This window comes from Halichoeres trimaculatus, unplaced genomic scaffold (genome assembly GCF_033239565.1).
Source record: "Halichoeres trimaculatus isolate MK-OKI-2021-1 unplaced genomic scaffold, fHalTri1.1 fHalTri1_scaffold_2, whole genome shotgun sequence".
NCBI classification, from domain to species: domain Eukaryota; kingdom Metazoa; phylum Chordata; class Actinopteri; order Labriformes; family Labridae; genus Halichoeres; species Halichoeres trimaculatus.
The window spans coordinates 29823670-30112027 of NW_027437180.1; the positions used below are offsets into that span (position 1 = coordinate 29823670).

A 288358-nucleotide genomic window follows, 5' to 3' on the forward strand; every position below is an offset into this window, starting at 1 on the left:
CCCCCCTGGTTTTACTCACCTCCATCAACCCCGGCTGTCAGGTCGGGGAGGGGGGGTGGCTGTCATATACAAGAAGGATTTTAAATGCACCCCCATCACCCTCAGTACCTTCAGTTCGTTTGAGCACCTTGCTGTTATTGTTCAATTGAAAGACCCTGTCCTGATTTTAGTCATCTATAGACCTCCAAAACCGAACACTGTTTTTATTCAAGAGTTTTCAGAGTTTTTATCCCTTTTTATGTGTAAATTTGATAAAATTCTTATTGTAGGGGATTTTAATGTACACGTTTGTTGTCCCTCTCATCCAATGACCGCTGATTTTATTGAAACTCTGGACTCTTTTAATCTAACCCAGGCAATACAGGAACCAACCCATGTAAAGGGACATTGCCTAGATTTGGTTTTATCTTCTGGACTTAGTCCTGTTGGGTTTTTAACTAAGGATATCTGTGTGTCAGACCACAAACTGGTTTTATTCTCTGTGGTTTTATCCCAGCCTTCTTTCACCGATCATACTCCAGTTTTTCGAAGGGTTTTCAATTCAATGTCTGCTAGCAAGTTTTCGGAGCTTTTTATTTCTGCATCTTTAACAGCCTTCAACCCAGATCTCAATCCTGTTTTTAACACAGAAGAGCTTGTCTCTCTTTTTAACAGCACTTGTGGAACCATCCTGGACTCTGTAGCTCCTCTAAAGGCAAAAAGCTCTAATAAAGAGCCCCAGCCTTGGCTTACAGAGTCCACACATTTTTTAAAGAGATTATGTAGAAAAAACGAACGAAAATGGAAAAAGACTGGGCTGGTGGTTTTTCACAACATTTGGAAAGAATCCATGAAAAACTACCAGAGGGCTGTTAAAGATGCAAGGGCAGCATTTTATTCTAATTTGATTTTAGTCAATCATTCTAACCCCAGAGTTTTATTTAAGGTTTTAGATTCCCTCACTAACCCCTCCCCCTCTTATTTTACTGACGCTTCTCAGGACATGTGTGAGAAGTTTTTAACTCATTTTACGAACAGGGTAATGGACATTCGGCAACAGATCTCTCCTCCTGATCTCCCGTTAGCCATAAGCAGGATAGTTCTTCAGTATTTTAGCAGTTTTGAGCCGGTGTCCTTACCCTTTTTATCAGATATTTTAGCCCATATGAAACCAGCTACGTGCAGTCTTGATTTTATCCCCACCAGATTTCTCAAAGAGGTTTTTAAAACGGTTGGACCCAGCATTTTATCTATCATTAATAGTTCTTTGTCAGAGGGAGTATTTCCCTCTGCTTTCAAACACGCTGTCGTCCAACCCCTTTTAAAGAAACCAAACCTTGATCCCACTGATTTTAACAATTTTAGACCGATTTCAAAACTTCCATTTTTATCCAAACTTTTAGAGAAGGTGGTTTCTTCACAGCTTTTAAGTTTTTTGTCTGATAATAACCTCTTTGAGAAATTCCAGTCTGGTTTTAGAACAGGTCACAGCACTGAGACAGCCCTCCTCAGAGTGACCAATGATCTTCTTTTAGCAGCAGACAGAGGGGAGGGCTCAATTTTAATCCTTTTAGATCTCAGTGCAGCTTTTGACACAGTTGACCACGCTATTTTAATTAAACGACTCAAAAACTGGGTGGGTATCAAGGACACTGCACTTAGCTGGTTTCAGTCTTATCTTTTAGAGCGAACCTTTGCGGTCACCATAGGCAATCACAGCTCCTCTACTTCCACCATTGCCTGTGGTGTACCACAAGGTTCAGTTTTAGGTCCAATTTTATTTTCTATTTATATGCTGCCCCTTGGCCATCTAATTCAGCGCCACCAGGTCTCCTTTCACTGCTATGCGGACGACACACAGATATACCTTCCCCTGAGACCTGAGGACACACAGGGCCTAGCTGCTGTCATGAACTGTCTCAATGATATCAATTGTTGGATGGCAGAAAATTTTCTTCAACTAAACAACTCAAAATCCGAAATAATTCTCTGTAACATACCAAATTCCCCCCTGATACAGTCCTCTCTCGGTCCACTCTCATTAAACATTAAACCTTCAGCCAGAAATCTAGGAGTCATCTTTGACTCCGAACTCACCTTCTCCACCCACATCAATAAAATCACCCAGTCTTGTTTCTTCCATCTGCGCTCCATTTCAAAAATCAAACAAATACTCACCCCTCCAGATCTTGAGAAAGTAATTCATGCCTTCATTTTTTCCAGACTGGACTACTGTAACTCCCTCCTACCTGGCTTAAACAAAAAATCTCTCTCTCGCCTCCAACTAGTACAGAATGCAGCAGCTAGGCTTTTAACTGGTTTTAATAGACGGCATCACATCACACCAGTTTTAGCCTCCCTCCACTGGCTTCCTGTCAGTTTTAGAATTGATTTTAAGATTTTATTGATCACTTTTAAAGCTCTCACAGGACGTGCTCCTACTTACATTTCTGAGCTTTTAATTAAATATGAGCCAGCTCGCAGCCTCAGATCCTCTGGCGAAGGTCTCCTGGTCGTTCCAAAGTCAAGGCTCAAAACGAAAGGTGACAGAGCTTTCTCTGTCAGAGCTCCTCGACTTTGGAACGACCTGCCAGAGGAGATAAGGCATGCAGAGTCTGTTGGTTCTTTTAAATCACTTTTAAAAACCCACTTTTATAGGCTGGCTTTTATGTGATGCCGTCTTTCGTCTTTCATTCTTTCATTCTTTCATTTTTTGCTCTCTTACTTATTTATTTATTTATTTATTTATTCTTATTTTTCGTTTATCTAACATCATTATTCTGTTTATATTTATCTTTCGTTTTTTTTTATATTTATATTTGATGTTTGTAACTGTCTTTTATTGCACTTTCCATTGCCTTTTCCTCCTTTATCTCACTGAGTTTATGTTTAGCTTTTATCCCAGTCCTCATGGTCTCATTTTACGTTGTATGGTTCCTGTATAGTCTGGGTCCCTGACTATGCTTCCTGTTGCCCTCATACATGATGTCTTTCTCCACAAGTGCGTCTTGAACTGTGTGTTTTGTTTTTGTGCTTGGTTTTATTTATTTATTTTTATTTTATTTTATTTATTTATTTTTTTGTGTGTGTGCTTACGTTTATGTTTATGTTAAAGCACTTTGTAAACTTGTGTTTTTAAAAGGTGCTATATAAATAAAGTTATTATTATTATTATTATTATTATATTAAGGAATTTGAACTAAGTTAGCATAGTTGGAAGATGCGGAACATTAAAACTGAACAGCGTCTGTGAACCCAAACATTTGTTAAGATGGACACTATATTCATTTTGTTCTTTTTTCATTTGTCTAGGTAGGCTTTTTCATTTTTATCAAAACGTGGTCTGCCGTGCTGTTTGTCATGTTGTTGTTTGACGCTCTGATGAATAACATATTGAATCTTCTGTTTGTTTTAAAGGTGAATTAGAATTTTTTCTTAAAACTGATGCTGTCATCTGTTTTCAAGCATTTCATCACTGTAGTGCAGTTTTATCTTATGCTTTCTCTTTTTTTTATTACATTTAAAGCCTTAAACTTTTATCCTATTCTACATACCTCCCAAATTTTTATGCCCACTCCACTTGATATATCAGAACCATAAACTCCATCATTGCATTTGTACAAAGTCCCTACCTCCATCAAAGTAGTCAAACAGCTTTTAATTGTTTCTTGCAAAATGATAAATATATATTTACCCACCATCTAATCTGCTTAGCTCTTTATATTTTAAAGCCTGGAAAGTGGATAGAAAAGAGAGAGTGAGGCTAGACCTGTACGTAGAGCCCAGAATCAAACCATTGAGTTTAATTTATACCTCAAGTCCTCGGACAACTAAAAAGGGATGTTATATTTTGTAAAGGTCAGGATCTACGTCATGCGCACGAGCAACTATGCTTTCATTGTGGATGATGAAAGAAACAACAAATAAGACACTTTTTATGTTTTTAGTATAAAATTTTGAGAAATGGTAAAACAACATAAACAGCCTTTTACAAAACACAGTTAGCTTTCATGTATAAAATGTACACCAAGCTAAAGCTAACCAGATGTGGTCGACAAAAACAACACAACATGTTGAACTGTTCACATCATTTAAAACCTATTATAAGAAAACAACTAAAGTTATGTTGAAAAAAAATAAGCAACTACATTTTATCAAACAAAAAACAAAACTTAGTATTTGTCAGTTTAAAGCTAGTGGCACTGAACTTTCCAAATGCAGTCTCTTAAAATATAAAAATCCAATTCAGTGCTTTTTTGTCCTGAAGTTTTTACAACATCACTTTAATCTCTGCTGATTTGGTGAGCTTTGGAGTGTTTTGGTGGTTTTTGTCATCTTTGTGAAGCTTGGTTAAGCTAAAGTTCCTCGTGCCTGCAAGGAATAAAGAAAAACAAACTTACTTTTACAGCACAACACATAAAAACAAACAAATAACTGGGATCACACTGAAGCAAGGGTTAGCTTTTCACTAGCCTTGAAAAGATTGACAAGGGAACCTTGCATACAGTTTTATTCCCATTCAACAAAATGTTTTTTTTGTTTATACCGTATAACATACTGGTCAGATAAACTAAAAAGACTTAAAAACTCACCATAGGCTTCATCTCTCGTTTATCTCCATCATCAGGTTTGTATTGACCCAATTTCTTACTGTTTTCAACATATTCCTGGAAAAAAAATTAAGAATTAAAGATTAAGGTTTTTTATTTTGAGTTCTTGGGGAAAAAAAGTTTCAAAAGATTTTGATATGGTATGAGAAAGCACTTGGGCCTATGTCAAAAACAGATCATTTGATTAAATGTCTTTTTTGTCTTTTCCTTTTCCATCATTGTTAAAAAAATTACTTTCCTCCTCATGATGTCGCTTTGTGCTTTAATGAATGGTGGTTGTGCAGGAGAAGCTGTGTGCTGGTCACATTTTGTGTTGTACTTAACTACTAAAAATTAGTATGGGTCCATCGGTCTTAAAAGAGAGTAATTACTACCAATAAAGAATATTATAGTTGTAAAATTTATATTGGACAAACAATTTGGGTGAATGCCAAAAGTTCTCCAGAATTTCACACAATGCTAGGAAATCAATCTGTCCATGCAGTGTTTACATGAAGTTCAACGAGCTCCTATGAGAAAAAAATATCTCAACAGTGTCATCACTCTTTTCTCTCACCATTAAAGCCTTGTCCATGAAGTACTCGCGCCCTGGACTCCCGTCGTTATACTTTGTGTCCACAGCAAAGCAGAGGAAGAGTACATCAACCACATTCTCAAAGACGGAGAGGAAGCAGTGAGCCACCAAGTAGGCAAATAGACAGACGATGAGGAGAGGAAGGACCCACACTGTGTAGTCTCTTTGGTAGTTCAAAGCCAGGACACCGGCAAATGCTGTGCAAGAAACTATAAGCACCTAAGTGGAGATAAGACACTAGTTAAGTCTTTGAGCAGAGTTTGGTTTTGGGTAATATCTCACTCAGAAAAGTGGCTTATAAAGCAGAATTTATATATAAGAGGTACCTTCCCCAAGAAGAGGACAAAGTCGCCCACAGTATTAATGGCGGCTACCCGAAGAGCGTTCTCTACCAGGATGAGGAAAGCCTCACGGGCTGAGGTGCAGAAACTGGTGCTGTTGATGGCTGTAGCTGTGTATGCATTCTGAAAATACAAGAAGTAGGAAACAGTGTAAATAGACATGAACTTGTCCTTATCCTTTGTGCAACATTTTTTTCACCAACCTGAAATGACTTACTTGATTTAGGTATGCAAGACATTTCTCCAGACACCACAAACAGCAGACACAGGCTTTTAGCATGCAGCGGGCGCAGGCATTCTCCTACAAGAAAAATCACAGGTCAAAAAATTATTTTAATTTATGTATTAAAAGTACAGAAAATTGCCTTTTGGCTGGGTCAGCATCAGGTCAGTACGTTAAGGCTGAACTCTGAATAACTTGACAGCTCACCTTTCCTTTGAGCTGGCTGTGGATGTATGTCAGGATGAGGCGAGGGATCTTAACAAGCGTGATGATGAAGGAGCCTTTGGCCACAGTTCCCAGATGGTAGCGAATACAGCGTCCCATGGAGGACAGGATAGGAGTCGCAGGAATCTGGGACTTATTTCTGAAGTTAGTCAGGTACAGGAAGGAGAAATGATTAAAGAACCAGGACAACAAAGATGGAAAAAAGATGATAACTTCAAAAATTTTCCTTTGGTAAGAATCAAATGCTTCCTGTTAATTTTTTTTTATACCTTGTGAAGTAGTAGGTAACCACAGCCCCACTAATCGTCATCTGCTGGAAGGCAAGAATGAACTCACTGATCCAGATGAGACCCACGGCATGATACCACACCAAGTATTGAAAAGGCCCTTGCATGTGGTATTCAACCACACCTGTAGAGTTGCTCTTTATCGGTGTGCCTGATGGAAAAGATGAGGAGTCATTAGTGGATGGTATATGGACTCTGACTTACACTTTCTCTTGTCTCTGAGTACTGCAAGTGCTTTTACAGAAGATGTCACTTTCACACATTTACACCGCAGTCATATACTCGTGACAGAGACTGCTATGTATGGCGCCACACCTAACTCGCTCTGCAGACACAGCCACTGTAACAGCTGTGGGTTTAGTGTTTTACTGAAGGAAACTTCGCACCTGGACGGTGGGACCTAGGATCAAAACCCCAACCTTCTGACTGAAAGACGACCAACTCTACCGCTGAGAGTCACACATCTTGTGGTTCAGTCAGTGTAAAACTCCATACAGACAAATAGGGGTGGGAGAAAAAAAATGAATTATCAGAATTTTTTGTATGACAATATCAAAAATAGGATTCTTTGTCAAAAAAAACATTTTTTTCAGTCTTTGTTTATAAACTGGATTTGAAAAAAGTTACCATTTTTCTCCAGCAGATGGTGAAATGTTTCTCTCTGACTCATGGGACATGCATTTTATGTGAAAATATGGCCCCTCATTATCATATAACTTTTCCACATGGTCTGGTGTTAAAAAAGCAAACGAAAAGTCGTAAATATAGAAGAATCACAATTTAAATTAAATCAGCACTCCAAAAATTGTAATAGAATCGAATCACGAGAACAGCGTCCCAGCCCTGACAAACAAGTCACACACAAAGCCATTCCAATATACAGAGTACGCAGAGTGCACAGTACACAACTGAAATTAAATATTACTAAAACAGCAATGTTTTTTAAATTTCTGTTTATTTACTATTTATAAATCAGAGAAGCAACCAGGAAGAGGAGATTTGGAGAAGTAAAATAGGATGTTGTGGCTTTATTTTTGTCAGCCTTTTGCTTTAAATTTAACTTAGCTCTGCTGCATAAATGGGAAGTGGGAGGTGAAGAGAGAAGCTGTTCTTTGACCTCCCACATCACGAGACTGCACCAGATTCCAAATGTGGGAGTAAAGTCATGCCATGAAATCAAGCCAAAATGTCACAAACTTAATATTCTACTTGTTTGGGCAAAGTACTGGGATGTATATGGTAATGGAAATAGAAGTTTGTGAGCTGAACAAACTATATTCAAATATCATGAAACATGTGCAAATTGTAACTTGTCCCAACAAGCTCTTGTCCTCACCTGATGTCCCGAGGAAGAGCAGCACAGCGATCCAGTAGACCCAGAAAAGCATGAGGCAGATGAACGTCCAAAATGGTTGCAGAGCCAACAAGGGAAGATGGATAAACACTTTACCGGCGACATGGAACAGGGAGATGGTGAGAGCCACACGTTTCCTCATTATGAACATCACTATTAAGAGGACCACCTGGTGGGGTGCACAAAAATGAGTCATGAGATGCCACAATCAGTTATCAGTACAGTTATCAGTTAGTTTATGTGGTTTGTGAAACTATGTTATGAAAGCATTTCAAGATAAATACTCAAACATACTGTGAAGATTGTAGCACCAATTGAATACACGAGCAGAGCCTTAACATTGTCTGAGGCTACTTCTTTCCCAAATACTGATAATGTGTTATTATTAGCAGCATTCCTGTGGTCCACATAAAGCCACCAGAGGATCCCAGTCCCACCTGCAAAATCAAAGCCGAGAAAACGTAAACATAACCCAAACACAAAATCAGTATCTACTGTTTTCTTGCATTGGCAAAATGGAATTTAAAAAAAACAGCATAAGCATGCGTTAAAATATCATTTTTACGGAACTGTTTGAACACATACCAATGGATCCAATGATTACCAGAATCGTGAGGATCCACACCAGAACTTTGGAGATGTAACGGATGACGACCATCATGATCAGGGACAGAGCTGAGATACATGAGCACATTTGAGATGATCACATACTGCAAACGTGGGAAAAGCAGCAAAAAAAAGTGATAACTTAACTGTACAAGTAAATATACACACAAGCCACATGTTTTAGTACTGTGTTTGTGTGCAAAATCACATCATGGAGCAAACTGAATCTCAAACTGTGAAACTTTGTAGTGGTAAATAAAAAGAAAAGGCTGTTTTCGACCACACACAGTTAATCACTTTTCTGAAACCTACCGCCCCGCAGCAGTTTTAAACAAATGACAAAATATGAACAATCAACCCTATCAAGGTCTCTTATTAGACCATAAGGAGACATACAAATTACTTTCAGGCCAATTCATATTCTAACAAAAACTTACCACTGAAGCCCTTGTGAGAAAATCCCAGAAGTTGCATTTAGGGGAACTCCATGGTGCCATGAATCATGATGGCCTTACAAACAATTTATGAAAGCTAGACCAACAAATTGTTGAAATAAATAAAAGATGACTAAAACTGACCAGGGATTAGTTCTGTTTTTTTCTCCAGTGGACTAAACTTTAGTAGATCCCATACCGGAAACCACACAGACATTTCCTGTTCTCTTAATGATAAAAATAGCTTCTGAATGCATACCAAATATTCACAAGCACCAACCGCTGTGGAGCAGGGGCAGCAGTAAATAGATCAAAGAACACACCAGCAGTTTCACGGATGATTAAAGAAATGGGTTAGCCACCTCACATACAGTATTGTAATGCTTTCTGAAAATCCATTTGTTGTAATGCATTATACCTAAAGCCAGCACACAAAGCCCCATGATGATCTCCTTGCTGGCCATCACTCCTGCAATGACTCGTCGCATCACGCTGTTGTCCCCAACGAATGTGATGAAGGCCTGGGCAAATTCAGCATAACAGCCAACATCCACGGGGATACAGCGGTGGAACACAGGGACTGCTTTACTGCAAACAGAAAATTTGGGATTAGCTTGAGATAACTGATCTTTAAACTGACAGGGCTTCAAGAAATGGAGATAACAAAAGCATTGAACTATGTAAAATTTCCTGTCACTCAAATTATGTTTGAATACCTTGGTAGGACTGGTAGTTTGGGGCATTTAGTGAATCTCTCAGAATGGCTGGGGTATCTTGTGGGAGAAATATCGTAGGTGCAAAGCTCAGATCCTTCAGGAGAAGAAACAGGTTATGTGGCAAATCAATGCTGATATTAAAACCTAATTAAAAAAGGTATTTTTACACCAGACAGAAAAATATGCAATGCTAAGGGCCTTTTTTCTTTAAAATAGCATCAGTAGTGCTGTTTTCTCACCATTAGTCAGGGCAAACTGCTTCAACTCGCTATGGGTCTTCATTTCTGAATTTGGACATTTCGAGACACACAGAGCAATGGACTTGACCTTCCTGTTAATAAGGTCAACATTGCAAGGATCTAAAAAGAAAACATACCTGAAAAAAATAAAAAATGAAATCAACAGTTAAATATAAAGTACCATCAATTCTTTTCCTAAAAAAAGTCAGAGAGATACAATTTCAGACTGTTTAGGCTGGGCAGAAAATGAAAGATGTTGACATTTGCCTCTCTGCAGCACAGATCCTTCTTTGTAGCCAAACGCCTTTTATTCAGAGCTTCCCTGGGCAATCAGCCCATCAATGAAGCATGACCCATTGTTTCAGTAAAACTGGGCTGCCAGCTGATGGAAAGATGCAAACCCAAAAAAAGACAAACATAATGAAAGACTTTTTAAAGAAATCAGTCCAGAAGATTAAACTGTCTTTGTGATAAAAATTTAAAAATTGAGATGTCATCTTCAAAAGCTGTGCCTTTCTGTCAAACACATGAAAAGCAGCTGAACAGTGTAAATATGTAAGTGTCGCTCTGTTTTGGTAATACTAAAATCTGTTTCTCTCTTAACCGATAATATCACAGACAGCTGTGCACTATGTTTTTAACATGTTACAACTTTTAAACTTTATGTTGTCTAACAAATTTCTGTGAAATAGGTTTCACTGTCATTTGGCAAAACATATTCTTTAGGTTAATTTATGTCTGTCATAGACGTAACAGCTAAACTGTATAATCCACAACAGTAGGCAAACTGAGGTGTTTACTAAGGCAGCAACTAGTTGTTTGTAGAAAAGTGGATTAGGGTTACGTGATGCAATCCTTTCATGTTTATATGTGATGCTCAATGACACCAACACACCCTATATTAGGCATACAGAGTCTCAACACTGTTGAGATAAGATGCCACATCTGTCCCCAAATAGAAAATATCTATAACAAACTCATGTCACAAGTTAAGTGGTATCAAACAAGACTAACTTTTTGTCTGTCATGTCACGGCCACTAAGAGCGACTCCGTCAATCGGGTCATTCTTTCGTCCGCAGGTGTTGCCATAACTGTCATATCCTGAAACCAGCCTGGAAGCAGCTCCTGTGACGATGGGGTAGCCACAAATACAGGCCTGAGAATGATATTGATGAAAGCAGAGAGCATTGACAATGAGTAGGATTACATGAGATATAATTCTTGTGTAAAATGAAACTATTATTTACTCTCACTACAATCAAAAATAAGGGGTATAGAGTTACAACACTGATTTTACATAATCTGTAAACTTACAGTAAAAGGACATAATTCATTCCAGCAAAAATTCAGGTTGTACTTTTTGGCACGGCTGAATAACAGTTTTAAGAGAAGTCAGTGGGGTCCTTCAGCAGTTTTGGAGAATGTACTTTGTTCAACTTTTGTTGGACTAAGTTGTGCTACATCATTAGATACCAATAATATTTTGCAAACCAGTAATAGTGCTGGTGTTGTAACAATAAACACCATTAAGTGCCTTATTGCTCTACATCGCCATAAATGCAGTCCCAAAAGGAGCCATAATGTAAAACAATACATCTTTAAATTAATACCCCACAATTTAATGTTCGGCAACATGATTGAGAAAGAATCACTTTACCTTCCATATGAAGCTTTTTCTCAACTGAAAAGTTATCAAAATATGTAAGAATTTCGCACGAACATGCAAAAATGTTTCACAAAGTAACTTTATAAGGACAACTGGCTTACACTACCGATGCCAATGTCATGCTTTATCAATACACGTTCAAACGCCTATGCAATATCTCGATATTCTCACTGTCAACTTGCGAAAATCATAGCTTTATTTTGGGAACTATACAACTTCAGCTCGTTGCATTAAAGCCACACCATCCAGTTATAAACTTACCATCCCAATGCAAAACAATATGTATATGATGAGCCATGGGATGTCCGTACAGCTGCGCTCCTCCAGTGGTTTCCAGTCACGCTTGCCCTGCCGAGGCATAAATAATAGATTGTGAAAAGATGTCACAGGTCTCCTTAATTCCTCTTTGTTTGGGCTGCTGCTGCGGAACAGTAACTACCCCGCTGCAGACGAGCCACTGTGTTGCTGCTGGAAAACAAGCAGCTGTTACTGCTGAAGAAGTGACGTTGTCGTTGCACTCAAACTCCTCTGTGAATAAGCGTTGTAAGTCTTTGAGTAGACACAACTTCCACCATTTTTGAGTGAACTTACCTCCGTGCTGCTACAACAGCCCATTGCAAACGACCGCGCGGTAACTTGAGCTAACTTTAAGGAAATTAAAAGTCGACGTGACTTTTCTACACTCCGTTGAACTTGTATCCGCCTTTAAAGCTTATTCCCCTTTCATTTTATGTTCCTTTCTCGACATATACCCAATGAAAGGACGCAATGTTTTGATTAAACCCTGTTTCACCCGCAGCAAACACACCCAAATGTAAATTTCCCTCTAGTGTTTGGGGCGTCAGGTAAACGCGGAAGAAGTTGAGTTTCAAATGCTGCTTTCGTGAGCTATCGGAAATATTAGTACCCACACTGAAATGCAACTGATTAACCATACAAAAGTTAGTCCGAAACGTAGATACGTATGAACAGATGTATACTTGAACGAATATTCAGGACTAGATGTAGAAGCAGGCAATATACAATAATACGAATGTAATACCATACCATACCATACCATACCATACCATACCATACCATACCATACCATACCATACCATACCATACCATACCATACCAGCTTTATTTACAGAGCACTTTTAAAAACAACCACAGCTTTAGACAAATTGCTGTACAGTTAGATCAAAATGAAATGATAAAAACAGATAAGTAAAAACATACAAATAAAAGAAAAACATTGTAAAAACAATAAAAGCAATTTTTTTTAAAAAAAGTGAGTTAATTGGGATTAAAAGAAAATAAAAGAGAATAAGACCAGGCAAAGAAACTAAGTCTCGCTGGAGTTAAAAAACAAAGAATAAAGATGGGTTTTAAGACGTGGACAGTGAAGGGGCCTCTCTAATGTGCAATGTAATGTTTAATTGAAATTTTCATGTTATCATAGCAAGTAAGTTAGAAACGTTTTTTTCTTTTCCAAATTTTCTCCCTTACCCCAACCCTAACTCCAAAGATTTACATTAGGCACGTTTCCCAAAAAACTGACATAATATACCTATGGAGAACAGTAAAGGTACGTGTCAAAATATTTCTCATGTGTTTCAGGATATTAGGGGTATTTCCTCTTAAAGTACGATAATTTAGGAATATGAAAATTATTTCCACATTAAAAATGTGAGAAGCTTTAGAAAATTTCTGTAGAATTGGAGAAAAAAAAAGATTTTTATGTTATTTTTTTTTCACTGAAACTTAAGAAATTAAGTAACGAATGGTGAAGAAAATTACAAGATGCCTTGAATGCACCATTTAAGAAACTAGTTGACAGGCACGTGCGTCGGTTTTAGCGCCGTTCACTGGAGTAAAGAAGTAATGAACAAGCTAGAGACCATGAATTAATTTGAATTAACATCACTGTTATCGTGGCATGGCTAATTTCGCGGTATGACAGAAATATGTTACAAAACAGCCGGACTGACTCAAATGAACCTTAAACATGGGACCTGACCAGCGCGTGCCACCTCCTGGTTACCATTTAACCCATAGAGGTGAGTAATGACAGGCTTTCGCTCTTCTTAGTCGTGTATGTCCACGGTTTTGGTTATTTCTACTTGGACAAACGATGTTTAAGCCTTTTCATTCTTTCTGCCTTGTGCTATTCTTGGTCATTTTTGTTAGTATTAAATAATAGGGGTAGAGGAGAGGACAGGCTGAAGAATTAGCTTGAATAACCCAAAAGGGGGAACAGTATTACGCTAAAAATGTTGCCTGCAAGTATTTTATGTCACTGTGTTAAGTGAGGGTCAGATACCTTAATGCTATTCTTGAGCCTTTGTTCATGCATTGGGATTTGTCTCCCTCACGTGTCTGTGTTATATTACTACAACCATTTTGCATGCAAGTATTGGGTACAAGACCTCATCCCACTCAGACACACTAATGTGTTGATTTCTGCTGAAATAGGGATCTGCTGTGGACCCCCCTAAATACTTATTGAAGCTTCCAGAGGCCCAACTGAGTTCTGGTGGAAAGCAAAGGTACATGATGTAGAATCAAAGCTGAATCTTGTTTCTGTGCTGGATCTTTAAGTTTTATGCCAAGTCAATACACCTCTTTGATCACGTGTATTTTGTCTCAGGAACAACGATTTCTGTTTCTCTCATTATCAAACTTCTTGCGACTGATCTGACATGCACTTAGATTAGCCAGATTAAAGGTAGCATCTTTTTTGAGGTGATATCCTCTCCCGCCTGCTTCTTTTTTCTGGGATTTTCTTTTATTCCTTGTTCATGTCTTCCAGAAGCATAGCTCCCGTAAGTTTTATTTTCGTTTTGCTCTCACTGCACTATAAATGTTTATGCTCCTGGATTGCGTGGGAGACAGGAAGAAAATGTAAATATTTAACTGTGGCAATCTTATTAGTTCTGTCCCTGACTAATCCAGGATTCCTGCCGTTTTAGACTTCATAGTCTTTCATTCCTGACTCAACTTTGACAGGGTGGATTAAAAGTGAAATGGAGATATTGCCCATGTGGATGTCATTTGAACAAATGTAAGAGAATAACAGCAGATGTTACACTTGGAACCAGCTTGAACTTCCATGTAACTGGAACTGTCCAAAGGTCTCTGTGTCTCTCATTATTTAATGAAACAGCTTCTTGCCCCTTACTTTGCTGCTGACTCTCGGTCTCAAGTATTTCCTGCTGATGCTGCTGTGGCAACTGTGTCCAAGGACAACACGTTTTCGTGGATCTCCAGTGGAAGAGACAATTCCAGCACAGCATATGTTCAGCAGAGTGAACATGTTCAGGGTGGGGTGGGAGATGTAGTACGTCACTGTGCTGGCCCTCAAAGGGTCTGGTCTGAGATCAGGAATTGTTCCTCATAAACAACAAGATGAGGGGATAAATATTATGAGTCTCTGCCTTCAGAGTCTTTCAAGATTTAGGCTGTTTCAATATCAAGCTTGGAAGCTTATTATGAATTCCATGCAGAGCTCCTGGATTGAACCAACCTCTTTATTTTGCAATGAATGGTAGGTGTGATGAGTTTGAAAATAGATGCTTTGTGAATCACTGATCCTGGGGCCTGTACTACGAAGCTGGATTAAGTCATCCAGGATAATGCTGCGACAACTCGCTGAACTTCACCGGATCTCCGTCATCCAGATCTGCTGTACTACGAAGCTCGTTATCAACTCGAATAGTGTGAATCCGGCTGGGATCTGTGCATGTACACATAAAATGGGCGTGGTTAGCGGCCCCGGAGCATTGTCCACAGCGGAGAAGAGAGCAGCCTATTTTACAGCGGGAGCAGCAAATAATACTGCAAAAGTACGAGGAGTACCACAATATAATCCAGGCCAGGAGCAACACGACTGCGGCCGCAATAAGCCGGAGGGATTGCTGGCAAAAAAATCGCCGACTCTGTGAATGCGTAAATTTCCAAAATGCTGATATTAACTGACCTATCTCATCATGTGACGACACGGGCAGACAGGTCCTTATTCATTCATGTTGTCAGTCAGTGTGCGTTTGTGATCAGCATCATATCCAACCTCATAATTAGAAAGAGTCCACTTTCCTACAAATCCCAAGGAAAATGCTCATTATGGGCAATTTGTACTGCAGATGCAATATCAGTGGGGAAAAAAGGACGTTGGAGCAAATAAAAAATAAATATAAAAACATCCTGCAAAGTGGTCAGTATGAAAGATTCCATTTGCACACATTTCAACTTTTTCCTGACAATGTCTCAGTTATGATGATCAGTAAGATATTGTTTGTTCACAGCCCATAAGAAAAAATGTTGGGCCAAAAAGACAGGGGGTGGTCCCGCGCCGGGGGACTTCACTCCAGCTGAGCAAATTGGTGACTGAGCAGTCTTTTATGCCCGCCCAAGAGAACTGATTGGTCAGCAGGCGGTCTGTCACACCCAGTGAGCTCTTATCCTGGAACTTTACCTGCTCCGGACCAGGTTTGGCGTTCAGCATCAGTTACCGGGGCAACGTGTCTGGATAAAAAGAGATCCACATTCATAGTACGGAAAACCCGAAACTTATCCGGGGAAGTTATCTCTCTAAGAGCTAATCCAGCTTCGTAGTACAGGCCCCTGGGGTCAAACAAACAGTCACTGAATCCTGACAGCTGCTTTGACGCATGTGGGTCATCTGAAGAAAGGTGTGTCTAGGTTCATTTTGGCAGAACAGGCACAAATCCTAGTTTCAGTAGAATAAGAAGACAAAAAAATGTGTCCACCAAAAAAATCACGAATGAAATAGCGTTTGGAAACATTGTGTTTTCTGTCCATGTAGACCACCAACTAAGGATAGGCGAGTATCAGTATTGGGTATTGGGCCGATACCAGCCTTTAGCCCGAGCCAAAGGCTGATTAGGTTGGGCTGTGTCACTCTCCCATTTAGCTTTCTTCTGCTCCTCTGTCCTTTTTCTGTCTGAAAGTTAGGCTCCTGTGTCCACCATCACTACAAAATTAGTCACAGAAATCGTTAAAAGCTCTCTTCTCATAACTAAATTTTGTCAGCCAGCGTGGTGTTTTCATAGAGACCTAGACATACCTAAATCATTTTTGTCCTGTTCGGCCCCACCTGAAAGCTAAGAAGTAGTAATTTAAAATAACCCGTAACCAGCCAAATTGCTGTTGATAATTTTATTTTAAAGTTTGGATTATGGTCAGGCATTTATCTGGTTAGTAGCCTTTTTCAAGATCACTTTCAAACTCCTCACAGCCGCTTTAAACTCTGACAATTGTTTTTTTTTATTTTGCACTTTTGTTATTTATTTATTTTTTTAATGTACAGTCAGAGAGAGTTGTTGTGTGAGAGTTGTGTTGTGCTTCAATTTTGACTTAATGTCAGAGTGTCTGTGCTGTCTTTGTTTAAAATGATTCTTTACTGTGGATTGAAATTCAGTGTATCAAAAGTACTAGTAGTATCGGTTCTCTGTAACGGTGAGTACTCAAGTGAAAGTATTTGTACTGGTATTGGTCTGAAAAAAAGTAGTATCGAACATCCCTAGTTCAACACTTACAGAGTTCCTCTTGCTGAACAGGATAGTGTAGTTTCATTGTCCCTTTATTCTGACATAGTTCTCACTGAAACAGGATGACAAGATGTTTTATGGTAAACTGCAAATCAGTGGGATATGTTTTGAGGAGACAAACGTGGTTTAAGGCTTGGGGTCAACTTTATTACTTCCTGTCATTTCAAGCCCTTAGTGAGAGTGAAGAAAAACTCCCATGATAAAAATGGATTTGGGTAAAAGCAAACAGAGATTTCAGGATGAGCAAAACAGATGGGTTCCCTTAAAGTTTCATGTGCAGAGACATTTAGTAGAGCTGTGGTATTTTGACTTTTTTTATTTTTTACAGTAAAGACTTGAGAAGTAAACAAACTGCACATGTGTAAGAGTGTTTTCCAAACAGCTTACTACCCACTTCATATGAATGTAGTATGAAGGTTTTCCTGGGTCTGTTTTAGGGATGTCCCGATCATTTTTTGACCCCAATACCAATCCATTATTTTGATAACTAATATCTGCCAATACTGAGTCCCGATACAATACTCAGTAAAGAGATAAAGAGGAAGCTGCACCGTTTTTTGTGTTTTTACAAAAATGAATGGTAAAAAAATTGCTAAACTACATTTTGAACTTATTAATTCAATTGAACTTAGTACACAGGAAGAATTTAGTGTAGTATCTTAACCAGCTTCCACTGAGACCAAAATCTTTAACACTTGATTTGACAACCACGGCACATGTATAAGCATTTTCAAAAAGTTGTACTAAGAAATATTTGGATAATTTAGTTCATGTAGTATATATATGATCCTCCTCATGTCTAAGGCACACCATCTAATACACACCCACATGTACACAAATACCCGCACACACCGATCCTCTCACAAGAAGATTAGATAGATTATTTTAGCCTGGAGATTGTTATGGTCTGTATCCTCAATAACTTGTACTTCCTGTTCCCACGGTCACAGTCACACTATAACCCATGATCAGTGGCCAAGCCCCCCTTGGATTCTCCCACGACGGCTTCTTGCTTGTAGCCCCACAGGAGTAAGAGGAATCAAAATCCAGGGTTAATGAAATACTGCTTTTTTAATCAAGACAGCAAAGCAGCCTGTAACTGGCTTTGAAGGTTGCATCATCTACTTTGTTTTATTGAAGAATATTGTGATTGCTTAAGTTCCCACCCAAGCCCCAAACGCTGTTATTTAAACTGACATGACTGAGCTTTTCAAAAGCAGTCAACAACCACAAAGCAAGTCAAGTGACAGGAAAGGATTGCAAAGATCTTGGTGTGGTTTGTTGATATTATTTTTAGATTTCCAGATGAGATTCTGGCATTTTGTTTACGTTTCTTCTAAGTGTAAATGGGCCCAAGATCCTTTTTTACAACTTCTTGCAACTACCGGACATGTACAGTAGAAAGTGGTTATTTAAGGAAGCTTTAAAAAAGGGTGCAAGTAAATCTGCTCAAAGCAGTCTTTGTATATATAAGAACCCAGAGTGACTCAGTTAGGAGGGACACGTTTTTACTCTGTGAGCGTCACCTCGATCCTCTGACATGGGCAAACACTCTGTGTTCTTCAATGCCCATGATTTAGACTGGCTTATTTTTCCAATAATAAACTATATCAGGGAGGAATGTGAGGCTGTTTCCTTTGGGCCCTCATGGCTCCACTTAAAAAGGCAAAGGGTTGAACAGTGGGGGATTATAGGGTGAATCATGAATGGGTCTTTCTTAGCCATGTATGTAACGGCTGGAGACATTTGACCAATGATGCTGCATGCCTGCAAGAACATTCACACACGTCCTCTGCGTGGTTGGAGTGATAAGACACTGTCTGGCCCACAATGATGGCTCTTAAAGAGCAAACACAAAAACTTTGAATTCTGAAATAGACTGAACAAATATCACTCAAACTCAAACTGCCAAAACTCAAACTCAAACTGCCTCAAACACTGAGAATATTTCTGCTCATATTTTCTATTGAGGTCAAAAGATTTTTTCACACTTGTGGAAAGTCCTGATAGTGAGTCATCTCTAACTGTGTTACTGGTATGAGTCCAGGGCTGACAGTGTGGTTTTGTAGGTCTTTTTGTCTAGACCTCTAGTCAACCCTAAAGTGTCTCAAAATTAAAATTAAAATAATAATTAAAGAAAACTATTGAATAACTGCTATTAAATTCCACAACATAATGAAAGAGTTTTCACACTAACTGACAACACACTGAAGAAAACACTTTGAAAACTCTTTAAGCTGAGCTTTTTTTTAAAATCAGGCTCGACTTAGTATATGCCCAAAATATGCCAGACTTGTTGGCCCATGTGGCTAAAGTTGGCAGAGCTAGCACCAGCTATGCTGGCACCACCACCATGCTAACGTCAGCTGATCCTTCTTCCTTGTTAACATCCACATGCCTGTGCTGATTTACAATTAAGTCTCTTCCATTTCCAGTTTAAAATCCTGCTAGTTTGCGCTACAGGTTGTCATCTGTCATTTTTGCTGAGTTATGCCTGTGTAGTGAACCTTGGTGTCAACTAGCAAAGATCATCTTTAATTGTGTCGTTAACTAATGCTCATATTCTGCATCAACCCAAATCTTAAAGTATTTCAAAGCCTGCAATTTGTGTCAGTTTTGCAAATCCACAAGATAATGCTCTCAGAAGTTGAGACTGGATTTGCTGTTTTAAGACTTGGTGAACATGTTTAACTGCATTCATTAGGTGCCTAACCTGATGATGTTAGAAATACAATGCTGAGCCAACTTGGCTATTTGTGTTTATTTCCTGGGCTGGGCTTGTAAGCAAGGATGCACGATATTATCGGCACAATATCGTTATCGGCTGATAAAAGCTTAAAAACACGTTTATCGGTGTCGGCAGATGTGAAAATTTCTGCCGATAGGCACAACCGATAAGGTGCTATTCAGTTAGGTTTATTATTACTTTCCAGCTGAAAAATAAGCTCCTTAAATAAAATGTAGCACTTCATTTATTTGCACTGCAGAGCTCTGTGTCTGTCACCAGGTTGTTACAGTAGCTCTAAATTAATCAAATGCAAATTAGTTTTGTTTAAAAATTCATTATACATTTAAAGTTCATGTGATCTAAAGAAATTATTTTTCTGTATTTTAATACTGAATGTCTTGAATTTGAAAAAATAATACATTTCTTATTTATGGTAATATCAAATGTTTTTTGTCTTGTTTTATGTGTGTTTCTCAAACAAATAAGACCGTCACAATTAGAATAACATATAAATGCCAGTACAGGATAAACTTAGCTTTCTTTACAGTGAAAAAACAAACATACTTGTGATTATAGGTATCAGTATGGGCCAAAAGGGGTTTCGATATATCGGCATATCGAATATCTGCAAAAATCCAATATCGTGCATCCCTACTTGTAAGTGATCTTATAAACTGCTGTTGGCCACTAGATAGTGACAAAGTTCTGCAGCTGTGATTTTGAAAATATCCAGTCCATAATAACTTGATTTATTTCTTTCTCACTAACACATCACACAATTCCCAGCTTTTGCAACTGATACATAATAAAAGATGATTCTTTTGTAGTTTGGTTTAGTATTTCATGTATACACACCTACCTTGTATAAGGCACAAATTTGCATGATAAACATCACAAAGCATTAGGACTGATTCTCTGTGAGAGCTGCTGACATGACCTACACCATCAGACTCCTTTGTTCCCAGCTAATTTTCCCCTAACAGTCTTTCTTAACACTCATACTCTTAAGGCTAGTCAGACACACTGACACTTATGATAGGCATCTAGCCTCACACATGTTGTTGATTGAACATGTGTTTGCACAGTGTCACTGGAGGATCAGTTGTGACGTATACCAGTTGCCCTGTGGTCGTGCAGGATGCTGGAATTGGCAGGGGGGGAAGGTTAAGTTTTTTAAATTAAAGGCTCTTGTTGGACATCCTCGTATAAACGAGCAGATTGCTCGAGTCATGCTCTGTGTCGGCTTCTCGACTTCAATCACAAGCTGTATTCACATGGAGGCTACTGTGACCGAAAAGATCTGCCTTTCGTTACACTGCACTCTGCATAACCACAGAGAGCATCATGTGACGCACTACAGAGGAGTCTTGCTGAACTTGGATCCTTCCCCCTGAGTACGACCATCTGCGTCCCTGGAGAGCCAACATTGATGGCAGTGTACAGTTTCCCAGCGTGGCCCCTAAGAAAAGACTCATCCAGGGACTCGCTTCACATCTGGAAGACCCAGAGGTCAGAGGCGAGGGTAACAGGGATCATTGGAGGGGCTTTATTCCACTTTGTTCCTGTTGCTTTGACACACTACTCCTTTGAAAACTAGTATGGTCACAGTTGTAGGTGACATAACTGTCTGGAGCACTTGGTTATGAATTTATAAAGGTCTTTTTTTCTGTAAATCTAAATCAGAAATGTTTGGCTTTTTTGTATTCGTTGCAAAGCTTCAGTGACATTTGTTTACTAACATTTGTCTGAAAATGTTTTAATTCCAACAAATGTAAATACCTCCTGCTGCCTTCTTCTGCCCACAGGGGCCTTTGATAAATGACTATATTAGGAAATAGACTGCTGGCAGTTTTGTTCCTTTAAAAGTTTCTTCTTCTTTTTAGTCTAACATAAAAATACAAAAACACAAAGTCACAAGCACTAATAACATGTGTCTGTCTTTGTATCAACATTTAAAAGTGGTTTATGTTTTACATACTGGTGAATATTTTGAAAAGATGCATTCTTCAAACGTATCTGTAAAGATATCTAGCCCTGCTGTTTTCGTCAGTGCCAGTGTGTTTGGATAAGAATACTTGTGCAGTTACAAGATGACAAATTTTTAGAAAAAGCATGCCTCAGAAATAACTGCCAAAACATTAGAGCAATCTCTTTGGGTCCACAGCCAGGAAGTCTTGCGAGGCAGCTTGCCTGTTACTAATCAAAACCAACTGGAGGAAAGCCTGCCCACACTAGCGAATACAGCAAACCAAAGCAGCACAGAGGAAAAGTCTGTGGAGAAGAGGAAGAGAGAAGATTTAAGCAAAGAAGCATGGAAGAAGTTTCAGAAACAGCAAGGAGAGAAAGTACATTAGAGGAGGGAGGAGGGAATAACAGTGTATAGTGTGCTTGGCGAGTTGTGAGACGGGGGATGGGGCTCCTAGGATGTGACTCAGACTCCCTGTCAAACCATTGGGGAGGGGACCTGATGAGAAAAAGGGGATAGAACGGAGGAGAGCAGGGGTGGAGTGGGGGAAAGAAAACCCGGCCCCTCTTACACCACTCCGACCCTTCGGCATTCAGCGTCAGCAAAAACCCTAATGTGATCAAGATGGAAGTTGTCTTTGGACAACTCACTGCTCCCCGGCTTTCTGCCTGCCTTTGGAGGCTTCACTGCCTTTCTGACAGCTTTACAGCAAAGATACTGACCGGAGCCCAGGAAATGGCTTAAAGAAACCAAGACCGAGGACTGCTTACAAAATACAACGTATGTTAAGTCACATGGAAAAAGATGGATTCATATTTCATGGACGCGTTGCTTTCAACGGATGAATGAAAGGGCAACTAATGACGTATCTCTGGATAACTGTTTCCTGACAAACACTGGACCCATAACTTTATTTTTTTTATTCTTCACTGCTTTTTCTCTAAATATACATCTGCGGGATTACATCTGAACTCAGAGGATAACTCGCATTGAGTAAATTATATCAGAAATGGATTGAGGTGACAGCTTTGCTTTTGGACAAGAAGAAGGAGCAACCTCTCTGGACCTTATTTGTGACCTCCTGTGAGTTGCTAAAAGCCAGATGCAGGTTCATGCCAAGAACTGCTGATGACTTTTGGTCTTGTTTGGGCTTTATTTCTGGACTTAAGGTGAAAACCAATGCACCGATCTCAAAGTTTAAATACGCTGCGAAGAGAGAGGGTTAGTTTGATGAATCTTATTTACGTGAACTTTAACAGACAAGTTGTTTTTGTTGTTTTTTAATATACTGAAGTCTTATCTTTATCAGTTTTCTTAACAATACAGGAGGTATATCTGAGGTGTCTTTACAGCCCCTTTATTCTTCTTTTAACATTAAGTTCTGTGTAATATTATGGCAGCTGTGCACAGAGAATTAATTTATGTCCTGCAGTATAAATTCAAGTGTTCTTTTGCTGCCGTACATTCTGACCTAGAACATCAGAAAAAAACAGAGTACAGTATAGAGCTTAGTTTTGATTCATGGGATGATGTTGGCTTATCCAAGGTACAGCTGTTCAAGAAACACTTGCTGTCATAGAAAGTTAAAGTTCCCACAAGTTATGTCTAAGTTTTCAGTTTTTTGTGGGTACAAAAAGTTAGTGTGTTGTTCAGGTTTGCAGTGTAAATGTGACGGACTGGTTTAGTTACAGTGTACAGAGTAAACAGGTTCAGTTGCAAACAAATGACGCCTTAATTTATCTTGATCGTTATCAAGGTGTTTAAGAAGCTCTGTTGGCTCTGCTCCTGGAAATACACCTTAGGCAAAAAATGACAGTTACAAATTGCAAACATTAAATGAAGTTGTCAAGCTGCAATATTAAATCTGGCTCTGTTTTTGTAAGTTATCATCCCACTATGTTGGATTATCTCAGTTTAGGATTTCATCATTTTATGAAGTCCTGCAGAGTTTATACTTTCAGGAAATCTGGATGCAACATAAGTACGCACCCCCTTGAAATATTTACTTTGAACATTAAACACTTGTATCTTCCCGTCATCTATGCACTTATTGCTAACTCATAATTTGGAAAACAGGCCGTTTCTTATCCCCATTCTTTCCTCTTGATTACAGCAGATCTGCTTCTCCATTTTTCCCCTGGCATCACAAACAACTCTATGGCATAACACTGGCTCTCCAACATGCCAGTAGCCATTCGGAAAAGAAGCTGGGAGGAGCATGTGACTCATCCCTCTGGACTACAGTACAGTTATGATGATTTGGATCTAGTGTGCTGTCATGGGGTGAACAGTGAGGGGCCATGGATGGAATCGGGAGCTTCCAAACAAAGTCGACGGACGAGGTGTGCCTCCATGCCCGAGGGCTGCCACCAGCTGCCCGCAAAGGAGGAGGGTCAGACTCATGAGCTGGCATCTTGTGTCATAAATGATAGAATGGACCAACAAATGGAAAACAACATTAAAGTTGTGGACTTGCAGGAGTCGGTTCATAGCTCTCGTGAGTTTGTGGATGTTGACACTTCCAAAGGGGTCTCTGAAACAGAGCATCTCCAAACCGTAATCATGAGGAATTCAGGGGAGTTTCATTGCGACTCAGACAGCAGGATGTCAAGAGAAAACATTTCTTTAGCAACTGATAGCAGCAGTCACAGTGAGAAATCCGACCACGCTGAAGGTGAAGTTACAGCAGGTAGCCTGAGCCCTGACATCGGCACTGACGATTGTGTCTTTAAAAGTCCACATATCTCTTGTGAAGAACAACAATACATCTCTATCTCCTCTAACAATGGGCCTCCACTGTCTGAATCTGCTGGTGAGCAATCTGGCAAACGTCCAAATCATCAGGAAACAAAGGAGAGCCATGCAGAGGGTGACTGCAGACCTCCTGAGATCTCTGAGACTGCTCTGAACCAGTTGTCTGCTGCTGAACTGGAACCTCAAACTGACCTTCCAGATGTCAAGGAAGAAACGATTTCCATCTCTGGCCTTGTGGATACAAGTATCACCTTACCTGTTGATCTGCTGGACAGCTCGATTACTATGATGGAGGGTGGTGGAGTGATGTCACTGGCTAACACAGCCATGCAACCAGTTGAGGCTTCAGTGCAAGAGGAAGTGCCTGATATCGCTAATGACTGCCAGAGTGCAGATTCTGCTGAAAAACTGGATTCTGTGAATAACCCAGAAACTCTAAATGAAAACACAGGACTTGAGCGTGTCTCAGGAGACATTCAGGAAAGAGACATGGATCATCAGGGCTCCACTGAGGTACTGGATACAGCGAAAGTTTTTGAGATACCCTGCCAGACATCCATGAGACAACATAATGTTGAAACAACAGAAACAGATAGGCACCAGGGAGGTGAACGTGTACAAGCAAAGAGCAGTGAGGAAGCAGCTGAAGTCAGGAATGGGCCAACAACACCACCTGATGTTTTTGTTAAAGGTCAGTGTTGCTCTTTGACAGCTGAGAATAATTTCTCTTCTTCAAAACCAGACAACAGATATTTAGAAGGGAAGCCAGAACAGGCTGAGAGTTACTGTCCTGAAAAATATGAACAAACGACAGCTTCCTTAAGTGAATCAACAGCGAGCGCTGATGACATATCAGTGTCCAAAGAGTTGGCTTGTTATGAAGATCAAGTTGTGGCTCAGCAGCTGGAAAATAGCATCTCAAAGCTGGACACCATCCTAGAAGTAAGCCACATTGAGCCAGATGACACCCCTGCATTTGGTCCTCCAAAGAACTCAGATTTCACCCAAAGTCCAGATGCTGAAAATCTCCAGATGAGGGATAAACCTGCACCAGAAAACGTGTTTCTGTACTCTACAGAGGTCAAAGATGTGTTCTCATCAGAGGGATTCCATGGCAACCAAAAGGCTTCTGGGTGTTGCTTTGGTGAGTCACCTGCCTCTGAGGTGGCAGATGGTCAGAGGGAACACCGGCACAGGCCAGGACCTGTGGAGTCTCGAATGGAGGAGACAAATGTGGAGGCACAAGCTATTATTTTTAGTGACACAAAACTTTCCAGTCCAGTTTTAAATGGAACAAATGAACCAGCAGAGCAGAGAGAGGACAACGCTGTCAAAGTGCGCATGAGAAAGGTAAGGATGCTTTCAAATATACAATGTTATACAAAATGTAATTAACTGTTTTGTGATGCTTGGTTTTATTGGTGAAAATTATGATGAAGTTATTTTCTGTACCAAACAGACAGGACATATCAGGCCCACAAATAATTTCTGTCCCACTCTCTTGGTAGCGCCTTGGAAAACAATGACTTCACTCTCACATGCTTTCAGATCTGTGAGTGGGGGGATCTGTGAAATGTTTTACTCTTTCTCAACTGCTCATTGCAAAACAAGGTCCTATAAGGGCATGGAGACTGTGAACACAGAGGGGGCTCAGAGGCTCAAGTAATCTCTGGGGTGAAAGACTTTACTTGCTCTCCAGCAAATACTGTAACAGGAGCCCTTCAAGCCCATTTGGATACAGAAAACTGGACACGGTGCTTTTTTTCAGTGGACCCTAAAAATCAGAGCTGACAAACAGATGTATCAAAAAGGCATGTTGTTCAGACAAATGAAATGTGGAAGGATGCTTCTTGAAAAAGATTGTTTGCTCCTTCAGAGCAAATCTCGGCAAAGAACTGTAGATTTACATACATTTGTATGAGTTTGAGGGATTTCTATTCATGCTTACTTGCACACTATGTTTGTTTTAAATATAGCTCTGAATACATCCAGTCACATCAATTCTCTGTCAAATGGGCATATGGCTTCTAAACCATAAACTTTTCTTGTTATAGTAGACAAGTTAGTGGATTTTTTTGACTTACATTCATAAAAACACATTGATTCAAGCTAACATTTCAGTAATAAAACCTGCATTGACTTAACATTTATTCTGTGTTTGCATAGAAACCTTTAAAAGCCCTTTTTGGCCAAAGTTGACATCACTTCTTCTGCTGCCAAAGTGACACATCATACTCCAGAGCAGGGACACAGCAAATGAGTGCCACATTTATTATTACCAGCTCTGGTTTCAGTATGAGGATGACTTTAAACCTTTGGATTGATTGTCCAAAACGCCGGCCACTGGAACTGGAAAAAAAAAGAGCTTAGGGAGAAAAGCAGAGAGGCCTGAAGGCGCTCTATCCACCATATGGTGATGACTCGCCTTCATTCGACTGCACCATGTGGTTTTCACCATGTGGTGTATTCATCTCCTCTGAAGCCAGTTTACGAAGAAAGTGTGCTTTACTTAGAGGTCAGGCTGCTCAGATCAACAATATCAGCTTCAACAGAAGAAACATCCTGCAGTTAGCATTAAGGAGAAACCTGTGATTATCACAAAGCAAATCAAAACCAGTGTCTTACTTTTGGTGGTCAAAGTGATTTCAGAAAATAGACACTAACACTCAGATCCCCTGTGTGGTGAAGCTGCTGGAGGATGAGTCTGTAAAATGAAACCATCTGGTTTGCATAATGGCCTTAGATTAGCCTGATATTGGGCTTTGTTACCATGTTTATTTGTTTTAAAAACAAGGCCTTATCCTGACCTGAGGGCCAAACTGGCTCAACTGTTCTTTATCTGTCGGTAGACAACCTGGCTTCACCGTCTCAGTTTCAGCCCTCAATTGATTCGTTGCTCGCCTTCTTTGTCCTTTTTTATGAAATATTTTCATAGTTTTTTTTGTTTGTTTTTTTAACTATGTAAGTATTATAGTTGCATTTATCCAATTTGGGGAGGAACAATTTTGATTCATAAAATTCTGCTCACTGTGTTTGGGTCAGAGGAAAAGTCAGTCTGACAGGCCTGAGAAATGGGATACAGGGCACAGGGTGTAAGAGGGGCCTTTTAAAGAGACAGCTCGAGATGAGAAGGAGGGATCTCAAAGTTCAAACAGTGTGGGAACTGTCTCCTATCCTAAAAACAGGAAGTGAAGAGGAATGTAACAGAAACCTCAAAAGATGGGAAAGAGAGAAAAGAAACCTAAACCACCAGAATGCCCCTTTTAAAAACCAGAACCCTCTCTGAGGCGCCTGACATCTTGTGCACTTGTTTTTTGACTCTGCTGTTTTGTGGTTGTTGTTGCCATCCTGAGCCAGATGCTTTTGTTCATTCAGAGAGGCATCGTAAAGATGTCATTGTTTTACCACCGTACAATGTTTCATTGTGATTCTTTGCCAAGCAGACAGAACATGGCGATGTGCGCTTCCACCAGCGAGGAATGCCAATGAATGCATCAATGTGAGGCACATTTCCATGACACACGTGGCCCTCCATGCCTATGTGCGCTCTCAGCAAACCCAATAGGAACTGCTTCGGACAGGCTAATTGGGCACTAACTGGAAAATAAATGTAAGCTCCAGTCATAAGATGTTATTAGGGGATGGAGCTGGGAGCCAGTCACAGGGCTAGAGCTGTAGCTTGTTTATAGAGATGTAGATCCTATCTGGGATCTGTAAACCTGTCAAACTCCAGTGTATCAGCATCCGTCAGCTAATATAAATGTGGTTAATGCAACGCACCCGCTGTAAATTTCACTTAAGCAGGGTGGGGCCACTTTAACCAACGTGTTTATTATTTATATAGAGCGTAAACTTCTTCCTATTTCACCCAGTAAAGATTCTCTCTGATGTATCACACATACGAACAGAAAAACAAGTTAACATGCCAGCGCAGCCTTTGCATAAACACACACTCACAGTGTCTGTTTGTCCCATGATATCACCCTCATAAAGTCTTTAAAAGCCAGTTAGGGAGATTGTTTCAAGGTTTGTTTGGGGCTAATGACTGAGCCGTGTGATGAAATTTCTCAGGGTTCGTCTCAGGAGACCAAGAGACAGAAAGCCACACCCGAGGCCGGGATAAGACGAAAGGAGGAAATGAAAACATGCCTTGTGTGAAGAACACTAAAAAGAGATTTTTACAAGATTTTAACTCGAGACATAGGCTCATATTGTATTACACAAAAGGACTGAGGGACAGCAAAGGGACAGAGTGGTAGGTGGAGTGATGTGTGTCCTGGATTGTAGTCATTAGGCTTGTCTTACTGGAGACACACCACCTGAGGTCAGTGTGCGACTTGTTATCACAGCCTCAGACTGGATATTTGTGCACCACAGATTACAGGATTGTAGCGATGATATGTTGGTTGAGTTTGTGATTTCAAAAGTAGCAGTGATCATGAAAAAGATAAACATTAAACACACAGAGAGGGTGAAGAACAAAAAAAAACAAGAAAGAACAAAAAGGAAAAAGCCATTACTACTTTGACTGTCCAAGGGAGACACCTTTCATACATACGAGCATGTTGCTCAGAGTGCTTCACAGAAGAACAGAGAGACAACAACTAGAAGAATACTAATGGAGACTAAAACAACAAATAAGATGGTGATGAGCAGAGAGCCTTAGTGTCAGGAGAAGAGTTAAAGGAAGTAAGGAGCAGAATTTACCAAAGAGAAACGTTGGAATGGGAAAGGAACAATGATCATCCCCCTCCAGACAAAGTGTTGAAAACAACAAAAGCACTTCTTGTTTACGCATCAACAGATACTCCTGAAGCGATTTTCATTGAGTCCCTCTCTGGAAGACACTGGAAATGAAATATAAGGGGAAGGTGGTCACCCTCCTGCATCCTAAAGAGAGAAAAAGTCTTCCATGATCAGGCACAAATAACACGCCATGATCAGGCACTGATTAATTCACAGGCTCACCTATGCTGGAGCCTAGAGACCCCTTGTGCTTAGGGGCCCTCTGATTGGTCAGACTAATTTTGGAAATTGAATTATGCTACCTATCCAATCAACAGGTGCCCACATGGCCATGCTGAACAAATTGTTTACTTGCATGCTGTCACCATAGTTGCCAAGTCTGCTTATTTTAAGTGACTTTGAGTTTGTTATTCTGTAAAGTCGCTTGCAAATCATGTCAGCCATGGGCTATTGGTTTTTAGGCTTGATTCCTAAAGTGTGGTTGCTCATTGGGGCTTAATTTGTTGGCTGTATGATCCCTGCCTGATTCTCTCTCAGCTCAAAAACAAAAAAACATTTATCATTATTTACTTGATTGAATTATTTAATTTATCTCTATTTTATAAATTATTTTTTAAACCAAGAAAAATATTATCATTTTTTTATGCCAGCTGTTTGTCAGTTTGCTGTTATTTTTGCATAATGCAAAAAGTATTTATCTTATCTTTTCATTATATCTATTTTGACTGCATTTTCTGCCAATTTACTCCGAACAAAAATAAATATTTATACTGTTATCAAAAGGTCTGTTGTTTACACAGCAAGGTAAGTCACCTGTTAGGCTTGTTTTGGGTTTGATTCATCAGAGCTGGTCACTTGTTTCTATCCCAAGATCTGGCAGCGCTGCTTGGAGTGGGACAACCTCTGGGACAGCATGATCCCACAGAGGGGGCCCACAGAAAGAATAGCCTAGGGACGCATGACTACCTAAATCCTCCTCTGGCTATGATAGCATGTCCGAAACCAGTGCAGCACTAATATATTTTAAATTATTTGTTACTTTTATCAGCGTGAGCATGCTCGTCTGGACTCGATGGTGTTGCTGCTGATGAAGCTGGACCAACTGGATCAAGAAATTGAGAATGCCCTTAGTGCCACCTCCTCTATGGACAGTACCCCAACCCTTCATCGTCGACAACTCCAGGTACACAACCGCATTTTAGCATTTTGGTGCAGCCGTTCGAAAAACTGAGAGGACATTCGCTTCTCTTTTTTCTTACTATTCATTCAACGAAAGTTTTATCATCGGTCCCCCAGTGGCCATCTGGGGCATAACAATCCCAAAAGACACAATTTGTTATCTTCTTTATATGCATAAAACAATGCTATTAATCACCCTTCAAGAAGTAATTGTTTTGCATCTTGGTGACTTTTTGTTCAACAGGAGTCAGATGAAGGCTCTGTGCCGGCTGCATCAGAAAACACTCAACAGCCACACTCTCCTGCTGCGTCCACCTCAGGACCTACACCAGCACTTGGAGCAAAACCTAAGAGTGGAGTAAGTCGAAACCTTTAGACCAAAATTTTGATTCAGACGTCTTTATTTGTCCCTTAAAAGCACACCCAGAATCATACGCACAGAAATAGTGACTACTTTCAACGTTCAACAGCCTGATGGCAGAGGGAATGATAGCTTTAGAGAAGTTGCATGTTTTTCCTGAGGGTCACTTTGGAGTGGCAGCCTGAAGGCATTAACATGGATGTGGTCATGTTGAAATGTTATCACTTGCCCTTTTTTTTGGAGCACCTGCCACTACCAAAAAGAACACAACCACCCAAACCATAAAATTAAGAGGTTAAAATACTTTTAATGAAGATGAAAACATCCCACTTTTTGTTTTTCCATTGATTTGACTGTTACTTTTATGGTACTTAAAGACTTTTAAAAACACAGACCTCAAGGTAGTTTAGGAAGGATACACTTGAATAACTTTTAATGAACCCAAATTATTGAAAGATCTGAAAAATGAAGTAGTTACAGATGTGACAAGGTATAATTTTTTTGGTTATTTATGAGACATTTTTGCTTTTGCCTTGCCTTTAGACAAGAATTGTCTTGAGAGTTTGGGAAGACATGAGTTGAAGAGCCATATCTGTAACAACTACAATGGCTGCTGTTGATACCAGTGCCATTATCAGTTCAGCTTATTGATCCAATTGTAATTAATTCCCTTATCAGTTTTTCCTGTGAATTTTCTGTGAACAGAAAGAAAGCTTTACAGGTTTTCTATGTCAACAACATTTTAGTTTATAAGTAAATAAATATGAAATTAGTCACCGGATCTAGATATATCTGGATGTAAATGAATACAAATAAGCAAAAATCTTTGCACATGATGTAATAAAAAGATTCAACATAAGCATAAAGGTAATGATGTCAACACACTGATACCGGTTATTGATACCCATCCCAAGTTTTGTTTTAAATTGTTTGACTTATTTTTTATTAATATAGAGGCACATTGATGCAAGACATTTTAACACAAAGGGTGAACACACACACACCCACACCCAACACTGGTGGTGAATTTCCCCAATTGTTGGAATGTCTTCCAGCACTTAGGGCTTAGTCAAGCAGACGTTAAAACTCTATAATTAGCTGGTTCCAAAGATCTAGTCCCCTTTTCCTCAACAAAGGGGTCAGAAGGGGGGTCTGAGGGTGAAAAGCCAGGGCAGGGGCGAGCAGGGGGGGTTGAAACGCTTCAAGTGAGACGCGCGTCTTCATACCCCCTTGCTTGCTCATTTAATGACTTTGTCAGCTTTGCCTTGCTGTGGCCCTCAGAAAGAGGTCAAAGTGAACAAGGCTAGTGGTCAACAGTGTGCAGTTTTTAATGTCGGTGTTTGAGTATTTTAGCTGACTCATAGAATTTTTTTTTTTAAAAAGGCAAACAACAAAAAAATAAAAGGTTATGATCTAAAGAAATGACATTGAACCAGTTTTTTTTTTAACCAAAATACTTCTTTCACTAATCAAAATAAAATTCATCCTCTCTTTGTTATATTCCATACTCATATTAAAACCTGGTTTCTTTTTCAAAAAACGTAGCAAGGCATTGTGTTTAAGTTATGAAACATTCATATTAAATGGCACGTTGTGCATTCCTGAGTTATCTCTCACAACTTTTTTTAGATATCTCTTTGTCTTGCTGCACATCACAACCCTTTGACATCTCAAATGTTGTCAGTTTGTCACTCAGTGTGGTGATGAATTTAGTGTGTCACAGAGCAACACTCTGTGACGTGTGGTGTATTATGTCTGTGACCAACTGTTTCCACAACCTCCATTCTTGCAGTAACCCAAGGTAACTCACTAAGCTTGGGTAAACAGAGCTTTCACTGCCACTAATAGGAGGCCTTTTACAGTGGAGGCCCTGCCGAGTGATTGATTGAAGCCAAAGAGATGATGACTTCATGAAGGGGATCCTCGCTGCTTAATAGTAGTCGGGGACTGCTGGGACCTTTCAGACACAGAGAGCTGTGACGCCCACTTAATCTTTTTAGAGAGACAATACAAATCCTTTAAATGATGTAAACACAGAGCAGATGTGAGGAAGAGCAGCGCCGAGGCTAAAGCTTTCGTTCAAACCAACAACACAGCTTTGTTTACATGACGACGTGTTAAAAAGAATGGATTGTGCAAGCGTAAAAACAAAAAATATTGCTAAAACTTGGGAAAATGCTGAAAAATTATTTGAAAGCAAATTTCACTCAAGACTGTAAGCAAAAGCTCTGCTTCCCTTTCAATCAAAACATTGTTATGATAGGAAATAATCACATCCTCAGTCTGAGAAATAACCATTATGCCGGTTGTACCTTGCTGAGCAAGTCCTCATTGTAGAGACTTTTCTAACATCAAATTATAAACTGAACAAACACTTAAAGGGTGTAAAGTATGTTTAAAGAAGCTTAACTGTCTGCTGATTTACAGTATGAAGAAAAGCAGGACACATTGTTGAATCTGTGCTACATTTCTTTTTTTAAAACCCCCTCATGTGTTACCTTGAGCAAGTCTTGACATCAGTCTAATTAAGAAGGTATTTGCGAGTTTACACTAGAGAGCAAACAGCATAGATGTTTTTAACAAGTGAGTGGTGGGTGCTGCCTGCACTAAAGGAGAAGTCAACATTGAAATTGCTACTGTACACACTTCTATGAGTTAAGCAAAGAGGTTGTAAGCGGTCAAAAAAAAAGGGGGAGCCCTAAGAATATGCCCATATTTTCAACACAAGCTTTGAATTTGATGTAAAGTGTAGAGCGATTTCAAGAAGTTGCTCAGGAGGGGATTAACAGTGGAGGACCCTAAAGGAGGCTGCTGTGGACGTTTTATTGGAGATCTGTTACTTTCCTCATATTCTCATCCAACAGCTTTAGGGTCTGTCAGTTACACAAGTCACTCCTCTGATTGAGGATACTTGCGATCTAAATATCTTCTAAACTGCTGAGTTGGAAAAAAGATCCCACCTCATATGTAGAAGTCAGCTATTCAGATCCACGATGTTTTGAACCAGGATGCACCGATCAAAATTTTCTGGCCGAGCACTGGTCATCGATCTTTGAATAGCCTGACTTGCTGATTGGACAGTTACTGATATTTATTTATTTTTTATAACTGACAGCATATACCTTCAATGTTTCAATCTTATTTTATTGATAATCATTGAACAGTACCTGTGAAACAACAAAATCTTTATGCTTTAACTTAGACAATCAATAAAGTGTCCTTATTTTTGGGTCTCTGACCAAAAAGCAACAATGGTTGGCTGTCAGACACTCCCAGAGGTATATAAGATCAGTTGTTTAAGATGGACCAATCACTCATAGGCTGGCCAATCGTTTGGTGCATGTCTCCTGAAAATGTGTTTTTTGATGCCATAAAAGTCTGATGTTTTTGCCTTGGTGTGTCATTTCCAGTCTATCTTCAGCCTGCCTCAAGCAGAAACTTGATGAACTGCAGATTTTAGAACTTCCAGCTTCATTTTTCTAAAGTGGGTGTCGCCACTTCAGGCCCCAAGTGGCAACATTCACAAAAAGAAAAAGAAAAAGTTCACTGTTCAAGCAACTGTACCTCTAAACATAAATTATTTTACCATTTTATTTTTTTCTGTCATGGAAATACTTGCTGCCAGTCACCAGAGAGCGCTACGTCTCAGACAGCTGGGCCACATTTGCTCTGAGGGACAGCGCAGTTGGAACCCTCAGTGTGGCTTGAAGATGGACATCACCAAGTCTTGACCTTTTCTTTGATTTACCACCTTTCTTGCTCTTTGGAATACATTTTCTTGTGCTGACAGCTCTGTCTTTCAGCCGTGCAGAGAATGATCATTCCCCCACTTCCCCTGAAACACTCTGTTCCTGACATCAGCCTTTCTTTTGGCCTTTGGAAGAGACATCTTGATTAAACAACTTTTTGAGGGCAATGGCAATGTCGTCAACGGAGACCAAACAGTCTCATTTCAGTTTGTCCTTTGCCGTTTTCATAAGCTATGAAGGCTGCAGCCCATGGATTGGGACACAACTAGAGTCTTCTTGTAAACATGAACAGAACCAGGTGGCTGATAAAGATTTTAAAACACACATGAATAAATGTGATGGTAAGATTTGTGTGTGTGGACAGGCAGGGGAAAGACACGTGCCTGTCTAATCCCTGTCTCATCTGGTCAGTGCAGTGTTGAGTGTTAGTGTGTGCCTGTGGATGTGTCCATGTTTTTGATACGCTTGTAAAGCTGAGTGGGTTATAAAGTGTTTACCATCATACACTCACATTCCTTCCATCTTCTGCTGGATTATGCAAGAGGTACCTGGTGTTTGTGTTATTACTGTCCCCCTGACACCTCCTGGCACTCTGTGGAACACTTTGGTGTGATTTTACCTCACAAGTACTCGTACTGTCCTGTCCTTTATGTAACAGCGATAAATGTGAAGTGCTGGAATGTGTCTGTGTATGTTGGTGATGAGCTGACATTCACTCAGCATGTACAGTATCTCTCAGTCATGGTTGTGTATGAGGCAGCTGGTTGAAGTGAATGGCTTAGCTGCTGGCTATTGTTAGCCTTCAGCAGGTGGCTGTTATTCTTGCATCGAATGTGGGGCTTAAATGTTGCGGATATTGTGCCACAGCAGGTGTTTTTTTCTCGTGGTGGAGCAGCTATTCTTTGCCTCTGAGTGTTTTTGTTGGCAGGTTTCTATTCCTTGCTTAGTGGAGCAGGTGTCTTGTAATGTTATTTGTTTGCATTGTTGTGTTGAACAGGTGGCTTTTATTTGGCTTACAGACAGATGTGCATCAATTTATTTGGCTGTTTTTCATTTTTGTAGCTGCATCTAGTGGTCATTCTCCTGTGTGATCTTCTTCTAGTCAATCCTTGGGTCTGTTAAAGCTCTGAATTTGCAATGGAAGATATTTACACCACAAAATGTCTTGTGCATCAAACTTTCAAAAGACATCCCAACCTCCTGTATAGGATCAGATTAGATAAACAAAGAAAGAAAGAAAAGAAATTTCAAAAAAATTATTAGCTATTTTATTGTTTGATTTGTTTTTAACCCTGGTTCTCCCAATGCAATCCACAAACTTTGGTGATTTTGCCAATAACAGTGCACAGTGCAGTCATAAAAAGCCAGTACAAATATATGGACAATCTTAAGTTGAGTACGGCACAAGAACCATTTGTTATGCAGCTCTATTTTTAGAGTCTCTGCGTTTGCAGAGGATGTGCCAAGCAGCAGAGGTGGGCGGAGGCTGCTGACCCCTGACCACCTTCCTCTCAATGTTACAGTCGGAAACAACATATCAGTCACCCTCAGTGTAGAGCATTCCCACAGGCAAAACATACTCCAGCCCCCAAAGACTGAGCAAGGCACAAAGCAAAGCGGTCTGTTAAATATAGCACCTGAGTGTTCGACATGTCATACATACAGTGACAGGTAAGACGCTGCTCCATGCAGGCGCTCTTCCTCTCCGTCTTTGGTATACATTCCATAAGAGGGCAACCTTTGACCCTTTGTGTTTGGATCTGTATTTTGTCTCCACAGCAACAGCACTCCAAGCTAAGCTTTGGTTGTATCCGTTTTAGTGTGACCCTTTTTTTGTGGAATCTGGAAGAACTATATTCCTCCTCTCTGGATGTTTAACCACCAAATTAATGAGTTTTTTTTTTAGAGGCTGATGATGGATTCAGAGATATCCCTGTTCTTTTAAATAACGGAAAAATCTCACCCTCTGTCAGTGGGTTATATATGTGCATGTGTCTTTATCTGTATGTAATGTGGTGGACAATAGAAGTGCAGTGGTTTGCGTGCTAAGGTCACTTGCAGATCTGTGCTCTGTCCTTCCTCTGTGTTCTGCTTTGGCAGCCTCACAGTCCCCAAACATCCTCTATACAAACCACACCTATGAATATTTCCCTCAAACCAGTTTTTCTCCAATTTCTATCCAATACTCTTCCATTCCCATCAATTTTCTGTACTCAGCACTAATTTCAGCAGCTGTAATTTTGTTTATAACTCCTTTCCAGAATCTTATTTGTGTCAAAAGCTGTAGTGACCAATTATGAGTCAGCGAGCTATGAAACTAACCTCCATTCAGACTGACAAGAGGCCGCAAACAGCAGTTCTGGTCATGGCCTCGCGAGCAGCTTTGTGTGGTGTCATTGTCCTCAAATCAGTGCTCTCTCCTGAGCACAGCTGTAACAAGGAGACAAACATGGACCTGCTGTGGTTTAAAGAAAAGGAAGAGGCTTGTGTTTGACGCAGGATGTGGAAAATGAACTTCTCCTCAACCCCACAAGGAAATCTTGTTTTTCCTGTCAATTCAAGGCTAGAGCTGTTGCATAAAACACTCTAAGAACAGAAGCAGAACACATTTACAGTTACTTTTCTTTTTTTTTTTGTTGTTGGCAGAGTATTGACAGAAACAAAGAACTTCAATAATCCAAAGCATGCCATCATTGGGAAGTTGTCGGCATGTTTCAGCTTATCACTGTTTGCGCACAGTATGGATTCATTTTTAGAAAAATAGATCTCCACTGTGATTTATTTTGTTGTTTCGCAGATCTCTGTTGTATCTTCTTCCTGGAACTAGAACCCCACATAAAACAACATGTTTTCAGCAGCATGCTAAATTGCAGCTCTGTCTGTGTTTGTTTTTATGACAGCATACTGTGGCACAATGCCTAAATCGCATCAACTTAATCACTAGTGTCATTCGCTGGCTCCAATGGTGCTTCAGCACTTTTTGAGAAAGCTTAAATGAATTAAAATTCCCACTCCAGCATGGAGTCAAAGATCCTATGTGATTGTGTGTTGCTAACAAGTCATAGTTATTGGTGTTTGAAGCACGCACTGAGTCAGTGAAGCGGAGCGAACACCAATTACGTAGAGCATTGGTAAAAAAGCACCGGAGAATAGTTTCAGGATGATGGTACATGATGACAGTAAATCCTGAGGATGACTGGGAAATGCAAGCATCTGGAAACACCCCTGCAGCCCGCTGATAATGAAGCACTATAAATCACTGAACGAACAAACAAACTGGATGCACTCTTGGAAAGGCACACACAACACACACTGATAAATGCTGAAACATGCACACAGGAATTCACTGGATAACCAAGTTTAATTTAGGACAGTGTTATTCAAGGTTGACAAAAGTTACCTCAACAAATACAATTCAGTGTGTCATGCGCAAGATTCTCCTCTTTTACAGTCAATTTTTTCGCTGGCGAGTCTTTTTGCGAATCTGCTCTCCAGCTGGATGTAAAACCCTCCAGGTCAGACTGTGCATTCTTTGGTCAGTGTTACAAAACTATGACCAAGCAAAGATCTCACCCACGTCTTTCTTGTAAGTCAATAAGCCATGTGTCTGCCACAGGACTTCACTGAGGCCACCACGATCCTCCACAGAGGACGGTCTAATCCCTCTGTGTTGTTAACCCACTCTCCCAAAAATGGCAGCAGCTAATCCACAGGCTAGCATTGTTAGTGCAGTCAGGATTGCACAGCTTAACCACATTAACTCTGGGCTATAACCCACAAAGTCAACCTGGTGGTGAGTGGTAACAGGTGACACATTTTGTCTCTTAATCATATGAACAAGACGGGGCTGGAATCAAGTGAGTTTCAGTTGTTTCACAGAACTTAACCCTAAACCTAACCCTAACCCTAACCCTTTTTTTATTATTCCACGTTTTGAAAAATCAAAACTCTGTCCATCTCCTCTGTTACCTGCAACCAAGGGGTAGCCTTCAGTTTTGAAAAGTCACGCTGGTACAAAAGTGTGAAAGATTGTCCCTGGATTGTCCATATTGGCCTTTCTGCATTAGAAAAGGAAATTCCCATTAAGTCCCAAGAGAAAAATGCCAGTTTACAGAATAATTAAGCATGGCTGCTGCCTGGTTTGTGAGTGGTTTTAGGGATGAAGCTCATGTGTTTTATCATACACTACATGGGGGGTTAATTCAAAATTACATGTCCATTACATCATGTTAATATTTATTTTAGTTTTTGGGTTTTAGGTTAATGGGAAGTTAGGTTTTCAGAATTCCCATTATGGTGACTGCCATTGTCAGGGTGTAAAACTTCTTTTAAGGGGTCTTTTACAAGACAACGATTTTAGGGTGAAATACCAAAGTTTTGTTGCATTTATACGGAAAAAAGTGTTTTAGCCGACCTAATACGCAAACTTTTGAAAATAGCCTTGTATGGAATTTTTCTGAAACGCTGCCAACACCGTTGCCGTGTGAGCAGTAAGCCGACGTTTTCAGTGGAATCGGCTCAACTCTTCTTTGTTGGAGATCTCCCAAAAGTGGCCTCCGACAAGAGAGTTATAGTGCCAACTACAGGCCTGGCATTCGTACTAAAGCGTTTTTAGTCTCTTGGCGTTTCCGTGTGGACACAGATTTTTTTCAATGCGTTTTGGCATTTTTGGATGAAACGTTGTGTAAATGGGGCCTAAGAAACAAATAGACTGGCTCCTTGGGTTATTAAAAGCTCAAAGTTTGAGTCAGTAGCAAAAGCAAAATGAGCCGTTTGGCATTGGCAGTGACGATTTGGCAAAATTTTCATGGGCTGTATTCAGCTTCAAGAAATGTGATGAAAAACAGTTGTAACTTTTCATAAAGAAGCAGGGTGGTAGAAAAGCTGGAGAACTCAACTTCTAAAACTAATGTTTTGATGAAGCTTCTGTGATGAGAAGTGAGACGTCTTCCCAAACTCTACACAGTCCAGTCGCCTTGTCTTTAGAGTCTCTGAACTAAAGTTTTGAAGTGAAGCAGTGTCCATGTCTGTGTCTTTTTAGGGGGAGAGTCTTTCAGTCAGACAGGTCAAGAGTTACAGTCCTGTCCAGTGATGGATTCCCAGAGCAAGTCAATAGTTCACAGTTTATGCTCCAGGGGCCCAGCACTAAATCCCAGCAGACACTGCCTGAAACAAGAAGCCTGTTGCTTTGGCTTACTTTTGTAAACAACGGTAAATGTTAGAATGTCTGTCTGTGTCTGTCAACATCAGACCGCACACAACATATCTCATGATTCAAGGTCAAGCAAAAACGGGCCTCAGCTGGCAGTCTTTGTGTGTGTAGGTGTGTGTAAGAGAGCACAGTGGGTATGGTAAAATCATTAACCTCCTCCCACAACTAAAGACTGAAAGTGAACCCATTCATGCGATAGTTTTCAGCTGGGCTTTTAGTGTCATTCGAAATGTCAATACGTGTTACTGAGACGTTTCCAAGGCCACAAAATCTCCCGAAGAGTTGTTTTCTTTTCAGAATGGCTGCTAAATTCAACATCTGGCCCCTAATATACATCTTCTACATGGAAATGTTCCAATGCATCATTACACTAAGTCATCGCATCACTTCCTGTTGACACACTTCAAGTGTGACATATGGAAACTGTTAAAATGTGGAAAAGGGATGTAGTGGGTTTGAGGGTTAGGGTCTAGGGATGGGGGAGAAGGGGGTTGTATATTTCCTTCAGGAAAAGGCGAGAATGAAAATTTTTCCCACGTTACCCCGCACACGTGCGCTCAGGGGTCGACAGAGCACGGAGAATAAATTCTTGTATAAGTGCGGGGCAGAAAGAGCACGTTCATGCCAGTCACAAACCAGAAATGAGATCCAGATAACATCTCCAAAGGATCTGGAAATGTGTGCGTCTGTGCACTCTTTAAACACTCTCTCTCTCTGACATGCAAACACACACACACACACACACACACACACACACACACCCACGCACACACACACACACATAATCTCTCCTTCCCCTTTCAATCAGTTACCTAGTACGTCTGGTGCTGGAGCCGCCAGCTTACCTGACCATAAGCCATCTGCACCAATTTAGCTATTTGCGCTAAGTGGTGGAGAAAAAGGTTTGGGTTAGCCTGAGCCCCCTAATCCTTGGCCAGCACAGACCATGGGTGGTCACACATACACACACACACACATACACCCATGTACACACACACTTTGCAGCTGCAGTGCAGGAGGGGGGCAGTGGTGGTGGGGGAACCATGCTGGACTGCTTGGATTTGTTGTGCAAGAGCTGCTTGCTAAACAATTGCTCCATATCTCTAACGCAGTGGTGTACAGCTGTACAAAACTGGGCCAATTAATGAAAAACACAAAACGTTTTTTTCTGAGGCCTCGATGTCCTTTGATAACAAACAAACTGTCGCAGCAGCATTTTGTATGAAAATCTGTTGAGTGCCAAGAGCTGACACCAATTAATTGTAAGCGTTTTCTTCTCCAGCTTATTGTTTGATGAGATAAAAACTGCTTCGCTGGTGAATGAGTCACAACCAGCTCATGATGTGCTACACAGATTTCAATGGATATGAATGAAAATGTGATGCTGAAGGACTACAGTGAGTCAAGCACAACTTAGTTTAGGCATTTTTGGCTTCAATAAAGTGCATGGTAACAACATAAATTACATTTCAGAGTGTCACGGGGTCCTTAATTTACGATGCCTGGATTTTAGAGTGACTGTATGCCTTGGTAACATGTTTTTATCTAAGTAAGTAAAAAATGAGCAGGTCTTAGTAGCTCAAATAGGTTAACTATAACAGGATGCCAAAAGTAGCCTTACCCCATGGCCACAGGTTTCTATCAGGTTTTCTTTCTTTATGAATAAATGCACTTCTTTGTATCCTCACGCTAGAGACGTTATCTAAATATTTGCAGATTTATTGACATGTTACACAGCAATACATGAAATAAACATGCAACAAGTTTGGAGGTGTTGTTTTTACACAATAGGGGGTTTTGTCAGAAAGGGATTCTTATCTGCAAAACTTAGAAAAAATTAAAACTATTTAGCTACCTGTTTTGTAACAGTTAACATATTTTACACAGAAAAAAAATCCACTTCTCCTTCCAAGATCTGTGAATTAAGTTAAACTTCTCTGTTGGCAATTGTTGAATCATTTTAGGGTGTAATTATTTGTTTTAAGACCCACTTTACTTGGCTTCCTGCTACAGTAATGAGAATAACGACCCTCCAGTGGTTAATTATGCAGGCACACATGCTTGGCAGGCTACTACACACACATATATGTGTAAAGCAAACACATACCTTACCCCCCTGTGCCCCCCACACAAGCCTCCTCCAGTAAATTAGCGGCAGTAAATGAGGCAGCTGACGCTTGTGTGCTGTTCAGCCTACAGCTCCCAGTGGACACCTGACACGGCCCGCACAACCCCACACTGAGACAACCTGCACTGTGGCATGCCACGGGGAACGCAGGAAAACACGGGGAAATATGTGAGTGTGGTGCTGTGAAAACACTGGTACTCACTGGTACCCATTCATTCACATTCCTGTTCCAATCTGGACTCACATTTATTCCTCTGTAATTGCTATTATGAGGGAAAACAGAGCATTGTGGAAAGGTGAGATTTACACTGTGAGTAAGTGACTTCATGGGTCATTGACAGGAACCCGTGGTGTGCTGTTTACACAACAGAGAGGGTGCACACTGGTCAACTAAAATGACTTGTTAGTGTTAAGCAGAGAAGTTACACAGACCTCCCATACTTTTTCCATTAGCCATGGCTGCACTTTGTATGGGAAATGGAATGCTTGCTTTTTTAAAAATATGTCAAGATATTGTTTTTACCTAAACTTTACTGTGACACATATTATCCTGAGAATTCAATGACACAGATCACAATTTATAAAGACTTGTTACAGTGGAAATGAAGGCCAGAAATATGGAACTTTTTGACTTATTAAAATTTGCTGTAGAGTTAAAAAATATATATATACAGTTGATGAGAAGACTGAAGAAACTGTTTCCTTTCTAGATTAGCTGATCAAAAGTTAATGATCATACCCCCAAAATTAAAAATTTAAAAAAATAAAAAATATATTAAAAGATAGAGCTAAAAGTTATAAAAAGGGGCTCAGTTTTGTTTGATATTTCATATTGATTACTTAGGAAAGTTCATCTTGATGTGAGTGTTTCTTGGAGGCTGGCGAGAACATTGCTCTGAGTGCTGAAGATGGTTTCATGGAGGGCAATTACAGTCTGGAACTGGGATCCTTTTTTTGCTAGGTTTAGATAAGGGGAACTCACAGGATGGTCCAAAAAAGTGACAAAATTTTTGTCATGTGGACATTGTGAACTGCCGCATTGTCCTGTAAAAAAACCCAGACATTGTTGAACCCAAGCCCGCATTCATGAGGGATTCCCACTGCAACATCTCCACGTAGCCAGTCGCCCTTTTCCTCCAGTCTTAAGAAGATGTTCAGGAGTTGTTTTCAGCTGCAGTTTTTTTACACATAAAAATCAATGGGGGTTTTTCTTAAAAGGATTGATTTCTTGTTGGTTTTGGCCTTTGGCGATTTGAAAATACAGAACAGGGCCACAGCTTACGTCATCAAGGGCCCCATTTGCACCAAGCGGTTCAGTTTGGTTCGTCTCAGCACGGCACGCATTTTACGGCATTTCCACTGACTAATCCTGGGACTGATCCCCAAATAACCGAGACAAGCCGCCCCACTTTTTGGCACCCTTCTGTAGGGGTGCCAGACTAAACAGATCCAATCTCAGACCGTTGATTGGTTGAAAGAATCGTCACTTACCAGCGGTATTTCTCCTGGTGGCACCCAGCCTTCTCACAAAGCTCGGTCACTCTTTGTAACAAAGAGCCACATGCCAATCACAAAGAGGATAAAATACTGGATGTCTTCCATCGTTGTTTTTGTTTACTGTGTCGCGTTTTTCTTCTTTGGATTTATTGGCTGGGTACTGTGTCCCATTGCTATGGCGTCACGCTATTATTTAACAGATGCGGCTTTCGGCATCCGCCTACCACAGGGGGGCACGGTTTGCTGTGGAAACGCAAACGGGATCGTGCTTAACCGTACCAAACCTTGCCAAACCGTAATGAAGCAAAACGGACTGCTTGGTGGAAACCCAGCTTAAGTCTAATTTATGAAAAGAAATTATAGATCTGAGAATTTAAATTTACCCTGCTTTTATAGGTGAGTGACTAAATAAAAAAATATATATAAATCTATGACTTCTGACCTGTTAGCTAGCAAAAACAACCTGTATCACACTACAAAAGTTTATTATGTCTCCTTCTTTTACGGTCTCCCATGCACACATGGGAATGTACTGTTTGCTCTTTGGTGGCAGAAAAATCTGAGCTAATATTTCTGGGGTCCAACAGCTGAAACAGCATGGATCATAAATCCATCTCTGATTTCACCTCTCTGTTGTTGTTCTGTTTGTGCCGATGATTCAGTGACAGAGGGGCGAGTGGGAGTCTCTGGCTGTGCCTTCTCCCTCGTGTATTTTTAAGGTCATTAATCAGCAGTAAGCTGTGAAGCTATTCGTCTTTAGGGGGAATTTCATCCACTTAGTGTCTGAAATGTGACCAGTCAAGTGATTTAATGTTGTTTTTGCCCACACATTATGCACAAGTACAAGTTCACAGATTCAAGCCCATGCTCATACTATGCTTTTACTAAGAGTGATGGACTGTTGTGGGTTTCAGATAAAGTTTGGATGCACAGACGGCTCACCAGCAGGCTTCTAAACAATCTGAGTGAGACAGATTGGGACCAAGACAACACTTTATCCCATGTTATTCAGCCAACATGTTCGAAAAACAAACTCATGTTTGAGAGCAGCCATTGTTTTCACTCTGAGCAGTCATGCTCGAGCTGCTCCTTCATAAAAAGCTCCTGTGATATTTGAGAGGCAAGGAAAAAGTCTCTTCTTTTATTGAGTATGTTTTCCTCTAGGATTGTGCCCAACAGTGTGAGTGATTATTAGTTGAATACATTTTCTTGAAACTAATATTGTCTTTACTTCGGATATGTTTATCACCACAGAGTTCATTAAAAGAGATGTCGAAGAAAATCTGGACATGCAATGACAAATTATTTGCAGGATCCTTCAATAATAGAAATATTTGGCAAAGGAAAGAATAAATGTTAAGATGATAAAGGTATCAGCACTGTCTCAACGCACTAAAGATCCAACTAGTGTAGTTCAGCACATCCTTGTGTGTATAATAATTCATTTTCCAAATGGTGAACTATCCCTTTAAGATGATAACTGTAGATGTTTTTGCTGTGCTGACTCGTCTGTGTAAGAAGGTGCCAAACGGTAAACAGGCTTTGAAGTAGTCACAGCAGGACACAACTACAGCTCTTTAATTAGGTTTGACCTGAGAAAAATACACAGACGAGTCATTTGAATTCAATAAAGCTCATGAGGGAGATTAGATATTTACAAGCTTTGCAAAGCAAATTTAATGTGGAATAAACTGTTCTGGGAATGTACCTGGTCCAGCTTGTGCTGTCTGATCTGTTCCAGGAGAGTGTGGATTAAAATGGGTCAGGGCGTGGGAGGTCAGCCAAGGAACCTGAGGTCAAAAGTCAGTTGCAAAAGAGACCTCTGCATTCCAGCTTACTGCTGCCCACCTCCAACACACAAAGACTTAACAGACACACATTTGAGCAGTGAAATGAAACAGTAGTATTTCTTTTATGGTCATATTACTTTTTTTAAAATGTCAACAAAGCCAAAGAAGGAAATATTAAGCTTCTTGAATGGTGAGAATCTGCTATGGCAACAAAGTGTGATGTTATCAGTGAAGTCTACGTAAGGGTTGGATCAACACCAAATCAGAGGGGAATGTGCTGCGTGCTCAGACTTTTAATTCATGTGATATGAGATCTGAAGCTTCTGGTGAGCTGTTTTAATCTGTTTTGACTGTCAATCAGGACGTTCGCACATCTGCAAACTATGCTCTTAATATAGAACCTGAGTCCTCTGTGAGTCTGTGTTGTATTTAATTTGTGTATCTACTTCAAGATTTTCTCTTTGGTGTGTGTGGCAGAGCATTACCTTGGCTTTCTTTCAGACAATTTCCTTCGATTGTTAACAGGTTTCTTTGAAGGACTGTTTGTGATGTTGATCATTGTGCACATCTTTGTTCACAGATTTGTTGCAGTCACACTCATGGGCCAGCTCAGTTTTTTGCCCTGTTCTTTGGTCTTATCTGGGTGAAATATTGGATGTTCAAAGACCCCCAAAAGTCCACTTTATATAGGAGTAAGATAAATATGCAATAGTGTTAACCACTTGGGAATATTTTTTTGCTAATCTCCTTGTATTGTAGGGCAAGCAGCAGTTTGCTAAATCTTCTCTGCTGATGCCTAACAGCTTATTCTGAAATTGACTTTTGTTTGGTTGGCTGGATAAGTTTATAACATCTTTCTCCTGTTTTTCCACAGAGCACCTCTACCATTCCTGACAACTCAAAAGCAGGTGAGTCTCCATTGATTTTTACACCCATATGTTAAGTTTATGTGTGATGAACACTGAAATTCAAAGACATCATGTTGAGTTTGTTCGGGGGGAAAAGGATGTTGTCTGCAGTTGATCTGGTGTGTGTATCTGCTTTGGTGTGATGTGAAGACACTTTGTGGTCCAGTTTCTGATGGATGGCCTCGTCTGTTGTCAACATGTGGTGAGGGAGGAGGGAGGGTTGGAGTGAAGGAGGACAGACTCTGGTGCTATGAAACACTGGATGAGAGTGGAGATAAGACTGTAGATTTATCTACTTTACCATCAAACTCTGTCGCCTTCCCAAATCACAGCCAGACTGGGTGTCATGTGATGATGCCGTAATGTTTAAGTTACCTTCTCTGTTTTATTTTTCTTTTATAATTAAGTATTTGATTTAGAAAAATGAGCCTGAAATATGTTTAAGTATCCCAGAATGGCTTTTTGTCACATGCATTCTTAGGACCTTCATTCATCACTCCTTGTGACTTCCTCCAAACGAAGGGCTGTCACAGTATTGAGTCATTCAGTGATTCCAGTGCGATGCTTGCTGTCATCCACTTTATTAAGAATCGATCTCCAGAAGAAACTGAACCTCTGGTGACTGCCCCCTCCACCCTGGCTCCGACCTCTCCATCAGCAGTCTGCTGCTAATGCATAGGGGTCATCAGGAAACCACAGACTGTCAGACCCACTTTCAGACAGCCAGCAGGGGAGCAGTGTTCATTAAACACCCCCCTGTGTCGTCAGCGCTCCGGTAAACAATACCAGAGAGATGGTTGGACGTAGGGATGAGGCTTTCATATTGCCCCCTGCTGTCCCCAAACCCACTGGGAGTCCTCGCTCACTCTCGCTTCGTCTCTCCCTCTAATTACTGCCACTTGCTGAAAACCTTTCATGGGAAAAGTTCAAGAAGCTGTCACTATGTTTGTCCCTGTAAGTATGAGTATTTTCAAGTGCTACCTTTTGGTCCACTACAAACATTTTTACAAGGAGGCTAAAGCTTCCAAAAAGAGCTCACCATCAACTTCAAAGGGTTCAAACAATCTGGGTCGTTTTTCTTCATTTAAATCACCGTAACTTCCTGTGGGTGAGTTATGTAACCTCCATATCTGGGTCCGTGTGATGGAACCCAGGACTCTGAATTAGGGGGGTTGGAGGCATGATGGGAATTGGCAGAGTTTTTTGGGAGGACTTGATGAAGAACAAAGCCCAGTGTTCATTGTGACACTTCAAAGCCTCCTCTTTATCTGCACCATTGAAGCCCCATGGGATTGACACATTTGTGACAGTGTTACATCACATGCTCTGCCCTAAAGGCTCCTGCTGGACGGCTACGAGCGACAGCTCATTCATGGTTAATTTTACTATCCCAGTGACAACAGAAGCACACAAGAGGCTTCCACAGCTCAAGCTCTGTGATGGCACGATCACTGAGCCCCCTGCTGTGCTGGGTGTACCTTACAAAGAGGACATGTCCAAATTCAGCCATTATGACCAACTACCAGTTGTACAGAGAATTTCTGTTGGAGGTTCATTCTTGGGTTTATGTTGGTTTACAAAGGGTTAGATCATTGGAATGGCTCATTTGGTACTGCACGCAATCACCCAAGCCTCAAACCAACAATTCCATGCTAATCTTTTGTTGGACATGCTGTAGAGATACAATACCATACCATACCAGCTTTATTTATAGAGCACTTTTAAAAACAACCACAGCTGTAGACAAAGTGCTGTACAGGTAGATCAAATGAAATGATAAAAACAGATAAGTAAAAACAGACAAATAAAAGAAAAACATTGTAAAAACAATAAAAAGCAAATAAAAGGAAATAAAAGAAAATAAAAGAGAATAAGACCAGGCAAAGAAACTAGATGATGCTTAGATAGTAAGATCTTTCTGATATGTGGGCAATGATCTTAAAATCAAATTCAAGAGGCGCCAGTAGGAAGCCCAAAGCGTCCATATTATGCCTGGAGTCAGCTGATCTCCACCATTTGGAGCACGAAGCTCCAAAGTTCAGGGGAAATTCTCAACCCCACCAACTTTTATGTATAACTGTGACAAAAACACAATATATAATTTTCTTTTGTAAGACGCTATGCATCCTTGAGATTAAGGTTAAATTCCACAGTATATATTTGAGACAAGGTTTAGGATGGACATTCTTTGTTAGGCTGTTCTGGGATAGAAACTCAGGATGGGGGTTCCACATCAGGGGATATTCTGCTGATGCTGTCAGCACAGACTGTACCTAGAACTTGACAAATACATGGAAGGAGCAAACACAGAGAGTTGTCCAGGAAGGAGGGCAAATGAAGGAGAGGAAGGAAAAATAGGGTGGGTTGAAGAATCGCAAACAAGCAGAATGAAGCGGGATGTCCTTGTAAAAGGAAGATTGTCAGGTGATTGAGGGTGTGATTTTTTTTTTTTTGGTGGGTCTTGCTCCCAAACCTAAGTTAGTATATTAATGTCTTCACAAGCTTTATTGTTTCTATGTAATTGTAATTTTTGTGGTATACCTCAGGACAACTATCTAATCAGATGAGTCCTTATCTTCAGATGCAGTTGTTTGGCTCTGTGACCTCGTTTCCTGGAAGTAAGGAAAGTGACAGATTAAGTCTGAGTGAAAGAAAGAAGCAAAGAACAAAGTAAAAGAGGAAAAGGATTTGGTCCCAGAATATAGAAATGGTCTTAACTGTCTTAAGTTAAACTCAGTCTTCTCCCATGGAATGGCAGCTCAGTCATGAACGATTTCTGACAATAGTTGACACCATCATCATTTTGGTTATGGCTGCCAAGAGCAGTTTTTAATAAATTAAAGAAAACTGAACAGATAAGATGGAAGCAAGGAACTTTAATCATCTTTTCCAATGACCTAACATACTACATGACTTAGCATTTAGTTTTCTTTTTGTCCAATTTCCTGACTGTCATTGTTTGACTTGTTGATTAGAATTCGTAAATCTTATCTTGACAGCACCCAGCCCTGCGTTTGCCCAAGTGATTGACAACAACATGTCAACCTTTCTAATTGTGAATGCTGACATGTTCACTTCCTCGTTCTTTTGCCCATCAGTGTTAAAGCTTGTCAACACTGCACAACACACCACCACAACACCTCAGAGGTTCCTGCTCCTAAGAATGGTCTCGTCTTTCCTCGATTGTTGCTGAAGATAGAGGCATCACACTGTACCTTCCTGATCTAAATATAAACCAGTGGGAATTTATAAACAGAACACAATGATGGACATGCAACCAACAGCAGGGTTAGAGCCTGACCTTTTACCTGGACTCACAGCCTCACAGCCTCACAGCCTACACCCAGGGCTGTAGGTGGAGGAAGGGAGAACCGAGGAAAGAGGAAGTGTTTTAGCACCCTCAGTGGAGCCCTTTACAGGAGTGGCACTTGGACTTCAGGGACGGAGGTGTTCCTGTGAATAACTTGCCTCATCATTTCTGTCTGTCTGACTCTCCTGGTGGTTTCCTTTCTTGCTCTTATCTCTTGTTTCCTTTGCACTTACCATTCTTCCCTTCTTGGAACTGTAGTGACAAATCCACGTTACTGGTATTCAGAGCTAATTTTAAACAAGGTGTTACATAATGTTACACCTGGGTTGAGTATTGCCCTGTGGGGGATCCCAGTATTTGTCATCATCTCATCATCCAATGTCCCTCTTTATCTGCACCATAAGCAACACATTTTTTTTTCCTATCAAGTTGTTTATAGGTTTTAGCTCAATCAAATACTATACAACACTTAAACCATGACTTTTCAAAAAAAAAATCTTAGCCTGTTATTTATTTTGGAAATAAATGTTCTTCCCTTATACCAATCTTTTTTTCCTCAAAGCTAAAAACAAGGGTATCACATGACTTAATTCATAATTAGCAAAATATGCTGCTGTAACTTGGTTGCCTGAGCCACAGGAAAAGGGAAATAGGATGACTAAATGGATTATTATAAACCAAAGTGTTTGTTCACTTCAAACCAGATGATTCCTGATCTCGCAAACTTGAATAATGTCATAAAACCTAGTTTTCCTGTTAAAGATTAATTTCCAAATTAATTTTGGGAAAAATTGTTTTGATTCAGATTTAAGGAACGGCTTGTTTGTGTTTGTTATATAAAAATACGAGCCTGATGTGTATTACACTAAAACAGAAACTGCGATGTGCAAGGTAGCTAAGAAGTAAACACTATCTATTTTGACACATATCTGGTCACATATTGCCATGGGACCTCTCACATGACAAACAGTTGTTGAGTTTATAAATCTAAATCTTAAATGTTTTGGTAAAGGCCAAGCCACAGTTGCGCTTAGCTCTTCTAATTAACTCAAAACAGAAGCCCTCTGTTATGGTGTTGATCAGGAAAATGTGCCCGCAGCATGTTTCTGACTCTTGTATCAGTATACTAATCAAACTTTTTCACTGAGTACAAATGAAAGAAAATCCCCAAAGGTCAAAATTTTCCTCTAATAAACCCTGAGATTGAGATCAGGCTGTGTCACTCTGCTGTATCCAACTCAATTACTCGGATAAACAAGTAAACGTGTCCTTTCTGCACAGTTGGTGCCTGAGAAGCCACTTACACGACAGCAGTTTTAGGATGAAATGCAAAAGAGTTTTTGTGTTTCGGCCACTCGTTCACACATAAACAGCTTTAGCCGAGTTATAACGCAAACTTCTGAAAATGGCCTCCAGAGTGGATAACGCTGCAACCTTGAGATGTCCCGCTATTCCATTTTCACTTCTGATACAATACCGATACTGCAGCATTGAGTATTGGCAGATACCGATATTAATCCGATACGATATCAGCATTAAACATGCATACTTTTATTAGTTATTTTGTAGTATGTCTGTCATGTTAGAAAAGGCTTGATTAAGTGATATTCAAACAAAGAACAGTAGTCAGCAACAGTAGGTATGAGGAAAAACTGACCCATTTATTATCAACCAATAGGTAACAGAAACTGCTCATATTGGAGTACTTATATCGGAGATCTTAGATGCATTTTGATAAGATACCCATACTTGTTTTTTTGCTGATATCGAACCGATATCTGATATCAATATCGGACTTGGGCACCTCTACTACAACCATCATTGCCGTGTAAACAGTAAGCCAGTGTTTTCAGTGGAAAGTCTGACGTACAATAGTACAAGAGTATCTTTATTATGATCATCATGGACTACCATGTTGTGCTTGTGCTGCTCCTGAATCTGTCTTTCAACAAAATATACATCTATTGCTCCACTTCTTCACTTAGCATTGCCCAATGCTCCAGATGATCAGCCCAACTCTACTTTACCAGAGATCTACCAAAAGATGCTTCTGGAAAAGACAGTTACAACGCCAACCACAGGCCTGGCATGCTTAACACAGTGTTTTTGCTACCTCAACATTTCTGACTTTTTTCTCTGTATTTTAGCGTTTTCGAATGCAACGTTATCGTGTAGACGGGGCCTGAGAAACCCTGATTATCCTCAGATCTTGTGATTGAGTTTTATAGCTTGGGCAGAGCACATGCCCAGTCCTCAGAACAAGCACATTTTCACTCTAAATTCCACTTAATTTAAGAATTTCATGGTAAAATTAGATTGCATTCACATCAAATGCTCTGCTCTACATTTGTGACCTGTGCTACTTTCTCCATGTTTACACTCTGCTGCTACATGCCCTTTAAGGACATTGCTCTCATCTGAGAAGGTGCTTTGACAGATGAAATGAAGCTCCCTCAGCCTGAAGCTGAGTAAATAACGGCTCATGACTGATGGCTGTTTCTGTTTCTTGATCCTGCCCTTCTCAGTCTGTCTTATCCTACTTTTTTTGCCCTCTCCTCCCCCTTTTTTATACACAGTACAGAAGTTGCAGTGTGTGTCTGTGTGTGTGCAAGGTCACATTCTTGGCCTCCCCCGTCAGTCTGCGCCAGCCTCAACACCTCCCCCCAACAGCCTCTGCGCTCCTCTCCAATTTGACACACTCTCTCCTCTGTTTCCTGTGAGGAGTCTGGTACTGTACTGCTGTATACTGGAGTTCATTCACACCTCCAACTCAGCTGTTGATACATTAAAAGGTGTGAGCTGGTCTTCTCGGAGGCAATAAAGTCTACCTCTTATACTTGATGTTATAACTTAGAACCCAGAATTAGAGAAAGTTTGTAAAAGATAAAGAAATTAAAGACTTTTTGTCCTTTTCAAAAAATCTATTAACAGAAAACTAATCTCTTATCATGAACTTCTCATCACTGCACAGCTGTGTGACTTAAGCCAAAGCTTAGTGTGCTGCTCTACTCTTTATTCTCAAAGCACTCCTAGCAGGAAACCGTGGCATGAAGGGAAATTTACAACAGGAAGTGGGCTTGCTGGACTCCCGGAGTTAAAGCAACAAAAGTCACTCCTGTACCAAAGATAGAAACCTTCAGAGGGGCATTGTTATTTAACTTATTTAAGCTCTATTTTCATCAGATTGGTATGTGTTGAATCACTTACTGTGCAGAAAACAAGCATTCCTATCGACAGAAATAGCCCTTCTTGTTTCTTTATATGAGGTTTGGTACATGAGCCTTTTTGTAGACACTTAAGATATTTCATCAGTTTAGCTGACATGAACGCCTGGAAATAGCCATGTCAGTCACTGAAAAATGGATTTTAGCTTCTCGGGTAAAACTGGCATAATAAAACAAGTAATGATAAAATATCAGTTTTTCCAGTAAGCCACTTACAAAAGGCTGTCATAGTCCCTCAGCTGACTAGTGTATTAACTATGGAAGATGAATGCATTGGCAGTGTGTAATGACTGAAAATGCAACTTAGAACCTAAGTGAACTCTGTTATGTCATTTATTCTTAAAAATCTTTTAACTTAAGTTAATTTCATATTGTTATCTGTCACAGGTATGGCTCTTAAAGTAAGCCATAAAATATTAGGAAGAATGTAACAAGCAGGTCAACATGGGAATAAAAGCCCACTTTAAATTGAAATTTAACTATATGGTTGTCATGAAATTCTGCTGTTACTTCATCTTTTTAGCTTCACTTTTAACACTAAGATGGACTAACATTTCTGTCTTAAGGTAAGGACTTTACTCAGTCTTGTGCTACAGAAGTTCGTGACGCACAACATGTAAACAAACACACCCGGCTGACATCAACACTTGTGAAGCACTGTCCTGACGTTAACAGCAATGCTGTTTTACCTCCATTACAGTTAGGTCACAAAATCACTAGGTCAAGATTAGGGAAGATTTTGGCTCGGCTAAAAATGAATTGTCTGCATAACAGCTACTTTCAATCCCCCCAACCATCAATCATTGAATCTTTTTTGTAATATAGCACCAAATCACAACAAATTTTATCTTTAAAAAAACACTGTCAGGGCTATACCTAATGTTATACTATTAACAAAGATCCAACAACAAGAAAAGATATGGAGTCTTATCTAATCTTAACCTGCCATGAGTAAAGCATCTTGGCAAGGGGAACCATCCTTTTAACGGACAGAAACCTTGAGTAGAACCAGACTCATGTCAGACATGGACTGTAATGCAGACCTGCACACCATGTTTCTACTCGACATGAAAGACAGGCTCTATCCTAATTCACCATCCTACTGGATGTCAGCACATGAAGTAAATTATGTTGAAGAATCATCCAACAGTGATTTCTTGTGCTATTTGGCTGTAGTCTGATGTGAAACATATTGTTGCACTAAAAAGAACAACTTGCCACTGCACAAAATGATTTCCTGTAATTTGTCACGAATATTGTGTTAGAGTGCAAATCTTTATCTCATAAATATCATTTTTATTTGAAGATTATTACCTCCACCAAGGAGGTTATGTTTTTGGGAGAGTTCATCTGTTTGCGAACAACATAACTCAAAAACTAACCAACAGATCTTGATAAAATCTTCAGGAAATTATCAAAATGGGATAAGGAGAAAGTGATTCAGTTTTGGAGGTGGTCTGGATCACCGTCTGGATCCAGGATTTTTTTAAATAATTCTTTGTCATCGTGAGATAGGGCCGTTTTCACCATATGTGTATATAACTATAAATGGTCAGATTGCTTTGCAAAACAATACAAGACAAGGTCACCATCATTTCTGACAGATGTAAAAGTAAGATCCAGATCCTGACAATATTCTGGATACTAAAGATCTGGAATACGAAATATGTACTGGGTCATCATAATTTTTAACACTGTCAGGTAACAAATTATTGTATAAACCTGCAACTAACACCAAATTGTAGAAGACAGTCTGCTGAAAGGGAGTATAACATTAAAGTAGGACTAAAGTGTTGCTTGACAATCACAATGCTTGGCAGAGGTCTGTTCTCTCTGAGTGCTTTTCTAGTTACTGACTTGAACTTCATCTGAAACAATCTAGCCATTTTTTTATCTGTAACCAGGGGACTTTAAACCCTGCTGTGTGTATGGGATGAGATACCCATGTGTCCTGAGGGTAATGAATCAGCCCTGGCTCAGCAGGCTCTGTCATCCATTGGCTGGTTTATTTCCCTCGTCTGGCTGTCAGGGGTAGAGATCGTATAGCGCATGCAGGAGGCCTAGATACAGATAGTTTGTGTTGGCCCGATATCTTCAGTTGGAGGTAAATGTAAGTCCTTGAATGAACTAATGTACACACAAACACTCTCACACACGCAGGGTGCTAAATTATCAGATAGCTGGAATAGAGTTTTGTAAAAGTAGGGCAGACAGTTGGGTGAGGGAGTGAATGTTTGATAGCAGAGTAAGACCTCGAACAGATGGTCACATCAAAGCAACTCACACACAATCACAGTTGCACCCGGGCACACCCACACATACATACTTCAACATACCGACACATTTTTGGCCATGCTGTGAAGAATAGAGCAAAGTGCATTGTTCTTCTCAGACTGTTTGACTATAGACTTTCTACTGTTTATGTACTCTGTTTGAAGTCCTCCCAGAAACACTCCCAGCTCACGTTTTTCACCCCCTCTGTCTCCATTTCTGGGTCAGTATGTTGGCAGGTAACCCTCCCCTGACTTGGATGTTGGCACGCTGCAAATTTGTTTCACAGGGCTGGCTTTTGGCAAGACTTTCTTTCCTGGAGCACGAGAACTCCATTGTTTTCCCCCTGTCTACACCCTCTCCTCCACCCTTCAGGATATTTTCCGTCATATCCAGGTTACAGTTAGCTTCTTGGCCCCTTATCACAGGTATACCAGAGGCAGAAAGAGAAGAAGTGCACAGAGATATCACTCTGATATAAGCACTGACCCAGATGGTCGGCATTTATGTTTCTGGTTGCACAGATACCATCCCTAGCATGCAGAGAGACTATAATTTGATTCAGATGTCACGTGAGTCAAACAGGTGTGGGAGGGAGGGTAATAAAAATGTGAAACTTTTATAGGATGTTTGTTTTCCTGTAGCCCATCCTAAACTACATTTACAACACTGTTAAAGAGGTCATTTCACAATTGCAGAAGTGAAGAGTAAGGGCTGGTGAAAAAGAAAAGAAGCGGGAATCCAGCCTTATCAGCAAACCTCTGGAGACCATAAAGTCAATTGGGCGTGATGAACACAATGCTATCAGCAGCCTGCAATGAGCTGATGTGCATTACCTCCACATGCTGGAGCAATCAGCACAATTGACCGGCTTTCTGAAGTGTGAATTTAGCAGGAAATGTAACAGGGAGTATTCTGAACAGCACGTACTGCCCACAACTACACAAGCATATAAACTTACACAACCAGGTAATAATTTCTCATAAACTGTCTTGTACGAGCATGCTCGGTCCAAATGAAACATTTACTCGCGTAAATACTCGTCTCATATGGCAGTTAGTATAGCACAACTTCTGCTAATGTAAAAAAAAAGCTTAAGTCCAAAAAACTGCACTTCCTCGAGTGTCCACTAGAGGCTATAAGCTAAAAAACTTCCATTGAAGCCCATGTTAATCCTGTATCTTCTGAGGCTAAATGTGGTCGTCTTGACATTTCTTGAAAACAGCTTATGTCTGTGTTCTTTGGCACCTTTTTGAAGTAGAACATTAACTTGAATTTTTGACAGGTGGTAATTCATTATTGCACATGGTATGGAAGTATTAGTAGTTTAAAAAAAGAAAAACACAAAACAAAACTGATTTTGTATACTTGTACCCAAAATTTGTACTCAAAAATAAACAATTACAGCTGAATAAAGACTTAGCGTAAGCAAGTTCCACATTAGTATTATAAATTGACAATTGTTTTATACCTAGTTTTTTTGTCACTGATTGACACCAGACCTAGTCTACTGTATTTTCCTTTGATCCATGTCAATGTGGACAACAAACCTTTTTCATAGACCTTTAAAGGGGACATATCATGCTTGTTTCTCCTTTTCACTATGCCAGACTAGGATGCCTGTAAAGCATTTCTGCCCTCAGTACAAGTCATTTAGTTCCTTCATTGCCCCACAATAGTGTTCCCAATATCCTCAGTTTAGGCCATTCTGAAGATCTCATTGAAATGCTCCGTTTCCAGAATGACCTCCAGTAACCTCGCAACGTCACAACCCTTTGTGCTCTGATTGGTCAGTTCTATCAGAGGGGCGGAGGGGGTAGAGCCAGGGGGCGGTTTTTGCAGCATGGCAGTATTTACAAAATTGCCATATTGGATGGGGCAGACCGAGCGACTTTGCTGTTTGCCAAAACTTCACCATAAGGCATTGATAACACTAATAAAATGGCAGAGTGTAGGATACGTCCTTTTGTATTGGACCTCAAGTCAGACCCGTACAGTTCTGCAGCTCAGGAGGAAGAAAATCCACCTCGACACAGATCGTCTCAGGACGCTTCAATGTGATGAGTCAAACCGGTACTGTAACATGTATAGTTTATACGTTTATACTCGGCTCTTGGTGGGTGTATCCCTCGGTGGCGGTTGTGTGACTAACTGACATCACAGAGGAGGAGCTGCTTTATCAGATTACTCCAATAATAAGAAAGGTACCTTGTGTCGTAACAACGGTCGAAATCTCGCGGCCAACTGGCAATGACCTATTTTCAGAGGCATCAAATCTTGTTCTAGGATGTCAGAAAAAATACAATATCTCATTTTTTTAAAATTCAGGGGGTGTAAGGTCTTGTTTTCAAATTTATTATATTATATGTAAGTATTAAATCAGGGATCAGCATGATATGTCCCCTTTAAGAGTTTGTCTTGTTTTACAAATGCTAAACCAACATTTTCAGACATTGGATGCTAACGGTAATGCTAGTTTCTTTTTCTCAGTTGTTGACGGTATTATATTTGTGTGTGTGGTCATGTGTCCATGTGCATTCAAATAATTCATATAAATTCATAGTATATGCCACTCACACATGCCACACCCAGTAGGATGGAGTTTTACTGAAATGAAGTCACAGGTTACAAAGCTCCTCATGGCTGAAGGATAACAGAACGATTATTGGCTGTGGGGAATAACTGCAGGCATAGAAGTGCTCTCCTGAATGGCGTCATCTTTTAGTTGCACTTCTGTCACATCTTTTGCAGAGTGCGGACAGGGACAGGTTGCCTTGACATTGTGTTATATAACTGGCAGCACTGCTCTCTGTGTCTAGACAGGGTGAGGCAGAAGCAAACAGAATTGATGAGAGAAAAAAAAAAAAGGTGACTGAGAAGGGAGGCAAAAAAAGATGAGCTAAAAGTGAAAGCGTGAAAGCGATGGTAGCTGTGATTCTGAAGCACTTAGATATTCACACAGAGTGCTGGAGCTTGTGTCAGAAAGCACTCACGCTCACGCATAGGAACACACACACTCTCACACACACATACACACACAGGCAGAATAGAATATGAGAGCATTGCAGCACTGGCTGGATGTGTCCCAGCAGTTACCGCACTGATGCTCGCTGCAGCAGATGGGAGTGTGCGGTCCAGGCAGGAACAGAACAGAGTGGGATAGGGAAGGAAGAAAAAGACCAAGTACAGAGGATAGATGAACAACTACTTACACATACTGTGCAAGCTTAGATATTGAAGGAGTGAGATTGAATAGGTGGGATAATCAGGATCAGGAACAGGTGTGGGGCTGGAGGTAGCAGTTGATAGATGGACGCTATCAGCATGTCTCGCTCTATGAGGCTGCTGCTGCTGCAGAGGTCGTTCAGTGACCACATCAGGTCTTCCACCTCAAAAGCTCGAGACATGCTCAGCAAGGCGGCACGAGAGATTCACATAGCAGGTGAGTGACTAACGATGGTACCGACTCATTCACTCTGTATGCATTGATGCACTTCATACATTTTGCTTGTCTGTGTTTGTCACTGTGCTAACATTGTTATCTCCATTATGAAGTTGAACAAGAAAACAGAAACAGGATAGAAAATTGCATCCTCAGTGTTTTTAAGAGAAGGCAGGCTTCTGTTGAGTGTGTCTGACAAACTGATTAACGTGCAGTATTTAATGGGTGTGAGGTAATGCAGCACATAAGAGGAACGAACACCCACCACTTGAAGTGTTTCTTGAGAGACTCACTCTCTCCTCTAACCTGCTTGCCAAAGTTGCTCAAAATCCACTTTTTTTCACATGTATAACTAATGAGGTGGTCTTGCCGCCACAGTGGTGAGTGCATTAGATTCCATCCCCCTGGCCGGTTTGCTTTTAAATAATACAAGCAGTCCTCCATCATGTAAGAGCAGCCGCAAAGAAAATGGATTAATGTTGCAGCTCCTGAGAGATGTCAGCTGCAGATGGCTGATATCATCCACCGGCCCCTTCAGAGTGCTTTCACAAGAGATGTGCTCATCTCCAACGGTCACATGCTCTTTGGCTGCATTGTGTGTGAGATCTTGCTGCGTTCCAAGTCAGGACAGGTGCTGGTGTGCTGCTTTTCAAAAAAAAAAAGGTAACATCATTTTCCCGCTGAACCTAGAGGTCAGCACCCTGTGGCCTAACCCTTCCATTGAAGTTGAACACACCAGGTAATAAATATCAACCTACAAACAGTGCCCAGGATGTTTCAGACTGTTGCCAAATAGCTCACTGTCCCACATGAAAGAGTTGGAAAAGTGGGTCAAGGAATAATGACAGGATCTAATTACAGCTTTCTTGACGTGTCACTAGTTTCCCTTCTTTTGGTTTGTTCTTCACTGGTCTTTAAGATGGAACAAGAATGTTGTTGCTTTGATGGGAACTGTGAATATAATTGAACCATTATGACTTCCAGTGAATTGATGCTGATGGCATAAAGAGCAGAAACACATTTCACCGCTCCTGGAGCGCCGCAGGTATCCTAAGTCAGCAGGATTTTTATTAACATGCCATTAGCCTAACAAGCCTAACTGTTAAAAGCCAGTGTGGCAGTGTGTAGAGTGGATGCTTGCCTGGATACTTAATAACAAATCAAATTCTCCTGATTCTATGACTTTTTAAACTGATTGTTGTACATACGTTCATCTTAGTTATTCAACACTGTCAAAGATTTCAATTCATCATACTCAAGTAGCAAACATTTTCTACTTATGGCCTTCTACACGTGGAAAGATAAGGCTAAGTATTAATCAAGAATCAGTCAATCACAGTAGATATTGGTTATTTTTCATAGGCACAACCCACTTACTCAGCTCTACTGCTTGTCCAACGAATGCCTAATCCTTACCAACATGGCTTTATTTGAAAGAGAAACAAAGAGACTTTCCAAGAGTGTAAGTTTTATTAGAATGATGTCAAAAGGAAAAGAGCAGCCAAGAGAACTCAGTCATTTAAATAATCAAAAAAATCAACCAAGGTTTTATTTGTACATACTTAAGCCCAGAGCCCAGATGACACATATGCATTAGCTCATCACACTCAGGGCCTGCACTCAGGGGCTGTATATTGATTCTCTGCAGCATCATACTGAAACCCTATAGCCTTGTTGACATTTCCCACCGTTGTCACCTCTGTGATCACATCACATACGAAAGCATGTTTGCACCTGAAGGGAAAAACATGTCCCTGAGAACACTGACTTGATCCCCTGACAAAAACCAGCTGTCACTCATGCCTTTGTGCATGCAGGCTATCAGAGACGTCATCAAAAAGATTGTTGCTGCGTCAGACTTTTGCCCTTGTAAGCCCTTCTTTTCAGTTCAGAGCCTCTATTGGCAATGGAAGTGCATGAATGGAAACTCTGAGGGACCAAAGCTTCAAGGCTACATGTTTTCTGAATACATCCTCTCAGCCAAAGGTATGAAATTCCAACAAAACAGTAACAGATACAGTACCTCAGAGGCTGCACGCAAGTGTGGGCTTCCAGCCTTTTCATGTAGTCACGATTTATGGTTAAGACAGTTTTGGTTTACCCTAGAAAGAGTATCTCACTTTCTAGCCTTTGGACTTGCCTTTTCCTGCAAAAGGGCCACCATTTAATGAACCACAAACCTAGAACACACATATAAAGTGGCCTATTGATGCATGAGAGTAGGTTTTGTGTGTGCATTTAAGTAGGAGCGATTGGAATGAGTGGCATGCCCTCTTGCCTGTTTAAACTGGTTTAGAAAGGTCAAAGGTCATCTGAAATCAAGGCTGATAGCAAAAAAGAAACGACATGACACAATTCTCCATCAGACCTCCCTGCAAAAAACTTGTGTAAAATCTAACACAGTTTCCATACAAACTTGACATTAGGGCATTAGGCTTGCACTGTTGGCTTCATGAAAGATGACATTTTTTCAAGTTTCAATCTGAACAGTTGATCATTTCATTTTCATGGTCAGTTAAAAACAAGAGTTAAATTTTGACCATTACTTTTGGTCTGCTGGACAGTGCAGTACATCACATTGTCTGGAATAGTTCAACCAGTTTTATGTCAGGCGCTCATCCGCCTAACCTCTTGAATATTAAAAGACAGAGGTTTGAAAATGAATAATTTCCCTGAAAAGAATAACCTATAGGAACCAAAAGATGAGTGTTTATTAAAAGACCAGCAGACTGCACTGTGTGTAAAGCAGCTTCATACTCAGCCATGTCAAATAAACAGCACATATTCTTTCTCCTCTCTACATCACTCATAGGGAAGTGATCTCTTTTCAATTGACAGGGTACTCTTTACTCACGCCATATGCTCTATACTTTGGGCTCAAATGCAGAAATGCAAATGTAGGATGGTGGTGTGATGTAATCAGGGGTTGCATCAAGGTATGGATTTTTCTTGCACCCCTTGAATCTTTCTCGAGAATCTACCTTGTTGATTCTGTCAAGTGCACACAACAAAATATATTTGTCAACCGAATCATTTACCAAAGTCCTGTGAAACAGTTGTAATAACTCTGTTAGGTTGGCTTTAACTGTGAATATCACAAAGAAATGTTCATGTTCTTATGGATACATATTTTGCTCTGTCGTGCTGTTCTGCTATGGAATGTCAAATTGGTGAGAACATGCATACAGCTGCTGTATTATGTAATGTTGCACAATTCACATGAATTATATACTGATTTACATTTGTTTCCCTCAAACATTGCCACAGTTACCATGGCAATGATAAGTAGAATCCACCTTCTATCATTTCTAAATCCAATCCCAGGTTTGTCTTTTCCTAATTTAACATTTTGAGCGCATATTTGTGAGCTCGGGCTTTGATGTGAAGCAGTTAATAGGATCTCCTATTCCAGCTTGTAATCCTGGCCTCTGTGGAGATGACTAGGATAGCTTGTTGTATGTGAAATTCACTGTGAGTAGAGTTAGCTTCTTATTCATATTCTTCCTTGGTACATTTTGCACTGCCATCATCCCCTGGCGCCTCAAGCCTTAACCAACTCAGACTAAAAACAGCACAGGCTTCCTGCATTTTAGCCAAGACTTACTGGAGCCACATTTCAATGGAAAAATGAATACCAATCAAAGTCGCAAGGCACCACCAAATCTGCTCTGCTACTCTTCCAATTTTGCCTTTTCATCCATCTTGGAAAGCACAGGTTGGTCCCTCTCCACCACAAAATGACTACATAGGCACAAGCAGCCAAAACCCACCCTGTGCCAATAAAATATCCAGCTCATGCTTTTTCTTTATCTTGCTCTTTCTTTCCTTTTTGTTGGCGTCTCAGGTCATTGATCTTTTCGCCTCTGAGTCTGGCCAAGGCTTCTGCTTTTTTAAAGGAGGTGTTTCCTTGCCATCATTAGGTGCTTGGTCATGGTGGATTATTATTAAGGCTCTATTAGTATTATTTCCAAGTACACTCCAGACATGAGAAATGTCAAGGGATGATCAGCGTGAGTTTTATGTTAAAACTATCAAAATGAGTAAGTTGTTCAAGTAAAAAAGGCAGTTCATGTGTAACCAACTGGACAAAACTATTGATCCACAGGAAAACCATCTGGTACGGCCATCCACAGAGCCTCTTGCAGCCCTGACTGGGTGAAAACTTTTCTCTGTGCACTGGTTTGGCTGAGTGTGTGGCTCAAGACATTTCAATCCTAACTGTACTACAGCAGTTGCAGACAAAAAGATATTCTGATACCTTAAATTCAAAGAGAAGTCTTTATCACAATGAAAAAGTATAAACATTTAACCCCAGTGTACTACAGTTAAAGAGAGAGTGTGTGTTTGTCTTTGTGACCCCACTTTTGCATTAATGTGTTATTGTTACATGGCATTCATGCTTTTGTATTTGGCTTAAGAGTAGGTCAGTAGGAGGTCCATAGACATGTTCCGGTCTGCTCAAGCCCTGGCCTACTATTAAGGCACACAGATGTCCAAGCTCTATTGAGGCCCAACAGGACCCTACAGGGTCCCTGCAGAGCCATTTCACGCCTCAAGGACGCCTAAAGAGGAAGTCAGAAAGGGCGCACCACTGTGACATCAGCAGAAATGTCTTTGAATGAAAACGCAGCAGGCAGCCATGTAACAAATTAGCTTCAATAAGATACTTTCACCCCCAAGAATGGACAGAGCAATTAAAGTTTAATCAGAGGTTGAGCCTGGAAACATGACTGCAGAGGAACACAAGTTGAAAAGCTGCAGTTCTTATCTGACAACAAACATTTTAACTGCCTAAATCAAACTGCGTGAGAAAGGCTAACTTTAAACATCTTGTGTGCCTTGCTGTGCTGTTGAGCTTTAACACATTGTCTTTGGCTGTTTGTTGGTTTGTGGCGTATCCCTTTGTGGTCTTGGTTGCACCCAACATGTGTTCAATTTTGGTTAGATCTTCTTCTTGTTCTCACAAAATTTCCGTCTCCTAAACACAGACGTTTGTTATCTACATTGTGATGTCAAAGTGAGCAGTTGAGACCACAGTGCTCCAGTAATTGTTTAATCTTTCTTTATGTCTTTCATTCCCCCACAACAGATCTGTTTATGCTGGTTTATCATGTGGTCATTCCAGGGGCTTCTTCCTCTATACAACAGCTTTTGATCTTCCTTCATGGCAACATGTCCCTGGTTTGCACATCACGTTTCTGTATGCCTTCACATTTAGGTCAAGCTGTTCAATTTGCACGTCTATAAATAGCACCTCCTGATTATTTTATCAAGGCAGATGAACCACCCCACTGTCTTCTAATGTGCCGTTATTCCATCACAGTCATGAGGATGTGAAAAAGTAGGCCAAGAACAGTGTTTCCTGTCATCTTTGTTTGTGCCAGAGATTTTATTCAAAGCCATGTGAGTCTCATGAGAGAAGCGTGCCACACTTGAACCACTGAATGTCATAAAAACAGCAGTTGTGTGTGAGTGCATACCTAAAAGCATGCACAGACTGTCTCTTTGTGACTCTGTGCACATGTGCACTATACGATTACATTCATTCAGCTCGACCAGACATGACTATGGGAAACATGCCAAGGACATACTGTATTTTCTCTTGCTTCCCAGCCACCCGTCCCTTCCTATCTCTGGGATTGTTTGGCATTTTTTTTATTCTAGCACTTGACTACAAAAACACATCAGTCAAAGCCAAGTTTGTCTTGTTCCCTCGGGAAGCAAGATATGAAAATAGCTTGCAGCCACATTCAAGGCTGTATTATACACAGACAAAAATGTGAACATAGTATGAGATATAAAAAGCATTACAGTCCATTTTGACTGTGAGCAAAAAGTTTTACCAGCCAGTGCAATCTCAAATAGACTTACTACCAATTTCCAAAGCTTTGAATTTAATGGCACCGCTTTATTATAGCTCAGCTGCCATCCAGAACTACGTCAGTAACTCATTATTGGTTTTCCCATTTTGATTTCTACTTTTATAAACTTTATTGGCCAGGCTATCAGAGTAAACGTGTTTATAATGAGTCAACCCATTTTTAAATGTCACTTTTCAGTGATTACAGCACACACTTCCTGTGATTATGACCTACACCCGCCTTATGGGGACACTGGATGGAAATCATAGTGAAACCTCCTTATGGACTTAGAAATTGTCGTACAACTTATCAGTTCTCATATTCACCCTCGTACTCATTTTTTCCATCAAAATGTATTGCATCATCCTTTATCTGTGTTTATATGTACAAATAAAGTTTGTGTTAAGCAGCCTGTGATGACTTTAGAAGTTGCTGTGTTTTAGGCTAAAAAAGACTGCCTCTTACTTCTTCAAAGCCGTGAATTCTCACATTTCAACAGTTAATTTTCCTCCTAAAACCAAAGAAGATATTGCTCTTCTGTGTACTTTACTTGAGTTGTCCTTCAGTAAAGTCAATGATAACATCCCCCATCATTTATAATAGCCTCCTTACTTTAACCAGTTGTCCCTCTTTTCGAAAGGTAACTGGTAGTCACTAAATTCATTGTGTCAGCGTGTGAGGGTGAACATTTTTAAGATATTTATGATTGAATTAGAGTCCTTCAGAGCTGTCCCTGTTCGCTGATTTAAAGCCCCCTTGTTTTCGCCCGGTGCACTCACAAGGCCGCTTGTTTCGAACACTCTGGAATGTTTTGCTAAACCCAGTGACTCCAGCAAGCTCACGCCAAACTTGTTTACTTTGCTTGTTCTGCTGCATGCTCCCTCGCCTTCAGCCTTTTTTCACTTTCTGTTTTTAACACACGGACACAATTAATGCTTCTTTAGACTGTGATTTTTAAACCTTTTGGGTTTATTGATCCTGCAATCCCTGATCATTTATGTTTCCAAGATTACATCTAATCTTTAAACAGTGTTTTAAAGTACAAAATCCCAGCCCGACTGTTCTCATTTAAGGTGTATTTTTTAATCTTAAGAACATAAAAAACAGAAAATGATCGAAGTCATTGCAATCATGGGCCTGTAGTTTCTCCCTCACTCAGCTGGTACATGAGCAGAATCTTAGCCAGCCTTTACTCTGTCCCCCTTTGCCCCTCAAATGGGTCATCTGGCTCTTTTCAGCAGGACCACAACAAACCCACTTGATGCGCACTCTTGACTTCTCAATGTTCCATTCACTGCCCATGCTTTCCCTCCTGCAGACAGGAGCCAACGTGATTGTTAGGCACAAAACTTTGGCAAACACTTGTCCCCCTTGCAGACTTGAACATGCAGATATAACTGACCTGGAACAGTGGTTCAGCTATTTCAAGGGCCCATTGACATTTCATGGAGCTGAGGGGCAGCTCTTCACAGAGATCCTGATTTGGCAACATTTGGAATCCCCTAAGTGCTGTGCACAAATATTTGCCCACATCGTGGAATTAACTCCTGCCTCTGCATTTGAAAATGTCTGATTTCACGCTGCAGACCTTCAGCCACGTCTACTCCTACACCTTACTTCCTTCTGTCAGCAGAAACGGTGTGAGTGCTCCAGTAAGCAGTGCTGCTGTGTTGGCAGAGACTGAGCTGTCTTTATTGCTTTGGCTTGTCCCTGTGTGTTTGGGGCTGTCTGGGCTTTAATCAATACTAGACTGATGATTGGTGGTGATGTTTTGAGATGGGAGTCTTGTACTGGTGATTACAGGTCGAAGAAGGAGAAACAGATGATTGGTGGGAGTAGGAAAAACAAAACGTATTAAATAATTTGACAATACATACTTATGAATATCTGCAGATAATGATAGCTTTTCTACATATGAGAAAAAGAAAAAAATCGTAAAGTTGCTATGAGAAGGATCTGTTTTAATTGGACTGCCTGGCTACTTTCTGGCCCAGAGCCTCAGGCTCACTATTGTAAATTACTTTTAGTGAGATGTGTGTTTGTTTTAGAACTAAATGCAGGTTGGATCGAAAAAAAAATTCTTTGTTCGAGATAACTTTTTACTACATACAATTCACCAAGGTAAGGTATTTATCAGTACAGTTACGTAGCACTGTAGTTTGAAATTTGACAGCAAGCAAACATAGTGCCGGCCACATAGCTTTAGCTTTGTAGGCTAATGTAACAACAAACAACCACTGTCAGTTTGTATGTAGTTTAGAAGGCAATCTATATGTAGTGCAGCTGACAGCCTGGTGCTCTAAGACATGTCTGTAATGTGTAACATTAGTTAAACCTGGTTAGCTATGTCCTGCCAGTCATCTACCAAGCAGAGCTAACGTAACCTCACGCTTCATTTCATTGATAGACTCTCAAGTTTGAACAGGCCACTGCAGAATAACTGCTGCATGTGGGTTGGAATTATCATTATCACAAACAGCTTAGTCCCTGTTTTAGCCTTTAGCTCAGGCTATATCATTCTCCCATGTAGCTTTCCTCTGCGTTGGTCCCTTTTCAGTTAGGCTCCAGTGTCCACCATCACTACAAAATGAGTCACAGAAATCGTTTTCAGCAGAGAAAAACACAGATGCATCTTTTCACTGCTAAACTTCGTCAGCCGATGTGGTGTTGTCATAGAGACCTAATTTTAAAGTGTGGATTACAATCAGGCATATATCTAGAAAGGAGCCTTTTGCAATATCTTTTAGAAAATCCTCATAAGGCCTTCAAGTCTAAAAAGGAAAGGGTACATGACTCAGTGGTGTGAGACAATTTGTGGTGTAATGAATCATGGCTTGAGACTGCATGAAGTAAAACTGATTGAATATGAAGGGAGCACATGGAGGGTTGCCACACCTGGGAAAAAGCACGTAGCAATTAAAAAAGCAGTAAAGAGCTGAAATAAAACACTTGGTGTTGTAATAACATGTGTGTGCATGAGAAGTATGCAATCATGTGCATCAGATCGTGAGGCATTTTTAGCTGTTATGAAACTGAATTTATAATAATTTCTCTAAAAGACTTTTAAAAAGCAGCCTTATCAATGCACCCTTATCAATGATTGTCACACAGAAAACAGATCACAAACTGCTATATTATTTCTGTCAAAATAGATCTACAATTCAACAGTAATCACAGCAATCGTTGATAGACAAAGAGCACCACTTGGGGAAACATAAGAAAACATAGAAAGCGCGGCATTGTGGAACAACAAGAACACCACAAAGCCAAAGTTTTAGTGGTGCCTCTGAGCTACATTTTGTTCACACTTTACATTTTTAAATGATAAATTCACTTAGGGTAAAACCCTCAGAGAGTGTGAGTGTGCATTATTGAGCCCTACCAACTGTGAAATATGAAGAGAGATACCAGGCAGACGTCAGAAGACAACATCAAAGAACTGTTGAGCATTCAAGGCCAGCGAGATATCAGAGTGTTACAGCTGGTTTGCGAGGCAGTCAATTTCTCAAAAGCTCACTTTAAGTACCTGTCATGCCAGCAATGCAGAGTCCCCCAAAACTTATGATGTGAGACCAGAGGAAAACGATGGCGTGACGACTCGTCACTGGTCATTAGTCGTAAAACAGCCGCTTCCCAGAGAATCTTTTCCAGATGGGTACTAACAACAAGTTTAAGAGCACCATTAAAATGGTCTCATCTCTGGTTACTTGACGGCCTCTTGGGTTGCTGATCTCATGGTATGCTGTTTGTTTACTATCTGCTGGGACTTCATTTCCTGTGTGTCTGCTGCTTTTCGCAGCTCATGCAGGTCTCAGTGGGTCATCCATCTTTAATTTACTCAGCCAATCCACGAGGGGATTTAAGTTAATCCTGTTGCTCTTGTTGGTATTTTTGACCCTATAAATGCCATTTGGGGACAACTTTTTTCCGTTTTTGAACATCCAGTCATGATGGAGTTTGGGCGATTGATGATTAGAAAAGACCCACAGTGAAGTGAAACAACTCAAATGTCTTACATAATTAGCTTTTGCTTTACCGGTACAACATGCAACATCAACAGTACTGTTGAACTACTTGTTAACCTGTATACCAGTCACTTTCAAACCTTACTGAAACACATAAGCAGTGACCTATTTATTCATTTGTCTTCCCTGTTGCCACCCTCTGATTGTTACCATTCAGCTGTTCTTTGAGCATTTCACTGGCCTCCCAGCCAGATCTTTGAGCTAGATTGTATAATCTGAAAGAGAAAGGCCACTTTATAACCCAAATATTTATGGAGATTGGTATCTTTTCTTGGGAGATATCATTTTTGATTTGTGTGGATCACAAGACTGCACATGACCCATTTGAGTTGGAAAAGCTTGGAATTGTTTGAAAAGCAAATGAAGAACAAATAGGCCAGAGAAGTTTAAGTTAGCAGTACAAAACATCAATACTGTCACTAAAAATGAAGTGGCAGATGCCATATCGGGTAAAGAAAAGCAGTTGACAGAATTTGTCCATTACAGCTTGGGAATCCATGTTTGGGATGTTGACACTGTCATCAGCCATTCAGCCTTAGAGTAAATGAACAGATTACCATTTACATTAAATACACCAGCATATTCATGGAGTCAAAGTCACACTTGCATGTCTATTCACACACTTGTTTTTAACACACTATTGATGTCTATTTGCATCCCCTAATAATCCCAAGTCTGCATTTGTCGTTGTGTTCAGGAATACTTGGAAATACCTGACAGCTCCCTTCATTTGAACCTTTACCGCTAATTCAATGTGTTACTAGCAGATGAGCAGAATTGTGATCCATTCTGGGTAAAAGAGAGAAAGAGTTTGTTAGAAGTTAGAAGCTGTAAAAAGAATTGGAGCTCACCATGAACTTCTGCGAAAGAATTATGAATACCTTGAGGCTCCCGATTGGCCCTTTGAAGCATTTTCTAAGAAATTCAAAGAAGAAGTGTTTTAAGGAGAACACTAACGTTATTCATCACAAGTAATGCTCAGGACTTCCACCTCGGAGCAGCTCCAACATAATCTGTCTTTGGACAGAACACGCACTCAGTGACTGTTTGTCCTTCCGACTGAGTAGCGTTGCAGGTGACCTTTCACCTTGTAGTCACTTAGGGATCGTAACCCCTTTGCCACCATGAATAGATGAACACAAGGCCACTGGGTGAGTGTTGTCACCCTCCGTGTCCAGGACGACCTCCACTTTAACTCCTTACAGCTGCTGCTAATGCAAGCATTGGAGCGCTTAGCATTAGCATGTGGGGTAAGTGACACTCTGATGACTTAATGTCTTTGTGTGTGCGTGTGTGGTTGAGGTCAGGGTCAGTGGACATGAGGTGGGTCCAGCACTTCTTGGTCTGAATGCCCTGACAGGTCTGCCATCCACTCCTCCAACACAATATTTTCCATGCATTGTTTGCCCAACAAAGCAGCAGGATTGAAACCTCCTGAACAAGGCATTCTGGGAATGTTTTGAGAATGAGGGTTTGTTCAGTTTTGCCTGGAGTGACGTTGTTCCTATAGTGATTTTTCTAACAGATTCCTGTGCGTGCCTCTTGCCCTTTCCTTTCATGTCATATGAAACATAATGAATGGTAAACATGTTAGGGTGTTTTTCTCTAAGCATGACTTTCAGCACAGTCATTATAGGTGTCATGTAAACCACGTGTGTTGCTCTTAGTAATGTGAAAGCACTGAAACGTGAGCTGGATACGGCAAAGACTTCATATGAGCATGACAGTTCTAGGGATTGAGTTCAAAACGTGTGGGTGAATAAAGGCAAAACAGTGACCCAGCAGCCCCTTTGCTAGCCTTTTGTTGGCATCATTACCTTCAAGACTTAAAGCACTGTAAGTGCTGGGGGGGGGGTTGTTGTTTTTTTTGTTGTTTGAAACATTTCTTTTATTTCCCCTTTAGAGAATGACCTGATTTGATCACACTGTGTCCATATCTACCATCTATCAGAGTCACAAGGATGGGTTGTTTTTAAAGAGAAAGGCTCATTGTTTGTAAAAGTTACAGTTGTTTGTCACGTGAAATCGCATGATTTCACTTTGAAATCAAATGACAAAACATTATATATACTTTTGTCATTTGAGGAAATGGGAACAATTATTTCAGGCTCTAAACTGAAGGATGTTCATACCTTTAAATATACTGTATCAAATACAGATTTAATGGAGGATTAAGTCAGTGGAATCTAGCATTTTTTTACATTAACTTAACACATTCCATAAGGAAATTTGTGTTTGGCTATTTATGGTGTCACATTTATAAAGATCATGCATTTTTGGGATGAGATACAGACATCAAGGTTACAGTGAGGCTTCACTAGGGGTACCAGAAGCTAAAAACAAGAAAGAGTTATTGGCAGAATGAGCTGTTTGGCATCGGCAGAAAGGATTTGGCAAATTTTTCTTGGCCACGTTCCACTTCCTTAGCTGTGCTGCTCATCCCAAAAATGTATATTCCTTCCAAATGTGGTATCATTTAAAGGGGAAAAACAGTTTCTAATAGGATAAGATTTTTTTTATCAAGAAGCATTGTTACAACAAATGAAAAGTTGATGTAACACAAATGGCTTTCCCTTTGTGCTAAGTTCATATAATTCCGGTTATTTTAAAATGAAGTTCACATTTTCATTGTCTCTTCAAGAATTGCTTGAAATGATCTGGCTGACAGCTGAGCTTTGCCTCCAAAACCACAAGTGAGATGTTTTTGTATCATCCCTTAAAGAAAACAACATCCCCATGTGTTCTTGATGAAATGAAGCTGATACACACATTTGAATGGATAGTCTGAGTTGGAAGAACTTTGTTGATCAGTTTATCCAAACTGTATACTGTCATGTTTAAAAAAAAAAGTTTAAACAGTCTTTAAATTTCTGCTTATTTCTAGGGACAGAAAAAACACCTTTTTGCTCATTCCAGGAAAGATGAGGGGGTAAACAGATTAGAAAAAATCGTCATCAGAGCCAGAGTCCAATCTGTTAGGCATATGGAGGTTCTGTCACTGCTGCCAACCACCAGCTGGACATTATTAGTCTCCCCTGTTACTCTGAGCTGAGCTATCATCCCCATGGGACCAGTGAGGAGCAGGGGGACTGGGGGGGAGTCAGATCCTGTTCATCACTAAAAGTCCCTGCCCTCATACGCATCAGCGCTGTCCATTAGCTCCTTAAGTAAATAAACTGAATGTGACCATATCCAGGACAGACAGTGAAAGAGCGCCACTGAGGGTTTGAGACATCAGGGCTAACAACATCAAGTGTTAACAGGTTACTAAACAATCAGACAAGCAGGCGCTGGATACATAGAGTCCAAAACAGGAGAAGTTATTTAAACTCATAAATGTCTCAGTCAGCATGTCAGTCATTTCATCTTGGCAGTAAAGATACAAAATACAGAATATGGTTTTAGAAATAAAGATAAAAATTAAATTTTGTATCTTTTGCTGTTTCTGCCTCTCTGGTAATGAAACCCTAAATTGGAATATATAAAAAGGCAAACAAAATAATCAGTATAAGACAGAATATTTCCATACAGTCACTTAAAATGCTTAAATTGTTGGTGTAAGTTTCTTTTTTTTTCAAATTCATTAACTAAAACAGATGTTTTCTGTGTCTTAGATTCTCAATAAGTGATTTTTTTTTAGATTAAAACATTTTTTGTATTTAAAAGACAAAATCAGCAAAGGGAGTCTTTTTACTGATTTGGGATCGCCAAAATCGTCACTGGCACAAAGTTTCTCGCAGGAGCTCAAAAATTCAGGATTTGGTAAATAATGTTGAGGCTCAATTCATTAACTTTAAACAAGGAGAAGAAGCAGGTCACAACCACATCAAAGTTTCTGTCCACTGAGTACCTACAGGGTTGTTGCCTCCTCCTGACACAGCTAAACATACGCACCAACTTCCTCCTGCTTATTTATATTTGGCTTAATACACAAGATTCCTCAGATTCCTGCTCTGAGAATTTAGGTCAGCTGTTCATAAAGACAAACATTTAGATTTTCTAGCTGAAGTAAGGCCCTTCATAATCTTATAAAATACCTTCTTTGTTGGTAAGTGTTTGCAAAAGGCTACCTTAAAAATATGTTGGTCATGCAAACAGGTCACATTTTTTCACAGGGACACATAAAAATCTGTTTATGCTGGAATATCTGTAATTCATACACGTGTCAGGCGTTTGTCTTGTGAGCCTCACACAGATCTCTGGTTTAGTAGGTCAGGGTTGTCACACGAGGAATGAGTTAATATTGGCTGATGTCTGTCAAGTTTCTGCCCTTTTTTCCGCCCACGGCTGAAGGGCAGAAAATAAGCTGCAAACAAATGATCTGCTGCTTTACCTGGAGGAAGAGAAGTCCTGTAATCACTTGAAGCACACCTGCACTGTTTTTTGAGTCAACACTCAAATGTAACAGTAGCGTCTTGTCTTGATCAGAAAACGTGTTTTTAACAGTTCAAAAATAGGTCTCAGGTGATAAGATTTATCACCTTGGTGTGTAGAGCATAACAACTGGGAAACACTGCTTTTTAAGTGCTAACAAAATTCTCTTGGATGAAAAAACAACAGAATAAAAACTGATCCAAGGCATTTGTCATGTCCTGGGCTTTGGTGTAGGATTTGTCATGAGTCGTCTGTGCTTCATCTCATTCGCTTTGATCTGCAGTAGCTCCCTTGCTTATCTATCTTATCATCAAACATATGACATGGACAACAGAAGCTGGAAGAAATCAGTGAAATCCAAACCTGTTTGGTGCACTTTTTGCAAAAAGAGCCTCTGGATCAGTGATAATCCAGCGTCTGAACCTGGTTTGTGTTTGTCATGACATCCTGCATGCCTGCATGGTTTGTCACGTGGCTCTCTAAGAGGTCGGGGTTCAAAGGAGGTCACGGGTCAGGGCAGGGAAGACTAAAGCATCAACTTCCTGCGTTACTCACTGACTGATTCTGCACAGAGAGACAGAACAGACATATGGTACTCTGGAATTTGGTCTTTGCGCCGTTTGTGTTGGACTGCATGACAAAAGTCAAAAACAGGAAAGGAAATTCCAGAAGGTGGGGGGAGTCCGGCACTTTCTATTGTCAGAGGTGTTATTAGACACCTCAGTGTGATGTGCAGATGCAGAACACACAGGCATACCTTTAAAAGATAATACCAGAGCATGAATGGGAATGCATCGACAAACACAAACATTTATGTACCCGTTTTTTCAACCTGATGTCAAATACCTGTACATAACTCATCCAAGATACCTCGACTCACACCCTTGTTTCTTATATATACACGCTTTACCCTCCACAGTTTTGCTGTAGGGTGAGACATCTCATTCCTAACCTTAAATCTTGCACCCAAGGCCCCATGATTCATTAGTGCTGAAAGGTAGCTGGCATACATTTGACACCCATTCCTACTTCTCCAGACGTATGCCAACTCCATCTGTATCCAGAACAATTCATCACCACACCAGATGATATCAACTGAGATTACATTCTTTGGGATTGATGCCGTTACATTTCAGGCCAAGAGTGATGCTTCAAACCTGCCTTAGCTGGAGTGAGTCAAAATCGACACCAGAGCAGAGAAGGCTGATAAACATGTGGTACCCATCAAAACAGGGAAGATGTTGTTGACAAAACAATCTTAGCTCACGGGCCATTTAGTAGCTGTTCTGGTGCCTTTATTTATATCACATGGTTGTCATCAGCAGATGGAGCTTTAGATGTTTAGATTGGATGTTTTTTTCTGAGCACAGAGAATGTGTTGTCCAATGTAGCTTGGAGTAAGTGAGGCTTTTTAGATTTATGAGCAGAATCAAAAAGATGCCCAATGGCTAGATAGGATGCTAAATGCTATTTAAGAGAGTGCATGTTATGCCATTATGGAGAAATTAAGTGAAACATGAAGGATACTGGCGGGCAAGGCTCAAAGTTTGGTGGATACCAATCTGCAAACCCATCAGCAATTGTTTGATAGCAATATAGAATAATAAAGAATAGAAAATACTTTACTTATCCCTGAGGGGGAATTCAGGAGTCACAGCAGCAATCAATAAAACAAAACTAAGGTCCATAAGAAAAATAGATGATGACAGCTTGCCCATCATTCTCCAGTCAGCCAGCCTCCACCTCCACAGGGTCCAGGACTGAGCTTCTGTTTCTGTTCAGTCTCTCCTTCCTGTATCCTGTCTGCTCACAGCAGGTGAAGTTCCTCCAATGTGGCGTTGGTGTCCAGTGTTAGCTCTCTTAGCCATATCTTAATAGCATGATGCTACTCTGCCTTCTGGTGTTCCCTCTGTTGCTGGGTTAGCATGGCTAGCTTGTCTATCTTGTTGGAGATAGATTTTATGTTCCCAATAACGATGGATGGAAGGACAGGTTGATGTCATCACTTCGTAGCTCACATGTGAGAACCAGCACGCCATCCTCACCTCCTTCTCCTCACCTTGTGGGAAGACATCAGGCCTTACACCAGTTAGCATTGGCATGCTACAGGCTGCAAACAGCTGAGTTCACATGTAGAATGCAGCCATGGTTGCATGTAGCATCTCCAGACAAACACAGGAGCAAAAATAGTAAAAATATCACTGAAGACACAAAAAGTTTGGTGTCTATGACCAACAAATGAGCCACACAAAGTAATGAGCCTCTCCAAATACAAAGATGATGAAAAAGAGACTAAATAATTACAAGAAACAGACAAAGAAGAGAGAGCTGCCATATGTTTCGCACTTACTTTTCTGTAGGTTGCCATTGTAACAGTTTGTCGTGCAACTTGGGAATTAAGTATAGAGTTGAATAGAACAATTCTAACAAATCCAGACCTACGCCTGCTGACTCTGTAATTTTGTAAATATATAGACAAAGATTGGGTGAGTTAATGATTTTGTGATTATTTTCCATGTGAACTTTGGTGAATCAGGCACAAAATCATTCAAAGCAGAAGAGTATTTTTTCCCCATTTGGATATGATTTAGCATTCCCAGGTATTGCACCACAGCTCTGGTTCTCTGTGTGCTCTGTCTCACAGCCATATGGTCGGTATCATTAACCACTCCCCAAGTATTCAGCTGGTTTCCCAGGCAGACCTCCACTACCCGCTTTTCTAAGAAAATGTGGTCACACACACTCTGTGACCCTTCTCTGGTGTTAAAACTCATACAAAATAAATCAGACCAGCTTGGTTCATTCACTCCAAGCCACTAACATCTGCACTTTGCCATAAAATGTTATTTCTGAGTCCCAGCTGTGAGATTAATGACAATAATCATCAAGGGTCTGCAGAGAAACAATGCTTTAACTGCATTTACCACCTGTGACACTGCTGTTGTTTGTTGTGTGACTTACACATACCTCTCTCTATCTTTAAACTCAATAACATCATTTTTCTTGCCTTTAAATTCTTTCTTATCTTGTTCCCAGACCTCCAACATTTGCCCTCTGGTTGTGCTCTTCCTCTGCCAGCCTTTAGCAAACCATCACTAATCTGCATGGCTAATAAGAAAAACATGAGCTCTAATCTGAAGCTGTTTGCATGTGAGGGTTCTTCATCGTGATCAGAGGACCGCTGGTCTGCAGATTACCTGGAGAGCCAGAGCTTTGGTCAAAATAACATCTTTCACAGGATACGTTAAAAAAGAAAAACAGAACGGCTGGTTTAAGATACTCCCGTAACTCTGCTACTAAAGCTCCACAGAGAGTATTTTCAAAAGTTGATTTAACTCAGTTTGTGTTAATGCTTTTAAAAGTACACATGAGGTGTGTATTTTATTACACACTGTTAGTATTAGCATTTACACATTAGTGTTGGCCCATAATTCTCTATGCCATTGTGCCAAAGCCAAGGTTGGTCAGAAGTCACATATGGTTGTGCTTTAAAGGCAAATGGTGGTTTAACTCCTTTAAGATGTCGGTCATGCTCAAAGATTTACAGTCCACTGGGTGAAAAGAATTTACCTCAGACAAAAGTAGCCACATATGATTTGAGTCTCTCCTGGTATTTAGAGTTAATAGTTTACAGCTTAATGTAGACATGCTGTTTATGATGGTGTGTCACAGCTTTGAATACATCAGTTCAGAGATTTTTCAAGATTTTAAACTAACTTTTGGAGAACCTTTAGATGGAGTAATGCTTTTGTAATTCAGACCTTATCAGACTCGCCTCAGGTTGACACCAAAAGAAAGAACAACGAAACAAGCAACAAATAAGCGATGATACATGACTGGATATGAAAGTGGGTTTTTTTTTTCAGTTTCAACCAAGTGACAGACAGGCAGCACTCCTGTCATTGGGCTCAGAGCCTTTTGAGTTAAGCACTTTCATTGTGGCTTCCAGCGTTGATAAGCTTTAAAACGCTCCATCAGAGACAGATGAGTGATGTCACAGAGACTATGCCCATGGTTTGGAAGAGCAACAAATAAGCGAGATACATGACTGGATATTAAAGTGGGGTTTTTTTCGGTTTTAACCAAGTGACAGACAGGCAGCACTCCTGTTATTGGGCTCAGAGCCTTTTGAGTTAAGCACTCCCAATGTGGCTTCCAGCGTTGATAGGCTTTAAAATGCTCCATCAGAGACAGATGAGTGATGTCACAGACACTATGCCCATGGTTTGGACTCACACCCCTAACAGGAAGTCATTGCAGCAACTTAACCCACAACACTAAGACGGCGGACATAGCAGTACTTGCTGGTTTAATGTTCGTTGTTGGATTCATGACAACATAATATTTTTTTAGAGGAGATATATAACTGTCTCAATAGGAGGGTCAGGATTTTCTCTCCAGCTTCTACAGTCACAAGCCTCATCGTCCTCGTAGACATGGTCAGCAGTGCGTAGAAGTTGGTATGGATGAGAGCAGCTCATACGAATGATCCTTACTGTGGCAGCCTCTGTGATTACTAGTGCTTCATAAATACATGTCCATTTATCATTTGTTCGACTAATCTAGAGGCTAAAAGATAGAGTGCTTCTAAAAGCTTTCTAAGAACTAGCCTCATTACCAAGTTCTGTCTTAACATGAAAAAGATGTCTGTGGGCTCCAGCTGTTCTAAGAACTATGAAAAAAATCCTCCTGACTGATGACAAACAGATGAGACAGAGCTGCAGTGATGCAACTGCAACATGAGGTACCCATCAGACCTCTTGGGTGTCTTCTTTATGGACTTAAAGAAAGGGAATTTGTTGCCGAGGTAACACACCTTATCATAATTAAGATAAGCATTTAACATTGAACAGTGTCGGACTCCTACGAGGAACTTGATTGTGTGGTCTGGATGATAATGTCATAAAACGCTAACGGGATGGTGTGAATTCAAACCATGTGTGTGATTATGTGTGTTTGATGTCAGTGTCATACCTCACAGGTATCACTTGAAGTACCTTTAGAGAAATAATTGTCTGTGTCTGGTGTTGTCAGTGAGGTCGAGTTTCTTCATTTACAGTCTTGTTTTGAAGAGAAGGCTTTTATTGTTTGACAATAAACATCAATATTTTAAGCCGAGCTGTTGGTAGAACTTAAAGACTCTCATTGGACCTTTAACTAAATGATTATGTTATCTAGCATCAACCTCTTCGTCTTTGTAAACTCGACACCTGGTTGAAAAATATGTGGTAGTACGACACCAATCCATTGTTTGTGTAAGTGTGTGTGTCAGCCTCCATTGTGATCGTGGTCAGTCCATCAAAGCCCGGAGAGGCTGTCGGCGAGGCATTTGGCCCACTGTCTGCTTCACACTTCCTTTGTTTGTGTGTGTGCTGGTCCAAGCCTCTGTCTCCCTGCACTTCCTCCCTACCATTGTGTGTGTAAGTATATACTCTCTATTTCTCCCTCTATCTCTAATCAGTGTCTTATTGGGCTGATCCTCCCTAACCATGGATGAGCTATTTCTGGAGATTCCTGTTATGAAAAAAAATATTTCCCTCCTCCTCTGTCTCACTCACCCTCTCTGTCTGTCTCTCACACAGCGGTTAAACTCATTATCTCAAACTGCATCAGAGAAAGGCAGACAGCACACTCTTGTCACTGGACGAATTTAGAATTCAAGCTTGCCTCTGATTTAAACATAATCACACACATGTTAAAATTAGCATTGCAATATCCAGATAAATGCTTGCTTTTAGCTCCTTAAGCTGCTTCATAATCTGTCAAGTCATTGTGCCATTGTTTGTCGTAAATTAAAAGGTCAAGTAGCTCAGAGCCTTCCCAACACATCTAGCGTGTTCATCTTTATTTCAGCATGTCCACTGTGACCTCTGCAGACCCATCATTTGGTTATCTCTTTTCTGTGCCTTTGTTGACACGGCCTTGGGTGTTATTATGTGTGTGTTGGACTGACACATCCATCCGCTGACCCTCACCTGGCCCCGCTGTTTGGGGTTAGGTATGGAAGAAGAGGGGAGCTTAGAGCCTCAAGGCAAGTCCACAGGAAGACTGTTAATAACCGTAGACTTTTGTCTCATTTTTCTTTTTCTCTGTCATTTCTCATACCTGGTTACTGTCATGGTATTATCCATTACTTTCTGGGGAATTTCTTTTGAACAGGTCTCTTTTTGTTTCCATTTTGAGGCCATTTTTCTTACCCCTCCCTCTTTCCTCTGTGTGTCAGGGTCAGAGGTGACACTGTAAAGTTTATAGCCCACAACAGTAGCTTCACCCAGAAGCAACAGGTTGATGGAGGCATTCAGGACCCTTTTTATTACACTCAAATGTTGGTGGTTCATTTAGTTTGAGCATGTGTTAAATTTTCTTTTAGGTGGTAATTAAGGAGAGTTACAGACATAAAAAGCTGAATGCTAAGATAATCCAGAGGAACTCCACCTTTATGATTTTCTCTAAAGGTGAAATTGTTTTCTTTATGCCTCTACCCAGGATGAGTTGTACCTAATGCAGCCTTAATCCCCTGTGTCTGCCGTCTGTAACATTGTTGCATCTCCCCGTTTCCTCTCTTTTGTCCAAAGCCCTCATTATACTCGTGTGCATTTGATCTGTATCTGAATCATAAGCCAAACAAGCACCTGACTCTGACAAGCTTTGATGAATGAAAATTGCAGACACTCTGAAGAGACACTCATTTGGCCCCAAGCAAACTGGCAGCAGAGGCAGTCTGCTCGTCTGATCCCTCACACTTTACCACACACATTCAGCAACAGTCACTGGTGTTTTTGTGTATTTATCAACTCAAAACAACTTGGAGAGTGGGTCCCCCCTCAGCTCTGAGTTGAGGTTGTTGACCCGTCTCAGATGAGGGTAGACCAGGGTTGTGGTTTTGGCTGCAGCATCTGGGTGGTCGGGTTTTTGTGGCTCAGAGATTTGGCCTTGTTTGGTAATCTTTCTTCATCTCTTCTTCTTCCCTTTGCTTTTTCCCTTCTCATCTACCCATTTATCTCTTTCTAAATCTCTTTTGCACAGATTCTGACAGACAAGTATTATCGTTCTCCCTGTATTTACGTTACATGTTTAAAGACTTCCTCATTCTATGAGCTCACTTTTTCTTTTTTGGTATTATTAAACCCCCTAACCATGCTTTAGCCACATACATGTGTGAAGTGAGCCTCAACATACCCTGAAACTTTGAGTGGAAAATCCTCTACTTACAGTATCACAACTGCAGCAGTGCATGACTAAAAACAGCACAAAAAGATGGGAGGCCATTGGCAGGAATAATATGGCCATAGACTTTTGTTTCTTCAAACTTCAATCATCAAATCCACAGAACAACAGTTAGTAGAAAAAAATGCTGCAGAAAAGATTTGTCAGTTTTTTTATCAGCTTAACTCACAGACTCAGCTCTGTAGCATGTTCCACAATTGCATGTTCCTTACAAATGTTGCATAATTTTACAGGGAGATGAACAGGCAAAAGTGTATGATTTTGTCTCAAAGAAACATTGTTTTATTTCCTCGCAAGGATGTTTTACTGATATGTAATCAGCACATATGAACTATTCAAAAAGACAATGTCTGAGGGCTTTACATAAGTTTGAATTGAGCCCAACCCATCCTCGACTAAGCTTGTGTTCAAACTCCTGATTTTGCGCCTTTGAAAATCTGGCATGGTCTCCATTGGGTGAATCACTTGTGACTCCTCTGTCAGCTGGGAGCGGTATAACAGCCAACAACAGACTGCTCAGTTAGCCAGCCAGGATTTTCTGCATCATCCTCTCCCCCTCTTGGCAGGCCGAGCCGTGGATTACATGTATTTCCCTGCCACATGGTGACTCGTCTGGCTTTCCCTTTTTTGTACCATCCCGGTGCCTGTGTGTTACCATGGCAGTAACACAAAGCTAGGGCCAAACGCTGACGTGTTTTGAAGTTCTTGGAAAACTGTGACAAGTCCAGAGAAAGAGGAGAAAACAGGAAAACTGGACCAATTATACGTGAGGGGACCCTGCCCAAACAGGAACACTTATTACACACACATTTCAAACACATCAGCAGGGCATTACATTTTTCTTTTCCAAAAGACATGGACTGCACACTTACCATTACTCTTTTTTAGTGAAACAGAAATGAAAGGATAATTAAGAAACCTTTATTCTGATCCATCCTATTATTACCCTAATTGCTAGTTATTGTACTGACTTTCTCTGTGAATTCTTTGTGTGCTGCATCACAGTGTTTACATCATCAACATTTCCTACCATCTGTACAGCATTTAGCCCTAAACGTGTTGTTATTGTTGAGTCAACCTGAAGTGGTGTGCGCGCGTCACGCGCGCCATGGACAGGGCAGGACCAGAGGCATTACCATACCTGCAGCAGTTCTCTTTTCACTGAACCACTTGCGCTTTTCAGACTAATCTGGTGTCACAAAAGAGCGTCTCTCAGTCGTCTTTAGTATTTTCTAATCTTATGCAAACTGGGCACCAACCTTCGAGTCATTTGCTGCCTATTAGGGGAGGTGGACGGACTGAAATGAATTAAAGGGGAATCCCGCGGAGCACAATTAATCACTTTAGACTTTATGACGTTAAAATATGTCATAAGCATATTTTCCAAAGACACGTTTATCAATTAAACAGAAGAAACAAATAGTATTGCGAGTTCGATTAAAGTTGCAAGCAAATGCGTTCACCAAAAACTCATTAAAGTGCTTTATTTTTGAATAAAACACTTTAAACCCTGGTAGCAAACCTCGTCTGTGCACGTCGTGAGGCACTGAGGTTGCCCCAAGTGGCTCTGTATATCCTTATCAGGTAGGGAGCAGCGGATTGGGTGGGGGTGGAGTCACGGCGGAGTTGTCCATTCCTAAAGCTTGAATCACACTACTCTCCCATTCACATTCACACCGGGGACCGCTTCATTCAGAGACTCACGGTCTGAAGAGGTTTTCAACATCGTGGAGTTGAGTTTATCGGTGCCAAATCAGATCATAACCATGGATTTATTGACTCGCGCAACGCTCAGAAGATTTTTGCAAACGACTCTGTGGTTCTGAGTTTTCTCTCCCCTGGATTTATCATGCGGGCTTCGCCTTAACAGTGGAGTAGATCTGGACTGGACAGTAACCGGGAGGTCGGATTTCTGCTGAGGGTGGTCGCGAGCAAGATACAAAATAATGATATTGACACGTGAGTGTATTCAGCAGTTGCTACTTGAAATGTTTTAAGGGGAATGTGTTTTTTGCTCCATAATTTAAGATGAAAAAGTGCTCATACTGTGGAGCTGTTTCCTGTTTGTGTAGGATTCACAAAACTTACGCGTAGGAGTAATTTGAACACCCAATTTTCTTTATTTTGAAGTAGAAGTTATATTGAAGACCTAAATGTTTCGCTTGACCCTTTACTCCAATGAAAAGTCTTTTTTTCAGTCGTCTTTAAGGCGCACCGCTCCAGGCTGTCAGATAAGAAATCTCCCCGCTTTGCGCATAACTCCGCGTCTCCACTGCGCTCACATCTCGGTGGAGTTTTGCTGGTTATACTTCTTTACGCGTTTTCAAACTATCTCAAAGCCGTTTCCCATGCTTCATAGACTGTAGACGTATCTCCGATTCAAATCCCACCTTTTTACGCGGACTACAGCACACACCCAGTGGTTTTAATTGGATCCTACGTTGATCCGTGTTGTGGAAACAAGGTCGTGAACTGGAATGTTCAGGCTAAATCGTATTTAGTGTCTTTTGGGATTATGTGAGGGAACCAGTCCGCGACGTCTCAGCCTTTACAGTGCCTCCAGTTTGTTCAACTGCCTGTGCCTTTTGCCTGCCTGCCTGTCAACCTTTTGCTAACCGGGGGGAGGCTGAGTGGATGTGTTGTGGCTGTGTAAAATGTCGTTTTCAGTCCAGGCTTCACTTGATTTGTGGGCTTTGGCCCTTTGTCTTAACTTTTAACTGCCTGTTCTAACACATGGCTTCTTATCAGCTACCTCAGGTCTGGAACAGATATGAGCACCATGAGGTTCAATTGAGCAATATAACCACCAGGGACGTGCTCAGAGACACACGCAAGCATAAACCCTCTATTTTACACCTTGAATGAGTGGCCTTACATAGATCTCACACACTTAAAGTTTGAGACCATCATTTTCCCCCGTTAAATATCTCCCTTAACTCAGGGGCTCCACTATAAGGTTTAAATCTGGGCACATCGTTCATCTAGTTGTGTTGAAAGAAGAGCAAATGAAGGAAATGCACTTCATCTGCACTCTTTGTGAAACAGGAAATGAGCAGAGGTCTTATCTGAAAGATTTACATCCAGTTGGCACTCTGTTATTCCCCATCCTGTGAGGAGACACATATGTTCTTCCTCAGCTTTACCTTCCCTCTGCTGAAGGTACCTAAGCTGTTGTGAGATCTGAATGGATAGCTTTCAAAGGAGGACCCAGACATGTAAGCTGTCATCTGTCGGTGGAAAGCTTATCAGTGGGTTCAAGCATGCCAGGTCACCTGATCCACGCCTGGGACCCTCTGTATGATCATAAATCTTTCGTCAGTGAGCGCAACAGGGGCCTTTAGGGTTAGCCCTGCAATGATCCATGCAGACCAGCTGTGTGTTCGAATGCTTAAATGTCCGTGCATTCGTGCTTGTCCAGACTGGTGGTAGATAACTGGAACGAACCATGGTAACCTCATTATTATTTCTTGTGTGTGTGTATGTGTGTGTGAAAACGGGGCATAGTTTGAGACTGGCCAGATGGTGATATTCCTGGCATCGTCTCACTTTGCTAACAGCCAGACCCTCTCAGGGAGCACCAGCTGTCTCAGCCGTGGAATCAGAAAACCCTATCCCCATCAGGAGGAAAATCTGTTATCACCCGTCTTTGCATTCCAGGAGAGTGGTGGAAGGGTTTCAAATCAGTCACGTAGCTGAGGCTGGGGTCCCCAGTTGTTCTAGTGCCATCATGGTGGTTCCAGCTGTTAGAGACATTGTGATCATTCCTTAACAATCTCAAACAGAAAGATGTTTTTTTTTTTAAGATTACGGACACATTAAGAGTCCTTGTATTGGATGGAAAGGCAGCAGCCAGACTTAGGTGTCCTTGATTTAAATTATTGATGAGCCACTAAGTCTAGCCTGACTTATCACCTCACCTGTCTAGACCTACTTTGCGACTCCTTCAGAAAAACCCACTACCACCTGAAGTTGATAAGAGCCCCCTGCTTGCATTGAGTGTTGTTTTACAGTCAGCACTCTGAGACCCAGCGATGATTGTCTCACTCCAGATAAGCCACCTAAACTCTCTCCATTTGTTGGTCGAGCAGTCTCCTCTATCTGCTGACTTCAAAGCCCCAGCCGAGGTGATAACTGTATTCTGACTCCCAGCCTCCAGTTTACTGCGTATGAAGCTGAGCCCTTTGAGGTCGGGAGCAGCATCCTTTGTTTGCTAGCTGCTGACGAACTCCCACTGGAGCTGAGCATTCAGACTCAGCCATGCCAGACCCCGCTGCCTCCTGCAAGGGAGGGAAATTTTGGTCTGCAATTGTGAGAATTTCCTGCCACAGGAAAGGGGAGAAGAGAAGGGCTGAGTGGAGTTGAGACCAGCAGAGAGAAAATGGAGAAAGAGAGGAGTGGATATTAGGCTAAAAGAGCGGGGAAAAGAAAAGCACAGACTATGACGGATAATTTTAGAAGTTGATACCCCAGACCAGAGGGTGAGGCTTAACCCCGACCAGTTCAGCTCTGGCCCACCTCCAGAGAAAAGCCTCCTGGGATCCATATGAAACTTATATTAGCATCAGCTCAACTCTGCTGCTTTTGTTGTCTGCTGTTGGTAGCTCTTACTGTTCTCTCCCTCTGATAAACAATATATTACTGCTGTTTCACTTCAGACACCGGAGCTGATGCAAACATTATAAGGATTTTAAGGGATTTGTCTTGATCAAACATATTTGGTGCCTAAAAGAGCTATGATTGATTTAGCTATAAAAACGACTGTCTCTCTGTCCAGCCTGGTGGGAATATTTAAGACATCCAGCATGTCTCCCTTGGCAGTATCTGAAGGTCTAGTCTGGACTGAGGTCACATCAATACACTGGTGAAGCTATCTGTCTGCCAACAAGGCAACAACAAGTGGTAATACACTGCAAGGAACTAAAATCCTATAAAATGTTTTTGTCTTATTTTAAGAAAAAAAATCATCTTCTTATTCTTGATATGAGCCACATTCAACTTATCAGTCCAGAAAAAAAACTTTCAAGTTATTTAAAGACCTAAATGAGGTCTGAATTGCTTGTAACAAGTAAAAAAAACATATCAGCCAATGAAACAAGAAAAAATTCCAAGAAAATTGGAAAATTTTTTACTTGTTACTAGCAATTCAGACCTCATTTTTGTCTTTAAATAACTCGAAACAAAACATTTTTCTGGACTGGTCAGGTAAATGTGGCTCATTTTAAGTCTAAATGGGATAACACAGTATTGATCCTGTATGTTGCTGTAACTTGCAGCATGAAGTTATAAAAGCTCATAAAAAACTCCCTCTTTCACATTTCCTCTCTTTTCTTAGTACTTCATAATAAACCTGTATGAAAACATTACAAATGTGAATGTTCTGTTCCAAAAAACACATTGCTCATATTGAAACATTCAGTTAACTGTTGTATAATTAGTTTGCTTGGACAGTATTTTCAGTTCTGTAGTTGGCCTTGAAACTGTGGTGCTGGCCCGACTCCCTCCACACTTGTAATCTGTTGTACTCCAGCCAACTTGGCACATGAAGACCAAACACCAGCGTCATAACTGAAGTAGTGAAATCCACTTTTCTGTTTGAAGAGAACTCTGAGATTGACATTCGTTACCATCATGTTCAGGTGCTAAGTGTTTACTGTATACGTTTGTCCTGTGTGGCTTTGTAGCTGTCTGTGACCATGAGGACGTTTGGCTAGCGCACACAATCACCGGAGCCAGTGTTTGTCTTGGCTGCCTCTCCGCCTATTATCAGGCCAGGAACAAATGAAGGCAGGGCCTTATAGCCGGGTGGTCAGCAGCCACCACAGCGCCGCTCGCTTTTCTTCCTGTGTGGGAAGCAGGAAGAGGAAGTGAGGTAGTTCCCTGGCAGGGGCTAAGGAATTGGGTTGGACAGTGAGGAAAGAGAAGAAATAAGAAAAGGAACGGTGAGCCTGAAGTTAACAAAGTAAACAGTAATGTAAAGGATTGGGTGGGGTGTTGAAGGATGACATTTTTATGACCAGAGCTTCTGAGATTTGTTTTGAAACCTCTTTTATGGCTTTGTTGAACCAACTCTTTTTTTAATTCCAGATGCTTAAGACTGTGTGTGTGTGTGTGTGTGTGTGTGTGTGTGTGTGTGTGTGTGTGTGTGTGTGTGTGTGTGTGTGTGTGTGTGTGTGTGTGTCTATTGTTAGGTTGTTTGTGCCAGATGCCCCATGCCCCGGTCCACTTCCTGCAGGCAAACAAAAGATAGAAAAATAATGAACGGCGACACAATGAAGAGCAGTGACAAATATTATTCAGTTTAGCCCATCTGCTTGTGAATACTGTCATTATTTTGTTTCTGAGGCACACCAAGTCCACATTATGTCACTGTAAAGTAGATTTGACACACATTCTAGTCCATTGGGGTGTGTCACTGGGTAGCTTCCCTCTACAGGCACTTAATGGGTCCCGTAGCCTTTTTTGGGGGTTTGGGGGTGGAAAGCTAACCACATGTTTGTATGTCTCATTTGCATCTCAATAGCTTTACTGTCTTTTGAGTGGTTTGTCTTTAAACATGAGGTTGGTCTTTGCAAACACACACAGACTGGGCTGTGCACACACACGAGTACACACACAGCTACACAAATCTCTGGCCTTATGCAGCACTTGCTTTGGAGAATGCTGGTATAATTACCCACTGGTTTCTGAGCTCCTCTGGGTTCACTACGCTCCAAAAATACTCAGCCGAACACACCCACCAAACACACTGCGTCTGAAAACCTTCACATCAGCCTGAAGAAAATCTGAGTTCATTTGTCAGCAGAGATTTGGTTAGAACATCGCTGCTAATGTGTCGTTTGACACGCGGGTGCCTGCTGGTGTCACAGTGCTTACTCCAGTAGAGCCAGCCCCTGCAGTGGCAAAGAGGAGACCCCGTTTTGGTCGTGTCACACCTTGTTGTTAGTGGGTTTGTCTGCCGTCTAGGCTTGTTGTTGGTATGTAAATGCTCGTATATGGAAGAGCCCAGACTCTTTGAAACAGAAGTCTTCCTCTGACCCCTGCCTGTCTGCCTGTCGGACAAACTTTATGGTCACCTTTCTTTTGTGTCACCTCACTTCTTCTTCTTGAGTCTTATTTGTGTTACATTTATTGCATGTTTACCTCTGCATTATATCAGACGACCAAACTCTGGAGTCTTCTCTTTCCTCCAGGCACCGTCTGTTTTTTTATGCTCCTGGTCTTGAGCTCAAAAATAACAACCCTTTTGTGTAATTTGGCCTGAAGTGAAGTGGAACTGCCAGGCTGGTGTTTCAGAGATAAAATAAACGACACTGTATTTCTTCACTGGGTGTGACTATTATTAGCTCAGCTAACATAGCATCCTTCTGAAAGTGAAAGGACATTACTTTGATGTCTCCATTCAAGGGTAGTTGAGATAAAGATAGAAATATCAAACTCTGTATTTCAGACTTGACAAACATCTGTTTGGATCAGAATAATGAATATCAGGCACTTGTGTTTAGGACTCATTCTCCATCTTCTCACTTTTCTTCCACACCTCAACAGTTTTTTTTCCTGCCTTTGTTGCTTCAGTCTGCTTTACAAGTTTCTCTCGAGGTTGTGCTGCATTTCTTCGTGCTGGTGTTTCACTGCGGCAGACATTGTAAAGTAAGCTCCTGAAGGCCTGGAGACACATTTTCGTCTGCCTTCTCGATGCAGACTGTTAGGTGAGGGGGTGATGAAGAGGGGTAGTCAAGGCTGTGGTGTTTGTAGCCATTTGGCATACATCAACTAAAGACTTTCACAGATCATTGGGAGACATTGTCAAGACTCCTGTGACACAGTGGAGCTCAATAATCTGCCTGCGCTTAGCCCAACAAGGACCAATGTTGCATCTTGTGTTTGTGTTGCACATATGAAATGTAAAAACTCGTGCATTTTTTCAAATGTACAGTAACTGACATTGGTTTGATTTCTTCCCAGAGCCAAAGAGCAATAAGGTAAAAATGAAAAATAAACACAACAAATATGCGTCACAAGTTGCGGTTGTTTTGTGAAAGTGAAAAAAAAAACATACTTGCCATTTTCAGTCACAGATCTCTGTGGGAACAACGAAAAACCATCACCTTACCTGCATAAGGAGCTTAAGTGGCACACACTTGGAGTGTGATGGGGTTAACACAATTTGCACGGGTGATGCTTTGAGCCCTAGCTTTAGGAGCATGTGAGAGGAGAGTGACCGAGTGTGAGATAGCTCAAAAGGTCAAGGGGTTCACATTTGATAAGCTGCGAGCATGTTGGAGCATCTAAGTCTTTGTCATGCTTGTTTGTAAGGGTTTCTTTAATTTGTTTTTTGAAAATGTACCTGTAAACTTTTTTTTGGCCAAGTCAAAATGTCTCCATCCTAACGTCTTTTCTTCCCTTGTTTCCTGTCTGCAGAAATAGAAGCCAAAGAGGCCTGTACCTGGCTTCGAGCTGCAGGGTTCCCACAGTATGCACAGCTTTATGAAGGTAAGGCCCAAAACTTGCCTCAGTAGCATTTAGACAGGATGAATACTGATCATGATATTATTTAGATGAGCCAAAAAATGTCAGGTTGTTTGTTCTGACATGACTAAAAAGGCTCCAGGGTGGCTAAAAAATAAATGGAAAATAAGAAAAAAAGTGGAAAATGCATCCCAACGTTGCCATATTCTTAGCTATCTTAATTAGAAAACCATCCTGTCTTTTGTAATCTACTCAAAGCACCAACACCTGCTTTTTATTCAAACACACCACCAACGGAGCCACATTCCTGAGCTGTTTTTGCTACACTGAGCTGCTCTGACTTTAATGCACTGCACCTTTTTCCTTACATTGGCTGTGATGTAATTGGTGGAGTTAGTCCTTAGTCTCAAAGGTCTTTTTTGCTTTGTTAATATAACACTAAATATGTTTTCCATACTCTCCAAAGTTACTCATACACTGCCAAATGGTCCAGAAAGAATGCTTTGCAGACTCTTGAGTTTCAAATAAACACCCACAGGAACACATCATGCATTCTTCACACTCCATATCACCTCTTCCAGCTATACTACAGCATGCCATGACCATACGAGCCGCTGTTATGCAACCTGAGGGCAATGACAGCACGACCAAGCAGTCATTGTCAACAGCTCTTTGCTCGTTTCCACTTAAGCATTAAGGTTTCCTATTTAAAAGGAAAGCTCTTTGTGTTTGTGCACAGGTGATGATGCAAAAACTTCAATCAGTCATTGTACACATGGCTGGTTTGTCACTCACAGAGAGAGCAGGAGTTTGAGCCAGTGTAAGATGTGTTTTTCCTCCCTTAGATCCACGGGACAATCTCTATTGTCCGAGCTGTCATGGCTATTGCCCCACTAAAGATAAGCCTGCTGATAGGCCTGTTTCAGTACAGTAGGCTAAAACTGCTGGGCTCCCCTGAATAGCGTTTTCTTATCACTGTTGCCCCCGAGGATTTAGATGCTGCTAAGATTCCCATTTTGGGTTGGGTCGACACATTCCAGAAACATCTTAAAACCCGTCCACACAGAAGTCTTGTGTTTCAATATGATTAAAAGAGACACACTTTCTTTTTGTGCTGTTCTGAATCCTCTTAATAAGTGAAAGACCGAGAAGCGGACGAGGAAGTGGGACCTCTGAGCAGCATTGGAGTACCTATTGTCATTCTTCAATCAATCCCCTGTTCTCTCCCCCTGTGCTCCACATCCCCCCTGCCTGCCCGCTCTGAAAGCTGCAGCTGTGTTTGTTTGGTCGGCTAAGACGCCACTTCCTCTTTTAGCTTTTCATCGGGCCTTGTATGGGGGGAGAGTTGGGACGGAAGGGCCCTTGTGGGTGTTCGAGTGGGTGGGTGGGTGTTTTTTAAGGCCAGTTGGGTTATATCTGTAGTTGGATCCAAAGACAGATCCAGAGGGATACCCGCTCTGATCTAACTCTCATTCTCTTTTTCTCCGTTCAGATGCCCTGTTTCCCATCGACATCTCCTCAGTCACCAGAGACCATGACTTCCTGGATCGAGACGCTATCGAAGCTCTCTGCAGGTGAGATTACGACTCATGCTGAACCTTTCATACTTCTTTACTATCTCAATGAAAGCATGAGGGCATGACTTCAAAGGAGGCATGCTTTGGAAAGTTGCCGACGAGATGAAAGAATGACGAGATAAGCACCTATGAGCCATATTTGTGCCTTTCCATCTCCCATGCAGTTTTCTACATCCATACCGTCCTCTCTTGTTATGTTTTTCTTCCTCTAAGGTAAACTTATCAGTGTTTACCTCAGTCATCTGAGTCTTTTGTGTTGTTCTGGCAAGCTCATATCTCACCCTGAAGTTTCTCTTCTGGATGTCACGCACGTCTTTTACTTTCAGTATTTCCTTTCTTGCCTCATTTGCTTCAAAACTGCACAAACCTCACATGAAGAAAAAGATCCAGGGACCTAAGTTTGTATAAATGAGAAGAAAAATCTTGGACTTTGGGATTTGCTGTTAAAAATGACCCTCAGAAAGTAGTGACATAAATACTTTACAAAAATAAAAGTGAAAAACCACAACATTTAAGGCCAAAATCAAAACTAGTATAAGTAATCTAACAGCTGTCTTCTAAAGGTTTCAGCTTTTGTTTTGTGTTTATGAAGTCAAAGGACAGTAAATGTCAGTAATCATGACTGAATAGTCTGAGTTCTTCTGGTGCCACATTGATTAGCATCTGAGGAGGAGGTTAATGGCTCCTTAATGGAGTCCACTTCTTAATCAAATCCTGACTCAGTAATAAACCTCAGCAGGTGTCCCCCCTCACATCTGGAAGCCATCATCTCAATGTCTCCTCTCTTGGCAGCCTTTACCCCCCCTCCCCTCACAACCCCAGCTATCCCCTGGTCCCCATCCCTTCATCTCTCCATTGTTACATGATCTGCTCCCCACCACCACCCACTCGCTCCCCTGCTCCAGGTGGCTGCAGGGATAAGCTTTCTGTCCCCCTCCTCCAAAAAAATTTTGTCGCCACTTCAGCAAATTTCATTCTCCTCGCTCGCTGCTTCTTTTGTCCCCTCTCATCCTCCGACCGCTCAGATGGGGATTATTCTTCAGCAGTTCATCAGCCAGCTTGGCTGCACCAAAACTCTCTGTCTGTCTCTCATCCTTGGTTTCCTTCTTGTCTCAAACTTTTTTCTCTTATGTATCCTCCTGCTCATGAGAATGACTTGATTGTTTCATAACAGACAGAGGTTGTAATAAAAAAATGTAACCACTTTTTGTGTCTTTGTGTTTGTAGGAGACTGAACACCCTCAACAAGTGTGCTCTTATGAGACTGGAGATCTCACCTCAAAGAAAAAGAGTAAGTATAAACACACACACACAAATGCACACACACATTTAATCCACCCCTCTCTGTATGTTAAAAAAAGCCCCTCTGCACCTCTCCTCAACCACAATTGGATTTCCTCACCTCAGCCTTCAGTTCACTCCTGGCCACAGGGCGAAGCTGTGTTTTTTCTCGTCTTGTTTAATGAGAGAGCACCTGTTAGGTTTATTTCTAAATCAAGTGGGCTATAAGCACCCTTGGGGGAGGGAGGGTAGCTTTAATGTCTAAATGAAGGGGTTGCATTGAACAGGACCTCCCCCTACTCAAGGCTGGCTTCAAGTCTCCCTCAAGTACTTCCTCATACTTCTTTCTTACCTAACATGAAGAATTAGTTTGGTGAAACTTTTCTTAGTGTGACTTTCAAGAAAAGTCTACGCAAACTATCAACACCTATAAGGAACCAATCTTCTTCTAAATGTGTGTTTCAAGTATACCAGAAGGTCCAAATCAACCTAGTTTCACTAATAGCTTTAAGAGCCACATAGTAACACCCTTGTTCTGTGTGTGGTGATATTCATTAGTGTGACCCTCTTTTCAGGATCTTTCATTTCAGGAGTCAACAGAGACAAGTCAAAGAGGTTATTTGCCATGTTTGTGGGATGACACCCCCATCCCCTCTCTCAGACAGCTCAGGAATGCATTGATCTCCTCATGTCTTCGCATTCTTCCTCTCTTAAATCTCCATCTGTCTGTTCCCCGTTATTTCTGGTTTGTTCTTCCAATCAGCCTAATTGTCATTTTAAATAGTTTTCATTCTGCAGATTCCTTGTGATGTGGCCCGATCACATATTTGCAGACTGTTGAGAAATGCATGCAGCTCTCAGTACACAATCAAAAGCATGCTGCTGTTATCTTAAAGCACAATCTGCACTATATTGAGAAAAACTTGAGTTGAATCCAGATGGGTTAGAAAAAAACTTGCCTTTAATCTGAGATGATTATCTTGAATAAAAGCCCTGAATGAAGTAAGGACGAGCCACGTTTTTCTCTTCTTTCTGACATTACATCATGTTTCCAGTGCAAAATATATAATTGGCTCTACGTGTGTGGAGGGCCATGTGAGCAGTGGAAAAGAAGCACTTGCATTCGAATGGTGGAAACAGATTTTGCTGGATAATATTTCATTCAAACTAAAAAAAATGATTGCATAAATCTCAAATCATATTCCTTATAAAAAATACTTTGAAAACTTTAGCAGAATGCTTGTGCTTTGGTAAACTCAGATTATAGACATTGCAGATTACTCATAAGAAGCTTTGACACTTGTTTGTTTTGTGATAAACTCTGTGTGTTCATGGGACATTACATTTCTTCTTTCATAATGAAAATGATGGACAGCTGCAGTGTTGTCTCAGTGTTGTTGCACTCTCACTGGGTACACATATGTACAGACAGAGGGGATAAAGACAGTAGGGGGGAGTGACCCCAGTCTGGCTGGCTGCATTGGGAGCTATGGGGGTCATAATGGAATTTCCTGAACTCCCTCCAGGCTCTGAGACAGATTAACCAAACTGGGGGAGGTGTGTGCATGTTGTGAGGATGCTTGTGCTTTATGTGTATCTCTTTAGTCATCACATTTGCTTCAAGTTTTAGAGGTGTTATGCAAAAGAATTTCTTTACATCATGAAACTAACCACCATGACGACTAAATTGAGACTGGCGCAAATGTGAAAAAGTTCAACAGTTATAAAAATAATTTCAGCAGAAAGTTTCCTGGAATAAGGTGAAGAGGAATGTTGGAGACAAAAGGGGAAACATAGCAGCCTATAATGTCCTAACTTTTCCTCTCTTTTTCCATCTCTTCTTTCTCCCCATCCTCTGTCCCCTCCCTCTCTCATATCCAGAGCGAGGACTCAGATGAAGACGAGCCGTGCGCCATCAGTGGCCGCTGGACCTTCCAAAGGGACAGCAAGCGCTGGTCCCGTATGGACGAGCTGGAGGTTTTTTCCTCCCTGTCTACAGACTCTGCACAGTCCACTTTCTCCAAGGACCAAGGAGCCCAGAAGGGAAAGATTGCCCTGCGTGAAGGCAACAGCTCAGAGAGCGTGCTGACAGACCTCAGTGAGCAGCCTGAAGTTGGCTCCATCCACAGCAGTGGGAGTGGAGGACGAGGAGAGGAGAAGAGCCATGGAGCCTCCTTGACAAGTGAAGCTGTGCCTGTCGGTGCTACTCGTGCTAGCTCTGTAGCTAGCATGTGTTCATCGTCTGGCACAGGCGGGTCAGGGTGCGCCAATGAGGACTCTCTGTCTGATGGGATGCCTCCATCACCCCTTGAGACACTTGGACATTTCACCTTCGATGTGAAAGCTGGGATGGGAGGATTAGGAGGAAGTTTAGACCGAGGAGGTGGCAGCGGAAAAAGCACACGCTCAAGAGCTAAAAGCTTTCTGAAGAGGATGGAGAGTCTGCGTCTGCGCAGCGGCACCACATCAAAGAGGAAGAAGAAGAGCAGCACAGGTGGAGGGAAGATAGAAATCAGCGGCCCCGTCATCAAAGAGGGTTTGGATGACGACAAGCTGCGGAGGCTGAACTGTGTGGACATCTCCAGCATGAACCTGAACCAGAACCTCAATCACCACCGCAATCCCACTCAAACTATGACACTTAACCGGAACCGCTCTGTTTCCTACTCCACCCAGACCAGTAACGGCAGCACTGGGAGTACTGGGAGCAGCCAGTCTGAAGCCAGCAGTGGGAGTGCAGTCAGCACGCCTAGTCCAGTGACCCGTGCTCGCAGCCACAGCACAGCAGCTGGTTCGAGTAAGAGAGGAGGGATGTATTTAGAGGGTTTTGACCCGTTCAGCATCCTCCAGCAAGCTTCAGATCGTCAGCCCACACCGCCACCCAAGTCTGCCCCACCCATCCCCTGCCAATCAAGCAACGGGATGACGGTTAATGAGCAGAACCGTAGAAACAACTGCAATGTTCAAGGCGACAGCAGACAAGCAGAAGAAGAGGAAGAGGAGGGGATGATCTTCTTCTATTTACCAGAGGGTCACAAGCCAGGAACCTTCCCGAAAGCTCTTCAGGATGGAAGCTCACGCAACAACAACGGGAATGATAACGGAAACTCTGTTATCCTCAGGGGCCGGCAAAGCAGACGCCAGCGCCGCGTGTCCTCAGGCTCTGTCGACAGCCGACTCAGTTTTTATGACAACGTCCCAAACATTGAGAGAGACGAAGAGGAGGAGGAGAGGGATGAGCGTAAACTGGAGGAAGTCATACAGCGTGTCAGCGGCCTGCAGCGGTATGTTGACGCCTGGTCAGATGCTGTGGCCAGGGAGGAGGAGGAAGAGGAGGAAGATGAAGAAGAAGAAGGGGACTCAGATTCGGCGCTGGACTCTGCATCTCCATGCCCGTCGTCCCCTCTGCAGAACCGTCTGGAGGAGACGGAGAATGGAAGCGACCAGGACAGCACAGGGAACCCATTGGGGGAGGGAGAGGAGGGGATGAGAGAGAGGAGGGACTCCGGTGTCGGGGCTTCTCTGACCAGAACCAGCAGGTCAGTCCAAATATCTAAAGTGTGTCCTTTAAATAGGTTTTTTTTTTTTAATTTAAAGGGCAAGTACACCAATTTTGTCAACCCAAGCCCCTGCTTACAAACTGACCCCTGCTTTGCTGTTTTGTCGTGTTAAACCAAACATGACATAACAACACAATAGAAAGACAAACACTTGAGGCACCAACAGAAAAAGTGTTTTCCATAGAAAGTGACAGCTGAGGATAAACATGGGGACACGCTTAGACTGCTCTCCTTACGTAATGCTGCTGAATACACAGGAATGCTGCTTGGTCCCCATAGTGACTGCTGCTGCTCCTTCAGGAATCCACAGGCAGAGTTACATTCAGGGGCGTGGGGTTCTTTAGTCTCTTAGCTAGTGTCTTGATTGATGTGTACATAAATCCCTCTAATCCCTCACAAATCAAATTGTCTCTGCGAGTGACATTCCCTGCAAATATCGAGTTTAGTGCACTTAAAGCGTGAAGCCTATATGAGGACTTAAAGAAGTTTTTCTTTTCACATCTCAATTTGTGCTCTTCCCTTTTCTTACCCTCTCACATCTAGACCACAGAAACTTCGCTGGCCAAGCTTCCAGAACTCCCACCGGCCCAGCTTGGCCTCGGCCCAGCTCCAGATTAGCTGCCAGTCTGTGCTACAGATGAATCTGCTGCAGAAGCTTTCCCTGCTGCAGCTTACTGCTCTCCTGGAGAAACACACCCCAACAAACAAACACGGCTTCAGCTGGTGAGTGGACAGAGAACTGAGGACAGCTATTTTGTATATGATTATGCGAGATGCTTTCCATCCGTTCGATTTCTACCCTTCCCATCTCAGCCTTTCTCCCAGTGCCCTCTGTCTGCAGGTTGTTGTGTAGCGTGGTGACGGCTGTCCACTGAGGTTAGGTTACACATTCTTTTCCCAGGCCCATAATTGCTGGGAAGGGGTGAACATTGTCTTTTTCTCAACGGGGCAATCATGGCAGTTCACACGCATGGTGTTACCAGAGCTGCAGGCTTGACAGATCGGTCCCCAACAATTATCCCTCCACCACTACACCCGCTAACAGCTCTCAGCTATTGGTCTGACATCACTTAATACTCAGATTCCCATCTCTGCTTCAAAGATGTTTTTAGTTTCTTTCCAATTTTTTCTGTATTTTGTCTTTTCATTCTAAAAACTACTATTAGGTTACAAGGTAATATTTTATTATTTTGGAAACTTTAACATCAAAGAGTTGCAGTGTAAGAGTGGAAATAGCAAGACTTAAATCTAATCAGAAAAAAATCATTTCTGGAAAAAGGGCTAAAACTCATTAATATCATGTTTGTTACTTTGACACTGCTTTTCAATTCCAACAAAAAAACAGTATATATCCCCCTCACTCACACAGGACTAGAAAGCCCCCGGCTTGTCTTATGACAGGCTGGCGCTCACTGAAAGACAGAGGCCACTTGTTGGCTGCTGGAGGCCCACACATATTCAGAATTCCGTCCTGGGATCATAATTCGCTTCTTTTCGATTTTGTTTTCCAAAGTGTGGTTCTGAGAAGCGCTCAGTCTTGTGAACGCTTGTTCTCACAAAGAGCAGTTTGTCCTGAGTCACGCATAGCGTCTCTCCGCTAAACACACTCACACCCATGAGGAGAGATGCTCGGCCATAAATCTGCGGGTGCATTCTTGTGAAATGGTCAGAGTTGCATGTTTTAACTCTGAGGTTGCGGTTATAGCCTTGGTGTACACACACACATACACAGGGAAAGACATTGTAAAACACACTTTGCACAGATGCATCAAGTAGCAGGCTCCTCCCCTTTTGACACCCCAGCATATATCCTCTTCCCCCTCTCCATTCTCCCCTCACCCTGTTTATCCTCCCCCTCATAAACCTGGAGACAGGCTTCTGCAGAGGCAGGGTTTCCTCCTGACACACTAAAACTCACACACACACATGTGCGCCGTTTTAGTGGCCCATCTAATTCTGTTGTTAGTCAAATTCATCTGCCAGACTTGATGACTATTTGAAACTTGTTCAGCATCTCTTCTGAAAGAAGGGGCATCACTTTGTGAGAATAACGACAAGATTTGACTTGTGATTTTTAAGTCTTTTTAATATTTTTTTTACAACTTAAATACACTGCAAAAACTGAAATCTTAGCAAGTGTTTTGGTCTTATATATTAAGTAGAAATTTCCTTTTTAGACTCAATATGAGCCAAATTCACATGACCAATCCAGAAAAATGTCTTGTTTAAAGTTATTTAAGGACAAAAATGAGGTCTGAATTGCTCGTAACCAGTAAAAAAAAATCTGCCAATGGAACAAGAGAAAGGTTCTTGTATTAAGACATTGTTCTAGTCTCAAGGAAATTTTCAAGCAATTTTTTCTTGCTCCATTGGTAGATTTTTTTACTGGTTACAAGCGATTCAAACCTCATTTTTGTACTCTGATAACTTGAAACAAGACATTTTTCTGGATTGATAAGCCAAAAGTGGCTCATATCGAGTATAATAAGACAATTTTTACTTAAAAAAAGACAAAAACACTTGATAAGATTTCAGTTTTTTGCAGTGTACTACTTCAATATCAATTCAAGTCAAAATGAATCCTGAACTGATGGTTTATCTCTTTGTATGTTCCAGGGCTGTGCCAAAGTTTATGAAGCGCATCAAGGTGCGGGACTACAAAGACAGGAATGTATTCGGTGTGCCACTGCAAGTCATTGTCCAGCGAACAGGCCAGCCCCTCCCCCAGGGAATCCAGCAGGCCATGCGCTATTTACGCAACCAGTGCCTCGACCAGGTAACATTAATCACACAAACAAATACACACAGATTGGTGGATGTATATGTAAACCTGTGTATATGCTGTAATTACAGCACATCAAAGTCTGTGTGTGAGTCATTTAGCTTTAAATACTGTTTGTAGTTTGAACATTTAGAGTGAGGAGCTTCTCTTTAAGGTGCTGGGTTATATAATTTAAGGACATCTGCAATCAGTCAAATGTTCATCCGTGACTTTTTCACTAAATGTTACATAAGAGGCAGCAGTGACTTTGGGGGGAAAAAACCTGATGCCTGCCTTGTGAGCATGTGTGTGCAGATTCTGCCTGTCCCTCTCTTTTTCTCCTCCCTGTCACACACTCACTGGAGCGTAAGGCCTGGAGATAGTCAATGTGTGCAGCTGTCAAGTCCCCTGTGTCTGTGTGCCTCAGTTGAAGACAGTATGAAAGATTTATCTGTGCACATTCATAATGGAAAGAAAGAGCCGAGATGGAGAAAAATAGCTGCTTATGGATGGTAAAAGGAGAGATGGTGTTCTTGTCAAAGCGGGACAAGGCGCCTCTGTTTCAGAGTGATGAAAGCTCATGGAAAGTATTCAGGCTGGGCAGGCCAACAGACTTTTACTCCTCTCCTCCCAAGCTTTGCCCTTTCACACAGCCTTACATGGCTACTGATGAAGTTTTACACAAGTTCAGCATTCAGCAAAATGCCCACGAGGCGCTGTGGAGCTTCTGGTAAATATGGACAACAGAATCTGTTGTGATGTAACCTTATTGACTGTAAGCCCTGGATTTGGGCATAAGTCTGGAATATTTCTAATGGAAACAACCTTCAGCTGTTTTTTGTGTGTGCTTTGGATGGATAACTCAGTTTTGAAAACAGCTTAATAAGAGGATCAAACTGAGTCTAATCAGGGAGTTACAGTTCAAAGCTGACTTTATCAGGTTTATGTGATGTAACTCCATCTTTGTTTTTTCCTTCACTTTGTTTCCAGGTCGGTCTTTTCAGGAAATCTGGAGTCAAATCCCGCATCCAAGCCCTGCGTCAGATGAATGAGGCGAGCGGTGCAGATGGAGGGGGAGTCAACTACGAGGGCCAGTCGGCGTATGATGTCGCAGACATGCTGAAGCAGTACTTCAGAGACTTACCAGAACCTCTGCTCACGAGTAAACTTTCAGAGACCTTCCTCCAGATTTATCAGTGTAAGGATACACACATAATATAAACATCTTTCAAGGACATCCAGATGTAGTCACACATTTCCGAACAACACAGCCGCACATCTGTACGCGTAGTGTTTAAGATCTGCAAACGTTTCCCTGCAGTGAAGAAAGACCTTATGAAACTGTAACAAGAACACAAACAAGATAAGTGCAGGAAATACCTGTGAAATGAGGTGATATATGGGATACATGATTGGTTCATCCCCCTGTGACTCATGGACGCCCTGTCAAGTACTTTTTTCCTTTATGATTGCTGCCGTTCTTGATGTTTATATAAGGTGAAGCAGAACCAGCCATGTGTGAAGTATGTATTCTACGTGTGCGCACATATGAGCTTATATAACACACTGTTCTCAACACAGATCCCATCAAAGTTTTTGGCAGGCGAATAGACACTGAACAAACGCTCTCTTGTTTTGTCACCGACACAAGATGAAACAGTATAGCGGGACATGTTGATGTTTTTCTGCGTATAACGTTATACTCCTCTCTTTCTCCAGACATGCCCAAAGAGCTTCGCCTGCAGGCCGTACGTGCTGCCGTGCTGCTGCTGCCAGATGAGAATCGCGAGGCTCTGCGGACGCTGCTGTGTCTGCTGAGCGACGTGACGGCCAGCGTGTCTGAGAACCAGATGACTCCCACCAACCTGGCTGTTTGTCTGGCCCCTTCACTGTTTCACCTCAACACCCTGCGCCGCAAGGAGAGCTCCTCCCCGAGGTGTGTGTTTGTCCCCTTCATCCCTAACTTTTTACTACTTTACATTATATCATCACAATGCTGCTCTTGACATATGTAATGTAATAGCAGCTTACACAACAGAGACAATTATGTACATTCTGAAAACAGGAAAGGTCCTAATAATCAACAAAAGAGCAGGATACTGTAGATAGAGGACGGAGGAGGAAAGGGGAAGAGAGTAAAGTTTGAGTGAAGGGGGCGTACAGGAAATGGAATGGTTACACAAACAACTTTACTGATATAAGAAACACATATTTGTCCCATATTTGGAAGTACAGGGTTCATCATGTTTAACTAGAATCCATTTCCTCTGACCTTTCTTCTACACTGGACAGAAATGTCTTATTATTAGTAGAAAATGTCTTTTTAGACTTAATATGAACCACATTAACCAGGACAGTCGTGAAAAATGTCTTGTTTCAAGTTATTCAAAGACAAAAATTAGGTCTGAATTTCTTGTTACAAGTTCAAAAAAATCTGCCAATGGTACAAAATAAAAATTACCTGCATTAAGACATTATTCTAGTTTTAAGCAAATTTTCTAGCTATTTTTTCTTGTTCCATTGGCAGATTTTATTTTTTTACTTGTTACAAGCAATTTAAACCTCATTTTTGTTTTTAAATAACTTAAAATAAGACATTTTTCCCAACTGATCAGCTGAATGTGGCTCATATAAAACTTAATAAGACAACTTTTAATTAAAATAAGACAAAACTACTTGATAAGGTATTAATTTTTGCAGTGTACCAACTGTGGATTGAGTTTGGGTGCAGTTTCTAACCAGGTCGTCCTTTTTCTCACAGAGTGATGAACAGGAAGCAGACACTAGGAAAGCCAGACCAGAGGGACCTGAATGAGAACCTGGCTGCCACTCACGGCCTGGCACACATGATCCAGGAGTGCAGGAAACTCTTTCGGGTTAGTAGTTAAAAACACTCACTGAAGTTGCTTCATATCAAAAGTAAAATATTTTACACTCGAACAGACATCTGGTGCCATGGCAAACAGCCAATTTCAGGGATGATAGGGTGTTCACTGTTACATGTCACTGTCAAACGCTTTGTCTCAATGAGTTTGTCATGTAAACAAACTCATCCCTGTTACATAACAACTTAATCCAATTCATGCTGCCACCTGCCCAAACAGTGTTGTGATGACATGGAGAAAAGGTGCCACCTGTCTGAACGTAAGAGACACAAAGATCGACAAAGTCCATCAAAAGTTCAGGAAATCAGGCAATCAGGAAACGGAAAACTAACCGATCACTAATCATATTCCAGCTGTCCCAAAAACCTGGCCTTGTGAGAGTGAGAGCTAACGGGCTGCACACTGTGGGTCATTACTGTGGAAACTTTTATTAGATTGTGGGAGAGCTTCCTGGCTTCCTGTCATGGACACATCACACAGCACGGAAACTTGATTAACTCACAAATTATTTTCTCATAATTAGATTGGAGCTTGCCTGTGGAGGGCCATAAAAACAAGATGAGTCATGAAATAAGTGACAGTAAATTACAGGAGGGCTTTTATTATCAAATGAAAATCCTTTTCTGAGGCTGTAATGATGTTAAGGCTTCACTTAACCTGGATGATTGCTGGTTAAAAGAGACAGGGGGAGTGATAATGAGCAGGGAACACAGGGAGTTATAATCGACACGGTGTACTTCCATCGCTCCTTCTTGTCTCTGGTCAAAACTGACCTTTCTTTCGCCCTCTTTTGTCGTTTTCATAGATCCCTGAGGAGATGAATCGCTGCAGGAACTCCTACGTGGAGCAGGCGCTACTGCCACGTCGTTTGGAGGAGCTGGCAGGGGAAAATGCCGCACAGGGAGGATACAGAGCGTACCTACGAGACAGCCTGGATGCTCTCCTCAAAGAAGCCAAGGACAAGTTTAAAGGATACGACAGCTGCTCTACGCCTGAGCACGCTGAGCTGGCCTGTCGTAAGGTAAGCAGATCGCTTCATGTTTGCTTGCATCAGAGGCTGAATGAAGCCATAAATCTGCCTCATTCCCAAAGAAAAAAGTCATTAAAGATTAATTAGGGGAGCAACAGATAATCAATCAGTCTTTCAGGCTGTAAACAAGCCACTGTTAATACAGCTCACCCTCTCCAACACTATCTGTGTTTTCATCATCCGAACTCTCCTCTGCTCCTCCAAACACCTCACGGAAAAAACAGCAGCTCAGAACAGAAACGTGTTCGTGTGAAACTATCCTGGCCCTTGCCTTCTTGTTCCCGTCCCAGTACTGGACTCTCTCCCAGAATGACATCAGCCTGACACACACACACAAACATACACAACTTTCGGCATTATCCCAGGCTTACATTTCCGGAGTCTAGTGTGCAAAGAGCTCTGTGTGCGAGGTTATCTTCCCTCATGTTTGAGAATCACAAGGCGCAGAGTGTGTTCTTTATCATCTGATGGCAGAACAGACGGAGCAGCTGACTTGGCTGAGGGGCACTGGGAGGTTTTGAAACACAGACTGGCTGTTGTGAATTAAAGCTGGATTTCTAATTTCTGTAAATATGACTAATATGATTAAAAGCCATGTGCAAAACTTGCATAAGATGTTTGTGGTTCTTATATATTTGCCCCCCACTTTGATGTCAGGAGAGGGAAATAATTAAAGGAACAGTTGCTGATATGAATCTATCAGTCTTTTCTGTGTTTTTACTGAGCATGAAAGACAGATTGTGCAGAATTTAATCATATCCAAACTAATACGGTTTATCTCTTGGATCTCCAGGTTCATGACGGCTTCCCACTGCGCCTGTGGAAGGTGACCATTGAGTTGCCTGCAAGTCCAGAAGAGGTCCTGACCAGGGTTCTGCGGGAGCAGGGCCACTGGGACGAGGACCTTCTGGAGAGCCGTGTGGTGGAGACTCTGGATGAGAGGACAGAGGTCTATCAGTATGTCAGGAACACCATGGCCCCACATCCAACCAAAGACCACCTGGTGCTCAGGTAGAGATCTTCTTCCCTGACTCATTTCTTTCTTTTTTCTCTTTGAGGTTGTATATTTTTATCCTAACTGATTGTTTTTGTTTTTTTTATCAGAACATGGGTAACAGACCTACCAAAGGGAGCATGCGCACTGGTGTGTGCATCTGTTGACCATGAAGGCGCACCTGTCGTAGGCGTCCGTGCAAATGTTCTCACTTCACGCTACTACATTGAGCCCTGTGGATCAAACAAATCCAGACTCACACATATTTCCAGGATCGACTGCAGGTGAGGAGCAAAGAGCTGAGTTGTGTGGTCATTGATGATCCATTTGTTGACGAAACAATGAGCTAACAACATGTTTCTGTTGTTTTCTTTTCTCTCAGGGGTCGATTCCCAGAGTGGTACAACAAACTGTATGGACACTTGTGTGCAGCAGAGGTGTCGAGGATACGCGACTCTTTCACCGTGTCCATGGAGAAATAATTTAACCAACAGTTCTTCATGAAGCGGACTCAGAGAAGACTTTAAATGACACATTGATCCCATTCATGCAGAGGTTCAGATGGAACCTGAGCCTCTTTATTCCCACACTTTAAGGACAAACCCTGGATCCTGGATTGAAGGACTTTTCTTTTTTTTTGCTCTGACTTTGCCACAACAGACTGATGTTACTGTATAAAAAGGTCTTCTGTTGAGGCTCCAAGTGTGCTGCTCCACTTCACACAAACATTTATCTGGGCCAAAGGTTTATCCAAAAGGGTGCTATTGCTTCTGAGAAGCAACGCAGGATTCAACGAGTGTGTGTGAGTGTGTGTATGTGTGGTCAAAACAAACAGTTAACAAATATATTCCTCACACTGGTTTCCAGTGGCAGCATAATGTGTACATACAGTATTCTTCACAGTAAGGCTTTGTGTCCGTATTGTGTTACCTCTCTTTTTTTCTGTTACAGTGAATCAAATGAGGAATATTAGAGAAGAGGATATTGTGATCAGCTGATTGATGAATCTATTGGTGTAGAAAGATGTGAATGTGTTGACTGAATGAAAACAATAGACAGGATGTAATGAGATGAAAAGTGCAGAAGGTTGTAGGGGAGGAAGGTGGAAACAGAAGAGGATTGGTGGCTGGCTCACCAAGAAGAGGAAAGGAATAAAATCTAATCCTTAGTTTGATCAGATGTTTTCTTTGGTGGAATTTGTTACTATTACTGTCCAAAAAGCCATGTAGACTATAAACATGTATAACTAGTAAGAGCATGTTAGAATTTCACTAGTTGAGCAGATCAGAAAGGACCAAATTTGGAAAGAGATGTGAAAGTAATCGCTTACACATTCTAAGCTTTTCCTCGCCAGATATAAAGTCCAGTAAGTGTTAAAACGAGCACAGTCAGTTCCTTTTTCTTGTTGTTGTAGGCCAGCTATCACTTGTATGCATAAATGTAATATCACACTGATTTTGATGTACACAAGAACAGAAAAAAAGTCCTAAATAAGATGAGAAGCAGAGAAACAATGGTCCTTTTATAAAGGTGGAGATTTTACAGGTTTTACTGTAAAGGAGAGGGCACACTGAATGTTTGTGTGATTTCAAAAGAAGGAAAAAAAAACTTTGTGTAAGCTTCTTTCTCTGTGCTGTTGTGTCAGTGTTTTTAAAAGAAGTATAAGATTTGGGTCCTCATTACGACAGTTGACTTTCATTCATAACACTCGCGCTTCTATCTGAGGACTCGCATAAGGAGCTGTATGATTAATACACTAAGCCATTGTTCACTATCGTACACATCTGTACCTTTAACTGTGTTTCTGCCAAATAATAACGCATGACAGTGACAGTTAATTTAAACCCATATATTTATACCTCAGATATCTGTTTGTTTTGTATCATACCATTTTATGTTATTTTATTGTAAATGTTCAGCCTCGTGTTACAGAAATGGACAAATGCTTTATCTTTTTTATTAATATTATTTCTGTACAGGTTAATCAAAGTGCACTATTAAATGTATTAAAATAAAACAAACTCTGTCCTGAGTCTGATGTCAAGGATTATGTATGGTTGGCAGGTAGTTGTGGGATATAGAAGCTCGACGAAGATCCCATGGTAATGCTGGCCTGTAAAACCATTGTCAGTTTGGTGTTGACCAATCAGATTCAAGCATTTTACACACCCAGAAGATCAGCAAGAAAGTCAGATAACAATAGTTTCACCACACACAAAACAACTTCAGTCCCTCTTCATCTCAGTGACACTTTGTCTCCCAACACCAGCAACAAGTTCACCCCCCTCACTGTCCCTGAACTCCACATACACCCACCCCCTGCCTTTCCTCCACACCACCAACTCCATGATGGAGGAGGAGAGGGCTGTGCTGTGTGCAGCAGGGTATTAACTGGCCCTGTAGATGGTGATCTCACTCTTTGTTTCTTACATAACAGTTTCATATAGCAGAAAAACAATGAGGGCCCTTGTACCACAGCTGGCCCAGTCTGGACCTGGCACACTCGCTGAGAACGTGGGCAGTCACGCGTAGAAAAGGGGGTCCAAGGGTCAAAGTGGGGGCTAATGTGACCCCTTAATCATTTGACAAAACAAGAATTAGCCGTACTGTACGAAGATGCGCCATGCTTTGAGTACTTTGTTCACGGTCTCCTCTTTATTTGGATGCTTTAATTGTTATCATCTTTAAAATTTGTGTTTAGACAACTCAAAACCATGTACTTCCCACACGACTACATTGTGACAGCAGGAACAAGTGATCACTTGACAGAAAGATACTTTCATGTCTCCTCTGATGGACCGTGAACACTTCATGAATGCAACAAAGGAACAAGAGAGTAACCAGAACCACAAAAACACTCTCACATAACCCGCAGATCAATATGTGTTCTCACCTCTGTAATGAACACTCAGAGGGATTATCTTGCCTTGTATGAAAAATATAAACCTCCACTGGTGAATTCTCTCTCTTTCTGTTTATTTCTTCTGTGTGTTAGTCCTGGTATGTTTTTTATACTGTACTGTGTACGTGTTTGAGCTGGGAACCCAAACACCTCTGGGAGATTATGAGGGGTTAGATAAGGCACAGCAAGAGTCAGCACCAAGGCTGCATTCCAGTCCCGGGGTTTGAGAAACAGGGGTTGAAAGTTTCCCACATTGATAAATGAACTTGAACGTGCGGCTGCATGTTGTCATAGATGTGCTGAAGGATTTAAAAATACCTTATCTCATTACGCAATAAGTAGTTTGGAGATTATTAGTGGACCCTTTCCCTGTTTGGTTTGTGATTTAATTCGTATTTTGGTTTTACTTCAAGAGGACTGAGCCACCGCTTCTTACAACAAATGATTGAGAGACTGGTCCCAGGAGGCCCCAGCTGGATAGACGTTGAGGTTGATGCCATGAATTTATGCCAGCCCATCAGTTTTAACTGCACATTCAACAAGAAACACAGACAAAAAGTCAACAGCACCAGTGCTAACCTGCCTGTAGCACATTGACAGACAGTGAGTGGTCGTGTTGGTCACAACGAATCAGGCATACCAAATGTCTGACAGGATCTCTGGGACACATATGTGGACTGGAATGCTCTGATGATGGATAACTTGTGGCTTTGTTGTGGCAACAGGAACGGTATGTCATCACGATAACACTGTTTTAAGAGACAACATGCCAAAGGAGGACAGAGAATTTAGTCACAACATTTCTACGGTTGACCTCATATCATCCCTCATCCAGCTGGATACTCAAGAAAACTACAACAGCTGGAGGTAGAGAAAAAAATAGATAAATAGGAAGACAGACCTTTAAGTGAGACATAAAGGAAATACGGTTCATACTCAAGACAGAAAAAAATAGACATCATCTTAAAGGAGAATCTGAGGCAAATCATACTAGGGTTTCTTTTTCTGTCTGGGACCCTCAAGTAAAGGTGTTAGAGTAGTAGGAATACACTAATAAGTCAAGAGCAAACAAAAACAGCCAAATATACCTAATATAGCAAATGGAAAATTATATTACCTGTGTGCACTTAATGTGTTTCCTAAATTAATCTGCTGCCACTAATACTATTGGTTTCATTAGAGCCTACCCCAAGGGTCTCATGGAAAAAGAGAAATAGGGAAAACAGATTAACATTTGTGTTAGCATGCATGGATTTATACAAAAGGTTCCCCCGTTCTTTATTTGTATTTATACATTAATGGATGAAATATGCAGTTGTGAACAGTTTTTGATTTTCCAGGGAATACCATGACCCCCTATCAGGGTTTTTGATGCCCTCAAGGGCTTCAGGGAACAACTGTGGCGGTCACTCCACATTTTCAGTGCAGAAACTTCAAGCATATGAATGATTCTTTATGTGAACCTAGGAGGCCAAACGAATACATAAAAACAGAACAAAAATTTGATTATTTTTCTAAATGTTTGCAGTTGTTGAGGGAACCATCAACTTCATCTTTCCCAGTCACAGGGAGTGACAGCCAGCTTGTGCCTCATTGTCGTATCTTATACCAAACGCAAGGGGTCACCGATGAGCAGAAGTAGCATCGAATGGAAAGCCGTCTACAGGTCAACAGTGCCCTCTGGTGGCTGGTTGGTATAACATCAAGTTATATGACTCCTGCCCTGTTTCCTTCCTCCCGCCTACTTAGACTTACAACACAAGAAGCTGATGTCTTTTTCTCAGACACAAAGAGTCCATTCTGTCCAGAAATGTTAAATAACTTTTGTTTTGTGTTAGAGTTATTTTACTGACATCAAAACCGTAAAGATGCATAAATGGGGCTGTTCTCCACGCATATACCTAACTCTGCCGTGTTTTAATTGTGTTTTTATGTATGAAAAACAAAAACAAGAACCTGCTTTAGAGCTCTCTGGGATGTCCTTATAAATAAACACCATTAAGATGATCTTAGTGGTACACTGAAACTGAAATACCCATGAAAAGATGCCCTTGCAGCTTCAACAAAGTGCTGTCTAGATGTTGGATGAAGCATGCTTAGTCTTCGCCTGATTGTTATTTAGGGTTTTGTTAATCAAGTTTTGTACTCATAATTCTTTTATGTAAGTGTTAAATCAGCTGACATAATTTTATCATCTGATTACATGTGCACATTAGATTACCCAGTTTTTAAATGTCCATGTCAAACTTCGCACATTTCATATTAGAGTTTCATTCCAGAAGAACCCCATTTTTGTAGGTGGAGGATTAATCACTGTGCTTTCTTCCCACCTACCTATATTTGAGTCTCATAAATTCAAATTATTTTTCTCCTAGATGTGGGATATTAAGTGTTAGATGCTTGAAATTACCAAGGGGAGGACCCAGTAACCCCTTTAGCTCCACTTTGCATCACTGAACCAAAACCACTGGGATTCTGGCTTCGGAAAAACTTTTCCAAACTGAAAAGTTTGCCCATCCCAAATTGATGAAAGTTCTTTTCATGCAATAACCCAGTGATTATGTAATGAAAAGACAGAAAACTCAAGGGTAAGTCACAACTTTCTGTGCATAGGTGCCTCAAGCCATACATCAGGTCCCCTTTATGCCACTGTGCATTAAATGACGTAAGTATCTCACAAACACATGACCCAGACTTCCTAACCATGTGAACCATATCAAATGTCGAAAAGGCAGCATGCAGATAGCATTACAAGTGGTGCCTTCTTTCCACAACTGCAGTCAAATATCAGAAATAACCATTCCGAAATAATTCCAATTGAAGTTTAAAGTGGTCTGATTCCTTGTATGTGCACACATAACTGGGCACTGTGCCTGGCTCAGGATCTAATTCTCTTCCAATTTAGACACATCAGTTTTTAGTCGGTCTGTAGTAATAATATTAATAATAATAATATTAATAATAATAATAATAATAATAATAATAATAATTATTATTATTATTATTATTATTATTATTATTATTATTATTATTATTATTATTATTATTATTATTATTGTTGTTGTTGTTGTTGTTGTTGTTGTTGTTGTTGTTAATATTATAAAAGAATAAATACATAAAAGATCATAGAATTAAAATGTATACACCTCCATAGTGGCTCTGTACCAAGGATGTATCATGAAATGTACATAAAAGTAACTTTTTACCTAAAACTGTAAATTGAGTGATTGATGCCAAAGTCATGACAGTTTTTAAGACCGATAAAATAAAGCTTATCTTAAGGTACGATTTTCCTTTTATGTCTTTGATATATTTTAATACTTTATCCTCTAGAGGGCAGTATCATTCCACAATTCAAACAGTAGCATGAGCTTCACCCCCTGTTCGACCTCAAGCAACCTGAGCTACATTTTGTAGAGCTGACAAGTTCAAACTGCACCTTTTAACACAGAGGCCTATTTTAACATCAAAACACAGGACCATTTTTTAACTTCAGGAATGAGCATTTTCTGTTTACTCTTCTTTGTGCTTATGCATGTGTAATCACACAGTTTAAACAATGACATACATTCAGATAATTAACAGAAATGTACCATAATTCTAAAAAAAAAAAAAAAGAAAAGGTTAGAAACATTACCCAATAACCAACTTTACAGTCAATGCTTGTGGAGTTGACCCAGTGAATGAGTAACCCAAATTGTCCAAAATAATCCACACATTCAACTGCGTATACTACAAACATATGAGGGTACTGAATTTGTGTCTGATCTTTAGTAACCCACAGAGTAAAATTATTTTACTGCTGACCTCTTACATAATATCTGTTTGTAGTTGTTGACACTGGAGGTAAAATCAAATGGGGTCAAGAGGACAGGATGTTATCCTTGTTGATTGATATCATGATGTCAGTTTCATGGAGCATGGCACTCATTAGATCACTTCTGCTTAGTAACTTTATTTACATTCTCATCTCACAAATACAGCCAGTCATTAATCCCTGTTGGTGGATGGCAGCCCACACATAATAGCAGAGCGTTTGAAAGTGGATCACCTGTACCATAGTCTGTATAAGTTATAAAGAAGGAACAGTAGGACCAATGTTCGCATTAACAAGACGTAGCAGATTTTTCTGTCAGGCCGCCCTAGCATTTCTGTAGAGAAAGTCAGGCAATGATAATAGCCACTTTATACATACTCCGCAGGACTGTGTAGTAAAGTGGCCCTATCTGTATTACAAAACCACATAACAAATAAATTCATAATGTGTCTTATAGTTACATCAGTTTTCTGCTGTTATGCGAGAAATTGAATAATCGGAAGCATTGTTACATGACACAGTCAACTTCACTACGTCTCCTCCGTAGTTATGAAACTTTCGGACGCAGGTTTTGTAACCGAGACGTCCCCACCAATCACAGCGGGACTTGGCTGCTCACGTGACGGTGTTTTTTATGTAACAATTGGGTGTCTGTAAGACTAAGTCCGTTCACTACACCTCCAATGACGGCGGCAGCAGTAGAAATGCATAGACACGGGATACCTTCATCTACATAACAAATCTTTTGAGTCTATCTGGACAGAATAATGTCGTTTAGATCGCAAGTATCGGAGGCACCGGAGGAGAGGAGCGCCTTCTTCATCGGCGCAGAGCCGGACAACGGCTCGTCAGAGGAGGACCATTACCAACTCATACTGCAAAAGGCTAACGCGCTAGCATCCGAAAACTGCCTCAAAGAGGCTATTGACTGGTTTACAGTGGCTATGCGGTACGGCCCGGTCCGACCAGGACAACTAAGCACTTTCGTCGACTGTATTCTCCGCAACTTTAAGAGTAAATCATCCGGATCTAACTCACTCTCTAGTCCGAGTCGGGAGGAAGGGGGCAGCCCCAGAGACGATTTATTTGACTGTCCCAGCTGTCATAGTTTTCTAGGTGAACCTGTCACATTAGCATGTGGACATTCGTATTGTAAGAGGTGTTTACAACGACGACTGCTCTGCAAATGCAAGCTTTGCAAGGAGACCATGAAGGGAGAGGAGAAGGTGAATGTAATACTGTGTGGGCTTCTGGAGAAATGGTTTCCTGAAGAGTTGGGCAGGTCGAAAACAATATGTGAAGTGGATAAGCTCTGCAGAAAAAAACGTTACCAAGAAGCTGTGTCACTAGCCACGGAGATCATCCAGAAAGGTGAGTATTATCAAATAACCTTACAAGCATGGAATGAAGGGGGTGTTACTTGGTACACTGTGTACTGCGCATTCTCAGTGTATAGATCAGTACTCGTTGTTGATAATGCGGTTATTATCATATCTTCTCACATGTAATACAATAATAAGTACATCATAAATCATTCAAGGTTGATGTATGTAGTTAAGGGGTTCTGAAAGAACAATAAGAACGAGATTTTCTGGGAAACATTTTGAAAACAGGAACCATTCCTCCCATGTGTTGTCCAAGTGCACCCTCCTCTCATTGGCTGACAAGCATCATGGTATGTGCCGCTTACGAAATACAAGGAAATGCGCATGCGCCCGGTGGAAGTTGCGTAAGGCAGGTCATGACACATATTGGGGCAGGTTTTATAACTTATCAAGGTGGGGGTGGGGGCATTGCATTTTGTAACAGTTTCGTCTGTTATAAGTAAGCAATTTTTTTGTGAATATTGAAAGTTGTTTGGAATGAGCAGTGCTAAGGGAAAATTTAAAGACAGTAGTTCAAACAGATGGTGTGATGGACACTGCCAGACAGTTTAGCAGGTTTTATAACAAAAGTTAATTGTTATGTAATACAAAAAAGGACAAAAAAAAGAAAGGTTTGCTGGTTTAATCTTTGCAGGTACACACAGGATGAATGTCTTTTAGTTAATGATATAGATAACTAAAATAGGTAATAGGAATGAGGTTTTGGTGCTTCAGTTGTTTCAGTTGTTGTCTGCTTTCCCATTGTTCAGTTCTCAGATAATATTGTACACACACAGCTTGCACTTGTTATAAAACTTCCATAAAAATGATCCTAAAGTGTTTGCAGCAGCTGGGAGCTGCAGTCAGTGATGACACACTTTGTTCTCCTGAAGTGATCTGGACCTCCACCTGCTTTATGGGAGCTTGTGGAAACTTCCACTGAATATGGGTCAAATGATGTAACACACATAACCTTGGTGAGTCTGTGCTGGCCTCCATGCTGCCTGCAGGACATTTGGAGAACATTGACTTTGCATCCTTTGAAAAAATATGTACAACAATGGAAGGTCATTGGAGGCAAACTGGTCATTTTTTTACCTTTCTTTTGCTGTTCAGAATACTCGTGTAAGGAGAAACCGTCTTTCAAAGGCTATAAAAAGATTGCACCCTCTAGCTAAAATGTGGATGCCTTTTTCTGCCATGTTTCTACTTTGTAACACTGTGACACACATTGAATCTTTTAATAGCAGTTTACCACAAAATGATGAGTCTTTGTAGGAGCTTCTCCTCTCTTTTTGCTCCTGCCTTTTGAGTAAGAGCTATTCAGATATTGAGTTACAGCAACATTTCTTTCTATAGGACCTTTTTATAGGACCATGATAAGAAATCACTGAGTAAATGCTGCAGTCTGACCCCCCTCTGTGACAGTCTTCAGTAAGGCAGGCAGCTTGAGAAGCAGAACAGACACCAGGATTTCTTCTCTGATGTGCAGTTCTAGACAGACCACCCGTAGCTCTGCTCACATTAGCATCCGTCATACAGCAAAATAATGACTCTCAAGCTGTTTGTCTCAAACAGAGTGACAAATCATTTTGATTAATGGTGTGTCTCGCACTGACAAATCATATCCTAAGTAAAGGGGAAAGATTCAGCCAAAGAAAGGGAAAGAAACTTAGTAGTTTTACCATTGCATACGGGTGAAAGTTATCCAAAGGCACAAACCATTAGTCAGCACTGCATGCTTCTGCAAAATTGTTGAGGCATGATTGAAAAAAAAGGGAGTAAGGGGAATCAGAACAGTGTACAATGGTGGTTTTAGGAGTCACCCCAAATATGTCTGCTGTTCTTCAGAGATGTTTCATTATAAACTTTTCATGTTTCCCTACCTTACATTCAGGCCTTCACCTTATCATCGTATCAGAAAAAGCTGCCACTGTTATGCAACTAAAGTTTCTTTGGCATTGCTTCCAGAAAATCCAGTGACACACTTAATAAACAATTTGTGCTTGTGATAGCTTTATGTAACTTGTGACTTGCAGGAAATGATGGATTACTGCAGGTCTATACGGTCTGCTTATGCAAGATAGGATATGAAATTGGGAAAGCGCCAGTTCTAAAAGTATGGTGTAGCTTGGTTTAACTGAAATGAAAGCAAGATTCTGATGATAATTTTTTTTTCCTTTCTTCCTTCAGATCCTGAGACAACAGCGACAGCCCGATTGTCCCGAGCTGAAGCCTACATGGCTCTGAAACAGTACCGCTCAGCTTTGGAGGACACAGAAATCTGTCCTGACTCGAGCTGTTATGCTGAAGTAGGTCACTCACCTTTACTGCTGTGACTTTTATCCAGGGAAATCAAAAGTTAACTTAGGGGTGGTGAATCTTTCCCGTTGAAGCATATGGTGTGGTTTCATCATGACTCTGAACCACTGTCAGCCCAACATGCTCTCACTGAAAGCTGATAGCTGTGTCAGGTTGTGTCAGCACTCTCTCTGCTACCTTTACTCACTGGAGTCTGGTGTAGATACTCCCTGTTGTATCAGTCAGCTTAACGTTTCTAAGAAAAGGTTTATTTTAAAATGTGGCAGACAGGGAGCACTAAATGTGTCCTCTCATTGGATTAGAGTAACAAGTTAATGTAGGCCAGTATACAGACGCCATTGATACGTCAACATGTTGACTCACTCACACTTAATCCTATGCAAAAATACTTCCTCTGGGGTCTATGTGGATGCATGGCTTTGCTTTCCCTGAAGCTGGTTGGATGTGTACAAAGCATATAATTAACCCTGTGATATTTTTAGATATAAATCAAAAGCCTTCTCATCAGGTAAACAGGCTGTCGAGATGTATCATGACTAAAGAAGGCTTTTGAGATCACAAGACTATGTGATTAAGGTCAGAGCCATTAAAAACTAGTTGGTCAGGACTGCATGTCTGGTAAGCAGCCATGGTCAGTTTAAGTTTGTGACTGAAGATATATCATGTAACACCTCTTATTTAACGGGTGTTTCTAAGAAATACATTTTCATAAATCAGGGATAGGCTTACAGACACAAACAATCCTCAAGGCTTCATTGGCTAGGTTTTGTGTTAGTTGGTTTGATCCCTGTGATTAGCCAAAGGAAACTTGCAAAAAAGTCACATAAATGTAACATATTTCTCTTCTTCCACTCGCCCTTTTAGGCTGTTTTCAGGAAAGCTATGGTGCTGCATGAAATGGGCCAAGTGGATGAGTCTCTACAAGCCTTTCTCCAGTGCCTGGCTGTGGACGAGGACTTCCCGAGTGCAAAAAGACAAGTGGAAAAGGTGAGAGAAAGTAGTTATGATTTATCTGCTGGCTATGTGGGAAGAAAAGACTTGGTTGTCATCCAGTCTAGCACTTAGCTGAAATGAGGTCACACAGTGTTGGGAAAGCGTTATCTATGACTGTTAGTGTGAAGGCCTGTAGTTGTCTCAAACACTCGATGTGGTCTTCCATTAAAGTGAAGCTTGGAACATTACTTTAAGGAGACATGGTTCATGAGAGAGCCAAGTCTTTGACTTAGTGGTCATAAACGCCAAGCTTTTCTCTGATTGTCTCTATTAAGGGGACCCATTTATTATAGTCCTATAACAAATAGACTTTTCTCTGGTCATGGCAGAGTGAATAAATGAAAAATGTTTTAGAGGAAATGCTGTTTTGTAAACATCTTAATGACGGCTTCAAATGTATTGCAGTATTTCTAACAAACGTGTGTATCCATGGTATCCAGCTCATCAAAATGCATCCAAACCAGGTTCTGTAGGTTTAAAAAAATGACCAGGTTTGCAGGATAAACTAATTGACAAACATTATGCAGGTTTTAGTTGAAATCATTTTTCATTTTTACATATTTTTATGGACTCTTTCTGAATCCGTCATGCAATCACTGTTTTACTCAGCAGTAGAGCCATTTATTTTGTTCCCATCTCAGAAAAACGTGGTAAATAGAATCACACATGACTGCCAATCGGATCATCTCCTTTCCCTTTCTGAGTGATACAAATCTTCAGTTATTTCTATCTAGCTCATCAGTCATGCAGTTGCATAACTTGTTGGCAGGTCAGGTCTTGTGACTGCCTTTAATGACATTACTACCACATAATAGACATAACTGGGTTTTGTAACTTAATAAGCCACACAGATGACTCATGTTAGCAGTGCTCCTCCAAATTTCACGAGAACTGAGCAATCTAATGCAACTGTGTAAAAAAACTTCTCAACTTACTTTCAGCTGATAATGGCTCTGAAGCTTTGGGGCTGAGTCATGATTGTATAAGGAAGCATACATAATCACATTAGTCATCTCCAGCTTTCTCTTGGTATGAGTGTGAAATTGATTGAAGCTGTGGTTAGGGGTTGCTGCTTGTATCAATAAGGTGTCAGAATACTTATCTTTGTGATCCTCAGAGTGTTACTGCAAGGCAAAATGTCAATCTGCGACAGTGTAGGGGCCAGACAGCGTGCATCAATAAACTGTCACATCAAGTTTGAGTAGCCTTGAGTTAGGCCTGTGGTCTCAGAGGTCTTCTGAACACCGTCTAATGAAAACCTCAAATTAAAGGAATAAAAAGTGGCAGCATCCATGTTTGGAGTACTCATTGAGACATGACAATGCTTCAAACACTGAAGAGGACATACACGCAAACTTATAACTCTGCAACATCTTTGTTAAACTTGCTTTAAATTACTAGCCGTAGCCCAATTACTTAAACACAGTCTCTTATTACAGTGCAATACTTAAGAGAAGGTCAGAGATAAGAGTTTGGGTCTTGCACTTGGCATCAAGTGGTTGTCTGAACAAAGTTTACTTTTTCCTTTTTGACCTGAAAATGCCACCTAAATTATCATGGTGTGTTCTTACTCCTGGTTTTGGAATCGTAGTTACGTCACTATGTGCTGGGATCTTTTGTTAGTGACCTTTTTGTGCTGAGAGGAGAAACAGCCTGAAAGTCTTTGCTTTAAAAAAAGTAAAAGATATGAGTTTTAATCCAGTTTTTAACCATCTGGATGCCTTGACTCAACCCTCAGCCCTCTCTTCCTGAAGAAGATTTATATCACAAACACTCAGTTTAAAACTCAAGCACAAGCAGCACAAGAAAAATCAAGCAGTTAAAATCTCCTCTGGTTGTGTTTTTGTCTTTGACACTTATATCAGATGATATACTCCCTGTTTTCTGACAGATCCTGTGCGACCTGCTCTCCCCTGATGATGAGAACGTTAAGGTTGGCCTGAGGGAAACAACACAGAACACTTCACCTCATTTGCGCCGTAAAACCCTTGTGGCAGACGCCCAAAACCAACCACTGAGCCCAGTCCAAAGACAACCCCAACACCAGGCACGCGCCTCCTCTGCACACCATCATCCAGACAACCAGGAGGTGAGAGAACGGAAAGCTGTGATACCATAACACCAACCAGGCTTTTCAATGCTTATGTTGCCTCATCATCTCACCTGTTCTCGTATTCTGCAGAAACGCTGGGAAAGCCTGGAACGTCCCGGTCTTGGCAGAGCTCATTCACTAAGAGTACACAGCTCTGGTTGCAGTGAGGAGGGCCTGAAAAGAGTCTGCTCAGCTCCTCAGCTGGGTGATCAGGAGAAGGGGAGCCTGCTGAAGAGGAAGCTGTCAGTGTCAGACACAGAGCCGTGTGTGGTGGACAGTGGGAGTAGCAAACATAAAAAACAAGGTTATTCATCAATCCCATTACTTTATCTTCTTCCAGTCCATCTAACTTCTCTTTATGATCTTAATGTGACAGATAATTTAAAAAAAATGTTTTAAGAGTAATTTTTCTTCTCTTCTGTTGACTTAGGTGTAGCGAAAGGCTCCAAACAACAAGCTGCCAAAGCTAAACTCCGTAGGAGTGTTCCTTCAGACCTTCTGGACCTGAATGACTTAGAGTGTTCTCTCTGCATGAGGTAACATTGCATGTCTATCTTCACAATGAAGTATGCGCATTAGCAAACCTGTTAACATCCTGAACAAACATTAATATGCATCACTTCTTGATTTGTGCAGGTTGTTTTATGAGCCTGTAACGACACCATGTGGCCACACATTCTGTAAAAACTGCCTGGAGCGCTGTTTAGACCACACGCCCCAGTGTCCCCTCTGCAAAGAGAGTCTAAAAGAGGTGAGACAGCAGTTTGTGTGCATGTATCAGATTTGTTATAACATCAAAAATGCTTCATTGTTCCGTGTCTCATGTCTGACTTTGTCCTTCTCTTTGCAGTATTTAGCATGTAGGAAGTACAACGTGACAACTGTCCTGGACACAGTGATCAAACAGTATTTGAGTCAGGAGTTTGCAGAGAGAACTAAAACTCATCTGGAGGAGACAAGAGAGCTTTCAGAGTAAGTTTTCCTGTCTCTCATGTGGTGAATCTAACTATTTAAAGAGGTTTAATGAGTCTGATGTGTTTCTCTGATCTTTTTTCTCGACAGTCTCACAAAAAATGTGCCTATCTTTGTGTGTACCATGGCTTACCCCACCGTGCCTTGCCCCTTGCATGTCTTCGAGCCACGGTATCGCCTCATGATTCGCCGCTGCATGGAAACAGGCACACGGCAGTTTGGAATGTGCATAAATGATCCCCAGAAAGGGTGAGCTCACAACAATGTGGATTACTGAACCTTTGATATCAGTTAGTGATCCCATTGTTCCAGTTAGTTCCTTTTTGGTCCAAGTTGTCCAAAAGGGATTTCTGGGGTTAACTGCCAGAGCTCAGCTAAGCCGTGTATAAAGTGTTGTTTTCTTTCTTTGCAGGTTTGCAGACTATGGCTGCATGCTGACCATCAGGAGTGTTCATTTCCTCCCTGATGGACGGTCAGTGGTGGACACCATTGGAGGAAAACGCTTCAGAGTTCTGTCCCGTGGAATGAAGGATGGTTACAGTACGGCTGACATTGAGCACTTAGAGGATACAAGGGTAAGAACCACAATGAAGTACTCTTGAATAATTGCAGTAACTTATGCTTTTATGATCAAACGAGAATCTTTGGGTTTATTTAAAATTCTGTCAGAGTGATTTTGGGTTTGGTGTCATGTATTTGGTGCTAGGTAATAATAATAATCATAATCATATAACATTTTATTTGTGGGCGCCTTTCAAGACATGCATGGTCACCTTACATTTCAAAGTATATTTTCATACAAATGAGAACACAATCAATTACATAAGGACAACAAACAGCAGAAGTAGAGATGGCATGGTCAAACAGAAATGGCTTTACGAACAAAAAATAGTTTTTAAGGTGTGATTTGAAAGTGGTTTGATGGAGAGAGTTCTAGAGATGGGGGGCAACACAGCTGAAAGCTCAGGACCCCATTGAAGATAGGCAGGCAGGAGGTGTAGAGAGGAGCATAGAGGAAGAAGATTGGAGATTCCTGGAGGGTGTATAGGTGTAAAGGAGATCATAAAGGTATGGAGGTGCAAGGTTATTAAGAGCATTGAAGATGAGAAGGAGAATCTTGTTGTCAATGCGGTATTTGATTGGTATCCAGTGCAGATGTTGAAGAACAGAAGAGGGTTTCTAGGGATGATACATGCAAGTGAGTTCTGGACTAGTAAAAGTTAATGGAGAAGCTTGAGCGGTAGAACAGTAAGAAGGGAATTACAAAGACTGTTGATGATGTAAAGGTGGAAACATGCTAACTGAGTGAAGCTACTTATTTGAGCTTCAAAAGGTAGGGTACTGTCAAAGATGACACCCAGGCTCTTTGCTGTGGTGGAAGGAGGGACAACTGAGTGGTCAATGGTCATTGAAAAGTTGGGGGACTTTGCCAAAGTTGCTTTGAAGCCAGCAAGGAGGAATTTGGTTTTGTTACTGTTGATTTTTAGAAAGTTGTGAGTGAACCAGGATTTAACTTCAGCAAGGCAGTTGAAGAGGATGGAGTTAGGCTTGGAGGAGAGTTAGAGCTTGGTGTCATCAGCACAGTAAATTTCCGAAAGATATGACTGAGTGGTAGGATGCAGATGATAAAGAGGAGGGAGCCTAGGGAAGAGCCCTGGGGAACACCAGGAGTGGGTGGTCTGAGCAATGATCTGAATTTTTGATTTGAACAAACTGAGTACAGCCAGAGAGGTATGGTTCAAACTAAGTGAGGGGGGTATCCGTAAAACCAAGAGATGCAAATCTGTCAATGAGAGTGAAGTGAGAAAATGTGTGTGTGATCATTTTTTCCTTGGCGTTAACATCCTAGGTGGATTTCTAATGATCAATTTATTTTGTTTACAGGTGGAGGACAGCAGTGAGCTCGAGGACCTCCAGGAGCTGCACGATGAAGTGTATGAACAGGCCCGTGTCTGGTTCCAAAACCTGAAGATCCGCTTCCACAACCAGATCCTGCAGCACTTTGGACCAATGCCTGAACGAGAGGCTGACATCCAGGTAAACATCCAACACACTGCAGAGATATTCTTTCCACTCCCTGAACACAATAGATTAAAATGAAACGTGTTATAACACATCAGTAAAGAAAAAAAAATTAGCAGACGTTCGGATGCCTGGGCTAACGCCAGAACATAAGAGAAGTGTTTTCAAGCAACTCAAGTTTGTTTTACCAAAAGAAAACAGTCTACAGAGATTTTTTAGCTCTTATCCTGTAACTGAGTCAAAGTTTGGTATTTCATTTGGTAAATGTAATAAAATGTCCAGTTTTGGCTTGCATAACAAAATCCTGAACTAATGAATACTTTCCTTGTATTCATTATGAAGCATGGGGTTATAAACCTTGTGCTTTATTTGTCTTATGTTTTGATCATATTGATCAGATTGATGTTTGATCAGTCTGCCTGAACAAAACCTCTTTTTGTAGTCCTAGTTATGTAGAATTGCTTTTTTTTCCACAGGTCATTTAGCTAAAAAAAATTGGAAATAATCTGTAGTCAGGTACTGGTCAGAAATCAAAGCCTGGCAGTCAGTGGGCCAGTCTGTATGGACCAGACATTCGTGTTAAACTACCTGTCTCCTTGTCATGATTTTAATGTACAATATATGCAGATTAGCAAAGGAACACCAGGGTGCTATGCTCAGCTCTGGCTTGCAGCCTGTGGTGCTCACTGAGATTACAGACGACTACAGGGCGGAGTCTTTTGACAATATAGGCTAAAGAGCTTTATGGGCGCTTCTTATCTAATCCCGGCAGCACTGTTGCGTCACACCGTTTAATGAAGAGAATGCCCAACAAAACCACGTGGCACTGACAGGATTTTTGCTGATGCTTGCCTTTCCAGGAATCAAGAATACTTATATCAGAGAGAAATGTGGAACACAGCAAGAAAGGATAATTTGCTTCAAATCCTTCTGGTCTTAAGAACATTTTGTAACTGGCTCAGCCTTTCAAAGTTAAAGCAGACACGGAGCCCTTTGGAAGATTACTGTAATGGGTCATTTTCTTGTTTGAACTTGGTCCACGGTTGTTGAGTATGAATGTTATTACAGATTGCAGGCCTGTGATCACTGTGGTAAAAGGCTGACGGATGGTTTCGGTCACAGCAAAGACTCAATACTCTCTATCCTCCTCTCCAGGCAACTCCTAATGGTCCAGCCTGCTGCTGGTGGCTCTTGGCCGTTCTGCCGATAGACCCAAAGTACCAGCTCTCTGTCCTCTCCATGACCAGCCTCAAAGAACGTCTGGTGAAGATCCAGCACATCCTGACATATCTGCAGAGCATCCCCAACAACTAGAGCTTCCAGCTGTTATCACCAACATCCTTTGGACTGTGACTTTATGAACTCACCTTCCATCAGCATCTCAACAAGCTTTTTAGTTTTGTATACCATCTACAACTCACCACCTTTTGTTTTTATCTTACTACAAGAGTCCTCATGTATTCTTTGTGTTGAGCTCACACCAGATCAGAGCAAAGCTGAAACATCCTTGAACTGTGGATCAGCCAAACCAGAGATGTGGCCCAAACCACCTCAGGGATACTTCCACTAATACACATTGTGTGAGACTGTCAACAGTTATTTAAAAACAAGAATACAGCTACTATTTTCATCTGCTCACGTTCATAATGCAGTACATTTTCATATGAAGTTTCCTGTACGGTAAAACCAGAGGGTTGATGAGGACAGAGTGTGGACTTTGGAGAGAGTGCTGACTCCTTCTTGGTTGTAAGATTTTTTTTTTTTTTAAGGGGTGAGGTGATGCTATGGAGAAAAAAATCCTTGATGCTGAAAGTGAAAAAAGTAGGAGCCACATGTAGTTTCAAGAAAACCACTGAGATAAACAAAAGGTGTGGTTGTGTGTTTGTGTGAGTGTATGCGTGTGTGTGAGAGTGTATGTGTATGCCAGTCAAACACATATGAAAATAGTAGATTATCTCTTCCAAGCTACTAGTTTTGTTTTACTCGACTTAACCTACATACTAACCACGCACAACTTCCATCGCTGCCTCTGAGTAGTGGTAAAGAACCTTCATGCTGAAAGAATGAAACGATTGACGCTTCTTCCCAGTGTTTTCAGCTTTCTTTCCTTTTTATCCTGCCTAGCATTAGATGAAAGGAAAGCTTGTGCGCTCCCATTCGTGATTCCATGTTTCACAGGCGCTTTTTCTCACCTTTAACCTTGGGATGGGTTCTCATGCTTCCAGAGTGTTAGTTATGATCTTGTGGTGATCCTGCCTAAGTGAAGAGGTCCGTGTGTGTGTAAAGAATGGAGCGGTTCTGTTGTATAATGTGTCTCCTCTGAACCAAAAGATTCAGTTCCCCAATGAATTAACTTAAATTAAATTAAATTAAATTAAATTAAGCTGTAAGCAAAATATTACTTGTACACTTAAGGAAATGTGTTGATATAAGGATTCTAAGGGGTATGGCAATATAGTGAAAATCATGTGACATAATTGAACACACAGAGCTGACAGCTGCTGTCTGCTTTGAGGAGGACACTACCTGTAGTGTCTCAGTGGAGACTGCCCATGCCTTACACCATTTTGCATTGTGATGCAAAAAAAAAAAAAAAAAACCCCACAATGCATTGGCTCGGCTACCATTCCCTCTTTTGCCATAGTATGAAGTATGTTTAAATGTACCTTTTTTTTCTTAGTTTGAGGCACAATTTGTTCACAGTGTGTATAGAAGAGTCATTGCAAGAAAGAACATGGAGTTGAGACTGTTTTATGTAAATCATCTGTAAAAAGGCTTTTTGGACAGATCTTGTTTTTTTCTTTTTTTTTTCTTTTTTTTTGCTCAATGTTTTAAGTTATCAATTTGAATAATAAATGCACTTCTTTTTTCAATTCTACCTCTACGTGTTCTGTTTTACAAAATTATTGGATGACTTATTTGGTGCAGTACACGCAAACATCACATGCCTTTAAATGAAATCAAACTCCTTTATGGTGTTGTATGTTTATTTTGTGCCAAGTGAAAAGTAATCCTTCATCATATAAGATTTAGTATTTTTAACAGTGACTGTCAACATTTGTCATTTTTATCTAATTAAACTTAACCTTCTTCACATTAGAGGGAAATTTCAAGTTACACCAGACTTAAAAGCAAACTTTTACTACTGTGACAGTGAAAATGTGTGTCCATAATGATAGAAGGGAGTATGTTTACACATCCTCATACTCACATATCTAAAGGTAAAAATGATTTTTTAAGAGACCTTATCTTTACAGACCTGGATACGAACCCACAAAGAGCATTGAAAATACAAAACTTGTATAACTAGAGTATCATCACCCTTGACCACAAGGGGGCGACAGTAGCACATTGTTATTGTCAACATCATTCTGTTTCATAACACACCCTCAACAATCTGCGCTTAACTACAATCCGTCACAACTTTTGATATTCAGACACATCAAAACATGTCTTTATTTTGATCGTTTACTTTCTTTTATTTTTCAATGTGGCCTGCGTAACAGCGGTAAACAGCAGTCAGAGGAAAGCGCTGGTGAGCTGTGCTGTGTGCCCAATCTTCTTCCATCAGAGGTCACCGTGCAGAAAGCATCATAACAAACTCTGCAGAGGGAGACAGAGACAGCAGAAGAACCTCTGATAAGAGCTAATGACGGTTTAATAATATCAAAGGACAGCACATGATAAAGACAACGTACTGGAAAGTACTACAGCTCATCAGAAAAAAGTTCACATGTTTCAAAAAGTCAAAAGATTTTGAATGAATATGAGATAAATTTTCAACAGGGTCTGTTTTTTTTTCTAAGTTAAAAAAAGGTGGACTGGTAAACAGCTCATGTATAAACATGATTCCTGGCTCAATGATTTGATCCCCGTCCCTGTCAGTGTGCTGTACCCAATACTTCAGATTCACTTGTCAATCACAACAACTATTGACGTTTGCAGTGTATGAAACCCAGCACCTGATAGCTCCTGGCAGGTTTCACTGAATCCATCCAATCAATCATGTCTTCCATTGACTTCCTAAAGCGCTCTGCTTCGAAAGGTGCCTGATTGTAGGTGAGAAACCATTGATTGACGATACTACAGCTTAATTCCAGATTAACCCACTAACATTATCTCCACTTGTACTTCTTTAATCATTTTCTATAAAAAGAATTACAACCAAACAGAACAGCGGCTCAGGCTGAGTAGTCCTTACACCTGAGATTGACCCGTCACCTGTGAATTCATTGATCCTGTCTCTGCTGCCGACGGCCTATTTTCTGCACACGTGGCTTAACTGGACACAGGCTACAGTACACTCAAACTCTGCCCTGGGGGCTGATTGGTGATGATTAGGAGAACCTGGTTATTGATCCCTCATGAGACCGTCACGCCTCTTCATTTGTGTGTTCCCAATAATTATCATTGATCAGAATACTGAGGCAAGACAAACAGGATCACACCTTGAGCGCCATCCGTGCTCTGTACTCTATAATTGCACTTGCTGCATGTGGTGTTTATCATGCCCAAACATTGGTGCTTGTGTGTATGCACATATGTGTGTATGTGTGTGCTCTATTGTATGACTTGGGAGGTACACGTGGATGCAGTAATGGCATTTCTGCAGAAGTCCTTGAGCTGTCCACCACCATTTGTGTTCTTTGTTCTTTGTGTGACATGTGACAGGTGTCCAGGCGTGGTCATTGATTGGCTTAATGCACTGCTGATTAGATTGGATTGGCCCCTCCAACCAAACCCACTATCACTTAACCATCCCTCTCTTCACATTTCACCCCTTTTCCCACCTGATTTCTTTCTTGTGTTCTCTACCTGTCCTCTTCATCCTGACCTTACACCAATAAGCTTCATCTGCTTTGTCCTTTGTAGCTTACACTAGCCTTCTTGGTTCCCAGTTTTACGTCAAGTGGGTATCAGAAACCCATTCACTGAAACCTCTGCCATGATCAAACATGTTCATACACTGATAATTGGCTCTAGCTGTCACTACTATCCCTTATAGTCCTCATCACAAATTAAAAAACACAGAATTTTACTGTATTTCTTTCTACTAGACCATCTGCCAGATGAATCTTAAATATAATATATATTAGATCAAATGTATAAATATACATTACTGTTCATTTGCTAGCTTATTTTTACCTTCAACTAACCATGCATTAAGAGTAATTATATAATTTAGCAAAGTGTAATCATAATTGCTCCTTGTCTGTTTCTCTAATGGTTACTAACTAGCTTATGTAGTAATTGTATGTCTATTTTGGTCTCATCAGACGACATGACTTTCTCCAATGCCTCTGGATCATTCCATTTCTCCATTGTAATTCCTAGAGTGTAGCTAGGATAAAAATTACAGCCTTCTCCATTCTTTGTAAGTGGGGAAACTTGCAAAATCTGCAGTGTATCAAATAATTATTTCCCCCACTGTAGTTGAAGTAGCTCTTTTAATTTACACTCCCAGAACTGTAGCAGTCTCCTAAGCCTCCTTTCTCATTGTTTTCTTATTAATTGTTTTTATGCCCTTGCACACCTTGCCTGGTGTGCATTCCCCCTCCCCTTCTACAAATACGTCCCCCAAAGACCCCAACCGCTCACCGTCAAAGTCGATGCTGCCATCTTTGTTGAGGTCAATGTCGGTGAGGATCTCCTCCAGCTCACCTTTCTTCAGCTTCTCCCCGAGGAGGGTCTTTATGCCCTCCTTTAATTCATCCAACGAGATCTTTCCATCGCCATCACAGTCAAACTTTGAAGTGAACAGTCAGTGGTAGAGTGAGGAGGTGGAGACACAAACATGTGGTACATCAGACAGGGAAGGGAAAACTTTCCATGTTTCAGGGCTAATGAGGAGGGTAATGAGGAGAGACTGAATACAAAATGATGGGGACGAAAAGAGCGTCTGAGAGAGGAAAGCTACATAAATTTACTCAGATGAGCAAAGAGGTGGAGATTTTATGCTATGCAGAAATAAATTCAAACCCAGCAGACAAATTTTAGTTTCACACCATATAGTTACAACATGGCTGCATGAGGTCCATAGAAGTCTGAAAAACAGCTTGAGGGTGCAGACGGGGGCCATGCTGACTCATGAGGTGTTATAACTGAAGTAGGAACGAAGGAAGATGAAACTACAGGGCTGACAGACAGATTTGCTCTAGTGTGTTTTGAGAGTTGATCTGGAGTTTAAGAATTTTCTTGTAAAATATGTTAAGTTTAAGTTCATTTTTACCATAAATTAATGTCAAAAAGTGTTCATTCCTAGCCTTTCGACAACTTTGTCAAGGAGTCCACTTTTAAGGCCTTTCATGAAGAAGAGCTTCAAGAGTTGGAGATAGGAATGTTGTTCAGAGCTCACTGTAATGATGCTATTAAAGACCAGTCAAGGATGGGTAATTTAACTGACACATTTAACTTTATAGCTCCTATCTGTGTTGCGTTTTAATGTGTACAACTGTGCAGTGTGATATTTCCTCTCTAAAACACTGTGCCTGCTGTAACAGCTTATAACAATATTTAAAAGTTGTTAACCATCATTTGAACTGCTTTAATAACTTACACCAATTTCATTCTATTCCATGGAAGTGTTTGCAGCTGCAGTGTTTACAAAGATAACTTAATCCCTGCAGCATATTGCTCACTGATGTTTCAGCTGTAATCATTAAGAGCATATTACCGGTGTCATCTGTGTTGTAGAAATCATTACAAACCCATTATGTTGTGATGTGTTAAACAGATGAACCCAGGTGTGTGACGCTGTGCTTATAAATAAAATGATCAGCTCATTTGTTTTGCTTGGTCAGAGAATACGTCACACTGAGGCTCTGCTCTGGGCAACAATCAATTCAGAACCTGTGTACCTGCCACTGTATCGACATCATAGGGAGCGACACAATACCTGGAGACTTTCTTCAGACTGATAAGACGAGGAAAATACATCTCAGTGTCCTTGAATTAACAAATGAGACAAATAGAGAATATCTTAACGCGGATGGCTCTATAAAAGTACCATCAGCATGCACACTTGCCTCTCCTCTTGAAACCCTTTTTCTGAATTCTTATCCAGCATCAACTCCCCCTCCCTAGACTTGTTTACAAGTAAGAGCCATACACTCTTGGCTCTCTCCAGGGAGAGGTCTTGTTGCACACTTCAAAGTACTGTCATAATGCTAGGGCCTATTTCAAATGCTTGAAGTCACACCTCTTAAGAGTTTTTCTAGCGGGGGATCTCTTACCTGTTTGAAGGCACAGCGGAGCTCTTTCAGCCCAACCATGTGAGCCGTCTCAGCAAGCATCCTTGGTCCCATTAAAGCGCAGAAATCATCAAAGTCAACATGACCACCCCCTGTGCAGAGAAACATAAAGATACATGCTAAGTTATATGCATACCATACTGTATCTTTATTATAATATGCATTAAAATCAAAGGTGTAAGAAGACATTTGGACACTCAGAGTGGTCACAATGTTAGAATTAATAGGAGGAAAAACCTTATCCTGCACACAAATACACATTAATGGTTCTCTTTTGCACATTTTTTTAAAAAAATGCAGTCATTAATACCTACTTTGGAAACGGGGATACCTATTAATTAAATTGTAGCTCATTATTACATTTTTTTTTAGCTCAGTTTTGGTCTCCACCACTTTCTTTTTTTTCGTTTGTAAATATACTGTGTGTCATTGATTTTTTTTTCTCATTTTACAGGGTATGAAACATATTGTAACATTGGAACAAGAAAGCAGAGATTTTTTTAATGAATCTAAGATTTCAGTCAAATTTCTGTTCTTGTTTTGTTTTATATATATATATATAAAATACCATCCATTAGGTGATCAAGGCAGTCTAACAGATGAATATGGGAATAAAAGGAACTTTTTTTCCATAGAAGATACATGTCTAGAAGAAAGAGAAATTTGCAAGAAATTCCCATTAAGACAGTACTCAAAGGCAGTGCTTGAGTAGTAGTAATGCATCAGGCCTCTCTTGCCTAAATGCTAAGCTTGAGGAGTTTTATGAGCATCCTCGGGGCATTGAGAGCGTAACAATGCAAACAGATATCGTAATGCTTGTAATGCTTTCTAAACCCACTCAGGGCCGGCCTTTTTAGTTTGATCCCCATGGTAATTTTCAAAACAGAACGCTACACTGGGAAGGCCTGTGTCGTTAGTTGAACAAAAGACCGGCTTATTTGATAGTGTGGACCAGAACGCTCGGCCTGTTTTCATTATCTGAGGCTGGATGGATGTGAAAGGAGACTACAATAATGCCATGTGGTTGTTTTGTGGTTCGTATAATCAAAACGATGCTCTGATACCGAGCAAAGTTGGAGACTACTATTGCCAGCCCTGCTTGTATGAAAGCCTCTCTAATGATGCTGAAGTGTGTGACTAATGTTCACAGTCATGTTTTATGTTTTAGTTATAACTGCAGCTGCTGGTATCTGAAGTAAAAGACCATCCATTTTATGATTTTTGACAACTTTCATACTTCCCTCAAGGTACAGTTTATTTTTTGGCTGGCTGGCTTTACCCTTGTGGAGCAGCAGTCTGTGGGGGATTCCTGTCATTGTGCCTTGAATAATTTCTGTGCCTTAACTGGGTCAGTGTATAATCATGAAGTAGCAAAACTCTCCCAAAAGGAGATTATTATTATTTTTTAATTGATAGGGCAATATGAGTTATATAAAAAGGGAGACTTTCATGGTATTAATGGCTCTGTAGGGATTATGCTTCAGAGAGTAAGGCTGAAATATCTGGAGCCTATTTTACCTTTCAGGTCAAATTAAAACAGCTTTGGATGATGAATAATTTGCATTACACAGCATTAAATATAAAATTATGTCCCCTACAAAATTCAATGAATATTTATTATTAGTTTCCCTCAAGATAACTATGGCAATATAAAAGACATCCTTTCGAACATAATTTACATCATTTATTATCCACTTCTAACTTCTGATGCTCTATCTTTGCATCTGCATTAAAATTTTAAAAGAGGATCTGGAGGCAAAAACAATAGCTGTCTCGTTCTTTGTAATAATGCATATCAGATACAGTTGGGGATAGCAGAATTATCCTGACTCCCAAGATCCTTGTTGTTGTCCTCCTCAGCACCTCATCAGGACAGCCTCCACCCAGGGCCCCGGTGAATCTAATTAGCTAGCAAGTACAGAAGGCAGCTGCTCTCTGCTCCCAGAGGACCACAGTTGAGAAATGCTCCCTCACTGTATCCTGTTTCGTTCCCCTACAACTACACTATGGATCCAACATTCAATATTTGGCTGATTGTAACTGTACTTGAGTGTTGCTGCCTTATTCTACTCAGTGAGTAGATGGACTATGTTTGATTGCAGCACAAAGAACATTTTAGTGAATGACTTTGACATAAGCCAAACAGTAGTAAGATGACCGAATCAGAGCAGCTCCAAATCTGCAGCCTTTCTGAGGTATTCAAGTCTGCAGTAGCCTACTTACAAAAATGGTCCAGTTTGTTGTATATGGGGCCATGTAACTGCAGACTAGTCAGATGGCCATTACTGACTCCTGTCCACTGCTCAAAGGACTAACAATGAGCATATGCATCAGGACGGGAGCACAGAACAATGGACAATAGAAGAAGGGCCGTGGTCAAATTGAGCCTCAGTGGGATGCACTTGGAAACCAAGTCTGATTCAGTGAGGGGTCAGTACAATATTAGGTAAGTTGTCCTTTGTCCTTGAGCTATAGGGCTATGAAGTGTGCAGTTTCTCAAGAAAGAATACTAGCAATACTTAACGCATAAAAAAAATACGAAAACAAGTTCATTGATATAATCTGTTGGACCCATAACACACAACTCATATGGCTGTGATCTTATTATTACAACCCCAAGAACAACCAAGAATTAATACAGTAAGGATACAAAAAACTTACAAAATAAAATCATAGTAAAATAATAAAATAAAATAAACAAAAAAAATGGTGAAGACATAGTTTTGTGATCGTTATATGTCTCTTTGATTTATTCTTGTATGACTAATGGTAATATTGGGAAACACTTTTTCATTCAACTTTCATATATGTTATTTGCTGCCAAAAAATAAATGAATCTTGAGATTTGCGATTTCTTCTAACTCAACAATCAGTAAACAGCCCGCACCACTTTAAATAAATAAATAAATAAATAAATAAATAAATAAATAAATAAATAATATCGCTAAATTTCCGTTTTAACCTCTTCACATTCATCCGGGTTAGGACCGTTGATGATAAGTGACGTCATCACCCCCAGGTGCGTGATTGATTAACGTCCGTCAGTTTTTGCTGCTGTGGTTTGTTTTGCGGGTTTGTAACTTCGTTGATATCCCCTTTTTCAGCACAAAACGGTTACGCTTACGCTTTCCATACTAAAAATGACCAAGTTTTAGAGAAATACAATTACTTTGTGTTAATTTGACGACAGTAGACCGAGTTTTGCCTGTTGTCGAGGACGGGGACGAAGTCAGTCACAAACTGTGAAGTCCAGCATTGAGGATACTAACGTGGTGGACACGATGTCGTGCTATATTTGACACATTATGATGAAAACGAGGGAGACCAGGGAGACACAGATGACTCAACTCGCTGCATTGATACAGTAAGTTAACTTTTCTGGGTTTCCAATGAGCTATATCTGTTCACAGCTGATGTATGATGAAAATCCACAGAGGCTCTCTGTGCTGACTTTGATCTGAAAATGTCTTTTAGTTGTTGTATACATTTTGCATTCAATAACTTGGATCGAATCAATGCTTGAAAAAGCATTTGTTCTGAGATAAAACATTCTGTGACGTGCATATCAAATGTTAAACAGGAAAATTGGATCCAAATTTTGCCTTTAGCTTTATTGTGTTGGAGTTTTTACCCTGGCTTAAATAATTAGCATCATAAGCTGTAAACAATGGAGACCCCCCATAAGTCCTAACTCCCTGGTGGCTGCTCTAATTTAAGGCACCAAAATATAACAAAATGCACAGCAGCCACCACCACTTTTAAAACAAAGTCCCCATTACTAAGTTTTATCCACAAAGCAAATGAAAACACAACTTTATGCATTGCTAATTTGAGGCCATTATCCTCAAAGGACATGTAAGGTACCTTACATGTAAGGTACCTTACATGTCTTTGAAAAGTACTTCTCAGTCATTCCATTTGCAGTCAGAACTTATCATTGCATTATCAAGCATCATTGAGCTGGCCGACACTAGTAAGCCCTAATTTGCTGTTTAAAATTCAACATTTTATTTGGATTTTTTAAGTTCGCAGTATGTGTGGTGCATACTACTCTGAGTTGCTTCACATTGAAGGTGTTAGAGATGTTACACCTAAACTCTATGCTGGGCTCTAATTTTGTGGCGCAGCGCAGGGGGCACAAGCCTGGCGCCCCCTGCGCAGTGCTAATTTCGTGTGGTGCACCACCATGCGCTGCCAATTTGACAATTTGGTAGACTGTCTGTGCAGAGATGGGTGTGACTGCACGCCAGGGGGAGTTGACGGCGCACCAGGGGGAGGTGTCAGCAGATTCATGTTGGCGCAGTGACAATTTTGTGCCAAACAATCACAGTAATCGCTATTTAATGTAACTGTCTGAACCAGCATATACATTTGTATCTATATTAATTTTCCCGTCGCATCTGATGTCAGATTAAAGCCGTTTGTCATAATGAAAAGTTAACCTGATGGCAGCTAGAAGTTTGATGCACATCTTACAATTAAACAATAAACAGCCTTAACATCTGATACTGAGTAAATATCTGGCTTCTCTCATTTAATTTAATACAAAGAAAAGAGGGAGAGAAAAGACGAAGTAAAAAGAGACAAAATAAATGTATGTCACTCAGGATTTACCCGTGATTTCCCATATTTCTCTGTTTTAGTCTTTATTTTTAATGTGATCTAAAAAGATGGAGTACATTATTGTGAGGAGGATGAGGCGGAGACACCGGGAGAGTATACAGTATATCACCAAAGGTTCTGCTATTTGGCGATGACAAATCAGGAGTACTGGTGGATCAAAAGTATTCTGAATGGATAAGCCAGCTGTGTAACTGTCTCTTCATTTTGTACTCCTGTTAATGACAAAGGAACAGATAAAATCTGTCCCGGGAGCTGGCCCACACGGTGACGCACTTCGTGTCCTCCGATGAGCCCCCTCTGTCCATTCTCCTGCTGCAGGGACAGCGGCTCTGACCGTCTCCGCTACCAGCACTGTTTCCGTGGTGCTGGGGATCAGTCAAACCAGCTCATTTGATTGGTGAAAACAGCGCTTGGCTGTGTTAAACCCACTCACGGCTTTTCTCCTCCCTCTCTGCCATTTGGGCGGAGGGAGGTGTGGACACGCACCTCTGCGCTCCTCTGCGCTCCTCTGCGCTCCTCTGCGCTCCTCTGCGCCTTGACTGCGCCTCTCTTGGCACTGCAGGAAACTTGCAAAGTGCGCTGGTCACGCTCTGTCCGCACGGCAAAGGCCAGCACAGGGCAGGTGCGCCAGCGCTTGCGCCTGGTTTACAAAATTAGAGCCCTATGTGTTCACGTCTTATATGGCTTTCACAGGTGTAAAGAATTCCTCCTTTAATTTCTTTTTTAAGGTTGTCAGGCTTTCTAGGAGTTTTCCATCAATCGAGGAATCAACGCAATAATGCACCTTACCATCTACACACTGACCACACAGATCTGTATGTTAGTTTCTGAACAGAAAGCAGAGACAAACACCCCCTCTATAAGAATAGAGGGAGGAAAGTTAGAGCCCAGCTAAACACAAAGTTTCTGATGTAGACTCACACCCATACACCCTGCACCTGCAGCATGAGAGCCCATTAATCAGTCCACTAAAATACCTCCAATGTCCCCAACTTCAAAGACAAACATCGGCTCCACATGGAATTGTGCTTGTACACCAGCACATGTTTGTGCAAACCACAAAAGCCAATTACTCAAACATTCACGCCTCTCTTCAAAAAGTCCCATCAATCATGCATACACGCCTGTAATCACAGGGGGAACGCATAAATACACACAAACGCATAAGCAGAATGATAAATACACACATCTCATCTTGATTTGCTGGATGATCTCGATGAGCTCCATCTCTGTTGGCATGTAGCCCATGGTCCTCATGCAGTCTGCGATGTCTTTGTAATGAATGTAGCCGTCTGCATCATAGTCAAATTCCTTAAAGGCCTCTTGCAGCTCTGACAGAGACACAAACAGATCACAGCAAATCGTTAGGTCGGGTACAGGATTTTACCCCCTCAACAGTCAAACACACAAAAACACGCACTGTGTACAGAAACTGATAGTTATACTTTCAACAAACTTTGTTTAATCCAGCAGAGAGAACCAAAGCCAGCTCCTAAGGACAGAGAGGAATGTAGTTAAATTGATTTTATAGCTCTGAGTCACTGGTAAACAACATTTCAATGCAGCCTGAAAAAAACATTGATGTCTGACATGAGTCATGAAGAGCTGCAAGCCTAATGGGAGAAATCATCAACACGATTGATGAAGCTGTGTATGAATCACTATTTTCCAATAAGTTTTGCACTTTAACTTCAAAAAACACTGAAAGCAACAACACCTTACCATCCAACTCCCCTGGCATCAGATCTCGCTCCTTCGTAAAGCAAAACAAAAGAAAGAGTGGTCATAATTACACAACATTGAGGACAGACAGGATGTAAAATCAATGTTGCTTTTAAACTGTAGATCCTCCTGAGAACTACCCCAGTGATGATCTGTTTTTTGATTCCTGAATTAGAATTACATGCATATCATGTCAGCACTGCTGCATGCTGACAGTCAACCCTGATGGGATTTCACCCAGTGACATGTCTCTCTAATTTGCAAGATGACACAATAGCACACACTCCCTTCTGAACACACACACATCCATGCTCTGCATCTGCAGCATCCTGAGGGAAACGCAGCAGTATGTGTGCATACACACCACCCACTGCCGCGTGTCAGTTAGCTGCATAAACCTTGCACCGTTAGAAGCACAAATGGATGTAAACCGAGACACAGATACACACACCAATGCCTGCAAAGACACAAGACCCATCATTTGCATACAGCCTTGTGTGTGAGCACTCAGTATTCTCAGCCTTGTTTTGACATTTGCACAGGGTGAGAGCTCCTTCTTTCTCTTCCTCTTCCCTTCTTATTTTCAAGTGTTTTCAGGAAAGTTAAGGCAGCGGTAAGAGCTAGGAACAAAACCTCTACTCTGACAGTCATGAAAGGCAACGTTGTGTCGTGAAAATGAGGCATGCTTAGAAATTAAAATAATAAAATCATTAAAAAGCCAAGTGGTAGCTGACAGAACTCTTTGATAGAAAGTTGTTATTTGGTCATCAAATGCAAAGCAAGCCCTTCAGCAAGAAATTAATTTTCAGAGATATAGTAGAATTTAGAGATTTAGGATCCATCTCACAGTACGCTGCTCATAGCTGTTCCCTCTGCAGAGCACACAAAAGCATCCATATTACATGCATCAGTCCTTGAAACAATTGTCTAATTAGCATGACCTAGAACATGTTTGAATTTGCATATGTGAGGTAATAGATGTTGAAATAAATCATCCTATAAAAGCAGTGAGAAAGTGTGTCGAAAGCGAAATGCCTTCTCAAAAATCTCTCTCATGCCAGCTACATCTCCACTCAAGGGCTTACTACAGTGTGCAACACTTTCCCAGAAACATCCCATCCCCAAGGGAAGCAAGAAACATGCAAACTCAGTCAGCCTGCTATAGAGCAGCTAAGCTTGACATATGGAGATATCACTTAGCACAAAGAAGCCAAAGCCCCGGGAAATCTATAAGTTCAAAGAAACAAGACTGACATGTAGGCCTAAGAAAGCTCTGCCAGCAAGAAGTGTACTGTACACAGATTTGCTTACAGGCTTCTTTTTCTCTTCATTTTTCATGCATGCATTAACAGATTATGACAATGATGGGAGAAACAAATCCACTGTATCCCTGGGAAATGGCAATCTTTTGAATTCAGACTTTGTAATCCAAATGAATGGGATTTTTTTGGAGATAAAAAAGGGTGATGTACCCACATTTGTTCAAACTGTATTTCTAAATTGCTAACTGCTGGAATTTCTAAACATCTGATCTTAGTCTGCAGATGATTGATGTCACATTAGCTTGAGCACTGCTGCCATGGATGCTCCTTTCAAGCTAACGTCCACGTCTTTTGCCCTTATATTACTCTGGTTGGGTGGTTTGCCCACATGCACCTGTTTCTCTAACCTTGCAGAGCAGATGGACCTGCCTGATTCAGTTTCTGAACTCCTGCAGGTTCATCTTGCCAGGCTCCAATGACCAACGATTTCACTTGGCTAAATTCTAACTGGCCCAATCAGGGAAGAGAGGCGGGAGCTGTGGGAGCAGACGTGACGTCAGCAGACGTGACGTTAGCAGACTTTCGTACTCGTCAACGTTCCTTTGATTCTTAAGTTAAATTTTTAAAAACGGAAGCTGTCGTCTAACGCCTTTTTCACAGCTGTTTCTCGTGATTCAGTAGTTGTTCATCTATTGTTTCTTAGAAGCTTCGGCTCACATAAGCTACGTCATACCGTGGCTTGATGTGGATTGGTCCGTGGTGAGTGTGTTAATCAGAACGGTCGTCCAATCACCAGCTGCAGATTTTTTTTAAATTCCCGCCTCTGAAAACAAATCGGAACAGCTGCTACCCAGATGGACTTGTGAAATAATTCCATGGCGAATATATGAAACTGTCTGTCTGGCGTGTCAGGTTACTGTTTCTCCATCCTCTAGACCAATGGTGTCAAAATGTGAAGAGCCCATAGAATGTATAAAACATGGACGTCGTCTCCCCGACGTCACCCGTCTGTTTCTGAAACGGAAAATGAAGCAAATCGTCTATCACAGCCATATTGGAAGTGGAAAGGGCTTTGCGTAAAGCTATAGGGCGCCCGTCAGTCCAGTAACCTGAGCTGTGCCTCTGATTGGGCGACCTCACAATCTTAATATCCCCTAAACTGCTGAGTTAGAAAAAAAATCATCCCCCTCACAATGTGTGCGGATAAGAAACTTAGCAATCCAGACAGGAGACGTTTTGTGAACCAGGCTGTAAACAGGTTCATTTCTGCTTTGAAAACCTCTTTTTTTGGCTTGGTGTGTATGTGAATACCAGTACTTTTGGAGCCAGCCTCAAGCGGACACTCGAAACAGCAGATTTAAGCACTTGCATTGTCTCATGTTCTTAGAGTGGAGGATGCTGCTTGGAAGATTCACAAGATTCCTCATGTCATCTCTTTGTGTTTGCATCCCAGTTGAAAAGGCGTGTGGCAGGCAACGTTTAGTGGCTTTTCTACAGCCAAGAAATAACTATTTGCTCTTATATCTCATCAGTTATTTCCCCTTCTTGGTAAAACTCCCAAGCTGTTCTGATACATGAGATTTTAGGTGGGATAAACTTTCTTATATGACTAAAAAATCCAGATGCTCTGTCTTGAAACCAGTTATGAAGGAGCGCTTGATTTCAAGATCCTGAGTTTACTGTCTATCCAGTGCTTCTAAAAGAAACCTCTGTATTTCTGACCTTTTGGCCTCATATCACGCCCATGGTTCCATACAGCACCTATTTTTTGCATCTTGAGGATTCAAATTACTATTTCAGGAGGGGTTCGGTGAACATTTTTGCAGAGGATTTCTCTCTGTGGCTAACTTCATGCTGGAAGTCAAATTTGAATTCTTATCCTAGTTTAAAGGCAGAGTCTGCAGGGGATTTTTCTAAAAAGTAGAATGTCAGTGTCTGTGCCTGTGTATGCCTCAACCCCCTCCTCAGCCTGTATGTTGATGTTTTGGTGGAGAGTAAGCATAGATTCATCAGCCAATCACAGAGCAGCCAGTTTGCATGTTAATTAGTGAGTTGAAGCTAATCAGAGTGGCTACGATAGTGGACGTAGCACAGAGGAAGAAAATCACAACCAGAGTGAAACAAAACGCCAAATAGATAAAAGCTATTTCTTAAACGAAGGTGAAGCTTGGCCTGACTTTCACCTACTTCTGGGCACTTTGAGGGCAGCATGGGATGAAGAGTTCCATGAGTTGGCTTTTTGCTAGCCAGGTATGCGTCGAATACACAGGATTAGCTTGTGCTAACATGCCAAGTCATGCGTATTGGTCTCGAGTCCCTCCTGCCTAGAAATGTTATACTGGTCGCTGGATTGCTGGGCCAGTGAGCGTGTTTACGTGGTCATCAGGTGGCAGTGGGTGTGCTCTGCCGCCGGCTCTGATCCAAAGAAGAGGAGTCCAGTTTGAGTGTTGTGCTTACTAACAAGTAACGGAAATTTTTGCAGACCCTACCTTTAAGCTTTGAAAATTTTAACAAGTTGCTCTTTAGCAAGTGTCCCTTGATAACTTTTTACTTTTTTATATGAGAGAAAGGGATTTTTTTATCTTCAGTAGTGCTTGTATCAATCAGAAGAGGCATGACAAGGAAAATCAGTGCAACATTGGACCACCAATCCAAGCAAAGTGTGAAATTTCCTCCTAATACGTGTTGGCACTGAGGGTGGTTAATACAGAAATCACACAAGGTCATCCTGCTCAAGAGCACAATGACTTGAGGAAAAAGGAGAAGCCCTGGGGTTTATTTGGAAGCTGCTCGGTGTGGCAGGCGTTCAAATGATTATGCACTGTATGATATTGCCAACAGAGCTGCAACACAGACTCGATGCCAGGACCCAGTTGAATCAAGAGTTATCTCAGTTTTACGTGCCGTCTGCCTCATCCGCTGAAACACTTCTGATTTATACAAACCTCTTCAGTTTTAGTGTTACTTTTAAAGTGGCAGCGTAACAAAAAGCTGTTTCTAAGCTGCTGTTTACCCTGAACAGGATCCTGATGCCTACAAGGACATATTTATGATGCAAGGTCAAAACATTAATTGGATTTTTTTTCATCCAGAAAGGATTAGACAGCATAGCATGCAGACCTTCAAGTCATCCATCCGAACAAGCCCATTAACAGTTAATTTCATTCTGTCTGCCTTCACATGGCCAATTGGGCACCCTGCTGTTTTGTAAGTATGACGCATGGACATATATCATGACAAACATGTAAAATATAAGATGCTTAATCTCACAGTGACTGTATGTATGTTGGTCAGTGTGGGGTCCAGACCTTTAAACTCCACATCCATGCATCTCCCTGTCTGACATGTAAATGCATCAATTGTTTTCTTGGGCTATATGTCTCTCCCGGCTTCTTCTTCTCCTTTTGGACGTAATGAAGGCTGACAGTGAACCTTGCTGAGGGGGTTATTAATACTTGTGTCGAGGCGGGGATTAGTACCGCTGCAGGATGGACGGTCTTCCTGCCTTAGTGTCAGGGCAGCAACCAAAACAGGGTGTCGTCTATCCCGTGGACATGGTGCAAAGTCTGCACCTGGATACTCATAAATTTACACCAGGGTGCAGTAAAATGAGCCAGATCTGTACTGGCAGGTGTGGTTTTAACTCAGGGATACGTGTAGAAGCAGGAGTACATCTCAGCCCAAGGTCACTGCTTTTCACTCCCCATAAATTACTCAAAAACAATGAGACGGTCTTGATAGTTATTAAAAACCTGGTGAAGGAATATCATTAAAAAGTTCATAGACACACTTCTTCCCCCCCTGGTGTATATCTCTCAGTTATCTTTGGGTTTTTAGTAAGTCTCTCTCCTGTAATGAAAGCATTTATAGCAAAGCTTCAGGCTCTGCTTTGTAATTAGGTCTTACAAGGTCCTGTATCAGTTCAGTGATTAAAATGATCTTTTCATATGATATAATAACAGTCAAATTAAAGCTGCAGGCATTTTAAAAGGGTCCAGGCAGGTTGTAGGTATCTAGATGCGATTTATTTTACGGAAGACAAAAGCCTGTTTTTTAAATGAAATCCATTGTGGTCTTGAATTTAACACTATCTGAGTCTTAAGTGTGTCTGCTAATATGTTTTTAACAAAACAACTTTCCAGAGGAACAAATGTTCTGTCTTACAATTGGCAACCTCGGTCCAGTAAGCAGCTGGTGAACTCAACTTGACCACATTTAAACAAGGATGAAACAGTCAATCCCATTCCAATCTAAGCCCATTCAGATCCTTTCAAACAACATTAAGTGTATCACTGGGAGCATTAGGTTCTTAGTGCCTTGCTTAACAACCCTCATGACGACTGGAGCTGGGCCCAGCTTCTTGCTCATTGTATCACTGACTCATTGACATGAGACAATAGAGATCAAGATTTAAGATCAGGACAAGGTTTTGAGACAATCTGCATGAAACATTTAGAGAAATTTCAAATAGACTGACATTTTTATAGAAATGTTTGTGGTGGACATAAAACTTATGAAGGAACGTAAAGTTAAAGCTAAGCTGATTTTCATAAAATTGGAAATTGGTCATTTTAGCACCACCCTCTGGTCAAGGAGCAACATTTTTGTTTAGAAGTTGAAGGAATCTGAATTTTTTCCAGCCTAAATGTTCAGTTTTTGTCTTTCAGTTTATGCAGCCTGAATACTTTTTATGGAAATTTTTTTTTTAATTATGATTCTCAGAAGAAAAGTATCAGTAAAATAAAGTTACAGTCAACCGATAACCCCAGTGAGAACACTGTGTGATAACAAAGTGCTATGTTAATAATGCAAACTGTGTGTCTTGAAGAGTTATGCTGCTTAACAAACCTATGTTTAAACCAAGGGAACATATACTTCTCTTGTAGTAACTGAATGTTTTCATACCCATTCCATAATAAACAAACCTGTTCCCCAAAATGATATTATTATACAAGTTATTATTAAAACCAAACACATTTTGAATGAAGGATGAGAATTGTTTTCTGTTTACACAATAAGCCAGTGTAAATATGCAACAGAACAATGTCTGTTATAAAGGTTGATTATTTTTAGGTGTTTTCTAATGCACCCAATGTGAAAAATAACGATAGCTGTTGCACTGTCAGTGAATTCATAAGTATGACATCCTGTATATGGTGCTTTAGCTTTCAAATTTCAGTTAAACACAGAATAAAACATTGCTATTACCATCCATCTTGCACCAATTATTTTAATGGGCATTTGCTATTCAGTCAGTCTCATTAACATCCTGGATTTGGTCCATGTCCATTTTCTCCATACAATGCACAATTATGAAGCCAATTCATTCATCCTGTTTCCCACTCACTCAAACATCCACACCAAACACCAATCTGTGGAAACTTTGGTGCACAACTTCACTGACTTATTGATCTTAGATGCATCTACAGTACAGTGAAAAATGATACAAATAAATAAATATTTAAATAAATAAGCCCAGTGTCCAGGCATCTTTCAGCTGTATTTATAATAAGTTACTTTTTATCAGATCTAGTGGATTAGCTAGCCACTGGTGCTCTAACTTAGATCGTTTGATGTTTGAATGACTACAGAGCAAGGTAATGATATTAAATGTGAACATTCATTGTCACAACAATACCCAGATAGTTCGGATAGTCATGGTTCAGTGCAATCAGCCCCAACCAGTGTTCGGATTTTCAATCAATAGCTACCACTTAGCATTTGCTGAACAAATGGATCCATTTTCTTACTCCACTCTGTGAGACCTTAAAGCTAGTGTAGAGCTATTTCTTTCAGCTGCGACTCAGTTTATCAACCTGCACTTTATCGACCTTTTCACTGTCAGACCCTTTTAACTACCTCTCTTATATCCCTATGACCTTGTGTTCCATATTAAGTCAACTGTAAGAAAAATGTGATATTTATATATAATAATGTGCTGTGAAAAAGTATTTACCCCCTTATAAAACTCTCCTGTTTTCTGCATTTTTAACACTGAAGTACATCAGTACAGATCATTAAACAAATTTTAATATCTGACAAAGTTGACCTGAATGAATACAAAATTCATTTTTAAAATGATTATTAATCTCTTAGGGGAAAAAGCTATCCAACCCATCCTGGCCCTGTGTGACAAAGAAAGTGCTTCGTAAACTTAATAACTGGTTGTGCCTCCCTTGGCAGCAACAGCTTAAATCAAAGCGTTGGCAGTAACTTTCAGTGAGTCTTTCACATCCTTGTAACATAACCTTGACCAACTCTTCTTCAACCATATTGGAGGGTTTTTGAGCGCAAAAAGCTTTTTGAAAGTCATGCCAAAACATCTGAATCAGATTTAAGTCCAGATTTCCAAAATTTTTTATTTACTTTTTGGGCTATTCAGGGGAAGACTTGCTGGTATGCATTATATCTTGGTCCTGCTCAAAGACATATGACTAACGGACGTAGTCTCCTCAACATTACCCGTCTGTTTCTGAAACAGAATGAAAATGAAGCAAATTGGCTATCGTGGCCATTTTGGAAGTGGCAAGGGCTTTGCGTACAGCTATAAGGCACCTAAGCTGTGTCTCTGATTGAGCGAGCTTGCAGTACATCTTAATATCCTCTGAACTGCTGAGTAAGAAAAAAATCAACCCCCGTAGAGTGTGCGCTGATAGTAAAATTAGCAATTCAGAAAGGAGACATTTTTTGAACCAGGCTGTAGATAGGTTAATTTCTGCTTTAAAAAAAGGCAATTTTTTGGCTTCGTGCAGTGGCGATTGCTCTAAGACTGCAAGGGAAGCTCAGCTTCCCCTAAAATGTCCCCCAAAAAAGTAATATATACTGCTGTGTGTACATTCCATTGACAAAATATGCACTAGAATCCCTTCATCTTTTGTTCAGAATCAGCTACCTATCACAGGTAACTGGCTCGACCTCCTTCTCACTCATCCCGCAGCGTCTCAGGGCCCTAACACAGTTGGATGCTCAGCGTCTCTGGGGGTCTACTAAGCAGTGGCCAGACGCTCGGCTTCTGCATGTTGATTGGATGTTCTGTCTGAGGCCGAACCCCTTTTTGATTGACAGTGAAATAAGTCAGTCAGCGACCTTGACGTATAACCCTCCACCGGAGCGTCTTCTGTAGAGAGGAGCTTCTCCTGTTAAAAGCGGCTCAAGTCTTACACCGGCAACACAATGGGCCAAGGCCGTTTAAGCAGTCTAGCTCTGTTGGCCATTGAGAGAACTCTGGTAAAATCCCTGGAAAAAACACCTGGTTGGTCACAGATCATTTTCTTGAAAAGGAACGGAGGGTAGAATTTATGTTTAAATAAATAAACAAATTTATGATGTAGGCCGGAAAAAAAAATGAGCTTCCCCTCCTTAACTGACCAGCAGTCGCCACTGGTTTGGTGTGTATGTGACTCCCAGAGCCAGCCTCAAGTGGCCACTCGAGAAACAGCAGATTTTAGCACTTCCGCATTGTCGCCTATTCTTGGACCGGAGGTTGCTGCTTGATGCTGCTGCTTAACCCTGGAGGGCTTGAGGTCAAGGCCACAAACTGATCGCTGAACATTCTCCTGCAGGATTTTCTGGCAGAGAGCAGAATTCATGGTTCCATCAATTACAGCCAGTCATCCAGGTCCTGAAGCAGCAAAGCAGCCTCAGACCATCACACTGCCACCATCAGGTGTTGACTGTTGGTATGATGTTATTTTAATAATAGTAATAATGGTCTTCATGTGTCTGTAGTCTCAAAGATTTGAGCATGACAAATGTGTAAAATAGATGAAATCTGTAAGGGGGAAATGCCTTTTTCACAGCACTGCAAATAGAATCTAAAAACCAACTTGTTTTTAAAATGTGCTCTCACAAATATATCCGGCAGTTTGTTTTTGCAGAATTTCAATCAACTGTTTTTTGGTCTGATTTAATGAACCAAGCCAATCACATAACCGACTCTGCTCAGTTTTTCTTGATTAAAAGAAAACAATGTTATGAAAAGTGGCATTACAAGTCAAAATAGTAACAGGGAGCAATGGATTAATCAGTTTATTTATTTTCAATCAAGATTTTTCTTTCATCAGAGCACAAGATAATAAAGATAAAGGCACAAACACTTCAAAAGCTCAAACACATTTACACGGATTAGATTTGCACATCATCTTCTAAACCTACTGTCTGACACTTCGTAAGAGGATGCAAAGTCTTTAGCTTCACGTTGCTGGGGATCAAGTTTTTCCACTCTGACCTGCACCAATCAATGTTATGACCACCTGCTGGAGATAATGTAGAGCCCTTTATCGCTGGGTCAGGGGAGTATTGCAACTTGCGAGGAAGGATCAAGACTGTGGAATTTACAAGTCATGTCAATACTATGAACCCCCTCACATTGGTGCTTAAACTTCACTGAGACGTGTTTTCTTTGCCAACCCTTGTCCACCCAAGTAACTCCCTCCACTGTGCGAGAAATTTAGTGAGCACATCATCACTCTCAGCAAGCCTGTGGCACAACAACTTGTGCTATAAAAACAGAATGATGTTCCTCTGTTATTGAAAGAAATGGTCATGATTATGTTTTTTTTTTGCACTTGAAGTAAAGTGTTGTGTGTATCAACGGCTGACATATGGAACCAAACAAGTAGCAGACTTCCATGTCTGAGTGATTGGCACTGATTCGCTTCTTTGTTCAGAGTCAAAATGACTGCCAGAGACATTTCTCACTTGAATGTATGTCACTCTGTCACGCTTGCTAAAAAAGCTGATGCTGATGTTTTTCTCAGTTTCTCAGGGGTGGATAGATGAGTCAGTGTCAGTTAACATGACACGAGATCATTGGGTGTTTATTAGTGTTGATCTTACACGCAGTAAAGCCTGTGACATCATCTGCCTAATTGAGACAATCAGCTGGCACAGCTGCTTTTTATTAGACGCTGTTTCCTGACACCTGCTCCTGATGCTGTTTCTTTTGTAGAAAGAATGAGAAAACTGCACCTTTAGTTGTCTTAGATCACTCAGTGCTGTAACACACTCCAGTACAAAGGAAGTTTACCGTTTTAACACACTTCATAAGACTTTTTACAATGTGAGTGACTGCAGCTTCTCCAGGAAGTCATGATGCACAGTCCACTAGAAATTTCACCATCCCCTTCATGGCTTTGACACCTTGTCAAATCAGTGCATCTTTATTTGCAAATCTGAGCTGCATTTACCATATTTTCCGCACTATAAGGCGCACCTAAAAGCCAAAAACTTTCTCAAAAGCCGACAGTGCGCCCTATAATCCGTTGCGCCTTATATATGGATCAGTATTGATTAATCATGGCTACCGTAGACAGGGGTCGCCCAAGTAACAGCGGTAAGAACTGGTAAAGAGGAATTCTGGTAAGTGCTAACGTTAGCTCACAGGCTCTTCTCTTTTTTATTGTTAGAGCAATACAGCCCCCCAAAGGTCTGGCATGTGAACTGATCTCTGGAGACGGCTTTTGTGGACGGCTAAAACGGCTTCTTCTTTACAGCGCACTTTTTTGGAAAATGGCACAGAAAATAGTTGGATTGGAAAATGTGCGGCTCCGTGTGGATGTAGCCTGAGTTTGACTGACTTATTTGACTGTTTTGTTGGCATTCTCTTTAGCGTAGCTCCATCTAGTGGATGCATAACGCAACCCCAGCCACTACTATAGCTTCTATTCTATGCTCCTTAAATGCGGTGAGCCCTATATATGATAAAAAGTTTTCAAATAGGCCATTCATTGAAGGTGCACCTAATACTACAAAGCGCCTTATAGTGCAGAAACTACGGTACTTCCTTTGTAAGGAGAAATCACCATCAACTTACCCTACATGTATTTACATGTACATGTATTTGTGAAATAAGTTTGAGTGGATTATGTCAGACCATAGTATAGAATTAGGGGCAATTTACACGACAACAGTTTAAGGGTGAAACGCAAAAGTATTGTTGTGTTTCGGCCTCGCATTTACACAGACACAGCGTTTTAGCCGACATAAAAAGTTAACTTTTGAAAACGCTGCCAACACCGTTGCCATGTAAAAAGCAAGCTGGTGTCTTCTGTGGAAACGCTGATGTCATACTCCACTTTGCACCTTTTTTTTTTTGCTGCGTTTTCACTGTGTTTAAGCATTTTCGGATGAAATGTTGTGTATCTGTAGAATAGCCAATGTTAAAATCTTTTGCTCTTGCCATTTTGACTGATTCTTTATTCAGAAAATAAAAAAATAGAAAATAAAAAAAGGTATCTGACTTGTTCCCCTGTACTCCAAAACCTCTTGAAGGGATACCCATGATAGTTGCAACTGTATTTGATGAGGCATTTTGGGTCATACGCCATAGTTTTTCATTTCCTGGAATTGTCGTGATATTTTTTAACTCTTATGTCAACGACCAAGCACCACATACCAAAAAAGCCTGGTTTATACTTCTGTGTGGGATTGAGGTCTCTGCATAGTCCAGGTATCTGCATAAAAGGCTTAAGCCAGTAGCCAATGTGCACCTTCTTCCAAATGTAACTAAGCATTTAAATGACAGGAACTACAAACCATGTGAATGGCCTGTTGAGTCAGACTGTGCTACAATATAACAATATGCTCAAAATCACTGGGAGTAAGTAATCAGAAAAAGGAGTAAAATTTATGCCCCCTTATATTGATTGAAAATCAACTTAACAAACCAAATCTTGCGTTTTGTAAAAGTCAAACCATCACTCACTGAAAGCATGCTATTTCAAATATCAAGAAAAGTGTTTTTTTTGTGTGGTAAATTGTCTGGTCTGGCACCAAATTGGAACTTAGGAATTGTTGCTCTTGTTGGATGGACAATCTTTTTGGCTTTTGTTGCTCATGAAGAGGCAGCACTGTCAGTCAATTCCTGACAAAGGCTTTAGGCTGGGAAAAAAGGGTAAATGCGTGATAATTTTAATGGCAAAGAAAACCTGTCCCATCAAACTGACCTGTCCAAAGAGTTTATTGAGGTACGAGATGTAGGCTGCAGCCACCGCTGAGCTGTTGCTGGTCCTCTTGGTGTTCTTGCGAGCTTCCCCCTCTCCAGAGCCCTTTCCCTGGGCTGTGGAGGACTTTGACTTCGAGCTGTGAAGTGTACATTTACGTGCCAGATGTTTAGAGCTGTCGTCATCAAAGCCAAGCTTTTACCTCAGTACTGCCCCTTTTTCTAATGTACTAAAATAAAACACACAAGAGCCCTCTGTATGATTACTCCAGGCGTCCCTTCTTTGAATGATTGCTAAGCTTGAGTGCTATGGGCTGACTGCAGGGGTTACATCAGACGCCAGTGCAGAAGAAAAGAAGGAAAGACAGAATGTAGGGAAGTTTTTAGGAGCTGTAGTTTGGAATACTTTAGACTTGTTTACAGCAGATGTATAGATCAGTGACACTAATTGGGCCCACAAATCTACACAACCCACTGCCCCTTGTCCTAATTAATGTGGATGAAAAGTGAGAATGATAATAACCAGAATTTCTTGGAGAGGCTGAGCTGAAGAGCCTTGTTTTTGAATCTCCCAGAAACGGGCGATCTGCCAGATGCCGCACCCCTACTGCCTCGTGGAGACAAGCTAGGAGAGAAAGGAGATTTAATCAGATTAAAACGAACTTAATGCCTTCTAATTGAGAATAATAATTCTTACAGTGATGAGCAATAGAAATTCACAAGGTTGATTTTTTTTTTTAATTTTTTGACTTGTAGATAAACTGCAAATGGACGGCAACAGCAAAGGGACAAACTTGTATCTATTTCTGGAACTTTTACAGGCTGAGCATACTCTTAACTTTGATATATGGAGGAATATTCAAGAAATGCTCTGTTGTAGTTGTATAAAAATAATGCATTGATGGTAGTTAAACCCACATATTGTTGCTTTGTCTGAATTAATTAGATTATCAAAGCTCAGAATCTCACCTCTGGATGAAACCTTTAGTTACATTTGTTTAATTATCTAAGTGCATCTCACTGACCTGGTTGCAGAAGACGGTCTACTCTCTGGTCCTCCCTTTGCACTCCTCACAGACATCCTGCTGAAAAAAAAAATAGATAAATTTAGCTCTGACATAAACATAGGAAGTCTTTTAGAAAGTGAAAAAAGAACAAGAATGATCAAAAATCCCTAAAAGCATATATATTTAGTACTAGTAGTTAAAATTGAGCTAGGTTGGTCAGTTAAAACCTCATTATGTGACTGTATTTAACCCAGTGGGTCAGCAAGCATTTTCCACTGTAGACCTCAACATTGGATTAGCTGTTTTTATTACCCAGCTTCTCACCATGGCTGCATTCTAAACCTGATTCTGATTGGTTCAATTCTTTCACTCTGGTCAAATAGCAAAAGTGAAACTGGAGGTAACCTGATCACACATTTCAAATCAAACTGCACAGAAGAGTCAGGGAACATCTAGTTCACTGTTTGGGAGTTCACCTCAATATGACTGGTTTTGACACTGTTGAGTCCTCACCAGCAGAGAGAAGACAATAAGTGGGAAAAGAGTAGAGCTGAAACAATTCCTCGAATGATTCGAGGTACTTGATTACAAAAATTACTCAAGTAATTTTCTCCGCCTCAAGGAATTGTTTAATTTTAAAAAAGATCAAAGAGTGGTATTTCAAATAGAGCTGAGGCCATATTAAGAAAGTTTTCAGACCCCTCAAGCTACCTCTTATACAAAATAGCAACTAGCAACAAATCTAGCTTCTTTTCTGGAGTTTGGAGACTAATGGGTCATTCTACAAAACGGGTGCCATTTGGGTCCACAACATTTGATGAGATGTATAAGGCACAAAAAATGTGTCAGATATATTTTCAAAATTTGGAGCTACCAAAGCAAGTCCTCTTATTGTCATGCTGTATCAGAAAATTCTATTTCTTAAAGAGAAAATTTTTCATTTGAAAAGTAACTGCTCTTTAACTAAACAAAAATGTATTTTATCCGATTACTCGATTAATCAATGGGATTTTCAGTAGAATACTCGAATACTAAAATATTGGATAGCTGCAGCCCTAGAAAAGAGTAGAGTAAAGTCCATCTTATCCAGGAAAAACACATAGCAACCATTAAACAAAAAATGTCTCACTTAATTTTTTTTTTTTTTTGCCCTGAATAGTTGGGGTTAAAAGCAAAGTTGTAAACAAAGTCATTGACTCAAGAAGCTCTTCACCATGCTGTAACCATTTCATCTTGCCAGAGGTGGAAGATTAATTTGTTGACTTCAGCACTGAGACAGTAATTCATACAAGAGAACATCCACCCCAGTAATGTTAGAATGATACATGGAGTCAGATTAAATGGGCACTTATGGTCCCTTGAAACAAATAGATCAAATGTGCTTAAAAGAGGAATGGTGTGAAAATGCTTCCCGTTTTTAATCAGAGCGTCAGCTTGAATGGAGAGAAGATAGATGAAGAAAGAGGGAATAAATGACACATTATGGACCTGCAGACGGAGAGGAGGAGAAGGAGGAGGTGAAGGAGAGTTATGACTGTTTGAGAGGCACATTAATGTTCTGTCATGGACCTCTCCGGTGTTGGTTATCTGCTGCTAGCGATAAACCTTCGTTTTTGGCACTAATGCATTATAAACACATCAAGCATTCAATGTGAACTTGCTTCAACACAGGCTATACTTGTGGCCGTATGAGACCATGAGACTGTAATGAAAAGAGACATGAAGACCGGAGTCCTCTAAATTACACCCAACCGTTTAATATGCCTCTGTCACACATGCCGTATTCCCAGTTCCCACTGGACCAAACAAAACGTACCATCACAGACTTGTGATTGCCTGTCCGTGTCAATTTCATGCAATCAGCGTGCAAATGATACATGCTGATTACAACACGCTTAGTGCATGTTAAGTTGTAGTACAAGAAAAGAAGGGTAGTCCCCACATGGTTACATTTTTGGAATTCCTTGAAGAGTGTGCAGAATCAGTCGTAGCTATTTATATACAGCTGGGCACCTTATTCTCATGCAATAGTTTGTTTATAAAGATGCATGTGGGACATGTTTTATTCTTGTTTGCTCAAGCTTTAACCTCAGGAAACCAATGATTCCAGCCGGGGAGTGTCCGCTGGGGCTGGCCCGAGAGCATTAAAGGAGCATATTGCTGGTTGGAGACAGCAGTTAAGCAATTTATAGGAATACAACTTAGAAATATTATTTTGTAAGAAATTCCAAAATGTATCAACCACAGGACATTTTAATACTTTTACATTTAATTCCACATTAAAAACTGGCATTTGAAGGCAAGGTCACAGAGGGGAGACCTGATAATTCTGCCTCTGTTTCACATTGATAAACATGGATCTAACTGTCACTCCTGTGGATAAAGAGGAAGAAAATCTACATATCATGGTCCTCAGGCTTATGATGATAACACTATGGCAAGATGGAACAGGAACAGAGCAGAATCAGGAGGAACAACGGCCGTATGAGAGCTGTTGAGTTGTGGGGGAGAACCATTGGAGAACAGAGTATGTGTCCAGGTGAGTGAGTGCTGTTAGCTAGTGACATGTAGCTGAATGCTGTGTTCACATCAGCATAAAAGAGTCTGAAATCACATCCAGTAACTAAAAAAGTAGGTAAGTGCTGATCCTAAACCATTCAGTTATAAGGGATCTCGTAAAAACGTCAAATCTGAACTACGTTTATTGTGCTGCGTGTAAGAGAAAAAGAGACGTAGGTGCAAATCCTGCACCAGTGTCTTTATTCTATTCCTGATTCAGCCCAGTGCACGTTTCAATATTTGATGACAGTATAAAATAGTGCAGTATGTTCCTGATATTAAAAGTAGAATACAAGCTCACAATGAAGTCTACACACACAGGATGCATTACTTATTCCACAGTTTAATCAGCCTATTAGGGAAAGACTGGACTTGATTTAGACTTGTTTAGTTGGTATTTCTGCATCTAGTGCAAACAAAATATTTAAACATCTTAATGAATGTTCAAATTAAAGGTAATACACTTGAAGAAAAACAATAAACACGACCCAAAAAGGCCTGCCCTCACTCACACTGCCTATTATGCATATTGGATCAAAGCTGAATCAGAGAACTTCATATAACACAATCCTGCAAAAGATAGTGTATAAGAAAAGCAGTGTTACAGCAGGATTTACTTTGTGACCTTGGATTACCCTCTGGTGCATAGTGGTCACCAGAGGAGCGAAAGAACTTGACACAAGTTTTTATATTTCATGCATCAGAGGGTTAAAATGGATTTGGTGTCCGTCACAGTGAAGTTTAAAGTATGCTGTGGTTGGTAGTCTTGTCACTTTCAGTGGCAGGTGGATGCTGTAAGACACGTTATGCAAAAGTTAACCTAATCTGATTAAACAAAATAAGGTTAAGAAAATGTTAATGCACGTAAATAAGGTAAATGAGGTGTGTAAAAAATCAAGCAGACTGTTAAAAGGTAAGTTTAATCAGTGAATTGCACAGTGTGCGCACAATAAATGAAGGACAGGCTTTGAGAAAGACATAGATAAATCAAATCAGAGAAAACCAGCAAATTGAGGTTTATTGAATCCAGAGTCATTGTGGGTTTAAGCTTAGCTGCAATAATCCCAGTTCTTATAGAATTATCACTATGCAGAGTTTAGGCTTTTAGAATAAGCACAAATAATCAAAAACAATCCAAAATAACTAAAAATGGTGAGTGTTTGATTGGCTGACAAGAGTAAAAAAACTAAAATCAAATTTGCTAAAAATTTAATACAGACGATCAATTTTCAGGCAGGTGCAAGAAAGTTTTTTAAGACTGCTATTACTCAAAAGTTACCTGCATAACCTAGGTTTAATAACTATCGGCTGATTCAGACATTAAATGATGCGTTTCCAAGGTGTAAGGGTTGTTTATACCTCTTGAGAACACCATATAGCTGTTCTTTGGTTCATTGTGTTAACTTTCCATCCAGGAAGTCTGTGCTCAGGGTTTCAAATTAAGGGAAGCACCAAGCTAAGTGGCTGGAGGATTGCACACTCCTTACCTCGCTTGTTAGCTTACAGTTTGTTTGGACATACATTGATTTATTTGTGGTGGCCCCACTTAAGGTGTCAGGAATATTGACTTTTCTCAGCAGAGATGATGGCAGGACTATTTCTTTGAATTCTTATGATAATTTAAAACTAAATTCAGAAATCATAACAAACAGAAACTCACTCTAGTGTGAGGGACCTCGCCTGTTTACCATCTAATGAATTAGCCATGGATGGTGATGTTTTAGCTGACAACTTGGCAACTCTTACTGCTCTCCAGCTCTGTCCTCTTCTCCAATTATGGTCACTTATGGCTGCAGCTGGTTTGTTGAACTCGTGGCTTCAAAATGTCAGTCACAGATTGCTATGCGTTTATTATTTTTACTGTCTTTGGCTTTACTTTGAGATAAGTTTGAAATGTTTACTAAATCCTGCTGATATGCAAGCATTAACACACACACACACTCACACACACACACCCTTCCCTCACCGATGTGCAGACACACACATGAACGCACACACATCTGTTTGCCAAACACTCACAATGCCCATGTGGTTCAAGGGAGATATCTGGACTTTCTATAGTGTTTGGGCTTGCATTGTTTGCCTTAAGAATTGCTCTCATCTTCAGTGAGCACAACTCCCATCAGGGTAAACAAACACACGCCCCACCTCCTCCTGAAGTGCACACACACATACACACGCACAGTACACACGCGCCTTTCACTGCACAAGCCATTGAGCATCACTGTGCGTGTCTGCAGCTCTCCTCCCTAAGTGGCCAATTGCTGTCAATCACCAAGCCTACACAAGCAATTTTAGATCGTAATCAGGCTAATTGAAGTAATGAAATGGAGGGCCAGGTGGACCGGGGCTAAAACAAACACAACTTGCACAGCTGGTGATGAAGAGAGGGGGCTGTACTCAAGAGCTGCAAGGGTTTAGGGAGTTTAGCTGGAGCGTTAAGGGTTAAACACTAAATGGATAATCTAAATATATTTCACAAGAGCCACTGGAGTGAAGGACCCGGGGATTTATGGTACATGTCATATAAACAAGAGCAGAAAACACACACTCACACACACACACAAAGACACAAAGCAGGCAGAAATAGAAGGCACTCAAGGAGCTCATTACTCCACAAAGACTGCACCATCCTTTTTCTGCATCTGGAAGTGAATCTTTGGCTGCACAAGCAGTGCTGATTGGCTGATAGTGGACAGGGCTCTTAAAGGACATTTACATCTTATTTGGGAATATTAGGGTTAGGTTCAAGAACTAAATGTTCACTGTCAAATGAGTCTGCTCTAATGCTCTAATGTATACTTAAATATTCACTTTGATTTCTTCTTGCACGAAAACATGTTTCTCACTGCAGATACTACCTCAGTGCCCTAGGATGTGTTTTGATGTTCTTATGATTATTGCAGCCTTTTCAGCAACTGGACTAACTCTCAGATACAGCTATATATAAGCTGAGCAGGTAAACATACCTAATGTGAGACTTGTCAAAATGCTAAAAAAAAAAAAAAAGATCACAAATGAAACAAGAAAAGTACTCAGACAGCTCAGACCTCCCCTAAGAACACTGTGATTGTCACCCAACACTTAAGTCCTACTTTAATGTTATACCCCCTTTCAGCAGACTGTCTGCGACAGTTGCAGGTTTGTACGATAATTTGTTACCTGATCATGTTGAAAATTATGATGACCAATCACATATTTCATATCCCTTATCTCAATGTCCAGAATATTGCCAGGATCTGGATTGTGCTTTTACATCTGTCAGATATTATCGTGACCTTGTCTTGTATTGTTATGTAAAGCAATCCGACCATTTACCGCAGAGTTATATACACATATGGTGAAAACAGCCCTATATCACAATGACGAAGAATCTTTTAAAAATATCCTGGATCCAGACGGTGATCCGGATCACTTCCAGAATTTAATCACTTCTTTCTTATCCCATTTTAAACATTTCCTGAAAATTTCATCCAGATTCGTTTGTGAGTTTTTGAACTATGTTGTTCACATATAAACAAACAGACAAACTCTCCCAAAAACATAACCTCCTTGGCGGAGGTAATGATTTAATTTTTATGTAAGGTCCGAGCCTGGAGGAGATGCAAGAAGATCTGTCAATTTTGCATTAAAGTTGTGGTGATCTGCCAAATTGCAACATTTCAACCCTAACGTTTCAACCTCCCTGTGGGATTTTTAATGTGTCTAAAAAAAATTAACCTAAGAGGTGAAGTATACCACCCATTTTTCAGTGACTAAAATTACACTGGTACCACTGTCAGGGATCATTTGAGTGGTACAGCCCCACCCCAAGTCCTGTAAACACAAACCAATGTTCGGTATGTTATGAAATGTCTGTTAACTTAGGCTCGATCTTGCATTAAAGCTGTTTGGCATTGGCATAGAAGATTTTGCAAATTTTGCACCCAGCATACTCAGCTCTGCTGCTCATCCCAAAATTACAATTTCCTGACAAATATGGCTCCATTTAAAAGAGAAATAAACAGACTCACAAACAGTAGTCCAAGATTTATTGCCAGGAAGCATTGTTACAACTAATAGTGGACCTAAAAAATGAAACTTTTAAAACCACGAAGAAAAACAGGACTAGTTCCACTCAGACTGAATGTGAGTTCAGGTGAGGCTCTCCCTGCCTCTTGACTCTGCTCTTTTAACTTCTTTTTGTTTTCATTTTATCTTTCCATTCACCTGCTGTTCAGTTAGAGTATAATCAATCCTGGGGGGGCTGAAGCAGCTTGTGTCTGATCCACGAACAACCCATAGTAATGCAATCAGGTCTGGCACTCCATCTTATCTTCACCTACCTCAACACTTGTCCAGCACTTCCTCCAGCCCACCCTCCCTCTCACTCACACACACAGAGCACTGATTTCATGTCACAGCTCTGAAATGAAACTGTCTGCTCCAGTTGTGGGGTAGACAGGGGCGAACCAGGATGAGACATTGTTCTCATTTCCACTGACATCTTTCCTTGTCTCTGAATCTTGGACAACATCCATATTAATGCTTTGTTTCATTTTTGTCTCATTACCACTTCTTCCTGCTTGTGTTTCTGGAGGCCGGCCTGATAATTACACCAAAGCTGGTTTTAATAAGTCTGTTGCTGTGATTGCATTATAGCAACAGGGGCACAAATATTGAACCAAAATCGTGGGCTGGCCATCTGTCAACAAAATATACTCAGAATCCATAAAATGAAGTTCAGTGAAGCCGAGAAGCAGATGTCTGTCCGGGTGTGAGCGTCTTCCTGAACATGCTCTGTACAAGGTGAGCTCACAACAAATGAGTCATTTCTGATTACGCTTTGATTACAGATATGAACCATTGCAGAGGAAAACAGGCAAGCAATCTACTATGAATAATTAGCACAGAAAATAAACTTATACGAGCTTACCTTCACCAGACCCTGGAAGAAAACAAATAGAAGATTTTATCAAATGTTTATCCTTTTAATCTGATTGTTCTCTCTGCTCTCCCTGTTTGCCCAGGTTGATAAATGGGAATGAGGTGTGTCTCTGTTGTATGAAGCTGAACCTAACAGAAGGATTATATCATGCAGGGTGATTATCCAGCTAAATATGTCAGGATTAGAGATGTAGCCAGCTGCCTGTGTCCTCAAGAACAAAAAGGGCAATGATATTGTCTTACTGCAGGTATGTCGAGGAGACAGATGAGCCATATGAGCCATATGAAACACGTGTTGTAATTGAAGCTTTTTAGGTTTGAGGGATATGGACGCAGTTTATTATTAGCTCCAATGGACCATTCCTTACAGTTTCCAAAGGAAGCCCTACTAACCAGATATAGGTTTATGACTTTACAAGTTCAAGTTTATGACATGTGAAAATCAGATTGTTTTTCATATTCCATGAAAAAACATCTAAGTCTCAACCACATTCAGTATCAGTGGTATCATAATCATATTTAAAAAGCGAGAAGAGTTTTTGATCACTAATGAAACAGAATTATGTAAGTAGTCATGTAAAGGGCATGAACCCTTATGTGGGCCATAGCTATACAGTTAATCCTACATTCATGTCTACAACCACTAGAAGAGGGTAAGAGCATCATTGATAAAAAGACATCTTTATTAGTTTTTTGTTTGAATGAAACAGTCATTTACTGAGTATGTATTGGACAAAATCAGGGGTTGGTCAGAAAAGGAAGTCATGCGCTTCTAAACATTTGTCGTGATACATGGAGGCAAAAGAAATTTAACATTTTCAGGCCACACTAAGATCAGAGAAGGAATCTCAAGAGGAATCTTGTGTCTCTTCCAAGCAGCAATCTTTGGTCTAAGAATATGAGACAACGCAGAAGTGCTAAAATCTTCTGTTTCTTGAGTGTCCACTTAAGGCTGGCTCCGGAAGTACCAGGAGTCACATGCACACCAGGCAGAAAAAGCCGAAATTAACCTATTTACAGCGTGGTTCAAAAAAAGTCTCCTGTCTGAATCGCTGATCTTACTATCAGCACACACTGTATCGGGGCTGAATTTTTTTTTCTAACTTGGCAGTTCAGAGGATATTTAGAACCCAAGCTCGCCCAATCAGAGGCACGGCTCAGGGTCACTATCTGCCTACCTACCAATATGGCCGCGATAGCCATTGTGCTTCATTTTCCGTTTCAAACCAGAGGGGTGGAGCCTACGTCCACGTTTTATACAGTCTATGGATCTAACTTTGTAAGTCCTTGTACCATTACAGGTACCTGGCTTTAGTGCCAGTCGATAACAGAATTGATCTGATCTCATACCAGAATTAATTTTACTTTCTTTATACTTTAATATGAGGATAGCACTGTGAATCATTGTTGGCAACTTTGGGCTTTTCTAAATCTGCAAACAAAATTGGAATAAACTAAAATTCAAACTGACTATATTATTATTTTGTTGGATTGTAAATGTGAAAATATGTGGTGAGTAAATCTCCAATACTAACAGGAATAAAGGTTTAAATTTAAAACTCAGCAGAGGATAAATGAGGAATTGAACCTTCCTAAAGTGTTGCTGTTTGAGTTGTTGGCAAAACAAGCTTGAAATACCATCAAACTGCTCGGTGGCCCAGTTTAGGTCTGCCAAGCAAAAATGCACAGATCAACCGACGCTGATGAACACAGGGGAGCATAGAACTGAGATGAATGGATTTGTCACATGGATCAGCCCATGGTCGCCACTATTTAATCTAACATTTCAAGTCTGTATTGATACCAGATACCAGGATCAGGTCCGCACCCCTACTTGTGAATCCTTACACTTTCAGTCTCTTTAAAACAAAGAGTTTAATAATCTGTTGTTTGGATTGCCTTACATTATGTTTTTGCTCTGTGTTCTAGCACACCTTATAAGGATGATCCTTTTTAATAAAAACGAGCAAATACCATTCCTAATTTTTCTAATATATCTGTTCATCACAGCCTCAGGAATAACATTTCCAATAAGCCCCAGACCTTTGCAGATAAAATGTCATGGCTTAACCAGGGACATCAGTGTGTGGACAAGTCAGGGGTTAGTTCAGAGATACAGCACAGAAGGAGGTCTGTTTTTCTTAGTTCTTTCTTTACAGCAAAGATGACTCCAAAAATTAAATTTACTCTTCATGTGTGAGTTTGATGATAAAGAGAAAGTGATTTTCCTCCCAAGTTAACTCTCCTAAATTTTCAAACTCTGCTTTTGTCGAAGGATACTTAAAGAAAACTGAGGGGCCAATCCTCATTTTTCACATTGATAAATAAAAAAGGTTTTAAGGGGACATAGGGCAGCTCACAGAAAGTAAGGCAGCTGAGGCTACCCTCATAAATAATGTCCTTATGATAAAGATAACAGTGTCAGGGCGTGAGGAAAAACAGCTCAGCCTCTGAACTCCAAAAATGTTTTGGGTCTATTCAGGGAAACTGAAGAATATAATGCAGATGGAAATGGAAAGCAAAGTGTACTATTGTGCTTTTGACATTGAGAAACCTGCACTTCATGTTAAGTACTGTTCCTTTCTTCCACTTTTTACGTCATCAGATGTTTAATAGATTTTAATTGAGGTTCCAGAGTGAACAGATAAGGACTGTATACTGTATATATGACTCAAAGAGCATAATTTAACCCTCTAAACAGGGATCATGAAGGGAGAATTATAGGTTCAAGAGGTTAATTAACTAATGACTGAAAAATGGCACCCATTTAAGTCTGCAAACTGGCTTATGACAGATCTAATGTTGAGAGTACTGACACGTTCCCATTTGAACTGCAGAGGCTTTGTCAGGCTCTCTCAGTGTGAGGCAGATAAGTGCTTAATGTGTCTGTGTGCGCAATACATACAGCACACTACCTGACACTCCTGTCTTTGTACTCTTGATCCTTTCATCACAGAACATTTCCTCCACTCTTTACAGTTTGACCGCAGTGTGTGTGTGTGTAGAGATTTCACGTCCCTCGAGGCTCTTTTTATTGACCACCTTACCGCTCATCGACAAACATACATGCTACTCTTTCTGGAAGGACACCTCAAGTTTAACCCGGTAGTAAGGTCAGGATTGTTGTTTTATCTCATTCTTTTTTCTTTGTATAAAAGTAACATAAACAACACATCTCCGGTCCCTCTGGCCATCAAAGAGGTGTAACTGTCCATACAAATTCTGGTGTTGGTCTCCATGGCATTTTGCTCTGCTCTGCTCTGCTCTGCAGTGGTCGGTGTTTGAACTTTGTCTCACTTCAATAGACAAACCAGCTGTGTGACCTGTGACTCTTTTAAATGTCACTCTTTGCTTTGAAATGTGAAAAAAATGCAAAATCTATAAATCTTCCCTGTCTTTTGGTTATAGTGAAGATATCTGATTTAGGGACTCCTTTTAAACAGAGTGCTGATGCAACTCTATTTTAAATACATAGGTGGGTGATGGTCCAGCAAGTAGAGCAAAAAACTTTGTTGTGCTGATGAGAAAACAAAAACTGCAGGTAGGGCACAATGTAATTTTTATGCCTTTTCCCATGTTTCTCTTTCCCTCCATCTCTCCTTCTGTTCTCTGCCCAGTGAGGTGCAGCTGCGGCAGGAAACTGTTGAGGAACCTATTCCCCCGTGCGATCAAACCCTCGCCACGCTCAAATATGCTTAGTGCATCTACCCGAATCCCTTATTTAGCGCTTTGGCTGTCTTTTTATTTTTTTTTACCTTCTGAAGAGGTGGCAACTTACTTCACCCCTTACCTTCACAAAAAAAGACAAGAGAGTGCAATAATGTCACATTTCATGCACCAGTCAGCTCCCAATAGAGTGCAGGGCTTTGAATTGTTTCCTTAAGTGGATATCAACTTCAGTATTTTGCATGGCAGGGGTTGGCTGAGAGCAGCGAGGCGTTTTTTTAGCAGCATGATGCTGAAGTTCACAGCCATGTGCAATACTGACGCAGTGATACATTAGACATTTCACCATCCCTGACCCCATACTCACTCTGCAGGTTTCTGTGGTTTGTTTCATTTTACGTAGTCATCTCCTCTCTCTTTCAGATTTCCTCACTTCCTGCCTGCCTTGTGTGTTTGCCCCCTATGTTTTTTTCCCGTGCCACTGATCAGTTTCATGAGTCCCTCACCACCTTTTCTCCCTGGTGTATTGAGTGTATTGAGTCCTTGTGCTCCCCTTGTCCATTGTCACTTTGTCTTGGCTCTTTGTGCTTGGTTCAGCGTTCATGTCTTCCACTGAATTCTGAAGTTATTTAAACTTTGGGAGAGGGTTTTGTGTTTTATGCTTTACTTTTGTCAAGTGTTTTAGATACTCTTGCCATTGCCCTGTCTTCCAGTACACTTTCCTACAACATGTAACACGAGTCATTATGTGTTACATTCTTGTATCAAAAAGCGAGCTAATGTACCATTTAGGTACTTTATCAAGTGCCTTTTCCCTTTCCATATTAAACAACATAACCTTTAATACAGCAACTTTACTTTTTGAGAAAATTGAGACTTTGTTGACGTTCTATCTGTAGGAAATAAAGGGACTTCTCCCTAATAACCAAAGCATAAGGAGGAAACAAACTCTCACTTAGTGATGGGGCAGTTGTGATTCGAACTATTATACCGGGTTCATGAAACCAATTATTCACAATTTCTATCAAGTAATCCAGTTTGTGTTCAAGCTTTAAAGAAAGAATGGCTTATTGCATTGCATTATGTCTAGAAATCCAGTTTTGATGACTAATGTGCTCTTACCTTGAAAAGATTCAGTTGTACTTTTAAAGATTTCAGAGAAGTAACCTTACATGGATCATCTAAGATGCTTAAAGGGGACATATCATGCTGATCCCTGATTTAATACTTACATATAATGTAATAAATTTGAAAACAAGACCTTTCACCCCCTGAATTTTCAAAAAATGAGATATTGTATTTTTTCTGATATCCTAGAACGAGATTTGATGCCTCTGAAAAAAGGTCATTGACATTTGGCCGCGAGATTTTGACCTTCGTGACGACACGAGAATCCTTTCATTTTATTGGAGTAATGTGATAAAGCAGCTCCTCCTCTGTGATGTCAGTTAGTCACACAACCACCACCAAGGGATTCACCCACCAAGAGCAGAGTAACTTTACATGGTGAATTAGCAGTTAAAACACTGTAGTTTTAGCAGATGTCGTAATACTTGTGAGACTGTGATATTTGCATGCTTGTTCTGACATGCACTGTGAACCACAATAATGCTGTGGTAATAACATAGTGACAAACTGACGGTAGAGGCGATCTTTAGACTACGCTTTCAGCATGATGGATAAAACGGACAGAGAAAAGTGAAGGAGCAGGATGGAGCCCTGTTATAGAAATAGTTTGTTGGTGAAGTCTGCCTATATTTTCACGTATAAACTATACATGTTACAGTACCGGTTTGACTCACCACACTGAAGCGTCCTGAAATGATCTGTGTCGAGGTGGATTTTCTTCCTCCTGAGCTGCAGAACCGTCCGGGTCTGACTTCAGGGTCCAATACAAAAGGACGTATTCCACACTCTGCCATTTTATTAGTGCTATCAATGCCTTATGGTGAAATTTTGGCAAACAGCAAACTCGCTCAGTCGGTATGGCGATTTTGTAAATACTGCCATGCTACAAAAACTACCCCCTGGCTCTACCCCCTCCGCCCCTCTGATAGAACCAACCAATCAGAGCACAAAGGGCTGTGACGTTGCGAGGTTACTGGACGTCATTCTCAAAACGGAACGTTTCAACGAGATCTTCAGAATGGCTTAAAATGAGGATATTGAGAACGCTATTGTGGGGCAATGAAGGAACTAAATGACATCCTAGTCTAGCATAGTGAAAAGGAGAAAGAAGCATGATATGTCCCCTTTAAATGATCATTGAGTTACCCAAGTACTGTATTTGGGTGTAGAAACACGTGTGGTGCAGCATCAAACAGGAAAGCTTGATCTACTACAAATGAGAGATGCTGTAGAACAAGAGATGTCAAGGTCAACACCCGCTTTTTCAAAAGAGAACCAATATTCATTTTTGTCACAGTGAATTGCATTTACCTTTGTGTCTATTTTTTGAGTAAACAATTACACCCCAAGTTCAAACATAAATATCACAACTGAAGAATATATTGTTTGTACTGTTTGTCTGTTACAAATGCAGCATCCAGTAAGCTGAAGTCACACAGCATTTCAGGCTAAATGACCTGTAACATGATTCGTCACAACTTCTTGTTGTGAAATGCAAAATGAAAGCTTGCCAATTTCTTGTCTTCTGTGATTTATCTACAACAAAAGCCTGTCTTATTCCACATTAATTTACCTGAGGCACCTCTCTGTTGTTCTGCTGCTATCAGCAGCCTCGTCTTATTAGCAGCTACACCTGCAGCCCTCAACAGGTTGTTGTGAGTTGTGTGAGTTGACAGGTAGAAGGAGACAGTTCAGCTTCTGTCTGTCACGAAGCCAGTCATGCAGTTGGAATGTACTTTGAATATTAATTAAAATATTTGATGATACAAAGGTTTACAAACCTATGACACACCAGGGTTTTATGAAGTTTATCAGGAGTTGTGTTACTCTGACGTCTCCTGTGATTCTTTTTATGCAACGATCAAAGTCATTGACAGAGGGCTGAAAGAAATGTGGTCAGAGCACAGGGTAGGTTCCCTTAACTGGCAGAAAACAGACTTAAAGTCCCATGTTATAAAAGTACAGTTTCTGGTTACACTGGGGAAGAATTTGAAAAAGAAAATTCAGTTGAGTTTAATTTTTATGTGAATTAAAATTAAAATTGGCTTGCTGATTCCAAAACTGCAGTCAGTTTTTTTCTAGCACATCAAATTTTTTCTCCACAGCTTACCCATCCACTGATAAGCTGTAGTAAGACTAGGGATGGGTACCCAATTAGGTACTTATAGGTACCGGCCAAATTCTATCGAGTACAGATTCACGTAAAATCAAACGGTACCATTTTTAGGTACCTAAACACATCCTTTTGACGGTGAGGGGGTGGAAAAGTAGGCAATTTTCCATGTTAGACATGAACACAGCATTTCAAGGTTCTATATCCAAGAATTAATATGTTAAATTGAAAAACTTTGAGATTTTATTAGTGAACATATTGCCGTGCCGTATCGCTTCAAATGTGAAAGGTACCCATCCCTAAGTAAGACTTGGCAGCTCATTACGATAGGTCTCATCTACAGCTACATGGCAACTTTTTGTGAAGTCGCAATTGAGACAGTGCGGTGAGAGGTGTGTGCAGCTCCCAATAGATCAGTACAATCAACATCTGCAAACAGAAAGCTAGCATAGTAGGAGTGAAGAGGATTTATGCTGTCTTTTCTCTTAACCCATTTAACCAGGGGCATGACGTTGTAAGATTTATTTTGTTTTGTGTTTTTTTTTTAGTTTTCAAAGCTTTTAACTATTCCATTAGTGTTTTATTTACACAGGTATTTATTTCCCTTCTTCCAGATAATGTCTGCTCCTGTAGCTCCTTGAGTAGCCATATCCTTTGTAGAAACATGTTAAATGAACATTGCAGTTATGCCTGTTTCTTTCATATTTCATTGTATTTTCATATATATAGTATTTTTCATACTTTAAAGTGATACTCCGGAATGGAACAAGTTGGGTCCTATCGCAAGGTTTAGGGCAGAAATTACCCCTACAGCAGTGTTTTTGTGCAGCAGAAGCCCAGGGTGCACGCAGCAAACACCCCCTCCCTGCTCCTCTGCCGGTTTCCTCTGCACTCAGATGGGGCCATATTTTACTTGACCAAAAACACAAATAAACTGACTCCCACCGGAAAAAATCTGATATCGGTCTGCATTCACACTTTATTTAGAGAATTTTCAGCGCGTTACTTTCATACAAAAATACCACTAGATAAGGCTCTAGTTCTCATCGTGAGGCGCTACCTCTGCTGCAGAGCCACAGCTGGCTACGAGGCGCTCGCCGCTTAGTGTATCAGTCCGCGCGCATGCGGCGTGGCAGATATTAACAAACGCAGGTAGTCTGCCAGGACGAAGAGACACGATGAGAACTAGAGCCTTATTTAGCGGTGTTTTTGTGTGAAAGTAACGCGCTAAAAATTCTCTATATAAAGCGTAATGGAGACAGATATCAGATTTTTTTGTTGGGAGTCCGTTTATTTGTGTTTTTGGTCAAGTAAAATATGGCCTCGTCTGAGTGCATAGGAAACAGGCAGAGGAGCAGGGAGGGGGTGTTTGCTGCGTGCGCCCTGGGCTTCTGCTGCACAAAAACACTGCTGTAGGGGTAATTTCTGCCCTAAACCTTGTGACAGGACCCAACTTGTTCCATCCCAGAGTATCACTTTAAAGTAAATGCAATAGTTCAAAAACTTGATTTGATAGAGAAAAAACTGAGATCAGTTTTGGATTCCGCACCAAAAAGTTAGTCAAAAACAAAAAAACCAAAAAACACAAACAGCTGTCAGACCTAACTCAACAAAAACCTTGTTCCTTGTGTTATCGATTGTAATGAACACACTTCATTTACCTGTGATCATTTCCTTTTATTTGTATCAATCTTGTTTGTGCCTCTGACCTGAAGAGACAGTTTTTGCCACTTAATCATCATCGTCTCATATTTAACTTTTATGCCCGTTTCATTGTATGGGTTTGATTAAAGACACCTATAGCAATTTTACATTACCCACATCAAATAAAGTCTGTGGTTGATACTTCAGGCTAATGCATTTCTTTGATAATGGATGGATGGTTGGAGTTCACACTCATGAGTCAGTTCCAACACTTCATCCAGTGCTCATATGGAGTTAACGGGCTTCACAAACTGTAATTGTAATGGAGCCTGCAGCGACTGGAGGTGAAGAGGAATGGTGTGAACTCTCATCCATCCATCTATTGACTCTGCTCTGAAGATAATCTATACTAAAGCATCCAGTCCCAGGTTTAGTGATAAGCACCAAGATAATATTGTGCATTTACATCCTCTGGTGGTTTGTATTGGATGGCATTAATAAAGAAACACTTCATTATGTTTACCAACCTGAACAGAGTCACCTGTAGCAGCCACACTGCCCTATCAATCCAAGTGTCAGCATCATTTTCACACTGCTCCACAGTGATCTGATGTCCCCAGGAAGCTGAAGAGAGGAGATGGATGAGCTCAGTCTTGTCATGAGTTTTTCCATGAACCTCACCCTGGGTGTCAGATGCATCATATCCGGTCATATCCCCAGATTATGGTTCTCAGTATGCTGCTCGGATGTGGTCATGCTTTCAACTTAATCCTTTAGACAGTCACTTTTGTTTGATCATCTGACAAAGGTGGTGCTGAAGGGGTGTACCCCCACCCCCCCACCTCAGGCTTCATTCCATGCGGGCACAGGCTATGAGGGGTCCCATGGTTAATGATGCGTTCAGTTATTGGTGACTGATAATGTCATATCAGGAACTAATTGCCTGCACTGTTGCCTCATTAAGCACAGCATGACGTCCTGCCACGGGGCACTGGATGCACACCTCGCTTCAATCACTGCTCCTTCAGTACATCCTCTGTTTTTACTCCTTCATTTCTGGTTGGCTGATCCTCCCCCTGTCATGTTCTGCTGCTGTTTTTCATAAATATATAAAGGGAGAATTTGAGGTTTACGCATTTCACTTCTGACTGGTGGAATTTTAATGACATCTTCACACAGTCCATTTCTTTCCTTATTTATCCTTGCAATTTGTCACTTTCTTGGGGAACTACTCGCCATTGTATTTATCTGTTCTTGTTTAGGAACCGTATTCATTTTTCACATGCTGTTGCAATCAATGGGTGTGTTTCTGCTCTTTAAACATTTGCGTTTCTCTTTCATGTCATCTTCCTCTCCCTGTCTTACTCTGCAGTAACCTTCACACCCCTGATCTGGAGCAGTTGGCTCGTCTCCCTCGTTCCCACTCCATCCATTCACCCCTCCGTTTCGCACATGCCCACTGCCCTGCCTCTGGGCCACACTTTCTCTCCACTCCCCCTCCTCCTTGCTTCCCCTCAACCTCTCTCCCTCTATTTATTTATGAGAAAATGCTGATGGGGCAAACCCATGTATAGAAAGATTTTTTTCTTGTTATTCAGGTTGTGAGGAGAAATTGAGATTAAAAAAAAAATGAGATGGCCAGAAGAGTGAGAGGATACATCCAATTAATCATGGAGCTGTCATTTGTCCTACAAAGGGAAACCATTCATCAAAAGAAACAAAGAATAAGGGGAGGATAAAGGGGTGAACAAACGAAAGAGAGAAGAGAGGGGAAAAGAGTATGTATCACATGATGTATGCGGTATCTAATTGGGTCAATGGCAAATGGTGTTACTCTGTTAGTACTGAGCTTTGCCATGGAGTTGAAGAAGCAAGCTGGTCGGAGATCAGAATCAGAAGAAGAGTGATTCAATCTCAAACCCTCAAATTCAATTGCATGTTTCCAACACAAGATGTAGTCCTGCAAGGCAGACAGGAAGGATGCTGAACAGTTTTTTTCCCATCGTACAGTCACTTCATGGTTACTTCTCATTATACGCCGCTTGACATTAAACATGCCTTGATAGCTTCATGTTCTTAATTTTACAGAACCATAGGGTTCAGAGGATACCCCTGCATGCGCTGCAACTTTACCTGAATGCTGACAGCGGTGTGTTTTAATGATTTCATTTACTTTCTTGTGCCTCACAAAAGGTGCTGCATACAAAACGTGTACTGTAAGAGAAAACGACGAGAGAGAAAACTGCAAACCTAAGCAGAGAGCGCATGAAAAGAACCTGACAAGAAACATTCTCTCACTGTTGGAAATCTGGTTCTCTGCTTGTGAAAATTATATGATCCTCTGGGTGGCACAAACAAAAACCTAACTGTTGTAAGGTAACCATCATTCACCTTTTATAAAGGCTGTTTTATTTTTCTTATTGGGGAAAGGAGATGTCGGTCGAGATACCGGAAAAGGAACTGGTTCTGAATCCATGACGAGGGAGCAGCTTGGTGCTCAAAACAACAGTTATTTATCAGTAACATGACTAACCTGATCGAATAGAATAGAAATAGAATAGAAAATACTTTATCTATCCCTTAGGGGAAATTCAGGAGTCACAGCAGCATTTAAGAAAACAAAAGTAAGAAAGAGTATATATATATATAATTTTATTTAATTTTTAATTTATTTTAGAAGACCAACAAGCCTGAACTAGTGATGCTTCATTTTAGACAGTTTGAAAGATTTCTAATTGAAGAAAATGTGTTGTATTTATACATTTTATTTTATTGTGAAATGTTGCCTTGCCATACCAAAAAAAAAAATCTAAATCTTAAAATTTTTGTCTTAAATGTTAGTGTATTGTTCCACCCCTATTTTCCTCTATTTACAGGCACTTCATGCATTATTAACTAAGTGATGTGAATAAGTGGTTCAAACAAACAAATCATCTGGATGACCAAACTTAAATGACACTCCCTTTCATGCCCATGATATGTACTGAATGACCAAACAGGAAGGAGTCAGTCAGGAGCCCTGTGTCACTCAAACCTTTCCCTACAGCTCCTCTCATGTCTCCAAAATTGAGGAAGTAGCAAATATTTTATTCAACATTTATCTGTTTAATACTGAACGTACTAAAGCTTTATTCCACGAAATTCTATTTCATTGGCGTATTATTCACCACTGGCTGCTCTCAGTACAGTCCCTGGCAGGACTAAATGTTTGGCCATGTTTCAGCTTATTGAAGTCTGATTCACAGGCAGAGCCGCAGAGAAGTACTGAATGATTTGGTGAATGAATCACTTTACTGAACTGATTCTGCTGTTTCAGTTTCACTGAAAAGAACTGCTTTCCCCATTACTAGAAGAACTCGTCGGCACAGGGCCAAAATTATTATGACAGTAGTAATGGGGTGGGGCTAAAAATCAATGCAGTATAGAATCATGATAATTGTTCATACTATTGTTTTAGTACAGGAGAAATGAAAATAGTTGCTGTCTACTCATTTTACTGAATTTCTTTTCTTCAGGTGCTAGGAGAGGTAATGTCAGGAAGAAGTAACAGGAAAGATGCAGTATGATGCCATATCCTCTCTGGGAAATTTGTCTACGGCTGAAGTTTAAAACATGCACAACTTCTATTCTACTGTTGTCTAGTTGAGAAACTAAACATAGAAATAAAAAAGCATGATCTAAGTTTACATAAAAACTGGATTTTTGAGTGTTTTTTTTTAAAGAGGTGCTACATTAAACTGAGATACACAGGAAATTCAGAGTACACGAGGGCTCACCTCACTCATCACCATCCAGTGATAAGAAAATAATGGCAAACCAGGGAACACTGTGTTTTGTAAGCTCAGGTGTGTGCAACACTTGCGACATGGTTTCATCACAGTGTTGGACAGTTTGTTGAAACCAAAGGCTTGGAGGCTGAAGTTAGAGATAACTGCTGCTTACAGTTTGGATAGATACTTTAATGACAGGTTAAAAAAGTCAGTGTAACATGTCAGTGACTCATAGCTGATCTACCCTGCTTGGTTCAGATGAGGTCAGGAGACTATACAGAAGAATATCAGACCTGCATAAGAGCATATGATAAATTTGAAAGAGGAACAGAAATAAGGAATAAATCACATTTATCCTAAGGGGTTGTAATTATACTAATCTTTCATTTTATTTGACAGAGGGTCATCCTTTTGTTTGCATTACCGGTCCAGTCTGTCACACTACATCAGATGAAATAAAACATGTTCAGTAACATTGTGCATGAGCCTGTTCTTAAAATAAACCCACATGTTTGCTCTTTTGTGAATGCCCCAGCTTTTCAGAGTTAAGGACATGTCACAGGCAAATTTGTGTTTGAACAAATGTGGTAAAACAGAAGTGTTAAAAGTGGAGGGTGATGTCGGTGGTCAGGGCTGAGAGAGAGGGACAGAGGGAGCTGAGGCCCGGAGTCGTGTGGGGCTGAAGTTTGGGACATGACGTGCACTGAAAAGAATAACACACCTTGACAGAACAGCACTCTCTGCCAACACGACCAGTGATTCCCCCCGAAGCTCAGTGATGTGGATCTCAAGCAGCACCTGTGACACCAACTGCCACCCTGGGGAAACATCAACAACTAGCCACCTGTGAAAAACACACTTGCCAACCAAACATTATAAAATTATTTCAGTATATTCTGACTGGTATCAAGTTTGAATGTAACAGACTGTATAAAACATGGACGTAGTTTCCCCGACATCACCTGTCTGTTTCTGAAATGGAAAATGAAGCAAATTGGGAATCGCAGCCATAATGGAAGTGGAAAGGGCTTCACGTACAGCTAGGGCGCCTGTCCGTCACGTGACCTGAGCTGTGCCTCTGATTGGGCCAGCTTGCGATCTTAATATCCTCTGGACCACAGAGTTAGAAAAATATTCAACCCCCTTACAGTGTGTGCCGATAGTAAACTTATCGATTTGTTTTTTGAACCAGGCAGTGAACAGGTTAATTTCCGCTTCGAGAACAGCTTTTTTTGGCTTGGTGTGTACGTGACTTCTGGTACTTCCGAAGCCAACCTCAAGCAGACACTGGAGAAACAGACGATTTTAGCACTTTCACGTTGTCTCATATTCTTAGACCGGAAGTTGCAGACTGGAAGCGGCTCTTTTTTTAAACCATATGTGACTCAGACACTTAAGACACTCAGCATCATTCACATGCTGCTCATGTCTAAAAAGGTCCTATTGAAGCTGAATACCCCAGACCTCTCTCAAGGGTCATGTCGTAGCGTATGAATAGTCTTTACATTTTCTACAGAGAGAGAGCTGTAGCCAGAGGTACTGGCTTTAAGTAAGAAAAGTTTTTATTAGCAATCTGAGAAGTGTTGTCTTATTAGAAACACTGCTGCTTTGCATTTACCAGAACTGACGATCACCTTTCACAAACATTCACAGGTGTTCTCTTGCTTTTTATCCATCATTTGATCGTTCACAATCAGTTTATCAATTGCCAACTTTGGCTCCAAATCTGATAGTTGAGATCAAGATTGGCACCCCCCCTGGTAGTAATCAATGAAATTACTATTTTCTTAGATTTTCCAGCTCCTTGGAAAACACCAAAGAGGGTTGATCTAGCCTCCAATTAAAGAGGAATATGTTTCAAGTTGTTTTCTTTTCTCCAAACGGGCAAAACTGACAGAATATTTTACTTACAACAAAACTTTAAAGGAGAGAATAAATTGGTGCCTTGTTTGGGTTTATTCTGCTGAAATAAGCCAGCGTGAGGCGTCTGTGTAACCTAAAATTTACTGTGAAACTGAGACTGACAACAAACACATGAACAGGAGCTGCTCAGGGCATGAAATGAACAAAGAAATAATAGCATATGTGTTTTTATGTAATTGAACACTCAACATACAGATACTCCTTAAGTTGCTGATTGGGCTATAGTGCAGTTTCTGAGCAGTGAGTCTTGAGCCCTGTTTCTACCAAGTAATCTGGTTTGGATCAGTGCATTTTGGTATGATCGGTATTGGTAAAGCCTGATCCTGTATGTGTTTCCACAGCCAACTGCGCCCCCTCTTGGTAGGCAGCATGTAAGCCGGATGCTAAAAGCCGCATCAGTTACATAATAGCATGACGCCATAGCAGTGTGACACAGTGTACCCCGCTAATAAATCCAACAAAGAAGAAAAATGTGACGCAGTAATCAAAGAGCAACGATGGAAGACATCCAGCAATTCACTTTCTTTGTGATTTCTGTGTGTCTTTTTGTAACAAAGCGCAATCAAGCTATGCTTCAGAAAAGGCTGTGTGCCATGAGGAGAAATACAGCTGCTTTTGCACTGTAAGTGATGATTCTTTCAACCAGTGAACAGACTGAAGTATTACTAGCTCCACCTTCTGGGGTCGAATCAGTATGTCCAACAGAAGGGTCCCAAAAAATGGGATGTTGCCTTTTGGTTATTTGGGGATGTGTCCCAAGATTTAGTCAGTAGAAGTGCCACTAAAATTTTGCTAACCCAGTTTAACTGATCTGAACTGCTTGGTGAAATGGAGCGTAACCTAGAAGTTCTTAACCATTAGCTTCTGGCTTAAGCAGGAACACTATAGAGTGGCCTATCATTCCCAGAGTCATGCATCCTTAGCAAAGAGTTTTCCAGATTGATGTTTGACCCTTTAACTCAACACTTCTTCCATTACTCTTTCACTTTAGGCACAGACTTCTAAAGCACATACACTGCTCCACATTACGTAAATGAAAGTAGAGAACTGACTCAGAAATTCAAGATGCGTCCGCGCTCAGTATCAAGGACAAGTGTGGGAAAGAGTGAATGGATTCTTTGATCCTAATCAGAAAATGTATGCGATCCCCCATCTTGTATGGTGCTAAATGTTGAAAAATTCATCATGTGGTAGAGCCTCTGGTATGTAAATGGAGGTTTACTTAATCTCACAGCTAATGGCTGGCTGAGAGACTGGGGAGGCTGTGGTCGGACACTTAATGGAAAACCTGCACTGCTTTGTGCTGTCGTAATGGGAGGAGATTATCTTGCCATGCAGAGGGAGTGGATGAATGCTCCTCAACAAATTGGTCATACCCTGTCTCCCCTTCCAACCAGTCTCTCTCATTCTGGATGTTTATTATTTATATTAAAGTCATGAGCCACACGAATGCTTTATTCATGCTGACATAGGGCTGAGGGGCATGGCTAATGTTTGGTCATGAATTTTCATTTCTGACTCTGTCTTTTGTCACTGTTGAGGTAGATCTTGTGACATTGTGTGTGTTTCCTCCGTACTTTGAATAAATATGTCTTCATCTCTATTATTCAATTATCACATTTGGCTCTACTGGTTGAATCTCCCCTCTCTTTATTTTTTGGATTCCTGTAACTATTATTTACTTTTGTCAGGTCATGGGCAGTGCCACTGTGTAAAAATCCAATATCTAACAGGCTACCTAGTGTTTACCCCTGAGAGAGATCAATACTGCAGCGCCATCATCCAGACTTCATTTTTCAGCACAATTGATTGTATTTCCTCCTCAGAACTGGCCCAGACACGCTTGACCAGACGAATCCATGTAGTGTGATGTCATGGTGAATTGTGTTAATTGTTTCCCTGTCCCTCCAATGTGCTCACTATTTTGCCACTAAGAGTACATATGATGGTGCTGTCTTTCTGTTTGGTTTTATCATTGATTGTTTGAGTCAGTTGAAGTCACTTTTCAAATCACGTAAGACATAAACTGCAAAAAGGGTTGGAACGGGGCATGTTTGTATTGTTATGAATTGTTATGAATTGCTGTTTTTATTTGAACACAAACCTAGTTTTTCTATTCAACTGGAGTTTATATGGACTTTTAAAAGACTACCAGCAGCCAGAAAAGTTGCGTCAGCAGGAAGTACTTTTTAACATTCAGAGTCCAAATCTCAAAGACAGAAAGAAGAGGGACAAAAAAAATCCTTGTCAAGACAAGCTAGCAAGGATTTGGCATTAACTACTTCATCACTATGGTGTAACATGGATGCGCTGCAGGGGGGGTTATTGAAAAAACCAAGTGCTACAGATCTCCTGGGTGATGACAGCATTGACTGTGGACCTGATGTAACACATTGATCAACACTTGCAGATGACCAAAGTCACACCTCAGACTGAGGGATCTATACTCGCGACTCCAGCCATCTTAGAAATGTTTCTACCTCTGGACTCTAAGGCAGTGGTTCCCAAATGAAATGCAAAATTTGCTTTCAGTTGAAAAGAAAACCTTGGAGCAATGAAAAGTAGGTTTCTTTTCTCCTGAGGTAAAACGTCTGATGATGTAGTTGTAGGAGTGTAACGGTTATAGCCTCTTTCCTGAAGACATCTGTGTCTTGATGCTCAGTCCACTCCTCATGAGGCTCGACTGATTTCTTGAATTAACTACTCAACAGTCCTCTCAAGGCTGAGGGTATCCCTGATGATTGTGCACCTTGACTTTCGAGTCCACTCTCCATTGATATTCTAATGCAGCACTCTGAGAACATCCAGCCTTTCAGCTGTGACCTTCTTAACCTGCTTGTGGAGGGCGCCAATGGCTGTCTTGTGGACAACTGCCAAGTCTGCCAAGTTCCCCCCATGATTGTACTTGTGCTACTGAACTAGACCAGAGGAACATGGTAGTTATTTTGTTTGAACAGTAATTTGCTGGAACTCAAATGACATCTTTCAATCCTTGTAGAAAAGATTTTTTTTATCCATAGACTGATAATGAATTCAACACAAAAGGGAGTGGAGTCTTTATTTGAATAACTTGTTGAGATGAAGTCTCAAGAAATGAGTATTTTTTCTACTTTATATCAGCAGGGCTAAGGATAGGATACTTACTGTGTCTATTCTTTACAAGTCCACTACACAAAAGTTCACAATACATCAGGAAAAAGTACAAATTCTGCTTAAAAACAGCCCTCTGCTTCCAAGCATAAAAGTCCTGTGGAGACTAATTTATTTGTTGGCTCAGTCTGAACGATGACATCATCAGACTAAAAATATCCAGCATAATGGCAAAGTCTGGACTTTCCATGGTTGCCAGAGCACTGTATTTCTACAAAGAATACTGTGGACATGACATTTGTGTGCTCCATGTTCATAGCAACCCAAGACAGAGACCACTTGGAATGTTTGTTTGTATATTTTCCTGGATGTGTTGTTCTTATAACCTGCACCAGACGTCTTTGCATTTTGTAAATCAGCCATGACCTTATCATGTTGAGACTGGAATAAGTGCTCTCCTGGTGAAGTGCACTGTCCTTTGGGTGCCCAGCCTCATGAAGAGCTCTGTCTGAGAGTTCTGGTGGTTAGCAGGTCGGCTGTGAGAGCTCTGCAGCTGTCTGATAGCTGCTGCTCTCCGAGTCCTGGAAACTCAAACCTTTACACAGTTGCACACATTTCTTTTTCAGTTTCTACTAAACAGGTGAACAGTTCTCTTTAAACCAACAGCATGAAGCCCATTAAGAAGGACTCTTGTCATCTTCCAGCAAGGACGGGGGTGCACTTTAGCAGCATGGCTGCATCAATTTCAAGCCACTTAAAGTATGTATCCCTGCATGTCTGAAGCACCTACTTAAAGAGGGTTGGTTCAGCTTTGGTGGACTGTTCATTCATTTATCTCATTTTAATTCATTAAGTGCTCATGTTCTCTTTCAGATTAATGAATATACAGAGTAATGGTCTGTTAACACAATATTGATGATGTGATGCTGATAGTTAAGAGATGCCCAAAGTAAATCAAAGAGCTTGCAGATGGACGGGTGCATGCATTTACACTTGGAAACTCCCCTTCCTCCTGCGGCTGACCATTAATTTAATAGACCGGGGTTGTTGTTCATCTGTTTCTCTTCAACCGTGGAGAATTATATTGCTATCAATTAGTGCTCTGATGGTTTTCCAGACAGTAATATGTCATTGCAATGTTCTTTCTAATCATCTTCTGCCTTTATAAGCTGTAAATAAAGGCGCTCGCCCCCTGCATTTGACAAATTTGTTTATCGCTCATTTTCTTAATTGCATATTTCATATTCTTCGAGTTCATAGACGACTAATTGGGTCGATAATGAAGAATGTTTAGGTTAACTCCAAGCGTCAAACCCACCATAGCGTGGTTTAGATATATTAATGAGGCCTTGAATGAGAGGATTCTGTAACAGTTAGTTTGAATGTAACATCTTTGCACATGAATGTCATGCATGTTCCACCTGCAGACCTGAAATGCTCCAACTTTGTTTCAGACTGTATATTACTGAAGATTGCCTGTTTTTTTTATTGATTTCCTTGTCACTTTATGTGGATTTTCCACAGCTCGCATGCTGCTTTGTATTTTTACCTCTGCTAAAGAGGTTATGTTTTTGCGAGAGTTTGTCTCTTTGTTTCTCTGTGAACAACGAAACACAAAAAGTAACAAACGGATCTTGATGAAGTTTTCAGGAAAAGTAAAAAATGGGATAAGGAAGAAGTGATTAAATTTTAGAGGTGATCCAGATCACCGTCTGGGTCAAGGACTTTTTTTAAAGGATTCTTCATCATTGTGAGATAGGGCTGTTTTCACATAGACTGTATAAAACATTGACGTAGTCTCTTCAACGTCACCCGTCTGTTTCTGAAACAGAAAATGAAGCACATCGGCTATAGCGGCCATATTCATAGTGGCAGGGGCTTCGCCTACAGCCATAGGACGCCTGTCCGGCACGTGACCCTGAGCTGTGCCTCTGATTGGGCAAGCTTGCGATCTAATGTCCTCTAAACTGCAGAGTTTGAAAAAAAATTCACCCCCTGTACAGTGGGTGCCGTTAGTGAAATTAGCGACTCAGACAGGAGACGTTTTTTTTTAATCAGGCTGTAAATAGGTTAATTTCTGCTTTGAAAACGGCTTTTTTTGGCTTGGTGTGTATGTGACTTCCGGAGCTAGCCTCAAGCTGACACTCGAGAAACAGCAGATTTTAGCATTTCCACATTGTCTCATATTCGTAGACTGGAGGTTGCTGCTTGTGTTTTCACCATATGTGTTGTAACTCCATGATAAATGGTCGGATTGCTTTGCAAAACAATGCAAGACAAGGTCACCATGACTTCTGACAGATGTAAACGTACTACCCAGATCCGGACAATATTCTGGATACTAACATCTGTAGTATGAAATATGTACTGGGTCATCATAATTTTCAACACTTTCAACAAATTATCGTACAAACCTGCGACCAACACCAAATTGTAACAGATAGTGTGTTGAATGGAAGTATAAAATTAAAGTAGGATTTAAGTGTGGTGTGATAATCACAATATGCTTGGCGAAGGTCTGCGCTCTCTGAGTGCTTTTCTAGTTTAAAACTAAGATTTAACCAGATATCTGCTCAAGGTGTTGTTTTTTTTTTTTGTTTTTTTTTTTTGTCTGTTGAGCGTTCTTGCATCCTGCCACATTTGTTTTGATATACAAGATTCTCACATTTGTTGGCTGGTTGTGATAGTTGATGATAGTTTACCCACAGGAAAAATAATATGTATGAAGAATGATTTTGGGGTTATTTGGATCAATGCATCAACAGTTGATAAAATGGAGGAATACAGTATTGTACTGCTATTGCAATGTGGAGTTTTTTGATACGTTATTGACTTTTTTCTACCCCTAAACAAGCCATTTACAGGCTCAGATTACATGTTGTGCTCATAATAGCGCTGCTTACATGTGACCCAAACAGGTATAAATCCCTGTAAAACCTCTTATGAGAAATCCAAACAGGGTTATTTGGGATTTGAGATTAGCATGCTGTGTAAAACGTCCTCATAAGACTGATAATTTATTTATTCCTCATGCTGGATATATTGAATCCACATTACCTTTATTATTTCCTGTGTCCACTTGGTCTTCACTGCAGCGACACCCTGCACATTTCCACAATATTGATGTGTTTGCTTCATTTTATCACTCAGGCTGCAGTTATGATGAAAGCTGCCACAGTTGGACGCATGCAGACAAAACACAAGCACACAGTCGCACACCAACACGTATGCTTGGCTGATATTGTCCATAGTCATAGCCAACACAAAGCAATCTGGCTGTGTGATTGTATGGCTGGCTGTGTGTTCTGTTCAGCTCAGTCAACACGTGGAATTTAATTTCCTCTCTCTGTCCTTCAGCTGCTGGATTTTTGTTTTCATCCCAGGGTGATATTTCCATTTTGTGTGTTCAGTTTTTTCTCCCCCATTTTTCCTCCTAATCTACTGAATATATTTAAGTGTACGTTCCCCTCTTCATGTTTGTTTTAGCTGGTGCCTTTGTGATTGTCTGGATCATGTCAGTTTTCCTTCTCATCTGTCTCTCCGTCTTGCTCTGCTCATCTGTCTGTCACTTTCTCTCTCTGTACACCCCACTCACCACCAAAACCATCAAAACACACACATCTCTTTTTGCGCGGGCTTCCTTAAATCTCTCCACTCCTGTGAAAAAGTGAGTGACAGCACTGTATGCACAGTCTGCAGCCGACTGACGGGGATTTTAACCAGATACGTCACAAGTAAAGGGGAAGGGAGAGAGGGAGGGACGGGGGGTAGAGGAGAGGAGAGGAGGAGAGCAAACGAAGAGACAGGAGAGAGGGAGGGAGAGGGAGAGTGTACAGAGGGATATATTGACTCAAAGCTGGTCTGCATGCTCCTCAGTGTGTGAGAAACAGAGGACGTGAGAGCAGGCAAGATGGAGTGCTGGCACAGATGAAGACTGTCCCTGGGTACGTTTTTCCATCTTTTTCTATCAATGTGTGTGCGCACATGAGGCTGCATGTGTTTGAGTGTCTGTATGTTACAACTGGTGTGAGCGATTTGAGTTCAAGAGCAACATGGTGCAAGTGATCATTTGGCGCGCGGGGGGACACGAGCGTTGAATTTTGGGCTCTGTTACATTTAAGCTGTACGAGTAAGTAAATGAGTGGAGCTTATAAAATTGGAACAAGCTGATTGGGTTTTTTATCTGTGTGTATCTTACTGCACATGTGTGTGAGGAGGAGAGGAGAGTCAGGGTACTGAAAGTCAGTGTAGTGAGGAGAGAAGCATGTGCTCTAATGCAAGTTTGGATCTGAGTTAAGTCTCTTCCTGTTTGGAAATGACCTCAAAGCTGAAGCATGTGAAGGAGTGTAATGAACACGTGTCATTTATAAGAAACTGTCAATATGGATTTCACTGTGATACAGGTTGAGAACAAAGAGTGTTCTCACTCTTTGTTTGTGGTTTTTGCACCCACCTTTAGACTTACTCCTCTAGTCTAACTAAATTTCAGTCTACCTGTGAGAATGATAGTAAAATAGAGTTAAGACTCTAAAAGTCACTAATTATGAAGACGTATTAAAAATGTACAACCATTTTGCCACTATTTAGAGATTAGTCCAGCAAATGCAATCTGGCCACTGTTTCCGGCTCCAGAAGTTTTTCACATATATCCTGAATCTTTAAACTGTGAGACAACACAAAACATCCATAAATAAAACCCAGATATGTCACAAGGAAGCTAGAGAAAATGCACCCTTTTACGTAATTTTATAACCAAACAAAGAATCAAGTAACAGGAAAAAGCAACAGATTGAGCGATAATGAAAATATCAACCTAATTAGTTTAGCCCTGGAGTTAAGACTTTGATATATGAGCTTTCAAAGCAACACAAGACAAATAGCAGGGGACTGAATAAGCTATTTATTTGCGTCTCCATAACAGATGCATCAATCAAAAAGTGAAGGAGGCAGATTATTTGCATTTAGGGTAAGACATAGGCTTAAAAATCTCCCAGAAAACACAAACAAGCCACTGAGAAATCTCAGGAATGACATGAGTGGCATTAACATATACAATATTGTTTGAAAGGAGGATGACAAGTGACTTCCATCCTTAAATGACCTTTCAGTGTGGCACTGTTTGCATTGGTAATGTAGCTGTGTTATGTAGTTAAAGGCAGAATTTGAAGGTTTTTAGGTTTCAGCTTGTGTACACAACATTCAGATTTGACCTGTCCTACCCAAATGGACCACTTGAACGTGTCATTATGGTCGGTCACCTGTTCATTATGAAAGTAATCATGTTTTATGACAGGGTATATTTCTGTTTTTATGTACGGGTTAGACAAACTATTCACTGTTCTGCTGAAAGAGATCTGTCGCCTGTTTATTGTGAAAGGTATAATGTGCTTCCTGCTGGTTGTTACAGCACCTGGTTTCATTCACCTGTAACAACACTGTTTGAGACCCCCAGGTTACAGTGCTGTGCACAAAGATCTGTCACATGTTCATTGTGAAACTAATTGTGCTCTGCACTTTTTGAGATCATAACAACCCATTTGCTGTCCTGCTTGTCACACTGCTGTTTATAGAGACTGAGAATTCATTTAGTTAATGTTTCTAAACTGAAATATATTTTTATTTCTATGGCTGGAAATAATCTGCAAACCTTTACATTTCCAACTGCTTAATTGAAAATTGTATGTGTCAGAGACCTCTTGAAAAACAGTAATGCATGTATTACTAATGGGACATTTAATGAAGTCGTCTTTGTTTTATTGTTGTTGTTTTGTTTTGTTTTGTTTTTTTTACCTTTTTGCTGCTTTTCCCATTGATTGTGAAAGACAAGATAAACCCAAGCGAATGAATTATTTCAGCATCTGATAATCATGCAACTGTCCATTTGCATGTCAGTTGGATGACTTGCTGGACTCCTTTCTGATGATCACAGCGACAAAAGCTGGTCCTCATCTTATTGAATCATGATTGTGTCTCCAGAAACACTTTCTTCCCTTTTCATTGATCTATTGTAAGAAACATAGAGAGTCAAGTAGTTAACACAGCACAGTAATGCATCTGGATAGAGTTGTGTCCCCAAACCCATCTCCTCAAAGGTTCATGCACTGGTATGTCCTCAGCATAGAAAAAGAAGAAAAGGCAGGCAGAATCTGTCAAGTCTCTTCCCGTCTGGCTTTATATTTTAGGTGAAGATGCTTCAATTTGCCTTCAACAGTTAAATCTAGGACAGCACCAGCAAACAAATGGAAACACTGTCGTGTCCCAGTTTGAGGTTTGTCCCTGTGATCACTGAAATCAAACTAGATCTAAGAAGAAAAAAAAGCACAGTGGCAGTGACGGAGTGCGTAAGAGGAAATCTGTTATCCGTCTCTCTGCAGGGAAGGAAGAGAATGATAGCATTTGGCTTAACGTGGTTAGAGTTTGGTTACAGTTATTACACTTCATTTGACAAATATGGTAAAGACCGAGCAAGGCTTCGAGTAGTATTATGTAAATATTGCTCAGGGGCTTGCAGTTGCAAGAGGGAAGAGTGAAAGCCGGAGATAAGAGAAGGATTAGAGAGAAGTGCAGATACACAAGTGACATCACTTGTTCATACTTTACTGCGCTACATTTGAATATTAATTCAGAGTGCAGACTTGGTGTGCTGACACCAAGTGTGAGTCACACTTGAAGTGCCAAAGACTCTGGCAAATTCTTTTTTTGGCTTTTTAAAAGTCAGGTTTGCATCAGCTGATGGGAGCAGACGCATATTTCAGTTTTCTCCAGCTTCAGATGTGCCGTGAATCTTAACATATTGAGAACATAAACTCACCATGACTAGAGCTGACCCCTGCTGCTGCTGCTGTGCAAACTAACAATGAGGGGAGAGTTAGACACTCAGGATGGGATTGTTGCTCTGTTTCTCTCTCCCAGTTCTAAGCCTCTCGTTCCTCCCCTTTGCTATGATCCTGCAGCTTCTCTTTGTCTGTTCTTATTTGTTTCTTTCTCTCCACCTCATCCCTTCATTCTCATCCCACAGCCCTGTTCGACAGTCCACATGAGCGTCTCCAAACCCCCTCCGCCCCCCTCCACCTCCCACCTCGTCATCCCTCCCTCCTCCACCTCTACCCCTGCCTCGTCCGCCACCTCCCCCTCAACAACTCCCCACTCCACCGCCCTCCCCCCTCCCTCGCCAGTCAAGATCTCTATGCAGGAGCACTTTGCCATCAACGTGTGCCCGGGCCCCATTCTTCCCATCCCGCAGATCTCAGACTTTTTCCCGCGTTTCCACGACTACCCCTGCACGCCCCCACCTCCGAGGGAGAAGAAGATCTTAAAAGAAGAGACGTTCAATGGAGAGACAATTGGAGGAGGGTACAAGGATGGGGAAAGGAGGGAGAGCCAAGATGGAGAGAGGGAGGAAACTGTCGACTCAGATGACGATGACAGTGAGTGGGGAAAATAAAGGAGAGCACAGTGGAAAAGTTGTGTTCAGTGTTAGTATTTACTTAATAGGGAATTAAAACACGAAGCAGCAGAAAAAAACATTTCCCCATTTTTTAAAACTTGCCTTTTCATCTCTTTTCCTTAACTCAAAATGAGATACTGCAGCTTCCCCAGAAGCACAACATATGCTTTTGGAGTAAATGTGGAGTCAAGCATTTTGCCAAAAGTGTGTGTCACTCCCGCTTTGTGTGACACGGCGCCTCCGATGATTTATTGGACATTGTTGCAAAAAGCGGGACTCGGCCGGCAAGTTTCTGCTCATTCCCAAACAGTAATCAAACAAGACAGATCAATTCATATTAGGCATCGGCGTGTTTTTAAGAGGCCATCTGCTTCAAATATGACTCAGAGCTTGTGAGCGTGTGTGTGCGATTGAGTGTGTTTGTCCTTCCACTGGCAGTAATTGCTGTTATTTGCGTGTTTTACTTTTTCAGCCTACCTGGGAACATTGGAGTTCAATCTGCTCTTTGATCAGGAGAACAACTGTCTTCACTGTACTATTCACAAGGCGAAGGTACGCATAATTTCAGCAGCTCTTTCATACAAACAGAACTCTGTCACTCTATTTGTCTGTGTGTTTTTGTATGTTTGGTTGCGTAATCCGCCTTTAAGGCCCAATGAAAACAATTCTCTTGTGTTGCTTATAAGTTTGCATAAGACATCAGACAGTTTTGTCTTAAAGTCACACTTCTGCTGCGGCAGCTTGTCAATTCAAGACAGAATCATCCCTTTCCTGCTGCTTTGGATACATTTGGGATGTCCATTGTTCAAGGACAACAGCCTTGGATTACACATCATGTACTGTAACATGGTTTTAATTATGTAAAGCTCTTTGAGTGGTTCCCCTGAGGACAACACAAAGAGATCCTGAAGGGGAGAAAACAGCAGCCTGTGAAGAAACATCCAGAGGCACTTTACAGCTGTAACTACAGTATGAAAAGTCTGTGGTACTCTGCCTCATCCCAACCCTCCCTGCTGTGTGTGAAGGGTTTCAGGCCATGCTGATGTCACTTTAACACAATGTGTAAATGTATATCTTTGTGTGTTTCTGTCATCAGGGACTGAAAGCCATGGACTCCAATGGGCTGGCAGATCCATACGTCAAGCTACATCTTCTCCCCGGAGCAAGCAAGGTCATTATTCCAACCTCACCTCAGTGTCAATTAATGTAACATGCTACCACACAGAGCTGCTCCACACACTGATACTGCCTCAGGAAAGTCCCACAGCACACAGGAAAGCAGCTGAAAATAGGAAACACTTGATTCATTATTCAAGTCAAGAAACCAAACAAAAGATGCTCTTTAACTTTTTGATAATAATCACTGCCATCTCTTGATTGCTGTCAGTGAAACACAATAAAAGAATCAAGCGTTTTGGGCAGCAGAGGAAACTGCATTGTTGTTGTTTACTGCTTTGTTTGATCCCACGTTGGGGCTGTAAACAAAAGCACAAAACAGACACATCAAAAACCTCTATCAGACTTGATATTTTTATATGGTATTTTTTATTACATTTTAATACTTTTAGTTTTAGTGAACATGTTCTATGACATTTCACACCTTTTGCCCTCCTCCTCATAACAAGTACATAGAAAATGTACCTCTACTTCTTATCTTAATGCTTTGACACCACATCTCACATTCATTTACTGATGAAAGACGTTGTCATGCAAAGTGCCAAACAGTGTTAATTAACACCATTTTTACCCATTCACACCCTCCTGGATTCAGTGTCTTGAAAGAAGGACACCTTGGTTACCACCTAACCACAGCTGCTCCTAGGAGTTAGTTTGACCCAAAAGTTGCAGAATAAGATCCACAAAGAAGTTATCGTATCCCCACTGTTCCCCCCTCTATGTGACTGTTTAATCTTGATTTAAGGAAGATGATGAGTCGGACCATTAAGTACTGGAAGGTAACTTTTAGGATGGGCATTGAGTCCATTTAACAGCTGTGAAAAGTTGTTGTAGGCTTGTTACAAATATTGTACAAATAGATATCATCTACAGATCAAACTATAATCCAGTTTTACCCAAAAAGTTTGGATGTAACTTTGTTTTTGTCTCCCAGAACTTTTTGGCCCTGCAGAAGTCAGTGTTTTTCTTCAGACCGTTTTCTCACAGTGCTGCCTCTATTTTACCAACAACTAACATATATGCCGCCTCATGTTATTTGGAAGTTTTTTTATTACTTAATGGCAAAAAGCGTACAACTTTCAGATGCCCTTCAACCACTGTCTGGCGGTTGTGAATGACTAATTGAATGAAAGGAATTTATTTCGGTTCTCTTGCCCAACATGAAACAATTTACAAACTTGAAATGAAGTTTCAAAATTTCAGATTCCCCAAGAGAAACTGAAAGGGTGTAGGTTGAAGCTAAAGCTTATTTAGACCTACCTCTCTTATTTCATAAGACAAAGAAAATATCACAAAGTCAACAAAGAAAAAAATCACAAAGTATCACACGATAATCAGTGGATGGAAAAAAAATAAAAAACACATTTTTAAGACCAAATAACAGTCCCATGAACTCCTGTTTTTATTGTTTTTACTATCATTGAAAGTTTACTTGAGTATCAAAAAATCACAACACATCCCCCATAATTATTTACTGAACAAAAGCTGATTAAACAAATTGGGAAAATAATGTAACGTTTACCTTACTTGATTTAATGAGAACTTTTTTTCAGATATTGGAAATGACAAAAAACACATTTGTTAACAGTTTCTGAAAATGTAAAAGAAAGGACCCCATGCTCCCTACTTATCTGCAAACTTGAGTCAATGTGGGAAACCTATGACCAAACACCAACCATCTAGAAGCATCATAGGGGACATCATAGGGGACTGATTATGTCCTGTGTGCTCTACTTTTTTAAATACTTTAGTAAATTAGGTATGTGTAAAACACTTGATCAAAAATACTAAACACTCTTGGAAAGCTGTGATTTGTTTTAAGGTGTGGAGCAGAGCACACTGCAGTTTCTTCCAGCATAATGTGGTCAGTCCATGGCTCTGCTTTATCAAGCACAAACATGTTCTGGTCCGCCGCACCGCTCTTGTCTTGTTTTCAGCTCAAGCAGCGGGGGAAGATAAGCTTTGCCACGATATACCAACCTTTAGCTCTGTCAGACTGCAACCTGTTGTCGGCCATTTTGGCTCAAGGTTGAGATAAAACAAGGTTATGGTAAGTGTGGGGAGGCCGCTGAGGAAAGACAGGGTTGAACGAGGCAACTGCCTGAGGTCTAAGGTGCTAACAATAACAACGTCTGGGGGATTTTTTTTGTGTGTCCTCCAGCCTTCCTGCTCAGTCTGTCTTCCCCTCACGTCGTAATCACTCTCTTTTCCCCACTTTCCGCCCATATCTCTGTCTGTATCTCACATCCGCCTGTGACCCTCTTTGACCTTGAAATACCAACAGTGTGGGGAGAGAGAAGGGAGACAACTGAAAGGGAGAAAAGAGAGAGTGAGGAAAGAAAGGGAGGGAGGGAGAGATAGATGAGGGGAGGACAGCAGCAGGTGGTTGTCATGGAAACAGGGAGGATTGTTACACGGCTCACGTCAACAGGCGAGGGTTGATGGGGGGAGAGGAGGGGTAGAGGTGGTGGGGGGGTGGTGAGAAAGCATCAATGGGGTAGGTAAGTACCCATGAACAGCCGTGTGTTAAATACCCACCAGGCTGGGGCCACATCACTTGAAAAAGGCGGGAGCGTACGCATGTAAGAATGAGGATGACGGACGCAGTCACACACCAGCTCTTGTCGGCATTCAGGCTCAGCATGTGAGCATTACAATGAATAATACAGAACACAAAAGGTCTCACTTTCTGCAAGATTGAGTTGTCAAAATACAGAGAAAATGCACACAATGAAGTGTCATTTCCTTCTCTCAGCCCCTCACATCCTCCAACACACGCCCTATAACCACTGCACAGTCAGGCATGCTGTCTTGTGATGTGAAAAACCAGCACACGCTAACATATATACGCCTATGACCTTGCAGACACATGCTAAGGCTTTAGTCACAGTCACACAGTGATGCTCTAGTCATCCGTCTCCCCACTCTGTCAGCCCCTCTCCCACTCTCACACACAAACATGGGTACAATAGTTAGGTCTGTTTATGATCTTGGTTATTTTGTCACCATCCATTCCTAATTGAGGTGCTTGGGAAATTCACACACAGTCTTGACTTCCTCAACTACAGCTCTGGGAAAAGGGAATCAAGAGAAAGAAAGTGTGAAATGCATAAGATCCGTGCAGACAGATGGAGAAAAAGAAGGGAGAGTGTGATGGACAGATGGAGGGCTAGAGATAAAACATTTAGAAACAGATGTAAAAGCACAAGTGCAGAGGGAAAATGGAGCCAGGGAGTGACAGAGGGCAGGAAGACAGAGCTGGTGTTTTAAGTGTTTTTAGATGAAGCATGACAGAAATGTGCTTACAAATCCAACCCAATTCAGTCAATGAGGACTGATGATGAGTGGAGAAACAGTTGTTTTGGCACACAAAAATATGTGAGACCCTCAAGACGTGACTCTGCCTGTACACAGCTCCACCTGCACGTTATTAATGAATCAAACAAATGACATGAATCGAAAAACATTTGTTCCCCTCATGGAGCAGGCTCTGTGGGGGTGACTCTTGAAAAAGAGCCAAAAGTTTCTCGCAGAAAATGGAGATTAAATAGGAGACGGTGACGGGAGAAGGGAGTGAAAGGGGGAAAAGCAGCACAGGCAGAACAATGGGATGTGGGGACAAAAAAAACAGACCAAGGAAGGAAGATGGAAAGGACAGTTCAGGATCAGACCCTGAGGCACTCGCAAGAGGCTGGCTGTGGCAGAGAGAAAAAAGGGAGAGTAAGAGATGAGGTGTTTATCTGCAAAGCCTCAGACACCAGCAGGACTGTTTGGAAAGAAAAACATACACACTTACTTCACAAGCTGCAAGCACACAGACTCTGTATAATTATGCATAACCAGCAGCAGTGGAAGATCCTTCACTCAAACAAATTAAGGCAGAAATACCAAAATGTTGCATAAAAGGACTCAAGAAAAGGTCTGTGTATTAAACATACTTATGAAATATCAAATAAAAGTCATCAGTATGCGAGGAGAATGCCTCTGTGTCAGCCTTATATTATAAAATTTGTAAATGGTGCATTACATTTCCCTCTTGTGAAGAGAGGGATGTCTGCACTACCTTTTGCCAGCTGCCCAGACAAATAAATGGATGGGTTGATGCTTGAAAATGTGTGCAGCATTTCAATGTTACTGGTAGATGTGGAGATATACCTCCTCCCTCTAAATACTGCTGGAAAATTTAGACGGCTGGCAAAGCACACACATTTTTCCTGTTGTCTACAAACTGCAGAAAAAGACCAAAATGAACAAAATGTCTCGCTCTGTCTCCCTCTCAATTCTTCAGACTTCTCCGTGCCAATCTATGGCACACAGCCCTGAGCAGATTTATTCCTACAAAAGATGTGAATCTTTAAAAATGGGTCAGTCCTTTAAAAAAAGATTGAGAATTCCCTTTAAGAACCAGCGTTGAAGATTTAGGGAGATCTATTGGTAGAAACAAAATGAAATATTCATAGGGATGTTTCTGCTAGTGTAAAACCACCTGAAGTATGAAATGTTGGGGTTAGCTTTTACCCCAGAATAGGCTCATATCAGAGAGGATGTTTGCATTTGCCATGTTGCACCACAGTGTCTTTTTAAGAGCATGGCACCACAAAAAGCCTGCTTCATTTACTCCTAGTTCCACACCCACTGTGTTTTCTCCTACACATTTGGAAGGTAATGTTGAATGGGAGGGTTGGAATCTGCAACCAGATCAGTAGATCCATTAAATCTTACAAGCGTGTCCTTTAAGGCAAGGTTAAATCATTTTCATTCACTCTTTCATCCTTCATGTCACCCATTAGACAATTAACATGGCTTTCTAAATGATTTATGGATCCAACTGGCAGTTTAACATGTCTGTGGTCAAGCTTTTAGGCATAATCTCATGAAGCATCTCTACTAGGCTAGCCATGCCTGGCTTGTTAGATTGTTGTTGGCTTTTCCCAGTGAAAGTACAGATGGTAGAGAAGTGGGCACCCGCTATTTGAAGTTAACCTTTACATGACATTGGTCTGCTTTCTGACTGGAGATTCTGGCAAGTAGGGCAATGAGTCTGCTACTCTCCTCAAGCTCTCTTAGCTTCCTCAGGCTAATGAGTAAACACTTGTGTTCCCATTCTGTTGTGTTCAGGGTAAACTGGCCAATCCATCACTTAATCCAGAAGCTACAGAATACCAAACATCACGGCAGCCAAGTGGCCATCGAGGCAAGCAAAAAAGAAACCAATGGATGACTTGGTCTAGTAATTATACAGTCACTGGACCAGCTCATATGTTTTCAGTGATCCTAAAGTTGACAGCATAATGGTCAGCATTCTCCCCATGGGGCTCATCAAGAAACACCATAACCTGAAAGATGAAGCTCAACTGTCTGTCATCCTGGGGCTTCATCCTGGCATATTCCGGACACTTGTCCTTGTGGGTTGCTTTGAGCAGTTGTCACTGTCATGTCGTGTTTCTCAGATGTGCCCCGCAATTTCTTTGTGTCTGATTTCTACGAAGAATCTTTACTTTGAGTCGAGAGACATTCTCTAATGGAGGAACATTTTCAGAGCAGTTCTCCATCAGTACCTTTTACCACCTTTCATGCAAGGAGTTCCCCCCTCCAGAGTCTTCTGGGAGAGACTTCAGGAGTTAGAGCATTGTTTTAACTGAAGCACCCTGTCCCTTCTGGACAACATCTGCAAAGATGAGCATAACTATGTCAGTGGTCAACAAAGGAATGGGAACTTTTCTCTTCAAGTGAATCCCACCAGTAAGAGAAGTTTCACGCCTAACAATCTTTTCCCGTAACTATCCCCAGCAGAGGAACCTCTGACGTCAGCGACAGTGAATTAGCCCTGAAGCAGTGGAAACACTGGAGACAAGGCTTTAGGGCTGGATAGACATATGAGACTAGCTGAGAATCTGGAAGCTTGCCAGTCCAGGTGGGAATAGAGTCCCTATGCAGTCCCAAATCAGGGTGTCTCGTCCAGAAAGTTCTGGTCTCAGGCCACAACCGCAGAGCAGGTGGATATCTGTTGGTTCTCCTCAATGAGTTTTTGTTGAGCTTCGATTAAACAAACTAAGGCTTCATCCAGATGTCTGTTTCCCAACAGCCCTGGTAAGGGATGGGAACCGAATTAGGTACTTTTATTGGCACTGACTGAAGTCTGTCAGAAGTACCAGGTACCGATTCATGTAAAACCAAAAGGTACCATGTTTAGATACCTCAATGCATCCTTGTGACTGTGGGGAGAAAAAGAGTAGGCGATTTTCCATGCTGGACATGAACGCAGCATTGCAGAGTTATATATCGAAGAATGAATGTGTTAAATTGAAAAAATGTATATTTTGTTATTTAAAAAGATTGGTATTTTTTACCACATAAACACAAAAAAGTACAAAAAATTCGTACCATTGAGTACCGGTACCTATTGCCAGATACCGGGTATTGGTACCATATTGTTGCAAATGTGAAAGGTACCCATCCCTAGTCCTGGTCCCTTCTGTGAAATCTCATATAACCATTAAAAAAGGAAATCAACATCATCTACTCAAAGGCATCCTGCAGTCTACAGTCCTTGAATAGAAGTGTTTCAGTCTCTTTATAAACATGGCATCATCCATTCTCTGGCTTTAACCGTCCAATGAGCAGCCAAGACATACGAGTCTTAAGAGATCCACTGCTCTGTGGGACACTTCCTCCCACAACGCTGACTCTCCATCTTAACTAAAGCTTTAAGTAGAGGATGTACTTTCCCATAAACAACTGAAGAAATTAAGCCAGCTCTACCAGAACCTAGAAGTGTGGGGTTCTGGGACATAGTGGAGTCCTTTATGTTGTTTGGTTCCTGTTATGGGTAAACGTGTCGGATTGGTTTTAATTATTAGGTTTCTTCTTGACGTTGGTATTTCAGGGTTGGGTTCTGTTTATTTTTTTTGTCTTGGGTTCCTTCTTTGTTTTGAAATATGTTTTTATAAACTCATTTTCTTAAAGGTGCTAAATAAATTAATTTCTTTAGTTTATTCATTTCTGATTACTATTGCTGTCTTCATTTATGTCTTTCCGTTTTGTTCATCGGCCTGGACACCTGTTAGCTAGCCTGTTGCATTACTCAAGGAATTTACCCCCTTCCTGCCAATTAATGACTCACTTTCTTACAACCGTAAATTACATTGACCTTTTAACTTTGATTACCCTGTGCAAGTGAAATGTCATTGGATTGGACTAATTCATATTATGCTGAAAACATGGTATATTTTATAATTGTAATAACTTTATCTATATATATATATATATATATATATATATATATATATATATATATATATATATATATATATATATATATATATATATATATATATATATATATATATATATATATATATATATATATATATATATACACGTGTGTGTGTGTCTGTGTGTGTGTGTGTGTGTGTGCTTTTAAGTTATTTTTGGCAGCTTTTGTGCCTTTAACTGGATAAGAGAGAGGACAGTAGATAGAGCAGGAAACAGGGTGAGAGTGGGTAATGACATGCCGGAAAGATTCAAACCCGGAGTATCCGCGCTCTTATTCTGATAAACATTTTGAACAGATTTCTTGCTCTTTTGTCAAAGATTTCTTGCTCTTTTGTCAAAGATTTCTTGAGTAACTTTAAGAACCATGAGCTTTCAGTTAGCAGCAGCTCCATACCATCATCAATTTTTAACTTTCTGCAACAGTTTTACCCCTAACGTAACTGATAAAACATAGTTGCCTGCCCTGGATTTGTTTCCTGTAAACTTTTAAAACCAGCAAGTAAGTCACAGTCCTTACAATGCGTGAAGTTGAGTATTTGTAGTGATGCAGAAGTGCACTAAGATCCAGTTACCACTGAGGTGAAGTGTCGGTACCTGAAAACTGTAGCTACAGCATACAAGTTAGTATCCCATCCCCTGATAGCTTCTCTGGGCTCGAGAGGACAGCTAGCTTAGACTTTGTCTGCAGGATGTTCCATTAGTTCATTTAATTTGAGGAGGATTGACACAGGACAAGCCTGAGCTTTTTAAAGAGGGTATGGCAAAACTTATATGTATGGAGCAAGTGAAAAAGCATTTTAATAGAATGCGGGCCAAATATCTTGGAGGGATGATAAACATTACAATATAAACATGAGGAAATCAAAATAAAAACCCAAACAAGATGAGCAAAACCTTAAGGCAACTTTGAGAAATAAGGCAGCAAGTGGCTTGCAAACTTATTTATGGATGGTGAAGCTATTCAGGGCTCGTGGGCATTTCCTCTCTTAGAAAGCTTTAATTTTTCATGCTGAGTGTGTTGTGCAGTTTAATTGGCCGCTGTGTGTTTGAGACACAGTGCTTGTTTTTGAGGTCTGGCTCGTGCTAATGTGCTGTCTTATCAAGTTGAGGAGCAGACAGACGGACAGGTGAGGCGAGAGAAGCCTTGCGTCCTCTCACTCTCCTCTACAAAGTAGGCAGCAGATGTCTGCTATTTCCTGAGGGACAGAGATAAATGATGTTTCTCCTCTCTCACTTTCTCCTGCTCTTCCTTCTTTCTTGATCTTTTGGTGTCGCTCGTTTTCTTCTTTTTCATGATCTCAGATTCCCTTTTCTCTTATTCAGATCTGACGAGCTTGCTCCCTCACCCTTAAAACATTGTTCATTCCTCTTTTCTACTTTTGATCTGTCGTCCTATAATTTTCTTTCATATCTTTTTTTCTTTTGATCTCCACAGGCAAACAAGCTGCGCACGAAAACCTTGAAGAATACGTTGAATCCAGTATGGAATGAAACTCTGGTGTATCATGGCATCACAGCAGCCGACATGACCACTAAAACACTCAGGTAGGTGTGCAGCCAGCAATAGATAGCGCAATGACCAGTTTATTACGTGGAAGATAAAGATCCATGGTTTATAATTCTCCAGTGCACTGCCAGCAGCAGTCTATGCCTCCCAGTGGGCTTTTCCAGGTAATTCATTATTACAGCCAGACGACGCCAGCCAACTGTTCCACTTGCTGTTGCTGCAGTAACTTGCTCAGGTGCCGGCTGTGCCGGTGAGTTTCCGCCCCCCTCCCTCCTGCTGTGCTCTCCATACGGACTGATTGAGGTCAAGCGTAGCCATCTTGGCCCAAAAAAGCTGTGACACACTCGTGTCATCCTGCATGTGTGAGAGGATACAGAGACAGAGCCGTACATGTGTTTTGTTTTTGAACGCGTGCGCTGCTTATAATCAGTGTCAGTTTACTCAGCAGATTCATAATAGGCTTGGATGTTATTGTTTATCCTGAGGAAACAGAAGCACGTACACAGTCTGATGTTTGCGCCCACGTGCAAACAAACACACTCCACGTACACACATGTAGCTCATCTTTATCTCTTACACAAATGCGGACAGTCAGGTGTGGGCTTTTTCTCTCATGTGTATTTCAAGGACAACAACAGACACAGAGAACATGCATGGCCCCTCCTCTGTAAGTGGAAAACACACTCACACACACATTTGAAAACATCACACATCCTTGAGCTTTCTGAGAGCACACTCATTAGAAGAAAACGTTTATTTTTCCCCTCTAAATATGCACACATCCGCACACAACATCAGCTTGAGGAGACCCCCTTCAATTTAGAGGAAACCCACCTGACCTCTGTCCAAGGACACAGCCAACAGACACAAGCCAGCACGGGGGCTTCGGAAAGCCAAAAACGAGGAGGAGGAGTGTGACCAGAGTCGAGCTAGAGATGAAGAGAGGGAGAGAAAGAGAGAAGTGACTGCCAAGATCAACAAAGAGAGCAAGAGGGAGAGCGTGAATGATGTCAAGTGACAGATAAGGCAGTGTGGAAGAGGAGAATAGGGAGCACAAGATAGAGGAGGACAACAGAACAGAGGAAGGGGATCCAAGGGTCAGCTAAAAGAAGGAGAGTGTGGTGAAATGGATCAAGTGATGAATGAGGAAATTCACTTAGCTGAGGAAAAAAAAGAGCGAGTGATGGGGGGAGGGGAGTTTACACAAAGTGGAGCCAAGAAATGAAATTTGGGAAAAATGTGAGACTGCAAGTGAATGGAACATTGTCTGTCAGCAAGGAGAAAGTAAAACACAGACAAGAGGTAGAAAATGTGCTCCAACTCTCTCTGGAAGTGTTCAGGTGCCAGCGTGGTACCTCAGCCAATAGACAGACTTAGTTCTCATTACTCAACAGAAAGTGGCGAACAGTCAGAGAATAGAGAAAACACAGAGGGATCCCTGGAGAGATGTTTACTCACTTGGTTTCTGCCCTGCTGCATGCTGCCCTGCTGCTCCCAGCATGGTGCTGAGAAAGAGATACTGTACTCCTTGATCCCTGCGCTCATTGCACTGCGAGGCGGGAAGACTTTGTCCAGACTCAGCCTCCCTGTAGACCTGCCGAAGGGTCTGGACAATGCAGAGGGTGTACAAATTGCTGCAAGAGCAAAAACACTCCAGTTCACATTAACATGATTCGAATGCTCAAGAGCAAGGCTTTCAGAAAAATAGATTTAAGTCCTGATGTGTTTTGCTGATTGAAAAAAACAAATCATTTGTTGTTTGATGAAAGCATAGCCTGTGAGATTGACAACCAAAGTTTCCTGGACTTCCAAACAACTTTTTTGGATAAGTAAAACATGGCTGTCAGCTTTATTCTTCCGTATTTGTATTTTTTTTTATTCTTACAATCAAACAAACAGCTAAAAATGTAAGAATGAAGTTGTAGCTTAGAGACCAGATCCACAGTTGGATGGAAATCTGAGTTCTGTGCAAGTGTCTGTTTCTCCAGATACAACAACAGGCTGAAAGTGCATCACAGTCTGTGTTCTGCCTGTGGACTGTTTTCCTGTGAGCAATCATTGCCAGCTGTAAAGCTAGAGTACATTTCAACTTGAAGAAAACAAAACAGAATTCAGAATACCTCTGTTACAACTTCTGTGCCCACAGATAGCGTATTCTTAAGAAGAAACTGTTCAGGGATAAGTTTACTTCCTGCAAAAGACAAACAAAAACAACTAACAAACCTTCCAGCAGTGAAGCAAACTTTTGAAGAAAACAAGTTTTAGAAGAAGTCAGGCTCAGTATGAGTCCTTGCTGTGGTTATAAAAGCAAGTTTCACTGAAGTTAGTTAGCTGGTCTTCATTCAACAGCCCCTCTGATTGACTTTTCAGAATAAGCACAAGTCTCCATTGTTGTTTTGATGACACAGAGAAGTGAATGTCTGGTGTGTGGCACTGTCTTCTTGCAAGTTTGACTCCATGTTGAGAGTGAAATTTGAACTCTTGGACTATTTTTATTTGATTTAAATGTACGGATCAGACAGAAAATGAACAGGGCAGAAAATGCTGCTTGATGTAATGAAAGTTTTGAGGATTTCTTAAAGTAATGTCTAATAGTTTTGTTCTTCAGCCCACATCAAACACAGTGATGAAGTGCACTCACTAACATTTGAGTCATTAAGAAAAGTTAGGTGTGAAGCTTTTTCTTCTGGGTATGTTTTTTTTTTTTCAGTGATGACAAATGCTGTTAAAATGACATGCAGTGCTAAAGGAGAAGTTTAGTTTTCTGATTATTTATTCATTTTTTGCGATGGACTTACTCATTAGCAGCTGTAGTGGTTATATAAAGCCATTATGCTGTGACAAAATGCACTTAAAGAGGAAGAGACAGCTCAATAAAAGTTGGTTATGAAGTGGTGGTGGGAAAATTTGGCCTTTAACAACAGTTAAGTTAAACATTGGAGCCTTAGTGTTGGCTGTGGTTAGCTCACACACTCCAAAGTCTGTATAACCCTCTGCTCCATCTCTGTTACAGCAAAGGATTTGATGGGTTTCAATTGAAGTCAGTGTGTAACTCACACTGACTTTACTCAGTTGTGTTCTAGTCTCAGTTGTCAGATGTGACAGGATCTCTTTTTATCCAGACACGTTGCCCCGGTAACTGATGCTGAACGCCAAACCTGGTCTGGAGCAGGTAAAGTTCCAGGATAAGAGCTCACAGGGTGTGACAGACCGCCCGCTGACCAATCGGTTCTCTCGGGCGGGCATGAAAGACTGCGCAGTCACCAATTTGCTCAGCCGGAGTGAAGTCCTCCTGTGCGGGACCACCCCCTGTCTTTTTGGCCCAACATTTTTTCTTATGGGCTGTGAACAAACAATATCTTACTGATCATCATAACTGAGACATTGTCAGGGAAAAGTAGAAATGTGTGCAAATGGAATCTTTCATACCACTTTGAAGGATGTTTTTATATTCATTTTTATTTGCTCACACGTCCTTTTTTCCCCACTGCTATTGCATCTACAATACAAACTGCCTATAATGAGCGTTTTCCTTGGGATTTGTTGGAAAGTGGACTCTTTCTAATTATGAGGTTGGATATGATGCTGATCACACACACACTGACTGACATCATGAATGAATAAGGACCTAACTGCCCGTGTCGTCACATGATGAGATAGGTCAATTAATATCAGCATTTTGGAAATGTATGCATTCACAGAGTCAGTGATTTTTTTGCCAGCAATCCCTCCGGCTTCTCGCAGCCGCAGCCGTGTTGCTCCTGGCCTGGATAAAACTGCGGTACTCCTCGTATTTTTGCAGGATTATTTGCTGCTCCTCCGCCGTAAAGTAGGCTGCTCTCTTTTCCATTGATGAAGTTCAACAGGAAGTCGGGCACTGAAAAAAACATTAAAGCATCCTTTTAAAATAAAATACACTGAGTCAACCTTGGATCGTATTTCAAAAAACTTAATCTTGGCAGGTTGTATCATCTATTGGTCGATTTTAGTATTATAAATCTATTAACAAAATAGAACTCTATACCTCTCAGCACTATGTTTTATTCTGGATATGCAATTTTGTATTTAATTTCTAAAAAAAAAAAAACAACGCCCTAACTTTTGAAAACTGCTTTGTGGACAAGATGGTTTATTAATCTGCTCTGAAGCCAGAGGATAAGACAAGCTGAGTTGCCCTCCAGATTGTTTTATTGCATTGAGGTTGACATAGTTTGAAATTACGCCCAAATTCATCAAGAGTGTCAGCAGTCTTCCTCTGCCTCCTGGCAAGCTTATAATTTTCAGAGAGCAGTAACAATAATAATGTGGCGCCTTTATTCCTCCTCTTATTTAGGTGACGCAGCATATTTTAGTGTTTAATGCACCAAACAGTGAAGGGCTTTGTTTTTTCTTTGACATTTGGATGAAACTCATCTCTGAGACTCCTTGTGGCTTTTATGACTAAAAGGGAATATCAGGCTGCAAGTTAACAGAGAGGAGATGGAGCGTGTGGAGGTGTTGTGATGAGAGGTGGCATCAAGATATTCATTGTGTGCTTGTGTGTGTGTGCTTGTGTGTATGTGTGTAAAGGACTACCAACATGATGTCACTGCCAGGTCTAGTCACACTCAATTTCACTCCTCTATCTCTCCGTCCCTCTGTCAGGCTTTGTAATAGACTGTCCTGCGCTGTGGGGAGATAGGGATAAATCTAGGACCTGAATTGGTATTGGGTGGAGGGCGAAAAAGATTGGCTACTGGATACCTCTGGTGGAGAGATGGATGGTTGGGTACTGATATGGCCAAAATACAATCTTTCATTAGATGGTAGATGACACAGTGGGATTGATTGAATGTGGATGTGGAAATGTGAGTGTTAGGTAAGTTTTTCAAGAATGACAAATGGTGATGTCTCAATATATTGAATGTATTCCATGAATTATAAAAATACATTGATAGTCCTAGATAGTTGTGTTTTTCAAATTGTTCCTTATGACACCACAAGGTTCATTTTGTTATAATGCTTTTACTGAATTATTATTTGACATTTGGAACTATAGATATATCATTTTTTCTTAGAACTTTTCTTCTTTTCCTTCTTCTTCCTTTTCATCTTGTTCTTCTTTTTCTTTTTCTTATTCTTGTTCTTATCAGGGCTTGTCCTAATGTAAAACCATCTAGTGATATCAGGAAGTCAAGTTTTAAAAATACATTTTCCTGTATTTCCTGTATCAGCCTTAACTGGACTTATCGCAATGATGTATGGCAGTACCAGGATTTCTTTAGTGATTCTAAATCATGATTTTTTTGTGGAAAATTCTTTTTTTTCTTTTCTTTTTTTTTAAATTTAAGTCCTTCATTTTAGTCTTTGTGTATAAGATGGATTAGAAAAAGTTGAGATGCCAGATTCCCTGTATAAATCCTAAAAACTGACTCACATTTAATTTGCATTTTTTGGAAATGTGGCACTGTGGACATTTTCATCATCATTCAACTTTTTCACACAGTCTGAGCAAACTGAAAATCGGAAATGTTAAAGAATCACCATTTAAATCAAATCTGCACCTCAAATATTGCAAAAGAATCGAATCGGGACAAAAAATATCACCCCAGCCCTATTATTTTACCTGCTTAATTTAGCATCTCATCAGGATGTCATTTTGCCATACAGCCTCATTGAACTGCACACATGGAGGTTGATTCTGGATGTTAAACTGAGCCTTAGTGTCTAACCTAAGACTTCTCTGGCTCTTAAAAAAGCTGCCCCAGCTTGCCTCTAAAATCACATTATCCTTATAATGTTGCAGGGATGTTCCTTGAAGATGGTTGATATTACTATGCACTTTACCATAATAGCATCCAAAACTGCATGTCTGATCTGATTTTTAAAGCTTGCCTGTCCAAATCACAGTTTATTTAGTATTTGAGAACATGAAGTATGCCCTACATTTAGGAAGAGGGCATTTATTTTAGATATGATACAAAATATTTCTGTACTCAAAGATCCAGTGCGAAACTTCTGCCTTCCTCAGTGTGCTGCAAACCATCTGGCCCAACTACTCCTCAGAGGGGTGACAGGCATTGGAAATGACAGTATAAAAAGGTCAATTAAAGGTCAAGATGCGGCATCCCTGCTTATAAGTCTGTTTTATAACCAGTCACAAACTCCTCACAGAAGCTATAAAAGTCTGTGGGTCAAAAATTCTGTTTGGTTATGTACTTGAAGTACCACCATTCAACAAAAAGAAATGAGCAGTTTTATTTGAGGTAGCCAAATCATCTTTTTTCCAAAAACATGGCAATACCAGATGTTTTGTCAGAAAGTGTGAGTGGAAGTCCATTTAAAAACAGCTGTATGTAAATAGATGTTATGACAAAAGGTGCACCCACCAAAGCTTGACTCTGGAATAACACTTTTCTTTTTACAGTGATGTAATCTTAAACGTGTCACTTTTGACCCTGGAAGAATTAATATCACAAGTACAGACTTCATGCAGGGCTGCTAAAACAACCTGGAGATACTGTAACTCAGAAGTCAGATTGTGTCACACTAAGTTTGGCACCTTGGATTTAACAGAATCCACAGGCATCTGCTAAGGCGAGGGATCACAAGGCCAGGGAAAAAGAAGGAGGAGAGAGGAGGAGTAGAAAAAGTTGGTGTGAAACTGGTGTTAGATTTCACAGCTTCCTCCGTCTCATCACGCACGCCCTACATGTATGACAGAGCAAAGGCACGTAAATCATCTGACAGCCGTGGTCACGAGTCAGAGTATTTCTGAAGCCTCTGCTACAGATACTCATCCGTTCTGACTAAAAGACTGCAACTGGCATGTCAAACGTCCAAATGTCAGAAGAACAGAAAGAGAGCAGGGAGACAGGGAAGGTGTGCCTGTGTATGAGCGACCGTGTGTGTGTGAGAGGTTGAGAATAGAGAGTGAAGAGCGAGGAAGAAATCAAGAGCAGTGACAGCCCGTGTGGGAATATTTGAGCACAGAGGGAATATTGTAGCAGGTGATGGGCTGTGAAGTCTGCACTGTCGTTGATGGAATATTCACTCTCCATCGAGCACCCCCATCAACTTAAATAAGTGTGCCCTGTGGACAGAATGATTTTACACAACCAGAGAAGTATAAAAAAGTACATCATAATTCAATCATCTCTTTTAAAATTTAGGTTAGAAACAAAAGCGGTACCATTACTTTTACCTCACAAAAAGTTTTGCTTTTAAATGGTTAAATGTTGAATCATGTATAAGACCGTGACCAGGCTGATGCAGATACGGCTTATTTGTGGTCAAAGAGGCTGATAACCAATATTTGAAGCTGATATTAATCTGCAGTCAAAGTGCAAATATTGGTGTCAAAATTTTGAACAATACGAACTCCACTTAACTTATCAGGTACCTTAAAACATGGGTTTCTTAAACAGCTCCCAGGCTTAACAGCATGTTTTATAAAGTTAAATGAAAACTTAAAAAAATAAATAGCTAAAGTTTTCTACAGTAAATAGAGTTTTCCAAAAATTCAATGTAACTGCGATAACGGCATTAACTGCTCTGCTGATTGGCTGTTTCCTGAGCCATGGCTCTGCTTGTAACCAATCAGATGGTACTGTGGGTGGGACAGTGCAGAGCGACTGTATCAGTGCCACAACAATGCAGATATAAATTTGTTTCTTATCAGCCGTCGGATTTAAAAAAAAAAGGCTGATGCAGATATGTCTCAAAATGCCAAATATCAGCCCCGATAATCGGCCCGGCCGATAATTGGTCTATCCCTACTTTGAGCATCTTGTAGACCAGGGGTAGGAAACCTAAGGCATGTGTGCCATAGCTGCCACGTGAGGTTATTTATGTTGGCATGCAGAGAATAAATACAAGAAAGCAGATGGCAAAATTAATGAATACCATAAATAAATGAATAATAAAAGTATTGTGTTTTTTTTTTCTATTTAACATGCCACCAGAGATTGAGCACACTATAAATGTTCTTACTTAAAAATTTAACAGACAACGTTAAATAATAAGATCAAATCAATAAGTGCGTGAATGTGTCTTGCAAGTGCTTCACCGAAAGCACTTTCACTCAAGGGGAGGTCAGTCAGCTAGCTTGCAATCACATCCATTTAGCGGTGTTATCAAGGCAAACAAACCAAGTTACAGTCGTTCTTTCCGACATAGTTGGACAAAGGGGTATGAATTTCTGCCAGAGGAGATCATGGGATATGCACCCTTTGTTGTGAAACTGTTGTATGTAGGACATCAAGTGCACAGCATCTTTTTGAGACCAAACATGAAAACGGTGTTAGCAACACTGTTATACTGTTATGTATTTTTATAATAATTGACGTAACTTAGCATTTTAATTTAGTCATATGCTATGTTCAGGGTTGATTTATCTGGCAGACAAAAGGATAGCTTCTGTCTCCAGCTTGTGTCTAAGGTCTCACTGACCTTGTGTAAACTTTCACCCAGTCTCATCGCTGCATGCTCTGATCACACACTTTGATAGCACATCTTTCTGAAAACTGACACCAGCGGTGGGTTGAGACAGTGGTGTCAGTCATATTTTTTGGCCAGTTACTCTTGGGTGTTTAGTTTAACTCAACCTCTGCAATGATTGTTGTAAAATTATGTTGCTCCCAGATATCAGGGCTCATTCTTTTGGGACCAGCACTGTAAACCTTACCTGTGACCTCCTGGGAAACCTGGGATCCTCTTCTCATGATCTTTGGCAGTTGTTGGACTAAAGAAATGGGTAGATTTTATTACAATACTATTTCTCACTGCACAGCGAAGCATGGAAAACCATTCAAGGAGACTTTCCTATCAACTGTCAATGATTTTATAAAAGAAGTAAGTTATGGCGCTTTGGCATGAGTGTACTTCTCAAGTCATGGAAAAGGTTGCCTACCCTTGTTGTAGACTTTATTAAAGATTTTAGTGTTAGATAATGAAAAAAAAAGTGCAGGCTGTTTTTGACTTGCTTATCAACCAGTCATTTTACAGTCAAGTTGTTTCAAACCAGAGCAATGTCATATCCCTGCTTTTGGGATTTAACTAAGTCCATTTGACTCCTCCTTGAGGGTTTTTCTTAATTGCCCTTAACAACAACCATTACACACTGCCTCTGCATAATATTATACATCCTACCATCTGCCAGTGCTCAGCTCACGACACTGAGCTGCACTGAATCCATCAACATTGCAACCCGTTCAACTCTGACCAGTGCAAAGTTAAATCAAGGCTGCAGGACAACTTCCTCAAACTAAACTGTGATAAATCAGACATTATCTTCATCATCAGCCAAACAGCCTATCAGTAACTCCAATCCGTCTCCCTTCACGTGGATCTATGAGTCATGTTTCGACAGCAGCCTCTCCTTTGAACATCACATCAATCAATTCACCAGACCTGCTTTTCTCCCCCCAAAGAACACAGCTTGTCTTTCGTCCATCACTCCCCCTCTTTGCTGCCATAACTTTGATCCATACCTTCATCACATCAAGAAGCAACCACAGCTTTTCCCTCAACTCATCCAGTTCAAAGTTCTCCTCCTTCTCCATAAAGAATCTACAATTAGGTTTCTTTCTAACCATTTATCTTCTTCCTTTTACCTCCTCCTTCATCAAACATGTGGCAGCATGAATAATCACTTAAAATCACCAATCAGTACTTTTTTAAAGAACAAAGTTTACAACTTCACCTGCTGTTTTATGTTTTATGTTTTTTAAATGCCTACCGTTTTCATTCTAACTTGGAATCACCTTCTTGTCCTGAAGCTGAACACTAACAGATGTGTTGAAACAGGGGTCACCTGCATCACCTGTAGTTTGTTTTTAGTCATAATAAGTTAACATTAGCCTACTAGCTTGTCCATCGATCATTTTGTTTACTAGTTTTTAAACTTAAAACTTAGCCCCAAAAATAAGGCCATTTGCGTTTGGTAGATTATTTTTTTTGTTGTAACAGTTCTTCGTGGAAATTGTAAGGAACATGCATTTGTGGGTTGCTGAGTATGTGGGTTGCGTACATGAAAATTTGCTGATTTTTACCTTCCGATGTCAAACAGCTTATTCTGCTGTTGGTACTGACTCTTGTTTTGAGCTTGTAGACCTCCAGAGAGCACAAAAAGTATAAATAATTAAAAAAAATAATCTACCAAACATAAATTGCCTGACATTTTGTGCCTGGTTTATAAAAGTAAAAATCTACCTTTTTTTTTTTTGGAGGCCCCCCTGCAGAGGAGTTACAGACGAGTTTTGAAACTTCGCTGGCCGTTACATTCAGACTTGTGGACAAATGTACTGTATGTCATTCCTCTCTGTCTGTCTTTGGTAGAAGTTGCTGGTCATATTTTATTCCTCTGAGTATTCCTAAATGAGCAACAGGGTCACCTTGATCTCAAATTGAGGATCATTTGACCACAGCTTGAACATGTTATTCTTGTAGAAACTGTGTATTTATTGGCTGGTGTCGGTTTTGCTTGTTATGGTCTGTTTTTCACTTTTTGAGAATTTTTTTTCTGCTCCATTACCAGGACTTTCTTGCAGAGAAGCTCATGTTAGGAACTTTTGGTTTGTATTGATTCAGCAGCTTTTTGCTTCCCGTACATCTACAAGAAGCTGATTTAGTTTTAGTTTTTTTGTGTGTCTTTTTTTGAGGGTTTAACAAAAATCTTATCCTGCTTTCTTTGGTCCGTCAAGCATTTTAATTACTGTTAAGGGAGGCTGTAGAGGCCCTGAGGAGAAGGTTACAGCCATTGACTAAAGATCCTGTTGTACTGGGATGAGCAGGCATCTGTCCTCCCTGAATGATGTGTTTACAGATTGGCGGGAGCTGTTTTTTTGTTTCTGTTCTATATTCAAAAGGTAGGGTTTTGAATTCGTTATTGTCAGTCCAAACCAAAAAGCATTCACTGAATGCAAGATTCACTGAAAAATTCACATGGTGGGTTGCTGTAGATGGTTCAAGTAAGCTAATGAAGTGTCTGTTGAAGGTTTGGAACATTATGGATGCAAATGAATTACACAAGGCTTTTTAATTGATTCTAACCACATAAAACACATACTCACCGTCTCTCAGCCAAATACAATGGAAACTGATTGCCTGCTTTAAGCGATGTCTCATCTTCTGTGTGTTTCAATCAGAACAAATGAGTGTCTGATTTAGCAACAGCCAAGAAAGGAAGTGAGGGAAATGCTTTAAGAACTCTCTCCCTCTTCTTCAGTCACTCTGCGCCACTCAGCATTCACACTGATGTTGGTGTGAAGCCACAGAGAACTCGTTATGTGTTGCAGATGGAGAAGCTGATTGATGGTTCAGATACACTTTGGATATATTTGGCTCCGTTGCCACCTGCTCTTCAATAATGAGCAACGGCAGGGTTCATCTGTAAGTTATCACTGACTCACCTGCCTCTTTTCTCCACCTCTGCTGCATGTGTCTGTGTGTTTGTGTGTCAAGGCTGTGTGTGTGTGACATGGACAGACTTGGAAGAAATGAATTCATTGGAGAGGTGAGGGTAGCTCTGAAGAAACTGAGGGAGGGAGAGAACAAGCGCTACAATATGGGCCTGGAGAGAATTGCACAGGTACATACATTCTGCCTCTGCATGTGTGTGTGTGAGAGAGTACAGAGTCGTCACATACATACCAAATTGGTTTTTGTGGACATATATATCAAGATGTGTCCTATTTCCATTGTGCATGCTTGCCTGGAGGTTATCACAAATCAATTTCAAAAGCTGCGTTATAAGGTGTAATAGATATTCACCTGGAGGCTCTGTAAGCTATAACCATCATCTCTTCCTTTTCTTTCCAACCCCTTCTACCATCTCTCTCTCTACCACATTTCAGAATAAAGAGACTAACAATCAAACGGTGGAGCAGGGAGCGGTTGTTGCAGAGGAAGAGGTAAAATATAATCAGCTTTTATCATCAACAATATAATCATCACCACTTTGTCGACCAAAACATGGCTCACTATAATTCCCTATTGCTCATTTATGGAGGACACAATTTGCTGTCTTTTCAGTAATACTAATTTAACTCCTGTTTTCACACACTGAAGGAAACATTTAAACTTTAATTAGATGTTTTTAATCAGTATCCACAAGCTCTTAGATGACCAGCGTGAAAGGAAACTACTCAGAGGACTTCTTAGAGCTGGGGTGCAAATTGTCTCCTGGCAATTTGTGAACTGCTTTCCTAATTTCCTTCCTGGTCTTTCAGTTTTTTCCCCCTCAGGGGTACATCTTATCCCCATGTTAAGTAGTCCTGCCTACTCCTACCAGTAGATGGTGTAAGTTGCTGCCTTGTGTCATTTTAACTTAACTTTCACCTGAAAATGAAATGATAAAAAGTGGAAGTTTGCATTCAATAAAGGACAATGGCCAAAACCAGCAAAACAGGAAAGTTTCAATGATAAAAACTTGAAGTAAGTGTTTTTAAATTGAAGAGAAGAGACGTTCTTGAACAGAGCTTAGAAAACTCCTAGTCACCAGAAGATTAAAGGTAGCAGAGGTGTGTGTGCACACCACAACATCTGCAAGAATGACTGTCTTTCAAACTCCAGAAAATTTGCATCAAGACATCTGACACATAACAGTCACAGTATTTTTATGTTATCGTTACGATTGCACGAGATAAAAAACATAAAGGCTCAGCATTGCTTTGTTAGAGACATTCAGATTATTGCTCTCAAGCTCAATACCATTCATTTTTTCCAGTTCATGATTGGATATTTTGTTTTTGCTCTGTTTTAGTTAAAGCAAAGGTATAAATGATTTACAAACCCTCAATTTTATAAGCTTTTTACACAGTATCCAACCTTTTTTTTTGGTGCAGCTGCAAGTGTTTTTCTCCTCAGGTGGTCTTTATCTCAGGTCTCCCTTTGATTATAGAGACGGAGGCTAATAGCTTTTGGTCTCTGATTAGACTCAGTTTATGGTTCAACCTGCAGATTAAAAGCAGAAGGGAGCAGTGTCACTTTGCCCGGCTCCGATAAGGCCTTTAATTACAAGCTTTAATTTGAATTTTCATGTTGCTGAAATGGACACATACCATATCTTAGTTCAATAAAACGTTTCATCAAATCTCAGTTTGTATATTCCCATGCCTTCAGTGGAAAAAAGGTGTTATTTTGTGGGTAAAGGTGTTTTAAAGGTGGATTTTCTCGTCATGTATCCTCTAAGAAAAGAAACATCAGGTTGAAAACAGGTGCTGTTTTCTGACGGACTGTTTTTCTGTCCCCAGCGTGGTCGCATTCTGGTGTCACTGTGCTATAACACGGAGAAGGGCTGCCTGCTGGTTGGGATCATACGCTGTGCCCATCTGGCTGCCATGGATTCCAACGGCTACTCTGACCCCTTTGTCAAAATGTAAGTCACGTCAGTTATTCATGAACGATCCTGCTTTCCTACAAATTATGCTCATACTCAGGTATTTAAAATAAGCTATTTACATTTGATTTATAATACCAAATTACAGGGTAAGGAGTTTGACATGCTGAGTTCATCCATAGTTTAAATGAGGTCAAAGTTAAAGTAAAATTATTCTTCTTGTTGTTTTGTTTCTGTTTGTTTTTGTGGGCTTATTTCCTCATTCATACGGGTGAATTGTACATTGGAAAAAGCTTCCCATGGTCAACCAAAAATCAATTTTGTCATGAATGATTTCACATCCAAAAAGCTGTTGTTCTGTCTGACTGTTATGAGACATGATGAAGGATTGTTTGATGGAAAGGAACTACTTGAATGTGTGAGCCTAAGGCCAGAACCTGTTATTTGACTTTTTTTTTAATACTCTCGACCAGTGGCTCCCAAATAAGGGGCCATAATTCCCTGATTGCAACTAGGATGGGCATTTCAAGCAAAGAGCTATTCCATTTTCGCTTGTAACTATTCAGAAATTACTCGAAGATGGTCCCCTCCTGGTCTGGCTGTATTCATTGTGTCAGTTTGTTGCTGTAGTCAAGTTGAGTACGATCTGGTTTGGACACAGTTTGTTTTATTTTGAAAGTCACTGGGTATCTTGGATGGTTTCCGCGCACAACTTTCTGTCCTGCTCGACCTGCTTTTTTGTGAAATTGGCGCATAACAGCTACAGGATCCAGCATAAAACTGTGACCTGCTGCAGACAGAACAAAGCTATCGTCACATGAACTATTCGATTCTTTTGATGTTAATGACTGATTTTAAATATTTGAAAATCATTGCCCATCCCTCATCGCAACATGCCTTCAAAATGAAAAACTGTTTGCACTTGCACATTTTTTCTGTTAGAGTAAAAATATAAGCAAAATTTGGGTTAGATTTGATTTAAGAAAAAAAACATTCAGTTGGAAAGTGTGTGATCTAATTTCTACTCCAAGTGGACACAGCCAGAATAATGAGGGTATGAGTGGCGGCAGATTAATATATGTGCACACAGGTAGTCAAATTTTATACTCATCGTCTGAGTTAAGTATCTTGGGGTACTTTTCTTTGCTTCTGTTTGTTTTGGGATTGACCTATTAATATGGTAACACACACATAATAACTATTAGTGTATTCCCTCTGCATGGGGTCACTGGCTCTGCCCTGGACTGTGTTAAATTCTCAGCTAGAAGAGGAGTTTTTGTTGCATACCTTTGTGGACTTTGTTTTAACCTTAAAAGGAAAAAAAACCCACTAGCTTCAATTTGAAAAATCATCTTTGCTACAGACAGCAATAATGCTGCAAGAACAAGGGCTATAGAAAACATATAAAGATGACCTGACATTGTCAGCTTTTTGTGTGAGAAACCTGGAGTCGTAAATCTACACCTATAACTTACTACTCTTAACCAACCTCATCAGACAACGTGTCGAAATGAGACCTCAAGAGTTGACCATATTGAAAATATGGTTCGTACAAAGCAAATCAACTACATGTGCGCAGTATGTGAGTGTTATAGTTATCATTATTGTACAGTGTGTTATGAGTGTTATGTAACTCTTCAAAATGAAGCGTTAAAGAGAAATCTCACTTAATCTTTTTAATTTACCCAGCGTCCAATGTCTGGACCTAGCTGAGGTTATACATTGCCAAAGAGTGAAATCTTATCAAGTGTTTTTGTCTTATTTTAAGTGAGATTTGTCTCGTCATACTTGATTTGAGCCACAGTCAACTGAACATACCAGAAAGATGTCTTGTTTCAAGTTATCTAAGGACAAAAATGAGGTCTGAATTGCTTGTAACAAGTTAATAAAATCTGCCAATGGAACAAGAAAAATTTGCTTGAAAATTTGCTTGAAACTAAAATTATGTCATAATAGAACGAACTTTTCTCCTGTCCCATTGCAAGATTTTTTTAACTTGATACAAGCTATTTAGACCTCATTTTTGTCTTTAAATAACTTGAAATAAGACATTTTTCTGGACTTGTCAGGTGAATGTGGCTCATATTCAGTCTAAAAAGGCATTTCCTACTGAAAATAAGACAAAAACACTTGATAAGATTTTATTTTTTTGCCGTGTAGGGCTTTGACACACCCATCTCATACACCTGCAGCTACAGTGAACAACCTTTGCTCCATTTCACAATAGCTTCACCCCTCAACCAGCTTGACAGGACTGAGGGGGCGAAGCCATCAGAAGCCTTTGCTCTGGCACCAGCATGTCACAACACCCACAGACACAGAGAATGTGAAAGCGTGGGCAACATAATGTAAAGTGTCTTTAAGATTGATTGATCCCACAAACATCATCTCAGTGAGCTGATTGAGAGTGCAACCATTAACAGCCCCCTCCACTGCCCACCCCGACCAGTCACATCAGGGTGTTTGATACGACACCTACATATAATTACACTGAAAGTGTTGGATCGTAAAATGTTGGTGTCAATGAGCAGAGAAACAATCTGACCAACAGAGATATTTTTATTGTATATAATTTGAAAAAGAGAGTTGTGAGTTACTTACTTTTGATTATTCTCTGCTGGAAACAGTCAAATAAGCGTGTAACACTCGTGAACTGCTTAAAGTACCATGTAGTGGGGAGTGTACCGTGGCTGCTGTTATGAATCACCAAGAAAAACTGTTATATGAAGAGGACAGGAAAGGTTACTGGCAGCTGATAAGAAGTCCCAGTGGGCAGGGATGGAAATATACATTTTCTACTGCAATTCAATTGGTAGGCGTGCTTTGTCTATTTTTCTTGCTGATGCATATCCATGTGATGGCTGCTTCTATCAAGAGTCGTACTCAGGGACCACTGGTGTGCCCCGCAGGAGAATGGTCTGCAAGCTGTGACTGTGGTGAGCATGAAGAGGAGTGTGAGGACTGTTTTCTGGGCGATAGAGAAGAATGCTTCCTTCTCTTTCTCTGTCTTTGTTGGGATATTGTTGAGTATATTCTTTTTATAACAGAGGTGAGAAAAGCTCCTCTTCCTCCTTCTCTTCTTTGAGCTCTGGGGCAGATATTTGTGGTTGACCAGAAGTCATTATAGTTTAGTTTTAGTTGGTTTTGACATTTTATTTTCCATTACAGTTTAGTTTTAATTAGTTTCAGTTTAGTTTTAGTTTTTTCATACCTTATTAACCAGGTGCAGGATTCAAAAAGGTCAGAGTAAATATTTTGTCATACTGTTTATTTTCAAGTCCAACTTAGTGCTCACTGCTCAGTCAATGCTGATTCAACACATGAAAATAATATAAACTTAGTGTAAAAAATATAAGCATAGATTATATAAAATAATGTTGACAAAAATTACATAAAAATGATTTAAACATAAATGATAAAAAACAATATAATATGAGCTTCAATAAATAAAATCTTGGACTCTGTAACAATAAAGGCAGACTCAAATACAATAAAAACTTGGACTCTGTAACAATTAAACTATTACAGATGCTCTAATTCATTGCTCCTCTACGTTTTGTCGCAGCACAGCGCACAGCCAGTCAGTGCAGTAAACAAGAACGACCCAGTGTGTCACTATGATGGTGCTGTGCTGCACTGACAACTGCCGAAAACTGTCTAAAATTGGTTGGGGAAATGTGTCGGATTAATTTAAATCCTAAAGGCTATTAATATTGTCAAAAACTATAACTAAGAGAATTTTGTCTATTATTTTAGTTAGTTCCAGTTAGTTTTGTGAACACAAGATTACATATTTTAGTTTACTTATCGTTGTAGTTTTCTTTTCTAGTTTTTATTAGTTTGAGTTAACTGCAATGTATTTTAAATTATAGTTTTCGTTTTTAGTTTCGTTTTAGTTAACTATTATAACCTTGAGTACACCTCAAGGTAGCCTAACTCTCCTACTCCATGAAAAGACCCACCTCAGACACAAAGTCACATTCTGTAAGTGATTAAAGTCTAAAAAAACAACAACAAAGAAAAATTCCAAGAGGGGTTGCTGTCCTTTTTTTCCGAGCCTTTATCAAGAAAGTCTTGTTGGTGCTCCTGTAGTAGCTTTATGTGATGTACAGAAAAAAAAAAAATCCCAGTTTTTCCACACTCTGGTGTTTTAGAAAAGTCATATTTTAGCCTCAAGCTGAAATGTTTAGTTTTACCTACTGTCTCTTTAAGACTCCCTTCTCCACAAACCCCCTTCCTTTCGACTGGTCAGCTCTCAGGTGGCAGACCTTGTTGTTTGAGGTGCGCCCCTCCAACATGTCATGAACTAGCCAGGAGAAACCTGTGAAATGTCTTCATCATTTCAGCAGGTCTCATGACGATCTCAAGCCAATTTTTATCAGACACTGATATGATGGACAAATTAAGTCGTAATGATAAGTGACATTTAAAGATAATGTTACAAACAGCAGTCAGATCGTTAGATAGGCAGTCGAGGTGTAAATAATCACAGATCACACTCAGTCCGTGCCCAGTTCTTCACCCTCTGCTGATGTCAATCACTTCTTACAGGTTACAGTGCTGTTATCAGATGGAGGAGGGGATGCTATATCTCAGCCAGCTGCTCTGTTAATACTCTTCTATAGGATAACTGTATTTTTTCATACACAGAAGCAAAAGGCTTAGCCTTTTTGTTCAATGGTACACACAGACATTAGCATATAAAAAAGGCTGCAAGTAGTAGTGCTTTGATACCTCCAGTTTCTTTTCCGATCAGATCCTGAGTAAAATTCAGGCAGGTATCTGCGATACCGATTGGATACTAATACTTAGTGTAATTACATGTAATGTGTCTGGTAAATAAAAAAAATTGACCGTATTTCAAATCATACCACTAGATTGAAATTGCCTGTACAATATTCAATTAAATAAATAAATGCCACAATAATTTCACAAATTTGTCAATAACCATATTTTGAATTAATTATTCAACAGTTAGAGAAATTAAACAGGTTGTACATTATAATGGATATATGTTATGGATTAAATTAGTTAGATATTTAGTTGGTTATTTCATTTTTATTCATCTTTTATAATATATATCTTTACTCACCATGACTGTTTTATTGCAATTGTTCTGTGTAATTAAATGACACCTGGTGTTTGTCATCCACTTTGAATTATTTATTCTTTAGGAACCGTTCCTGAATTAATCCCGGCTTTTTTGCCTATGTGAGATTATCTCCTTAACACATGTATTATTACTCTAAATGAGCTCATGGAGCTATTTACTGAAGCTTGTATTTATTTAGTTGCATATTTCATAACCATAGCTAGTAATTCTAACAATTGCAACAGTGCTTAGCAACTCATACAGCTCCACATTTTCAGCCCTCTGTACCTGGATGGTGTCTACCTGCAGCACTGAGGGACTCGAGACGTATGTCTCACCGTAGCAGCACCTGATGCTGAGCCCCCCTCCTCCTCTCTCCCCCTCATCGAAAATGCCTCATATTCTTGGTTGTGATTCAACCCGAAGTGCTAAACAAGATTCGCTGTGTTGCCACAAGTCCTGATGTTTTTTCTTAAAATATCACAAACAGCATCTTGGCTGTTTGTGGATTTAAAATAGCTCCACACATGACTTCTTTTGCACTTTGCCATTCTGTTCTGTGACAGCGTGAGAGTGAGTGGCAGACTGAACAGCGTGCAGCTGCACTTATGCATTACGCACTTAGCCAGGTGGGAGAAAAAGTAGTTCCCACAGAAATGCATATCATTCAGATTCGATCTCAACAGTCTGGCTCCTTTTTACTGTGTTTCTGTCATGTTTTAGATTAGATTAGATAGGAACTTTATTAATCCTTTGGGAGGGTTCCCTCAGGAAATTCAGATTCCAGCAGCAAGTAACACCGTAGTACAAAAAAAAGATGTGTTTTACAGGAACTCAAATGACGGAAGTATCAAAAGTATCGATATTCTGGGTTTAGGATCAATTTTAGAGCTCAGACAGCTGGTACAGGAAGTATTGATACTTCAGTATCAACCCACACATCACAAGCACGTAGATAAATTTGATGATCAAGGAGTAAGATGAACACCAGTGTTCATGAGATTCTGGATTACTTGAAGCATCACCTGGACTAGTTAGTGTTTAAATATATTTGACTGGTGAATCTGTGTACCATGTTGTTTCTGCTCTGCTTGTTGTATGTTTGAAACCTAAGTAGGACTTATAGATTACATTTTAGCAGGTTTTAGTGTTGCAAGAAAAACAAAATGTGTGAAAAGCAAAAGCAGGTAGATCACTAACTAATGCGACATCCCTGCTCCCATCGGCAGAAATCTGATACAATAATTTTGTCTTGATAAAGAAATCATCTTTAGGATAGAGCTGACAAAGTTACCAGTCTGTCTTTTATGAAGTGTTGACCAAACTTTAAACCCTAAAACTGAGTAAATCACAAGAAAAAGTAGGGTTTTTGTTGTCTGTTTGATGATGACATGAGAATAACATGAGAATGGATTAAACTACAGTTCGGTAGTATTATCTTGTGTGGTCAAGAAAGGACAGATGTAAGAGCACAATGAAGAAAAAAGCAAGTTTGCTTTGGCTTCACTAAAATAACCCTCTTCTCTCTTCATCAGACAACGGTAGATAATGGGTTCTGAGTTTGGTTTAAATGTAAATCACTTTGAAAAAGCAAGCAGTTTGAGTTTGTAAGGTTTTGCTTTGGGCAACTGGAACATTTTTTTGTTTTATTTATTTATTTATTTATTTATCTCAAACTTTAAAAAACAGAAAACAAAAGGAAATAAAGAAATAAACATATGAGTGCAAACACATGCACAGCAACCAGTTTGAGAAGGAGCAGAATGAAGCAAAAAAGCTTATCTAGTTCTGCCCCTTTCAATACAAAACAGATACAATATCAAATTATAACTCAGAACCCGCTGACAACAGTGTTCATAAACATCCAACTCATAATACTTTCAAATTCACCATTGTATATCTGTTCAAAGCAACATTTTAAATTACTTACTGTGATTATTTACATATGTTAATAGTTATCAATGTTCTAATCCAAGGCCATGTTATTTTAAATTACCTGTATGAGTTTAGTAGTACTTTTTTATAGTGTAGTTTGAATATTTGCGTGGTAGTGCACATTTTTAAAGTGACATCCAGTCTGTTCCAGAGTTTGACTCCACAAACAGAAATGCACAAACTTTTAAGAGTTGAGTGAATGATTGGTAAAATGAAATTATGTTCACCCCTTAGATTATAGCCCCCCTCTCTGGTTTTGAATTTTTTTTGTAAATTACCGGGTAAATTATTGTGCAATGCCTTATATAGCACCTGAGCAGTCATCAGATTAACTATGTCACAGAATTTTAGCAATTTTAATTGTAGAAATAGAGGGTTAGTGTGATCTCTGTACCCAGCATGACTTATTAACCGTATAACTCTTTTTTGTAATGTGCAGATCTTTTGTAGATTGGTCTTATATGTGTTACCCCAGACTTCAGCACAGTAGGAGAGGTATGGCAAGATCATGGAGCAGTAGAGGGTGCGCAGAGATTTTTGTGGCAGTAAATATTTTGTTTTGCTGATTATTCCAATACTTCTTGATATTTTTGAGCACAGATATTTTATGTATGGTTTCCAGGACAGCTTATGGTCAACCAGAATGCCCAAGAACTTACTTTCATAGACTCTTTCAATAAGTATGTCATCAATTGTCAGCTCAATTACACCATCTGTCTTTCTTTTCCCAAATACCATAAATTTTGTTTTAGTAACATTTAGTGATAATTTGTTTCTGTCAAACCAGCATTTCAGTTTACACAATTCATTCTTGACCATATCTAGCAGCATCTTAGACATGAACCAAACCTTATTGAAGATCAGTAAATTAATTATTTAAGCTATTCTTTGAAACAACCCAGACTTTATTTTTTCCTACTATCAGACTCAGCTCTCCTCTCAGTACTGTGGATGTTTTCAAAGTGTGAAACACAGAGCTGATGGAAGCAAAGTGTCTGACACCGTGCACCTGAGCCAACCTGCCTGTAAGGCATGGATGGTGACAGATAAAACCCACACAGCTCCATCTCTGATCTGCTGGCTGCACTTAAATACCAACAGTGCAGGAGTGAGAGAGCTCCCACACACACACACACACACAGGACAACAAACCCAGTGACTGACGCCGCCTCCACCAGTGGGAGGATTCAAGGTAGAAGAAGCAGCAGGTGACTGAAACCCCTCCTGAAGGGAGCTTAAAAAACTCTAAGATAGGTTTTAAAGTCCGCAGGTAGTAGTTATGCTATGATTGAGGATGGCACAGATGGGTGATGTTAATGAAGTTCAGAGATATGAGACACTTTAGACTATGTGAACAAGATCACATTTGTTTTTTCTGCTCAGTGATGATGCAACCTGCTTCTGCAGAGTATGCAAACGAGCACGGTGAGCCAATCTCTTTTCTGGTTGTAAATTGATATCCTGGCTTAACTGTTTCACTGAAAAAACGGTGCAAATTGCTTCAGATGTAGCTTCCTCTTCTCACAGCTACCTCTAACACCCTGCTCTATAAAAATCTCTGAAGAGTGTTTAGGTATCATCACTGATAAAGCCTGTTTCACTGACATGTCGCTGTGTGAGTTGAAAATCTTTCTGCCAAGAAAGGTATTCTGACATTGAAATGACCTTGCATTGCTTTGAATTTGAGCACAACAATCTGTTTATTTCAGCTCATTTTTACATGATCCGCAGCACTGAAACAGACACATTTTTATCAGATGTTTTCAGGGAGTTTGTCGGCAAAAAAAAAATAACAAGCCAAACTTCTTTAACTTACAGAAACAGAACCTAGAGGAAACTTGCAGAATAAATCATTTTTCTTGCTCAACACAGTGGTGGATATTCTTCTTTGTTCTCCTGGAGGTATTGATTTGTTCCACTACTTTAGAAGTGACACATTTCTCTTTATTGGTCTATTTCTCTGCCCATTGTTTTGAGATTACCAGAAAGTAACACATGCACCCAGAGTAAACGTCCTCCCTTTGATCCTGTCACTCAGACCCAGTTGCATTTTCTGTGTGTTTTTGCTTATGTCTGCTTACTTGTTCTTTTTATTGGCTGCTTTTTTTTGTTATAAAGAAAACAAGCTGACATGATTACACCAGCGTCTGATCTGATTCTTTTCACTGGCACTGAAGTTGTTGAACCATTTGCCTGTCTGCCAGAGTTTTCTTTTGTTCTCTTTTGTCTCAGTTCTCTGTATCCAACACAAAGAGCCGTTTTCACCTCAGTCGGCCGGTCTGCAAAGTAAATGCTTCTCTGAAAACCTGCTTCTGTGATTTCCCAAGTTTTTTTTTTTTTTTTTCCAAACTAACTAGAAGCTTGAAGGGTATTCAGGGTTGGGATGCAATGTATGGCTGACATAGGTGAACGAAGTCTCCAGAGTACAGAGAGCAATTACTCCAACATGAGGTAAAGAATCAGTTTGCTTAGCTAGCTTTCTGCCTCGCTGCACTGCCAGGGCGGTGATGTCCTGCAGCTGTAACACCAGAGCCTGTAACTGAAGCTGATCTTGATGCAGGTCTTTCTTCATCCATGCTTTGTGTGTGTGTTTGTGCGAGTGTGTCTGTGTATTTTTCCAGAGGGCTTTTCCAATCGCTCTTCCCTCCCTGTGACTCTCAATCTGCTTTTTGAAGCCGTTCAAGTGAGACAAGGTCAGAATTATCACAGAACTAATTTGTCTTCCAATTGAAAGGACAAATTAGCATTTACAGACTAAATGAGTTTACATCCTCCAGAAGGATCCACACTCCACTCCCTGTCTCTCCTCATATTACCTGAAGGATTGGAAGAATAAACGGCTGTATTAGTGGAAAAGTCGTGTGAAGGCAGAAAATCTACCAAACATCTCCTCCATGCTTTACAGTTGCATTCTTTTTCTCCCTCCCTTCACTCATGATGGCGTCTGTGAAGTGTAAATCATGAATCCTCACTGCGGCAGACGTATATTTAGCTCCTCTCCCCTATTATCACATTTTTTTTGTCACATTTTGTGTTATTTTTGCATCACTGTGTCATAACTTTGCACCACATCTGTAACCAGCTCCATCTCCCTCATTTAGCCTTGTCACTTTGGGGTTTCTGTTACTTCTTTCTCTCTGTTCATCTGTTTTTCCCTTCCTAACGTAAAGTTGCTGTCAGAATGGTTTGAGGCACAGTTTCTCACGACCCCAGCGATTAGAGCGTGTTCAAGCTGCCATGTGACAAAGTCATGTGAGTGCACTCAATGACACTGAGGTCAGTGGCAGACAAGAGGAGAAGTGAAATACATTTTTACTTACCATACATACCAACACAGAATATGTTAAAATGTTATCAACAAGTCTTTTTACGAAAACAAAAACATGACAGAAGTTTAAAAAAAAACTGCTATTGCATCCAATTAAGAGCTTGCTATTTGTAATATTCCACATTCTTTTTAATGTATTTTTACAGATAAAGGATTCTGAATTTTCAGTATCATGACACACTCTAGAGCATTGCACGTCATTGCCTTTAATTTAATTTCTACAAGAGGGATAGCGGTATTGTTATTTTAAAGGTCCCATATTATGCAAAAATCACTTTATTAAGTCTTTTAGTGAAATTTGTGGGTCTTTGGCTTTCCTCTCAGCCCATAAAATGTGACATTTAATGACAAAACCTGTACTTAGTAGTGCTTGTGAATGTAAAATCCTGACCTGAAACGCGCTGTTTGGATTTTGGGGATTTGCCGACGTCAGCGATTCCCTTTTTTGACCAATCAGGAGCAAGTCTGACCTTATTAGTCCACCGGAGCAAAGACGCCAAACCTCCTCCCCACCCACTCTCCTCCCCGGGAGAAGAATGCCAAAGTTGAAGAGCCATCACTGCTTTGTTTTTGGCTGTAAACAGCCACATAGTTCCATGCACAAGCTTCCCATCTCAGAAGAAGACAAGACTAAGTGGCTACAGTTCATTTATCAAGGAAATGTGCCAGCTACACTCAGTAAAACTGTGCATGTGTGTGTTAGTTACTCCACGGCTGACTGCTTTTCCAACTTTGGACAGTACAACAGAGGACTAGCGAATAGACTGGTCCTGAATCCAGGCACATTACCAACCATCCACCAACAAACCTCGGACCCTGGAAATGTGTGTTTTTTAAAGCTGTGTGATGTGGAGCAGAAGAGGTTTTCCTCAGTGTCCCCCCTGGCTCTGTGTTAGCTTCAAGATGCTAACTTTAGCTGCGGTTAGCCTGTTGTTTTAGCCTGTAATGTTATGGTAAACGGGCTTCGCTGTTTTATAAACATTGTGCACTCGGAGCTCGTGGCGCCGTTCTCAGTGACACAGAAGAGCGGGGAGTTATCAGCGGTGGCTCATTTACATATGAGGGCCACGCCCACTAAATCAGACCGTTCTGAACAGAGGGGCAATGAGAGCCTGGAAACAATGCTGCTGTGCTTGATTGATTGGCTATTTGGACCCAAACATGTTACTACCATTTCATGAAGATATCAATGATCCATATTAAACTGCAGAAAAGGAGCATAATATGGGACCTTTAAAACTGGAAGATCTGCTCTTGACTTGTCAAACTGAGACTATTTAACTCTCGTATTTACTTTGCCTGAAGCTTTTCTACACAGAAGAGGGACTTTGGAGTTTGTCCCCCACATTTTACACTAAGATCACCCTTGTTTGTTGTATTTGGCAGAGCATCAAGAAAAGGATAAAGAGAGAGGAAGTAAAAGAAACAAATCAATTTGACAGCTTAAGGACTCGAGATGTGGAGCAGAGTACTGTACATACAGTACACTGCTCAGGCATACAGTTTCTTTTTCTGGCTCATGCTGCACAGCTTGCGTGTTTGTGGTGTGCGCAGTGAATGGGCAGAGGACAAACTCTATGTCAGATAAACCCTGGTGGCCATGTGAGTGTGGTGATTCTGAATTGAGGTTTTGCAAACTAAAAAAATCTCTGCAGTGCATCTGTGTGATACACAAATGATGGCAGGGACTGGAAGCTTTCCCATCATTCCTACATCACAGTTACATCAGGTGAAAGCAAAGTGGTTAACATGCACATACCTAACAATATGGCCTGCAAGAAAGTCTGCCTTTAAAAATCCAGTAAGTGTGATGATTTGCTGAGACGTGAGTTTGAAGCTGCATCACCATCATTAAGGGGAACAGCTGTCGGTCCCTGTTAGCTTTATCAGTCTGTGGACGTCTGTGATACATGGCTGAAATAGTTAAAGTGTACAGCACAGAAATGTATTATCACTTAGCTCTTTGTATTTAGCAGCAGACAACCTACTTTTTGAGGAAACAGCGAACAAAAACAGAGAGGATAATCCTTCCTATCTCTCTGGACCAGCCTCCCGTGGTATGAATAATTCTTCAGATTGAATTTTCTACGGTAATTCCTGCAGAGTTTGGTTTTCAGCTGCACAGAATATTTTTGGTTATGCTGTCATTGTTACTGATGTCGCTGTCAAATGAGGGTTTGTCCCTCTGGAAATTGGAGTCCCTGGTTTTGAATTCCTTGGAGCCGTGTGTTTTCGCACAACTCACACCGTCTTACTCTGTGCTGGACAAATACAGACGTTTTTGGCACCGGCTCTAAAGAGATTTGATCCCCGAAATTTTTTTTTTTCCCCTAGTGAGGCAGTCAGACTATTGTTTACACAGCAATACAAAATGATCCTCTGGAGGAAAGTGAAGTTTCACAGATCAGAGAGTATGTCCAGTGATAGAACAGGTCAGAGATCACGTCATGAGCTGATTTGCTTAAACTAGAAAAACAAAATAATGAATGAATCTGTCTTGAGGCTATTTTAAGTTTTTACCTAAGGACATTTTTTGAAGACAAGAGAGAGTTCAGAAGAGGTCATTTAACTTTTTTTTAAAGTTCTCATCAAAAAGCCTTTAAACTAACATGCATTAGCTGTAGGCTAGCAAGATGATGTGCTAAACATGTATGCAGCATTTTTGTTTGACTAAGTTTTCACTGAGAGCGGTGCCACAAGCTCCGAGTGCACAATGTTTAGAGAACAGTGAAGCTAGTTTACCGTAACATTACAGTCTAAAACACCAGGCTAACCTCAGCTAAAGTTAGCATCCTGAAGCTAACACAGAGACAGGGGGGGCACTGAGGACAAGCTCTTACATCTGCTCCACAGCACACAGCATTTAAAATACTCACATTTACAGGGTCCGAGGTTTGTTGGCGGATGGTTGGTAATATGCCTGGATTCAGGACCAGGCTATTTGCTAGTCCTCTGGTCTGAAGTGACTAGCACACACATGCACTGTTTAACTGAGTGTAGCTGGCAGATTTCCTTGATAAATGAACTCTAGCCACTTAGTCTTGTCTTCTTCCGAGATGGGGAACCTGTGCATGGAACTATGTGTCTGTTTACAGCCAAAAACAGAGCAGTGATGGCTCTTCATCTTTGGCATTCTCCTCCCTGCTGCTGGAGAGAAATCTCCCCAGCAGCAGGGAGGGGAGTGGGGGGTGAGGGGGTATCTGCTCCGGTGGACCAATCAGGTCAGACTTGCTTCTGATTGGTCAAAAAAGGTAACCGCTGACATCAAATCGGCAAAATCCAAACAGCTCGTTGCAGGTCAGGATTTTACATTCACAAGCACTACTAAATACAGGTTTTGTCATTAAATGTCACATTTTGTGGGCTGGAAGGAAAGTCAAAGAGCCACAAATTTCACTAAAAGACTTAAAGTGATTTTGCATAATATGGGACCTTTAACATCTCAAAAGTATTAACAGGCAGCACTTGAGAGAACTCAGGGTATTTTGGTTCTGATTATTAGTGTTCTGATTATCATACTACTACAGGCAGCTGAAGTTGTATTTAGCCCTTTTTAACATAGCTGCACACTTTTTTTCAGGAAAATCTTTGCTAATTTTCAAGAAGTTGTGGTAAAAATAAGATCTAAATTGTTACTCATTTTTTGAAATAAGTAAATATAAAAAGTTGTCAAACCACCAAATATGTCAAATATGAACAAAATATGTATTATAAACAAAATAATGTAGTCATATTTTGGTGGATTTTGTTAAAAGCATTAATAAACATATGAGTCCCAAAAAGTCCGAATTTTCTGTTAGACTAATGGACTATTTTTGATTAATCAGGCTTTCCAAAGTTATCTTTACTTTGCCCCCTCTGAGTTCTGAGTAAAGTTGTGAAAGCACTGTAATATTCATTAGACAGTGAAGCATGACTGCGTCAAAGTCATTTGAACAAATATAGCTTTCAATCAGTCAGCGGAAACCTGCAGTGCAAGCAGACTCATGTTAGACAGCCTAACCAAGTCTGTTTCAGGGTTAAAGGGGTGGATAGAAGGAGATAAAGAAAGGTAGAGGGATGGATTGTGTTCAAAAAGAGGAATTGTATTAGCAGTGATGATGATGGTGAGACTATAAAAGCTTTAGCTGCTGGAGTCTGCCAGGTCCACAGCAGCAGGCCTTCCACAGCAATGATCCAGAGGGACCTACGAAGACAAGGGAGCTCTGTGGTTAATAACTTAATTGGTTTTAGTAAGATGAACATATTGTCCTGTTTCTGCTTAGATAATGGTTCGGTTTAATGAAGACATGTAAGTTTGCTAGCTCAGGCAGGGCTCTGTAACATAAGAAGATCCTTAAAAGACCTAAGGAAACCAGAACATTTGAGAGAATTTCAAAGTGCTTGCTGTAATTGTGTCTCGGCTTGCTTGATTAGCTCGCTTAACAGCAACAACTCTACAGGGAATCATAGCCGAGCTGGGGAAGTGGTGAAGGATACAAACGGTTAAATCAGCAACAGTCTTCTCTAAAACTCTTGATTTATTTCAATTTCCTTAGAAGTCCACAAAAAAGCATCTCTTAATCTCAAAAACAAACATTTTTTTCACATTATTGAGAGGTGTCGAGGCATTTTCAATTTTCTGTTCCCCTGATGTCTAGTAGCAGATTCTGATTTTCACAATGCACAAGCACCAGACTGAGTCAACCAGACTCAACACCTCCCACCTATGAAGAGATGTCAGTTCCCATCTATCACCAAATCATCGGCACATTTATGTGTTTCACTGATTTATTTTTAGAAAACAGCATCATATTTGAAATAGAAGCTCTCTTTGCACATACAGTTTGATTGAAACGTGATCTTTTGAAGTATAGAAAACAACAAATATTCAAAAGATTGACTGAGGTTAATTGTGCCACTAAGTGTTCAGTTTAATTCAAGCCAACATTTTCATTAAGCTCCTATTGTTCATACATTTATTATTCACATGTACGCCATACAACAACCTAAATTAAGAAAAAACAAAGCTATCTATTTGAACATGCAGTTGGGTTGATACAAGCAGGAGGACTGAACTATCTCCAATGACCAAAACTTTGGCCCAACATATGTAGCACCAACAACACACAGCGGCTCAAGTTTTTGTGCCACCACCTGCTCTCTATCAGTTTCTCCTCCTCCATCCCTCACTCACCCTGATTCCAGCTCTGCAGTGACAACCTCAAGCTCATCTCATGCATCAGCTGTCAGCCCGGGATTCGTCACCGGCGGGGAGGAGGCTGAAAGAGTGAGATATCTCAGCGCCTGAACATCTTGACTTAGAATTTATGCTGATGATGACTCCCATTGCCCTCTGGCACTCCTTCTGTCGCCTCTTCGCCGGAGCGTTCAGTCCTCCAACGTCGGCGCGATTATGATCTTGCTGTGGTCCACTGTCTCTCTCCTATTCAGCAACAATCTCACTCTCACTGTCCTCACTTTTGAAGTCAAAAGACTTCTGGGTCGCAATTATCCGCGAGAGGAAATTATCAAAACTTCCTTGTCTTCCTTTGTTTCCTCCATTCAGCAAAGTTTCCTGTCACATCAAGACATGAATTAAAAAGTGATGGATTGATCACTTTGATCTCAGATGTAAGGACTGTTCGGCGTTGCTCAGCGGGTAAAACGATTTGAGCGTCTCTTTTGTTCAAATTCTTTCCGTCCTGCGATTGTAGTTTCAGACTTGGTGGATGCAAATTCACCTTCTTAATAAAAGTTGAAACTCTCTTGACGGCAGGTAACAAAAAGCTGCCAGTCAGTAGTTGTTGATTCAGCCCATGAAAATAAGTTGAAGAGGAGGGAAAACAGCTTGTTTGGCTGTGTTGGAAGTTAGAATTGAATAGAATAAAATAGATTAGAAAATACTTTATTTATCCCTGAGGGGAAATTCAGGAGTCACAGCAGCAATCAAGAAAAAAAAGTTAGAAAGTGCAAAAAGGTCCATAAGAAAATAGATGATTGCAGCTTGTCCATCATTCTCCAGTTCAGCCTGCCTCCACCTCCTCAGGGTCCAGGACTGAGCTTCTTCAGTCATGCTCCATGTCTGTCTCCTGGATCCTGCCTGCTCACAGCAGGTGAAGTTCCTCCAATGTGGCGTTCATGTCCAGTGTTAGCTCTGTTAGCCATGTCTTTGAAGAGCATGATGCTACTCTGCCTTCTGGTATTCTCTCAGTTGCTGGGTGAGCACAGCTAGCTTGTCCATCTTATTGGAGATACATCTTATGTTCCCAATAAGATGGGAGGACAGGTCGGTGTCGTCACCTCTTAGCTCTCACCTGAGAACCAGCACACCATCCTCACCTCCTTCTCCTCAGCTTGTGGGGAATCATCAGGCCTTGCACCAGTTAGCATTGACATGCTACAGACTGCTAACAGCTGATTTCACACGTAAACAATGCGTCCATGGTTACATGTAGGATCTCCAGACAAACACAGGAGAAAAAGTAGTAAAAATATCGCTGAAGCCACAAAACCAGTTTGGTGTCCATGACAACAAATGAGCCAAACAAAGTAATGATCTGCTCCAAATGTAAAGATGATGAAAAACAGATGAAAAAATTACAAGAAATGGTCAAGGAAGAGACAGCTGCTGTAACAGGTAGCCACAACAGCCTAGCAAAACAAATCAGTTAACTAGTAAACTTTAGAAAAAGGGAAATTACCGATTGAGCTGTTTTACATTCGTCTCAGCTCTTGTGCTAAGTTTACCAGCTGTAGGTTGTAGGTTCTAAAACAATGTCTAACGCTCCCTTTAGGCTGATAAATGTATCATCTAGAGCAGGGGTCACCAACCCTTTTGAGACCGAGGGCTACCTTCCGGGAAATGAGTGGCACGAAGAGCTACTTGTTTGAAAAAAACTTTTTGAACTAATTGCACAGATCACTTTTTAATAACAGTAATCATAGTAGAAGTTTTAGTACTGTGTGAAGAGACTGCTCCAAGGTCAATCTTTATTATTTCACATTTATTAAAAATGATTTACTGAGCAATGATGGTAGTAAGGAGCTCCCTTGTGACCAGTGCTGTTTTTTGGAACATGCCTCGCGGGCTCCACGTTGGTGACCCCTGATCTAGAGGTTTGGCACAAATGCTGAACAGTGCATGGGCTCCCTGACCTTTTGTGCCCTTTTAAGCCTTTGCTCTTCTTTTTCTCTTCTCTCCCAGAATCCTGCAGCCAGATATGGGGAAGAAGTCCAAGTACAAGACGTCCGTGAAGAAAAAGACTCTCAACCCAGAATTCAATGAGGTACAGCCGTTTCCTGTTCTTGAAATAGCCAGAGCTCATATCTTCATATTCATGTGTTGTTGGAAAAAGCAATCAGGTGTATCTTCTTTAAATGACTTTAGATTTTTTGAAGTATGTTTCAAGCATCAATCTACACGCAAAAAAACCCTCTCAAATCCAGCTTCTTTCAACTCTGGTGTTTATGAATCATTGAAATATGAATGCTCTTGTGTCCTGCACCTGCGCAGGAGTTTTCATACGATGTAACCTTGGACCAGCTGGCGAAGAAAACCCTGGAGATCTCCGTGTGGGACTATGATTTGGGAATGAGCAACGATTTCATAGGTAAGCTGAGGAAAAGTGACAAAAAAGTGTGAGTGGAGTGGAAGAGTGTAGATGAAGCAGGAGTGACACAGTAGATTACTGTGCGAGTGTGTTTGAATGAAAGTGACGCAACTGCTGAAAAATGAAAACCAGGCGAGTGTGGGTGGAGAGAAGAGAGCAGAAAAGAGAAGAGATGTAGGGTAATTAGAGAAGACGATTGAGCAAAGGAAGGAGAGTTTGAGTGGAAAAGGAAACTGAGGGGCTTCAGAAATCAAAAAGGAGGACTCCCACTCTGGATCTCCATTTTCTCATGGACTTGGCACATCAGATTGCTGCTTCTTCATCAGGCTGTTAAACAGCTTCGGCGTTGCGCAGTGTGTTGCAGCAATTCGCACGTGGATGCTCAGGGAGTGATGGAGAAGTAGTTGGGAGGAGAATGAATTACCACAGTGTGAGCTCGAAGGCCTTCAGATCAAAGTGCTTTATGCTGTTCAATATATGTGTGTGTGATCACATGTGTGAGAGGCAGTGGGTGGGAGGCACCCAGTGTTTAGATAAGCCTAGTGAGTTATTAGACCTGCTGGGAGAAAAGGCCATCGGTCTCACATACAGCCTCAGATAACAGCCGTTCCCCTGACCATTATCATTACAGGTTTAGCTACATCAACCTGCCAGTTATGCTAATTGGTGCTGGGAGAAAAATGACACTGAGACCAAGAAGAATGGAGGAAAAAGGAGTTGATAAAGAGGCTGAGCGGACAGAATCCCAGTGCACTAAGGTACGAGAGAGAGCAATAACAAGCCGGCTAATAGGCTTAGCTGAAAATATAAAGGATGTCACACAGTGAAAGGTGAGATTTCAGGGGTACATGGTGGAGATAACTGAATGGTGAGAGAATAAATGTGAAGGCCAAAGCACACAGGAGGAGACAGGCGATAAATCAAGTGAATGACTTGTTGGAGAGATCGATAAAAGAGGAGTGATGGGAAATTTCATCTTCATCTAGAACTAAATCTACACAACAGATATAAAATGTTGTGTTTGCACATTTACAATGTCTATATTACCTTCCAGGGGGACTATATTTTTTTCAGTAGGCTCAATTTATTTGCAGAGGAAATAGAGACACATCAGACTGCACACTGATACCCTAAAGAGGAACCATTATGCTCATTTCCAGCACAATTTTTTTTATCCAGGAATTCAGTTGCCAAAAAAGAATAATAACTTATTTTAAACATAAACTAATGTTACTCTGCCAGATAGCTTTTTTGGACACTGTTTCTTTAAATTCCCTAGAAAGCTCTCTTACCTCTGATTGGCCAGCTTTCTGGATGCCTTCAAGCACCATTTGAACCAGAAACTTAAAAGTATTCCTGAGAAAACAGACTACACTTATGACAAACTAAGCAGCACGTGTGCCACTGCCAGGAGCAGATGAAGTAATAAAAAAAATGTAAGACAAGCTTGACTAACTATGCAGCTATAGAAGAAGAAGAAGGGATGATAAAAATCTGATGACGAGTTTAAAAGGGATAATCTCACTTTGACACACTTATGTAGATATAATCCACAATTTAAATGAGATTATCAAGGACCAAAAGTCCCTCTGACGCTGCGCTGGTGGCAAAGTTAAGCAGTGAAAAGTAAGATCTGTCGTTTCTGCGAACAAATTTGTCTTAAAAAAAAGAACAATAGTGTTAAAAAGAAGAGCTGATCTTCATTCATCAGCTTCCAAAGCTCACGTCCTGTCAAGAGTCTCATCCCTTCCACAGTGGGGGATAGTGCTCATGGGAAACAGAGTTTGTATCCTGGAAAAACACATTTCTGATTTGGGACAGTCCTCACAGTATCTTTAAGGACTGAGATGTAACTAAAACACACATTTACCTCATATTCTGAAATTTTGATCCTTCTTGAGATTAAAACAGACTTTTTTTTTTACAGTTTGTTGCCAATGACAAAGTGTCATTAGCAACAAGGGCAGACTAATGCACAGGCACACCTAGGCTGCAGCCTGGGGGCCCACATGTGCAGGGGCTCTAGGCTCCACGGGTTTAATTTGTATCCTATGGGATCCCTGTCTGATTCTCTCTCAGCTCTTCCATACAAAAAAAAAATAGTCATTGCTTATTCAATTTAATTGTTTCTATTTTATTAATAATTTTTTAGTCAAAGAAAAATATGTTTATTGTTTTATAAATTGACTGTTAATTGTCAGTTTGCTGTTATTTATGCAAAACACACATGTATTTTCTTTTAATTAGAGTCTAAAAATTAAGATTTTCAATGTTTTAATGTTGACTGAGTTTACTGTCGATTTACTGCAAAAAAAAATAAATATTCATACCATTATCAAGAGGTCTGTTGTTTACACAATGTGGCAAGTCACCTGGTGGGCTTGTTTCCTTCGAGCTGGTTTCCCATTTCTATCTCGAGATCTGGCAGCACTGCCTGGAGCTTGTGCTTGTGCTGGGATTAGGGATGGGTACCCCTCACATTTGAAAAGATACAGTACCAATGCCTGGTACCTGGCAAATGGTACCGGTACTCAACAGTATCAATTTTCAGTACTTTTTTGTGTTTGTATGCTAAGAAATATCATTTTTAAAGAAATAAAATAAAAGATTTCAATTAAACATATTTATTCTTCAATATATAACCTTGCAATGCTGTGTTCGTGTCCAGCATGGAAAATCGTCTACTCTTCACTTTCTCACTGTCACAAGGATGGATTTAGGCACCTAAACATGGTTATTTTTTTATTTGGTTGGTACCTACAAAAGTACCTAATTTGGTACCCATCCCTAGCTGGGATAGCATGAACTATAAGAGAGGGGCCCACAGAAAGAATAGCCTAGGGGCCCATGACGGCCTTAATCCTTCTCTGATTAGCAATTATATAAATAAAAAATGTTAATCAGTAAAAATTGGCTTGTTAGAGCCTGACTTGTAAAAATGGTCAATGATGTAACAGCTATAATTTAATGTATTATAATGTTATAGTATGATATATAAAGTTTTTGCCCAAAGATCAAACAAACTGTTACATTTTGGGCAAAAAGTAATTGTGTTTTGGGCTCAGCATCTTGCTACACTGTGTGTCGGTCATAACATTTTTGGTTTTATTATATTTTTACTACCATTTGGTCTCAGTGCTTTTATTACATTATTGACCAGTTATTACATTTTGAGTTTTATAAAAATTGTGGGTTGTCTTTTTTATTACATTTTTGGTCATTGTTACACATCTGGCTCTAACAGGGCTCAAAGTAAATGAAAGTTATTTTAAAAAAATAGTGCTTAAGACACAAAAGGTGAGCGGCTGTTCCGACTTACTGATAAATCTTAGTTCTTTAGGCTTTACAATAGGCTGAGTACTTGGTAAACAAAGCTACTGTCTCACCAGGTGTTTGGGTTGAATGAGATAAATGTGCAGCAGATGATTTCATAAGGGGTTGAAGAGGGCAAGTCAAATCTGTGCGACTGTTTTTGGCTTTCCCTTACCGTCATCTCTCCCCTCCACTTGACACTAGTTCCCCACCTTCTTCTCCCTCCTTCTTGCGTCAGGATGACTGTTTGTATGTCACTGACAGCCCACAGGCTCCAGGAACACGCCATCGATCTCTGTTTGGGAGGTGATGGGGGTAGGAGAAGAGGTGACAAAGTGCTGTGCGTGATTATCTTATCGAAACACTGCCGACAGGTTATGACCTGCACTTCCAGCTGTGTATGTGTGTGTGTCTGTGTGTGAGAGGAGAGGAAAGGAAAGGAGGGCACAGAGTAGCAGACACTTGCATGCATCTCCTCCCTACCCAGCGGCAGCATCTTAGGCGACGCTCTATGCCGAGCTCTGATGAGACGCAGATCAACAATCAAGCCATGTTTTCCTCGCGGCTGTCATTTTGCAGGGCGCTGTTGTAAGGCAGTATTGCCAGAATACCATGTTTAAAACTCTACGCTCCATTGACTGTGCAATCACAGCGGAGGGAATGGCTCTGTAATAACCTCGGTGTGACAACTGCCTGCATCTCTCTATCTTACAGTCAGCCTCCACCACCCCAGTTCACTTTCACCTGAGTCATTTCCTGCTTCTCTGCATATTTATTCTCTTCATGCCCTTTCAATCAAACCTCCCCTTATCTTAATCTGTCTTTCTTGTAATTCACCACTGCCTGTCTATTTCTCTTTCTGTCTGCCTGGAAGAATTTGTCCCAAATGTCTCCTTCTCTGCTTCCTGTCTGTCTGCCAGTCAGAAAACTGTCATCTTTATTGGCATGAATGTTAATGTCAGTTATTGCCCAAGCACTATTGCGTATTATCTTAAACAAGAGTGTCTAGAAAACAATCCCTTTTAGTTGTTTAGAGTTATTTGTTTCATTTCACTCAGCAAGCAGCTGTATTAAGACTTTACACTTTGTGGATCAACTTTCTAAGAGAAGTTTTCTATTTGTCCGGTAGCCTTTGTTACCTGTTACCTTTTCTGGAGAACACCTTACTTCTTTAGTCTGTCAGATAAGATAAGAGCATGATGTTTTCCCACAATTAAAAAAAAAAAGCAAAAAGCCCTCTGTGCATTTCCTGCTCAGCACTAAACAGCAGATAGACACAATGAGTGACTACGGCTGAGGAAAGTAGTGAAGCATTCAGCTGCTAAAGAGCTGCATATTTCCCTTGAGAGTTTGTAGCAATCAGAAACAGCACTAAAAGAGAGCAACTAATGGACTTGCATTCATCAGGTTTACACAGATGGGACTGCCATTGAATGGCAATGTTCCTCTATAACAGCTGGATGTGTAAACAAGGTCCTGACGAGTGTAATGGCCATTTTGTGCCCCCAAGTGATTGGAAATTAAATTATTTATTTTTTGGGGCCAAAAAAGGTAGAACTTTCTCATTTAAAATATTAAAATGTGTCCATCACAGAGGCCACTATTCTCTAACTTTTCTCTGTGATAGAGGATTTGACACTGTGGGGTTAACATTATTACTTAAATAGAGGATCACAGGACTCCCTCCACCACTGGTCTGACTTCTTCTCATCACTTCCATTGATTCTCCTACATACGTCCCCTTGACGTTCTTTCACTTCTTTCTTTTTCTTCTCTCTCTGTTTGCAGGTGGAGTTGAGCTGGGCATCAATGCGAGCGGACAAAGACTCAAACATTGGTTCGAGTGTCTCAAAAACAAAGGGAAGAAAGTGGAGTACTGGCATACGCTCACACAGCAAGGAGCCCCCAGCAGTGACAAACCGGACTAGATTACACCAGACGTTCATGCATATAAACACACACCAACACACACATACACACACCAACGCACACTCTTGTCTAACTGGAGTATGCTTGACAAAAGAGGCCAAGCAATGCCAGGGTAAAGGATAAAAAAATGCAATAATGATGCTCAAAAAAAGAAAAAGAAGTCCCTCATTTAACACCAATACAAGTATTAGTATATGATATTCATACTAATATTAGTGATGGTAATGATGTGTTATCTGAATACATTTTTAAAAATGTATTTTTTTCCAAAGGTCAACCAAATTGTGACAAAGTCCTCATTAAAGTGTTGACTTAACAAAACAGTACTCACGAAAATTGTGCTTTAGACCTCACTGTATTGTGAAAGTGGCTCATACTCTGTTGTTCAAATTGACGCTTGATGAAGACGTTTGAGATTAATGTACTCAAATTCATTCAGTGAAAGGGGCCAAAAGTGTGTGTGTGTGTGCATATGTTCAAGTGACTCATAACGTGGTGTATAGTTGCAGATACGAGGGTGACTGTGTTGTAAGAAGTCTCTAATTTTTGTGGTTGTTGATCTGATGCAAAACAACACACCGTCTTATAAAGCACAAAATGATCCATTTGGTGGATTTGTACCTTTACCGTTTCAGTGTTCTTGTTCTCATGTCTCTCATTGTCTTTCAGTGACAGTGGCTTTCTGTACACCTCCATATCAGCCATTGAAATGTCAGTGTGTGCAAGTGTGTGAGTGTGTGTGTGTGTGTGCATGTATGAGGGCTAAGAGAATATATGAGTGCCTACATTTTCTCTGTGTTGTGTGTCTGTGTGTGTCTGTCTGCATTCACACCATGACCCATTCAAAATGTTTCAAACTGCAGAAGCACAGAGGTGTGAAGAAATAATAACAAAGGACAACAGAGACCCATACAGGAGAGAAATCCTCTGCATCCTCCGCCACAGGTCTCAGTGGGTGTGATTGTCCCCGGCTGCAGGACTCTGAGAAGCTGCCGACTGTACGTCTCAGACCTTTGTCACCTCTCTCCCCCAGAGCCAGAAACTTTAAGGATTGAATACATCTTGCTAAATAACCTCTGACCGCTCTTTTCGACTCTCCCTGATGAAAAACTTGTGTTGGCGGCAGGCAGAACGGATATTACTTTTGGAGGTTATGCTTTTACCTTTACTTTTCACGCAGGATTTTTTCTTTAGCTGTGTTCAGAAAGAGTCATCAATGATGCAACATTTACTCCCTGCAGAGCAATATCAAAGCAGCTCGATATGAATTTGGATGTTCAGGCGTTTGTCCTGCTGTCTGAGTTATGAGACCAAGAGCTTGTTAATCTGTTCTAATTCTGTTACCTCAATCGTGAGTGTATGAAAAAACAACTCGTAAAATAATTCATCCATTTGATAAAGTAAGTACCATCCTGGTCATTCAGTGCTTAGATGTAGTCTCATTAATGCCATCTTCTGGGCAGGAAGCATGACCACTGCAGCTGAATTATTGTATTAGTCCATAAATCCTATTAATGTAATTACCCTTTTATCACTTAACAAGCAACTGAAAAGATAATATGTAATGAAAGTCAAAAGTAACACCTGGCTATATTTCAAAGTAAACGAACCTTTGGCCACCATAGCTACAGACAAGCTATTTAATTCACCCAATTCCTCCTTTACTGCTTGTTTGCATTGAGTTACAGTATAAACTCCACTTTTATGGTAATCAATGCCTTTCTTATTTTATCTTCTTACACTGCCAAGACTAATATTAGCTTTAGTCACTTACTAGCATGCATGAAAAGTGAATAGTAAGTGGCTCAAAGCTAATCCGTCTACTGTCTTTAGCTCGTACTGCTAGCTTAGATATGGCCTCATTACATTTGTCTATTCTTTTCATGTTGTCTTTTCAGGTGCTGAGCAACTTTTAAGCAGGGAATTGGAAATATTTTGTCAGATTTATTTTGCCACATCTGACAGTATTTCAGAAACACAACAAAAATATGTCCAATGACTAATTTGTCATCGTTCAAGTTAAGTTTGGCTACTTAGCTAAAAGCTTGTTCACTGTAATGATTCAACACAATCTTTGTTAGACTTCTTTCTTATTTCTGCGGTATATTTCTATACATTAACTTCCAATAAGGCAAAGACTACTAAATTGTAGCTCAGATATAAATTTAAATCCCAACTCTCACTTGGTTCTGGGTGTACAGAGGTACACGTGAGCACATCCAGTCAGTCTGTAGCCTTTGGGAATTTTTCTAACTGTTGAATCGATCCGGCTGCTCATATTCTCACCGTCCTTCAACAACCTTGTGTCTCAATGTTGCAAAAAATGGATCCTTCAGTGGTGAATTGGGTTTCGAAGAAACAGCCTCGAGCGTAATCAAAGTTGGGACTAAATGCTGTGTAAGAACAGATATTTTTTTTATTTCAAACACATTTTCCGTTAGTTTATTTCAGAGGATGCTTGGTTTACTCTGTACTTTTTCTATGCACATTTAAGTACCCAGTGAGTCAGCAGTCAGATAATCAAACCAAAACAAAAACATGATTGTGTTATATCTGCATCATAGATGCATTTCTGGGAATACTCAGTACTTTGATTGGGGCTGTGTGAGGTGACAGTGATCTAATAGAGTTCACATTCCTGGCTCGAGGGTTGCCTGTTCCCGTCTGTGGATCTGTTGGTTCTGTTTACAGTCACCAAATTTTCAGACTTTGGTCTAATGACCTTGCTTTGCTTGTGGGATTATTTATCTGCACTACAGCTGCATGTTTAGCAATCGCTATCAGCTTGTATAATAGAGCGCCTGAGCTAATTGTTCTGAATGTGGATGTGTTTACGGTCTATGCCATCCATTCAGTCTTAGCATTTATTTGTTTGAGAATACAAAGATTCAGGGTACTTTTTGCTTAGTTGCTTTGCTGAAGCAAGCAGGCTGTTGATTTCTTAAAGCAAAACCTTTACTGTCACAGATTTTGACACTCATCGTTGACATTCTTATGAGTGGAAATAATGCAGGAGGGCAGGAGCAAATAAGATGGGAAGTCACTACTGCAGTTCCTGTGTATTCACTGTTGATGTCAATCACACAGTATGGCTGCCATCCTGTGGTGGGTTTGTGTAACTACTTCAAAACAAAAATAAATTGAAGTTGTTTCAGTGGTCTTTTGTCTTCCTTTGTATGAGACCAGTATTTTACCTTATTCTTTAAAACATGAGACAAGCTGCAGCTGTGTTTGTTTGATATGCATTTATTCATAACATGTGTGAGTCACAACAGCTCATTTAATTAAAGCTGCTAAAATATCATACCAAGACAGTCTTTTTTTTTAACTTCTCTTTCTGTCTTGTTCATTTGCCTCTGATACATTTCCTCCCCCCTCCTCCGCCCTATGGCTCGGTCACTCTACCAATGAAAAGTGGCACATTGGCCTGGTCACTCCACAGCAGCAAGATGAAAGGCCGCAGGGCAGAGAAAGAAGGGAAGGAGCGAGAGAAAGACATGCTGGTGACAGCTCCGGCCTCAACCCCTTGTTCGGTCAGAGCGAGGAAGGCTTTGTGTCTGGCATCATCAAGGACCAACCTCTCTTCAGGGTTCAGGCCACACAGATTGGCATCTTCAAAGAGGGATGACAGGCCTGTTTGGGGAAGAAGTGGCAGTACATTGCTTTGTTTAACAGTGATACACCTTTTATATTTCCAGTATTATTATGCTGACTATGAGTTTGACAGGAGAGAGCACGAAGATTAACAAACCTAATTTCTTTATCAGTATGTTAATGTCAGACTGGACATCCAGTTTGATCCGAGGCAGCGTGACCTCCACGTGTTGAGGAGACATTGTCGCCATTTGTGCTATCATTTGTTTTACAGCTGTGTCTGTCATTCTCTGCTCCACCCGCTGCAGGTCGGCAGCTGTTCTGGAGTAAGGCAGCAGAATGTAAAGACTGTTTTCACCACTCAGAGCAAACCTTGCCACCTGTTGACAAAATGAGAATTTAAGTGTTATTGTTCAACTAAGTTTTCAAAAGAATATTTTAAAAAATCATCTTGTTTGTGCAGGAGTGAAATCACAGACAGCTCCAGACTGATTTAGCCCCTGGTTATTAGATTAGTAGTCATGTCAGAGTAATATAAACAGACTTAATTGTGTATAGATATTTTATTTGATCATTTGGATGTGGAAATTTTGATTTGTTGCAAACAGCACTGATTCACAGAAATACTTTTTATTCCACAGTGTTGTTTGGAACTGTTGTTTGCGCTTGCTTGTGAAGTAGATGGTTTTCCATTTGGCTCGTTTGCACATGCTTCAGGCCTGTAAAAGCCATATAATCCTTCAGTGAATTAGACCCTCGACAGGCTGAAAAAGGCTTTCTTTTTCAAAGCTAATGCGGCTGTATTTGGAATTGAGGTTGAAAAAAGAACCTGGGCTGCCTTTTCCCTTTTCCCTGCATTTCTTTGCCTAACATCTCCTACAGTTGAAAGAGACATAAGATGTGGAGTTGTTTTTACCTGTGCCCTGAGCAAGTCGTTGTGGGTCATAACCAGCGTGTATTTCTGATGGTAGAGGATAGGCACATTTACCAGATCACCATTCAGTTTAGTGAAAACACCCTTTCTGGATTTCTGACCAAACTTGACTTTCCATAGACCTGAAAAAGAAACACTTTGTTAAAACTCCTATGTTACACTTTTTCACTTGCACACACACACACACACACACACACACACACACACACACACACACACACACACACACACACACACACACACACACACACACACACACACACACAATTTACTCACCGTTAAAGGAGACAGCATTGAGCACCATCAGTTGTGTATTAGGTGACACAGAATCCACCAAGTTTGTGATTTTATTGTTGGTCTTATTTGCCACCCAGTTGTTGATCATCTCAGTGTTGTTCTCGCTGGTCTCCAGGAGCCTCGCTGGCTCTGCTTCATAGAACTGAATGGACTGGGTAGTGAAAGAGTCACTCAGGTTCATTTCTAAAGAGGGAGCACACACCATGGGTGAAGAGAGACCTTTGTATCACTGAGTGCACTCAGAATCTCTGCGTCTAATTAATGGAAAAAACATTTTATGAGTGAGTTAATTACGTGGGCTGTAGAAGATCTGAGAGGCCATCTCCAGGGAGCCTGCCATCTTGTTTCTTAGCTTCCTCATCTCGAGGTGAACACAGTGGAAATCATGTGCCACACGAATAGCTCTTTCAACGGCTTTGCGAGTGTCACCTCTTGCACCTGAAAATAACAGGATGACAGTCACACCTCTTCAGGGAATCAAAAATCAAGGTGGGCTGTGCTCAAAGCCGCCCTTGTCGAAGTGGTTGGTAGACTCAAGCATTTGAGCGGTTTCGGGAAACTATGGAGAAGGTCCAGAACATTATTTAGGGATCCTGCAGTAATTGGCTGAGGAGGAAAACCTGGATGGACCTGGACCCAAACTGGAGATACTGCTGAGGAGAGTAACTGACACTCTGTGGAGCCTCTGAATGAGGAAGTCAGGGCTAGCAAAATTTGAAGAACCGAGGGATGTCTCACCCATACCCTTTAAGAAAAATAACTGAGGTAATCAAGTGGCTCTTCAGAGGCACAAAGCCATGTGTGAATGACACATGACTTGAGATGGGGAAGAGTCGTACCATTGTTGAGCTGTCTTGCCTTTCATGTCACACTGGGGAAAAAGAGCGTGTACTGTGAAGTGGAGGAGCAAGGTTCTGCTTCTCACTTTTTAAAGAATGTGAGTTTCTCCTCCATGTCCATGTCATAGAGCTGGACAGAAGACATCATGGAGCAATTAAATTATGTTGGTTTCAACTAGTTTTGATGTTGTTGCTAATTGGATATTTTCCCTGTGAGTTGAGTTGTATATCACTAGATTATAATTAAATTACTGCTTCCACTTTCATACCTAGCAACAGATGGGACAGTGCCCCAGCGATACTGATAGGAGAGACAAGCAAGTTCCCAGAAGGTTTTGACTGTCTGAGGAAAGTATATAGAGCCATTGAAAACTCTGTCATAGATTCCTGCAGCATGGGTCCGTTTGTGCGGCTGTTTTCATCCAGGCAGGTCTCCCATGGTACATCGAATCCACTGCATGGGTGAGGAGCATCAGTGGGAGCATCTGAAAGAAAATGTACAAGACTTTGAATAATTCAGCAGGACTTGCTGTATTAATCATTGATTTGATCATATAGGTCTGTAATATATAGTGTTAATTTAGCAATGGTTGCCATCACACAGCATTAAGATATAAAGAAAAGGTAAATGAACGTACCTTCAATGATAGTCTGTACAATGCTCAGTATCTCTCCCTCAGCAGATTTACAGTAATACATTCCTGCATCTGTTGGGACAGCGTCTCTGAGTATGATGGTCTGATCCTTATCAAGTGGATAAAGGCGTTCTACTCTCCTGTCGTTCTCTGACATGGGAATGTCCTCAAGAAATATTTCCTCTGAATCATCCTCAAGAACCAGCTGTGTCGTCTCTTTGAACCAGAGCGCATTAGCTGTGACTTGGCTGGAACATGGGAAATAGCATGGGAGGTGACCGCTCTGGCCCTCAGTTATCTTAACGGTGAAAGCATTTGCAGCTGCACGGAGAGACAAAAAAAAGCTGTTTAGATTCAGACTTTCAGGATCTTACATCAACACACATTTTTAACTACAAAAACTGCAAGTGCTTGACTGTTTTTATCACTCAAATACAAAATGCATGCACCGCTGATAAAGGAGAAATGTATTTATTACAAACCAATAACTTTGATGTCATACGTGGAACTAATTTCCATGTTGTGCTCCTTGACTGAACACTCGTATTTTCCAGAGTGGGCAGCAGATACAGGGGAGATAGAGAGAATCAAGCCATTCTTCTTTACACTGATGGAGCCAGATGGCTGAGATGTGAGATTACCCATGATTTCACCTGCATCCAGAAAAAGATTATCAAGATATTGGAATCAAAACAAACCCAAGGTTATTGCAGCAGTAGTCGGAGAAGTAAAATGTAACCATTGAATTTCCAGGTGGCGGGTGATCCGGTGAAGTCAGTTGGAAGTGAAATACAGGGCAGCTCCAGAGCAGAACCAGGAATCACAGTGAGCTGGGTGCATATAGAAAGCTAAAAAAGAAAGAAAGAAAGAAAGAAAGAAAGAAAGAAGGAGCAATAATACTTAAAGTGAGAATAGGTAAAGCTGCTATTTTCAAAAATTCAAAGGAGATAAAGATGAAAGTCAACCAGCAGGTGTTACGTAAGATTTGAATACACAGTTTATCTGAAGGTTCATTTGTTATTTTCAAGGTGGGCTTACCTCAAGATTGAGCAGAAGGAAGAGACAAAATACAACTGGAGGATGCATCTAAGGCAGAGCAAAGATAAAAGTGAGACACATGCAAGTTGTTGGTTTTTTTTGAGGTTTTTTTTGAGTTTTTTTTTTTCAGGATTTTAAAAATGAATATGAACAACATGTTGTCATAAGCTGATAAAAAAAATTGCTTGATCATCCTTGTTGAAATTGAGACATCTCTCTTAATGTGCAGCAGTTAAACACACAGTGGTACAGCATTGCTTCTAATAAACAACAAAGAATCCAAATAACTTACTTTGCTAACTTTGCTTCCACATCTGGCTCCCATTCTCTTCTCTTCTTCTAAACTGTCTGCTTTCCTGAACCGAAACCAACAATGGCTTATCTCTAAATGTTAGTTTAGAGATGTTTGTTTGCATAGAGAAGATCCTCTGACTTGCTGGAAATCACATGATTACCCATGTTGGCAAACGCCTCAAGTGGGGGTGAAATTGCTTTTTCATCATAGCGGATATATTTTAGTTGATCATTCCAAAGTTTATATTGTAATTCATTCGTCTTAACAAGAGGCGTGGGAGTGGTTGTTGGCTGACATGTAATTTCACATTTTTCTTTTTTAAATTATACAATAAAATGTGTTTTAGCTCAAAGTGTTTACATGAAATGACTTGCCAATGATTTCTGCACTTGTCTACACACAGACAAGGACATATTCAAAGACAAACACAATCTCCCAATCTGGCAATCAGTACGGCAAAAGGAGTGAACATGCTCAGATAGACTAACAAAATACAAACAAAAAGAAATGCAGTAAGTAGCCTTTGATTATAGCCTGGTGAAGCAGAAACATACATTATCTGTTCTGGAGTGTTACATTGGAAAAAAAAAACTTGATTAATCCAAAAATGTTTTCAACTTACTCGATGGCTTATTTATGGGCCTTTTTCAGTAAAGGAAAGCATCAGTGTCTAGACACCTGAATATTTGTCCTTTGTTAAAATCTTTGGATAAATTGAAAAATCCACAAAATGGGTCCGTCCCCAGCAAAACTTGAGCTGTATAATCTGCTGTTTTGCCATGATTTTTTGGCAGCTGGCAACTTTTGTAAAAAAAATGTAAAAAAAATTATATATATATATATATATATATATATATATATATATATATATATATATATATATATATATATATATATATATATATATATATATATATATATATATATAACTTTTTATTTATTTTTTATTTTTTATTTATTTTTAATGACGCGCACTGAGGTTTTTCTTCAAAGTATTCAAGATCATTTGGTTAGATCTAACTGGCACTTATTCTTGTATGCAAGTATGTATATGTATTGAGTAATGTTAAAAAGGGCTTGTAAAAAAAGGTCCAGGGTTGGACCAACAATATACTTTAATTTGACATTTGACAACTATACAATTGAAACATGTAATATTAAAATATTGATGTATTAGAAATGACATAATTTATCATCATGAAAGATGTGGTTTTGTCCATCCAGAGTAAGTGAAATAATAAGAAAAAAAAAGTTGAAGAAAACTGATTTTAATTCAAGGATGAAACATATCAAGGTGAGAAATGATGCAGTTCTTTCTGTTTATACACCCTTCACCTTAATATTAAGATTTTAAAATAAAAGCCAGAGAGTAATTAAATATATTGGTACGACCCACGATTCTGATATTGTTTATAAGGATTTAACTATTCAATACAATCTATTTGGGGAAAAATGTAAGATCATTGTTTTGGCTTCTTATAAGGTACATCTGAACTCGTTGATTGTAATTTGACTGAGAGGTGATAGGCCTACTTTATCGACTCTTGCAAAAATTAGCGCACAGATCGAATAATCGACACTCGACTAAGTAGACTGTTTCCCGAGGAGATCTTTGGGCGTAATCAGTCCAGTGCAATCGAGGTCCGGGTGTTAACAAGAAGGATCCTAAACTTTTTACAAAGCTTTCTTAGATCGGGCAGCAAAACAAAGTTACTTGGAAAGAGTTTCAACAAATTTATTACGAATTATAAATGATTGTGACACATGTCGAAGCGACTTGGAGTTCTGTTCGGCCTCCCTGGAGATAAAATCAACTTTTAAAGACAGTAAGTTTTCATCCTGGTCATCTGATCGAGTAGCGGAAAGAGTGCAAACAATGGCTGAGATCTCAAGCCCAGCCACATTTTTCTAAAACTTTATATAAGTTTGAGTTTGCTCCATCTGCTCTAAACTTCTGGAAAGTCGTTTTTTCTTTTTCCTGACATTACGATGTATTAAGGAGCCACTTTTGTTGCACAGCCAGACAATATGGGCTCCTGGATAACTTTGTTTGTTATCGGCGGAGGCTCGAGTTTAACAACTCAAATGTTCTCAGAAAGGGAAAGAGAAAAGTTAAGAAAGGAAAAGACTTGGACCAAAACTATGATGAAGTTGTTAACTGTCAAGATAAATATGTAAAAATTCATATCGCCCGCAACAGCCTTAAGTGTCATTCTCAGATGTGGAGACATGGACTAACATTGATTGTTTTTTTCCTCTGAATCCTCAGTGAGCGTAAAGCTGCAGGCCCCCAGAGTGTAAGAGGCGATCACTATGGCAACACAGTTTAGTATTGATGATGCCTTTGTGTTGGAGGGAGACGAGGAGGGAGCCGTGTCTGATGGAGAGCCACAGGGATGGAAGGACAGAGAAGGAGGAGAGATGACATTTGGTCCTCTGAGCTTCTCCAAACCTCAGACTCATCCCTCGCCTGCGGCAACTGGCTCCCTCGAACACAGTAACTTAAAGTACCAGGTAAACATACTACCAGACATCGGCTGGCCGATTGATTTCCTTACTTTTGGGAGATCGGTGATCGGCCTATCCTTACATGTGAAACTGATCTTATATACCTCCAGTAGGGTCCAACAGCCAGCCATTGATGCTTTTTACTCCGAGACCTAAAACTCATGACACTTTATTGGTTGTTTAAGTGAAAACAGAAAGATTTTATTGTTTCACAGGTATTGTTCAATGATTTTCAATAAAATAAGATTGAAACATTGAAGGTATATGCTGTCAATTACAAAAAAGAAAAATCGGTATCGGCCCAAGTTTGTATGGGCTGGTCAGGCTTTTTAAAGATCTGTGATCGGCCTAAAAATTGTGATTGGTGCACCCCTACATACTACCTTTGTTGGTGCACACATATTAAAGAGCTATTGGTTGATGACATGACTGTAACATCTGTATGATCTCCTGGTTCATTAGAATCTGGAAAATGAGGACGCCTTTGGCAGCAATGTCAACTCTTCTTTTAATAACTTCTTCAAAATCAGGTATGTTGTTCAGGTGCAGCTATTGATATTCTCCTGTGGGTTGTGTTTTTCTTAACGTGAAATCTAATCTGCCTCTGCTCTCTTTGCAGTGATCCTGCCAACCTGTCGTACTGCAGCTCCCAGTGGTCTTTCAGTACCTTGAGTTCTGTCACACAGCTTTCTGCACACTGCTGCGGGTAAATTGAAACGACATGCTCCCACATTCACAGATGTATGTACAACACAACAACAACATTGCACAGTTGCTGTAAAAAAATATTGGTGTATTGTGCAGGTGGGTTTCTCATCCAATGGTGAAGAAAAACAGAAAAGTTGTTCTTGCTTCTTTTCTTCTCCTCATTACTGGAGTTGGTAAGTTTTTTACTACAAGTTTAACACTAAATCATTATGATATCCAATAGGATTTGACCATTTGGGAGATAAAATGTTTATTTCTGAGCTATATTCTAACCTTGAGGTGATTTGCTGTCAGTTATTGAGCTTATGCTCCTGTTTTAGTGATGATTTCAAGTTTTCCCCGCCGATAATTTCTGGTTCACAGGAGTATTAAAGCATTACAGCAGCCCTCATGCAATTTTGAATCAGATTGAATTATTTAGTATTTTTATGAAGTTCACAACAAGTAGTGTGTTCAGTGTTGTGTCATTCAGTGACATGCTGAACTTTGTCCCCGTTTTCCAGCGTTACCTAAGTGCGCAAACATACGAGTATGGTTATGAAACTACACTTTCAGGTCTCACATTGACTGATGTGGTTTTTGTTTTTCTTTAGCTCTTATTTTCACAGGCGTTGTCATACAGCTGAATCCAAATGCAGGTAAGGATACAAGAATAGACTAGAATAAATCAGAAAACCAGCAAGTATTATGTATGACCTGATAATGCCAGAGCTGAAGTCTAAAACTAGTTATTTTCTTTTGCATATCAGTTGAAATAAAGTATGACAGATACATTTTTAAAAAAAGAATAAATAATAACAATAATCTTTCACAGTTTGAAAACTGAATATTTGTGATGGAGACATAAGGATTTTTTTTTAATACAAACAAATATGTATGATAGTTTTCATTTGAAGTTTAGAGAAAATTGTGTTACTTAGTTTTGGGGTTGAACTTGTTTGAGTTGCATGCAGGATGAAGTCTTATCCTGGAGTCTTTTTCACTGTCATAAATAATATTATTAAACTTCAGAAAAGTTACCCAACAAAAAAGTAGCCATGAAGTCAACCCCACAGTCAACCAAAAAAATCCTTTTTATGCTTTAGTTTTCACACAATATGGTTGTTTTAAACAGTGTTAATGTGTCTTTAAAGGAGTCTTATAATTAAAACTCTTCTTGCAGGTGTTTCAAGTGCTATTTTCTTTGTACCTGGATTTCTTCTCTTCATCCCTGGAGGTACACTGATGACTTTGGTACAAAGAAAACTTGGTCTTACTTTTCCTTTCCTAGTAAATGTGGTTTCTGACAGTGTCATCTCTGATGTCCTCCACAGTGTATCATGTGATATACATCAGCTGTGCTGTCCGTGGGAGAAGAGGCTTCAAATTGTTCTACCTACCTTATTTTGAAAAATGACCTCGAAGAGACACTACACTTCCTCTGCACTCCTGTCCTAAAATGAATAGCAGTTGTTTTTTCTTTGTACTTTTATATGCTTGTTTTATTTCTTGTCATTGACATGACCACTACTAATTCAACCACTCAGCGCAACGACTGTTTCTGCCACATGAACTGACTTTTACTCTGTGTACTCTAAGAAGGAGATTGGTCTTGCCTGTGTTTTCTATGTTGTGTGAATAATGACTGTGAAGTAACAAATAAACTTTTTTTTATATTATCATTTGTGCAATTTGAGATGATTTACAGATTTGGTAGAGACTTTTTAGGCAGTAGTCACTATCAGACAAAGAAATACAAGAAGTTCTCATGCATGTACATCCTTCAACCACTAAGAAACAAATATGTGGCCAGACTATCTTTTAGAGATTCTGTGTGAGTGTTTATTTTGTTTTCTACAGCAACAGCAGTTTGGTAATAGTCTGTGAGGGAATGATTTTTATGACCAGATTTATAAGACGGCAGCATCTATACAAGGGGGTTCATCCAAGTGATTGCATTTTCCACTGACTACAGAATTCTTAATTTCCTTGTCAGTATAACATCTTAATATAAACTTGTAGAAAATACACATTTAGCAAGTTTTGAAGAAATGAAATAACAGGGTTTTGAAGAAAATGTATGTCCCCTGCAATCACATACAGTTTTAGTCCATAGCTAAATGCAGAGCTTAACACAGCCCAGAGGGTTTGGGACATAAATGACTGATGTGAAGGTATGAAAACAGTGATGAAGGAAGCAGTTTTCAACCAAAGGCACTTGAAAATAAAAACAAAATATTCATTAAATAAAATAACTATCATGTTTTTGTTGTAATCTCATCTTATTTTTGTGCTTTTGACTGACTTGAGAAGTTTTAACAACCAAAGTCTCTAACATGATCATAAAACTGTCATAAAACATTGATTGCCTGAGAGAAGAACTGGTTCATTTTTGCGCATCATATTCAAACACTTTATTTTGCTTGTAGTATGAAAAGTGGAGTAATTATCAGTAAAGACAGAGCACTCTCATACTCAGCTCCTTTGACTCATCGTTTTTTTTAACCTTGAGCAGAATGACATCAGGCAACAGTTTTTAAGAATCAATACAGTGAGTCAGTCTTCAGTTAATTAAAGATGTAGCATTAAACCTCTTATCTCCAGGGGAGGTGTTTTTTTTTATTTATTTTTTTTATTTTACTTCTTTCACCCTAGTGGATATAAAAGGTTTGTTTTTTTGTTTTTTTTTTACTTCTCCTTGACTGTCCAAGTCAAACCAAACAGCCACAACCAAATTAAAGTCATTTGAAGTCACTTACAGAACAACTTGTGTTTGACTTGTTATTTTACTTAGAGCCCACAAAATACAACAGGTTATTACTCCTACAGCATTACACTCATTTGATGACACATGCCTGTTACATGTCATAGATTTTGGCTCTGGGCTGAATGTTAAAATGTATGAAAGTTGTTACATAAACAAAGCTGAGTTTGAGTTTATCACTCCCCTTGGACCATTTGTTGAAGTTCACCATTTAATTCCCATTGCTATAGTTTAATTTATTGTTTCATGCGCTTCTTTATCACTGCCAACTTATTTTTCTCCAAGCAACTTTTGAGATCATCTTTCTGAAACTAAAAATATCCGTCTCGACAATTTGACTTTTAACAAAATATCATTATTTTGTATTTATTTATTTGTTCCATACATGAAAGCTGACAACCAAATCCATACACAGGTGCACATTACACCCTAAAACAAACACATTCATGATAGGAAAGGAGCAGCATGAAGAGAAATGTCTCTCATATTTGTCTGCCCCTACTTGAACAACTTTTTAAAAAAGAACAGATGGTCTGACATCACATACACTTGATTTTCAACAGCCTACATTAACCCGTCATTGATTTTAACAACAAAAACACATAAATAGCCTACAATAAAATAAACCCCCCCCCCAAAAATTTCAAATTTAAATCTCAAAACATGCATCACATCCAATTTAATTTTTCTAGTGTGTATTGACTCTTTTTTTTTTGCATTTATACATTTTTTTTAATTGATGGGTGTCTGCACAACCCTAAGTCCCGTGATTGAAAATTCCATATTTTTACACCTACAACTGAAGTACACATTTGCCTTAAAGTAGTTCGAGCGACTTGGTGCTTAAAAACAAATTTTCTTCAACGATTTGATCGCTTGATATTTAATCTCTTTTTTAGTCAGCTTACATTGCTTACTTTAGCTTTTTAAGTTTTTTTTTTTTTTTTTTTTTTTTTTACGTTATTAAGGTTTTGTTAGCAAAGAAGTGTACAAGAATAGTTAAAAAAAACTAGAAAAGCAATTTCTGAAGAAATTGCGCTGTGAATGCAGAATGCTGAAGCAGCTTGCGCTGAACTGCTAATGCAGAATGCTGAACATGGATGACTGAAGATATGTCTGAAAATGGCTGAATGAAGTCTTAAATAACTCGTGCTGAAATGCAAAAAGCAGAAGCTGAACATGAATGACTGAAGATGTGTCTGAAAATGGTTGAATGAAGTCATGCAAGGCTTGCACTGAAATGCTAATGCAGAACGCTGAACATGAATGACTGAAGATTTGTCTTAAAATGGTTGAATGAAGTCTTGAAAAGCTTGTGCTCAACTGCTGATGTAGAATGCTGATCATGAATGACTGAGGATATGTCTGAAAATTGTTTTAAAAACTCCTGTGAAAGCTTGCGCTCAACTGCTAATGCAGAATGCTGAACATGAATGAATGAGGATATGTCTGAAAATTGTTTTAAGAACTCCTGGAAAGCTTGCACTGAAATGCTAATGCAGAATGCTGAATTAGCCTGCCATGAACTCTTGGATGAAAGGAAATAAATGGTCGAATAAATGGAATGGATGAAGGAATTTAAAGTTGAAATGGTTGCGTCTATTCAAAAATTAAAGGAATGTATCAAATTTTAAAGAACATTTATAGAAATAATGACCTGACTGAGGGTAAATGTAAGTCGGCTTTCTTAAACCCTGTTAAAATGTAATCCTGTGTGTCCTATGTGTGAGTTTTTTAACCATGTAAGCCTGTAGGCTGAGGCCCATCTGAAGCCAGATGTTGCCAGGGTGATCATTGTTTACCAACTGCCATCAGAGAGCTGGTGGAGTCTGTTGATTCCCAACACATTCCCTTTGAAATCAGGGTGTAAAGGTGCTTGCAATTCTGACAAAAAGAATGATCATGAAGCATGAATCAGTGTAATCTAAAATTGGATTTAAAAGTTTGAATGGCTGAATCAATTCAGGAATTAAAGGAAGGAATTTAAATTAAAAGAAAAAAATCTGAGAAAATAAGGAGCTGACTCAGGGAAATGGAAGTCAAATGCTGTTAAAGTGTGATACTTTCTGCCCTGTGTGTGTGTGTGTGTGTGTGTGTGTGTGTGTGTGTGTGTGTGTGTGTGTGTGTGTGTGTGTGTGTGTGTGTGTGTGTGTTCAATCATGTCAACCTGTCTGCTGAGGCTTATCTGAAGCCAGATTTTACATTGGTGATCAATGATAAATTAACACACACATGCTTGTCATTGTTCCTGGATGTTTTGATGAGTTACTATAAACAGCTGCATGAGATCAAAGGTTTCCACGGTGACCAGCTCGTCAAGGGCAGCAGGTGCAGGTGCACAACTTTGCCCTTCTTACTGTAATCTTCTGAAGATTTTGTGGCAAAGCAAGAGTCCGAATCTCCTGTCACCTTGCCAAAACCGTGAGGGCTAGAATAAAAATGAACACACCGTAGGAATCCTGAGACCCAGAGGAAGCTGTCCGTCTAAATTTCATGCATGAAGGTCAAGAAACAAACCCACGAGAGCGATAGATAGATGAGGGAAAATTTACTGATATCTGAGAAAACCCCTCAGGAATTAACATGGAGGTATATGGGGATTTTTTTTAACTTCTCATGACAGTTGGCCATTTTGTGAAAAAGTGCTCCATCCTTTTGCTTTAAAAACCACTTTGTCAGAAGCAGGACAAGCCCTCCTCCATTTTGATATATAAAATGCCTATGTGGAGCGAACATTGTGACCAAAAGAGCAGTTTACCCAGAAATTTTTCAGGTTTGGTTTCACCCTCTCCCTGCTCTAAGCCGAAACATTCCGTCCAATACACACCAATGTTTAAACGGCTCGAAGAGCTGAAATGCATCATGACCTTTGAAGGGTCATTGTGAAGAAACTATGAATGCTAGGAAACATTTGAAACCAACTGAATGAAGCCAAAAGGTAGCTTAATATTTTAAAGTTTGAATGGAGTTTGTAGCTGAATGTATGACTGAATGAGGAGCGTTTGAAGCAGGCTGAAAAAATGTCCTGAAAGGAGAAAATTTTGAAAATTCCTCATTCATCTCTATGAGACCAAAAAACGCACAAATTCTGAAATATCTCGAAAAGTATTTGTGAAAAGTGTCTGAAGAGTCATAGCCCCCTTGTCCCAACTGAAACACACATTTTGAAGTTTGAACGGTGAAAATCGGTTGAAGTTTGCCTGAGTTTTAGCGGTCCAAAAAAGCGGGCGGAAGAATGAAGAAGAAGAAGAAGAAGAAGAAGAAGAATAAATTTTTTTGTCACAGAAGAACATATACTGTGAATGCATTGCTGCATTCACAGCAATAATAATAAAAATAATAATATTCAATGCTACGGAGTGGAGGGCGCCATTGCAGCCCACACTGTGACGTCTCATAGACCGGCTGCTCTCGGCAAACCTCGGGTTTTATCGGAAACTCAGTCTCAATCAAGGATGGAGGAAGAGGCACGTAAGCTACTCGAGGAAGGAATTAAAAAGAAACTGGTCAGCCCCGGTAAAGGAGAGCTATCGAGCTTCCCCAATGGAACAAAGGTAAAAGTAAACCATTAGTAGTGAGAAGAGTTTGGTCCAGTCCTGTGAACTGTATCAAGAATTGCGACAAAGCATATTAGCTAATGCTATCAGTAACGGCTAACACATTTGGCTGGATAGTGTCGGCGTCAAAAACATTCCGCTCATGTACAGATACTCATACACGCGTGTTGACTTTTCTGTCTTAATACAACTCTAGGACTTAACAAGCTTATTGTGGATCGGTGTAAATGTGTTTTTTTTCCCATCTAGTTTATTTTTTTATCTGATGGAAACAGGCAGGAGGCGGGACAGGATGGGCTGTGTTTATAAAGACTGATTGGTCAGCACCAATTGTCAATCCATTGTACATGGTTGTGATTGGTTAGAATTTTCGTTGTAGTTTAGAGTAGCTCAGTCTTGTCACAGAGGTCTAGAGTCCTCTTTTGTTTCCATTAAACAAGCATTGGCTGCTTAATTATGTAGTCTTTATAAGGATGACTCAAGGACACTTTTTTTAACCACACAAGTGTTTTTCCCCGGTCTCTGTTTCATCAGGTGGTCTTTCACTATCGCACCTGCCTGTGTGATGGCACAATGCTGGATGATTCCAGGACCATGGGGGGCCGCAGCAAACCCATGGAGCTCATCTTAGGCAAGAAGTTTAAACTTGCTGTTTGGGAAAGAGTGATCATCACCATGAGACAAGGAGAAATTTCAGAATTTACCTGCGACACGAAGGTTTGCCAGCTTGTAGTTATTAATTTGACTGGACAGCAAACTTATTTATTTTGTGTAATGATCATTACTCTGTTTTCCTCAGCACACAGCGCTGTACCCACTCGTGTCCCAGTCTCTGAGAAACATCAGTGCTGGCAAGGATCCCCTTGAAGGGCAGAGGCATTGTTGTGGTATCGCTCAGATCCACTCCCATCACTCTTTAGGACACAAAGACCTGGATCAGCTTCAGACCAGTCCACAGCCTCTTGCATTCACCATCGAGCTGCTGGAGGTAAGTAGGCAGAGGAGTTTAACATTAAATTTGTGCTGTGCAGAGTGAAATGTACAGCAAACCATAAAGATCTATGACATGTTGATCTTCACTTGAAATATGTTGTATTAATTATAAATACAATATATGATTATGATGTAGTACAATATGGCAATATTATTAAATGGTTGTATTTACCATTCTTTTACTTAGTATAGTAAAAATACTATCATACCATACTTCCCATTAAGGCATCTCTGTGTAGAAGAGTTTGATGTGACCCAATCAGCTCCTGACTCTTTGTTTCTTCCTCTCCTCAGGTTCTGCCCCCAGGATCATTCCAGCTCGATGTCTGGGCCATGACGGACGAAGAGAAACTGGAGTTTGTGCCTCAAATCCATGAGGAAGGAAATAGGCTTTTCAAAGAGGGCCACATTAAGGAAGCCACAGAAAAGTATTACAACGGCATTGCTTGTCTGAAAAACTTGCAGATGAAGGTGAGGTCTAAAGTTTATAAAAGAGGAGTTGCATTTTCTTTTGATTGATGTCCTTTAGTATGGACTCTGACTTACAAAAAACCTGGTATTTCATTTCAGGAACATCCAGGAGATGAAGTGTGGGTAAGATTGGACCGTATGGTAACACCGCTGCTTCTCAACTACTGCCAGTGCAAACTGCTGCAGGGCCAGTACTACGAAGTCATTGAGCACTGCACGTCTTTGGTCTTCAAATATGAAGGTAGGGATTTGTTTCAAGATCATAAAAAGTTACTGTTACTACTATGGAAAACTAGTCTACTTTTCTGATTGAAAAGGCAAATGTGCAACTGACAGAAGCAGAAAAGTGAAAAAGTAGAAAATTTTCTTGCATAATTAGAATAATTTATCAGAAGAACTCTGGTTTTATTCCCCCCCTTTCGTACAGATAATGTAAAGGCCTTCTATAAGCGAGCTAAGGCCCATGCTGCAGTGTGGAATGAGGCAGAGGCTCGGGCAGACTTTGCTAAGGTGTTGGAGCTGGACCCCTCTCTGGAACTTTCTGTTGCAAAGGAGCTGAGAGCTATGGAGGAGAGGATCCGCTCCAAAGAGAAGGAGGAGAAGGGTCGCTACAAAGGCCTCTTCAACACACCAGCTGCCACTGCCACTACAGTAAGTTCACCATCCCTACTCCTGTTTTAATTCCTGCTTCCCTCTGGCTTACAGATGTTCAGTCAAAAAATTATGTTCTACAAAGTTTCTGAAATTTCTTCTCTTCTTTCTCCTCACAGGGTTAAATTCAAGAGAACAAGAGAATGCCTGTTCATTTCAAGACGGAAGAGAAACAGTACACACTGCTGCTGTTCCAGTATCGTCTGCACACCAAAGCGTAACACTCTGCTACCCTGTTCTTCACAGTCACACAGAAACCTCCCCACGCACTGTCAGGTTATTCACACAAACACACCAGCAAGTCCCAATTCTTGATTTTCCGTCTTAAAAAGTTAATTATAATATTGATTTAGATATGTGGATGTTATCAGCTTAATGTCAATGAAAAACCCAGCTCCCCAAACCGGAGCTCTTCCCTGGCTAAAAGCATGTGGGACTCTAAGTGTCTGGGTTACAGTTTCTGCTACATGAAATGCTGTTTTCAGAAACATTTTGCTACATACTCGCGCAGAGTGATGGGCTGCTTACAGAATGTTATTTGAAGCATCACTATTCATCAGAAGTGCTGTTGTAGGACTCTTTGGTTTTAATGAACACCGAACTTATGTTTGTGGAAAGTCATGTACGTAATAGTTATTGAGTATTTAGCACCAATTTACCGCTGTATTTTAAACAAGTAACCTTAGCATTTATGTTGTTCTGCTTTCTCTGAAATGTGTGCAGAGCTATTGATCCCTAAAACTACTTGCAGTTGTAACCAAAAGGGAAAGGAACCCAGACAGGAACGCCCGAAGTCCTTTTTTTCCCCCTTTTGGCACAAGGGACATTTTGGACACACACACACACACGCTTTGCACCATCAGAATCCATTTTCTATCTTGGTCACAGGAGGTTCTGGTATTTATTGGACACCGTTATCTCCTCCTGAGAAATAGTGACTGGGACGAGAGCTGTCTGTGACAATCAATTTACAACACACTTAAGCTTGTGTTGCTCATCTTTCTCCTTTCTACTTATTTCATATATGTAAGACACGCTATCATTATGATTTTTGCCCAGTAAAAGCCTCAGTGTTTCCTATAAATGCCTGTAAAGAGCATCTTGTTACTTTTCATGTACAGCAGCAGGTGAATAACCCAGCCTGTGTGAAGTAAGATGTGACTGGGGTTGTCATTATGATGGTGAAAATAAACGTGTTTATCCTTCAACTTGTTTTAATTTTTTGTTCAGTGAGTACAAACAATATGCGAAGTATTCTGTGAATAAATCTCTGGTTTTCGGTTAAGTAGCTCTTCAGTTTTGGGATGCTTTTTAACACTTTTAGTGTGTCTCAAATCGCATACTTCCATACTGTGTACTCAAAATTTTCCAATTGAGTGTACTAAGCATACTACATACTCACTGGCTTAGTGCGCAAATTTTGAGGGTGTAGTGCTGTCTCAAATCCTATCCTGCCGAGCGTCGTACTTACCGAAAATGATGACATGATGTCGACCTCTTCTTCTACGTCTAATTGTGACCGGCTTCCAAATACCACCACTATTTGCCCGCAAATTTTCAAAGCCTTTTAGTAGTATATTAAACACGGCTAATAACACGATCAAAATATCAAGATCTTACCATCTTTCATTGTAATTACAATGAATGTCAATCGTGCTTTGCTATGCCGTAATTGGCCCCAACAACATCTCCTCCTCCTCCTACTAGCTGAAGATGTCCTGGTATGTATTGTTTATTTGTATTTTTAGATAGACATTTTGGTGATGAGTAATTTTTTTTACTATTGCCACTCGTCGAGACGTCAACAGCTGATGGTGCTTGGTGAAAACAACACGTGTAAAAAACATCAATAACTTACATTCATACAGTGCAGCCACATCCACCGTGCTGAGCAAACGGCCACAGCTCTCTTCCGCCATCGCATACTATGCATACTGTTTTTCATTTTGACGCAGTATACTCAAAATTTTGAGTATTTGAGTATGGAGGTATGCGATTTGGGATACACTGTTTTATACCAGTGTCCACTTTTGGAAACTCAAAAATTTGAAACACTACACTGAAAAACATCTGAATACATTTATTTTTTATTAAAACACAACACCAGTCCTAATGATGCAAGTTCAAAACAAGACCACGAGTCATTATATGTTTTCATTTTTTATTTAAGATATACATACTGAACTGCAAAAATCTGGTTTACAAAATTTCCATACTAACAAATTGACTTGAGATGTACAGACAGTTTTAAGGTTGAGAAACATCCAAAGTGTGTCCACACTACAAAACATGTTGAAACAATAACAGGATGAATGGAACGAGGGCATAGTCAAGATGCTTTGATTGAAGAAGAATTTTCACTCTTTGTAAGGAGTTGTAGTAGATGTTTAAATAGAAACGAGCTCAGGTTGAACATTGATTTTTGGTCAGTTGCCATAATTGTAAAGAAAGCATTTAAAAACATTTCTGTTTGTTCTACTCAGGTCACCGGTAACCACAATTCTACTTGAAATCCGTTGAAATTCCCCACACTCTTGTGTAGAAATCTATATAAAACTGTGTTTTGCATACACCCCACAGGTCACAGGAAGTTTGTAATGAACATATAATTTGTGTGTGAGTGTAAGAGTGTTTGTGTGTGTGTGTGTGTGTGGAGGAATGCAGGAACAGTGGAGACAAGGAGGACATAATGCACATATAAAAAAGCCAGTACGGAAAGTGGTGGGGGGGTAAAAAACGGTTGTAAAACAGACTGTCCTGTTTCAGGCTCTACAGGGAGAAGAGTGAGGAAGGAGTGAGGGGGATTTCTAAAAGGTTATGTACGGGCACTCCTCTCCGTCTCTGCAAGACACTCCCTGACCAGTGCACGGGCGTGGATTATACCTGAGAGAGACAAACAGAGTGCATAGAGGTGTTAGATCATTACTTTACCACCTATGGGGAAAAAAAAAAAGTAATAGGAAGCAATATCTGCCTTCTTTCTGAATCCACTTCTCATGTAATGGAATCAAGGCTGTCATTACTGCTGAGATAATGACCGGACTGCAGTTCAAGGTGAAGGTAATAATGGATTTCAGTGATGTTTTGGCTATTTCAAATGAACACCACAGTCACTGAGATTACTGAGGCTTCAATTTTAAAAGACTTAGTTTAATTCCAGAAAGTAAATTAAACTTTTTAAAAGAAAAAATTTAAATCACAAAAAGGAGGATAATGATGATGACTTCATCTCACTCTAGTGGTACCCTCCAGAGTTTTAATACTTTAATACCAATACCCTGCCTTTTCACTTTGCTGTATTAACTTGTAGTGTAGTCTCATCTCAGGTTTCATCTTTAGCATTTTTTTCTTCCTGATCTCTTTTGTAGTCAGAGCATGAAATCTTAAAAAAAATCTATAAGGACAACTGATGACCCCGAAGACAGAATATAGATGTAAACATATTTTTTTCCCTTTAATTAAATAAAAGTGAACATATCTCGAATAGAGCTCTGCATGGAGTATGAAATCCTCTCATTTCTGTTATCACCAAAGAGCTAAGAAGCACATCCATCATATTATCTGTGAGTCTATAATTTCCATAATTAAAGGACAAAAAGTACAGAAGGAACAACGTGTTCTGCCCATTTGACAACTATCCTGGACACACAGCCATGCACGCACACACACACACTCACACTCACTTGTATATGCACACACACCAGCTGACACCAGTGTCTTTTGAAGAGTACAATATACCTCTCTTTAGCCTCTCCATGGCGCTCTTGCTGCCAGCGTATGTAGGCCTGATCTCACGGCTCATCTCCTCAATGACGGACAGAAGCTCGCTGTAAGTGGACCCTTGAGACACTTTGACAGGCTGTCCATCACAAATATTTAAAGGAGAGAAAATGGGGATTTATCAAGACATGCTGAGTGATGTTCACAAATTTAAATCTGAATGTATACAATAACGCTATAGAGATGTGGAACGTATGTTCTCTTATTTTGCTGGTGTAAAGTCTCCTCAGCCTGATAAGAGGCTAAAAAAAGAAGGGTGTAACAAGAAACTCACATAAAAGCATCCTATGGTGGTTGTTTCCCTATGAATCAAACGAGACAACAGTGCTGCAAACACACCTGAACAAACCCCATAGAGGGCGGACCAAAGTCGCTAAAAGCTGGCCTGAAGTTTGAGGACGAAGGCAAGGATGGGGACGGTACAGAAGAACCTGGACAAAAGAGAGGATAGTTGTATCATTCTAATTCAACACAAGGACATCTTCTCTCTGAAACACTGTGATTTAATGTGTCCAAATTTCAGTATTAAGTTTTCTGAAATATATGAGAAAGAGCAAGACAAAAGCACTTCTACCACAGACTATCTGCTCTAAATCATGACCCCGGACTGTTCCTTGTGGAATGTTATGTGCTTTTTTTCTTTATCAGATGATGATGTGTGTTCTTGCCATTGCTACTGTACAAAACACATTTCCGCTGGCTAGCTGAGCAACCAGTTGATAGCATTTCCACAGTTCCTCAGTTCACCTGCACAGATTTCAATTATGTATGTTGTGTTTTTCTTAGTCACTAGTGGGTGTGGGTTGGTGTGTTGGGGTGAAGAGTTGTGTGTTGATGTGTGTTTATGGGAGGGTTTATGGTCACTTTATTTTGATTTTATTCATTTTCTTTGTGTCAAGCACTTTGTGTTACCATTTTTGTGTATGAAAAGTGCTAAATAAATAAAGTCTGAAGTCTGGTTGAACTATTTATCTTTAATAACAGTGCACTTATGTGCCATGGCCATGAAAAAAAATAATGCTTTTACAACTAATAGAAATGACTGTTGTCCTACATCTAAACAACCAAAGTTTAAGCCGTGTGGCATTCAAACCTGGAGGTGTGTGGTTGGAGCCAGAAGGCGCAGGAGCGATAGGTTTATAACTCATGGCAATATCAACAGGCAGCTCCCCGTACGACGCGCCACTTCCTTCAGTCCCGTCAACCCGGTGCTTATACAGCTTTACAGGTGGTTTTGAGCTCCTAGGAGCTGAGGCACAAGAAAGAAAGCAAATGAATAACACAGATAAAAGAACATTTTAACAAAGCATATATAGCAAGCAATAACAGAAAATAATCAATGTTATTTAAGAAAAGAGTTTTGATCGCAAACAAAGAGGCCAAATTTTAAGTAGTTTAAAATGGCTTTTCTTAAGCCGTAGATGCAAGTCATGTCAATTTCTGTTTTTACCAGTTAATACAAACAAACATTTGTCTTTTACCAAGGCTATTTGTTGACTTTACTTATGGAAGTACATTGATTGAATTAATAAGATTATTACATGTAAGTTTCATAACTTCCTGCTTTTTATCTGGAGTTTATTCTTTATTTACATCTTTCCCCAACATAAAGCACCAATACTGCACTTAAATAGCCCCCCATAAGTGCCAGTTGTTGACTGTTGTGAGTGTCAAGGTTATGTAAGGGACACATCATGCACAGTTTATTGCTAGCAACTGAGTTCTGAAGAAGTGATCAATTAAAGCTTAAAGTGAGTTAAGCTTGATCCAAACTGTCCTTTTAATAGCATTAACCCTAAGACCATCAGCTTAGCTTACAACACGAGCTGAAAATAATTTATGAAAAAGACAATTCACGATATAAATAAACAACAGAGGTATTAGGGACTAGTTAGCTTGATCAATGTGCGCCAAATAAACTAAGAATACTAGCACATTCCATGTGAACCAATTCTAATCAAGTTGTACTGACTGGTGCTCATAATTCCTGGAGGAAAGACCATGCACCACAGAGCGTCTTCATTAAACTCAATGCACCCAATTCCTTTACATTAGTTTCATGTGTTTCGATGGTTCTAAGTTTTTATTTTCAATGATTCCCATGACTCGTTATAAGCCTTTCACCGTGACATAAGACATATCAGTTTGATTTCCTGATTACAGCCGGATGGCAAAGGTACGATACCAAAATGTACCTTTCACATTTCAACCCATCTATACAGCTTGTAATTCGAGTAGTGTGCATTTTCCATTCAAACTAGTAGATTTCCATCTAATAGCGCATTTTTTATCAGTTAATCCCGAATCCTTTAGAGATTTTTAGTACATTGATGTCATATACAGCAAACACACAGGAAGCGGAGGTGTGGACTGAAACAAAAGCTGTCGTTAGCTTCGGAGGAAGGCTGCCGGCTAACTACTACTTGATGCTTTTAGCTAGCCACACAAGCTAGCTTTTACCGGTTAGCATAACAACAGAATAAAAAGGCAGAAAACACGAAGAACCGCTCCTACTCTCTACATCTGGAAACTGAACAACAGTAAGGGTAACTACAATCACGACCACAGAAAAACAAGAATGAATGTTGTTTTTACCTTTGTAAGTAGACTTATTATCCTCTGTGAGAGGGGGGACCTGCTTGGCTTTTCCTCTGTACTGGAGTCTGCGCAGAAGAATAGCGTAGTGCACTACTTTTTTTTCTGGTGAAATGATGTGATTGGATGATGGAGTGACGTCTGACGTTCAGTACGTGCTCATTATCATAACAGGACAGCTTGCAAGTCCCCGATACAAAGATATTCCAATGCTTTCAACACAATCATAAACTTGGTAGCTGAGAACTGTCATTGATATGTTCTTGAGCACTTCTCATTGGCTATTCTTCTTTAAGAATATCATATCGCATTATGCTCTTTCTAACCCTGACAGCAAATATCTTCTTCTGTTGAGCTTTGGGAAGCCATTAAAGCCATAAGGTTAAGATGGTAAAAAATAATTTGGATTAATTAATCCTGTATAATAACTATTACTATACCTTATGAACTATTAAAACCTTTATATGAATTTTTCAGTGTGTTAAAAACACTTAAGATTCAATAATCAGCAGTAACAGCTGTAGAATTTATGCTTACCCATATTTTTTATTTGTGAAAATAAACCTTCAGAAAATCCATTAAGATGTCAACCAAAAAAAAAATTGTTGGATTTTTTTTTTCAGGATGCAGTAATCAGCTGCTGAGCTGCAGCTTTTAAGCTTTAGCAATTTTGTGTTCCCTCTTAGAGATACTTAATTTGGCATTTCCATCAATTTCCATTAATAGATAATAGCTCAACCAGTGGGCACAGACAGCCCAGAAGCATTCAAATTCATTACCACATTAAAACTTAAAACTAAAAACCTTATAACAGAAATGGACTTCTGAAATGTCACTCAATCTATACAACCAGAGCAGTGTAAAAATAATTGCAGTACAGAGCCATAGGTACCCTAATGATGTAATTACTCCTAGTTGTTGAGTATAAGGGCAAAAGGTGAACTAAATGGACTGTGCTGCATATCTCTGAAGTTCCACTTTACCACCGAGGGAGTCCACAGCAGTGGAAGCCTGCAATGACTCTTTATGATTGAAGTGTTGAGGTTGTGCAGATGCAAATTAGCCCATATAAACGACAACATCAAAACCTATCACTTTTGCTTGAACTTGGTTCCTGTGATTCCTCACAGCAAGCAGCCATGATCAAGCCTGCGGAAGATGTAACGATAAAAAAAGACCTAGTATATGTCTTCAGACCTAACAAACAGACTGATCATGGAAACAACCTTTTTCCTGGGTTGAATTGAATGAAAATAGCCTATCTTGTACTGTGAGAATTAAAGTTTTTTTGCACCTATGCACACATGGTGGAGGATAAGAAAAAGGTTCAGAGAAGCTTTGGCAGAGAGAGACCACGTGCAGGGCCAGGAGCACAGAACCCTGGAGCGGTCATTGGACAAATGAGAAAATAAGTAACCAGTTCTCACCAGTGGATTAGAAAACCGGACATTTTCAACTGCTTTGGCCAACATGGTGAGGGAGAGAAGGGACAACCTGTTGTGCTCCAAGCACTTAAGAGCACTCAGACCATCAGTTATGCTAACATAACCTTCAAACCAATTTTACTTTGTCTTTTCAACTGGAAAGCTTTCAGCTGTTTTTTCCATAAAGTATACACTTTCTCAGATCAATAACTGAGTTACTGATAGTTATATGCTGAAGTTACAGAAAATAGTGATGTGTGACATTTATTTAAGAGCACAGGTGATTCCCTTTGGGTTGTTTTAAGACTTTTGGCCAGTGCTCCAACCAACAGCCTGTTCTTTCAGTTTATGTGTTCAACCATCCTAGATCAGCAGGTGATTTCAGCAGATGTTTTTTTTTTTTTTTTTTTTAACTTTAAGCAAGCAGTAACTAGGGAGGAATTAAGTATAACCTTTATTTTCCCCATAATACAGCAGTTGCAAATAAGATGTAATAGGGTAATAAAATAAGCAATAGATAAACTAGAAAAAGAACATTTTAGCTGGCACATTATTTAAACCCAAGACACAAGTGTTCAGATAAATGTTGTGTCCCAAAAAATTACACAAAAAGTAGCAGCTGTTTCATTAGATAAATAATAATAATAATAATAATTAAAAAATAAATAAATAATAATGATAATAATAATAATAATAATAATAATAATAATAATAATAATAATAATAATAATATTATCACGATAAAAATATAAATTTTGAAAACAGTTCCTTACGCTCTTCCAATGAGACATGCCTGTAGGATCTGTAAACTCATCTCAAAAAGAAAAGGTGGTAGGAAGGAAAATAGCAACCAGACCAGGAAATTGAGCTATTTGAATAATGTGGCAGAAAAAGGAAAGATCCGACCAATCAGGCAGTGCCAATTCAGAAGATATAGAAAACAAATGATTTTCAGTTTTAAGTCCTTTCATCTAAGTCCAAAGAATTTTGACCTCCACAGCCTTAATGCTTACCATAACAACCAACAGGAGCTCGTCTTTAAGAATTACAAAAGACTCACTGAGGTTGTGTTTTGCCTGGAATGTGGAGAGTGTGAAACAGTATGTTAAATATGTAAAATTCCAGCACTAACTTATAGCAGGCTAGGAAACTCAAAGAATCTACACAACATACCTGTAGGGTACTGACCTAGGGTAAATGAGAACGGTATCTCCTGGTCTTCATGAATTAAGAACTTAATGAAAATTCTACAAATAAGATTTTCTCATCAAAAGCAGAAAACAGATTTCATCCTGTCTGATATTGAATTGAAACCTGTGAGCAACGGACAGTAACCCCTTCAACTCGTATCAGCATATGTCATCCTTAGACTGGGAGAGTGAATCAAACATAAAAATGTTTAATTGTTTCATATGTGGGAGGCAATCATCCAGGCAAACAAGGAATTGAAGCGAAAACATTACTATAAGAATATATTAAATAGACTCATATAGCAAGTTTAATCTAGGAAAAAATATGTATATACCAAGCATAACATAAAGGTAAGCAATTCACCGAAAGAGAGTGAGAGAGAGAGAGAAAATACTTTATTTATCCCCGAGGGGAAATTCAGGAAAGGGGGTGATGTTGACAGTTTATGTACAGTCAAGCCCGAAATCATTTATAACCTTGGTAATTTTTCACAAAAAGTTACTTTTATTCAACTCTAAATGTTTTGTTTGACCAGAAATAACACAGGCTTCTCTGAAAAGATAATGAGATGATGTATATTAGGCGTCACTGTGGGGGGAAAAAAACTTTTATTTACATTTAAACAAGAAGCGGTATGTCCAAAATTATTCATACCCTTCTCGATTGTCAATAGAAAAGCATTTTTTTGGCTATTACAGCAATCAAATGTTAACCGTAATTACTGACCAGCTTTTTTCATGTCTCCACTTTTGACCGTTCGTCTTTAGCAATGAGCTTCAACTCTTGGATTTGAATCTGGAGTCTGGCTGGGCCACTGCAAGCGCAAATGTTTTTGTCTGCCAACCATTTCTCACCACTTTTGCCGTTTTTTGGGGGGGTCATTGTCATGCTGAAATGCCCTCAGGTGACCAAGGCCAAGTTTCCCTGCAGACTGTCTGGTGTTGTTGAGAATTCTGATGTATTGCTCCTTTTTCATGGTGCCGTTTACGACGATTAGGTTCCCAGGCCCACTGGCTGAAAAACTCCCCCAGAGCATAACGTTCCCACCACCATGTTTGACAGTGGGGAAGGTGTTCTTTGGGTTGAAGGCTTCTCCTTTTTTACACCAAATGAAGACTACATCATTGTGGCCAAACAAGTCCATTTTTTTTCCTATGAAAATAAAACAGAAGACCAGAAGTCTTCTTCTTTGTTCAAATAAGCATTTGCAAAGGCCAAGCGGACTTTTGTGTGCCTTGTCTGGAGAAGTGGTGCGTCTGGTCTGCGTCCGTGGAACCCAGCGGTGTGCAGTGTCCTTGGACTGGCAGCCTTGAGATGTTGCCACCAGTGGGGCCCAGATTCACTAGGATAGCCTTGGTGGTGATCCTTGGATTCTTTTTCACCTTTCTAGCTATCCACCTGGCAGGCACAGGTGTTGGCTTCTTTCCCCTGAGATTTTCCGCAGTGTGGGATGTCTTGTATTTTTTAACAATATTTTGCACTGTTGCCACTGGAACTTCAAAACATTTTGAGACGGCTTTATAGCACTTTCAGGATTTGTGAGCAGTCACAATGAGCAGCCGCAGGTCCTCACTGAGCTCCTTCATCTTAGCCATGGCTGTCCACAGAGATCTGCTGTGTTTCACCTGCTGAATTGGTTAAAACAGCTGTTCTCAATGAATCAGGGCAATAAAGGTGCTTTAGTACAGCTTTGACTATTTGAAATTGTTTAGGACTTTGGATAGTGCTATGAATTCCCATAGACGGTGACAATTTGCAAAGGGTATGAATGATTTTGGACATTATACTTCTTGTTCCAATTTAAATAAAAGCCAAGAAATAGTTTTTCCACACTGATGTCTCTTGTACACTGTCTTATTACCTTTTGGGAGAATCCTGTGTCATTTTCCGTCAAAAACAAAACAAAAACAAAAACAAAAAAAAAAACTTGTTGGTTGAATAAAATTGACTTTAAGTAAAAATTTACCAGGGGTATGAATAATTTTGTGCTTGACAGTAAATGTTTATTATTAAGTCTGATCACAGCAGGAAGAAAAGGCTTATGATATCTCTCAATGAGACATGGCAGAACATTTTTGGGTCATCACTGACAGATTTTGTGAATTTTGAACCTAAGCACACCAACTATTTTGCCTACAGTTACTACATGAGACAGGGATAACTTCATCCCAGGCACCTACAGGAAGCTTTCCTGGGTTTGCCTGGGTTGTCAGTCCTACCTTTCCATCTGTTTTCACATTGACACCCATGTTTAGAGTTAAGTGTTCTATTATCACTCTAGTGGACTAGTTTCCAGGTTTGAACAAGCCTTTAAAGCCTGGCCCACTCCACAGGATTCTTGGCCAGACTAACCCCGATTTAGCCCTTATTCATGTGATACAACCCATTTTCAGAATCTTTAAAGATTTTTAAAATCCTGTATTGTGAGCCAGGCTGTTCAAGTACAGACTCCATCTTTGTCCAAAATTCTGCTCTTAGACCTGAAAAACATAAAAAGATAAGTTCATATTTCTCAAATACAAACTTATCTCCATGGATAAGCTTTATTCCCTGTAACAATAGCGATACTGTATTAAAGTGCAGTCATGCTCAAGGCCTTTTACTGTATTATAATTCTCAGCAGTTGAGGCCAAAGTGTCCATTGAATGAACTAAACAGTTCTTTTTCAAATTAAGGGTTGCCATGACTATTTAAAAATTTATGCTGCAGAATAAAATGAGCTGGCAAGAGACACTTAAAACCCTGTGGATAACAAAAACGGAAGGTTTTGTCATTAATGGCAATAAAACATCAATTTATTTGCTTATAGATTATGATGGTCACATGCTCTCAATGGAGCTTATTGCACATTTATTGTGTTTCTTCTTAAGGATGAAACCCTACTTGACCCACTGGCTCTTATTTCTGTAATTCTAAAACTTCTGCAACATCAACACTCCACTGCTTGTTACTTTATCTTGAAGTACAGGTCTGAGGGTTGAGACACAGTATAAATAAAATATGAATCCACATGAAGCCAGAACATGCCTCACTCATTACCTTCTCTCAAGTTTTCTTCCTGGGATTTGCAGCTCGCTGTAAGCTCCAGAGGGTGTCACTTTCCTTATTCGCACTCAACTTACTTTGTCCTCTCATATGAAACAGGTATTTAAGTTATATACTGGAATCTTAATGACCAACAATTTGGAGTTACTTTTCTCACTTCAGGGACATATGGCCCACCCTGCAATCATCTTTCCGTACAAGACAGCTGCTGCTGCCAAATTCATCTTCCCAAAGTGAGATACAAGTGTGAATTTTGCCTCTATCGGCAGCTCTCTGCTATTGATCCCATTTAATCGGCCGCCTCTTTAGATTGCTACTTTTTATATATTTATCTCAAGATCATGAGGACATCATTACAATGTCTTGAGACAGAAGGATTGTTTTTGAAAATTATGCCTGTGATTCTTGCAGAGATAAGAAAATGTGCAGCCATGGCGGAGATAATTGCTTAAGCTATGAGAAATCTGATGTGTTTTAAGAAAATAAGACTTAAAAACCTACTCAGCTGGAAACCATTCTTTCACCTGTACTGGTATATGGTAAATGGACCAGTACTTTTCTAGTCTCTGTTCACTCACAGCGCTTTAGTCTCATTCACCTATTCAGACAACATTCACACACTGATGGCGGAGGGTTTTATTATAGGAACCATCAGTTTATCCAACCCAGTCACACCAATGTATACACCACTGACCAACAGTGGGAGCGGAAGGTCCCATATTATGCTTATTTCTGCAGTTTAATATGGATCATTGATGTCTTCATAAAATGGTAGAAACATGTTTTGGTCCAAAAAGACAATAAATCAAGCACAGCAGTATTGTTCCCAGGCTCTCATAGACCCTCTGTTCAGAACGCTCTGATTTAGAGGGCATGACCTTCATATGTAAATGAGCCACAGCTGATACCACCCCGCTCTTCCGCGTCACTGAGAGCTGCACCACGAGCTCCGAGTGCACAATGTTTAGGAATCAGCGAAGCTCGTTTACCGTATCATTACAGGCTAAAACAACAGGCTAACGGCAGCTAAAGTTAGCATCCTGAAGCTAACACAGAGACAGGGGGCACACTGAGGAAAAGCTCTTACATCTGCTCCACAGCACACAGCATTTAAAATACTCACATTTCCAGGGTCCGAGGTTTGTTGGAGGATGGTTGGTAATACGCCTGGATTCAGGACCAGTCTATTCGCTAGCCCTCTGTTGTACTGTCCAAAGTTGGAAAAGCAGTTGGCCGTGAAGTGGCTAGCACACACATGCACAGTTTTACTGAGTGTAGCTGACACATTTCCTTGATAAATGAACATTATGCACCTGGTCTTATCTTCTTCTGAGATGGGAAGCTTGTGCATGGAACCGTGTGTCTGTTTACAGCCAAAAACAGCCACACCCCTCTCTCCAGCAGCGGGGAGGGGGTTTGGGGGTATCTGCTCCGGTGGACCAATGAGGTCAGACTTACTCCTGATTGGTAAGAAAAGAAACTTGCTGACGTCGGAAAATCTCCAAAATCCAAACAGCTTGTTTTAGGTCAGGATTTTACATTCACAAGCACTACTAAGTACAGAATTTGTCATTAAATATCACATTTTGTGGGCTGGGAGGAAAGCTAGAGACCCACAAATTTCACTAAAAGACCTAATAAAGTGATTTTTGCACAATATGGGACCTTAAAAAGTCATTGCAAACTTATTTTTTTAAAAAGGTGCTTTTCAAATTCAAAAGTATATTTTAAATTTAGATTGTAGTGGCGAAAATCTCAGCCTGTGTGATGGTTAAATTTTTTGATTTGTGTTCATTCAGACAGTGCACATCTGGGTAGACTTGTGACATGCAGGCGAAGTGAGGGAATCTATAAACAAGATGTTTAAAAAGGATCATCTTTGTCAGATGGGAACTTCTACCAGACCAGCTGAATGCAAGAAAGCAATGTGCCTCATCTGTCTTAGGGCAGGACTTTAGACACTAAAACAGCCTTTTGCTGGTTTGACTTACAGGAAAAAGCAAACTGGAAATGAAAACTAACAGCACCTTTGGGGGGCTACAGTTGGAGTACTTGTGAAAAGGAAATTGCCAGACCTTTTACCGAGCCAAGTTTGTAGAAGTCAGATGAGGACCTTATTTACTGCTACCAGTTTTATGTATCAAGAGAGTCAGAGACCTCATACACCTTCACCTCCTCTCTTCACCTTACAAGAACAAAATGTGATCCTCGAGCCATAGGCTGCACAGGCATATTCTATAAGGCTTTTATGCATGTGTCATTAAACCAGTTTTAACCAACGAATTGCCTCCAAATAGATTTTAAGATCCATTTTTCGCAGGCTACCATTCCTTCCCCCAAGGCCATTTCTTCTTTTTCTCTCTAAGTAAAGTGCAGTGGACACTCAGTCTGAAATCCTTACACAGAGATCTTTAATGGGTTCTCCTGGCACAGCTGAGCAGAAAAAGAAGTGATAACAGAAAAATTTAACTTAAAGCCGTGACGCAGTAAAGGCAGTGAAAAACAGCCAGAGAAGCTTGTCAGGTCAGAAAATGTATTCAAAAAATGTCCTTCTGTTATCCTCCCAAGATTTAACTTTATTGATGAGCCAAAAAAGATTGAAACAATAATAATAATAATAATAATAATAATAATAATAATAATAATAATAATAATAATAATAATAATAATAATATGTTACACAGATGTAAAAGGACATCTGTACAGGCTGCTCTTGTGTATCCTCTCCCATCACCCTTCAGATTTATCACATTGTTTCAAACAGCTGTTGGTTTGTATCCACTCTGTAACATTATCCTTGGTTTTGTAGTATGAGGAAACACATAATTAACATCCCCTGAATTAGGAGTTTGATTAAGGTACAACCTCTTAAAGACACTTTGTGTCTCAGTTTTTTTTTTCTGCTTGAACAGATTAATATAGATATTTATAATATCAATTTACGCAACGATTTCATTCCTATGATACCACACAATGACTCATTAGTCTGGTGTTTGCAGCAATGGAAATCCACAGTAGTTGAGTGGGATGTCATTGTTTGACTTGCTGTCTCTCTGATACTTAAGTGTTGTGCGTTTGTTTAGTCTATCTGTCTATCTATCTGTCAGCTGTTATATGACAGTAAAGATGTTTTTTGGCTTTTAGGTTGTCCTGGTTACTGAGGTAACCAAAGTAACACACGGTAAACTGAGAGATCATACTTCCCTTTTTTTCTGAAGGTTCGTTGGCAAATGGAGATGCTGCAATTCATCTTAATTGCTTGAGTGTGATGTATAAGCTTCAGGTTTTTAATGAGAATGTATTGAATGATGTTTAGAAATAAAAACAAGAACAAAACAAAATCTGTCTCAGGTACTGTATACTGGACACTGAACAAAGGCTGATGAAGAGAATGGTAAATGAATCAAACGACACAAAAGGCATTCAGTCATCCTGATCTGCAGCAGGTACATGCTCCTGCTTACATTCTTCGTGTGCAGCTCACTGCACTGCTCTGCTCTAAAATTACTGTACATTGCTGATTATCAAGATAGTTTTATGATCCTAGAATGGCTTATCCACCAGTATGTTCAAGCTGTCTGGTCAAAGTTATATTTACTGCTAAAATATAATTGTTTTTTTTTTGTTATCCATGAATTCTCATACAGACTGGTTAACAACAATCTAGAAAGAAATAGTAAAACATTATTACTTTTTGATTTGCCAAAACAAGGTTGTTTCTTTTCTTTCTTCTTTTTTTTTTTTTAAATCAATTTCTAACTTTCAGACAAATTTGATGTTCTTGCTCAAATTTGGATAAAAATGTTCCAACAACACAATTTCATTAAGTAAAATAAATATTTTATTTCTTAGAGTGTATCTACCTTATACTTAAATGGTTTGTGTTGGCAGAGACAGGAACCGAGGTGTTACTGCATGCATTATGTCTGATAAATGTCTGACTCAGGGTATGTGGTAACGCTTTATTTTAAGGGATATGCATAAAACCCCCTCCCCGCCCACTCCCCTCAAGTAGCGAGGACTGGGAGGAGAATGCCAAAGTTGAAGAGCCATCACTGCTCTGTTTTTGGCTGTAAACAGACACACATTCCATGCACAAGCTTCCCATCTTGGAAGAAGACAAGACTAAGTGGCTAGAGTTAATTTATCAAGGAAATGTACCAGCTACACTCGGTAAAACTGTGCATGTGTGTGCTAGACACTTCACGGCCGACTGCTTTTCCAACTTTGGACAGTACAACAGAGGGCTAGCGAATAGACTGGTCCTGAATCCAGGCGCATTACCAACCAACCATCCGCCAATAAACCTCAGACCCTGGAAATGTGAGTATTTTAAATGCTGTGTGCTGTGGAGCAGATGTAAGAGCTTTTCCTCAGTTTCTCCTCTCTGAGTTAGCTTCAGGATGCTAACTTTATCTGCCTGTTGTTTTAGCCTGTAATGTTATGGTAAACGAGCTTCGCTGTTTTCTACACATTGTGCACTCAGAACTCGTGGCACCGCTCTCAGTGACGCGAAAGAGCGGGGCGGTATCAGCGGTGGCTCATTTACATATGAAGGTCACACCCACTAAATCAGACTATTCTGAATAGAGGGGCTATGAGAGCCTGGAAACAATGCTGCTGTGCTTGATTTATTGTCTGTTTGGACCAAAACATGTTACTACCATTTCATGAAGACATCAATGATCCATATTAAACTGCAGAAAAGGAGCATAATATGGGACCTTTAAGGAAAGTTGACATTGTTTGGCGAAGTCTTTGTTATGACAACTTCACATTTACAGAGAGAACCCCAACCTGCCACTGTTTTGGTAGATGTGGAGTTGTCATAACAAAGACATCACCAAACAATGACAATTTTCCTTAAAAGTTAACATACTCCTTCAAATAAACTGTTAAAAGTAGGTCAACACAGCATCATATCAATACTGTGGATGGCAGGTCCAGTTATCTATCTATATTAAGAACCATTGACACACAAAGGCAACTTTAAGTACTTTTCAAAAGACAAAAACACAAGTTTCATTTAAAGAAATGAAAATCGTGAAACCATGTAGGAAACAAGCATTTGCACATGAAATATAAAAAGATGCTTCATGGAGGAGAAGCATCTAGCTTGATTGTAAATACCAAGCCTCTCTGGCCTCAGGCACAGCGAGAATGACTAATGAACCTGCTCCATCAGAAGCTGCTTTTACAGATGTAAGTGAAAATAAAACAGATACCCAGAAAAAATATCTTATTACACTGTGTCGCAGTAATTAGTATCTGTGTACAGGATTCATCATGTCCAAACCACAGGTGACCACAAAAGTGAAGCACAATACATCCTCAAAGTTAGGTTGGCTAGATGTTGCATTGAACCAGCTGACATTGTTCAAAATGAGTGAAAGACTGTGTCCTTGTTACTGCATCAGTTAAGTGCTTCTCTGTAGGAATGGTAATCAAAGGGAGTGAAGTAAACACTCTGCAGAGATTATAAAGACAATTTGTCGAGTAACTGGAATGCCACTGCAAGGGTGGTTATTTTATTAGACTCTTTCAACCATGAAAACTTTCAAAAGCTCCATTGTGACATTTTCATAAAGGCCAGATGTGGTATAGGACTCTTCTTGAACAATCCACTAAAGGCTGACTCATGCTGAGAGTGCAGCACGTCCAAGTCCTGACATTTTATCCTCCATTCCTGCATAACACCTGAAACAGGGGTGTTTTTTTTTAAATTTATCCAACTGTGTTGACATCCTTGGACATCATGACCTGTTGTTAACTGTATAGCTGTTAAATAACACATTTGGCATTGCCCTCATTTTCACTTATGTATAAGGTTTTTCATAAGAGACAGAAGGTTTTAAATATTAGAATCAAAGTGCCAGATGCTTACAGAAATTTCCTGGAAGAGCAGTTCATTGAATTCCCTGGTAACTTACATCACAAAGAAAAGATTAAAGTTCTTTAAATGTCAAGAACAGCATAAATGCATTAACCGTGACATGATGAAGGTCAAGATTAAAATGAATTTTATTTAATCACGAACCACATAAGCAGCAAAAACATCCTCCTACCATCAAGATGAACAAATATGGATATCACTGTGCTTTAAGATGGTTTGATGCACTTCCAAATGGCTCAGTTGACAAGTCAAAAGTAGTTTCATTATGTGTTAATGATTCTTAAGTGCTTCAAAGTTTAGCTAGATAAGCTAAGCATAGTAGTTGCTAGTCAGTTACTTTTTCTCCACCAAAAGATAAACCAAGATCTCAAAAACACAAATTATACTTACTCATCTCAGAAAAACAGTTCTATCATGTCCTTTCCTTGCATAACCTTTTTCTATTTATTCATTTAGAGATGGATAAAACTCACACCCCTTCTTTCATTTTTTGCAGAATCCACAGGTCCTCTGCTCAATATCCTACTCTTCATTATCTGGCTTCATTCAAGTTCATCAGATGAAAGTGCTCCCTCGTACCAGGAGAAGGCTGAACCCTGCCTGCAACCTAATGGGGTTCCTTATGTAACAGGTAATTTTCCTCTCAGAGCTGTCAGTATGGCCTGGAAATAAATAAACTGCACATCAATTTTAATATACTGCAGCACTTAATAGGTAGATGGCGACATCCGTTGTTTTCAAAAACATGCACGCAACAGTGACTGACAGGTGAACTTCCTTCTTTTAAACGGGATTGAATTTTCAAAAGAAAGATTTTTATTGGTCCTAGCAAGTTTTCAAATTTTTTTTTTTTTTTTTTTTAAATATACTTTTAAGCACGTAAGTCTTTTAAAACCTTTGATGTTATGGATGTTCACAAGCTCTGAAATTGCTGAGGACCTGCATGATTCAAAAGGATGACTAGCCTCCTATCAGCTCAGACCCACAAGTTAAGGTACACCAAAGCTAATTTTTAACAATGCCTTTGAATGTTGTCAGCAAAAAATGACAAAATTGAATATTCAAAACCACATTCCAAACTTTTTGGTGAATTTTTTTTAAATGAAAAGTTAACATTTAACAGCCACAAATGACATCAAAATATTACGTTTCACAGAAATTTTAACACAGGTACAGGGAAAAAAACACTTACAATGTAGGAAAACCTGCACAGGTTCAAAGTACACAAAAAAGAGAGGTACAGTAAAGGCTGTGTTCTGGCAGAATGATTAAAACCTCTCAAACACTTGTGTGACGAGTAACTGACACAATGATGACAGCACTTTTCATCATAAAAGCCCATATGTACACCTACATGCAAGGTTCACTTCTTTCTTTGTCTAAAACACGATGAAAACCACAAAGAGTTTCTGTTCTGCCTTATTCAAGCCCAAATGAAGGTCTTTTAAAGCTAAGAACAAACTGAAAGTATTTAATTATAATTGTTTTTCTTTCAGCAATGATTGCCATGAAGACAAAGCACAAAATGTTTTTGAACATTTAAGAAACACTTTTTCTTTCTTTAACACTGAAGCAATCTGTACACAGCCAAACACATGACAACAAGTATCATACTCATTTGATGTTGTTTTTCCTTCTCTCTCGGGGAACAGAGTCTTCACCGAGACTGATTCTTCTCGGCTCAATGCTTCAGTTTTCTTTTAGTCCAGACGCCATGAAAAGCATCTGCCCTAGACTTACGTCCATCCTTTCAGCAATGCAGCTGAACACCATTAGAAAGTCTTACACTGTGTATTTCTTTATCTATTTACACTCCTCCAAAAAGGAGATGTGTTGTTTTTCTCCCATTTCATTTGTCGGTACATTCCCCAGAAGCTGGTGTTAGAGTATAGAGCAGGAGATGAAAAATCCCTGCTATAACGATGTAAAAGATAAAACCATCTTCAGAGTGCAGTGACCACACAGACAGGCTTTACTTCTCTTCCCTGGCTGTGTGAGCTCAGTTGTATTGTAGAAAAGGTGCTGACTTGAATCAGGCCTGCAGAGATCTAAAAGTGTATGAATGTAACAGAAGGAGTCAGTAATAGCTTCAGGTTATTGCATTTGTTAAAGCATAATGTATGAAATTTACTCCCCAGAGTGTAGAATTTAAGTCATTTCAGTGCATGTATGTAAAGGATGTGGTAGGAAAGACTGAGAAAAGAATAATTCCTTTCGATAAATTGATAATGAAGTTTGCTTCTCAGAGCGATGATCCATCTACAGTGTTTTCACTTGTGAAAGCCTAAACCAGTGAGTCAATGTAAAAGTGCTCTTGTTTTGACAAATTCGTACAAACTTAATTTTGTCCCATTGATCAAACACGAGAAGATGAAAGGAGATGGAACTTCATTCCAATATTAAGCTTTGAATCACATATTGAGTCTGTTAGAATGAACATCTTGTCTAGAACATTATACCTGTGCCAGACTCTTCCAATTAACTGAACTGGTAAACAATGCAATGAGTGGGAAAGACTCTTAACACGGTCTCAATGGCAAGGGAAAATACCAAGGATAAGATTTTAAACTCTTCAATTGAAAAAGAATAGGATAGACTTCCCCTTCTGATTATTGTATATCTGCCCAATTGAGAACACTGGCTTGCTGATGTAACTGATTACCAAGCAAGATGGAAAATTAAAGAGACCTTGTCAGAGCCAGTCCCAATCCAGGCATGCCAAGGTGATAAAAGATTGGCAAAAATCCTAATGGATAAAGGTATTATCTGTATCAATTTATCCATGAAAACATGGTTTAATGTTATATCTAGGACTGGTATGTCTGATGAGATAAAGATTTTGAGGTGGTGCTCACACGACATTGACTTTGGCTCTAATGAACTGGATTTCACCTGCAAGAGATGGGCAAAACAAGGCCTCTCTTCTGAAGAGGAAGAGAGTTCTGTTTTGTACCTTCTTCAACCAGCAAAAATTAAGAAATTTTCAAACACTGTAAAGAGTCTTTGGTTTAAATGATTGCCATTTCTTCAGATTTCTTCAAATACAGCACAATTTAAACATTCTAATCATAAAAAGTGTTTCAGAATAATCTACTTAATGTTTTAATAAGAGCTCATACAGGGGACTCCAAGCTAAAAATCATCTCAAGGTTGTACAACGGGCTAAAAGGGGAAACAGAAACTACTACCTTTATTATACAAAAATGTGAAAAGCAAGAAAATTGAAAAATTTCTGATAAAGCTAGGGTCAAATACTGCAAGTTTCACAAGTTTGATTTCATGGAGAACATTCAGCCCGTAGAGTCTGATTCGATATTTTATTACATCCGTACAGACATCCCTGTATTTAGGTTTTTCTAGCTGTTGGATAAATTGTGGTTCACAGGAAGCAAATCATTACCACCTGTTCTGGGCTTGTAAGTAAGTGGGAGGATCAAATGTTATCTTTGAATGGGACCAACTCTATACTGGTAACCTGCATCTATCTACAAGCCAGAAAATATATTCAGTTGAAATCTAAAGCATTGCCGCCAGAAATGCGATAACAAAAAAAAAAGGGCTCCAGCCAGTTAATCCATCAGCAAAAGACTGGTATGATTTAGTTTATGGAATATATACAATGGAACAGATCACCTTTTCTCTGAAACTTCAGGAAAATAAATTTGTTGTGGAGAATAACCCCATGTGTCACGCTTTTTTCTTACAATGTCATTTCTTTTGTGTGTATATATATATATGTATGTATATATTCTTTTTCTTTTCCTCTTATTTATCTTTCTTTTGGATTTTTCTTCTAAGAGGATTCCATCTGTCTAATTATAGTTGGACAATATGTACAAATGTTTGATTTTTTCTTTTTAAAGAGTGCACATGTTGTTTGCTTGAAAACTCACTAACCTCCACTCTGGAGTTGTTTACTTACACCCACTAGATATAGATGTTATTTTTAACACACATTAATATATTGACAGGTCTGAAATGATCTTGTGGTGGATGTATTCATGATTTAATTCTCAACATGACTCACGCTTGCTTACTGAGACTCAGCCTGGGTAGTCTTAATGGCCAACAGTTTCTGTCAAACACATAGGATGGATTTTTTTTTCACAGTATCTTGAAGATTAGGGGGTTAGGGAAACGTGTTGCTCAGCCAGTCGTACAGAGCTGACATAAACATCACAGCACCGATACCAACGCCTGGTGTTTCACAATATCAGGCAGACAAAGAGGTCATTCCCAAGAAGATCACAGGCATTCAGTCATGGTGCTGTAGCATAATTATCGAGGACCTGCATCCTGAGCACAACAATAAGCCAACTGTCATGTCTATCCATCCATATCATAATATAGACAGTCTGAAAGACAGAAAAGTTATATCGTTAAGATGAAATCTGCAACTGAAGCTGAAGAAGACACTGAGACGACTTCGCAACAGATGCTCTATTAAGCTTGAAAATAGATTTTTTAAATATTTTTTTAGAGGTCAGGTCTTCACTTTTGAAAACCTCTGCTGCAGATAGAGAATAAAATTCTATACAACCCTGTAGAAATCGAAGTGGATAAAACAACAAGGAAATCTTTTACAAATGCAGAACCATCACAAGATCCTTTTGTGTGAGCTGAGTCAGACTGATGAAATTTCTGTCCTCTTTAGCTTGCAATAAAATGCCCTGCTGGTTGTGTTTCACTGGGAATAACATCTCATCATGTAGTGCTCATTCAGCTCACAGCTACGATTGGCTCCACAGAGAGGACATCAGTTCTTCCAGTCAGAGCCTGTCTGGCAGTGAACAGCACATGTGTGTGTTTTAGGTTGTGGGACTGACTGGAGGAGGCGTGACTCTGGTTTGAGGAGCCGTGGCCTGGGTGGGACAGAGCACTTCTCTGGCTGGGGGACTGGTTGTTGTCAGGCCAGGCTTCCCTGTGTTGAGGAGCCGGGGCAGCTGCCGGGCCAAGATCTGGCTCCATCCTGACAGCCACCCTGCGTTTCCCTTTGCACATATCCACCAGCTGCCTCAGCTCCTGCCTGAAGGTGGGGTTCAGGCAGCAGTAGATGAAAGGGTTGTAGCAGGTGGAGCTCATGGCCAGCCAGTGAAAGCAGAAGTAGATGGCGTTAGAGGAGTGAATGGCCTGGCTGGACAGCAGCACAACGTAACAGTTGAGCGGGAACCAGCAGACGGCGAAAACTCCGACCACCAGGAGCAGCATGGCCAGCGTCCGCCGCCGCTTTCTTTTCTGAGCAGCGTGCTGAGCTGTGGTGGTGTCACCGATGGCATTGTGGCGCCACAGCCGGCAGGCCACTGTGGTGTAAGACGCAGTGATGATGAGAAGGGGCAGCATGTAAAGCAATACGAAGGTCAGGAGGTCGATGTACTGCCAGTAGACATCTGAAGGCTCGGGGAAGTCTGGGACACACAGGCTGCGCTCTTTTTCTTTACTGGTTAGGAGACATACAGGTTGATGACACATTTAGTCAGGGATCAAGGCTTCCACATTCAATATATCTTTATTTTGAATTATCTAAAGAACTTTCTTGGAGCCTTTTATCTGGAAGGTGACAGAAAACAGTAAAATTACCCTTTAACCTCTAGCAGTGGTGTTTCTATTGCTCATGCTGTCATGAAAGTGAGACAGTAAATGCACTGGTTTTGGCTCCAATCATGAAGAAACAGCAGAGAGAAGGCTGATAAAGATGCTGGGTGATTAAGGTGTAAGCTGCCTGAAAAAAAAAAGGTGTCATAGCATTTGTTAATCTGTGATCCGATTCTATACGACACCGCTTGAATTCAGCTAAGCACATACAGAAGTATCCTTGACACTTCTATTTATATTTCCCATGAGTTCCTCCTTTCCCCTCCCACTCCGTTTTTCTCCTACACCTCTCTGCCACCTGAAACGGTCAAATGACTTTTAAGGCTGTAATTATGTTAATAACGAGGTCCTATAGCAGGTGGTGAAACGGGAAGGTTGGTTCGTACAGACTCTGCATAAAGAAGAGATCACTGATGTAAACTAAAATAAACTAAAGACAGAAACCTTTTTTTTTTTTAAAAGCTTTGACTCTGTTTATTATGGGAACTGGAAAGTGAGTTAGAAAGACAAAGAAATGCCAAAATATAAAACTCAAACTTCATCTTAGCTATCACAAACTTTGCATCACTGTTTTGGAGCACAAGAGAAAAAGAGACAATGTGTTTTGTTACACCGGATGCCAAAATGTCTCAGAGTGACATTCTGAAATGCAGTCATTCTGAGGCATCCCTGCTGAATCTGACAGTTAGTTTTTTTACCTCTTGTTTTTTTAGTCAAATAGTCGCATAATATTGGTTTTTGATTTCATAATGAAGATTAAGAATCCATACCACATGGTGAAATCTCTCTATTCTATCACCTACTAAAATGTATCCATCCTCTGATTGATAACGTTTGATAGAGATGTTTAAATGAATTATATTTTACCTGTATGTAAAAGTCAAGAGTTTCTGGTAGATCGCATGGGGAAGGGAGAAACAGCTGGCCATTATCCAGATTGCTGTGACCCAGGCTCCACCTTGTGCCAGAGACATGCGAGGTCTTAAAGGATGCAAGATCACCTGAGACCACACACACACACACACACACACACACACACACACACACACACACACACACACACACACACACAAACACATACAATTTGATCAATACAAGAAGAGTAAAAATAATTCACCTCTAAAGGAAAGAAATCGTGTATTGTTGGAAAGCCTGTTTATCTCTCTTTTAAATGTTGCTGCTCTTGTAAGGACCAAGCATTTCTGTGATGAGCAGCAGAACTGAGTATGAGGGTCGGGCGAATGAAAGATTTGATCAGGAGTATTATTCTCCTTTAATGATACTTCATCACAAAGGGGTAAGAGAAAAGTAATAGAAAGGGCAGAAAAAAAAATCTTCAACAAAGTAAGAACGAGGAGAAGGAAAGAAAAGCACTTAGTTGCTGACAATCTTTGAAAAGCAACCAAAACTATTGAAAAGGATCATTCAAATTTCAAGGAAACTATGACAAAGAAGACTTACTTAAACTTGAAATCTAACTATCTGGTGGTTTTTAGTCATTTGAAACTTAGAAGGGTTGTTTGTACTGAAAGATTTCAAACCCACAATGCAGCAGTTCCGGCTCATACAGAGAGGGGAGATGAGAGTACTTGAACATCTGCCCTCCTGCCCCCGACATCCAAAGTGCCTCATAGTCCAAAGTCTGAACGAGGACAGAGCGTGGGTGTCAAGTGAGTTTAACGCTCATGTTTGAAGTAAAACCACAGTCTTGGATGGCCAAAGAACTCCTGTGTAGACTGTTAAAGTGCCTCGACATATGGACCCAAACCACTGAGGACCTAGTTAGTACCACATTTCTGCTGTATGAAGACAAAAAAAGAAAGAATGGAGAGTTCAGAGAGGTCACAGCTGAGGTGGTCCACTCTGCTGTTCTCAGCACTGAAAATCTTTCAACAACAAACTCAGCCACTGGGCTGCACCTTCTTTTCTAATCAATATTTTACACTTTTGTTTTATTGTATCAGAAATTATTTTTAACAACATGGAAAAAGAGCAGTCCTTTAATATTATCTGAAGGGGCAAAGCTGGAAGTACATCTGCCACTTGAAAGAATGTATTTTTATTTACTGGAACACTGTGGACCAAAAGCCAAAACCTATGAATAAAAATCCTGAAGATTGAAAATATTCAGCCAGATATCCAGTTGAGACATTTTGTGCCCATTTGTCACATAATCTGTTCACATCTCAGAGACACATCAGAGAGCATCTGTGGTCTGAGCTTCCAGCCAAACCAGCCTAATGTCTCCATTAGAGGTGATTTTTAAAAACCCATTAATAAAAGCTTTTAATCACAGGTACTTCAGCAGCATGACTAAAAACCTCCATTAAAAGCTATAATTAGAATCTCTTTGGCAGAACTGCATTTCTTTAAACACATTTGTGTCCTTTTTATTTAATTTTTGTCTGTTTTTATTGTTATATACTCTTTTTTTATTATTATTATTATTATTAAGGCACCTGCCATTCCAGAGTCTCAATTTTAAATTTCTTTCCTTGCCCTGTTTTCCACTTTCTCTGTGTGATGACTGTAAACCTTAAAGCCTACGTTTTTTCAGCAAGTTACAGAGTTCTAGTTTTCACTGCACCCAGCTCAAAGAGAGAAGTTACAAAGGTGAAGTGCCAGTGTGCAGGTGATACAGAATTATAACAGAATTTTTTCTTGGATTACATCTCACATTTCTATACTTAAAAATAGACATGGCACCAGGGACAAATCCCTCTGTAACTGGCTGTGCTCACACGTGAAAGTTGAAACTCAGGAGAAGTTATCCAAGTGTTCAACATGATTTTTTTGTAGATATATTAAAGCAGAAAAATGAACTTACATTAAATTCCCTCCAGGCAACGCTGAGATGCTTCAATTTACTCAGGAGACAATGCCAATTTGACTTTGACAACAATACCTTTAAACAATACCTTCTGACATAGCTGACTTTTAAATTTAGTGAAAAAAATATTATAAGACCAACAAATTTGCTTTTTATTCACATTCATTTAAAAAGAAAAATAATAGCTCATTTGGGGCTCTTCTCCTTGTGTGTTTTTAAGAGTTGTTTTTGTCAGTAAATTGTGGTTGTTTTCACCATTAACTATGAAACTAAAATATTATTAAAGAAAAATAGAGATCAAGAGAGGGCTTCTGTTAGGGCAAATCATTTTTGAAGAAGGACTCTAAGGAAAGCAGGTTGTTTTTTGACCCAGCATAATGTTACCTGGATGTCTCAAGAGTTGGAGTGGGAGACGTTGGAGCAGCACACATCGTGTCTCATCTTGTTTGTTTGGTTATTCATGTCTTTCGTTTCTGGTTCGAGTGCACTTTTAAAGTTAAACTACTTCTTCTAACTGCTCTTAACTCTGACTCTGCAGTAGCCACGTATACATGGAACCAAATATTCAGCTTGCATTCGGTTTATTTGCTCAAACGGAAAGAATTTAACCTTTGTATACACCTCATTCCGAAAGAAAAGTGCCAATCCGAATGGACATTTAATCGGTCACAGGCGTGAAACAATCCTTTCCCCATACCGATTGAGGTATCATGTCTCCACTCGACTCGATCCACTCGAATGGAAAGTTGTTCGGGTGCGTTCTTTCAGCGCATGCTCAGATATGACGTACGACGCAACTAGCGACGTTCCTCAACTTGTTTACGTTGGTTTACGTTTGTTTGCGCATGCCCCATTGACTATTCTGTTTGATTATAGCGGCGCACGTAAAATAGAGATTAGGATATTCCTTTCCATGTCTACTATTGTTTTCGGGAAAGTCACTCAGAAAGATTCCACTCGGAAAAACGAAAAACTCCTCGTGCAACCGTAGCTACTGACTCTACCTGTGTGTGGCCTGCCTTTTTGAGTTCATATCTTGCTCCAATTAGTAACACCTGAGTTTAATTAGATGCAGCTTTTGTAAGGTGTGAAAAATAAGATATGTTCATTATGTCCACTTCATATTTGTCCTTGGAGAAACACAACACCTTCTTTCTTAGTCTTGCTCTCCTCTACACCTTACTTCCCCCGTTTGTCATGACATGTCTGTGATAACAACTTGACCTATAGAGAAAAACAGATAAAGTGACAGTTATATAACTTTTACTCCAGAAGTTCTTGTTTGAGTGAGATATTGTCAGGTTTTTTTCTTTATGAACCAGAACCATTGACTTGCCATCATTATAACCCCTTGTTGAAAAATTAGGTAATGTGCACAGATTCTCTGCATGTTAAACCTTTTATGAGTCATTCTACAGTGACTCATACACAAAGACTTCAAACTGTTCAAGTGTATGTGTGTATGAGTGTGCCAAATAGCTTCTATTTCCTTTTTTGTTAATGGGCCGTGTGGCACATTAATCCTGTTCAGTGTCCAGTTTGTAGGCGTTTTGTATACAACTCAGTCTTTTCTGCTCAGTTTCCATGGAGCTGCACTTAAAGGATGTTTTTTTTCTTTACATTCTGCACTTTGGTAATTTATTTGTGAAGCATTGTAACGTCAGAAGTAAAACTGGGCAGACCCTGGTTCAGTGCCTTGTAAGGTACACACTTCAAGTTAGTTTGTGAGGTTTCGCTCTCCTAAGGAGTTTTGTGGACGTTAGATTATCTCAATAACTGCTTTGTGACAAAAGCAAACCAAACTATTCTGAGGCTGTCTTGAAACTTTTCATCACTATTCTTCTGTCTTCTATTTCCATGGTGAAAAATACTGAATCAGAATAAGGAGAGTGTGTCAGAGTCCTCTCAGAAGCCCACTTTTAAAGTGAAAGGTTGTTTGGTGGGTGGGCATTTTGATTGGGCTTTTTTATTGCAAAGGGTAAAGCTGGGGAGGTCCACACTTAACACCTTCTCCCTGATGAAAACTCAAGAAATGGCTCTTCCCACATGCAATTGTACGGCAGCCAGAGCTGTCCATGGTGCTGAATCACATAAGGAGCAGACACTGGTTTCTAGAGGAGTTTGAATATTCCTGTAAATCTTACAGACTCAGTTTGAAAGTTCACACCACCTTTAATTTCATTTTCAGTGTTGAAAAAAAACAGTATTTTATTGATTCAACTTTTATTTAACCAGATAAAAAACAACAACATTGAAACTCAGACTATTCAGATAGTACATAGGACTCACAACCTGAACATTTTGGAATTTCACCATTAAACAATGGACCAGAAGAAGTCTTCACTGCATGCTAAAACTTCTTTGGGTTGTCAAAATTTTGAAAATTACTGAAAGATAAAACTCAGATTTGGCTTTTTTGAATAGAGAGGTACATCGAATTTGAAGTTGGCGAAATTTAAGCCAGTCAACTTCAGCCCTGGCAGCATCTCTTTCTTTAAGAAGGTTTCCGATCTCAGCCGAAAACCAAGGATTGTTGCGCCCTTTGACTCTAAACTTGTGGAACAATGCATGTTTATTTATAAATCTTGTAAACTTTTTTTAAACAGAATGTCCAATCTAGCTCAAGATCATGAAAAAGGGAAACTCTGCACCAATTTATAATAGCCAGGTCAGTGTTTAAAGTATATAGAAAACCACAAATAGCTCTGGATGCTATACCTGTTGCAGCAAAAAAATTAGATGTAGGAGCAGGTTGGTGAGTATGTTAGTTAGCTCCTGCATGTATTTCATCAGAACTCAAATGGTCAGGTCAAGGGGAGAAACGGGGTTTGTCTGTGCTTCAAAAAGCTTTTCATCTTGTAGCCAGAGTGGTCATAAACAGAGAAAATTATACTGCTTTATAAAATCACTGGTGCAGCTTAATGGCATTTAAAACACACTGCAACACCAGCATGTACTTTCATATTTCCCTTCGATTATGATACATTAAGAATCCATCATTTGATTTATAAATACAAGTAAAAAAATATGTTGATTAAAAAGAAATGTGCCTATGCCTCAAAGACCTGCATGAGTATTGCATACATCTCAGAAATTATAATTTAACCATAAGTCTGGAAGTATCTAGCTCTCCCTTTATAATGGTTTTACAACTATTTAAGTGTTAACATTTCTTTAGGCCTCATCTGTCATTCTATCTCTTTTGTATGATTTTCACTTTCTCTTTTCCTTATTGGGTTTGATGTAAAGTTTGCTATTGATAGACTTGAGAGTCCATCAATAAAATAAGATTGAGGTTTGCTCTGCTGGGTGAGGTTAAAGGTCCCATATTATGCTCCTTTTCTGCAGTTTAATATGGATCATTGATGTCTTCATGAAATGGTAGTAACATGTTTTGGTCCAAAAAGCCAATAAATCAAGCACAGCAGCATTGTTTCCAGGCTCTCATAGCCCCTCTGTTCAGAACGCTCTGATTTAGTGGGCGTGACCTTCATATGTGAATGAGCCATCGCTGACACCGCCTTGCTCTTCCGCGTCACTGAAAGCGGCGTCACAAGCTCTGAGTGCACAAAGTTTAGAAAACAGCGAAGCTCGTTTACCATAACATTACAGGCTAAAACAACAGGCTAACCGCAGCTACAGTTAGCATCCTGAAGCTAACACAGAGACAGGGGGGACACTGAGGAAAAGCTCTTACACCTGCTCCACAGCACACAGCATTTAAAATACTCACATTTCCAGGGTCCGAGGTTTCCATTGCTAGAGAGATTTCTCTCCAGATGCAGGGAGAGGAGTGGGCGGGGAGGAGCTTAGGGGGTATTTGCTCCAGTGGACCAATCAGGTCAGACTTGCTCCTGATTATTCAAAAAAGGGACTCGCTGACGTCGGCAAACGCCGGAAATTCCAAACAGCTCGTTTTAGGTCAGGACTTTACATTCACAAGCACTACTAAGTACAGGTTTTGTCATTAAATATCACATTTTGTGGGCTGGGAGGAAAGCCAAAGGCCCAAAAATTTAACTAAAAGACTTAATAAAGTGATTTTTGCATAATATGGGACCTTTAAAGTTGTTCCCTAACATTACAAGAAAACTGAGTTCACAAAGTTTGCATGTTGTCACGTTTCAAACACTAGCACTATGTAACTACCAGTATTCTTAAATATGTAACCTTTTCGTGTTGTATCCGGTAGATGGCTGTCTCATACAACAAAAAGTAGATTTAAAAAGAACAACACTTTGGTAAGAGTCACTCTTCAAAACAGTGGTTGCAAGTTCTCGTGGGAAATAGTCTTTATCCTGGATGAACACTGGCTTTCCCAGTTAGTCCTCACAGCACCTTTGATGAGCGATGTATCTTATAGAGATTGGCAGAAGAAGAGTGAATTGTTTGATACCTTTTCAGTGTCATATCAAATATAAGAATCTCTGTTTGTCTGAAAATGCTCTGCACTCCTATGATCTGATAATTCTCACCCACAGACAGATTTTACTCTCTGCACTGTGCTCCCCTCTGATATGGAACTTGCATACACAGACTTAGACCTGGCTTGGGATTTGAGCGTACCCTCAGCCCACGTTCAGATTGGTAAATGCCGATCTGTGGTCTGTGGGCGGGTATTAGCATACAATCATTTTTTATTTGTACAGACATCTGATTAATGAGACCAATGTGTTTGCTCTTGCTCAGTGTAACCTCTAATACATTGCACATGTGCTTTCTAACACATTAAATCCCAAACTTTCTATAGGAAAAGAAAAGCAAAGTTTCTTTTTATGATCATAACAAACCTGTCGACGGTCCAGTGCGATGGCGGTGAGAGTTAGTGTGGACACGTGTAGGGAGCAGTACTGCACAAAACGGCTGATGTGACACATTGTCCTCCCAAACATCCAGGTGCTGTTCACAAAGCGGACCTGAGGACACACACACACACATAATATCAAAGAGTGCCTTCACAGAGTGGAGTCACAGGCATATCTCCTACTACAGCACACATGAATACATTAAAATAAAGCTTCATACTTTACATCTCTGACCAGAAAAGTAGCATCATACATCATCGTACATCAGTGCATGCCACCACCAACACATAGGAGCTGAGAGAAATCTCCTGTCGTTGACCACTTTACCCAAAACATCAAAAGTCACTACATCAAGCATCACTCGACACTTTGAGCAGTGCAGACCACACTGAAATACAAACATTTCTTTGGAGAACATGGTAGGAAAATGTGCAATCTGTTCTACAGGCTCCACATGGACATGCATCCATACATTTTATGTATTTTCTTCCAACTTTTGTCACCTGATAATAAGATATTTTTTGGTCATTTTCATAAAATCTGGAGTAAATCACATGATTCCTCAAGCAACTAAAGCAGAGGAACACTGGGGTGACAGCTTATATCAGTCTTTTCGGCTTCATCATGTCATGTTACAGTTTGACACATTGATAACTGTGCTTTAGACCTGGGAATGGATTGTAGACTGTTATGTTAATCTGGTTAGTTTATAATTCAGTAAACAGAGAGTGTGACGTCACTGAACAAGTAAACTTCCTTTTATCTTTCATCAGGATTAGAGTACACATGAATAATTAAACTTTACATCTCTAGAATATGAATTTTCTTACAGGTGCCAGACATGTATGGTTTAAGATTTTAAAAATCCTCTTTTAAATACAGTTTCATGACAAAAGAAGAAACCCCTAAAATAATGTTGTAAACTCAATAAATGTACAATGACTTGATTAATAAGTCTCAGATAAAATCTCCAATTGTTGTATTGTCCCTTTATTAGACTTGCATGTCACAGGCCTTGCAGCCTGCAGTACAGGCACTTCTCCGTGCTGTGTCTTATTTCCCCTGATTGAAATCACATACGCTCTGCAGAGCTGCACCTATAGTAGACCTTGCCCTCGGGGTATGAACGAGTGAAGATGATTTACAATGTGAAAGTGCTTTAAGCAGTCTCAAGACTAGAGAAGATCCTTTTCAAACATAGACCATGTACCACTTCATTCAGAGGATTACACTGTATGTAATGGTGTCAAGTGCTACCTACACGTTAATGTAAGACCATGGAGCTAACCATGTTTTTTTGTTTGTTTGTTTTGTGGGAAAAAAAAACTGTCTCAGATCTGAAGCCAGCATGAAGAAAAAATCAAAGTTGTGGATTCATACAAATATCTTGGCCCAGTGTTTAACTCTGACTTGGAATATACAGACAATACAAAGATGATCGTTGTTGTAAAAGATGGACAACAGAGGATGCACTTAATGATTTAATTAATTCTTGTTATGCCTAAGAGAAGAGTTAATAAAGCTTTCACTGAAGGTCGTCTGATGTTTTCATTTATCTGCTGGCTTTATGGTTTCTCTGTTGAAAACTAGAGGAGTCTCAGTTCTATTCTGAGATCTGCTCAAAAATGATTGGAGTGCAGTACAAAGCTGTGGGCTCCTTTTAGAATCCATCCACCATTTAGGGTTCCCTATTTATTTATTTATTTATTTATTTATTTATTTATTTATTAACCAGTAGCTTGAAAACTAAAATCGCCTTCTGGGATAAAAAAAAATGCTGAATCTTAATCTGTGATTGGAGTCTATTAGCTTGTTTGTGTAATGTGTATGTGATGTAAATGTAATGTTGCAGAAGGTGCAACTGTTCTGCACTGGACGCCATGATTTTCAGACTGTATTTTGCTTCGCCATGTGAAGGTGATAACACCAGCAGCCACTGTGATAGGGAGTGATATTAAAGTCTAAACAGGTCTCTTTCATATCTCGAACCCTGCAGCCCCTGTTTTCTCTTTTTGCACCGCAGCCCAGATAAAACATAAGGAAAAAACATCACAAGGGGAGTGTAGAGAGTGAGCTACGACCGGGCATGCAGAGAAAGCAGATTCCACTTATGCATTCTTAAATCCCTTGTATTAATTTTTGCATTCTGATGTGTATGCTGAAGACAGCAGCATTTTAAAGCCCCACAAAGCTTCCCCTCCACATCCAAAAGGTGACAGAAAGTCAAGAAAAAAACAAACAAAAATGCCTTTAGTCAAGAAAAAAAAGGTAATTGAAATTATTAAAAATCAGAATGAAAATAAACTTGAAACACTATTGCTGCTAACACCTGTTGTTATGCCACTGAATTATTTTTACACAAGTGTTCTAATGCTAATGTTTCTCTCTTATCAGTTTCAGGGTGTGTTTCCAATGCAGAATTTTATTTATAGATTTTTCTCGTTCAATCTACACTTTATTTATTTATTTATTTATTTATTTTACTTATTCAATTAAGATCACGAGGAAAAGTAACATTTTTTTTTAAATTATTTTTATCAAAGAAAATAATAGTTGGTTACATGTCTTCTTGGGGCTTCCATAAACTGCTACAGTTATCAAACATTTGAGTGTTTCACTTACATGCCCAAAACAAGAGAAACTTTTCTCAGTGTTTATTAAAGTGAGTAAACTGTCTTTTTACAGTCTGTTTCCCTCTCGGTGAGCGGACATCAGCTCAAGGTGGTGTAAAGGAGACCTTACCAGGGTGAAGGGCGTGTTGAGCACAGTGATGAAGATATCTGCCACGGCCAGGTTCATGATGAAGAGGCTGGTGGCGGACAGTGTGCGCTTGTTTTTCACCACCACATGGCACACCAGTGTATTTCCAAAGAGGGAAACAACGATGATGAGAGAGTACGCGGCCACTAGCAGCGCCTTCACACACCGGTCCTGAGACTCCCCGCCGCGCCACTTCTTACTGGCCAGAGACCTCCAGTCCTCCAGCATGCCTTCGTCAAAGTCCAGCAGGAAAAATCTTGAGGTTCGGTTACTCAGCTGACCCGAAATGTTAAATGGTTGCTCCATGAGAGCAATTAATCCTTCGAAAGATGAGTTGTTGAATCGGGGTCCCGCCACTGCTGCTCCTGGTGTCCGTTCAAGGCTTCCAGTCAACAGCACCACGGACATCAAAACACACAGAGCCTTCATTTTGCTCCCGCTGCTCTCTCCTTCTCAGTGTCACTGGAGCAAAGAGGAGACTCTGCAAGCACCAGCAACAAGTTGAAGAATGCGAGACAGCAACTCAGCTGCTGTTCAAGCTGCTGGCGTGTGGTTACATGTGTGCACCAGAGAGAGGAGGGGGCATGAACAGAGAGGAGAAAAAACAGAGGGATTTTTCTGGCGTTTGGTTAAAAAAAATCTATTGACATCAAAGCAATACTCATCATCCATGGGATAATAACCTTACCTCTCTAACTGACAAAAGCCAAAGTGAGGACAGGAAATTAAGAATGGGACTCTGCAGGCTCACAGAGGTAGAAAGAGCAGTATGATTAACACTGTCATCTTTTTTTGTGTATCATGGAAAGAAAAATCTTTGAGGAGTCCAGCCGTGTCCAGATGAAATGCAATAAGAAACCCCATTTGCTAAATTAATTTCACCCCCAGAACAAAATTTTCTCTGCATGTGTTTGTTGTTTTGTGTGTGTGTGTGTAGTTCTTCTCCTTGCTGTGCTTGTAATTAAGTTTCACGAAGTGAATACAGCCCCCTCATCCTCAGGTAGTCACCATTTACATCTGTTTTCTGCAAGTGCAAAGAAGTGTTGATGAAACGTTGGAAACAGCTCCATACTGTGCGCTGTGATGTAGAAATTGATTACAAGTGTTGTGTTATTTAGGTTCCTGCTCTTCTTTACACAACAAATCAGCAGGTTTTTAAAGTCTGTTTACTTTGTGTAACTTATGTACCTGAACTGGGCTAAGCAATCAAAACTCGTCCGGTGCTATTTATCATTGCATTAGTAGCATGGCAAATTAAAGAAAGAAATGTCCCTGTTTCACACATAATCATAGGTGTAAGTAAGGTGATGCTGGGTCAGGTTATATTGCTCTGCCCTTAAAAGGATAGGGACACTATTGTGTTGTCAACAAAATATGAGTTTCTCTAAAATGCACAGTCCGTCCTTGAGCTGTGGATTTTCAGCACTGGGAGACCTCTGTGTTCTGTTTGCAGAGCTTTTTTGGGTCTGTGAAGAACTGACAGTCTTATGTCAGCAGGGTTTGTGTTTGCAGAAAATAAACAGTCCGTGTGAAGAGCAAAACCAGGGGGATTTCACACCACCACCTCCAATCAATAGCAATCAGCAAAGATTTGTTCATCTCAATGGATAGAAATCTTCATGTAAGTGTAGCCAACATACTGTTCTTGATCAGAAGTCGCAATATAAAGCACAATTCAGCCTGGCACCGTGTTGCAAGAAGCCTTTTCAGGTGAGATTTCCAGACACCCTGGAATGAATCAGAAATGATGATCAGACCTCCATTCAATAAACACTTGAAAGTTGCTCATGGCCTTTTTTTCCTGTCCTTTCCCCCTTGAATGAACAAATATGTAGACTGTTCCTTTGAAACTGTGTCACAGTTATCCAAAGATTCAAGTCATGACTAATACTGATGAAAAACAGGTCAAAGCTGGGTGTCTTCCTATAAATGGAGTTGTTGGTATTGCAAAAGAAATGTTCTGTTAATTTGTTATTGACCCGGAAGGGCTTAAATCATGTTTTTTTCCTGTTTCTGTGACCTTAAGTGTGAATTGACACAGGTGAAGAATGCCTGATATATCTTATAGTTAAGTTTTTTGATCACTTTAAACAATTCCATCATGTCCCACAGGGATTCTGCATAAGTAACAGAAAGAGAGCTGATTCATTTTGTTGTACTAGTTTATCTAATACCTGAGGTTTGCAAATACACTTTGGCATAGCAGGTTTGCATATTGATCAGTGTCCCTCCATTTAATCCCAAATAATTTGACATTTGGTCATAATAAAAGTCAGACAACATGCTTTATACTAGAGGTGTCTCAGTCCGATATTTATATCGATATCGGTCCGATATCAGCAAAAAAACAAGTATTGGATTATATCGGAATGCATCTACAATCTCTGATATAAGCAGTCCATTCCAGACTCCACTCCTGCTGTTTTTATTGATTTATTTAGGTTATTTTCTGGGTCTTCTAATTTATTCTTTATTTTATTCAATTACTAGTATATTCTTATGTTTAATGTTAAAATTTCTGTTACCCATTGGTTAATAATAAATGGGTCAGTTTTTCCTCATACCTACTGTTGCTGACTACCGTTCTTTGCTGAATAATATCACTTAGTTTAGCCTTTTCTAACATGACAGACATACTACAAAATAATAAAAGTATGCATGTTTAATGCTGATATCGTATTGGGTTAATATTGGTATCGGCCAATACACAATGCTGTAGTATCGGTATCGTATCGGAAGTGAAAATGTAATATCGGGACATCCCTACTTAATACTTCATGTACAGTTGTTTTTTGACAACAGCATAAATTAGCACTTAACCCTTTAACTCGCTAGCATTCCCATAGAGTTGTGTGAACAAAATACTTAGTAGAGGACAACAGTGTATGCCAGGATTGGGTTGAATTCAAGTATGTGCTGCCGTCACCTCTGTATGTATTCAGCTGTGGTAGTATTGTTCTACTTTGACATATCTACAAGTTTGATAACAGACATGTCAAGATAGTAATTTGGATACTAATTTTCTGAAATATGATGTACAAAGCTAACAAAGCTAGCAAACATTTCTCAAAGCCAGCTCTTGCAGCTTCTTCTCTGTATACACCACCTCACTTTGTGCTTTCATTCTTATCCATGGTATTATGTATCATTGCTATTCAGATGATACTCAGCTCTTCATGTCATTCACAACAGATGACACCACAGTCTCTACTCAGATCCCCTCACACCTCCAGGGTATCTCAAAGACAAGAGGGATGCCACCTTTGACCCAACTGGTTAAGCACTGAGCTTCTTGTCATTTTAGTCCGTCCCTCCAGATAACCACAGATCATTATTCAGCTTGGATCAAACAAACTAGCACCATAGGTCTTCTCAGGTCTGCGTGTCTCAGTTGATAAGCAGCTAACTTCAAGGTTCATGATGCTCACATTGTTTGCTAATGCTTACGTGGTACAGGCTCCCATTAGATCCTATATGTTCATTCAAACCTCTGTGGAGGATCCAGATTGCAGCAGCTCGACTGGTCCCCAGCCAACCAACCAATCTCAAACAGCACAGCTATCCCAGTTGCCACTTCTATCAAATTAAACACTCCACACTATGCTGCCAAAGCAGCAACTAAATTTCACCTGCCCCCACATCCTGTTGGTGAAAGGGGCCTGGTACTTTCTTATCAACTGAAGTCTGAGTCACGTGCCAGACCAGGTACATAAACACCTACACACCTCAGCTTGGCTCCTCTCCTCTGAAGTCACTATTGGTGGAATAAGTTACTCAACCACATCGGTATTTGAAAAGTCCCTCTCAGCAGAAATGACATGAGAAGGTTACACACCTATCCCACATTTATACCTGTGTCCAAATAAGAAAGAGGTTGTGTAGATCCTTGATTGCATTGCTCTGAATCTCAAATGCATGTGTAATGAGTAAAAGCATCAAAAAATGAAATGTTCGTATTGTTCCATTACAACATCACATAGTGCTGTGAAATAAAAGAAGGCAGTATTTTAAATTTGGTAAAGAGGGGAACAGTTGGCTGTCAGGGAACCACAGAGCACGAAAGAAATGGAGGGGGACCCAATCGCAGTTAAACAAGAAGTCGTCATTTGAACTAAACTAAAAACTGAACAAAACCAACAAAAAAACTTTTCAAAAGAAACAAAACAAAACGCTAGAAAACTCACTGAGATCTTAGAAGCGTGAGAACATGTGGGGAAACTGCAAACCTCAAAAGCAGACAGGATACATTGAATCAACGAAGAACTCAAGAAACACAGAGACTATTCATGGTGCGTTCGAGGCAAACCGTAACTCGTATATTTCCCACCTGTAACTCGTGAAAATGCCCTGGAACGGCAGTCGAACTCGTAACTTACGATCCCTGAACTTGTACCAGATCAATGTACTCCGAGTTACGACTTGTGACGTCACATCTGTGCCAAAACAATATGGCAGTCTCTATAGATGCAGTGGTGCTGCACGTGACACGCGGTGAGAAATAGACTCTACAACAATGTAAAGAAAATCCGAATGTTGCAATCACAATTTACACACAAGATTATGTACTATAATCTGTTATGTGTCTGAGACGGTGGACAAATGTGTCGCTAACACGAAATAGCTACTAGAGGGGGGGGGGGGGGGGGCTATCATTCATCACTGGGCTACAAGTGTAAACTTCTAGTCTAATGTTCACACATTGCACATTGGCAGCAACTCTGGTGTTCAGTGCATTAATCAAAAAAAAAAAAAAAAACATTTTAAAACAACGACATATGCCGTGAAATGTAAGTACCTCATGCGCCGTTTCACTTAAATAAAGAACTTGCAGGCTCCTTTGGTAATTGAAATGACCAAGCATAAATCTTAGAATTTCTGCCATGCTGGTTTGTTTACATCCCAGAATTCCTTGCGCTCAAACCTAAGTCGTAAATTGCCTGGAACACTTTCAGGTTGGAACTCGGAGATTTCAACTGGGAAACATACGAGTTACGGGTTGCCTCGAATGCACCAATAGACAAGGCAGCAAGCAACCACAGGTGCGAAACGTCATAGATGAAATACATGAGAGGCAATCAAGCAAGAGGGAAATGCAAGGAGAACTAAACAAAAACACAAGGAGGCTCAAGACGGAGACTAGACTAATCCAAAACACAGAAACACTAATAATAATCACAAAAAGACCTACACATGACAAGAACCATGAGGAACACAAACCAAAGACAAAAACAGGAAACACAGAACACACAAGAATAACTGAGATAAAAAAGAAACACAAGACAAGAATCACAAAGAATAACCAAGAAAATCAAGACATACAAGTAAATCCAAAACCTTGAAAAACACAAACACAACTGAAAACCCAAATCATCACAGTTGGCAGTAATTCCTGTGTGAAAGGAAAAACATGACCTTTATAGGTTTCAAAATGGTAGCAGGCTACAGCAGTTTGTCTGACTCACTTAACTTGGATGAAAATTAAAAAAAAAGCTAACAGTTGTTAATACTAAGTCCCAGAGTTGCCAAATAATTCTTGCTGTAGACTTTCTCAGGACCTTCTGTACAACTGAAAGCACCATTTGCCCACTAGTCATCCTTGGGTGGGAGGGAAATGAAATCAAAATTTCATCAGCATCTGGAAAGTGCTAATTTTGATGATTAAATGGGTGACAGAGATTTCATTCAGTCCTGCTTGGTGTAGAAAACTGTTTGTCTTTTTTCAATATGCAATGCTGACAGTAGAGCAACAAAAATAGTGCTGAACATAGTTTGGGTGATGATTTATTTTTTCAAGTCATCTTATAAAGGTGGCATGATCCCTGGTTCATCACTAATGACTTCGACAACCTTGGTCTTTCAGAAGAGAACTAATAAAAATGTGCCTGAAACACCCACACAAAAGCAACAAGAATCTGGGATTCATTTTCTTTCATTTATTCATTATCGAGTGATTATTGATGATGAAAGCCAGCATGAAGGAATGTGACATGGTCAGCTTTCACTGCTTTTTTAAATCAGTAATTCAGATTTTTCTGACATGCATGTAATACCAAATTTTCTGTAATTACCTTTAGCTTTTTGAAATATCCCTAAGGTTTAGTGTCAGTAGATTTTGACAGCCAACTAAAGCTTACAATGAAAGTTGAGGAGCCACTTTGCATGCCTGAAATTTGATTGATCTTGAGGTAATAAATCATTTATCAAATTGGGTGTATCTGAGCATTAATACTTAAAAGACAGTTCAAGGTTTGTTTTCATTTAAGTGGGGTTGTATGAGGAACTTGTCACGGCTGGTGCATTACCCACATGAGAGGCCATTTAGCTTGCTCCCATTGCTGAGAAAAAAAAACGTGTCACTTTCTCTACAGATTTTCTCAAGGTTTTACTGTATTCTATGCAGTGCTGAAAGGAGACTGCTTACAGCCCCTGACTGACAATGATCTGATCATGGTAGTGATGAAGGGTTGACAGGTTTACGGTATGACCATTCCATATACACAGAAAAAACATAAACAAAGGGACTGTGTACAATTTTAGTCATGTCTTCACTAACAGAAAATCATCCTCACAAAATGAAATTCGACTCAGAGCCAGGGTTAGTTTCATAAGGTCTTTCAAACAGAGGAACCAGAAGCAACTCAGGCAGTACAGTAAATGCATGTGAAGTAGCATTTTACGCATACAGCATCATGTACAATCAAGCTAGGGTCCCTGCATTAAAACATGGCCATTATGTGCCTAGTTTATGTAATTCACTTCTGTATCAATAGTACCAATATCCTGCAGTATCTCTTATCAAGAGATTTACAAAAGGTTTAAAAATTAATCTCATCTGGACTGGCAGTTTTGTGTGTGGGTAATGGCTTGTAATCACAGGCATTATGTGGGTCAAACCCCTCATATTTCCAGACTACATACTTTGTATTTTTTCAGTAGAGGGACTGTAATGATTGGGAATTGAAGACGCCTGTGTGACTAACCCAGCTAAGTGCGCTACTTTCTCTCTAATTACATCTAATGCTGCCTGTAATTGCAACCTGAGCTGGCAAATCACTGCCTTATTTATTTATTTAGTTATTTATTGTTTTTCTGATTTCTTGTGTGACTGTTTTTTGAAATCTATGAACCACTGAGTGCCCCTGTTCTAAGAGGGGGTTAAAAGCTTTAATACTTACTAAATAGTACAGTAAAGTACAAGCTGATCTATTATACTAAATGTTAGAACAGCCACAGTTGTGCTCCAGAAAGCTGGGACACTGAGCTCCCCAATTCTTCTCATGGCCATTTGCTTTCACTCATACACCATTGAAACAGGTTACGTTTTTCTCACTTTTCTGCTTTTATGATTAAAAAAATTAAATTATTTAGAAGCTTGGTAATTGTTTTTATCACAATTAAAAAGCTGACCTTTAAGGTTCATGTGGCATCAATAGCTCGATCTTGTCGATATGCCCTTGCAACATCAGGAGGATGAGACCCTACCTTACACAACAGGCCATACAGCTTCTGGTACAGGCCTTTATGTTTTCATGCATTGACTACATCAACACCCTCCTAGCAGGCCTCCCTCTGTGTGTTTAAACCTCTGCAGATGGTCCAAAATGCAGCAGTCTGGTCTTTAACCAGCCCAAAACTGCACTTCACCCCACTGTTAAACTCTCTTCATTAGCTTCCAGTAGCAGCTCAAAACAAATTCAGAGCTCCTCTTCTAGCTTATAAAACATTGAATAGAACAGTTTCTGCATACCTAGGGTCCCTCATCCAGGTCTACACTCCTTCTTGCCCACCACCTTCACCTTGTGAAAGATGGCTGGTGCTCTCAGCCCAGCGCGGCTCTAAATCCCTAGCCAGACTCTTTTCCTCTGTTGTGCCCAAATTGTGGAATAGATTACCTAACTCCATACGATCTGCATAGTCTCTCTCTACTTTTAAGAGATGTCTGAAGACTCAACTGTTCAGGGAACACTAAGGCACTTAAGCTGACCCTTCTTCCCTTTGTCCTCAGGGGTAGAATGAATCAGAAGATCTCAGACCCAGCACTAAGTGAACATTTAGCACTGATCTTTAAATGTTGTTGAAGGTTGACATATATTGTTGCACCTATTAATTGTGGTTAGTTATGGCTACATTGTTTACTTTGGAAAAAAAAATCTTCTTGCACTTAATGGCGGTACTTGCAGCCAAAATACTTGTAACACTTTGTTGCACTAAGGATTTACCTTCTGCCTAAATTCTTGCTTATGTTGTACATCCCTTTGTCAAAAGCATCTGCTAAATGAAACTGTAGAAATGTTATCACATGACTCGAGAGGAATTATTTTTTAATACAAGAGGACTTGGTAGGTGACTACATCAATTAATACGCATGTGAAAAAGCTTAAACAACAAAAATATGTTTATTCTAGATCAAATATAATTGTTAAATGTTATGCATGGTTGAAGCATTACTATTCATAATAAAACAAGTTATAATTTAGAGATATTAACTTATAAAGAAGAGATATTAAGTCATCATAATGAGACATTAAGTCATGATACTGAAATACCATGTCAAAATTATGAGCTACAAAGTCAAAATAGTTAGAAACTAGGTCATAAAAATGAGATTCTATCTCATTAATTTGAATAACCAATTTTTAAATTTCAACTTTATTTTTTAATTCTTCAACATTATATTTACCTTTTCTTTTGGTGAAAATTGGCGTCAAAAATTAGGAACCGCTTTTGAGTGTAGTTTGGAGGACTCAAAATAATCACCTCATTCATCACATTTTCTGTAATTGCAGACTATAATGTCCCGCATGTAACACAGATTGAGATTGAAAGACATTTTTAGTCGCTCCAGATTTTTCAAGTACCAACTATAAACGGTAGATGGCAGAAACATAAGAATCCACACTGGACCACTAAATGTAGAGTGAGAGAAAAAGACTGGTTCCAGCAAGGGATTGTGGGTAATGGTGTCCCTTGAGTGAATGTTTCTCTCACGCAGCTTCTGTTGACAACTACATATCCCATAAGTCTTTTCTTACACCGTCACAGTCGGTTCCGGATGTTTTGATCCTGCAAAGACAGGCTGTTACAGGTGAGAGAAGAACTCTATCAGCTTTTGTCATTTCAAGCTGGAGTGTTTTTTATTTCATATCTTTAAATATTTTATAATTCGATACCAACGTAATGGCTTCACTGGTTGGCTTTAAAACGTCAACGGAAAGAGCAAATATAAGTCCTAACCGTTCAGTAAACGTATACTAAGCGTACATGGTTTCCGATTGAACATCGACTGAGTCTTATTTTACTAGTGTGTTTTTACGAAAAGGTTACGCTGACATCAGTTGAACGTAATGTTGGGTTTTTCAGTATAAATGAACATCATCACAAATGGTTTTGTGATGCGAACATCATCACAAACCATTCGAAAATTCTGACTGTCAGAGGTTAAGAAAAAAATTGCTCGAAGATGGCTTTGGTATTTCTGTAAGTCATGTAAAACGTTGATAATTGATGAGGCGTTGACACATTGTAAGCAAAATATAAACTGCATTAAACCAGCCTATTTTAGACACACGACTCACAAACCCGAAGGGACGGCAGTTACTAACTAAAACGAAAAGAAAAGGAACCTGTAAGGTTCAAGGATGCTTCCCTCCCACTATCACACAACAAAAACCTGAAAACAACCGCAGTATGTGTGTAAGAGCATGACACATGCCTTTATTTGTTTATTGCAGTAATATGGCTCATGATACCCTGTGTCTTTCATTCTGTGCCAGAAACACTACATGATGGATTATCCAGAAGACTTTAACCAGCTGGAGCTTCTGAACACACACGGGCACCTCATCCCCCGGGGGGCGAGCAGCCTGTGGACAGGAAGCAAGGATGAGGATGAGGAGGCAGACGAGGAGGAGGGGGAGCACAGTGAGGAGTGGTTTCTAGAAAAAGAAGAAACTCTTAAAGACAAACCCTCCGAGCTCTTTTTGTGGGCGGCAGAAAATAATCGAGTAAGTAATGTTTTGTTCTCCGAACTTAGCAGCACTTATCAGAGTGGAGCTGCTCTAATAGACACATTAACAAGCCAACACCAAGTAGATACAAAAACAACATCTGATGCTAAGGTGTCTGAATACCCAGTGCATCAGAGCGAGGAGCTGCCATGACTGCTGGTTCCGAAGAATATCTCTATAACTGCCTTCACAGCTTATTTTAACACTGAGAGGGTTGTTCAGTGAGACCATGGAAAAAAGTGCCCTGATTTTTTTTCTGTAGATTTGACCTTTAAAAAAGAAGCAAATTAGGGGCTCTGATTCTCTGTTAAACTCATGTGGAGTTATAAATTCTCCACAGCCAAGGGTGACATTTTAAGGTGTCTTCTGTTTCATCTGACCAACAGTCTACTATCTGTTCTGAGCTTCAGCTCCAGCTTTAGATAAGCAGTTTAGTTCCCAAACTGAATGATATGTGATACAACACATGAATTTATTTAAAAAGTAGAACATATCTTTAGATATTGGGATAAGTCTTTCTAGTCTTGATGCTTAACCTTTCTCTTATTTCCTTCAGCTTTCTACGATTCACAACTTGTTGGCTACTGATCCCTCCCTTGTACACTGCTGCGATGAGGATGCTTACACTCCACTGCACCGTGCAGCATACAGTGGCCATGTTGAAGTGGTTGCAGCACTGCTTACCGCTGGTTCAAAGGTTAACCCTCGCACCATAGATGGCTGGACGCCCCTTCACAGCGCCTGCCGCTGGAGTCGTGTCACTGTAGCGAGCCTTCTCCTGCAGCATGGGGCAGAGCTGAACGCTCAGACTAACGGTGGGCTTACACCACTACACCTGGCGGCCTCCCATGCCAGCTCCATAAAAACAGACTCTGCTCACACTTTAGAGCTGCTCCTATCACAACGACACCTGAAGCCTAACCTTCGTAGCAGCAGTGGGGAGACGGCCAGTGAGGTGGCCCATCGTAGTGGACCTCATTACTTCCTGTTTGAGATGGTGGAAGACTGTGTGTGTGCAGTTCCCAGCTCCAGAATTTAAA

The 288358-nt window shown here is 40.2% G+C and overlaps 11 protein-coding genes across 15 annotated transcripts in view; 6 read left to right on the forward strand and 5 right to left on the reverse strand.

Annotated features, from left to right (window-relative positions):
- Positions 1-3990: 3990 nt before the first annotated feature.
- On the reverse strand, positions 3991-11953 carry slc44a1a (solute carrier family 44 member 1a). Its single transcript, XM_074665059.1, has 16 exons — positions 11847-11953; positions 11517-11603; positions 10603-10745; positions 9589-9725; positions 9350-9443; positions 9052-9221; positions 8179-8268; positions 7888-8030; positions 7576-7762; positions 6222-6390; positions 5935-6091; positions 5722-5805; positions 5490-5627; positions 5146-5382; positions 4572-4646; positions 3991-4350 (listed from the first exon to the last, which is right to left on the reverse strand). The coding sequence occupies exons 1-16, from the start codon at positions 11868-11870 to the stop codon at positions 4330-4332; spliced, it is 1956 nt and encodes a 651-aa protein (XP_074521160.1). The 5' UTR covers positions 11871-11953; the 3' UTR covers positions 3991-4329.
- Positions 11954-13083: 1130 nt separating this feature from the next.
- dlc1 (DLC1 Rho GTPase activating protein) lies at positions 13084-103165 on the forward strand. 4 transcript variants are annotated; one of them, XM_074685685.1, is made up of 18 exons: positions 13084-13297; positions 13713-13786; positions 30050-30184; positions 30425-30538; positions 45792-45825; positions 87978-88049; positions 89518-89599; positions 90830-90893; positions 92765-94422; positions 94987-95166; positions 97060-97219; positions 98195-98402; positions 98924-99140; positions 99966-100080; positions 100895-101110; positions 101913-102130; positions 102224-102397; positions 102496-103165. In XM_074685685.1, the coding sequence occupies exons 3-18, from the start codon at positions 30074-30076 to the stop codon at positions 102593-102595; spliced, it is 3723 nt and encodes a 1240-aa protein (XP_074541786.1). In that variant the 5' UTR covers positions 13084-13297; positions 13713-13786; positions 30050-30073; the 3' UTR covers positions 102596-103165. The 4 variants fall into 4 exon arrangements, with proteins under 4 accessions (XP_074541786.1, XP_074541780.1, XP_074541795.1 ...); XM_074685679.1 differs by lacking the exons at positions 13084-13297; positions 13713-13786 and adding an exon at positions 23615-25605; XM_074685694.1 differs by lacking the exons at positions 13084-13297; positions 13713-13786; positions 30050-30184; positions 30425-30538; positions 45792-45825 and adding an exon at positions 57650-58072.
- Positions 103166-109446: 6281 nt separating this feature from the next.
- lonrf1 (LON peptidase N-terminal domain and ring finger 1) lies at positions 109447-120877 on the forward strand. Its single transcript, XM_074665356.1, has 12 exons — positions 109447-110203; positions 112390-112508; positions 113383-113505; positions 115403-115600; positions 115694-115907; positions 116034-116139; positions 116240-116354; positions 116454-116575; positions 116666-116824; positions 116988-117150; positions 118460-118612; positions 119753-120877. The coding sequence occupies exons 1-12, from the start codon at positions 109600-109602 to the stop codon at positions 119909-119911; spliced, it is 2235 nt and encodes a 744-aa protein (XP_074521457.1). The 5' UTR covers positions 109447-109599; the 3' UTR covers positions 119912-120877.
- Positions 120878-122076: 1199 nt separating this feature from the next.
- cabp4 (calcium binding protein 4) lies at positions 122077-145477 on the reverse strand. The gene is made up of 8 exons (XM_074688788.1): positions 145422-145477; positions 144920-145021; positions 144401-144536; positions 132193-132223; positions 131658-131801; positions 125830-125939; positions 124196-124343; positions 122077-122200 (listed from the first exon to the last, which is right to left on the reverse strand). Exons 1-8 carry the CDS (start codon positions 145475-145477, stop codon positions 122172-122174), a joined length of 756 nt encoding a protein of 251 aa, XP_074544889.1. The 3' UTR covers positions 122077-122171.
- doc2g (double C2-like domains, gamma) lies at positions 128864-227259 on the forward strand. Of its 2 annotated transcripts, none has more exons than XM_074688775.1 (11): positions 128864-129211; positions 177241-177649; positions 178142-178221; positions 178766-178840; positions 187556-187665; positions 199070-199196; positions 199462-199518; positions 200860-200984; positions 218487-218568; positions 218796-218892; positions 223993-227259. In XM_074688775.1, exons 2-11 carry the CDS (start codon positions 177259-177261, stop codon positions 224130-224132), a joined length of 1284 nt encoding a protein of 427 aa, XP_074544876.1. In that variant the 5' UTR covers positions 128864-129211; positions 177241-177258; the 3' UTR covers positions 224133-227259. The 2 variants fall into 2 exon arrangements, with proteins under 2 accessions (XP_074544876.1, XP_074544866.1); XM_074688765.1 differs by lacking the exon at positions 128864-129211 and adding an exon at positions 173990-174166.
- Positions 227260-227470: 211 nt separating this feature from the next.
- Positions 227471-231836, reverse strand: serping1 (serpin peptidase inhibitor, clade G (C1 inhibitor), member 1). The gene is made up of 11 exons (XM_074699053.1): positions 231763-231836; positions 231471-231518; positions 231172-231280; positions 230915-231085; positions 230436-230753; positions 230067-230282; positions 229253-229396; positions 228938-229141; positions 228644-228783; positions 227885-228107; positions 227471-227766 (listed from the first exon to the last, which is right to left on the reverse strand). Exons 1-11 carry the CDS (start codon positions 231793-231795, stop codon positions 227519-227521), a joined length of 1854 nt encoding a protein of 617 aa, XP_074555154.1. The 5' UTR covers positions 231796-231836; the 3' UTR covers positions 227471-227518.
- Positions 231837-233355: 1519 nt separating this feature from the next.
- Positions 233356-236586, forward strand: tmem134 (transmembrane protein 134). Its single transcript, XM_074698149.1, has 8 exons — positions 233356-233591; positions 234035-234279; positions 234736-234803; positions 234893-234979; positions 235078-235154; positions 235575-235619; positions 236144-236197; positions 236295-236586. The coding sequence occupies exons 2-8, from the start codon at positions 234079-234081 to the stop codon at positions 236375-236377; spliced, it is 615 nt and encodes a 204-aa protein (XP_074554250.1). The 5' UTR covers positions 233356-233591; positions 234035-234078; the 3' UTR covers positions 236378-236586.
- Positions 236587-241125: 4539 nt separating this feature from the next.
- aip (aryl hydrocarbon receptor interacting protein) lies at positions 241126-244578 on the forward strand. Its single transcript, XM_074682361.1, has 7 exons — positions 241126-241278; positions 241816-241998; positions 242081-242269; positions 242569-242745; positions 242845-242986; positions 243173-243396; positions 243516-244578. The coding sequence occupies exons 1-7, from the start codon at positions 241180-241182 to the stop codon at positions 243519-243521; spliced, it is 1020 nt and encodes a 339-aa protein (XP_074538462.1). The 5' UTR covers positions 241126-241179; the 3' UTR covers positions 243522-244578.
- Positions 244579-245570: 992 nt separating this feature from the next.
- cdk2ap2 (cyclin dependent kinase 2 associated protein 2) lies at positions 245571-249869 on the reverse strand. The gene is made up of 5 exons (XM_074695456.1): positions 249772-249869; positions 248270-248425; positions 247516-247607; positions 247135-247255; positions 245571-246279 (listed from the first exon to the last, which is right to left on the reverse strand). The coding sequence occupies exons 2-5, from the start codon at positions 248322-248324 to the stop codon at positions 246212-246214; spliced, it is 336 nt and encodes a 111-aa protein (XP_074551557.1). The 5' UTR covers positions 248325-248425; positions 249772-249869; the 3' UTR covers positions 245571-246211.
- A 15168-nt stretch (positions 249870-265037) lies between these two features.
- Positions 265038-277756, reverse strand: LOC141809820 (G-protein coupled receptor 83-like). Its single transcript, XM_074697023.1, has 4 exons — positions 277294-277756; positions 274537-274662; positions 267784-267917; positions 265038-266761 (listed from the first exon to the last, which is right to left on the reverse strand). The coding sequence occupies exons 1-4, from the start codon at positions 277738-277740 to the stop codon at positions 266044-266046; spliced, it is 1425 nt and encodes a 474-aa protein (XP_074553124.1). The 5' UTR covers positions 277741-277756; the 3' UTR covers positions 265038-266043.
- An 8572-nt stretch (positions 277757-286328) lies between these two features.
- ankrd49 (ankyrin repeat domain 49) overlaps positions 286329-288358 on the forward strand; it is a 3034-nt gene continuing 1004 nt past the window's right edge. Inside the window, exons 1-3 of the mRNA XM_074695296.1 lie at positions 286329-286396; positions 287085-287315; positions 287875-288358. The exon at positions 287875-288358 is cut by the window's right edge and continues 1004 nt beyond it. Of these exons, the coding sequence (XP_074551397.1) occupies positions 287094-287315; positions 287875-288357 (705 nt within the window). The 5' untranslated portion in view covers positions 286329-286396; positions 287085-287093 and the 3' untranslated portion in view covers position 288358. The remainder of the gene's footprint in view (positions 286397-287084; positions 287316-287874) is intronic.

Excerpts from the sequence above, each read along its gene's own strand:
- slc44a1a (XM_074665059.1), bottom strand. The coding sequence starts at position 11,870 with ATGGGCTGTTGTAGCAGCACGGAG. Across the intron at positions 10,746-11,516 it reads TATTGTTTTGCATTGGGATG|GCCTGTATTTGTGGCTACCC; the intron begins GTAAGTTTATAA and ends TATCATTCTCAG. Across the intron at positions 9,726-10,602 it reads CGTGACATGACAGACAAAAA|GTATGTTTTCTTTTTAGATC; the intron begins GTTAGTCTTGTT and ends TATTTTTTTCAG.
- dlc1 (XM_074685679.1), top strand. The coding sequence starts at position 23,683 with ATGCCAGTAGCCATTCGGAAAAGAAGCTGGGAGGAGCATGTGACTCAT. Across the intron at positions 88,050-89,517 it reads GTATGCACAGCTTTATGAAG|ATGCCCTGTTTCCCATCGAC; the intron begins GTAAGGCCCAAA and ends TTCTCCGTTCAG. Across the intron at positions 95,167-97,059 it reads AACAAACACGGCTTCAGCTG|GGCTGTGCCAAAGTTTATGA; the intron begins GTGAGTGGACAG and ends TGTATGTTCCAG.
- lonrf1 (XM_074665356.1), top strand. The coding sequence starts at position 109,600 with ATGTCGTTTAGATCGCAAGTATCGGAGGCACCGGAGGAGAGGAGCGCC. Across the intron at positions 113,506-115,402 it reads CAAAAAGACAAGTGGAAAAG|ATCCTGTGCGACCTGCTCTC; the intron begins GTGAGAGAAAGT and ends GTTTTCTGACAG. Across the intron at positions 115,908-116,033 it reads TAGCAAACATAAAAAACAAG|GTGTAGCGAAAGGCTCCAAA; the intron begins GTTATTCATCAA and ends CTGTTGACTTAG.
- cabp4 (XM_074688788.1), bottom strand. The coding sequence starts at position 145,477 with ATGTCTGTGAGGAGTGCAAAGGGAGGACCAGAGAGTAGACCGTCTTCT. Across the intron at positions 124,344-125,829 it reads TCCGCTGTGCCTTCAAACAG|TTTGACTGTGATGGCGATGG; the intron begins GTAAGAGATCCC and ends TTCACTTCAAAG. Across the intron at positions 122,201-124,195 it reads TGGCAGCATCGACTTTGACG|AGTTTGTTATGATGCTTTCT; the intron begins GTGAGCGGTTGG and ends CTCCCTCTGCAG.
- doc2g (XM_074688775.1), top strand. The coding sequence starts at position 177,259 with ATGAGCGTCTCCAAACCCCCTCCGCCCCCCTCCACCTCCCACCTCGTC. Across the intron at positions 177,650-178,141 it reads CGACTCAGATGACGATGACA|CCTACCTGGGAACATTGGAG; the intron begins GTGAGTGGGGAA and ends TTACTTTTTCAG. Across the intron at positions 178,841-187,555 it reads TTCTCCCCGGAGCAAGCAAG|GCAAACAAGCTGCGCACGAA; the intron begins GTCATTATTCCA and ends TGATCTCCACAG.
- serping1 (XM_074699053.1), bottom strand. The coding sequence starts at position 231,795 with ATGGGAGCCAGATGTGGAAGCAAAGTTAGCAAA. Across the intron at positions 231,519-231,762 it reads GTGGAAGCAAAGTTAGCAAA|ATGCATCCTCCAGTTGTATT; the intron begins GTAAGTTATTTG and ends GCTCTGCCTTAG. Across the intron at positions 229,142-229,252 it reads TCAGATCTTCTACAGCCCAC|AAATGAACCTGAGTGACTCT; the intron begins GTAATTAACTCA and ends CTCCCTCTTTAG.
- tmem134 (XM_074698149.1), top strand. The coding sequence starts at position 234,079 with ATGGCAACACAGTTTAGTATTGATGATGCCTTTGTGTTGGAGGGAGAC. Across the intron at positions 234,804-234,892 it reads AATAACTTCTTCAAAATCAG|TGATCCTGCCAACCTGTCGT; the intron begins GTATGTTGTTCA and ends CTCTCTTTGCAG. Across the intron at positions 236,198-236,294 it reads TCTTCTCTTCATCCCTGGAG|TGTATCATGTGATATACATC; the intron begins GTACACTGATGA and ends TGTCCTCCACAG.
- aip (XM_074682361.1), top strand. The coding sequence starts at position 241,180 with ATGGAGGAAGAGGCACGTAAGCTACTCGAGGAAGGAATTAAAAAGAAA. Across the intron at positions 241,279-241,815 it reads GCTTCCCCAATGGAACAAAG|GTGGTCTTTCACTATCGCAC; the intron begins GTAAAAGTAAAC and ends CTGTTTCATCAG. Across the intron at positions 242,987-243,172 it reads TTTGGTCTTCAAATATGAAG|ATAATGTAAAGGCCTTCTAT; the intron begins GTAGGGATTTGT and ends CCTTTCGTACAG.
- cdk2ap2 (XM_074695456.1), bottom strand. The coding sequence starts at position 248,324 with ATGAGTTATAAACCTATCGCTCCTGCGCCTTCTGGCTCCAACCACACA. Across the intron at positions 247,256-247,515 it reads CCTCTATGGGGTTTGTTCAG|CCTGTCAAAGTGTCTCAAGG; the intron begins GTGTGTTTGCAG and ends TGTGATGGACAG. Across the intron at positions 246,280-247,134 it reads CATGGAGAGGCTAAAGAGAG|GTATAATCCACGCCCGTGCA; the intron begins GTATATTGTACT and ends TGTCTCTCTCAG.
- LOC141809820 (XM_074697023.1), bottom strand. The coding sequence starts at position 277,740 with ATGAAGGCTCTGTGTGTTTTGATGTCCGTGGTGCTGTTGACTGGAAGC. Across the intron at positions 274,663-277,293 it reads TCAACACGCCCTTCACCCTG|GTCCGCTTTGTGAACAGCAC; the intron begins GTAAGGTCTCCT and ends GTGTGTCCTCAG. Across the intron at positions 267,918-274,536 it reads TCGCACTGGACCGTCGACAG|GTGATCTTGCATCCTTTAAG; the intron begins GTTTGTTATGAT and ends GTGTGGTCTCAG.